At 37.5% G+C, this 288,358-nt stretch overlaps 1 protein-coding gene across 1 annotated transcript; it reads right to left on the bottom strand.

Moving 5' to 3' along the window:
• Positions 1–70,442: 70,442 nt before the first annotated feature.
• LOC306883000 (protocadherin-11 X-linked-like) lies at positions 70,443–240,346 on the bottom strand. Its single transcript, XM_079438043.1, has 6 exons — positions 239,727–240,346; positions 225,350–225,934; positions 217,526–220,012; positions 162,905–162,964; positions 132,631–132,832; positions 70,443–71,052 (listed from the first exon to the last, which is right to left on the bottom strand). Exons 2-6 carry the CDS (start codon positions 225,887–225,889, stop codon positions 70,655–70,657), a joined length of 3,687 nt encoding a protein of 1,228 aa, XP_079294169.1. The 5' UTR covers positions 225,890–225,934; positions 239,727–240,346; the 3' UTR covers positions 70,443–70,654.
• Positions 240,347–288,358: the final 48,012 nt, after the last annotated feature.

Genomic DNA, 288,358 nt, shown 5'->3' with positions numbered 1-288,358 from the left:
GAGACACGGATGAGGCCAAGTCAATGGTGTCCGCTATCAGGCCTGATTTGGAAGGTCATCTGTAGGTTGGTTAAATGACGGAAAAAGCAAGAGCTCCCTGGCTGACCTGTGTTGAGATGTCAACTTTTCTGACGTGCGTTTAAAATCATTGATTTTACTAGCTAAAAGAGAGACAATCAGGCTACTTCTGCGCACCAATTTACATTTATGCATTTAGCAGACGCTTGACTTACATTGCATTCAAGTTACAGTTTTTACATTTTATCAGCTCTTGCTTTCCCTGGGAATCGAACCATGACCTTGGCGTTGCTAGCGCCATGCTCTACTATTTGAGCTACAGGAAAGCATGGGAGGTTTAGTGTTGCTACTGTAAATAGAGATTTTCACTTTAATCATATGCTCTGTTTTACAAGTCTGCCAGGTGAATTGCTTATTTTTGGCATGTCATGACACATTTGTTACCTTCTCCAAGCTGCGGGACACGCAATGTGCTTGATTTGTTCCTTAACATCGTGCTCTGTCTTGAACGGCGGCACTATCATTTTGCAGATTTCCTCAGTAAAAAAAATGGGTGCGTTATTTTGCAGTGGCAAAATAAATAAATCTTGAAGAATGGATCAAAAATGGTTTGTGTCACTTTCAAGCAGTGAAAATACACATTTGGCTGTAGATTACAACACTCCATATGTTATCAGCAACTGTGCAAAATGCAAGTTGTAGGATGCATGCAAAACACACAATCACTGCAAAAGTAATTCATGAATCAGCTAGGCACTTCCAAGAGGGTGTAATTTCCATTTCAATATGTGATTGCAAAGGCTGTTGAGTGAATTGGATGGTTATTTTGTCTGTTTCGTGTTAGAGTTGACTTTCATCTCCAGACCAATTGTTAGGGAATAAAGATTTCAGAATCCTAGACTTGAGCCAAAAATCCTGCAGTGGAAGTGGTTTAGTGTTGCCATAATAAGAAGGGCCAAATAATACATCAATTGATCAGAAACAGCAGATGCATTGAAGGCGGGGGATTTTGCCTTCAACTTATAAAAACATAAGCTTGTCTATTCTGCACACATATTATGTGCAGTGCATTTAAAGAATAGTTCTATGCACTCTAGTCCATCAATTAATGTCTTGTGAAGTGAAAACGTGCGTGTTTAAAATAAACACAAATATCCATCAAGGCATTTTAACTTCAAACCACTGCTTTCTGGTTTTTCTTAAAGGGTTACTCCACACTAAAATGAAAACTTTGACATTAATCACTTGACCCATGTCGTTCCAAACCAGTAAAATCTTAGTTTGTTTTCGGAAAACAATTTAAGATATTTTGAATGAAAACCGGGAGGCTTTTGACTGTCCCATTGACTGCCAAGTAAGTAACACTGTCAAGGCCCTGAAAAGTATGACAGACATTGCCAAAATAGTCTATCTGCCATCAGTTCAATCTGAACTTCATGAAGCGATGAGAATACTTTTTGTACGCAAAAAAAAAAAACTTTATTCAACAATTCATCTCATCTGCGTCAGCGTAGTACCATTTTGGAGAATATCCACTGGACGCAAACTACGTATGCCGCAACTGTGCTAGCCACACCACACAAAGTTCAGATTGAACCACTGATGACAAATGGACTATTTTGGCGATACCTTTCATACTTTTCTGGGCCTTGATAGTGTTAATTACTTGGTCAATGGGACAGTCACAAACCTCCCAGTTTTCATCCTAAATATCTTACATTGTGTTCCGAATACGAACAAAGCTTTTACTGGTTTGAAATGACATGGGGGTAAGTGATTAGTGACAACATTTTTGGGTGGAGTAACACTTTAATGTTGCTTCCTCCAGTGAGAAAGTCACCTCATCTGAATCAGGAGAGAAACATGCAGAGATCAAGCAAAATAAGCCCAAAACAGTTCTATACAAAAATGTGGGTGGATTTTGGTGTTAGAACAACAGGAGATGGACTTTTTCACTAGAAGAAGTATTATTATGGATTATGGACGTATTTTGGACAGAAGTAAAAATATCTTAATGATGATTCATTTTTTAAATACAAACATGGACCTTTTCACTTCACAAGACATTAACTAATGGACTGAAGTGGTGTGGGTTACTTATGGATTATTGTGGTATTTTTATCAGCTGTTTGGTCTCTCATTCTGACGGCACCCAATCCCCACAGATGATCCATTTGTGAGCAAGTCATGTAATGCTACAGTTCTCCAAATCTGTTCCAATGAAGAAACAAACTCATCTACATCTTGGAAGGCCTAAGGGCGAGGACATTTTCAGAAGATTGCTGTTTTTGTGTGAACTATTAAGTTATACTCAGTTCACCTCAGTACACAAAAAAAGCACAAGCATTCAAATAAAACAAGCTAAAAACTAAATGAAAAGACACGTTTGATTTTTAATCCATTTTTAAAATATCACACAATGCATATGGGTGAAGCTAGCATGCAAAAGACGGGCAAAACTGCGCTCTCAAACCACTGTTCTCTGGGAAACATGAGCCTTCTGTCTTTCAAGCCACACACGCACAGAGGCAAAGAGAATATTTGCATGCAAAGAACAACTCAGGGCTCTTGAAATGTTTAAAACTTCCCTTGATGTGCACGATACGACTATTGTCCCATTGGAAAGAACCAAAGGTGTACCTTTGTCATACTGCTGTCAGAGCACAATGAAGGAAAGGACTGTTTGATTTGGCTGTAGTGCTTATGCAAAGGAACAGGTTTCTCTGAAGAGGCTTTTATCTGATTCCTTATAGCAGACGGAGATGAGAGACTCGACTCATTTGAGGACTGCTTCCAATGCATAAGAAAGCAAAGAGGAGGGGCAGTTGATACGGCAATGCCAGCCCAATTAAATAAGATATTCACCATGAGTTGAGCAACTGTCACCACAACACAAAAAGAAAGCCTGAAGATAAACTTGCCACTGATGCTCAAGTTTAAAAAGAATCTGGTCAAGAAGAAGCTCTTCGCTTTACCAACTCACACCAGCATGCAAAGGGCATCTTCGAGTGAACTCAAGACAATGGGTCTTCCAGCAATAATTTTTCTGTGTTTTCTGACATGCTTAGGCATTCAAAGACAGCCAATGATGTGATATTAAAGAGCATGTAATTTAGCAGCTGAGGGACTTTTGAGTGTGAACGAGGTTTGGCGACAATACCATGGCAAAGGCTGTGCTGTCTCTTCCATTTAATTTTCCAATCCACTTCCTCCACGTAGTTAGGAGAAGTGAGTTTTGTTCTGGTTTGATACACCGTCTAATGAGAGGTACTAAGAGCTTGTTGAAATTGTTCTTTGGTAATGCATTCTGAAGTCTCCGAATGATGAATATTTCTGCTATCTTCTCATACTGTGTTTAATATATTCCAGAGCTCCTGACTTCTGCTCTCTTTCAACTTTTTAAATCACCGCAGTCTAACTAGTATGAGAGATTTTACCATAAAATCCTTTTGAAGGAACGAGTGTGGGATGTGAATGTCTTGAGTTGGATATTTGAGCCTTGCATTGGTCTGTTATTTAATACGTTGCCACATTATTGCAAGCAGAAATGACATTTCTGGGATGTAAAATATTATGAATGTGACATATTGATGTGGATGGAATAAAATGATAATTTCAAGTATTCCATGCACAATGTGTTGTATGAGAACAGTTTAACCTTACAGATTTTTATGTACAACGTCTTTCTCATTTGTACTGAATGACTTACTGTAGATTTCAGCAATGTGGTTCATTTCATTACAATTTTAAAATAATAAACGTCACTTTGCACCAGTACAATAACAAAGAAATTCATAAAAAATAAACAAAGCTGCTATTCAAATAAAGCTTAAAACATCTGTCATCGTGAAGAGCTGGCTATAGTTATGAATTTGCATTTGATGAAAAGATGTCTTATGAATTTCTGGTGCCTTTATGTGTCGGGGGGGGGGGGGGGGGGGGTGTTTTTAATTAAATGTAATTTCAGCTTTTATCGTGTTGTCAGAAGGTTATATTAAAACACATGCATTATGAAAAGTTAATTGTGAAAACAAAACAACACATTGTTGCTACTTTTCAAAAGACTTACATTTACATTTATCTGACGCTTTTATCCAAAGCGACTTACAATTGCTATATATGTCAGAGGTCGCACGCCTCTGGAGCAACTAGGGGTTAAGTGTCTTGCTCAGGGACACATTGGTGTCTCACAGTGGACTCGAACCGGGTCTCTCACACCAAAGGCATGTGTCTTATCCACTGCGCCATCACCACCCCGTGTAGTTTTTGTTTTGTTTTATCCTTGCCTCACACCAGTAATACAGTATGAAAATCTATGATAAAATACCACATATTACATGTAGACACATACGATCATCCAAAATTGTAAAATAATAATAATAAATAATTGTAATATTTGTATGAAATGTATTTATAATTTCTATTATTATTGTTTTTTGTTTTGTTTACACAAATTACGATGGTCCCATAATTTCCATCATCATTCATTGACCTTCTTTCCTCAAACGTTTCTGGTGATCATGTAGATCAGTGTCAGTGAAGAGCATACGGTAATTGAGACACATAAACTATATGAGAGAAAATATGTGAATAAAAATAAGGCAGCGGCTATTTGCACTAAGTGTAAATAGCGATGGATGCTATTTACACCAAGTGAAAATTGCAGTATTTTTTAACGATATGCTATTTACAGTAAGTTCAAATAGCTATAGATTCTATTTACACTGTTAAAATTGCAATATTTTCTGCTATTTATACTACTTATTGCAAATAGTGGCAATTATTTGCACCTCAGAATTGTAGTACATTATAAAACAGTATGCAATAATAACGTATTGAGTATAAATTATAATTTTAATTCCAATTATTAAATGGATGCCACCTTATTGGGACAATAAAGCCCTCCCTACCCGATACTTTTATTTTCAACTTTTTGATTATTTCTTTCAATTTTATTGAAAAAAAATGCCTTTCTGATGTGATATGAGATTTGAAAAGGGAGAAAAAAAAATTGCAGTAGACAGGCTTGAACTCTATTTGCATTTAGTGTAAACAGACACTCCGAATAATCTTTTAATCACTTCCAATCAAGTCAAAATAGTATAATTTTATGCAATAATGCAGAAAGTGTAAAACATTTTTTTATTTAATCGAATGTATTTAAGATACATAAAAGCAAGAGAAAGGTGTCAGATATTTTAATTCAAATGTTTAAAATGTAATTTCCACCACAGAACGATAGCAAATGCAATATATAATTTGAAATGCAATGGACATATTTCATAAAATGACTGAATGCTCCTGTGATGCATGTATGTCCACTCACTGAATAAACTAGTGAGAATTAATTTATTTTCAAAAAGTCCACAGGGGCAAACGTGTCCAAACATGTTGAAAAAACACCTACAATTTTTTTACATAAAAATACCTTTTTTTTTTTCAAATCTTTTTTTTTTTTTTTTTAAGAATAATGTTCACTCAGTCCTATCAGCTAGATACCGTTAGCTGCTTTATCTGCTTCCCCAGCACCCCAGGCTATGTGCATTTGTTTCACAGAGCCCTGTTTAAGCTTTGAATTCTGGAATTGTGTTTGCACCTTGATGTCTGATTGGATCTTTACAAATGCATGTATATGCAAATGCAGCAATATCAGTCCTTGCTCCAGGCAAAATAAATAGACAGTGGTTCCATCCTAAGAAACATTGTGCCAACTATGTTCTGGCTGTGAGAACGGCGATTGTTGAAAGTTAAATCTCTTTACTTCTCCAGCTGACATGTCAGACTGTACATTGTGTATTTTCTCGGAAGGGAAAATCGATAATGTGTGTCAATTTCATCAAACATATATCCACAAGAGCCTACATCTTATTCACTGTGTTTCAGTGAGTGCAAGGTTGAGGAGAGCAAGACACATTTCTTAAACAGCGTCTTGAAAATGGATCCATGTATCACGCAGTAGCTCTAGACTAATCAAGTTTAGAAGCATTTATAATGTTAAACATACTCTGGGAAGAAAAACAAGGGTTGACATTAACAACACTGAGATAAGAATGTTACTTGTTTTTTGAATATTTCTGATTGTTTTGAAAAGTAAAAGCAAACTGTTAAGGTGAATTTCACAGCACTGTGTAAAGCTCATCTCTACTTTTAAGAGCCCTCATCAGAAATTCTTGTTAACTGAAGTTTTGTTGACATAAAAGTTTACTGACGACTAGCAGAACTCCTTTGTAGTCATTGAAGCAGCATGTTGAGGGATCAAAGCGGTGCGACTGAAGCATTCCATTTCATTGCATACAGAGAAATAAAAAAAAAAAGTCAAAATACAATTTGCTACATTACAGTTAAGATATACAGTCAAGCCACAAAGCTCTGTGATCTTGGTACAAATGCAAATACAGTACATATAATGAGACTGATTACTGAAACTTCCAGTTGTAGACTTTTCACTAAGAACGAAGTAGGACTGCTGATAACATTGTTTATTTACACACTCTCTGTATTGTTTTAACCCGATTCACTAAAATAATTATGCAAATCACGTAACTCCATAAACAATGGCCACGATTTTGTGCCTGCAATCAAGCATTTGTCAAAAGTAGAATAATTAGAATTAGTACATTGTTGTGACAGTGTATGAAGGAAAATTCAATATTTTATTAAACACAACAAGAATTATGGTGCTGGTGGTGCATTGAGACACTTCCCTACTGGATATAGTAGGCAAAAAGCAGTAGCCTTTATGTGAAATGAGCAGTATGTCTAAAAGCATAGCGTTCATAAAACAGTAGGTGAAAAGTACAGGATGACCTATTACTTCTGTTGAGATTCTGAAGTACACATCTGATTCCCATGAGGCCATCTGTAAATGGCAGCAAAGCAGGGCCTAAGCAAGCAGTCCCTGGGGGTGTCCCATGATAGAAATTTTGAATTTTTTGGTGGGTTGAGCTTGCTGCTAAATATTCAAATACTTGGCTAGTGCTTGCTGTAGCGGTTGCAGCATGCTTCAGAAACCCTCCACCTTCCCCAGCTCCACCTGTATGAATCTGCTGAGGGGTGACTTCATGTATGTTATATACAGGGGTTATTTCATATGTACAGCAGCAGTATTTCTTACATGCTCACAGCAGCATGTTTGTGGATGTATTTGCAGTCTTGGTACTTGCTCTGCTGCAGCAGAAGTAGCATAGTAGATATATTCCACCAAGACCAGACACATTAACACTGTCATGTACATTACCATGCTAAACTCTCTGAGAGTTTACAAGACAGAAGTTAGTTTCTACTCGTAGCAAAACTGCTCCATCGTGTGCACTTTAGGCTACAAACAATAGCTGTGTCCCAATTCAGGGGGAGTACAAGATACAAGTCGATATTTGAACCAATCGAAAGTGTTCTTAAAGTTTTTTTAACATATCGTCATATGTATCGTCATATTTTCAAGCAAGTCAAAACTTGCAAGTGTTTCTTAGCATTTGCTCTCAAAAAACATCCTGTCATCATTAGTACGCAATTCATCTTGAGATAGTCTGGGCCACAAAGGATCTGTCAGCGCCCACTCTGGAGCAGGGAAACGCGGAGGCGAGGAACTTCACTAACTTCAGAACTTTATTGATAACACTGGGATCACAGGAGACATGGCGATGACGAGTCGAGATGACGATAATACCGGACACAGGGGCAGGGAAACACAGGGCTTAAGAACACAAGGAAATCACAGAGGAAGAACAGAAACAGGTGCGGAGAAATTAAACAGGGCTAGGGACTAATTAACTACTGATGACAGGGAACGAGGACAGGAACAGGAAGGCCAAATATAGACACGAGAGAAGGGGGAAACAAGACACAGGACTGACAGGATCCATTCACTATATCCATCATAGCACGAGAAACAATCAATGCTGCATTTAAAGAAGCCTTCAAAATGGAAAAGCCTTCGTCACGACACGGTGACGTAGTCACTTTTGGAATGCAGCATTCGAAGGATGCAATCCCTCAATTGGGACACAGCTAGTGCCTGGCATGCCGGGTGGGTGCAAAGTGATTAACTGAAAACAAAAAGTGGATAGGCCAATAGGCCAATAGGACTACTGCTTGTGAATTAGTCCCACCCATCAGCTGACAGAAGCTTCTGCTCGGTCTTAAAGGAACTGCTACATTTATATCTCTCACAATGTCTGCAATTCAGATAAATAATCTTGTGCTATATTGCAAGTGGTTTGCGGATAAAACTCAATTTTGTCCATGCAAAATTTCTACAGACAATGGTTGTAATATGCTGTCACACTTTCCAGCATTTAAAAAAAAATAATTCTACATATATGCATGCAAAATGTAAAAAAGGGGATCTACTTCACATTACTGCAACGCTCCAATCCTGCAGATTTAAAGTTTGCGTTCTTTTAATTCAGCTATGAGGCCACACTAATCTATTGGTTGCTCAGGCAGTTCCAGCTTTTAAATGCTGTGAAATTTGCATGAACGTGTGTATATTAATGAAAGTTATTGGAACAAAAAATGTAGTGTGACTGGCTCTTATAGCAGTGAAGTTTTGCGCTAAAATGCCGCCACAAAAACAACGCATCTTCTTTGTGAATTCGTCCCTCAAATCAGCACATCCAAGAAACAGAACAGCACGATTTGCAGTCTTAGTTGCCCTTTACGTAGAGCTTGCTCAGTGAGTACAGGGAAGGCTTATCTGTAAGATCTTCAAGCATTTGTCACAGACGTCTCTCGCGTTCAAAGCAGCAATGATTATTCCGTAGCACGTGCTATTAATCTACCTTGATGTGATAATTTGTTTCCGCTCTGTTTGGGTTTTTTAAGTGAACTTTGCCTCAGCAGGGTGGCTGAGCAGCTCATGACGACCAGACAAATAAGAGGCAGCTGCTTTCCTTTCACTCTCTGTCAAAACAATAGCACCGTTAACAAAGCAGAGGGGGCTTCATGCGTAGTACGACAGCATTGCTTTTGACAAGTTGAGGAAAATTATTTGATTGATGAACAAAGTCATTTCCCACTTGTAATTAATACTTGTACGTGTGAAGTCCTTTTGAGAGCAGGCGGCGATATTGTATTAATTCAGGGTTTCAGAAGAGGATGGGAATCCCACTAGACAGAGGGGGCAGGATCTCATTTATCAAAGCACACTCTAAATATCCATGACATTATTAATGGATTCTTTGTTAAAATGAGGCAAAATGATTAAAGAGGTAGAGGAGGAATTATATCTGTTAGTACTTCACTATTTCCACTCATGTCTGGAGTCATGCTCAACACATCTTCATGGCCCTTGCTTTCTCCATCATTTTCTAACCATTATAGAGCTATTTTACCCCTCTGTCCAATGGCAAAGAATAGAGATATAATGGCCCAAATTGTATTTGTGATGATACAGTTGACCTGATTCAATTTACGAGACTAAATCTGACTCTGACCCTCTCTCTCTCTCTCTCTCTCTCTCTCTCTCTCTCTCTCATACACACAGTATGTGTTGCAAACTAGTTCAACAGCTTAACTTTTTCAATTACGGCTCTCCCACACAAGTAGCTGAAATAAGATGAACTGATTTTTCATCCTCAAGGACACTTCTATTTTCGATACAGTTGTTTGTAGCTCTGCCGTGTGTCAAAACTCTCACAATAAAGACATTTTATCTGTATATAAGACATTCATCATCAAAGAATTTGACTTCAGATTGGAAACCTTGAGAAAAGTTTATCTGTATAATAGATTATGAATAGAATTATGTGTGTATGCCTTTTTGCTCTTCTTAAACCATACCTTAACATGGATTAAGAATCACATTTTATCCACCTTTTGTCGATGGTTTCAGGTCTTTTCAGCATGAAGTCAGCGCCTATGGTACTGTATAATTTTGATGGCTTTGCACAAGCCAGGTTAGTGCTATGAATCACTGATTATACATCATTTTAGTATGCCGCACTGCAGACGCCACATTGGGTTCAAATGGAGGAAAGGCAACCTGAAGTCCCTGATCAATATGAGCAAACCTGGGAGAAAGCTGTCAGGTGGAGGCGAAGGACTCCCTTCTGCTCCTCTGGGCTAAGGAGTAACCTTTTCAAAAGGAAGGTGATGAAGAAGCTCATCATTTTAATTAGGAATTAGCGATTCATCTGACAAAAAAAGACTATCAAAGGAGCAGCGAGGAGACGGAACAACTGTCTGACTGATGCCTGCAACTCATCATTTATGTCAAAACATATGCTTCCACTTTGGAGAAGTGACAAAAGTGTCAATTGATGCATTAAAAGATTATGTTAATTTTAATGTTTTATTTCAATGTAACACAGTTGGTTTTGCATTTTGAACAAGATTGGAAGGAAAAGCCAATTTAGTCATGAGGTAATCAAATTGCCACCTACTATGAAACCTCAGAAGCTAAAACAGATGAGGACCTATTAAATTGTTCACTGTCATGCCTAAAAGAAAATCTAAACCGATCCGAGGAAATAGATATGTTATTTAATTTGACTGAATGCATCCCGTCTCACATCGCACTGTATGTTTCATAAGAAAATGACAAATTGCTGCAATTGAAAGAAACAGATTCATGGTTAATTAAAAATATAATTACATGCACTTAAGCCATTTAGAGTAAGATGAATGTGACATCATTAGGCACACTTTGAAAACCAGATGTTCGTTAAATCAATTTATACTGGCGACACAGTACAATAGATCGAGACATCCGAGCGTTAAAGGTACAGCAATCCTACAATGTGCAATCAACTTCACCAACAAAAATGGCCAGCATCTGCTTTGGAAATACATAAATTGATGTGTCGCTTCATATCTGCCTTGCTCACATGCACTACTCTATTGCTAATACAAAGGTAGACAGCAAATCCACTTATTTGCTGAAAAGTGATAAAGAAAATGCTATGCCTTTCAAATTCAACCTCTATTTGCTGACATACACGGCAGCAGTTACTTTCGACTTGCTTTTATTTGTCAAGGCAACAGAGCGTCCGATGCCTGTCCTCCGACATGTGTCTCTGCTGGATGCTAATAATTATGGGTGCGTTTTTCCCTTCCTCAATTAGCACCTGCTGTTTAATTTATAAGGATGATTTAACAACCGCACCAAAGTCTGAGTCCGACCATAAATTGAACCGCCTGCCATGGAGAAAAGCAAGGACACGCAGTTGTTGTTGCTGTTGTTGGAGACAAACAACAACTTCCCCCTCTTGCCGTAGGCGGTGTGGCCAAGTTCAAAACGTAGAGGTAATTTATCTTCACCCATTAGGTTAGTGTTTAAATGGCAAGCCTAAGTGCCTCCGTGCTGGAACATGGAATTCCAGCGGGAAAAATGAGCTGCAATCTATGCAAATACCCCGCTGAGATTAATAAAAATATGACTACCTTTCTGTTTTCTTAAAAGATAACACAGGCCGTGCAAGTGTGCTACTAAAGATCCATTATCAATTCATTTGCATGCTGCAGTACTCTTGCTAGCGATCTATTTCTGTAGTTTACCCTTCTCGATTTTTTTACTGAGCTCGCTGACACCTGTGTTATTCTCCTCTGTCACTCTTGCACGGCTTTATTTTCCTTCATAAAAGCAAAACTGAATTATTTCAATTTTGCTACTTATATGTTAAGTCCTAATGACAGGTCCCCGTTTCCCCTCTTTCCTTTTTACTGGCTGCCATATCAATAGAGCAGATCTGTGTTGTGGTTTTGATGTAGCCTGTGCTCCTTCTACACACTCACAGAGGACTGAGCTATTGAAGAGGACGCGCTTATTAGCACAAATTTTCATGAACGTATTCAAGGAATATTCTGGGTTCGGTACAAGTCAAACCCAGTCGACAGAATTTGTGGCGTAATGTTGATTATCACAAAAATCTATTTCCACTTGTCCCTTCTTTTCTTTAAAAAGGAAAGCGAACATCTGGGTTACAGTGAGCCACTTACAATGGAAGTGAATGGAGCCAATCTATTAGACACCGTTCCTTAGAAATAATTTTCACATGGAATTTTATATTCCAGTATTTTCTTGAACTCCTAAAATTGTTTATTTTTTATTTTTTTTACAGTGTGTTAACATTATTATGATTTTAGTGTGGAAAAAACAAATCGCTTGCTAATATTTTCGCTTAAAGTTATATATTTTTTAACTTCTGTAAGCATGACAATGCAACACAATAAGCCCTAAAACTGTGAAAATAATGTTTCAGGGCCCATCTAACACAATTTTTATGAGAAGCATTCATGTAAGCACTTTTATAAAATTATGCACTTCACATTTCTGTTTTTAAATCCTCCGAAATGGTCCCCATTTACTTTGAATATAAGATCCTGTATTCTTTTTAAAATTAATTCTTTTTTTGTGTGTGTTGTTGTATTGAACCCAGAATATTCCTCTAAGCAAAGCCAAACATTAGGCTGTTTTTAAGCCTTTGTTTAATCAATTTAAATGCGTTTGTGAATAATTAATGTACTTAGAGATATTTTTACCTACAATAAGAATGTAAATCAAATCATATTATTAGATATTACTTTATAATAAATTAATGAGTGCAAGAAATTTGAGTGTAGAGATGGTGGTTATTTCAGATAAAACACATCTCTAATGTCTTTTAACGCATGTGTCTTTTCTCATCTCATCTGTAGCCAAAGGTGCAAGAACATTTGTCGCAGCACTGTTACACTTCTTATATTAACAGGTGAACTTCAGCTTAGTTGTCCAATTAGGTTGCTTAGTATGTGCAACCAGCTGAAGTCTGAAAGGAAGAAAGAAAGAAACATATTTTCTATTGGGCTGTAGAGTGTGGATTTTCATTAACAACACCATGAAATGCTCACAAACACACACAAAAAAAGACAAGGTACATCATGTATTTTTTTTTTTTTTAAGGAAACCAATGGCAGTCCTGGCTCACTTGCTTACCTAGGCAAGATAAGACATGACAAATTAAAAATAAATAAACTGCACAGCTTATTAGTTCATTAAACACATAAGATATGTTAGTCTAGTGGCACAGTGTTTGATAAGCATGTAAGGTGACCTGGGTTCAAATTCTGGTCTAATATAGAATTATTATGATTTTTTTTATCTATATAAAAATACAATAATATAATTAAGTATATTTCTAAAAATACATTAATCAAATGTTATATAATAATAATAAAAAAACAACTCCCATGACAGGCAGTGATCACATGCCTTTTTATTATATACATGAAATGAACAGCTTTATTTAATTATGATACTGTGTCAGGTATCAAGTAAAATGAGCAAGGGTAGATTATGACAAAATGTTCAGTTTTTTGAAAGCAATGATCTGTAGAAAATGAGACTGCATTGGGCTGACCGAATTTAGCATGTGAATGGGTGATTTTTGACACAGTGTTCTAGACAAACATGCATTTAAAATCCATTTGGATGAAAATTCTTAGGGTGCACATGCTCTTTCAGTTTCAATGGACATGATGCTGCTTCTGATAGCGTATAAGGATTAGATTGCATCTAACTGTGCATGAATCTTAATTCATAGTCACAATGCATATTATCAGGCTTTTGATTTCTTCTAACATTCGACAATGTAATGACACCATACATTGTGACATTGTGATGATTATTATTATTCCGAGAGCTGTCTTCCAGAAAGCTAGACCCCCCCCACCCCCCCCCCCCCCCCCAACTAACTTGGTCTTGCGCATGTGAACTTGTGCCTTGCAACCATAGCAACATATAATTGCTTGATCTGATTCCTCAGAGATTTCTTGCTTCTGTGGCATTGCAATTAAAATCATATGAATACATCAATAAAATAAAAAAAAACTCACAAAAGCATGACTCTTGACTCGACTACTTTTACTGGACTACTTTTTCCTACTTTTCACTGTGCCGGGATGGAATTTAAGCAAAGGCCTTGTCCCTTGTGCATGTAAACTGTTGATCAAGCACAAGCGAGCAGGGATGAGCCAGTTCCGATAGATGACTAGACTATTGATTGGACATGAAAAATCCCTAAGGTTGCTTCTTAAGTTAAACTAGGCAAGTCTTACAAACACATCCACAACTCTGAAGATATTAAAAGAGACTCTTGTACACTGGGGGCCTTTGTGTATTCACATTAGGCCTTTAGAACTTGTTTACGGCATTTAAATGCCCAGAAAACATATAGGAAATCGAACTTCAACCAAAATCTTTTTTAATTCGACTTTGCATCACACATTCAAATATGTGGTCCTAGCTGACAAATTAATTTCTCATGCAGCGCGTCATTCATAATACAATTATTACATTGCATTATTGTTACATTGATAACCACTTTTTAAGATTAATGCAATTTTTCAAGTAATAACCTACTGTGTCAAGTAATAGACTTCACAGTTTAAAATTTCATTACAATCCAAGTTACTGTGTAACTTCAGCAAGGAAAACAAGTCTATTTGTGGTGTTTATTACATTGAGCATAATGCAAAATTCAACAGGCTGCATTTCTGAGTATAGTTCAATCACTGCAGATGATGCTTTTCACAATACACCACATTCCTATTTGAATTACATTGATAAACGGTCTCCACCATACCATTTTTAAATGCACTGCATCATATGCTGAGTAGCAACTTTCACAGGGAATGTTTTGCCAGCAGTATTTTCTCAATCTCAGATCATTTTTTAACTTTCCGGACAAAAAAGGTAAGCGAGTGACCATCACTAGGTGGCAATGTAGTGACACAGGAAAAATGAATAGTGTGCCTCCTGCAGTCCATATGCATGTCTAGAGAGCAGCAATTTTTCCATATCGTCTACAGCATCTCCACTAATTTTCTTAATTTAATCTGAGGCATTTCAAAATCGTTTGTTAGACCACTTGACAGGTTCCTCAAAATGATGAAAGATGCATTCATACGCATATATAAATAGCATGCATAACTTACATAAATGGTTGTTCAATGTGTAATTTTTGTCCATTTAACTGTAATATCTCTAATACATCTTGCAGATTGATGTGTTGAATTTCTAACTATTCAATAACTACATGCAAAATCTCCCAAAACAAATAGATAAATAAATATACCAACGTCTTTCACTATCTAATATCTAAATCGTTCATTCCTGCCTGCATCTTTTAAGATCTCGCCATGGACAGCTGGTCTAGGACAAGCATGATGTTCTCACACACCAAGCTTTTCTAATGTCTCACAAAGCTCTTTTGCTGTCTACAGCATCGGGAACAGTGACAAGCCCGGGTAAGAGAGCTGAACTGGCAAGGCATGTCAGACATTACAGTGATTCTCAGAGAGCTCTTTCACATTAGCATTAAAGTGGTCCTTAACAAAAAAGGAACAAACAGTCTAAAAAATAGCTACTTGAAAAATGCATTAGTTGCTGTAAAATGTCTTTTGACTTGTGGATGGAAAACAAAGAAGGTAAAAGGGATGTGAATTTGATTTAACAAAGTTGTTAGTTCTGATTTATTAAAAATGCGGCAGTAAATCAGTCGAGTGTCTGAAGTTCGATGTTCTAAAGGGAATGGAGACAAGGGCAAATTTCTACATAAAAACAAACAAAAAAAATGCATACACAGCAATGTCACTGTGCCACACATACTTGCGGCATTAGAACTAAAGCCCCTTTGTGATCTGTGTATGGATGTCAGTGTTGACAAGTGCCACAGACAGAAAATCCTTTCCCTGAGGGAATATGCAAGATAGGCACTATCATAAAGTGATCTGGCATAAAGCAAAATAAAGGGGTTGTGGAGGTTATCTGGAATACTTCCTCTGCTGCTCGCATCGTCTCATGTACTGTTTCACAGATGGCACCTCTGTGATGTCTGAAGAGTAAAGCGTCCTCTCCCTATGCTTTGGTTGGAGGCTGCAGGTGCCTTTTAACATATCTGTGCTATTTTACCCCTTCGCACACCACGGGATAATACATTCTCCGGAATGAAAACAAGTAAAGCACATCAAAGTGCTTTAATAATGCAAATCCCACGGGACACTTTGTCCTATACAAAAAGAGCTCGCAAAATATGAGGTGGCAGTGGAAGTAACTTCACATATCAGTGAACTACGAGGCTGGTGGAGCTCAAAAACATCAGGTTCCTTCTACAGAAGGTTTACAACAAGCTTTAATCAAAATACTGTTATTAAAAGCATACATCATATACAGTACATTATACATCCACACACACCCACACGCATACATAAACACTGATTTTCATTCAAAACATTTCACAAAAATGAGTTGGTTAGGGTTGAACTGATTAGTAAGTAGATATTAATAATAATAGAAAAAGAATACGTAGTGCTAGGGCACCTGTTAACTTATTTGACTACTCATGTTTTCATTGAACATAATTGCATTTCTGATATTATATCAGAAAGAAATTAATATTTTAAACTTATATTTGAAAGAAATTCATTATTTTATTCAGCAAAGATGCATTATATTGATCAAAAGTGACAGTAAAGACATTTGTAATACTACAAAATATTTATATTTCAAATAAATGCTGTTCTTCTGAACTTTCTATTCATGATAGAATCCTGAAAAACAAAACTCTATCACAGCTTAAAAAAATATTAAGCAGCACAACATTTTTAAACATCGATAAATATTTCTTGAGCACCAAATCAGCATACAACACTGTAAAAAAGTGATTAGAGTAGCTACATTTTCCCTGAAAATATTATTTCACTCTTTTTACTTCAAAATGTAACATTTAATTCAATACTTCAATGGTTACTTGCTGATTCTTTGAAATTCTTTGTGAAATTTAGCAATATTTCTGTGAAAACTGTTTCTCTGACATTTTTCTTCAGCGTAGAATGTTATATATTATAATTAGTTGGCAGCGGCTAAGTGCAAATAGCAATGCATTCTATTTACACTGTTAAAATAGCAAGGTTTTCTGCTATTTATACTACTTATTGCAAATAGTGGCAATTATCTGCACCTCAGTATTGTAGTACATTATAAAACAGTATGCAATAATAACATATTGAGTGTAAGTTATAATTTTAATTAAAATTATTAAATGGATGCCACCTTATCAGATCAATAAAGCCCTCCCTACACCTACCCTAACCCTACCCAATACTTTATTTTCAACTTTTTGATTATTTCCTTCATTTTTATTGAAAATAAATGCCTTTCCGATGCGATATGAGATTTGAAAAGGGACAAAAAAAAAAGTTTGACTTGGGTCGACTGAGTCAAAAAGCACACGCCTTACCATCTACGCCACTGAAACTGATGTTTAACAAGCGTCTTTTTTCAGTGTTTACTGTCCCAATCGCACATTGATGGGCGGAGTTAGTGTAAATAGCCTCTGCCAACAAGGCGGGCTATTTGCACTTTGTGTAAATAGACACTCTGTAATTAATTAAAATTTTTACCTTTTTGTTTATTAATATTTCTCAGTATTACTGCTGTAACGTAATAAAAAAAATTATATTAATATGTAATTCTATAAGGAATTTGAACAGAATCACTGCTTCACAGCTGATCACTGAGGCGGCAGCGATTCATTGACCAAGCCATATAACATCAACTCTGCACTGGATATTAAAATCCAAAATATAGTTAAAACACTATTTAATAGCACGGTAACAAGATTGGCAGTTTAAGACATTAACTTGTGAGCACAAAACACAAGATACTTCTCTTTCCAATATAAATAAGATTTTATTTATATAAACCTAAGAAATAAACTAATCTAACACATGAACACAAGCATTCACACATTCACACGTTGCAGAAAGAGAGAAAGTGAGGAAAGAATGAGTTTAAGAGAATGGAAATGTGATTATCCCAAGTTTATAGCAATATGTTCAATTGCATAGACCTTAACAACCATCAATCACTTATTTAACCCTCGCTTTGAGTTTCTCAATGAGGCAAAAATTTATATTAACTGCACCTGATTCAGTTAGAACCTTGAGGTGTTACTTGCTTGCTTTGCTAAGGGAATCCCCTAAGGGAATCCCTTTTGTCACCCTAGTCCTTGCAGACGGGGGGTTCCCCGAAGTGTCTGATTGGTTGAGAGTTCAGTAGTCGTGAAGTGACGTCTTGGGAAGCCAATGGAGTTGTGGCTGGTAGAAGTTTTGAGGCGGTCACAGACTCCAGTTGAACTCGGAGATGAGGCGTGGCGGCAAAACTTAACTGAGTACACGAAACTCACAACGGAAAAGAAAATAAATTAAAGTAAAAGAATAAAAGGATGTAAAGAGACTATAGGTTGGTTTTCTTCTCATTGTGGTAGCAGCTGGCACGTGGACACCTTGACCATCTGGACATCTTGACCAATTAGATACTGTCCTTGCTCGGGGTATTGCTTTGTTTCTCCACCCCACTAATAAATCAACATGCTATCTGTTCAGTCAGAGGTCCGAACTTTACAGGCTCTTGCAAAGTATACGTTTGAACATGATTTCTATAACAAGACTATGATGCATTTGATAAAGAATTGATTGGAAGAAACAAAGCATGATTTTTCACACACCAAACACGCATCTGAATCCTTCAGCTATTCAATAATGATTAAAAAGACATACAAAATATTTGATTAAAACATGATGTGGGTTACAAACATAATATGGGTTTCTGCATCGAAATGTCCTTTTAGGATGATTTTATGTGCATATGAAAAAGAAAGTCTTTGTATAGTTCTATGGAGAACGAAGGCATGTTCTTTAGACAAAGGAATTTTGGTTTGGTCTGTCTTCTATGTGTGGGGTAGTCAGTCTGAGGAAGCTCGTGAATTTAGCGTGGAACCCATGTGTTAGCCATCTCTTTGACCATCAGTCCTGATTACTTGCCCCAAATTTGACGGTCTCCTTCCTGAATTGGAATTATCAATAAGTGTTCTTTTGTCTCAAGGTTGTAAGCTGTTTTGTGAAAGAGGCTTGCTGGTTAGTTTGCTTGCTTCAGATTAGTTGGAGCTAGGAATCTGATTTGCGGCGTCCTGTTTCCTTGGGCCTCTCGTTGGAATTCCAATTTCTCATGTTTCAATGTTCTGATCGCATCTTAAATTTGTCTGATTCAGTCTCTGATATTCCACACTGCTTTTACTGTGTTTATGGTCTAAATAAAAGGAGCCCTATATACAATTCTGACAAAGTAATTAATATACATTTCTACATTAATGTATATAATTAACTCTGAACTCTAAACTTTGAAATAATGAGCCATTTAAGGACAGAAGCCAGCAAATCCAATAAAGTCAAATCAAATAAACTAAATAAATGACAAGCTTCTAAATCTGTTCAATACAATAACACCATTGGCTTTACAAGCCAGGAACTTTTAAATTCTAAGAAGCAGAATGAAGAGAAAGAGGGTTTAGAATAAAGAGAAAAGGGGAAATGAAGTCAGCGGGGCATCAGTGGCACAAGCCTTTCCTTAAAATCAGGAATGAGAGAGCTACTGATGCAAAGACAGAGCTTGTACTTGAATGATTGAGGTTATGCAGGTGACCTCATAAACTAAAATCCATGGCAGCTTCCCAAGGTGAATGCTGAATTATGCTGTCATTAAAGGACAGGCCCTGGCAGCCAAGGTTAGTATGTAAAACATAATCATCTTCTTCCCTCTACCAGTCCGTCATTAGTTGTTCTTATCAAGCAGAATTTATCACACCTTCAACTAGCTCTGCTATCACAAAGTGAGATACCGCTGGAAATTGGATTCCAGCAAAGCCACCGCAATTGGATCCGCACATACCAGCCATATTAAGCCCAGTCATGTTAGGTTAAAAAATGATGTCTTATGAGAGAATTATTCTGTCTTGTAGTATCAACAACTTAAAACCTGATTTCTGTTCAACTCCCGACACTTAAGCTTGAACCGTGGGGGGCCCTCCCATCAGATCATGAATATTTGGACAGCCGATGCTCATCGCCTAATAAATTATACCGCTGGAGTGAATACGACCCCGTCTGTGTCATATATGGAAAAATGTCAGGAGCTTACAGAGTTGATTTCATGTTACAAGCAATGCAAGAGGGAATGTGGCTCTCAGTCCCAGCCACTAAACGTGCTTGTCCTTCATTGATCTTCCCTGCTGACTGCACTGGCGGCACACTGCTGCTTTTCTCTGTTCCAAAGGCTTGCAAATGTGCTAATGGTATTGCCAACCCTAAATCTGCAGTGACTGGGAATGTGCCATCATGTTAAGCAATAATTCTTGCTGAGGCTTATCAGAGGTCGCACAGTATGTGAGAAAATATTACACATAAGACTCCTGCAACACTCTTTATATCATACGCCAATTAGGATGCATGCAAGACTTGGAATGCGATGAGTTTATTTTTGCACATGCCAAGCCTTGGTGATAAAAAAAAAAAAGATGTATCAAATCAAAAAAGACTTGCAAATCACTGTTTTGTGTAACATGGTCATGTAAAAAAGTACAGGGTCAAGATTGCCTTTTCTTTTAACATGAGTTATTTGCTTACAACAGCTGTTTGCACTGTTTATATGTCACTGAGCATGTGAATATAACACAGCCTAGCAGATACAGCATTGCCATTTGAAGACAAACTTAGCCTAATAATAAGTTTGAATGGAAGAAGGATTCTACAATCATTGTTATTTTTTCCCCTTTAATTTTAACTTGAAGATTCCATGTTTTGGGCAATAAATAGTGGACTTCACAATCGCTCTCAGCAACAGAGCATTTCCAGTGGAAATTCAGTGAATATTTTCTCATCTGAATGTTCCAACAGGGAAAATCCATTGACAGCCATAATATTTCCGGTCTTCCTATATAAACATGGTCATTAGGGCCACCCCACTTGAAAGATAAAAATGGATCTCTCAAGAAGAAAAGTGAACAATACTACATGAGTCATGCGCAAAATGTATTTTTCATTCAACATGCTGAATGTACTGAAAATCCTCTTCATAACTGCTCAGGGGTGAGTGAGTGGTATTAGCTGAGTTTTATGGTAGTAGTAGTAATCCACCTAAGGGACATTGTCATATGAACATGATCTGCTTTCTAGATGGATGTTTCCATCATGAAGTGAAATTTAAATCTCTTCTATAACTTTAGAACTAACGACTGCTCTCTTTATGCCAGTGGATCTCAACCATTTTCCTGGAACTCCTCAACACTGCACATATTGAATGTTGAACACCAAACAAACTATTTCCATTAAAAGCATAAGCATCCAGCTTTGTGTGTTTCAAAGTAACACAGTGATATGATACCTCTTTTATACAACAGTCCAACAAGTAAGGAAAAGCAGTGAGTGACCCAAACATTACATTATTACTACCAAAATTGGCTTGGACCACTTCTGAGAAGTTATTAGCCTAACAAGATGGCAGCACAATACTGTGAAATCGCTTTCATACACCAGTTCAAGAAACAAAAAAATGATTTTAACTTAAATTTTATACACAGTTACTTTGTCTCATTTTGCTCAACCAGTGAAAACAGCTCAAAAAACATTTACAGCAGAAATGCTGCAACCAAATTGGCTGAGTAAAGAATTAATTGAGTCCTTCATAAAGACAGTCACCCATTTCATTCCTGAATTAACAAATCCGTTGAATGAATGATTCAAATGACTTCTCATAAAGACTTGATTTGGCTGAATTGCTTCCTGAACAAATTTTTAAGGTAATGATTTAATGACTTATCATAAAGACTTGTTTAATTTCTGAAAGAATTTGTGCGAATGATTCAATAGCTATGTTTCCATTTACCTATTTTTATGTGCATTTTGGAATATTGCATAAAAAACGCTGGATGAAAACGGCAAGATGTACATAAATTCTAAAAATGTGCATAAAAAAAAAACTTATGCACACATTTATAAACAGGATAAATTTTTATCCGATAAGAAAAAATGCACATAAACTACGATGGAAACCCAATAAATTCCTCCATGCGCATCGAAAATGTCATGTGACTGTGCGCTATGAGACGGCATAACTTGACTAGCAGAAGACCGATCTGGTTCACAGCATCTATATGTTGTTGTGATCATTCTGAAATGCCCGAGTCTGTCATCAAAGTATTTCTGTATAACTGTCTTACACGACTGCGTTCCCAAACAGCTGGCATCCACCTCCGAAAGCAATGACTGCATTTATTGTGTTTAGTCTGCTCGCTCTGAGGCGCAAGTAATTGATCAGATATGAAAATGATTATATTCAGTGGCTTCTCCTAGTTTTCTTAGTGACATTTAGTGCCAGCTTACCCAGAAGTGATGCTTTCGTTCAGTACATATACTCATTGGATGGAAACAGTGCTTTATTTGCAAATGTTTTATGCAATATTCCAGTTTTGTGCATAAGTTTAATTCAAATCTTTGGATGGAAACATAGCTAATGACTCTATCATCATCCCTGAATGAATCAGCATTGTTGAATGAATCGGTTGAGTGAATTATTCAAATGACTCATCATAAAGACTTGTTCAGTTCCTGAAAGAATTGCTTGAGTGAATGATTCAGTGGCTCGTCGTTTCTAAATTTACCAGCGCGACTGAACAAATGGGTTGAATGACTGATTAAAATAACTCGCCTGTAAAACCAGTCACTTGTTGCCACCTATTCGCATAACAATGTAAAGAGCAAAAATATTTACTGAAAAATCCCCACCAATACACACATTGACCGTCTGACTGAAGCAAACAAAAAGTCCCAGTGCTTCGCAGAACTTCTGGAATGCAACTTGAAGAATCAGATTCAAGGACTGGAAACTAACGGAACTGTTGTACAACTGTGTATAAACAGTGTCCAGTGTATACAGTACATATACAGAAAGAATTTGCTGGAATTCCTTGCATTTAACAAACTGCAGGAAACAACAGATGACATTATTTTATTAATGATTTAGTGCTGAACTTTGCATTGTGCTGACACCTGGGATGCAATGGCTAAGCTGTGAATTAAGTCCCAAATCCCTTTGATTCCCCAAAGCTGCCTGCACATCACCGTAACTGATTTTTGTAGGGAGAGCCAGCGCTCAAGCTGTACATTTTGAGAGTCCAGCTACTTGTTATAATCCTGTATAATGGAAAATGGAATGTCACCTTCTCTTGAAGGTACCAGATAGCCTTCTGTAAAAATGTCATTTAGCTCAAGTGCAGATCACATTTAATTAGAAGAGGGGATTTAAATTGCCATGCATCAAACACTGTGGAAATAGGCTTTGGGCCAGACTCCATGAGCTCCTCACAACCCATCAAAATCCCCCGTGCCACAGAGGTCAATAAGCCAACGCCGAGCCGTCTTAATTAATGGCGACCAAAGCATACGAGAGAGCAGAATGGTAATGCTCAGTCCGAAGAACCTGATGAAAAGGATGAAGAGCCATTCGATAAGGAAACAAAAGGACATATGTATCATGAAAGCGTCAGACGTGTCAAAACAGCATATGCTAATCAAACTCAAATACACCACACCCTCTATTTATCTCATAAAGTCACGCTGTAGCTCTGCAGGTTCCCATGTCAATACATTCTTCACACCCTTCACTGCCTTACTTGAAACACTTCTGTTTATCAATTCAGAGTTCAAGGGGGGTGGGGGTGTTTTCAAGGCATCTGTCAAAAAGTGGCAGCTAATTTCTAGATGCTTGTTAACCTGTCAGAAACGGTGCATATTTTTATCACTTTAATACCGCCTTTTGTTGTAGAGTAATTCGGCTTTCATTAAGTTCCACGGTACAATCAATAACAACTACACAGGTGTCAAAGTCAGTTAGCACACATCTGCTTACTGTATGATGGTGCAAAAACATGCACAGAAATATCTCTTTCATAATGGACTAGACGACGAAAACATCTGATTTCAATATTGGATCTCTATTACACCGGTGAAAGATTTATCTGATTATGCAAATACAAAAAAACAACGATATCAAAGAAATAATGGCAGATGTCTTAAACCCCAAAACCCTTACATCAAGAGCTGGATTTTAAAAGGACATCTGAATATCCTGCTGGGCCCAGCACTCCAAGATCCACTTTACTCTCAGTGCATGCTGAAAGACATTTCAAACATATAATAATGCTGAAGACTCACTGGCAAACATCTTAATATTACAAACATTTTGAATGGATGAAAAATAGAACAAATATGTTATCAGAAGCACTGATTTATCTCAACAAATTATTCAAGAGAATTTTACAAAACAGTCAAGTATGTCATCGCAGTATATTTTTAACAAGATGAAATGTGATTAAATAAGGTCATAAGCGCTATCTATTTGCTTTAAAGTAAGGGGGGGGGGGGGGGTTACTCACATACCTCATAGCTTTTATCATTAGCTTTATTTGTCAGTGCTGTGTCAATTATTACAGCTCTCTCTAGCAGGTCTACGTTGGTGGCTGGAGTCTTGCCAGTTTAACCACATTGATTTTCAGCACAGATATTAACGGGGGAAAAAAATGGAGTGTAATAAATAGCATCTTTGCAGGTTCGTGACAAGCCGAATGGATGTGTTCGGTCCTGAACAACAGCACTGTGTTGCTTTTGTTAACAGTAAGTTGTTGTTCTGATAGAGATAAGATGCAACGTATGTGTCATCTAATCATAAACCTAAACTTTCTTCATCCATCATGTTTATTGCATTATTATAAAATACATATTTCTGCTTTAAAATCTTGATAAGCTATGTTTGAAGAAAGTAAAAGAGCAGATACGCACACGCACATTAGTTGACTTCTATAATTTGTCAAATTGCTTGGCAACAGTAACTAGCCGACAGTCAGGTTAATTAAGTATTTTACTTAAGGAAATAGTGTGTATTTGTGATTATTGTTGTTAATAAATATTACCTAAACAGTGTTTTTATCATTATGTTGCTTTAAAGGGATAGATCAATCAAAAATAAAACTTCTGTCATCATTTATTTACCCTCTTGTTGTTCCAAACCTGTATGATTTTCTTTCATTTTTGGGATATATATTTTAAAGCACACTAAAAAAGAACACTGAAGCCTATTGATGTTTATTGCATGTACAAAAAAAAATTAATAACACAATTAAAAGAATATTTTTCCCCAAACGAAAATTCTGTCATAACTTCTGAAAATTATGTCGAAACAAAAGAAAAAGATTAGTTTAAAAAAATTAAAAGGAAAACAAGAATCATTCAATTTGTCCATATGACTTCCATGCTATATTCAAAGTCTTTTTTATCTATTTTATCTACATAATTAATTGAAATGATTCATTATTACATTGTTCACTGATTTAATGCAATTAACTGAACCATATACAAATATGCATGTACGTAAATGTGAATCTGAGAGCTGCAGCAGAGGGAAAATTATTTGGTATGGGTTTGGAAGGAAATTGGGGTGAGTAAACACGGACAGAATTGTAATTTTTGGGTGAACTAATCCTATAATGCGTTTGCCATGTGTAGACTTCCTCTCTGAGGGCCTTATTTTGATACGAGTATAAGCTCAATCATTCTGGAGCTTTAAAAGATGTTACTAATAGAGAACAAGTAAAAACTACACTGATTTTAAAAAGCAATCTGTACAAGAACACTCATTTTTAAAACGAAGTATCTTGTCTCTCTCTGTAAATGGAGGTAACATTGTTCCTTGGAAATAAAAATTGCTCAAGCAACCAATTTCCTTCAAAATGATGAGTCACTCAGCAATCAGAGTGAAGAGCGCCAACAAATGAGTACAAGTAATACCGTTAGTGATTGCGAGTTCTGTCACCTCACTCATTCAGGGGCCTCAAGGCAAGAAAGAGCAAGGACATTGACTTATTTTTTTCTGTAGCATTGATAAGGCATTACAGTAGTTTGCTGGGTTCATGTCAATAAGCATCAGGAAATTACCTACTTGACATAAATGGAATATTTCTTTCTTTATACTGTCATCAATTAGATTTTATGAGATTTATGAATCCTCCTGAATCGCTTGTGTGCAATCATGTAATTCTCATGACATGCAAAATTCAGATGGAGGGCAGGAAGTGAAAAGCAGAATGGATGAGATATCATTATTAGTCTTTAAGGCTTCTAAATTAAAACTTAGATCAGATCATAAACGTTACACTTTTATTCTGTTAATTTCAATATCATGACTTTATGTTTTTTGTTTGTTTGTTTAATTCATTTATGCTGTGTGTTAAAGGAACAGTTCGTCCAAAAATCAACATTTGAGAATTTTCTCACCCTCATGCCATCCAAGACGTATGAGGTTGTTTCTTCATCTCAAAAGATATGGAGAAATTTAGCATTACGTCACTTGTTCATGGATCCTCTGCCATGAATAGCTTATTTGCAATCACGTGATTCTCATAAAGTGCAAAATTTATAGGGCAGGAAGTGAAAAGCATTTTAAAGCAGTGAAAAGTATTTATTGTACTGGTTTAGACACTATTACAAGAAAAGGAATCAACAGAAAATCACAACATATGTTGGACGTGATCATTATGTTATAAAGAGGAGCAATTTTTCTACGGAATAGAACAGCCTGCCATCGAGCTGGTAAGCAACTTGTCCTCCAGTGCCTGGTTTCATAAAGCACCTTAAGTTTTTCCCTTAAGTATGAGACTTAAGGCGTGATTTCCCCTTACCTATGGGAATAACTTAAGGGTGTTGCATATAATCCCTTAAACGGTTATTTTAGGTAAGGGAAACCGCTAAGTGTTTCACAACAGCAACCCAATTTGTGCCATTACAAAATTATATTGTTGCCATGGACAGATTATTTGTTAATACAGACTTGGCAAGTTTTCACAGAAAACAACATAACATGGATAAAGAAAAAATGAAATCTAAACATGACAGAGAAGAACCAGACGAGATGATACACACAAAATAAGCGGAGTGTCTATTTACACTAAGTGCAAATTTACACTAACTCCGCCCACCAATGTGTGATTGGGATAGTCAACACTACAAAAGATGGCTATCGATAATCAGTTCCAGTGCTGCAGAGGATATAGCGCGTGTTCTACTCTTTTCAACGTGATCGACACGGGCATTTATTGGATGTAAATAGTATCCAATTGCTATTTACACTAAATGTAAATAGCATCTATTGCTATTTGCACTTAGTGTAAATAGCCGCTGCCTTTAAAATAACCATTGGGTGGATTTTTATCATTATAGGATGGATGTGTGCACACACTTCCAACACACATTTATGTTCAAACAACTTGTAAAGTAAACTTTGTAAACTCTTGTAGAGTTGTAACTTTTAGTTTTAGTTACTTTTTCTTATTTGTAAGTCGCTTTGGACAAAAGCGTCTGCTAAATGACAAAAAAATTAAGTAAAGTGAATTTCACATCCGATGACCCCTTTAAGGTGCTTTATGCAACCAGGCATAGACATTATTCTACTCTAGAAAACAAATGAAAGCATACAAAAGTATGGAGGCATATTTTTTGTAAGTGGTTGTTTTATTAAAAGTGGTCACTGCACACACAAGCATTATCCAAATCGGCTTCTCCCGACTGCAGATGCATGTTTACAAGCCACTTTTTCCTGCGTTTTTCAGTCAAATCTTTAACTCCCCCAAATTGTAGGTGGGGGAGTTAATAACCAACACTCTCTCCACCCTCAATACCACGACTGAGGTGAGACCCTTGAGCAAGGCACCAAACCCCCAACTGCTCCCTGGGCGCCGCAGCATTGGCTGCCCACTGCTCCGGGTGTATGTTCACTACTGTGTGTACACTTGGATGGGTTAAATGCAGAGCACAAATTCTGAGTATGGGTCACCATACTTGGCCACACACCACTTCCCTTTAAGAGACAAAGTTATAATAATAATAAAAAAAAGACTTTCTTGCAGATTTTTTAAACTGTTAAATGTACCTGAGAAGTTGCAGAACATTTTTATTTAGTCTTTTAGGTGTTTTAAAATTACCTTGTACTAGTGTTGTCATGATACTGGAATTTCTAACTTCGATACGATACATTGAAAAATATTGATATTTGATACCATTTTCGATATCACAGAAAAAAAAAAAACTGCCACAATATTAAGGGGGTACTTAAAAAAATAAATAACTTAAAGATAAATATAACAAGTCTAGAACATGACAATGAGGTATATTTTACATGAACAAAAATGTCTTGAGGTAGTGCACTTGTTCAAAAGCCTTTCAGATTGCCATAAATTCAAAAACCAATAAAGTGCAAGTAAAAAAAACAGTGCAGTCTTTTGTATTTCCAAGTAAAATCAAATCCAATCACAATATCAACAAAATATACTTAAACTTCAAGCAAAAACAAAATCAGTGCAATCTTATGCATCAAGTAACAAATTAGTAAACAAAATAATTAAATGGAATCCGTTACTGTAATTATATGCAGATTTTCTCTACAGAGGTGAGTGAGATTGACACCCATTACTGTATCCTAAAGTTATTTTGCAACTTTCAGATTTTGAGCTGGGAACACCAGCATGTCAATGTGCTTCTCTGTAAGTCGTGCCCTTCTTGCACTGCAAATGAGCCCTGATGTACTAAATACACGCTCTGAAGCTGAACTTGAAGCAGAGATGCACAGATAGCCTTAGCATACTTACAAAACATTTATTTGTCTTAGCTAAAAGTTAATTTAAACTAACATTTACTAATACATGTACTAATTAAAATCCAAAGTTTTATCTCTTAATATTTTTTCATTAGACCAGAGCTAACATGATCCGTTGTATTTTTATTACCTACTGTTATCAAAGATTAAAATATACTGTCTGTAACAAATGCATTGTTCATCGTTCATAAATGCTGGTTAATACATTAACATTATTTGATGAACAGATTTTAATGCCAGATTCACATATAATCTGCGTGCAAACGTGTGTGCATCACACACGAAAACAATGCTCACTGGATTGACATGAAGACAAATTGCAGAATTTAAGTAATATTTTTTTTTAATAAAGTTAAATAAGCACAAGTTAATTTACATTTGACCACAGTTAAAGTATTTACTTCAGTAAGATTATATTAAATTTAAGAAATACGGTGAAAAAACCAGACAACACTCATATCAGCAACAATACTAGGCCATCTTGGTTAATGTTTCAGTAATGTTAAAATGAGAACAGTTACCGATCTCTCAACATTCTTTATATAGATCCGGGTGTCTGTCTTTCAGGCGCTTTGCTAAATTAGAGGTGTTAGGGGCTTTTGTTAGCACTGCTCTGTAGCAACTCTTGCATATTGGCTTGTTGTGTCCTTCGGCTTTCCATGTTCATTTGCTTCATATCCAAAATATCGCGGGGGTGCCGCACTCGCCATCTTTCTATTCACTTCACTTTTGCTTTTTAACCAGAGTGAATGAGACGAGACAGGCACTGCGGTCACGTGTGGTGTTTGTCAGCGCACCTTTGGAGCGAAGTGAAAGTGACAGTTCGGCTAGTATCGGTGTATCGATACTTCAGGAAATTAGGATTGGTGCCGTTCAGATATATCAGTATCGATATTTAACGAAATATCGATATTTTTGACAACACTACCTTGTACCAAGCGGTATTCTTTAATCAACAGATTAAGCTTGCTCTTGAAGACTCGGACAAGCACAAATAAGTGACAGCGCTGCACATATTGTATGATTATCCTATCTAACATGTTCAGTTCAGTACATAGAGTACTCTCTAAATGAGCTGATCATCTGAATCAGGTGTGTTAAATAAGAAAGACATACGAAATGTGCAGTGCTGTGGGTCCCCATGCAGGCCTGGACTGAAAACCACTGCAATAGGGTATGGTCAGTGTAAAAGTTGCCATGGCAACTAACAACTCAAGACACCTTTCAGAACAGGAAGACAGGGACAGGAACACGTCTGGTTTTGAAAATTGATTGTCATGCTTGAATAATCTTACAGCCTTGCAAAGAATGTTCAAGACTAAGTTGACTTTCTTTCTAATGTTCTCAGGCCTTGGCTTCTTTAAGTAATGACCTGTTTTTCAATAGATGAACACATACAGCAATGTGAGGTTTAATTGCTTGAAAAGTCAGTCTGATATAAATGTAATGTCAATATGTCTACTAATTTGTGCATCAATGCCAATGAATTGCATGCTATTGTAGGCTGCAGAATTTGTTCGTGTGCCCATACAGAAAAAGAGAAAAGAAGCACAGGCAATGTATTTTGAACTTCGACCTGTTCATTGGACCAATTTTGAATGCCACATCATATTTGCCCACATTTTGCCTTAAGGAATAAGAAGTGTGGATATTTCTGCTGTGAATATATGAATCAACCGCTGCTGAACGATGCGATAAAGTTTCACAGGGTTGAACTGAACGTCTCATAATATCTGCATTTAATTCCATAAGAAAAAGATTTTCCACATTATAAAGCCAAACAGAGTTAGGCGATATTTTAACTGTGAAAAGGATCCTTTCAAATCCATTAGATATGCAGGTTTTCAAAGCATTTTTACCAAGGACAGTTTTTTTTATTTATATCACACCATTCTGTCTGCACCTCAGAATGAAAGCATGCACCTGTAACGGTATGTGCGATTACATGACTCAAGTAACGTACCCAAAGGAGTTCACACACACATACACACACACACACACACACACACACACACATGTTGGGTTTCCATGTTTTATGGGGACATCCCATAGGCGTAATGGTTTTTATACTGTACAATCTGTATGTGCTATTGCCCTACACCAACCCTACACCTAAACTTAGCCCTCACAGGAAACATGCTGCATTTTTAGATTTTCAAAAAACTTTATGCTGTATGATTTATAAGCTTGTTTCCTCATGGGGACCTAAACATGTCCCCACAAGATTAAGATTTACTGGTATTACTATCCTTGTGGGGACATTTGGTCCCCAGGACGTGATGAATACCAGGTGCACACACACACACACACACAAACACACACACCACATTCACATGAGGTCCTCGTTTTCTGTTTGTTTGTTCTTGCACATTCATTACTTGTTCGATTTTTAAAACAATAACTGCTGCTTATTAGAAAAACAAACTCTTTTAGGGAACTATAGACCAGTTTCCCTTCTACCTTTCATTGCACGAACACTTGAATGATTTGTGTTCAACCAAGTCTCTGCCTTTCTCACACAGAACAATCTCCTGGACAGCAACCAATCTGGCTTCAGAAGTGGACATTCGACCGAAACTGCCTTGCTCTCAGTTGTTGAAGCCCTAAGACTTGCAAGAGTGGCTTCCAAGTCTTCATTACTTATCTTGCTGGATCTGTCCGCTGCTTTTGATACGGTGAACCGCCAGATCCTCCTGTCAATCATATTGAGAAAGGGCATCTCAGGAACTACACTCCAGTGGTTTGAGTCTTACCTCTCAGATAGGTCCTTCAAGGTATCTTGGAGAGGTGAGGTATCCAAGTCGCAACATCTAGCTACTGGGGTGCCTCAGGGCTCAGTTCTTGGACCACTTCTCTTCTCTGTCTACATGGCATCACTAGGTTCTGTCATTCAGAAACATGGCTTTTCATATCCCTACTATGCTTATGAAACTCAGCTCTACCTCTCATTCTATCCTGATGATCCAACGATAGCTACTCGCATCTCAGCATGTCTAACAGACATTTCTTGCTGGATGAAGGACCATCACCTTCAACTCAACTTAGGTAAGACAGAATTGCTTGTAGTTTCAGCAAACTCATCACTTCATAACAACTTCACCTTCCAGTTAGGCTCATCAACCATAACTTCTTCAAAAACAGCCAGAAACCTTGGAGTTGTGATTGATGATAAGCTGAATTTCTCACACCACATTGCTAAAACTACCCGGTCCTGCAGATTTGCTTTATACAATAATAGGAAGATCAGGCCCTTTCTTTCAGAACATGCAACACAACTCAAGCTCTTGTTCTGTCCAGACTGGACTATTGCAATGCTCTCTTGGCAGGTCTTCCAGCCAATTCCATCAAACCTCTACAATTAATCCAAAATGCCCGCTGCAAGATTAATCTTTAACGAGCTGAAAAGAACGCATGTCACACCTCTGTTCATCAATTTGCACTGGCTACCAATAACTGCTCGCATAAAATTCAAGGCATTAATGTTTGCCTACAAAACCTCCTCTGGCTCTGCACCCCTTTACCTAAATTCAGTACTTCAAACCTACTGTATGTGCCCTCTAGAAGCTTGCGTTCTGCAAGTGAATGACACATTATTGTGCCATCCCAAAGAGGCACAAAATCACTTTCACAGACTTTTTCATTAACTGTTCCCACCTGGTGGAATGACCTGCCCAACTCAATCAGAGCAGCTGAATCCTTAGCCATCTTCAAGAAACGGATAAAAACACATCTCTTCCATCTTTATTTGACCCTCTTGCTACGTGTACTGTGTTAGGCTAACCAAGACTTGGCATAGCACTTGCATGTTGTTGCAGTTTTGTTGGTTTTGATTGCTTCTATTTTCCTCATTTGTAAGTCGCTTTGGATAAAAGCGTCTGCTAAATGACTAAATGTAATGTAAATATAAATGTAAATGCTTATGTGAAAATGACGTTGAAACGACAGAACAGCACATTTTTTCATGTTCAGATCTTAAAGGATTTTGAAACTGGAAAATAAAAATAGTGATATTATAAACTACATAGCCATCTATCTATAAACTGCATAACTATTTAGATTTACTTGTTAAATTATTTTCATAAATCTAAATGTATGAAGACCCAACTTGTTTTCAATATTTTCTTAAATGTATTTATTTTTTACATTTATTTTTTTAATGCCTTTAAACTACTGAAAATATTAGAAAGCCTGGACTGACCTTATATTGGTTTATGAATTTTTATTTATTTATTATTTATTTATTTTCTCCCGTTTGTTGTTATTTGCCTATCTTATCAGTCTTGGTGAGATGTTTGTCTTAATGCCTTGATGTCTCATTTGTTTTCTGAAAGTTGGAGAATTAAAAAAAAAATAATGTTTATCATTTTGAAATGGAATATTAAGATGCATGTTAGCATTAACACATTGCCATTATTATATGAGAGTATAGTTTTAAAGCCTTACTGGTTGCCTGATTTTCATTTAATCTACTACAGTGATACTTCGTTGCATACCCTTTATGATCTCATTTTGTTTTATAGTACATTAATTGTTCCTCTCTGGTGATATTTTCATTTATTGTTACTATCAAGAAATAAAATGACCACGGTTTAATACACAACCCTGTGCTACATTTTTACACACAGCAAAATAGATTAAGCATGCCAGAAGTCTTTGAAACTATTAAAGCTGAACTTGCTAGATTTCAATTGTCATTATGTGAATCCAAAGTCTTTTACACGCATTCAGAATCATAAAAAATGCAGGCTAAAACAAGAATGTGTCTCACAAACCAAAAGCTATCGTGTTGCTCAGCAGATTCTCGTTACACACTGTGTGAGGAGTATAATCTAAGTGCAGTCCTGAGAAAATAAAAATGTATCATGCTTTTGTGTCTCTGCTACATTCTCTTCCTAAACCGAGTACTACAATTTTCCCCTAAATTTATCTGTCACCTCCTCAAGTGCACCTAAAATAACTCCAGCACATTCTTAACCATGGATTCACGAAAGACAGAAAGTGCATAATCCTGTCTGTCGTGGACAACAAAGAGAAGCAATAAAGCTTTAATGTTAATGTTTTCTACTTCTGTGTTTGTTTTATAACAGGGAACGAGAATCACAGGAAAGGCTAAATCACAAAGCAGATTCTGACTTCTATCTCAGCTGTGTTATGCAAAACATCTCCAAAATTATACATATGAATACTGATATGTGTACTACCACTGTTATATATTTTCTAGGGGTATTATTATGAAAACAAGTGTTCATTCTGCTTACCCTATTTTCTGGACCATGCTGTTTGATTACCCTTCTGTTGAAGCTAGCCTATTACTGCCAGCATGCTAATGCTAATATTACTGAGGCAATCCTTAACATACTACAGTGCATTTCATATTTACGTTTATTTAATTAGCAGATGCTTTACGCCAATGCGAGGGAATTCATCTATCTATCTACTTATACTTATATGTGTATTATTTCAATATATGTTTATTGATTTATTCAAATGAACAGTGGTGAGTCTTAAATTTGTAGGCCAAAGCAAGTCATGCAATACAGCTGGATCAATCAGGCTGATATAGGCCAATATCTCTAAAACATAGCACTTTGAAACTGCTAAAACAAAAGTTAAAAGTTAGACCATAACTTAAGATCAAACTTCATTGCTAACGTTTGTGTATGCTTCTGTTGAAGTGCATTAAAAGCAGCTCTCGACTGGCCTAATGATCCCCCGATGGAGTAATTGACCGCCTGATGTTTTACTTTGAAACTTTCATCCTTGGCATTTGTCACAGACAGAAGTTCCACTTTTGAAATATTGTGCTTGCCGTAGCAGACATCAAATGACTATATTGCCTACCATTCTCATTGCTGACTAGCTCAGAATTCAATTTAGTTGTTTAATCGTAAGCATGCTGGCAAATTATAGACTGTTTATAGAAATATGAAACTTTGATCTGTCTGATAGATCTGTCTGCCTGACAGCCATTGTCAACCTCTTCTAGATGTACTGTAAATTATGAAAAATTATGATTAGACACTGGCCGGCTTCACAGCCTCAGACAATGCAGTTATTTATTTGGAATACAAATCAAGAGCTTATTTAAAGCAACAGAAATCTTTGATAAAGTGTTTTTTCCATGGACCATGTTTCTTACTTACAAACAGATTCGGTAATATTTGTGAACAAACAGCTAAATGTGTTCTTAACTTTGAAAAACTATCCATTGCAATAATCGGGTGGCTGTTTTCCCCATTTAAATGAGCACAACTGGTTATTTAGTATCTGTCGTATTCCATGTAAATAGTGGACATTCGTTGAATGGTCTCCCTAATCAATCGAATAAATTGGGTGATTTTCAACCTGTTAATATATTGTTCAAGGCATACTGCTTTTTAATAAATTTTTTATAGCCTCAGGCAAAACTCAGTTACTTTGATCCCCGGCAAGCCTTTGCATACGGGATCATAAGGAATTGTGCCATTAGGGTGATGGGAACTGCTGCTTTTATCAAATATATCAAAGTTCAGTTGGTGCCTATTAAACATACATATTTGTTTCTCTGGACACATAGATCTCTGAAAGGACAGTTTTCTTATAATGAAGTATATTTGGCCATGAACATGGATGTATATGTACATCTCAGTTAATCCTCAGATATCATCACTACTGTTAGTGTACTAGTGTCAGGCAAGGTTCGACAAAAAGCAAGAGATTATTATCTGTTGTTATAGTTTGGGCCAGTGTTGGGGACAGCTACTTTTAAAAGTAATGCATTATTCCTTAAAAAAGTTACTAATTGTATTACCTAGTTACTTTTTATGGAAAGTAATGCATTATGTTACTTTTGTGTTACTTGTGTCACCTGGTCTGGCCTTGCTTGTTTGTTTGTTTTTTAATAACAAAAAAATCCCCAAATGTTATATTTCTGCAACTGTAAAAGCCTTTTCATACTAAAAGCGAAATTAATAAGCCTCAGGTTGAAGGAAGTGCCTCTGCACCTCACTCACAATTTCTCTCAACACGAGGACAGGAGAGGATGTCAGTGAATAAATGGGAAAAACAAAGTAACCTGGATTACTTATTTGAAAAAGTAAAAGATTGTCACGTCTGTGTTGAGTTTCTGTTTTTGACCTAGTTTTTGCCTGTGTCTTAAGTTCATCGTCACCACCTGTTTCATTAATTATCCCATTATAAGTCCTGAGTTTTCCCCATTTCAGTTGCCAGTTATTGTCTGTTACATGTTTTTGAGAAGACTGTTATTAAATACTGTTATTTTGGATTATCTTTGCCTGACCTCATCTTCCTCCTTGGAGCTCCGTAACAGATATTTCATTGTAAATTTAAAAGTTATGCATTACTTTTACTAGATACTTAAAGTAGTCTGATTCCATAACTCGCATGACTTCTAATGTATTACCCCCAACACTGGTTTGGGGTTAAACTCCTTTCACATATGGTTATAGTTTAGTATTTTTCATTTTATGCCATGAGCATCAAAAACTGTATATTCAATAAACTCAAATGTAACAATACTAAAAATAATTATAAAAAATTATAAAATAATTGTATAGGATAATTGAACTTTTAAACAAAATAAAACACTGTCAAAAAAATCTTTAAATTTGATACTCAATTACATTTTAAACTCCATTCATTTCTGAGTAAAATATAATTTAATGCAGGACACTCTAATAAAATTTGAATGTAGAAAACTTGAGTCGCATGAAAACAATATTCTTCTCCTTTCAATAAATACACTTAAGTCTTGTGTGACCAATTCTACACTTATATACAGTCTTGTTATTTCTGTTATCAGAATAAAATCAATAATTAGAACTTTAATTTAAAACTGGATTCGCCTCATGTAATTTGTTACATAAAGGTTATGGTATTTCAAGAGACTATTGATAAATGAATGTAAGTTTCAAAATTAAAGGCCATTTTCTGTATAAATGCACTTGAAAGCTATTGCATGAAACGATGTTCTTTTGTGCTTAAAACTGCCTATTTCTGAGAAATCTTTGCTAATGTACAGTACTTGAATACACTTGTATTTTAGTTTAGTGTTCTTACATTTATTGATTTAATATACTATATAAATTGCTTAGAAATGATAAAAACACTTGCACAAAAGCAAATGCACATGCAGCAACAAAACAAAATAAATAAAATAAGGTCACGAGTGATCGGTTTTCCTGCACAGAAACCATTTATGTGGATGGTTTTTTTTATATTCACAGCAGCTCTCAAAAAACCTTAGAACCGTTGACCCAACAACAACAGAGATGCCCTATGATACGACACGTGGCCCCAGCAGCTCTAGAGCATCCGCTGGAATTTGTGCGTCTTCGCCCTAATTATCCTGCCAGCTGTGCACAAAAAAGATCTTCATGAATTAATCCTCTATCACCTGACCTGCCTATATTCCCCTCATATGTGATATCACTTAAAGGTCTTTGATGAGACACACATTTCTCTGTGTACACTGCAGATCCAAACAAGAGAAACCCCCCCAGATGAAATGCTGCTTTGTGTTTGTTTTTGCCTGGTCCTGGAGGATCACATTGCTTCTGAAGACTCTGTCGCTCTCGGCAACAACATCTGCCTTGTGAGTGTGGGGCAAGTCCCTTCAGAGCAGAAATGCCATTTAACAAGACGTGAGGGATTTGAGTCAATGAGTGCTGCTCAATGTAGTGAACTTCATCACAGCAATGAATCTCTCCAAAGAGCTTATGGTGATGGCCTTTTTCTCGTCTTGCTGGTGTGCTCTCCTAATGGCAGGGTGACTAGAAACACTGTGCTTTTGATTCTGCTTTCATGTCATATCGCTCCATCTGGTCTGGCTGTTTTAGCTCAAACTTCAGCATGCACTAAAAAAAAAGAATTGTGAAAAACTCACTTGGTTATTATAGGTTTTGTTTGTTCTAACAATTTTCAGTAACACAAGCCACAGCTCTATTGCGACATTTTTCATGTTGTCATTTTTCAATGAGTTTGTGTTTAATTTCATCAGTGTTTTTATTTTATGGTTAAGTACTCAACAAGTATTTAGTTCTCATCACATTTTTAGAAAACACTAAACAATAACACTTTATGAATTATTAATTAATTTATTACATTACTGAAAAATAATAGCACATACACTAATTTCCACCTATTTTAATTTAAAAACTTAAGTTCAGTTTTTGCCCTATTTTTTTTTTTTAAAGTATAATGAACTTGGCTTTTCAAGTTATTTTGAATTAAATTACATTAAACCGGCTTTAAGTTTTGATTTTTAAGTTAAAGTAATGTAAAAACACAAGTTTCCATGACTGAATGAGACATTTTTTTAGTGTTAAAATTTTTGGGGTCAGTAAGATTTATTTATTTATTTAATTAATTAATTAATACTTTTATTCAGCAAAGTTGCATGAAATTAATCATAAATGACAGTGAAGATATTTATAATATTATAAAAGATTTCTATTTCAAATAAAGGCATTTCCTCCAAACTTTCTGTTCTTCAAATAATCCTAAAAAGACATTTTAATCGTTTTCACAAAAATATGAAGCAACATTGAAGAAATGTAGAATTAATGATAACTAAAGGATCATGTGCACTGTAAAAAAAATTCTGTAAAATTTACGGTAAAAAAATGGCAGCTGTGGTTGCCAGAATTCTACCGTAAAAAATACGGTAGCAACGTTGTAGGTTTTACAGTTTTAACTTAAATTTACAGTTAAATACCGTAATTTCTTTAACTGATATAATCTTAATATACCAACCTATTAAAGTACTGAAATCTGTTTTGTTCCTTTGAAACACTGCACTGATAACTACCAAATGCAGGTGATGATGAGAAAGTCACATGATGAGCCAAAGCCCATCACAAGCAACTTTTAAACAATAGCATATACAGAAGGTGCACAGTGTCATTCACACAAGCACTAAACACCATCATGGTGAGACTCATTAAACTGAAATATGCTATAAACATTAATTTAACAACATTAGATGTAACGTACAACCCTAATAAACATAACTGATAAGAAAAAACTAAGAAGAAACATAGTTATTTCAAAGAAAAAACGTCAAATTCAAACAGAATTTGAAATGGAACGCAGGGAATTCTGGGAACGTCAGTTTACGGTTTTTCCCTGTAAATTTTACAGGAACTTTTCGTTAACCATGTAACAGGTTTTTACTGTAGCATTTTCACAGTTTTTTACCGTTAAAATCACGATCATTTTTTAAAGTGTGACACTGACGACTGGGGTAATGGCTGCTGAAAATTAAGCTTTGCATCACAGGAAAAAAATGGCATTTAAAAATATATTCAAATAGAAATAATAAATTTCAAATTGTAATAATATTTTACAATATTGCTGATTTTTGATCAAATAAATGCAGCACTGGTGAGCATAAGAGACTTCTTTTAAAAACAAAAGTGTACTATTTTGTAACTACTATGATGTATTAAAAAATATGTTAAGCTAAATAAAAAATAAAATAAAATAAAAACATTATCTTGTGGCAAACGCAATGTTCAGATTCTCCTTAAAAACACTATATTTTACTTTGTTTGCTTAGTCCTACAGGACAGGACACCTGCTCTACCAGTGAAAGCAGGCCTTTGAATCAGTCTAGCTGTCTTCTGTCCAGTGCCCAGGAGAACTGGGGATGAAGTTTATACTATCACGTGTAATTACAAGCTCTGCAAACCATGTGAGTGCACTACTAACGCGACTCATGAAAGCCTCCTGCATGACATCACAACCATACACGTCACAAGACCTTCCTCAACTTAATGAGCCCCCTGACAGTCCTAACCTCATTTTTGTTAAATGGCCTAATTAAAAAGACATTTACGACACAAATAAAACCAGTGTGCATTAAACGAATACCGCTTCAGCGGATATACCTTTTTTAAACAGAATAAATCCACTCTTTTAGACTTCATTTCACAATAAATAGCAACCGGAGAGGACATTAACCATTGCAGTGGTATAACAACACAGAAAGCAAATAATAAAAGATAGCAAGTGTGTAAAGGATCACACTGAATTCATTTTAATGAGTCGTTTAAAAATTGTGTTCGGGTTAATTTATGGTGTGCTTGAGTACTGTGTTGTTAGTTCATTATTTATATATTTTATTTTACCTTTATTTAACTGTTCAAGTTTAATATCATAGTCCGGCAAATATAATATGGCTTTTAAAGCTTGGCTTTGCAAATCTTCTTCCAGTATTTAGAGACTTGTTTTGTTACTGTTTCAATCAACATGTGTAGTTTTGATCATGTTAATTAAACTAGAAATGGTAGGAATACTGTGAACTTCTTTTCTCACTCCTCTTCTCCATTGTATGATCTGTTAGCAAGAGACAATTTGCATTATGTGGCATTAGTGAAGGGATTAGGGAACATGATTTATGCCGGCAAGACATTCTTCATTTTCGCAAATGAGTTTCCATTCCCAGTTGAACAATGGAGCACTGTCTGACCCTCCCTTAATCTCAGTGAACAAAAAGGGCTTGCTAAACCATAACTTTGGGACCTTGTTATTCAGACCGTGATTAAACCAGTGCTCCTAAATTAACATTAGGTTGGATCTCTATTAATTCTCGGTATTATCAGTGTTAATCACAAGTTAGCAGCCAATCAACGAGCAATGACTGAAAAAAAGAGACTGCTTTCTGGTGCATAGGTATCTGCTGTTTCAAACGGATATGCCTGATTGCTAATTTACTCGAAAAAATACACAAAAGTGGTATATTACTGCAGGTACCCAAGCAATTATCCTTTCAGAATATACTGTGTCCTCAAACAATACAGAATTACTTAGGCCGTGCCACCACATCCCCTAACTATCTGCATAAAATCAAAATATATAAAAGGTAATTCATGCAATTTTTTTTTACCTTCATAACTTTTCTATTTAGATTCTGAATAAATAGTCTCACGAGGTCAGATCTTTCACTAAATCACAAAAGAAAGGTATGGTGCACATTGCAGTTTATTCTGGTTATAAATTCTTTCCATGTAGGTGGCTTTATCTAAAATAGATTTACAAAAATAATTTACTGGCATTAAAATAATAATAATAATAAAAAAAAATGTGAGTAATGGTACAGCGGTTTTAGCAAACAGTTGTGGAGAAAACAAGAAAAACAGCAACGTGCAAATGTGTATTAGACTCTGTGATCAAATTTTCTGCCCATTCAAAAGGAATAAGTACAGGCTATTTCACAGACATAATTTAGAAAATCAAATACACATCTTTTTCTGCGAATATCCCATTAAACAGATACTAGGTGCCACAAACTAAATTCTGAATATTTTATGCCAGATTTTATGCCATTACCTTAACAAATCCAGTGATTATTTAATTCTCAAAAGTACTTTTAAATTGTAAAAAAAAAAAAAAAAAAAAAAAAAAAAAAAAGGTTGTGTATATTTAGGCTGCCTTCAAGTGCAGCTGTGAAACGTTTACCTCTGAGTTGGCAGTTAGTTATAAAGACATATCATGCATTCAATTTGGAAACATAACATGGATGTAGCATAAACAAAATATACGTAATGTGAATGTGAACCCATAAAAAAAAAAAACACATCTGCATTCATTGCATTTACTGCATTCATCAATAAACACCCTTCACTACAGACTTGATTTCGCCAACTGATCTCTATATAAGGAAATTACAGTAACACTTTATTTTAAGGTCCAATTCTCACTATTAACTAGCATGCATATTGCTAACATATTGGCTGTTTATTAGTATTCATAAAGCACATATTAATGCCTTATTCTGCATGAGTTAGGAGTTATATTCTGTTGCCAATTTAAAACATATCATAGACATTTATATATGTATATATGTGTATATAATTGGTCACACTTTATTTTAAAGGTCCAATTCTCACTAACTATGATTTTTGCCTCAGTAAACTCCTAATTCATCATCTAAATTTCTGAATGTCCCATGTGTAAATATCATATTTCCAACTCCACTTCAATGGTACTTGAGACCCAAAGGCTGCAAAAATTCAACCAATCAGATTAGAGCTAGCCCTAATGCTAAAAACTGGAAGGGACACGAACAGGAAATTTAATTAGACAGACTCAATCCCACATTTCCCACATCAGCACCAGGGCTCAATGTCTCAAATTCACCAACCCCCAGGCCACAGCTCGACAAAACCTGCTGACTTAAAAATGTTAATGTCTTTTGGTGAGTAAATTGCTTCGAGCTGAGAGCAAATGAAGATGTTTGAAGACGTGCCCGTGTTGTTACAGCCGGTTTGTTAGGTGTAATCAATGAGAGAGGATAGGCGTGAGGAGAAGGCAGAATGACTGGCAAGGCCCTGACTGCACTGGCCAGGTGCAGAGTGAGTAGGGACCTCCCTGTTAACACATGGCACACCACTCAGCCAGGGATATTAATGGGTCTGACTGCATGGCAGTGGAGCGGCCAGGGATCAGGGAGTGTAATTGCGCTGGGGCAAGTATGGACATGGACAGCTGCGCATAGCAGGAGCCAATCACACCTCGTCATCCCTGCCATACCTCCAGTTGTTCACCCTAGGTAAGAGTATCCCAGTCCGAGCCGTGATAGGATACCAAGATGAGGATTCGAGGTGAGCGAAAAGGTGTTTTAACTTCTATCACAAAACCAATTCCATGTAATAAAAGTTCTATTTTGGTTAAACGATTGCAGAAGCACTTTTGCGGGTGCAGGTCGTGTGTTAAGACCTGGAGAGAATCTGTTTCTGCCAGGTATCAGAAACTTCAGCAAAAGCTATGTTTTTATATTAGACCATTGCACGTCAGTGTACAGTAAGGGGGGGAACACTGTATATAAAAGTTTATTAATATTTACGCGGATCCCGTGTGCAAAAATGCCCTTTCGCGTACATGAAACCACAAACTATATTTAATGTACAACGTCTTGGCATTCAAAATGAACATCTCATTATAGATATGAGAGACATTCACAATGCATATCTCATATCTATAATGATGAAATTGCATTGCTGCATCTCCAAAGCAAATTTAACACCCTGCTCATAACAATCTGCCTCTTGCTCTGCATAAACTGTTTTGACACCCACATGCTCGTATAATTTCACTGAAGTCCTTGTTCCAGTGACAGATGTTTAAGACAATGTAAATTCATTGGTGACATTGAGATGGTAGGCTACTTTGCTATTCAAATGAGCTCTGTCTCCTTCAGCGCTAAACGGCCCCTGTATTGGTTGGAAATATCAGTGCCTCTATAAACAGCTGTGACCCCACGCAGGAAGTCAGGCATCCCACTTCCTGTGGCAAGCTGTGCCGCTGGCTCTCCTGGCCAGAGATGGCTTTCTAATTGGTGTCCTCTCACCTCTTTATACTGATATGCTCCTGTTTGACAGTTCTTGGCAGCAGGATGAATGTCCTTGAAGAACAAAAAAGTCGAATCCCAAACCTGTAAAAGTAAAGCACTTTACCTTCAAGGTTTTTCAAATAATAACAATACCCGGTGCCTTCTTCAAAGAGGCGAAAGTTAGCTACAGAATCTTAAATGTGCAAGGAAAGTTAAAAATGTTGTACTGTCCCATTTCAACCTAGAACTCAATCTGTGTTTAATGATTTACTGATAAAAGGCCTTACACTGAATTCAGCTCCTTTCTGATAACTTTAAGAAAGGGGAACACAGGTACTCTGCTACTAAGCTGAGTTGCACTGTATTCCTTATATTTTACTCAAATAATGTTTATCAATAATGCATGCTTTGCTAACAAGCAGTCTGTCTGTGTGGTGGTTTTTTGAAACAAGGAGGCAACGTTCTCACTGATTTCTAGTCAAACGTATAATCATATTTTAATGTGTACACAATTTTTAAGTATAAAAACAAATTAAAAAAATCTTACACTGTCAACAACCAAAGCTATTGTATATTTACTTTAAATTCTATCTATCATAGATAAATATTATGTAGCTATTTAGATATTTAGATAAGTATTATATATATTAAAATATATAAATATATAAAAACAGTTAAGGATTTTAAATTTATTCAAATCATTTTATATTATAGGCCTATATATATATTAGGCTATATATCGAAATAATATTAGCTGAAAGAATGCGCATTAGAACCGCGTTGTAAACATTACTTTTGTTCAATAATCACCTTTTTTCGGATAATTTGCTCGGTAAACAGGTGTCTTGCTGGCCTCTGGCATGGAGATGTACCTTTAATTTAACTAAAAACCGACTTGCTTGCTGACAGTCACAGTTCATTTCTTCTGAGGTGTATTTTTAACTCTGATCCATGATTTACGCATTAACAAGCAACGCTCGCAAACTTGAGAGGAGGGATGTGTAGTTATCGCGTGACCAGTAAAATAGGCAAATCACAGTGCGATGGAGGCCTGTCCTCTCTAAAATCTGTGACCCCCCCCCCCCACCACCCCACCCCCCAAAACTACATCCTAACCATAACCTTTAGGTAGCGCATTCTGATAGAAAGGGTTGTGAAATGAAATCGTGAAGTCTGAACTTTTGTTGACAGATGATTGTGTGACTAAAGGCTGGAAAACACGACTTTTTAAAATATGAACAGATTTTTAAAACACTAGGCATCATAGACTTACCGACTTTGTAAATAGTCATGTAGTGTATTCCAGCCTTAAGTTGACCAATTAAATCAGTGTCGGGGTGGGGCTTGTATATATTTCATATACAGTATGTGACCCTGGACCACAAAACCAGTCTTAAGCAAGATTTTTTCAAAACTGAGATTTATAAATCATCTAAAAGCTGAATAAATAAGCTTTGTTATGATAGGATAATATTTGGCCGAGATACAACTATTTGAAAATCTGGAATCTGAGGGTGCAAAAAATCTAAATACTGAGAAAATCACCTTTAAAGTTATCCAAATGAAGTTTTTAGCAATGTATATTACTAATAAAAAAGTTTTAATATAGTTACAGTTGGAAATTTACAAAATATCTTCATGGAACATGGTCTTTACTTAATATCCTAATGATTTTTGGCTTAAAAGAAAAATCAATGACTTTGGCCCATACAATGTATTTTTGGCTATTGCTACAAATATACCCCAGCGACTTAAGACTGGTTTTGTGGTCCAGGGTCACATATTTATTGATAGTTTTCATGTGACGTCACACCCTTGTAAGAACGCCCACCTGGTGGGCAAAACGAAGCTTTGCTCCACTGACCGCCAGTTATTTTTACGCAGTTTGCATTAAGTAGAAATGTAGTAAAACTCAGATATTAAAAGGCGAAATTCAGTAAACCTTATTGATGATGTATATTTTGTACAGGCAAGCACATGAAGCCAGAATATAAACACAATGTACAAAGTTTCACGTTAAGTGGTTTCCCATAGAAAACCATAAGGAAAACATTGAACCATTAAGCGGATTGCTTTCATATTCCGGCCTCATCTGCTTGCCTATGTAAACTATATGCATCATTTATAGGGATTACTGAATTTGATATTTTAATATTACTGTTTTAAATATATTAAGGCACTTAAGTGTTTTTACAACGTTTTGTCGCACTGTTTAATGATTGAAATATTGCCACAAAACTTTTGTTCACATCCCTTTGTTTTATTCTTTTGAGAGGTGATCTAAATATTTGCGGCTGTGAAACAGATGGAAAATTAACAGGCTTGTCCTGCAGTTCTATGGATGTTTTGCCCTCCAGGTCTTCGAGCCGGTCACTGTCTGAAAGTTAGGAATTGTAGATTAACCTGGTTTAAGAACTTTTCTTTTTCCTGCAAAGTAGCTATAGTAATTAGACAAAATAGAGAATGTATGTAGGCTAACTAAATTGCATCTAGCCTATTCGATTAATGGAAGATGGTGCATGGGTAAACAATGGAAATAATACTTTTTTTGTAGACAAGTGAACATTTTGGCCGGTGTCATGGGCAGAGAAATGCTCCAAGGTATTGAAATTGAGAGGAGGCTATTGGGTATGAAGCAGTTACATGTCACAGGCATGCAAAAGCCTAGATAAATAATTCATTTGACCCAGGCAAAGTCTATTTTAAGAGGTCATCATATAGCTTCATAAGAAATGAGAGAGCTGACAGCAAGCAGGTCAAGTGTTGTCCTCAAAACCTTGTTTTTTGAAAGGGTTAGCTGGGCAGCAGCTGTTCAAGCAAGCAGGGAAGTGACCTGCTCAGTAAACCATAAATGAGTCAGGAGAATATGCAGTGACTTTGTAGAAACGGGTGTTGTTTACATTTCACCTTGACTTGTGAGACTTCAGATATCACAAGTTGAATGTGTACCACATAATTACTAATGACTTGAATTATGCCTGCATCCGCAACCCATTTCCGCTGCATAAGAAAAAAACAATCATGCTTTGTTAAATAAAAAGTCAATGATATAATTTCAACTTAATTTCGACTCATAATTTTAACTTGGTTCTTTTTATGTCATAGTTAAATTTTTTAATCTGAATATTTTTACTTTTCTCACAACTTTGACCTTTTTATTATGACTTGTTATGTGATAATTTAGACTTTTATTTCATAATTACAATTTTTTCATCTTGTGCTTTATCAAAGCATTTTTTCTTATGTGGTGGAAATGAGCATCTCTACTATGCAGTGTGCAAAAACCAGTAGTTAAATGAATTGTATGTACTTGTTCTTTAAATTATATAAGTAAATGAGTTAATTATTACATTATTTACAGTACATTGCAATACTAGATCATTTTTTAACATATGGCTCAAAGGGTAAATAGCAAGATGGTGGATGCCTTCCAGATGCAGCTGAAAATCTTAGTTCCAGTACATTTTGTTTTCTTTAATATTTCTTTCATCCTTTAATTTTTTTTTTGCATTCTGAGCTGTAAACCATCTGTTTGTCTGAATCACCAGATTTCCCTCTGAGAAAGTCCACCTGCAGTACATTGTCTCACCTGTTTGACACTATCGCATGGTGGGCGCTGGCATCCGTTGATTGCTTCAGCCTTGGTTTTTGCAGAAGTCTCTTCGGGAATGGTGCAATCTGTCCATTCTCAGTAGAGTACTTTTTTAATGAAAAGCATAGCACTGCTGCATAAGGTGTTTGGCAAAGCCTCATTGTGTGGCTGCCAGAAGTTGCATTATGCTCCATTTTATACTTAAACAGTATTTTCTTGGCAATGACTTGGCTGACAGCATTGAGTCAAATGTACACTCACATCAAATATGTCAAGTTCCTAAAAAAAAAAGCGTTTGATTTTTATACTAATAGATCACTTACCGTGTGCTTCTCTATGAGACTGGCAATAAATTCAAAGCCAACCTTGAGAAAAAAAAGAGGTGATATAAAAAATTTAAATCATTGTCATTATAAAATGACTTGTAAGCTGGGCTGTCAATCGATTAAATGTAATCAAATTAATAACACACTATATGGTGATTAATAAATCACAAGTAATCAAATATACCTGACTTTGCTAAGAAAAGCATTGAAATTAAGATCATACAAAGACAATACGTCATCGACATTATGTTCAGTTAATGGACAACTTTACTTAAGTTATTTTAGTTATTAGTTATTGTAATATATTATTATTGTTTTTAATATTTTAATATTTTCCATTTAAATTTAAATTTTAGTCATTTCCATCTTATTAGTTTTTCTTTTAAAATGTGTTTATATAATTTATATCAGTTTTAGTTTTATCTATTTTGGTACATCATCAACCAAATGAAAATGTGAAATGATGCCTTAATTGGCAACTAGCTGAATGTGAAGTGAAATAAAAAAGTAAGTAAATACATTTTTTAAATACTTTATTTAATTTAATTTAGCATTTATTTATTTATTTTTATTTTTTGTTAACAACTGTGTATTGAATTTTATTCTGTGGAATACTTAAAATAAATAAATAAAATAAATAATAATCATTTAGCATTTATTTATTTCATTTTTTATGGTTTTAGATTTAGTTTTATATAAAACCCTACTCATAAACAGTTTATCTTATTGGATGGGATTTTGTCATAAAGAGTCTCTGTTCTTTATATTAGCAGAAACCTGAGGCAGGATTTGCACACGTAAGAACAGGCCTCAGACTGACTGATTGCCAAAGCCAGAAAATGGGTGAAACTGACAAATGTGAATCAATTTTATTTCTGTATTGACTGATGTGTGGGTGAGTAAAGCCACCTCTTTCTATTAAGACAAATATTTAGCAATCCTTCTTGACATTATTTGCCAATGAGGCCTCTTCAGACATTTAGCAGGACGGTACGCATTCAGGAGTACAGGAAAAATGACAGTTTTATTATTCTTGACAGGCACACAAATGACTTTTAATAAAGCTGAATTCTCAGCCAGTCTAACGTATTTTTAATGCAGAGGAGAGGGTAAGAGAATATCACTTGGTTGGAACTGCCTGAGATTTTTAGTCGGAGAAAGCTTTAACCAAGATAATTCATTTTGTTGTGAGCCAGGCTGACTGTCAGGAAGCAGACTTTGACAAGGAAACCGACTCTGACCTTCAATTAGACTCCGGAATGATAATGCTGTGGGGAGAAAGTGGAAAGTAGAAAAAGCGTTAGTGCAAAAATCAATAGCTCATTTTCTCCTTTTTTGTATAGGGATTTTGATGTTTGCTGAGATAAAGGCTGACAAGACTTAGGAATGGAGTGTCGAATGAACTTGAAAAGCAGAGAAATTGTCACTGTCGCATGGAACTCGATTTGTAATTATGTACAGCATTTTGCAAATGTTTTACAGAGGTCCATCAGTGAAGAGAAATATTTGAAATCATTTTCTTGAATCTACAGTGTGACTGAATTAAATACAGCTACAAACACACTTTGTTTGTCACAATAGCTCACTTATTCAAACCATGTATTTCTGAAAATGACTGTAATTTCCTGCCATCTGCCTCAGTTGTGTGTCAGCTTTATTTTAGTAGATTATAGCAGTTTACTATAAACTATTATAGTTTTTATTAATACTCTGAATTAGTTTTTTATTAAGATCATTCAAAGACATGTATTTATTCAGCTCTACTTATAAATTATTATAGGATCATTATGATACTATAATAATTTTCTGTAATATTTTGAATTTGAGTTTTTATTTTTATATTTTCCATTTGCATTTTAGTTCAATTTTAAAGAATTCATTTTAGCATGATTTTTATTTATTTATTTATTTTTTATTTGATTTTCTTTTAAATATGTCTATATAATTTATATAATTTTTTTATTTCAGTTTTAGTTTTAGTAATTTTGGTACATCAACCAGTAACTGTAAACTTAGACTAATAATACCACTTACATATATATCTGTTTTCTCTAGCATTGCTTTTGTATATTGGCCTCAAACAACTACTTGGAAACCCTCTTAAATTAGAATATATATTTTTTTATTAATTAAAATAATAATGAAATGTATTAATTAACATGCTTGTTGGAATAAACAAACAAAGAAATAAATGTATTAATTAACAAACAAACAAAAAATCTCTTTAATTGTCAAATTTTTAATTTTTGCTGTTTAATTAATTGTTTTGTTTCATAATTATTTTACTGTTTCAATTAAATTGTCACAGTTTGCTGGTAGCTTCTACTGTGGCTACATATCCTGCTATTGTTTAATACATTTTTTCTATATATATATATATATATATATATATATATATATAATTATTATTATTTTTTTTTAATCAAGACTACATAAAACAAAAATGGAGTAAAATCATGAGAAGTAGCCCCAGTCTCCTCTATACATTTTCTTGGTAGCCTATGCAAAACACAAATAATTCAGTAACTAGAACTTCTGTAGAATGCTTTTTGCTGTGTATTTCAAGTTCATAATTCATATCAGAAATGCATCTAAGTGCTGTGCAATGGTAGAAACTACTGGCACAGATCTTTAAAGTCAGGAGTCCATATTGTGTGTGCATGTAAAGAGATGGAGTCTCTCAAGCATGTCTTCTCCATCTCCCTCATGTGTCTGTCTCTCTTATGCTCTTCTGACAGTCCTGTTGCCTGCTATACGAATCTCCCCAAGAGAGCCAGTGAAGAACGCTGCGTGTGTGTGTGTGTGTGTGTCTGTGTGTGCGTGTTTATGAAAGAAAAAAAAAAATCATCACCAGCACTCGGCAATGTACAACTGCAGGACATATAAACAGGTAAATCGTACTGCAATCATGGCTCACTTTGCCCACGGCAATCAATTTCTCTTTATCTTCATACAACCCAGTTATATATATTTTTTTTCCTTACCTGCTTTCTCTTTAAGCTCACCGTCTAAAAAGAGAAAAATTGCAGAAGAAACAGGGAGGGGTTGAGATACACTTAAATCAAACTCTCCTTCTTTTCTAATGGTGAAGTAGAGCTAACACTTGCAGCGTTTGATCTGAGACATCGATGACATAAAGATTAGACGACGCTACAGATGCCACAGTCCCTAACCAGGCTGCTGGGTCTCTAATGAGTCCTGAACCATGTGAATGTTAAGTGGCATGTGTAAGGTCCCAGGGTACAGTTGTTTGCAGTCAAAGGAATAGAGCTGAACTCCCTAAACACCTGCTCCATGACAGCTCTGCACCTCCCATCCAACTGGAGGAAGCTGTCTTGTGTGTTGCCAGATCCGCAGTGAGCAGATTGCACTGCGTCTTAAAATGAAGCACCACAACAACATGGAAAATTAATCAGCTGCTACAAGGCTGTGAATTTCAATGAAAAGCCTGGTAAGAGTTTGCTGCCGCTGCAGATGAAGACGGTGGAGGAACGGCTCATTGTATAACAACAGTCCGTTCCTGTGGTGTCTGAAAACAAACACAAAAAGGAAAATGTTTTTGATGGTCAGGAGTTGATCGGGGGAAACTTTTGAGAAGCGGTACGAACGTATGATGAATCTGGGATGTATTTTGCACTTGTGACTTATAACTCACTGTCATGTCACAACACTTACTCTGCAAATGAGATGTGGCTGAGACTGTCAAGATGTTTTCTGTGCTTTTTTTCACCTTGTCTGCGTTTGATCGGAGACAATCTTATTTAAAATGAAATGGATGCAATGCTACTAAAAGTATGGTCGATTAATTTAAGATATTTATCCTATATACTATTTTGTTTAATGCATGCAAAACTATGTTATTTTAATTATTACATTTTAAAGTGAATTTTGGAATCGGAAAATTATAATGTATCATATAACAATTATATTAACTTTGAGATTTGCCAAAGATTAAATAAATGTTAAGTGAGCTTTATTACTATTTTTTATTTAATTTATTTTTTAAATTAAGTTTTAGGTGATATATTCCTTTAATGTTAAATTGATTGAAAAAAACTAACTAAAACATACAAACAAAACAATATATTTAATAATGTAAACTCAACAAAAACAAAACCAAACAGAAATAATATATGGCACAAGTCCTTGTAAACTACACTGGGAAATAGGAAGACATTAACATTAATATATACTTAAAAAATAAATAAAATAATTCTCAGAAACTCAGAAATTGGTAGTAAATTTATTTAGTAAATTAACTGAAATAACAGGTAACCCATTGAATTAAAATTGAAATACTGAAATAATGAAATAGTATTTTCTTGTAAAATGTAATTTTTTACAAATCTTTTAAAGTGTACCAACAAAAATAAATGTATCATTTATAAACCTCTTTATGGTAACAATTGCAGGTTGCCACTACATTTACTGTATCATATGATACTGATATATCATAGCTTTTATGGAAGGTGAATTAGGGTAATCGGGGCACCTAAACTCTCATGTCCGCATTATATGCTTGAACACAACAATATTCCAGCTGGGATTTCATGGGCATCATGTCAAACTAGAGTGGGGATGGTTGTCAAAGAAGAAAACATATCCCAAAGATTGGTGACATGAGATTTTCACAAGGTTATTGTTACGAAAAAAAAAAAGAAAAATAAACAATGTTCAAATTTGTATTTGATGTTTGTGATGGTGCAGTGTGTTTGCTTGTTTGTTGCCAACATAGTTATTAAAGGGATAGTTCACCCAAAAATGAAAATCCTGTCATTAATTACTCATCCTCATGTCGTTCCAAACCAACGAGACCTTTGTTCATCTTCAGAACACCAAATTAAGATATATTTGATGGACTCTGAGAGCTCTCAGACCCTCCATAGACAGCAAGGATCCTTAAGTCAAGTCAAGTCACCTTTATTTATATAGCGCTTTTAACAATACAAATTGTGTCAAAGCAACTGCACAATATCAAAATAGAAAAATAGTGTGTCAATAATGTAAAATGACAAGATTAAACACTCAATTTTCAGTTAAAGGATTCTCATTATTGAATTCAGTGATGGCATCGTCCAGCTCAGTTCAGTTTAAATAGTATTTATGTGCAATCAGGTCGACGATATAAATGGAAATGAAGTATCCCCAACTAAGCAAGCCAGAGGCGACAGCGGCAAGGAAGCAAAACGCCATCGGTGACAGAAAGGAGGAAAAAACCTTGGGAGAAACCAGGCTCAGTCGGGGGGCCAGTTCTCCTCTGGCCAGGCACCATCACATCACAAACATCAAACAAAAGTTTTGAACATTGTTTCTTTCTTTCTTTCTTTCTTTTTTTTTGTTCTTAATAACCTTGTGAAAATCTCATGTCACCAACCTTTGGGATATTTTTTTCTTCTTCGACAACCGTTCCCACTCTAGTTTGACATGATGCCCATGAAATCTCAGCTGGAATACGGTTGTGTTCAAGAAAACAATGCGGACATCAGAGTTCAGGTGCCCTGATTACCTTAATTCACCTTCCATTAAAGCATCTAAGTTCTACAACATGAAATACTCTTTTGGATTTTTATGGCTGGTTTTGTAGCGTGATCAATAGTCTTCGACAGATCTGTCTGGCATCCGAGATAAATGCATTTACTGTGGCTCTCATGAGGGAAATCTCTGTCAGATTTATCTTTGAATTTGTGCTTTACAGCTGTGACACATGCCAAAACAGTAACATAAATGTGACTATGGCATGGAAGGGAGGTGTCAGTTATTGAATGACCTCTTATATATTGGTGGAAAGGAATGAGGTGTCACAGCAAGAAGTGGTAATAGACTGGAATACATTAAATAATGGGGAGGATCCATTGAGCTGGAACCAATCTGCGCTTTCTTGAAGGTTCGGGGACCACCAAAACTGACTGCATGCTGGGTATCTTGATTGTGTGTTAGCGAACTGGAATGCGTGAGCAGACGGCACAATAAATGACATCAGCTAGCGCTGAGACTCATTTCAATGAGACGCTATCAGTACAACACAGAGGAACAATAACATTCAACTCCAGAAATTCAATCAGTGCAGAATATATGTAATGACATTTATTTATTTATTTTTCATACCTTGTTGACATCTCATAATACTTATGTAAGCAGAGAAAAAAACACTTCAACATATATTAGGAAACATTTTTAGTTTTTTTTTTTTTTTTTTTGCAGATGTAATGATAAGCACATAATATCACGTCAGTCAAAAAGCAACTCGTTTAGAAACGGAAATGGCATTTCATTATTTTTTGCAATATGTCAGAGGAAAGAGCCTGATACTTTTTACATTTTCCAACAATCATTTCCTCCTAGATTTCATAGATTCCTCTCATATATTATGGAATGATTTTATGTATATGCTCTTTTCTATTTGTAATATTAGTTTATATGTAGTTAATTTATTAAAAATACATTTTATATTAATGATACTAATATTATAAACTGATAAAAAATGTATTATTAAACTTTCAACTTCACATTTATAAAGCTTATTTAATAACAACTCATGGTTGACCCATAGTTAAAGCAATATGTCAAAGCAGTATTTTAGCAATATAATAATAATAATAATTATTATTATTATCATTATTATTATTATTATTGTTGTTATTTACGATCCCAACGAATGTATTATTTCTAGTTACAACAACAACAACAACAACAATAATAATAATAATAATAATAATTATTATTATTTAACTATTATTTAAGTATTCAACAACAACAACAACAATAATAATAAATTATTATTATTTCCATTTTCCAAATTAAAGTATTATTCTAATACTATTATATTTATATAACTATAATAATTATTATTATTATTTAATTTTCAACCCAGTCCCATTTAAAAAAAAAAAAAAAACGGTTTTCCTCCTTATCTGAGTTTGAACATGAAAAGACTGCTTTCTCAGTGTGATCCAGTTGATTGATTCTATAATAGGATGCTCTGACACATTCAGCCATGACTTCATCATCAAAGAAACATTACTCCCTTATCTCGGCGTCTTATGAGGATTTCTTTGACATTTCAAAGGCTTTTGTCCAAGTACACCTCACAAGTCAACTTAAACAACAAATCTCAACGCATTAGGATGCATCAGGGCTGAAAGCTGCCTAGATCTGCTGTTTTGTCCTCCTTGGAATTGCTACTTCTCCCTACTGATCCAAATAGTCAGCTTTGGAAGATGATGGCACAAAGGCACATGTGTTGCCAGGGAACAATAATAGAAAACTCTATTCCAAGTTCAAAGGACCTCAAGTTTGATATACTGTAGCAGTTTTCTGAAGGACTACACTCTATTTGCAGATATTGTAACACATATTTCATGGACTGACAGGATGGTGGAGAGCGCCTAAAGCTCTCGGCTGGTAATCAGAGGTTGCTGGCTTTATACCGAACGTTATTTGGGTGGGGGACCAAGCAAATGTCTGCTGCAGATTTCATAGAGTTTGTTTCTTGTAAAACAAATGCATTTTTGCTCCACAATAATGTTTTGAGATCAGCTATTTCAAGCTTGATGGTTGATATATGAGTTCGCAGCCATGACTACCACTAATGCCATGTGAAGCACTTAGTGTGTTTACATGTACAGCAAAACGATCAAAGATTTGCTAATTATAAAATATATATGTTTTTGACGTCAAGGTGCAAACAGACATGCACAAACTGCATAAGCCGGCAGAATGACATTAAAGATAACTGGAGTGAAATCGCAGTAATGAGCAAATATCTATGTGTTGGTTTAGCTTTAACCGTTTTGCTTTTATGACCTTTGCTTAACAAAAGAACCAAGTTAAAGCATTTACATGTACCTGACCTTGTCGGATTATTACTCATAATTAAGTTGCATGTATGAATGTAAACATACTCATCAAATAAATGTTTTTGTTCTGTGTGTATCAGAAAAAAAAAAAAATATATATATATATTTCACTACATTAATTTCTTCTCAGATTTCATAGATTTCTCATAGAATATGATCTAATTGATCTGCTCACTTTCATTTGTAACAAATTATATAGTCAATTTTTTAAATTAATACTATATATAATATAATGTAATAAAAATGTATGATTTAATTATTATAATATTCAACTTCATATTTATTTATAAATAATATATTACATACTTATAAATATTTTTTAATAAGAATTAATAATAATAATAATAATAATAATAATCATCATCATCATCATCATATTAATTATATAATTATTATTATTATTATTAATAATAATAATTATAATAATATTATTATTATTATTATTAATGATGATGATGATGATGATGATGATACCAGTCTTAAAATGAATTATTATTATTATAATTGTTTAATTAAATTGCATGCATCCATATAAAAACACTCTCCAAAGAAACATGTGCTTCAAAATGATTATATTCATATAATATATTGATTTCCTGTTTATGATAACAACTGCATGCACATGAAGCTTAAGAGGCATACAATTCTAATGTATTAAAAAAAAAAAGCGTACAAGCGGTTGGTTGCAATTTGACAGTTTCGTTGGATAGTGGACTATTTCAGTTGTTAAACTTGTTTACAAGACTCTACAATCATTGTGCTTTTGAATTTGAATCCTTGGACTTTCTGAGGCAGCAGGTTGAGAAAGAAATTCCACTGGGTGAGCAAAGTCTCTGATTGGCACTTACTGATTCCTTTCAAACTAAGCGTTTTTACAATAAACTCTATTCAACAGTTAGCAAAACCCTTTGCCAACAACACATTAGCACAATAGCAATATTGGGTAGAGTCAATGTTGATAAAGATTCCTATTGTATCGCAATTGAAAATGAGCCCTACTGGTGACTCCCTTGTTGATTTTCCTCTAGAAGCGACAGTTCGCACTCCATCTGGATGCGTTTCTGAGCCAGCCAGATTTTGGGAACTCGGAGGGAGGAAATGGCGATCCAAAAATGACTCCGAGCAAAGACATGATTAGTCAGACGTGAATATTAAACAATGCTCAAGGACGAGCGAGATCTTTTTCACGACCCTCCCACGAGCCATCGAGGCCAATATTTGGCATGATGAATATCCCAGGTAATGAACTTTTCACACCCCTGAATTAAGTTCTAGTGTGCATCAGATGATACAATTAATTCACGCTTTAGTGGAACAATTTAGATCTAATTTTCCATTCATTATAATTAAGAGGCAGCCCCATTGCCATTGTGGTATTCATTTTATTGCCACTGGCCTCCCTGTTTATTACTTTCCTTCATGGTGATCTAAAATTGAAGAATCGTCTCCACGCTTACAGTACATCAGCAAAAGCAATTATTCCCTCTCTGATACCACCTCTCCGTTCCTTTGAGGCTCTCTGCTGTTCTTTTGCTCTTAAGCGCTAATTCAATTTACGTGCCGGTGTGAAATGTTGAATCGAAAGTTTGCGCACTTCAACCTGCATCCGATGCATACGTTGAGAAAAGTAATTATTCAGAATTCTTTGTGAGCCGTTTTCTTAATTTTCCCACTCGCCGCTGTGAGGAGCGTTCTGTGTGCGCTCTTCACCGTGCTCCTACACGATGAATCATTCTGGCTTGATGCTATTTTCTCAGCAGCATGCAATGAGCCCATCATTCAGAGGGAGCATCGTCTACATAGTGCCATGGCAACAAGCCATAGGCCTGCACGGCAACTTATGTGCTTCACAAAGGTTATACAAGAGGGTCATCCTCCTTTAGGGCCATGGAGAGCGAGAGAGAGAGAGAGACAGAGAGACAGACAGAGAGAGACAGAGAGAGAGAGAAAGAGAGAGAGAGCTGCAATATCACAACTACCCCCCTTTTTCCTTCTTAACTCTCCTGCCAAATAAATATTCTAAGACTGGCATGTTTTGAAAATATTTTTTGGAGGTCACTGAGCGCATTGTGGTCGGGGATTGAGGGAGTATTAGGATAATATAATAAGATTATAAGGACGTGCACACTGATTTACATTACAAGCATTTACCTCAGCAGCATCCTGCGCCATTCACAATTCAATTCCGATGCCTTTTAAATTACAGTTCGGTTCCTGAAGTTGAATTGAAGTTGCAAACAGGATGCAGGAAGTGGAAGTGAAATTAAAATAGATTTTGCTGCTTTTTAAGACTATATGGCAGCATTCTCATAAGATGATGCCAGAAGGTGTTTAAGAATATAAAGGATTCACAGGACAAATGACAATTTTGAGGTATAAAAGTAAAATGTATTGACTGGTTTTAATTTGTGATCATTATGGACATTAAATGAGAGAACTGGGAACATATGAAGTTTCTCTAATAACTTTTAAAATAATAATATATAATATTTGGAATATGTCTAGCCATGATGTCTTTTTAATTCAAGTTTGAATTAAAAAAAATATATATTTTCTTTTCTTTTTCTTTTCTTTTCTTTTCTTTTCTTTTCTTTTCTTTTCTTTTCTTTTCTTTTCTTTTCTTTTCTTTTCTAAGAAACTAAGACTTTTATTCAGCAAGGATGCATTCATTTAATCAAAAGTTGCAGTAAAGACATTTATACTGTTAAAAATGTATATATTGAAAGGCTGTATTTCTTCAAGAATCCTGAAAAAAATGACAGTTTTCACAAAATATTAAGCAGCTCAACGGTTTTAATATATCATGAAAACAGTTATTTTAAATTGTAATAATAATTTTAATAATAATTGAAAATTTAATATTACTGTTTTACTGTATTGAGCATAAGCGACTTAAAAGATAATATGTATTTATATTTTTTATAATACAAAATAATATAATTTAATAATATAATAATTTATAATATAATATAATATATTTTTTTTTACATATAAAAGAATGGACAGGAGTGTATAGAGCTACATTTGATACAATTGTGTGTGCGTTGAAAATAAAAATGTCTTATATTTGTTTAAATAAAGTAAATCTAATTATCACAATATATTCAGGCACAAAATCTGAACCATCCAGTTACAGAACTTTAAACAAGATGTGTTATAAAATGTATTCTATTACATTTTATACATTATTTAATTTTACAAACCACAGATGACAAACATATCCCACAATCCTCTAATTTACTGCAAATTAGTCGTCGAAACTGAGCCAGACAACATTAATCTGCTTACATGGAAACCCTGTATCTGCCAGATCTGTGTTGTTGAAAAAAAAAACAAAAAAAACAAAAAAAAGTAACAAAATTCTATTTTTCAGAAAAATAGAACCCTGTGTCTTAATCAGAAATTAAAAGATACTGCAGATGTTTTCATCCATTAGTTGCGTGCTATTGCTATGTACAGCTGTACTTAGACTATCTTGGAAATTTGAAGACGCTGTGAGAACATGAACATGAATATAGAGTGTCCTTGTATATATTATTTATAACTCTCTTACCAATGCACTTTATGAAAAAATAAAAACCTGCATGGTTATTATATGTCTCCAGACGGTCAGATGATAGCGTTTACATGTTCAGCTTTTGGAAATGCACAGTAATAATGACATTTAGCAGTCTGCATTGTCTTAATGATGTCTTTATTCACAATCGATCATTATTAACTTGATACTACAGCAAAAATAACCATAAAAAGGCAGTTGTGCTAATGTGCTGAAACAAAAAAACATAAAGTATATCCATTTACATTTCGCCTACATAACGTTGCCAATGGCAGTGCAGCTGCAGGGCGACACGTTCCTGCTCGACAGCCCCAGAAACCCTCCCATCAGCGCCGTCACAAAAAGCTGTGCCTGTCTCTAATTAGAGGAAATGTACGGATCATTATCCCGTTGGCCAATTAGCATTATTTAAATCAGTCATTGCAATTGTCAGTCATTAATCAGCACGTTCTGAGGACTTTCCGTCAAGCCTGTCAGCTCACGTAGAGCTGATTTTTGTGGCCTTTATTGTCTAAAACACACAATCACCTGACCTGGTCCAGAGCTCGGTTCCCGTGAATAGAGGCCACTAAAGCTAATTTCTCATTGTTCCATCTGCTCGACTAAGTGTCTGGCTGTGAAAGCCTCTTTTATCTGAGAAAGGGTCTTTGTTTGCAATGCTTTCAGAACTTGTGGATTAAAGTTCCACAGCTGAGTTCTGAGTAATGAATGGGAAAGATAAACCAATTATTCATTTTCTTGACAGCTTGAAATCTATAAAGAAGTGATTAGAGACATTTGAAAGTTTCTGCCCCTTGCATTGGTTTTATGTCAACTAATTTTTTCTCGCCATTCCAAAATAATATCTAGTTTTCATTATCACCATCAATAATTGAAACAGATTTTTTCCTCCTTTTAAACCTCTCTTTTTCTGCTGGTGCTGTGTGTGCCGTTACAAAGCCTAATCCATAATGACTGACAAAAGAGCAAGAAACTTAAAATTTGCAATTTACAAAACTAATACAGTACATGAGTGATTATAGATCCAATGTAAAAAGGCTTTAAAATATGTGATTAACATCAAATATAGCCATATATAATTGCTGCTTCCTTCCCAGATCTATACTGTGTCTTACACTCTAAGGTACAACAGCTGTCACTGGGCATATTGGTTACATATTGGTATCTTAAAGGTACATATTAGTATCTACATGGTACATATATCTCAACAAGACCAGATGAAACTTCTAAACTATCCAAGCTAATAGATTGTGTAAAAAATTTAAAGGATTGGATGACCAATAATTTCCTCCTATTAAATTCAGATAAGACAGAGATAGTACTTATTGGACCAAAAAACAGTACACAGAATCTCTTGGATTACAATTTGCAACTAGACGGATGCACTGTTACGTCCTCTAAAGTCAAAAATCTGGGTGTTATATTAGACAGCAACTTGTCCTTTGAAAATCATATTTCCCATGTTACAAAAACAGCATTCTTCCATCTTAGAAACATTGCCAAGCTTCGAAACATGCTACCTGTTTCTGATGCAGAAAAGCTAGTTCATGCATTCATGACCTCTAGACTGGACTATTGTAATGCACTGCTAGGTGGTTGTCCTGCATCTCCAATAAACAAGCTACAGATAGTCCAAAATGCAGCGGCTAGAGTTCCTACCAGGTCAAGAAAATATGATCATATTACCCCAATTTTACAGTCTCTGCACTGGCTACCTATTCAGTTACGTATCATTTACAAAATATTATTACTTGCCTATAAGGCCCTAAATGGTTTAGCTCCTGCGTACCTAACTTGTCTTCTACCACGCTACAATCCAACCCGCTCCCTAAGGTCGCAAAACTCTGGAGGTAGAGCTTTTTCACATTTGCTCCCAAACTCTGGAATAGACTTCCTGATAACGTTCGGTGTTCAGACACACTCTCTCTGTTTAAATCTATATTAAAGACACATCTCTTTAGCCAAGCATTCACATAATGCATCTTATAATCATGTACTACAGTTATATCTGATCAAATGTACATTATTATTATTCTTTAGCTTAGGTTGAACAAATCATTTTTGCTTAGATGGAACAGCAGCTACGCTAATTATGCCTCTATTTGTTTCTGTCACAGGATTAACATCCCGTGGTAACTAGGAATTACAGAAGCTTCAGTCTGGATCCAACCCTTAAATGATCCGAGATGACCGAACACCTGAGAAAAGATGATGCCAACCCCTCAGAGGACTTCGGAGGATGCCAATGCTCAGACAATATACAGAATTACCAAATTTGCCATAAGTTAAACATATTAAGGTTCTGCAATATATAAATATATTGTGGAAACTTAAATTCCTGTAGAGCTGCTTTGCAACGATTTGTATCTTAAAAAGCGCTATACAAATAAACTTGAATTGAATTTAATTGAACATGAGTGGATTTTGCACCTTTTGAATGGGTAGTGTCCCAGTAACAACTTTTGTAACCACTTTTACTCATCATTGTGGGTTCAGTCCCACCAAAGCTGAGGTCTTAGAATCGCCTTTGGTACTGTATGATAGTAACACACACACAAAAAAAATAGAAAAAATCACAACATGATGAGCTCATGCTGCTTTTTGGTCACAGTGTGCTCTTTCATTTCCTATGGAAAAATGAATTGGCCTATGGCAAGACGATGGAAATTGAATCCCGTGTGTGAAGCACAAGAGACTGGACAACATAATAGTATTACAGTAACACGGCAAGAGCCAATGTGCATTGAGCCTAATGATTGAATTAGTTTGACCTGATATTTTTTTTTTCTCTCCAGGAAATACAGAAGAAAACTAGTTGGACAGGTGCAGACACACTGTGTTTACCATCTAAGGGTTAATGCTACAATGAAGCAACATCAATTTGAGAGAGAATGAGTTAACTTAATTTACTTGTAGAAACAACTGGTATTATCGCAAACAAAATAAACAGTAACTTATAAAGTGAATTTACATGGCCAGCTCACAGGTTTGTGGAGCCTAAATGATAGCATGTAAATTGGTCCCACTGGTATAAAAAAGTCATAACATTAAACCTAACACTGCAAACATGACAAGCCATGTATTTTTTAAGAGAAAACAATAAACATAAGCACACTATACATGGGTAGTTGCAAAATAACACTGGCACATACTTTTTGGAACATTACATTTTTAGATTAATATACCTGACAACAAACATTTAGAATTATTAAGATTTTTAAATCTTAAATGTTTTTTGGAAGACATGGTAAGACATTAAAAAACAGTGATATTGAGAAATATTATTACAATAATAATAATAATAAAAGTTTTCTATTGTAATATATGTTAAAAGATATTATTATTATCAATGTTGAAAACAGTTCTTAAGACAGCTTCTTAATATTTTTCTGGAAATTGAGATAACACTTTTTAAGGATTCTTTGATTAATAAATGTGCAACAGAAAATCATTTATTTGAAACAGAAATTAGAACATTATGTCATTACTGTCACTTTTGATTAAATTAATGTATCCTTACTGAATAAAAAAAAATTAACACCATTGATAAAAAATAAGAAATGTTTGTTGTGCAGCAAATCAGTATTAGAATGATTTCTGAAGGATCATGTGACTTGAGTAATGATACTGAAAATTCAGCTTTGATCACAGGAATAAATGACATTTTAACATATATTACAATAGAAAAAAATATTTGAAACTGATTCAGTAATATTTTACAATATTACTGTTATCACATATTTCAGTGTGCATGTAGTCACTTACTACTCAACACAAATTCATTTTGGTTGCTTTCATTTGTATGAGTGTTCCTAAAAATGTGTATGCATGGGGTAATTATGATAAATGCATTTGTCTTCAATTACCTGACACCTATCTAATATTTCACTCATCAGGATGTACTGCTAAACCTCCTCTGCTCTGACATCATTTATATAAAGGCTTCAGAATCACATTTGTATGAATGTAATCGTTTGACATTCAAGAAAGTCAGGTCCTGTATCATAGTGAAAATGAAAATATCATTGAGCTCCGACTTGTGTTTAATACAGTACTATATGGCTTCTTTTTGGTATGCGTCATGCTGGATGAAAGTGTAATATTGACATGAGTCAGTCTTGACTAAAGGCAATAAAACACATCAATTTTTATCACCAGCTTAAAAATAACCTCATCGTATGTGTAAAATACTTTCCCTCGTACTGTACTACTCCAAGACCGAATCGGAGGGTTCGATTTGAAAATGCATTGAAATAGTTGTGAGCATACAAAGTTCAGAGCGGATGTCTCTGAAGCAATCTTTTCAATTATGAATTATTCACCAGATATTATTCCAAAGGTCATCTTATAGTAATTAGTATCCTGCTGAAGACTAAACAGCCTCAAGGTACCTGATGGCCAGTTTAATTACAATTTAAAATGAGCATGCTGTTTGACACCCTCTATATGTTCAACCAGCGGCCTCTGCAGATGGTGCTTTGAAAACCAAGTGCGTCTCCACTAAAGGAACATATTTGCAAAGTTAACAAGTGTTCTTGAAGCCGGATACGAATGAACAATAAGAAGGTGTGAGTCGCTTGCAAATGGCCTCTTCAATCAATTTCCCATTTGGTGCATTGAGGCATTTTTCAGCATCACAGCAGTCCGTCTCGTAGCGTATTGTATTTGCAGCTTTTGCCAGGGACAAATTACAAATGGCTTGCTCTGTGATTCAATAGTAACTTTGTTATTACTTTGTCACCGCGCCGGTTTAAACTCTCGCTCGCTCGCTCTGTCTTCCTGTATTTGCTTCTGATTCAAAAACTATTGCTGGATTTAAACGTTGGGTCAACATAGCAATGAGACATAAGCCACGCCGCTGCACTGCCTTCGGCAACCCACTTGAGCAAAAGGAAAAAGCTTTGAGCTGGAGATCTTCAGCAGTGATGTGATGACCCCATCCCGATGTCCTTGATGAGATACTCTGTCTGTACACATAAGTCCTCTCTCACCAGCCACGGTGTCACCGTGTAGTAACCTCAAATCTAGCAACTCGTTTAGCTTCCGCGCTTAGATGGCCACATCCACTGGGACCTACCCGGAAACTCAGGTGGGCTTTAACCGCACAATCAGTGTGGGCTGCCGCAGTGAAGTCTCTATCTACAGGTAAAGAACAAAATGGCCATGAGGAAAATGGTTGAAGTCTAGCAGTCCCCCCTTTTGAGCTTCTACAACAAAACTGGGTTGATTAGCTCTATGCTAGCCAGTCATGTCTCATTCATCTAATAAAATGGCCATGGGGAATAATGCCGGGAAAGTGTGGAAGGGCTCACTGCATGTGTGACTGCAAGACCCCATCCGTACCCTTTCGCCCATTACCTTTTCTCATGTTCCCCCATGCATATCAACCCATTGTCACAGCCACTTAGTGTCTTCACTTGCACTCTCTGGTCCCACACTCCAAAAATGCTAGTTTTATAGTTTCTGGATTTTACACTAAAGCGCTGACATGACTGTGCTTACAATTCTCTCTTAAAGGGACAGTTCAACCCAAAATGAAAATTCTAAATAACATTCTAAAAAACATTCTAAATGTGTATGGCCTTTTCTTCATTGGAACATAGAAGAAATTTTGAAGAACTGTTTTTGTTTTCTGAAAGTCAATGGGCCCAAAAGTGTAAAGCTCCAGAAAGCACATAAAGGTAAAGTGAAATTAATTAATACACAAACTACAACAACTACACACACCTTAAATGTCAGCTAACGTCAGTCCTCAGTAGTTCTCGTTCTTCATTGGACCAAATGTCATAGTGCTTGAGGTTTGTGTTGCCATAACTGATCTGCCATAGTCTTTTTCTATATTGTTAATAAATGTTTTAGTTTGATAACATACATATAACTATAACGGCAACCATATTAGCGTCATAATACTCAATTTATTATAAGCGGGTTGCAGTTTTGGCATCTGCCACTTTAAATCAGATTGGCTATGATTTTTTTTAAATTCTGATTGGCTGTCAGTTGGCTGTTTTTATTGCTCATCAACTGGAAAAACAATTTTTGAAAGTGATTTCAACGATATAGTTTCTCTGTGCACTTATCATTATACACTCACCAGCCACTTTATTAGGTACACCTGTTCAATTACTAATTGCTAATCAGCCAATCACATGGCAGCAACTCAATGCATTTAGGCATCTAGGTGTGGTGAAGTCGACCTGCCGAAGTTCAAACTTCAGAATGGGGAAGAAAGGAGATTTAAGTGACTTTGAACGTGGAATGGTTGTTGGTGCCAGATGGGTTGGTCTGAGTATTTCAGAAACTGCTGATCTACTGGGATTTTCAAGCACAACCATCTCTAGGGTTTACTGAGAATGTTCTGAAATATAGAACATATCCTGTGAGCGGCAGTTGTGTGGATGAAAATGCCTTGTTGATGTCAGAGGTCAGAGGAGAATGGGCAGACTGGTTAGAGATGATAGAAAGGCAACAGTAACTCAAATAACCACTTGTTACAACCAATATATGCAGAATACCATCTCTGAACGCACAACATGTCGAACCCTGAAGCAGATGGGCTACAGCATCAGAAGACCACACCGGGTACCGCTCCTGTCAGCTAAGAACAGGAAACGGAGGCTACAATTCACACAGGCTCACCAAAATTGGACAATAGATGATTGGAAAAACGTTGCCTGGTCTGATGAGTCTCGATTTCTGCTGCAACATTCAGATGGTAGGGTCAGAATTTGGCGTAAAGAACATGAAAGCATGGATCCATCCTGCGTTGTCTCAACGGTTCAGTCTGGTGGTGGTGGTGCAATGGTGTGGGGGATATTTTCTTGGCACACTTTGGGCCCCTTAGTACCAACTGAGCATCGTTTAAACGCCACAGTCTACCTGAGTATTGTTGCTGACCATGTCCATCCCTTTATGACTACAGTGTATCCATCTTCTGATGACTACTTCCAGCAGAATAATGCACCGTCACAAACCTCAAATCATCTCAGACTGGTTTCTTGAACATGACAATGAGTTCACTTTACTCCAATGGCCTCCACAGTCACCAGATCTCAATCCAATAGAGCACCTTTGGGATATGGTGGAACGGGAGATTCGCATCATGGATGTGCAGCCGACAAATCTGCAGCAACTGCGTGATGCTATCATGTCAATATGGACCAAAATCTCTGAGGAATGTTTCCAACACCTTGTTGAATCTATGCCACGAAGAATTAAGGCAGTTCTGAAGGCAAAAGGGGGTCCAACCCGGTACTGGCAAGGTGTACCTAATAAAGTGGCCAGTGTGTGTAGTTGTGGTGTGGACTCTGCTATTCTTTTAAATATACAGTATAACAATTTTTAAAAATATATCTTTATTGTTATTACTATAGTTATCACTCTTTGTGTAAACAGGCCTTTAGAATATATCAGTAGGTTTTTTTAAATGAAAAAAATAAAGCGAAAAATGCTTTGGCGACTAACTGAAATAAGTTTGTTAAAATGATAAAAACTGAAATAAAATAAAAAATGACAATCTAATAGTTTTTAAATAATACTAAAATGACATGAACATTCTTAAAAAATGTCTTATTCTGTGTTCTGCAGAAGAAAGACAGTTAAAGACTCGAGTGTGTGTAATTACGACACTGTTCATGTTTGAATGAACAGTCACTTTAATTTGTAACATTTGCATGCTGTTAAATTCTAATTTGTTTCCCTGCTACTTTATCTGCATTGCAGTCTGGATGCCCAGTATTTCTTTAGATTAACGAGGGAAAGGATGGATAATTGAGCTCACCCCTATATGAAAGCTCACACTCATATACACATACACGCTCGTCAAGTATCAAAAATGTAAAGCCAGCAGAAAAAGAGTGTAACTAGGCAGTTCAGCAAAATGTTCAGGAACTTACAGTGCTGTAGGTAGACCCTTTTGCTTGGATAATCTTTATTCATTTGCTTTTTAAGGCTCCTTTCTTGCTTCCAACTCCATCTTGGGCCCGGTCCAAAGCTGCAGTCCTGGTACATTTGCAAGAGCACATAATGGTGGTTATATGCCCAGACTCACCAATTATTCTTGAGTCCACCTAGGTGGCCTATTCTCTTTCTAACTAAAATCTCTCAGTTGTGTTTCTGACGCTCACCTCCTACTGAATCAATGCCTCTAACAGCTGTATAACTGCTATTGTCTGTGCATACGGCCTTAATCAAGAGTTCCCTCCGCTTTGCTTTTCTGCAAATAGACAGCGTTTCGTATGCATATTGGTCGCTTTCTCTAATGGAACCTGGTCCATAACCGAACCAGATTTCTTTCTTCTTTTTTGTTAGTATTCTCCTCCACCTCCTGTTTTCTACATCAAGGCTTTGCAGTCTATAAGAGAAAAATAGGATTAAAGTGTTTTGAAATGATAGGACACACAACAGAGCGTCTAAAGATACACAATATTTAATGGTTCAAGAAAAGTTCAAGACAAGAAAAAACATTACACCAAATGTAAATGAGCATGTTCGTTTTCTTTTTCTTTTCATGTTTTTTTTTACTTCTAGGAGTATTTTACAGGGGTATGATATCAAGATATACTTCAATAGTTCAACAGTGTTCATTGCTTGACTGCTGGCACATATGAAAGCTCACCTTCAAAGAAAGAAATAATTGTGAATTACAGCAAATGATGTTTAAATTACAAGCAGATTTAATATATCAGCAGTTTTATATTCTTTTCAGATTCTATACAAGATACATAGTGTGTACATACATTATCCAGCCGCTTTTGTGCCAGTATACATACATGCACACACAAACTCACGCGCACACATATAATAATATACAGTATGCATATGTTTTGAATACATTACAACAGAGATTGTCCTCATTTTTCATGATTTTTGTCTTTTATCAACTATTTTCAGTAAGTATAAACCACTTTTCCTTTTGTTTACACATACAGTATGTTAAAATTTGTTTCCCAGGGTTACTGCTAAGTATATCTATGTACACTTTGCTCTTCTTTTTCTTTTTTTTTACGGTAATGATAATTTATTTGTAACGACGTGTTGGGCACTCAAAGTGTGTTGCCGTTCAAATCCTTCATACTAACTATAACACAACCCGAGGAGATGACCGTATGACAGCACAAGCTACTGATTAGTGTCAAAACAAGGGTTTAGTGCTACAGAACACAATCAGCAAGCGGAGGTCAACTGGAACCACATGCAAATGAAGATGCCTGACTACAGAGACGATCTGCCATAATATTTTCCTGAAAAAACGCTAAAAAAAAGTAAAGAAACACCTCATTACCAAGGTTGCTTACATGATACATCAGGGAACAAACTTTTTAGAAAAGTACAAAAGTGCTAGAGGGGAGAATAACCATGTATATTGAGACCTTTTATGCATTTATTTATCACAAATGTTCTTATTTTCATTCATTCTCACACAATGTTTGTCTTTTTTACTTGGTAAACCTTTGGCACTAATAGAGTTGTTCCACTACTCAAAAATAGCTGTTTCAGATTTCAGCAAATCTTTAAGGTCATACAGGTCATAGGTCTTTTAAAGTCAACATGAAATAGCATTTGCAACTTCTGTAATTGTGACAATTTTCAGACAGAAACAGGATATTATATGAGAAGGAAAAAATCTTTGATTTATCACCTACAGTAGGATATGATTGGACCAGGTGAGTGTTGCTCTTTTTTTAAAAATGAATCAAAAGTGGCACTCTCAACAATTATCAACAATGATATTGTGATCAATCAAACAAAGTGCATTTGAATTATGGGTAGCACTTTATTTCGATAGTCCATTTTAGACATTCTACTAACAGTAAGTAACTTTGCAACTACATGTCAGTCATTAGAGTATTAGTAGAATGTCTGCTTATTATCTTCTAACACTTTATTTTGATGGATCCACAACATACAACATACTGACTATGAGAAATTTTGAAAGTACATGTCAACTTATTCTACTAACCCTAAACCTACCCTAACAGTCTACTCTGAGAGTTAGTAGGTATGTAGTTGCAAATTAATGAGAATGAGTTGACATGTAGTTGACATGTAGTTACAAAGTTACTTATAGTTAGTAGAATGTCTAAAGTGGACTATCAAAATAAAGCGTAACCGAATTATAATTATATAACATGTACAAAACTATAACAAAGGCCCAGAGAACTTGAGGCCCAGAAAATTCCTTTGGACCATGAAAAGGGGTTGTTTCTGTCCCAGATTGAGGCTAGATCTGAATGTTTGGCCATTTCTTTTAAACATTATTGCCTGGTGCCTGATGCCAAGTTAAATAAAGTTGATTGAGAGGCACAGGAAATGTCAATATATTTCATATGTGTTGTGAAGCTCTACAGCTCTCTTCTTCAAAAAACATAGTTTTTAATCACTGGAAATTTAAAAGACCTCCAAAATCTTCATCTTTTATTTACTTGTAACTAGGTGTTTTCTATTGTGTTATGAATGAAAAGAAGCAGTGTTAAGCAATACAGACACTATGGCTGATGTTAGTACTTCAGACCTTGCCTTTCGAGCGTTTCTGATCTATTGTATAGATTAGGAGAGTTTGAGTTGAGTCACCATCCTTACACTCGATACTCTCACACCGTCCCAGCTAGCAGACGTGCAAGAGCTCGAGAGAAAGACCTTCCTTCCCTTAATAGAGTCCCACATCGCAATTATTCCTCTTAATCAAGAGTGTTCGACAGATCTTAAACTATTGTTGAGGGAACAGCTGCCGGAGTGATTGTCAGTTCTCTCGCATCAAAGAGCAACACACTCCAACACGTCTCGCTGTGACACATTTCTAGTCGCTGGCACGTACACTATTTTATAGTGAAGTAATTTTTTGGATCACTGACCCAAATATTTCTGTGTCATCAGTATATACTAAGGAGAAGCGTTGGCGAATAAAATTTGTGCTGATTTCTCAACCCGCACAGCCTCTTTGTGGGATTACTTGATGTCTCTGTTTGAAAGTACAGGTACTGGATGAAAATATGACACGATTGTAAGCAAACTTCTACTTCACTTAGCAGTCATTACATCCATACAATACATATCTACATCTTAAGGCTGTTTCTTTGACATCATTATATATAAACCTCGCAAACACTTAATTTTTACGCAAGTTTAAAAAGAAGTGCGCATCATACAAGCACACACACATACAAAAGGTAGCCAATTATGCTATTGTAGAGCAGCGTTCTGCTTCTATAGCAGTTACGGTGATTACTGATCACAGTAATTATACTATTGGGAGATTCTTGTAATTGGTTCCACAGCACTTATTATGGTGCATAAATTGTATGTATCGAGAGAAAATCTTGATATAGTAGTGCGAAAAAACAAAGGATGCCTTTTTAGCCATGTCTGTGCCTCTGCTAATGAGATAATGTTGAAAATAAGCGGGTTTCTTTTCATGGCAGAGAAAGGGTGTCAAATGCATGGAAACTACCAACATGCTGAACATCAGAGGAAGGCTCTGAGCTCACCAGGGAGAAAAGAGCTAACGTCAAAGTTTAAGAAGAAAAAAGCACCCTAATATATAAAAGTTTCTATGTGTTAACTTGCTACACTAAATTTTTGCAGAGAGGCTTAGCTGTGTCTGTAGTCTTGACAGAGTAAGCAGCACATTCAGGGGCATGGAACTAGGTCTCTTTAGCAGAGTAAAACAGACTCAGGCGGAAACTCAGCTGGAAACGACGCACCTCACCGAAGCCGAAAGAAATACTGCAGTCAACCAGCGCTCACACATTACACTTAACCTTATTGACTACGCTTACATGCGTCTTAATATTCCGAATGCGGTTCTTAACTCAGAGCCTAATTTTTATTGTTTTGTTTACAAGCATGTCTGCGTCCATGTGCAAAGCACAATGAAACATCACCGGCTTTGCTGTTAGTGAGCGCCAATTAAACTCGCCAAGACCACTAGCTGCAGACACGCGTTCATATGTATTTAAAATTAGACCAGATAATGTGCGAAATATGCACATATTTTCTTTGAATAACAAGAACATGGCGTTTACTTGAATGTTTTTTTTCATAATTAGGAATATCAGCGAGCACGTAAACGTATGCAATGATTTCTTCCAGCAGCACAGACTTTAAAGTAATTTGTTAAGTTGCATTCAAGAGGCACACAAAAGAATGAAATAAAAATCTTGTCCCTTTTGATCAACAGTAAAGCTTAATTCATTTGCCACTAATCTGTCACTAAGACACATTTCACACTGCTTTTTTTTTTTTTTTTTTCACTTGAGGAGCTACTTTGGTCTATATCTACCATTTGTCTACTGTACATGTTTCAGTTTCACAGAGGATATCGAAAGCTACCGTCCTTTGCTTTAACTTCCCTTTCCGCCGTGCTGTGAAAGGTTTGACATATGCTAATAACGATCAGAACCCGTCAGCTTTTCCATTTCAATCACTCTCATTATGCAGTGCTCTGAGGCCTACCCTCGCTTCTACAGCTGATGCTCGTGCAGGAAGGCGGAAGAGCCTCTGCCAATGGACGTCTGGGGGCTGGATGAGGCGGAAAAGCTGGCTAGAGGGATGACCTTGACGGCATCTTCTTTCTTACCGCAGTGTCTCTCAAGTGTGTTGTAGAATTGGGGCCGGTAGCTCCCTTTGTCCAGATCATCTTTGGGCACTGACCTGCCAAGTGTGTGACGCCCATCTGGCTTGGTCCCCCGCGCCCAGCTTTGTGGAAAACCAAAGGAGGGCAGAGTGGTGGCGCCGGACGTCTGGAATTGGGTCAGCGCTGGCGGCATCCAGCAGCTGTCAGAATGACCCAGGATCAGACATTCCTGGGTACAGGTCTCCGAGGCCTCGGCGAGAGCTTTCTGCAGGTTCACTTCAATAGCTGTGGATGATGAAATGACAAATACGGAGGCTCAGTCAAGAGGTGAACACGGAAGACAAAATAAATCATACTTTCTCACATTGCTAAGGCACTTGGAGACAATACAAAGTTGGCGCTATCAAAAGGTGACCTGTAAATGTCAGCTTCTGAGAGAAATGAAAGGCAGCGATAAATGTTTAATTCATCTGATAATGAGAAAAACAACACCAGTTCTTTTAATTTAAATGGTATTCCCATGGTCCTAAGTGTTTACCTACAATATGCACTGAATTCCCTGTAGCTTAATTAAATCTTTAAAAAAAGTCTCTGTTGTTTGTGTCTGAGATTGGCTTTTTATATATTAAAGAATTAATGAACTGCTCTAAAACCATTATTTATTTTAATCGCAGTCATTGTGGCACACCTTTCTTCTGCTGATGTCTCCAACTACAATCAAGTCAATTAAGACAAATCAAATGGAAACGCAGCAATTCTTCCTCCTTCGCCTACTTGTTAGCGCAGCCGACATGTACAGTAAGAGTGCTACAGTAGCTGCGAGCAATAGAACATGATTTGCTCAAAGGAAAGAGAACCGTAAACTACAGGACTCAAACTTTCTTATCTCATTAAACTTGCTCTGACATCACATGCGAGATGTGCCAAGAAAAAGGCCTCAGTATTGAGCCCCAGCCATAAAGCCTGTCAGCTCTAATAATTAGAATGTAAAACAGTGCTTTTGGAGGCAGACTGGAGCCCTACAGCAGCGTATGTATATCTTAACCCGCCAGGAAAAGGAGAGCCCTGTCTGAACATCACTTTGCTCATTCTGGTCCCTCCTCCAAGCTGTCATCTAGAAATAATTTAGCATATTTGCACAAGTAAAGATGTTAGAATAATTGAAAGGGACTATGTCTGGTTCCCTTGCATTACATGCTTGGGTTATTTTTATTTTTACCACCAGGAGCCAATATAGTTATTGCTTTTTTATGTTTAGTATTTTAATATCATGCAGAGGGAAATCAAAATATTCCGAATTGCAGAAAGACAGAATAAATATTTAAACATTTACCCAAAGTAACTGACATTGCATTCAAAACGTTTGATCAATTCATGCATTTCCTGGGAATCAAACCCATGGCCTTGCCATTGATAGCACCATGATTTAATGTCTGAGCAACAGATATCTATACATAAATATCATATTAGCTGCTAAGGCCCACTACATGTAAGCCATCCGCCATAATGGAACTGTCAAAGTAGGTTAATGAACACTTGAGAACACTCTTACAAATGTTATAAAACAGTTCTTTGTAATTTAAAAAGACTACTTTACCCAGCATTTGTTTGTGCTATGCATTTTCATGTTTATTAAAGTATCATACCGTTAGCTTAGCAACATGCTAACATCAAAATCAGTTCAGTCTCCTTTATACAAATAGAGTTGGTGCCAATCTAGAGCACTCCAAATCACTAAATATGATGGTTTAAAGCTTCCTTAAAAGGTAGATGCCAATTAAGTAATTTACTTCAGTAATAACAAGAAAGCTTAGCATATGTGTACAGCCCAACGCACAGCCTGTCAAAATATACTCTCCTTACAATAAGATAAACATGTTATTTTGGCGCATTGATTACCATTTTTATAGCTACAGTTTTACTACAAATACTATAGTTAAACTATGGTTAGTGTAGCAAGACCATGGTTAATTTGGGGTTACCAGTTTAACTATAGTAACCATGTTTTTTTTTTGTTTTATTTGAAGTAAAACCATGGTTAATTTTCGCAAGGGTAATCCTTTCGTCCATTGTCTGTGCTCTTTCTCTCCAGAAGTTATGAGAGATGAAAATAGCTTTGCTCTTGATTAAATTAGAGTCTATAGTTAGATTTTTACCACCTTCTACTTGAAAATAACATCTGTCGGAATGCTGCTCCAAACTGAAGATCCAGATTGTAAACTCTAGGCAGATTAATCAACCCCAGCCTCAGAGTTAAGCTTTATTTGATGCAATTTCCAGGATGACAGCAAACAAGGTGGATAGAGAGCTGGTTTACGTGGAACATAAACATACATTTTTATGTATTTTGATGCACATATTGTATCAACGTACAAGATATAATAAATTGTTTGTTCATCAGTGAATGCCTACCTGTTTTTCTAGACAGCTATCTAGCGCTAATGTCTCGAATGATGTACCATTATATTTGACATTGTATTGTTTAAAAATTTGAAAAATTAATGACAATATACTGATTTTGGGACATCCTGAATGTTAATTTTGCCATGACTGGCAGAATATTAAATGTTCTTGGGTCATGGTGCCATCTTGTGGTGTGGTGGACTGGAATGCACCGAGGTTGTTGTGGTCTCCAGTAGTTTGTAGTTGTTCCAAAGCCACTGGAAGGCAATCCTGCAACCTTTAGCCAAAAAAGTGTAACGCTAATGCAAACGCTGCAGCAATAGATATGCACTGGGAGGGAGACCAGAGGCCATTGTACGGCTGAGGTGCCTCACGTAATCCCTGTTGCACTTTTTTCAATGGTAATTAATACAGACCCTCTCATTTTCTAATAGTAAGACGATATCTGATTGTTCTATCTATTCAACGTCTTTTTCAACTAAAAAACAACAGGCTTGGGCAGTGTTGCCACCTTGTGGATGAACTAATTAGTGCAAATAAACAATTCAAGGTGCATGTGCAATCTTAACGTTCAAAGTATACACGAAGCCGATGACAATATTTACCCCATGTGCACTGCATTCGCATAAAACTAGAATATTTTGTGGGCTTCGGACAGCTTACTAGATTTTGGAAGAGAGCTATAGTATGCTCTTATTTTACATGTCAGTTTGTCTTAATACCAGAGAACTGGACAGAATAGCACAAATATAGAAAGCTATAAACAGAAAGAGAGGAACGAGCGAGAGAGATGTGGCCACATGCTCCCAGTCTTACTCTGCTATAGTCTGCCTCGGAGCATCAGTGCATAAATCAGTGAAGCGGTAAACGTGTCACCTTTCAGAGGGTCACTAACTTCATTAAGGAAAAATGATGCTGCTCACTCACTCTCTGAGCAAGCAGAATGAGTCTTGGCCAGGTCGCTCTCGGAGGGTGCTGTAAATCACCCCAGAGCTGCTTTGGAAATTGGAGGTGTCTTTCAGAGCCATTGTTCTTTTGAGGGGCCGAGCGCATCACGCCACGCTGGACAGATTCATGTGCGCAGGCAGACACATGTCTGGCCCTAACACATTCGCTGAGAAGCGCGTGAGACACCTTTAGTGCATTTGCCCAGCAGGTCCGTGTGTGTGAAGCCAATCAGCACAAGCAGTGGAGAGTATGTGCGCAATTACATTATTTATAAAAGGTGTTTTGAAGCCACGCTGCTTTCCAGTGTGCAGAGGCACAGCACGAGCTGTCAGTGGCGCTATGTCAACAGCCAGGAGAGCTACTATTTTTCACATGTGATATTTCACATTAAACAGCTCCAAAGATGTAGTCCGTATCAGTTTCTCCTCCACAGGGACTAGCACTGCTTGACTGATGTGGGTGACAGCGCTGAATGCTTTCGTCAGCCCGAGGCAGCGGCACACTCTGATGCTGTTTAAGTGCTTTTTGTATTCAGGGGGAATCGCTACTCTCCCGTCGAGCTTTTAAAAAAGAATCAGACCCCACGTGCTCCGGTCTGCACATACATAGATGTGTCATAAAACCTCGCGTTTGGGGGTAAGCGATGGTATTTTTAATATCACCTCTTGCAGAAAAAAATTGAGGTAATGATATTTACATTATCGCAAAAGAAAGGCTTAAAAATGTCAAGCCTATTTACTCTGAGAGTAATAGGGCTTCTAATAACAGCTCGCATTTAAAGCAAATTGTCTGCAGATTGAAACATTTCGCAAAATGGCCAGTGGTTATTGATTGAAGTCCCAGGTTGATTCACACTTGTAATTACAGCGGTGCGAACGCTTGAAGATGTTTTCAATCTTCCCCTGCAAACATTGTCTAACGTTGTCGTCAGAGAGATTGGTAATCGGATTGCTCCCCTATGACAAACCGCAAAGGTCTCGTCTTTTGTTCCAAAACCTGAGCTTTATTTTCCAAACTAAAACAAAAGAAAAGTGTTTCAATCCTTAAAGGGATAGTTCACCCACATATGAATCATCATTTACTCACCCTCAAATTGTTCTAAATCTCCATGAATTTCTTTCTTCTGCTGAAAACAAAAATATATTTCAAAGAATGTTGGAGATCAAAGAGTTGCTGGTCAACATTGACTTCCATAGTATGAAAAAAAAATACGATAGAAGTCAATGAGGAGAATTTGAAGATATTTTGAAGAACCAACTATTTGGTTACCAACATTGTTTATAATATGTTCTATTATGTTCAACAGATAAAAGAAACTCAAGACAGGTTTGGAACGACTTGAGGGTGAGTAAATGAAGACAAAATGATCGTTTTGGATGAAATAGCAATAGGACTTTTTTCTCCAAAAAAAACTAAATATATAAATAAATAAATCAACAGTATCTTTATATGAGCTAATGAATATTGTATGTTGAAAAAGCATGCACATGCAATGGGATCCAAAAGACTGAAAATAATTCTAATGTAATTTTTATCTTAATTTTCCAAACTGAAACAAAAGAAATGTGTATACATTTTTTTAAAACCTATTAGCATAATAGAAAGTGAAAATTGAAAAGGAATTGTTGTAGAGCTTGTTAAATACAGTGCAATACTCACTGTCAAAGAGATATCAGGTTGTATGAAAATAAATGCTATTGTGGAAAGAAAAACAACAACTGTTAACACATAAAATGAACTGACATGTGGCTGGGCTATAGTGGCATTTATGCAAACACGCTATCTGACAGTAAGGGACACTCCTGGTCAGGAAGTGCGATGAAACGGTGCTTGTAGCACACGGGCATGCTGAAGTCAGACAATAAGCACGGATGACAATTTGTGACAGGGCTGTTAAGCAAATCAGCACGACCTGAATATATCTTGATGGGATTTACATCAAGGATGCCACAGAGATGATTACTCAAGTCATTATGTTAGCATGTGCAAACCCATTACTACCAATTAGAAGGCTAATTGCATAAATATAGAACATCATCTCTCCCCGCTCTCTCTCTCTCCTGTCTAAACATTATCTGGTTGACTATAGAGCTTAAGAAAAACAGGCTCTGTACCACCTACGGCACATTTCTGCATGGAGCAGCGAGCTTTATGTCACATGAGACAATTCAGCCTTGAATTATTTTGAACGACATATGTGATTTTATTAAAAAAATGTGATAGAGGATTCAGTGTGTCATTGCTTTTAGTGTCTGTATGTTTTGAACAAACTGCCTCAGTTGTGTTGAAAAGCACAAATAAAAGTTTTATGAGAGACCATGGCAAAGATTTAGGATTGTGCTTTTTTCCCAAAATGCAAATGATCAAGTAATGTGTCTTCATGAAGTTCACTGAGCCAAAACATACCCACCAAGGGGGTACACTGTGGCATATTTGATCAAAGTTTAGTATCGTTTCAGCCATGTATGCAAATTTTACATGTATTTAATTGGTGCACTTGATATGAGCACAGTTAGAACCCTTGGGACAGGAGAAGAACACAACAAGAGAGAATATCCATACTAAATAAAGGATATTATTATAGTTTCATCAGCTGACAACCTTAAGGAGAGCTGGACTTTCTTGCAAATAAAAACTAAAATGAAATGAAATTAAATAAAAATAAATAAATAAATAAATAAGGTCTTACGCTACATTCAACTTTTTAGTCTGGGAAAGCAAAATCCCCCAAATCTGTGTGTGTGTGTGTGTGTGCATTCTGTATGTAAAAAACAAACAAACAAAAAACATGAGTTTATTCCATTGCACATTAGTTAGGAAAAGATGAACTGAAGAATAACATTAATTTTAAAATGTGTTATTAGAGAGGTTAGAAGGATAGATGTAACACTTTCAGTCATGTCAGTTGATTTTAGGATAGATGGATGGATAGATAGATATAGATTTTAGGGTTTTGACTTGTGTATTTTTATAACGATACCTAGGCCAGTTGTAGCACTTTCACGCATGTCATTAGTTTGGAAGATAAAAACTAAACTAAAAGAGCAAAACTAACTAACTAACTAACTAAACACTTGCTTTGAATTCAAGAGCATTTTGAACTATTGTTTGAAGACACTTGCGATTGAATCACAGTTACTGAGATCCAATGAGCATCTTGTGCTTCTGCAAGAACATCTCTCTGTCTGTGAAGGAGGTAATATAGTCAGTGTCACAAACTGATCTGATTTATCTGATTAGTGAACTAGAAATACTACACATTTTAAAATATTTCTCATCAATTTTACATCAATGTTTTTTCAAAATTCTAAAATATCCTGTTTACTTCCTTCTTCAATTAGATTTTGAATGCCAAGTTTTCAATGTGGTCACAATCTTCTGGACCCTTCTGTACATGCATGCAATACAGATTAAACAAAGGGCATGAGCTTCAAACAAATCCCATGCTGTCAAACAAAATGAAATTTGAAAGATAATAATTGAGTTTGTAATTACATGGACTTTATCATTTCATTACACACCCACTCTGACTCCACATCTAGATTGGCAAATGGATGGTCATTAATAATAATAGAGCTATTTAACCCCATGGGTGTTTTACAAGGGGAAAGATGCCATTTTTCTCTCAAGGGTTGGACACAACCATCAGGTGAAATAAGAGGCCCACTTTTCATTCTCATGAATCAGGGAAAGGCCACTTACTGCAGGCTAGATGCATTTCATCACCAGCTCCACTCCAGCACCACTCTCGTATTTCATCGCTGCTTATGAGTGATTTACACTTTTACTTTTGCAGAGGAGACCCGTATGATTTCATGCTGCTCTTAGCTATTATATATTCATGAAGTCCCAAATGTAGAAATGTACAGTGGGATGTAAACTGTGACATGCATCGCAAAAATAAATTACAACTGGAGGCCAGGGGCATGCAACACTCCAGCAACTGCAATATGTTAAGGAAATTTCGGGCTCCGTGGAGCCATACAACATATTTTATACACTTACGGGAGCTTTTCAGCATCTTCATGAGTCCTACTTTCTGCAACTAAAGGTTACCCTTCAAATGAATCTTAATGATGACATTGTAACATGTTATAATGCATTTCATTTGCAAATTAATTTAATTAACAAATTGGTAGCCTGTGCACAATCATACATGAAAATATGGTCACACTTTTTTGTCCCAGTAAGGCAGTTGTTAAGTGTAGGATTAAGGAATCTAAAATATGGTCATGAAGAATAAGGCATTAATATTTAGTTTATAAAACTAATAATAACTGCCAATTTGCTAGTAATATGCATGTTACTTAATGGTGAGAATTGCTCCTTAAATAAAGTGCTACCAAAAATATATATAAATACAGTATGCACAGAATAGTCCAAGTCCAAAACAAATATGTCAGTGGATTTTGATGTGAGAAGACAACAGCAAGTCTGAGTTCACTGGAGGAAGCATTATAATGGATTATGGACTCGTATTTTGGCCAGAAGCAAAGGTTTAAGATTAAAAATGCCAGAATGATGGATTTGTTTCTTACAAACACGCAGATTTTCACTTCATAAGATATTAATTGATGGACTGGAGTGGTGTGGATTATTGTGATGCTTTTTTCAGCTGCTTGGACTCTGATTCTGACGGCACCCATTCACTGCAGAGGATCCATTGGTGAGCAAGTGATGTAAAGCAAAACTTCTCCAAATCTGGTGTAGAAACAAACCCATCTACATCTTGGACCCTGAAAACACAGCAAGATGTGTCACGATGGCCAAATGCAGCAGTCTGAGACATGCATACATTCAATGGGGAAAATAGCACAGACAGACTACAAGAACTACATTTATGTTCAGTGATGTGGAAATATAACAAACAATACGCTGACTTCTAATTATTTTTTTTGCTTTACTTGTCTGCCACATTGTCTTTGAATTATCTTTGGGGGGTTTTCTCAGCAGATATTCATATGTGTGATTAATTGTGATTAATTTGATTAATCAGCATATCATGTAATTAGTTTGATTAAAATAGATTAAAATATTTGACTAACTTGTTAATCAGTGAAATTACTGACTCGATTGGAGACTGAACAGAGAAAAATAGAGAGTTGTTGAATTCCATATATAATCTATGATGGAAAATGCCCTTGTTGAGATTAAATGACCGATTGACAAACAGCATGACAATTTCAGGGGGAAGTTATATTTCACGATTGCACAGCTGAGTTGCTCTGGGGTCCAGCTCAAGACGGAGTGTTTTCTTTTTTGAATAATGGCCCCCTGAATACGTAAAGTACACATCCCACCATCTGTTAGTCGGCAGTAAAAAAACAAAAAAAACTTCAGGGCAACACATGTGCAGTTTCCTGTATTTGAATAAAAATCTGGCACAGACGATTTCTCCTCATGAAAAAGAGCATCTTACAAAGAAAAGCATGCACTTTATGCCTGGCAAATGTTCAGACTTGTATCTTCTCAATTCGTTTATCTTCTTTCTCACCTGCACAACATACATTGCTTACAATAACGAGAGTGCTGTCATACAGAAACATTCATCACAACAACACTGGCCTATCTGTGTTACTGAGGATACTTTTTTATATTAATTAAACAATTATTATGCTTGTTTACACACTGCATTCGCAATGATTATACGTTCTGATTGGCTGCGGAAGAATCAAGTCTTATATATCATTACCAAATAATGTGCAATTATTTAATTAACTTAAACTCATTTTTTCAGCTTTTCAAACCACATCTAATTGTCTCAATCCTTATGAAATGGAAACCGCTGTGGCAGTACGAGGATGTGCTATATTTCTCAAGCTTACTAGTATAAAATATGCCTGTCCTCTCAAAAGGGTGGGGTCGACTGACGGCACCTTAACACATTTTTAATCAAGGTGCATATTTCACAGTGCAGCTATGAGAAAAATTGGCCTTACATTTATAGCAGTCACAACAGGCCTCGTTCACCAATGATTGCACATAAATGCTCTTATGTGCAAAAATATTCCAGGTACATGCATGCATAAATGTGTAACTTTCATTCTAACAGTGATAAATTAGTATTATTCTAAATGAGTGAGCTTGTGCATGAATTTCGTAATTTGCATAATACAAGCACAAACCCTCTCCATATAAGGGCTTTACAAACATCCTCTCCGGTAAAGCTATTTGTCACACTCTACTAGTGCTCTAAAAATGTGCTTTCGTCTGAGTTAGAAACTGTTGAAATACTATACAGTCCTTATATAGGCGTAAGACAAGAAGTATTTGGATTCTTTATGGTTGTCAAACGTTAGTGGAATGTTTATGTGATAAACGGCACCTCTTGTGACTCTGGTATAGGACACCTGCGTGAACTTGAGGGGAACCAACTTCATCCATCCACTAAAAATCACCTTGGGACCACTTGGTTTAAACTAATAGCAAAAATGGCTGGAAAAAGTAAGTTAGTTTTGAAAAAAAACACACATGGTTTGATATTTTGTTATCTGCAAAATTACAGCATTTTTTAAAGTGTGACCTACAGCTGTTTTTTTCCATACAATGAAAGATATTAACTGCATGGATGAAAAAAGTTAAATTCATTTGAAATGTTTCTACGTGTTTTGTTCACTTGCATTGATACCACAATAAGAAGTATCAGTGTTTTGACAGCATCTTAAATTTGAACTCTTTTATACACTGTACAAAATTTTTTTTTTCAAAAAGTTGTTTCAACTTAAAATAATTTGTTACTCCACTGACTTAAAATTTTTAGTTTAGTCATCTTTTTTGTGAACAGTAGCCCAAAACAAAAAGCAGCTGTACAAATCCAGAATCCACCCCACCCCACGGCAGACCAAATACCCAAAATATAATAAAACAAATAAATAAGCAAAATAAAATAAAATAAAATAAACATAAATTAATATTAATAGATAAATAACAATAAAATAATTTTTATAAAGATATTAGAAAAGATGACTCAACATCAAAAGCCGAATGCCACAAATCCACAGCCTTCACACTAGATCCATGTATACAAGAAGTTGAGAGTTCCATCGAGATAATGTCCAAAAGATACACAGTCCAGGTTCGACTGTCCATTGTGTGAGGAGGATTCCAACCGTTGACTAGCAATATTTTGCTGCTGTGAGAGCAGCTAACAGTAAACATCTTTGTTGGACAGACAAGGTGATATCCCACAAGTCAATCATAAAAAAAAATGTTGCGGATTCAAACATATCTCAGTACCCAACAAATATGATAGGTCCTGTGAGAGCTGAGTCCAAAAAGGTGAGAGAAAGGGGCACTCCCCCCAAAAATAAATAAATAACTGAATTAAAAAAAAAAAAAAAAAAAACCTGCCTAAAACTCCTTGGGAACAGAGATTAGATGACAGATTTGTATAAAACGTTTCATTGGAGTCAAGTAAACCTTATGTAGCAATTTCCAATTAATCATTTGATGATTAGGGTTTTTAGAAGACAATTTAAACATACCCCATACCTGATCCGAAAATAAAACATGCACATCCTCATTAAGATTCAAGAGATAGGTTGATTAAACAGAGAGCGGTACTCTGTTCACCGGGGCATGAAGTTTGGCGGCCCGCAGAATGAGATCCCTGTCTGTGTACCGCAGCAGTTTAAAGATGGTTTAGCGCGATCTGAGGAGAGCCTTGTGTACATGCGATGCTCTTGCTCCACTTCAATCTCTTTGCCCGCCAGAGACGGGAGCCACGTCAGTAGCGATCTCTTCAAAAAGCCCATAGGGTCGTCCTTTTCGGAACTTTCAGGCAATCCAACCAGATGCAAATTGCTGCGCTTATTGCGATCCTGTAAGTCCACAACATGTTGCTCAAGCGCAGCAACGCGCCTATCGTGATCTGCAACAACTTTCTTTTGTTCTCTCATCTCCCCTGTAAGAAGATGCAGTTCAGAGCATAGCGACTGAACAACTGACATGTGAGAAGCGAACTCGTTCCGCATCGCCGTCAACCTGGTTCTTAGAATGTCCTCAAAGTGTGTAACAGTGTTCGCCATCTTGTCCATCATATCGCTCGCGGTCGGTAACTTGGATTTCTTCTTAAGCGGAGAAGCCGACGGAGACAATTCTTGCTGTTTCCGACTGTATGCCATCAGGGAAAGTATTATTAATGAATAAAACTTAAAATAAAACAAAACAAAACAAAAAAAAACAGCAAAAAGGGGCCCAACGTACGGATCTACTCAAGTTCGACTAGGTTCATGAGCACGTCACGTGACTCTAGTTTAGCCATCTTGAAATTTTAAGTCACTCAATGTTAATTTAAGGGACAACTGGAATATTTTTGTTGACTAAAGTAAAAACTTTTAAGTCAGCGGGGAAACAAATTATTTTAAGTTGAAACTGTTTTTTTTTTACAGTGTATATGTGCAACTTTAGATTTGTAGAAATTTGCATTTATTGTAATGTAAATATGTTTTATCTTCACGTTTAATAAAAGTTGTTATAATATTTTTTATCTGATAATTTGCAGTAGCAGCTTCAGTATTAGTATTATTCGGTCATTTCAGGGGAAAAACTGTCCAAAATACTTATTGGAGCCACCATACATTATTGTTCAAGAGTTTGGGGTCAGTAAGTATTTTTTATTTGTTAATTTTTTTACTTCAGAAGGCATAAATTGATCAAAAGTAGCAGTCAAGACTTTCATAATCTTACGAAAGATTTCTATAAAATAAAAAAAATAAAAAATCTGTCCTTTTGAACCTTTCTGTCGAAGAACCATGAAAAAATGTATCATGGTTTTCACAAAACTTGAGCAACACAATGTTTTCTACATTAATAGTAATAAACAAATATTAATAGCATGGATAGTATATTAGAATGATTTCTAGAATGATATGTGACTGAAGACGAAACAATGCTGAATATTCAGCTTTGCATCACATTTAAAATATAAGATTCAATAAAAAAAGTTATTTTGAATGGTAATAATATTTCACAGTATTACTGTTTTGCAGTATTTTTGATTAAATAACTGAAGCCTTGGTAAGCATTAAAGACTTCTTTCAAAACATTAAAACGTCACATTTTTGAAAGGTCTCAGTTGTCAGTTGAGCTCTCAGATGATTGCCCAGATATATTAAATTTATACTACTTCCTCTTTTCCTCACTCACACACACGCCTCTCCATCCCACTTCACTTTCTTCTGTATCCATGCTGTGTTTGACCCAATGCAACGGAAAGTAATTGCGGGCAGAAAACAACATTTAATGATTACTTCATCCCCGAGTCCTGAGGAGAGAGAAGTCACAGGCAGGTAATTTCAACAAAAGAGGGAGACCTGTTTTTCCCGACACACCATTTTCAGACAACAAAGAATATTATTGACTTGGCTGAGATTAAAACAGCAAAACAAATAAAAGAACAAAATCAAGGACAAAGTGACCACAGAAAGAGCTTGTCCCCCGAAACACGGCGGGTCAAACTCTCTCCACTGTCTTGTCTTTTGTTAGCCTTGATTAAAAACAAGCAGCGGATAAAAGATTCCATTTGGTGTCTGAGCTGGAAAAAATAAAAAATAAAAATAAGTAAATCTCCCCGCTGCCACTCACACGCTCGAAGAATAAGATGCTGCCGTATTATCTTTCCAGACATCCCTCTCTCCATGTGTTTTTAGGTGAGAATGAGAGGTAAAGGAAATTTAAGCTCTTTTTTTTTTTTTTTTTGGAGGGGACAAAAGATTGGCTGCACTCTACTTTTCTAGCTACTTGACTTTTTTCTTGTTTCCCCTCTTCCATGGACTGATGGTCTTGATTGTCTGGTGTTCATTATGTCTGGTGTGGACCTACCTCTCCTCTCCTCTGATGTGTTCAGGCCTCTCCTCCATTAGGACGACAAGAGGAAGGGGGTGTTAGCATCAACACAATCAGCACTGCCCAAACACACAGCATGGGTTGAATAGAAGAGAGGTGCAAACACCATAACAATCAGCAATCAGCACTGATCATGATAATAACATAGAGAGTGCTACAAGATCCATGCTGCGCTCTCCCTCCCTGCCAGGAGGACTTATTGTGTACACGGGCCAGCACATGAAGAGAAGCAATAAATTCAGCCACAATTTGAAATGTGAAAAATACACATACAAAAATAAATGGAAAAATGCCTGATGATTACCGTTTATGTGCTTATTTGACAACTTATAATACGCTAGATCAAAGTCTAAGGTTAAAATATGGATGTGTAAGTATATCATATTTTCAGGTGTTGCAACTGTTTTTTTTACAAATGTTAAAAAGAACAGCATTTATTTAAAACAACTAGTCTTTACTATCACTTTTTATGAATAAATAAATAAAATCAACGACCTCAACCTGGACATCTTTACATCACAGGAATAAATTACATTTTAAAGTATATTAAAATAGAAAACAGTTTAATAATGATATTTCACAGCATTACTGTTTTTTTCTCTGTATTTTTGAGAAATATCAAATAAATGCAGCCGTGATGTGCATAAGAAACGTATTTATAAAACATTAAAAATCTTACTGATCGCAAACTTTTGAATGGCAGTTATCATTAATTATATACTGAATTATTTATGTCGTTAACTTTATTGTCTTGTATAAGTTAATCATTAATTTAAATAGTTTATATGTCTATCACAATGGAAAGAAAGAAAGAAAGAAAGAAAGAAAGAAAGAAAGAAAGAAAGAAAGAAAGAAAGAAAGAAAGAAAGAAAGAAAGAAAGAAAGAAGCACACAAACTTGATTTGACCTCCACCCTGGACAAAAAGCAAAGTAAAATGCCAAATTTACATATGTGGAGAAATCTGCCAATAAAGTGAAATGTTCAATGGACAACACTTTTTGAAATGTAAAAGGAAGGAAACAATTTCTTTGGGGTAAAATATCCGCCTTGTATACAGAGCCGGTGCTCTTATGAAGAGATAACAAAGATGGATGAAGCAATATGTGTGAGAGATTACGGAAAGCTTTGGAGGTAAGGGCACAGACAGAGCCACGCACTGCCTCCTCGAAAACTCACTCGCCATTCATATCAGTTTGCAAAGCTGGGATGTTCTCCATGGTGGCTGATTTGAACTCCGGTACCATTGGTAGTCCTCAAAATATGTTTTTAGGCTTGCCAAGAACATCTGCAGATAGGCTTTAAGTTATCAGGCATCCCGTTAGGGCTGTTTTTGATGCGTTTACTACAATGCAATGTTTCTGTGGGGAAATATGATATCAAATATGAGGAAAATAACATAAAAGATCCAAAACTGGTTTAGACGTCAAATTCACGTGTATTGGTTTAGAGCAGGTGTATCGTTTGCACCGCCACAGTAGCATCATATACAAGAACACCAGTGGGCTTTTAACTCACACAACAGTCTATACCATCAAATAAATTCCTTTGGGAAGGGAGGGAATAAACTATGCCTCCAGATCTGCAATATATCTGTTAGTCACCAGTGATTTGTTCTTTTCCCCTCAGCAATATATTTTGGTAACTACCTCTATGGTCAGGCAGATAGTGAGTACATGGCATCAAAGGTGGGCCATCTTTCAAGCCTTTACAGGCAGGACAGAAGGCCAGCTGCCGCACTGACTCCATTGTCTCGCGAAATAAATGTACCTGCAAATGATAGAATCGTTAACAATGGCAATCCCGAGAAGTTGGGGTGGTTAATTAGCTGCTAGGAATATTTAATAAACAACCTTCAGGGTCTCTTTGTGTCCGTGATATATGCCTCGGAGCGATGCACTTTCTATTCGACATCTGATTCAAGGAAGGGCCACGTCCAATTTTCTGAAAAAGAGCTAAGAATAGCCTGAGTGCTGTGAGGGGCGTCCGTTTGAGGTGCTTTGCACATTTTCCAACACCAAGGGAGTGTTGCCTGAGCTACTGTTTTATAGCGCTGATGGATCTGCGAATTTTTTGGCATCGCCGCTGTAAAAAACAGAAAGCTTAGCGACTTGCTTTGTGACAGCAGCCTGCGATTTATTAAAGATGGTCTGGGACACCTCCGGGGGTATGATGATTTCAATAAATCACATTTTCAAAAATGAAAAAAGTTCTGAAGCTGCTGTAAAATGTTAACATTTCTGCTGCTCTTATTCTCTGCAAAAGAAACCATTTTTCTCACTTTCTTGTAAACAGAAAGGCAGCCACATCCCTGCTCCTGACCCAGTACTCTTTTAAGTCTCTTCGCCTGCCTCTGCTCCGCAGGGAACAGGCATCAAGGGGACATGCCATCAGTTTTGGAATATCTGAATATTTTGTGCCATTGTCATTATAACCTCTTGCCTTTTCTTGCCATAGTCCAGAGGTATAGTGGTGAGTCAGAAGTCCAACTAAAGGTCAGTGGGTCTAGGAAACTTTCGGAAATCTAGAATAATTTGCATGTAAACTCTCCCCTGGATTGACAAACATTTTGTTACCACAGATTTATTAATAGTTAATCGTGTGTATGTTAATGAATCCCAGACATTGGTATATAGGGCGCATATGCATGCTCATTCACAATTCATAATGCCTGCCTCTGAATTAAAAATATTTGAATTGCATGTACATGAATGTTCTTGAATCTTCTAGAGTCACTTTTCATGTTTGTCTCCAGCATAATGCATAAATACAAAAGAGACTAATTGGCCATACCCAACAAATATTATTCAATTAAATCATTCTTGCAGACAAATACTACTGGTGCTCAGAATAATCATTGCACAACAGATTGCTGTTTTCAATCATTTTTGTTTATCAAATACATTTGAAAGAAGTTTATCAATGAAAATTTGAAATTTATATTTAATTGGTTTTGTTATTATGTATTTTATGGTAAATAGTGCTATATTAAAATGCAGTGTCATTAGTTTACCTAATATTTTGAAAATATAAACATTTTCATGATTCAGAAAAATATGTCAGAATGGCTTTATGAACAATTTAGATAAATATACTAGTTTCATGAATGTGGTTCAATAATAAAATAAAAGCTGAACTTAATAATTGTGCTCTTAATAATTGTTAGGTTGGGGCAAATAATCATATGTGTATTGGGGCAAATACAAAACGAACATGCGTGCTTACAAGATTTATAAAGGTAAGTTAGAAGTAAGAAAGTGTACTCTTGATCATGTACAACTGAAAAATGACACTGTAGTGTAAAATATTCAAGCATTAATAAAACATTAGTAAGTCAAACAATCAATCTTAACTAAACTGAGTTGTACGTTTAAATATGAATACATTATGAACAAGCATAACTCAAATTTCATGACATTTCAACAATTAAAAGGTATATCCACTAATGACCATTTAAGCATTATATAAAGTAATGATGCTATACTGTAAATCACCACCACCGATATTAATGTTTCACAAAAGTATGGCATTATTCAACAGTAAATGCACAATGCTGCTGTGTTGAGATAACGCTGTATATATGGCTTCATAAGAATATATTTAGAGTGCCCATACAGCAGACAGTTCCAGGGCTCCTCTTCCAAAGACATGTTTTTCCTCCACTCTCTTCCCCTACACTCCACTGTCTACCTGTCAAACGCCTGTCACCAGCACTTCGGCAAGGCCCAGAATATAGAAGAGTCGCATGTTAGACCAGCATCCCATTCCTCACAAGTAATCACACGATGTGCAGCGAGTATATTAAGATCCTTATTTCTGAAACATGGCATTAAATCGTAGTTTTTAAATCACGTCTCTGCATATTTATTATCACATATGCATTTATGCACATTTATACTAGAGAGATGCACGAGAGAGTGTTACGGAGAAGAAGAAAATATCAAAACACATTTCTGTGGATGGGGGGGCTTTAATTTTGAGATGTGTAATTTTTTATCACAACATCCAGGCATGAATTAGAGTCAAAAGTGAGATATAATAATAATAATAATAATATCGAATCAAAATGCCTCCAGTTATTGTTCACCTCAAAGTTTCAGAGCTAAAATAAATGTATGTGTGTTTTTATTTACAGTTGTGCTAGACTAGAGTAACTAATTTATGATAATGAGTATTTCAAAGGGGAAGGATGTGGTTTTTGGTTTTTATGTACACAGGAAGATCATGTTTCATAAAAAAAGTCAACTATTTAACTAAATCATGTACAGACCAAAAGCTGCCAGGCTTATAGAACGGAAAATATGCTGTTTGATGTTTTCCGTTTAGGTCCGAGGCAATAAGGGAAATGGAAGAAGAAATAAAATCAGATACACGAACTCTGAGTTTTTGCTGTTTTCTGAAGTCCTTTCACATACTAATGCGCATGAAAAGCATAATTATTCCCCTAAAGCTTCTCAGCATTCCTCTTTGTTTACATGCAGGATTAACTGAATCGCAGGACAAATGTTAGAGAACTTTGACATCGCTTCGTCCATTTACCATAATGTTCATCGCAGCGAGCCAAAGAGCATGCGCTTTGAAAGGCTGAAACATGAAATATAAATACAGTATGGCGATCAATACATAAGCAAACTCAAAAGAGCCGGATACACACACAGGTCCAGGACTCAAAGGAAGCCGACACAGCACGATTCTGGAAAAAGACACCAAGTCATGATGAAGGCAGCTCAGAAGGACAAGACTTCCAGAGAGTGTAAGGAATAGAAAATAGCCACAGGGCTGTGTTCAATAGACTGCCCGAAACCCATTGACCCTATTGCCTTGAGTTTTTGTGTCCTGCCTGAGGCAACCGCTATCAAACATTAACACTGTATTTACTGGATTGTGTCTCTATACAGCCCTAGATAAGCCCTGGTCATTTGTCCTGCAGTGCCAGAGCACTCTAAAGGCACCGGAAGGGGGTGTCGTCGGGTTCTAGGTATTTTCTTTTCCCCAGATAACCCTTTGTCTGTCACATTTTATGCTTGGCATCTCTTACAGCTGTAATGTCAGGACCCATTAGCGTGTCTCGGTGATGGCATGGAAAGACAGAAACTCCATACTCCAAATGTCATATGCTTTTGTCATCATGTTGTGAAGCCGAGGACGAGGCTTAGCGTCGCCGCTTGTCATCAAAGCCATTCGGTGACCTCAGCCCACTCGCCGTCTATACAGAAACCCACATCATATGTATGATAATGACGCTTCCTCACAAAACCAATAGTGTTCGAGGAGTGGGCTTTATGGCGGACAGCGGCCTTTAGATTGTGTTCGTTATTTTGTGGGATTTGTGTTTCTGGCTTGAGGATAGAGAGAGCAGGCTTTAATTTGAAGCTAAGATTAGTTGCCATTGGTCAGCATGAAGGTTCACATACCGTAATATTCCAAGGTGATCCCTTCATAATTTCTCACATCCCTGATCCGTGCTCTCCGCTCTAATATTTCATAATTAGGTGAACCCATCAAGTAGACAATTTCATTTTCAATTAAAACTCTTCGCCCCTCGTGACCTTGAGCGTAGCAGGGGAGCGCTGCATATAGACAGCTGCTTGGTATGGACCGGGTCCGGGCACCATTTAAAAATACTTTTTAATTTAGGTTGAACTCCTCAGCATCTAATCGGAAAGCTTGTTCACCTTCATGGAGGCTGGGAAAGTAAATTAAGGTGGACAGAGTAATATGTTAACATGATTTCTGAAAAATGTTAACATGATTTGGCTTCGAGATGTATTGGTGGACTATTTGGATAGAGACACATATCACAGACTGAAAAGGATTGTGACTGAAGTATGTGCACCGTGTTTAACTGTACATGTACAGTTGTACGTTTAAAAAATCATGATCCGGCACGGTGCCGGAGAACTTTAAGCCCTGCATAGATACGCTAATTAATCAGTTTCTAAAATTAACCATTTTTGGATAAATACTGCATTTAAAAAGAATCAACTCTCTTGTTTGCTCTTTGTTTATTTTAAGTAATGACTTAATTTAAATTAAATTTAAGTTGTAAATAAATACCACATTGTTAAGTGGCACAACAATTTAATGAATTCACCCTATACAGGAAAAGCTGTTCACTACACACAGACATGCAAATTAAGCAATTTATAAATGTATTATAATTGTTGGATACATACTGCAAAGAATAAACTCATTTGCTCTTCATGTTTTTTATTTTGCTCTTTTTATTATTTATTGAATTACTTAATTTAAGTCAAAGCCTCTTTAAGAATTAGATTATAGAATTAGAATTAATTTAATTTATGAATAATTTCTGAATAAATACTGAAAATGATAAACTCTCATTTGCTCTTTATCTGTTTATTTTTTGTTCTTTGTTTGTTATTTTAATTAATGACTTCATTTAACTGCAGTGCTGTATTGGTGCATATTAGGTCTGGTTAAAGTTGATTGCAGGTTGTAAATAAATACCACATAATAAAGTGCCACAATAATTTAGCGAAATTCACCCCACACAGCTTTGCCACAGTAGCCTATAGCATGGCTCAGACATGAATACATTTTTGCATAATGCCACAAATAGATAATATATAACTGGTGCGCAATCAAAGAATCCATGAACTCAATGTGGTGCCAATCAGCTGAATGTTTATTCAGCAAGCTCCTGCTTTTCATTTGGAAATCAGCAGAGATGTCCCAGTGAATCATCAGTCAATTGCTCTGAGCTGATAGAAAAAGTTGATTTCTGATGATTCCCCTCACCCTGCATGTGCCGAATACGCTGTCAGGCATTGCTGGAGCCACATCCAAAAATAGCCTATTACGGGCACTAAAACAGTCAGTCTTCATGGGCCAACAAACTAGGAAAATCCAAGCTATATAAAGCCCTATACTTCAACAGAGAAATGCAATATATAGATGGGAAAAAATATTGGGTAATTAAAAAAAAATAATAATAATTGCTTTAGTACTTTAAAGTGCTCTATGGTATATCCAAAAAACAGTCTAAGAAAATAAGTCAAAATATATATGGTCGCAGATTATAATAAAATAGTCTCTTATATTTCTACTTTAAATAAGTGAAAACCATTTAGACAGTGTTTTGGTGTGATGTGCCATGGAGATACTGCATGAAAGCACAGTATAACAACATATAACTACTCTATTCTGCGGCGATTGTATCACACAGAGAGAACACATGACACAAAGAGTGCTATCTAAATGTAGTAATTGACTATCTGAAAATCCTTACCTTACCACCTTCAATCAATACAACACTCACAGATAAGAGTTTTCATTTTCGATTCCTCAGCTCAGCAATAACATGAAATGATGTGGTTGCAAACAGATAGTGACATTAATTTTGCACAAGCCTTTTCTGTGGTCACAACGTCCATCTCGGTACAGTCTAGTATATTCCATATTGAACACTAAATTATCGTAATTCATTTTATTGTACGCAAGAATCACATAATCAAATACGCTGGCCATTAAGAGCACAGCACTCTCCTCCACAGCGGTTTGAATATGGTGAGCTGTATACATGTTACCAAGATGAATTCATTGAGTTTGACATTTTTACTCCTTCCTGCCTATTTCCCCTTTCCTGCGCTGCATCATCAGAGTCTTAAACCTGCTACGGCTGGTTCATGACCAGAATAATGGACTAAAATCACTAGCTGAAAGCACAAATGATCATTTCTCTGGAAATGTGCTAATGTGAATTCATGTGAAACATAGCGGTGTAAAGTCATAATAGACATTTTGCACCCTAGAAATGTCAAGAACAAAGACGACAGGAATGACAAAACATGGATCCTCGGTGGAGGTGCAATATCGAATGCTCCTTCCAGTTTTTTTATTGGATATGCCTCAGCTCAGACTGTCAGGAAATGAACTCGGGGTAACTAGCAGTGGAAATGCCAAGCAGTGTCATTACAGATGAAAGAGAAAGAAAGAAAGAAAGAAAGAAAGAAAGAAAGAAAGAAAGAAAGAAAGCTGCTATTATAGATAGAAGGAAGGATCAAAAAGAAAGGATTAAAAAAAAGATTAACAAAGGAAACAAAGAGAGATAAAGCGAACAAAAAGGAAGAAAAAATTAAGTATGCCAGTAAAGAAAGATAACAAAAAAGAAAGAAAAAGGAATGAAATAACTCATTATGGACATTATAGAAGGAGGGAAGGAAGGAAGAAAGGGAGTAAATGAAAAGAAATAAAGAAAGATAGAAATGGAGAAAATTATTAACAATTGCAACCAAGAGGTAAAAACATATGAAAAAGAAGGAAACAAATGAATGATTGAACAAAAAAGATGGCAATAAAGAAAGAAAAACAAGAAAAGAAATAAAAAATAATGAAATAACTGTCATTATACTGATGGAAGGAATGAGGGAAGAAAGAAAGAAAGAAAGAAAGAAAGAAAGAAAGAAAGAAAGAAAGAAAGAAAGAAAGAAAGAAAGTCATTACAGATGGAAGGAAGGAAGGAAGGAAGGAAGGAAGGAAGGAAGGAAGGAAAAGAAATGGAGAACAAGATTAACAATTGCAATGAAGAGAGAAAAACAAATGAAAAGGAAAGGAAGAACGAACAAAAGGATGAATGATCAAACAAAAGATTAAGGATGGCAAGAAAGAAAGAAAGAAAGAAAGAAAGAAAGAAAGAAAGAAAGAAAGAAAGAAAGAAAGAAAGAAAGAAAGCGAAAGAAAGAAAGAATGCATTTTAAAAGATTAAGGATGGCAATAAAAAGAAGGAAAAGAAAATTACAGAAAAACAAAGAAGAAACGAATGAAAGAAATGTCATTGTAGATGGAAGGAAGAGTGAACCAACATATTAATACTACATTCCCTTATTTAAGAGCGAACCTTTGTTTGTTTTGCTCTTCTCTTGTGATGTATTTGGTTGAAGGCAGCTGCTCATCCCAACACGGTTCTGCTTGACTTGTGTAGGTTGACTACAGCCTATCCATCTCTCTGGCAAGCTGCAAACTAATTTACTAATTTGCTTGTGGCTGACCTGGGTCATTTTTATTTATGATCCATTAGTGAAATATATTCAGACATCAAACCCCACATTAAGGGAATGATGGAGAATTACACAGCCAAGTAGTCGAGAAAGCCCTTGCTACACCCAAACGTTTGAAGGAGGAAGGCATGGTGACAGGCACCCTTTAAAGTTAAAAGCAGAGGCCGAATGATTTGAAACAGGAGCGCGCCAGGAGAGGAGCTCGCAGAAGTCTCATTTATAAACTGGACTGCGTTTCATACAAGGCACAGTAAAGTAGGACAATTACCATTTATAGTGGTTGCACGCCCTTTGCAGTTTTTCCCCTTGCCTTTTTATATGAAAAATACTATACATTTTGCTATGGCCTAACATATTGAGTGAGGGGACACCTGTGAGCTGTTGTTTGGGGTATTGAACTTTGTAAATGGGCGCAGATTGCTCCAATGCTTCAAGTGTCAGCTCCTTATAGGATAAGAGCAAAGTAAAGTAAAGTCATTAAAAAGCGCACCAACAAGAGTTTCATCTTCATTTATATCGAATGCTGCAGTTGATGTTTTAAGTGATGGCCAAAGTCTCTGTCTGCACCACGCTGATTTATGGAGCATCTGTTAGATCATCAATCATCGCGGCCAGAAGTTAATGAAAATAAAACTGACAAATAATGCACAAACAAAATTAGCCTCTGTATCTGCGAATTCGTAGAATGGTGTCTGGCGAACCGGGTATGAACCCTGTTTAAAAGGCTCACGGGGGCTGACAGAGAACAGGTTTAGATGGACGGTCACTGGAAGAAAAATCACGGGCCCCGTCTTAACTATAAATAGAAAGTAAACCATGGCCACAAGCTATGAAGCAGCACGAACGCGTGATATTATTAATTTGACTGAATATTTCAGCAGCATGTCGGGTTCTTTTTGAAGAGCTAAAGAAGCTTCTGAAGTGAATAATTCTTCTTTTCATTCAAGAATTTTCTAACTGCCTGCTTGTGTCAATACAACTTCGTGTGAGGTGTTTCTCGCTGTCTGCAAAGCTGTGATAAGTGTCTTATTCCAAATGAATAGCAATTCAGCACAGCGGTCTGTGTACATACGTTCACTTCAAATTGTTAATTAATTCATGTCCTCTTCTATTTGCCTTTGATGTTTTTTCTCCATTTTGAATGAGAATCCAAAATGAGGCGAACAATAGACGAGTGTGCTGGCTTTCTCTCTCAAGCAAGCGTGCGTATTTATTGATGAAGAAATCCCTGAGAATATCACTATTTGGACACAAACTAACTGATGTGTGGCAGGGCCATGTATAATATACATATGCTGCAGTCATATGGGGAGACTACAGCTAGTTTTGATTGAATGTAAAATATGAAAATATGAAATATAAAAAAACATGGAATACAGAATTGTTCCAAATATGAACATTTTGGAATCTGTATACACATATATAAATGTGTGTGTGTTTGTGTTTGTGTGCAATTAAATTTTTGACTCTTTAAAAAGTAAGTAAATAAATAAAAATAATATTACAGTCATCATAAGTCTAAAAATACAATACAAACAGTTATACTCCAGTCTTCAGTTTCTCATGATCCTTCAGAAATCATTCTAAAATGCTGATTTGCTGCATGTGTAATGCATCTTTGCTAAAAAATGTCTTACTGACCCCATGAATGACAGAGTGTATATACAGTACATAGCTATGTATATATATAGATAGTGTCCGATATGCTAGCCCAAGGATGCGGGCTCTCTCCTCTTCGCAGGATGTGAAAGGCGAAGGCCTGTTGATAGCGCACTCGCAGCTCTTTGATCAGTGCGTAGCTATTCCACGCCCTGCTGAGCCCCTCTAGCCAGTTCTCAGTTTGATCAATGAAGATGAGTTTCTCTCCCTAATGAAATCTGCTCTGGATCATGGGTTTGTCAATGACCACTACGAAAGGTCAGGCCATAAAGAGGCTATTTTCCTCCTGGAGAAAAGGCACTACCGTAATGAGTTTGCATTACATGAAATCTGACACAAGAAACTCTATGACAAGTTATGCCTTCAGTTTTAATTAGGTCAATAACTTAATATAGTCTGGGTTAGAAAATCTCTAGGCTAATTGAATTTGACCTCTGAACTAGTCAAGTCATTACCACCTGTGCCAAAACACAGCAGGGCCACTTTCTAACACACAGCGGGCCAGCTCAGACGCTAGAGAAATGAGCACCACAATAATTATGAATCCATGTTTATCTCAGAATTTTCATTTACTCATTTTCTCATGCTCTCTCTTCATTTGTCCATTGGCTTGCTGGGCGACCGTTTAAAAAGCAATTAAATGTTGACCCAGGGAGTGCAAGTCTTATTTAAAAAGGAAAATCTGTCATTGTTCTTATTTCTGATTTGTGTCTTTTTTAAAAGACTCGGGTACATTTATTAATCTCACCCAAATACAGAGGACCTATAAATCATAAGCACCATCAAGGCAAATTTAATTTACATTCATGTATCTTTTTTTTGGGAAAACTAAGGATTGAATGCTCTAAAAAATTTAGCACATTATATTTCATCACAAAACTGCATCTTATTCACCAGCCACTCACAATTCATCACAACCTGCTGCTAAATGTGCTTCAACAGTGATGCTTCAGAATTAATTAAGCAAATAGTACAAACTATCCATGCAAAAGTGGCTGGTTTTAGAATGTGATATTATAGCTAGGGATGTACTGATATGGATAGTTTGCCAGATATTGAAAACTAGAATAAATATATCATACGTACCTTAGGCCAAGTTACTTTTATAAAAGTTAAAAACTTTAAGTATACATATAAAATTCCTTGTACCATGGAGAATAAAAAAAATAGAGTAAGAATTTTATTTATAACAGGTAGGCCAAGCATAAATAATGTGTGATGCCATTATTGTTGACTGCTGTAATTACCAATATATTGTGCATCCTTAATTACAGCTAAATATGATTTAAAACAGATGTTTATGTAGATCAACTGATCACTGCAGTTCTCTAATGATGAGGAGTGGTGTTATAAGCCGGTATATATTCAGACGCATTTTCAACATTTCAAAATGCTGATTCAGGTGTCTGCACCGCAGTGGAGGAGCGATACTGTAAAATCCCAGCGTAATATATTACATTGTGGCGGCACTCAGAACCAAACTGCTAGATGGAGAACTGCACTCCAAATTGTATTCAGCAAAGAAATATGCACCAAATTTGCAAATTTCCTTCAGTAAATTGGGCACTAAAACGACGCGAACAGCATGTGCAAATAAACAACGTCTTCAGCGGATGCAATTCATTCTCCCCTGAGTAGATTGCAAAACGAAAATATTTCAAAAAATTTGCTGAAGAATCTTCTTTTAACATCCACGAGCACAGGCCAGGAGTATCTCTTCTGCCTCTGGCATTTCTGATTCTCTCAACATTAATATTTGATTACCGTAGGAAAGAAATATTACAACACACAGGGAACAAAAAGGAAGCATCTCTCCCTACCAAAGCTGGATATCGGCAAGGAAGTGTCAAGAAATAACCTGCACATCGGAACAGATGCATGGGGTATTGTATACCGAATTTTCTTCCCCAGACCCATGATATCTAATGCAATATTCCCCAATTACTGTAAGACATCTCCTCTGCTTGGAACAGCTGGCACATTGTGTAAGGGATCATTTTGCACATCCAAGAAAAGCTTCAAACTGTTAACACATTTATGCTGCTCAACACATCTGAAAAGCTCCAGCCCAAAACATCCAGCAGTGCTTCATCACATCCTATGACCTTTCAACACACTCTAAAGAGCTCTAGATCTCTGCAAGGTTCAAATGCATTGACAAGCCAGTGTGTTTTATGCAGTAATAGAGTCCCAATTGTATGAAGCATTCATTGCTGGAGAGAAGAAGCCGGACTCCAGCGGTCTCGTGTTAATGTAAGATTTTTTATCTGCGGGGCTTTAGAGAAACTGGGAAAAGGAGAGGACGAATAAGCTATTGTGTGCTTTCTGCATTCAGACAAAACCAAAATCTTTTAATCGATACAACAGCGACTTGATGTACAGTAAACATGGATCATTCTTTATTCTGTGGCCTTGAAGATGATCACACAAGTAATCTGTCTCCAATCACACAGAGGCGATTCAGAGAGTTGTTTATGGCGCTTTAAGTTTCTTAAAACTACTTTTCTCTCTCTAGAATGTGGAATTGCATCTGTCCTCTTCTTGTTGGCCAGTAGAGGGCAGATTAAATCCCTAAAAGATGCAAAGGCACTGCTTTGAGCAAAATCCTACCCTTTTTTCATGATGTAGACAAAGAGAGGAGATAGTATCTTTTAAAAAAACTGAATATATGACTCCACAGCCACCTTTTTAAAGAATACAGCCAAAAGCTCCTGCTTAATTACAGTGTGAGGAGAGAAAAAACAAGAATGAATCCTGAAAACATACAGGGCACCCCACAGACGGTAATTTATACGTGCCAGTGAAAGAACACATCACTACTCCCCTTTACAATGTAATTACCTGATAATTATGTGCTATTTCAACATGTGACAATGCATAGATTATGTGGATGTGCCCGAACACATGGTATCTGTCACATGGTCTGTGAGACGGATAAGAGTGCCATTCGATAATGGGAGGACAGGCTCTCCTGTGACAGGTGAAAAAGGTGGCATAAAGCTGTGAGGTTGTAAGACAGTCATTTAAAGTGCTGTGTAGGTTACACTACACAGGTCTGTTTGTTTCTCGGTAGATCACTGCGGGCCGGCTCCACCACGCTCTGGTGCTGGATGTGACAGCGTGGCCCATGGATGGACCTGGATTAATGGTTTGTGACAGCTTCGCCAGCCAGAATATGAAGTGACATCTTGCTGCCATTATGTAAGTGGAAACAGCTGTTATTTCAGGAGAGGTTTCGCCTGGTTAGGGTCTTCAGCGCATGGTGGAACAGATTTCACATCCCCCATCCCTCCAAAAACATTAATATAAATAAATATGAATTTCGGTAATGTAATGTAAATCAATCAATAAACAATACATAGAAATATAAATACTATGACTAGTGCTACTACTTATTATTGTTGTAGCTGTTGCATATATATAACAGCTGCTTATATACATATTGCACATATTGTATATATTTAGCATATATACTAAAGTAGCACATTTTTTTTTTTTAAGAAATTTGTACTTTTATCCAGCGAGGATGCATTGAAATGAACAAACATTAAAAAAAAAAAAAAAAAAAAATGCTGTTCTAAAACATATAATACATATCACAGCCAAACTTTTCAACACTGATATTAATTTAATCAGTAATAAACTGATCAAAATTTACAGTAGAAACATTTATAATGTTACCAAAGATTCCTTAATTTCATCAAAGCAGCCAGAAAAAAATAAAATAAAATTAAGCAGCACAACTGTGTTCAATGTCGATAACATCCAGAAATGTTTCTTAAGCAGCTGTCACGTGTCGGTTTCCTTTTAGTTCTGTTTTACCCTTATTTGTTTTTTCCTGTCATTAGTTTAATCACTGTTCATTCAGGTCACCTGTGTTATATTAATTATCTTGTTTCCTCGTTTGGTCGGTCCCTTTAAAAGTCCTGAGTTCTCCCCTAGTCTTGGTCTGGGCTTAATGTTGTTTAATGGTGTAAGTGCGTTGAAGCTGATTAAAAAGAGTCCTGTTTCATTATTCCTTCATCGAACACTTCCTTGATCCACAACCACACAGACCGTAACAGCAGCAAATTAGTATATGTGACCCTGGACCACAAAACCAGTCTTAAGTGTCAATTTGTCAAAATTGAGAATTATAATTCAAAGCTGAATAAATAAGCTTTCCATTGATGTATGGTTTGTTAGGATTGGACAATATTTGGCTGAGATACAACTATTTGAAAATCTGGAATCTGAGGGTGCAAAAAAATCAAGTTATTGATAAAATCGCCTTTAAAGTTGTCCAAATGAAGTTCTTAGCAATGCATATTACTGATCAAAAATTAAGTTTTGATATATTTATGGTAAGAAATTTACAAAATATCTTCATGGAGCTTTGAGAAAAATCGATAATTTTGACCCATACAATGTGTTTTTGGCTATTGCTACAAATATACCCCAGCGACTTAAGACTGGTTTTGTGCTCCAGGGTCACATATTAAAATGATTTCTGAAACATCATGTGACACTGAAGACTGGAGGAATGATGCTGGAAATTCAGCTTTGCATCACATAAAGAAATAATTTTTAAAAATAAGACAAAACAGATATTTAAAAATTTAATATGTTCCTGTACGGAGTTTTTGCTTTATTTTTGATATACACACACACACACACACACACACACACAGTGGGAAAAAAAAATTGATCCCCTGCTGATTTTGTACATTTGCCCACTGACAAAGAAATGATCAGTCTATCATTTTAATGGTAGGTTTATTTGAACAGTGAGAGGCAGAATAACATAAAAATCCAGAAGAACACATTTCAAAAAAGTTATAAATTGATTTGCATTTTAATGAGCAAAATAAGTATTTGATCCCCTATCAATCTGCAATATTTCTGGCTCCCAGGTGTCTTTTATAGAAGTAGGGAGCTGAGATTAGGAGCACTCTCTTAAAGGGAGCCTAATCTCAGTTTGTCACCTGTATAAAAGACACCTGTCCACAGAAGCAATCAATCAATCAGATTCCAAACTCTCCACCATGGCCAAGACCAAAGAGCTGTCCAAGGATGTCAGGGACAAGATTGTAGACCAACACAAAGCTGGAGTGGGCTACAAGACCATCGCCAAGCATCGTGGTGAGTAGGTGACAACAGTTGGTGCGATTATTTGCAAATAGAGGAAACCGAAAATAACAGTCAGTCTCCCTCGGACTGGGTCTCCATGCAAGATCTCACCTCGTGGAGTTTCAATGATCATGAGAATGGTGAGGAATCAGCCCAGAACTACAGGGGAGGATCTTGTCAATGATCTCAAGGCAGCTGGGACCATAGTCACCAAGAAAACAATTGGTAACACACTACGCCGTGAAGGACTGAAATCCTGCAGCGCCCACAAGGTCCCCTTGCTCAAGAAAGCACATGTACAGGCCCGTCTGAAGTTTGCCAATGATTCAGAAGAGAACTGGGTGACAGTGTTGTGGTCAGATGAGACAAAAATCCAGCTCTTTGGCATCAACTCAACTCACTGTGTTTGGAGGAGGAATGCTGCCTATAACACCAAGAACACCATCCCCATCATCAAACATGGAGGTGGAAACATTATGCTTTGCGGGTGTTTTTCTGATAAGGGGACAGGACAACTGCACCACATCAAAGGGACAATGGACGGCGCCATGTATCGCCAGGGCATTGAAGCCTGCCAGGGAATTGAAAATGGGTCGTGGATGGGTATTCCAGCATGACAATGACCCAAAACACACGGCCAAGGCAAAAAAGGAGTGGCTCAAGAAGAAGCACATTAAGGTCCTAGAGTGGTCCAGACCTTAATCCCATAGAAAATCTGTGGAGGGAGCTGAAGGTTCGAGTTGCCAAACGTCAGCCTCGAAACCTTAATGACTTGGAGAGGATCTGAAAAGAGGAGTGGGACAAAATGTGTGCAAACCTGGTGGCCAACTACAAGAAACGTCTGACCTCTGTGATTACCAACAAGGATTTTGCCATCAAGTACTAAGTCATGTTTTGCGAACGGGTCAACTACTTATTTGACTCATTAAAATGCAAATCAATTTATAACTTTTTTGAAATGCGTTTTTCTGCATTTTTTTGTTGTTATTCTGTTCCTCACTGTTAAAATAAACCTAACATTAAAATAATAGACTGATCATTTCTATGTCAGTGGGCAAACTTACAAAATCAGCAGGGGATCAAATATTTTGTTCCCCCATATATATATATATGAAAAATAAAAAAAGGAAATTTGCCCTTTAATTGAAAGTACAAGAAACTGCAGGGGATCGTAATATGACATAAGACAGATTTAAATCTCAGCTTTAATGTGTCATGGGCACGTGGAACAGGGGCGTCATGCATTCATTATTTTTGAGGGAGCACGAATTTGGGGGGGTTTGTCATGTGACACACAGCAGCCACAACAGCACTTATGTTTTATTTATTTTTTCCTTTTTATTCAAAACAATCCCAAACGCATCAACTATATCATGAAATATCTTGATTCTCACCTTTATAGATTATGTTGATGGTGGCCGATGGTCAAAGTAACCTAATAATGTAATCTATTAACTATGCATAAAAAACCTTTCTGTTTATGGGTGTCATACCATATTTTTAATACAACTGACTTTATATTTAATGTGAATTTAACTGAATTTAATTGAATAAAATCATTGCATGTTAGGCTACTAATCATAACATTTTCATTGTACAGAAAGAGAACAAAGAACATTTACATTATCAAAGAACATTTTCACTGACAGCCTAGTTCAAGCACTTTGTTTTGTCTGATGAGAGAATTTGCCAGAAAGAGGTATTCAGTCAGTGAGAGAGTGAAGAAAACACCGGCATTTCAGTGATGACTCATCTGAACACCTATGATTGGTCATTGCATTCATAAGCTCAACAGAATCGTGTGTGATTGGTTATAATGCGCAGCACTGTAAAATCACGTCTGTTTCTGGCTCAGCGCCAGCCGGCGAATGCAGATGTGCATTTAGCAGCTGACATACTGAACGCTCTAATCATGCCGGTGTGATTGTATCAAATATAAAAAATATTAATCAGCAATTTTTTTGTCTTTTGGAAGCTGCATTCAAAATCCACTTTCAAAAATCTGAGAGGGCACGTGCCCCCTCACTTTGAATGAGACCACCTCTGACGTGGACCATCTACTCTATGAAGAGTGGCTCTGCTGCCATTGTTTGGATGTTGCAGATACAATTCCCTATACATCTTCCTACGGACACACCTTTCTGACTCTATAGGACAAAGAACCACAAAACACAGGAAATGGTGCCTTATAATTACACTCTCTCAGTATAAGTACATGTGCTTTGTGCACCGACTACTATGACACAATTAATTGTCTTTATAAGGGATTCAGTGACTGCGAGGACAAACAGAGGCAGTGCAAAATTATACTCGAGTACAGAGGCGTGCGGTGTCTGCAATTAGATACGCCATCTTTCCTCACCATTCACGCACAAGAGCAGTTTGATGCAAAACAATCAGAATTAGATGTTCTATTGTGATGCTTTCATGTTTCGACGGTAAACATACATGGCAAAACGAACAGAAAAAAACAGCCTCTTGCACAAATAAAGACAATAGGCTGTTTTGCATCTTCTTGCAACGTGTATTACAAGGGCTTTACGTCTATTGTATTTGGGTCATTCATGTGAGGAGAATTGAAAGCTTGTGTGAGGAGTCACAAATTCCTATTTTTAGTGAGGATGAACAACCCGAGAGCAGTAATGATCACTTTCCATTCAAGCCTTTGCTTTTGTTCTCTCAAACAGTGCTCAGGGGAATGAGTGAGCTTCATCAGCGTGCTTGTTGCATTGAGAATGTACTATTATATAAAGCAATCTGGTGGTGAGAAGGAATCAGAGCTCTGCAACACACTCTCTCTCACACACACATGCACACAAACGCATAAAACCTAAATCGTATGCACGGAAATACACGCGTGGACATGTAAACATAATGAAGCATATTTTAGGTAACAGACCGAAAATATATACAAGACAAGCTCGGCGATGGGATTCTGCTCTAGTCAATGAATAATTTCTCATCAGGATTCTGAAATACTGTGTGCATCCTAGAGTTCAGTGTCCTTGCTTAGGATTCAGCAGATGGAACCAGGGGATGGAGGTTATCAGGCATCTCATCTCCCCCTGGACTGTAATTCAGTGGTGACAATGTGCTATGGACTCTAAAGGCTGGCCATCTGCTGAAGTTTTCCCTCTCCTAAGGTGAGAAAGACAGACCTCAACCTGGAAGTTCCAAAACACATGCTTAGGCACACGCTTGCATGAACACACACACACACACACACACACACACATATGCACATGCATGCATTAAAAAGAGCGCTGGGTGGAGTGACCTTGCAATATCAGTACTATTACCAATGTTACTATATAGAGAGTTGTACAGTTTTTACAATATAGTAATTGTATTATTATTAGCATGAGTTCACTATAAATCAAGCTCATAGTTTGCATAATGTTATTTCCAAAACACTTACTTTGACTTTAAAGTTACCTAAATCAAAATTTTTGCTCAACAGGGAACTTTGTCGTTCCACTCATCAACAGAGACAGTATCAGTCATAGCACATATAGAATTCAGAGAAATCATCATCTGAAGTCATTTCACTTTAACTAAGACATTACAATGTGCTTTGGTGAGGTCTGATATCATTTTAAACAAGCAGACTGATCATAGATCAATAAGCAGTTCAATAACTGATTGTGCACTATAATTGTTGTTAATAAATAGTAATTTGGTTAATAAATGAAAAGGAGTCTCATAATTTGCAGTTGAATTTTAATAATGACAGAATATTAAATTACTATATTAATCACTTTATCTTTAGAAATCACAGCAACCTTCCATTTAACAGAGGTATCAGTAATTTTGGTCTTGAATCAACAACAAAATAAGTGGTATCACCCACTTCCACAAATAAGAGCTGAATCTTCAGAAAATGGTGAATTGACACCCTGAGGGATCCTTAAAACCTTCAAAAATGTAATGAAAGCTGACATTGGTCGTGCTCGGCTAAGAGTGTCAGATGACAGAAACTCTGCAATGTTTGGACAAGATTAATTGCACCAATTGAGAAAATAGCAGGGCATTTGTACGGAAAGAAACATTTGCTGTGAAACAGATACCAATCAGGATGCCATCAGACTGCTGAAAATACAACAAGCTTCACGCCAAAGAAAGAAAGAAAGAAAGAAAGAGAGAAAGAGAAAGATGCCAAGGATCAGATTTTCTGATGCTAACCTCCAGACACAAAGACAGGAAGTCATCACTCCCTATAGTCTATTGGCAGAGAGATGTATCTCACCTATGACGCACTGTCTCCAGGTAGCCCACTTCACCTCAGACCTAATTTTGGGAGGGATTTGTCATAGTTTGAAGCTCACTTGAAATGCATGTATAAAAATGGTCTGCTGTGATGTTCTCCTGTGGAGGTAATACAGCAATAGACGAGCATATCTTGCCTTGTCAAGCAATAACATGACAGTATAGTCACAGGAAAATAATCTAAGCAGAAGTATAAATCACTTGTGCTAAATAACATTCAGACTACAGTTTTGCCTGCAGCACACTTGATTGATTTGAATTGATAAAGTGGCTTCCTGGTTTTTGTTCTACGCCATAATATTGCACTGTTGCATTTGCGTTCTGCCTCCCTATCCTTCATGCTGGAATTGTTTTCTCTAAACTTCACTCCGAAATAATCACAGCTACACGAACTACAATGACGGCTTCGAGAAGCTTTTGTGACAAAACAAGACTCTTATGTATTGTGTGAAGAAAATAGGAACATCCTGCATCTCACATCACGCTAAACAGAAGCAAGCGACGATGAGAGCAGAAACGATCAATGATTTGGGGTCAACAAACATATAAAGAACTCGACATAAAACCTACTTTAGTGGTGCGCTTAAAACAACAGCTAAATATACATCAGTAGACTGCAGCTGAGTGTTGTTTCTGCTCGGTTTTTGATGATACGTGAAATACGCAGCCATGAAAAAAAAGACAGACTAAACGTTGTTTACAAATACACACTGACAGGATGGATAATGTTGCGTTCATTTTTCAAGTCAAAGACTGGCAGTGACATTTAACGGGGGAATTAAATATATAAAATATATATCCTATGAACTGACCATTTGGATGAATATATGACCTTCACTGACACAGAAAAAAATAACTGGACATACTATTGCGATTTTTCCTCCCATTACAGCTTAATATGTCAAAAGTGCAGTAAAATAACCATTCGAATCAATTGCAAAAAGCCCAGACAGGATAATGGGGTGAGACTATCATAATATCGTTGATAATGAAATGAACATAATGTCAAGCCAACCATGATCATTTACCCTGGGCTTAGTAAACACAACCTTGGGGGAACATGGTTAAAATAATTAGGTGTCTGACAAACCCTGTCACTGTTACACTGTGGGATAGTTATTTTGGTTCCCTCTCAAATAAATAATGATATATCAACAACAAAAAAGTTCCCTTTTAACGCGCTTTGGAACATTGTTTCGCTGTTGTGTGACATGTGCACCTGAATCTTCGCCTCCTTGCGTTCGTCTGCTTTTCTCTTCTATTTTCATGCAGGATGAGACAAATAAAATCCCCAGAAATCAGGGCCCTTGAAATGGCCTGTGGCTTCATAAATCAAGCTGAGGGTGGAGGCAGTCACAACACGAGCTTCCTCCATTAATATCAGAAACAGACATAAGCAGAATGGCATGCATTACCAAACAAGACAATTAAAGAGTCATGCCTTGAGAAAAGATGGAAAAGAGTCAGACAGCCAGTTTGAAGTGAAACGAAATTACATTTATGTCTTGTCCATCAATTTATTCTTCGTTTTAATGGATAAATAGCCATCCATTAGTCTGTGATATCATCTTGGAAAGTCCAATCTGAAGAACAGCAATTGCTTTGAGAGATAATGTGAGCGTAACAAAAGAAGAAAAACAAATCCATGTTTCCACAGTCGCTCTGACTTGTGAATATTTTAACCAATCAAATTCTTTTGCAGGCAAACCGAGGTCGTGAATCGCCTGGAAGTGACACTTCGATCAGCATTTATTTTGAAACAAAATTCCCAGTAAATTTGCTGACAACAAACAAAGCGCTTAAACTTCGAAACCCCCTCGGATGCTGAGAAGCCCACACTGTAATTTTTAGTTATTAAGAATTCGCACAAGTACTGTAATTAGTGTGTGAATGACAACAGTCAACTCAGTGAGCGCTAATGCAATCACTGAGCTGCAACACAACACAAGATATTTTTTTTTGAGTGGAAACACTACAAACATAATATTCAGATAATAACTTATTATTTCAGAAATATATGAATAAGATCAATGCGATTTTTATGTTTTCATTCATTAAATGGGGCAATTATGTGTGATTAACCTCCATTAGTGAAGAAAAGAAATACAGCGTGTGGATGAAAGAGCACGTATTGGGAGGTTTCTTGTATTTGTGTGAAAGTTGGACAACAGTGCCCATGCATAATCTTCTAGCTGCCTGTAGCAGTCAGACAAGAGCCAGCTGGTTCTGAATCAGAGCTAAACCATGTCCTGTGAGCTAGGATTTTTTCAGCGTACACAGATGTAAGTCACACCGCATTAATGAAGCTGAAAAGGTTTGCAAGAAATATTGTACTGCTACAGATAGATAATAGCACTCATTTAATATTTATCATGCAACAAGAAGTCTTTTCAAATAAGGTCACATTGTCTGACATTGACACGTTTACGAGTAGAATTAGCTGCAATGAATCTGAATTGTTAGACACAACAGCAGTTACATCAGGAATTCGCAGTTTGATTTCCAAATACACTGTGAAGTTTTTTTTTTTTTTTTGTTTTTTTTTAATAAATCTGATTACTGGAGTAGATTTTACAAGAAAATACCATCTCAGTCTTTCTACTTCAAAATTGTACATTTAATGCAATGTGTTATTTACCAGTTTATCAGTATCAGCCAAAAAGAAAAAAGAAAAGAAAAGAAACAAAATGTTAGATCATGGCTGAATTAGATCATTGAAGGTCAGCCAGACACTGGTAAATAAAATGGGATTAAACAAAGGGTACTGTATTTGTGTTATTTGACATTTAATAATTAAAGGTTTGCATCATATTCTGAGTTTGCATTTCTCTGTTTTCATTAATTTTGAGAAATAGTGAATCTTTGCGATAATAAAGTAAATGCCATTACTTTTTTGAAAAACTAACTCATATTTTCTTGTAAACTCAAAAGTAATGCATTACTCTACCAGTTACTTGAAAAAAGTAATCTGATTACCTAACTTGCATTACTTATAATGTGATAACCCCATTCATTCATTCATTCATTTATTTATCCAGTGTAAGATTATTCCATTGCAAAGGACCTAAAACAAAGTAGATATACATATTTTAAGACTCATTCATAATGTGTCAGAAAAAAAGTATGTGATTTTATAAATAAAATTGGAATGTATTGGAATGCCATGATTTGTTCAAAATATTATCTAAATATAAAGTATGCTCTTTTTTTTTTGTTCTAGACCCCACAGCATCTTCCTGGCGGTCCCTGTATTTCACGTTAAAAACCCCTAGCCAGCATCATTCACCACTTTTAGTTTCATTATTTTAAACGACCAAATCAACACGCTAATGCTTTCACAGCACATTCTTTAGGGCCACACCGAATGCATTGTTTCAGTTCAGCTGGGTGATGCAATCAGATAATGTAGCAATATATCACTGACATCACAGCTATCAAAGCCATGCATTTGGCAGGTTATACTCCAATCAATCATGTCAGGATAGCTTTGTGGAAAGCCTGCTTAAGCCCAGCATGTGTAGGTGTGCAGGAGAACATTATTAAAGGCAAGGATCAGAGCACGCACACACGCCAAGTAACAGTCAAAACTTGGTCACGGTACAGAACAGCTAAGGTCAGTGAACAAGCCCAGCAATTTTCTTGATAGGCTTTTAAAGCTATGCTCAATCTACCTGAACAGTTCTCTGAAAACTTCTCTAATGTGAGGTAAATTGCTGTGCATCAAAGCTGTTTCGAGACGTTAGTGTCCAAGGATGAATTAATAATGACCGTTTGCATGTCGGTTTATAATGATGGCTTGAAATAAAGCTTTGTGCTAACACAACATACATTATTTTTGCTGTTGAGCTTGTTAAACAGAAAAGAAGATAAAGACTTGGAGCAAAGAATCTGCTTATTTTCAAAGAAAACTTGTGGGCCGTCTTACACAACGGCACCATTAATAACTACAAATGTTGATGCCCCATGGGTCCTTCCAGTTATTTCTCAGCTCCTCTGTGTATACCTTTAATTAACTGATTTTTTTTTTTTAAACTACTGGCTTCTATAATCGCTAATATTGTAAGTTTGGTGTGAATTTGGCCGTCTCTATTTTGGCTGCATGCAGAGTGTGGTGCTTTAATGATGAAAGGAGAATGGCTTCAAAGAGATTAGCTCATCAGCTGATGCCAATAGACGAACAATGCGGCACCATATTTCTTCTCAGGCATTGTGTATCTGAATACAGAGCTTTCTGTAATTTGATTATACTGGACCTTTCGTTTCAGTCCTTTCAGTAGGAAAGACAAAGACAGCGACATCTATAATGTGAATATTAACGAAACGACAAACATACATTCATTGCAAAATATATGTTTCCTAATCTGTACTTTTGTTTTGTTTTTGTTTTTCAAACATGAAAAACAAATCTTATTCTCATACACAACCATGCTTCTCAAGTAAGCTAGAAAACGAGACAAAGATTAATATCTTTTGCATTTACGACCTGTTTTTGACTTTCCAAATCTTTGTTTCACAAAAAACGCCTGAAGGGAAAGCATTGGTGGAAAGAGGTCATGAAAAAGAAATAATTAATTTAAAAAAGAAGGCCGTAACCTTATGATCACGTTGTGTTGGAGCAGCACACTGCGATGAATGAACTGCTCTGGTGGAGGTCAGCGGGGAGCACCAGGATGTATAGTTTTTAGACACAAATGTGGAGCTGGGTCCCTCGTTCCGCACAACCCCTCCCTGAACTCGTGTCTCGGAGCTTGTTAAAAAGGCCCAGTCATGTGGTGTGTTATTTTAACGGCTGTTCCCATAGATTGGCCTCAGTGGCATCATGAAAGCCCATAACGGCAGATTCATCACTCTCATTGTTCACAGAGGGCATGATGGCCCGATACGAGCGCCTTGTAGGTGTGCGAAAGTCACTCGCGATGAAATCTGTCAACACAACGGATGTCTCGTCTCCATCCTCTGCCATATGCCTTTTATCTCCCGTAGGACTTGATGAGACTGCGCTGGCCTTTGACAGTCTTTAGAAATTACTAGCGAGTGCTGACATTTGATTTGTGCTTGCCCTGCTGTGCTCAAGCAGAACTATAACTAATCGGTGATTGATGGCATCAAAACTACAATGACACATAACGCCGATATAAAACGACAGTATACTGTATGGCTTTTTCACTCTGCCATTTCTTTTATAACCTCTTTTAACTATCAGGTGGTCATTAGGATTTGACAAGAATTATGCATGAGGTTCAACCCTCAGGACAACTGTGCATCATAATTTGCTGTGACTGAACTTTATTACGAGGAATGGCATCTACAAATCTTAACTAAGTGTGTGTTTTCCTAGAAAAAATGGATGAAAAGCAACTGAAATTATAGCCATGGCGTGTCATAGCCATGCATTTTATCATGAGAGGCACCTTTTTCTACCTAAGACGAATGGCTGAGGTAATATTTATTCTGCCAATATATAAAAATGCATATTGTAACATTGCAGCCTAACTATTTTATATGCCGGATTCCATAGGGAATAGGAAAATATGCTTTGCGTGTGCCAAAAATGAATGCATTTTCTTCTGGTTTTGGGGGACTGTAAGTGATATCAAGTTTCAATTCGGAACAAATTGTCTTTTATAAGTGCAGATGCAATGTATCCATACTAATATAGCTGAGAGCCACATCTTAGAATGCTAATTTTACCGGACAGGACAGAGATCGAAACAGATTTCTTTGAACGGCTACCCTCATACCTATGCAAAAAGATCACATTTCTAAAGCACACGAATAGAATAAGCCACTTTCAAAAAGCAATTTGCTAAATTATACAAAACTATACATTTTAACCCCTTCAGAGTCACAGCAGGCCCACTTTGAGTAATCTCTACACTGTAAAATAGAAAAAGTTGGCAAAACTCACACACAAAAAATAATCAGTTGCCTCAAAAATTTTTAAGTAAACACATTTTTACTTGTAGATTTTAATTGCTTTTACCTTGAAATATTTGACTGAGATAACTTGTACATTCACTTAATATTATCATGTAATCTCAACTTAAATATTTTAGTAGTGGAAACTTGGCTAGCTTTACCATGAATCTTGCACCAAAATACAAAAACAAACAAACAAATAAACTTACATAATGTTAATTTTTTTTTTTTTTTCATTTATTCTCCCTTTTGAGTGCCATGGCAAAGTATGCTGGGAAATAGAAATCCAATTTCAGTTAAATTTAAGTTTGTCTAACTTAAATTCATAAAACTCAAACAGATTACTTAAAATGTTTCCGTTTTGTGAATTCAAAAGAAAAGGAAAGTTCTAAACACTCATAAAAAGTTAATTCGTTGAATTTAAGTTTGCCCTCCTCAGACCAATTAATTTGAGTATTAGGGTTTACAGTGAGTACAAAAAACTCTTTGCCACTTTTTGAACTTTTCAGTACATCCATATATCCAGTGGAATCAAAATAGGAAGCATGATGTCATAGAACGGATGAATTCTTATTTTTCCTCCCGTCTCTCCTTCAAAGGCAAGCCAAAATCCATGTAAGAAGTTTTGTCTCCACACAATTTCTAATCTTGACAGGTGGAGGATTCGGAAAATGGATTGAGTCTGGATTTGGAAGGGAGGTGTGTCAGGCTGTCTCATTCTATTTTTTTCCCTCTCAGCTCTGCACCAATTTCATATTGATGAGCTCGGCACCAACTCAAATTGCATGTCTTCTTTAAACATTTAACCAGCAAAGCGAGCGATCATACTCTATACTGAAATCCTGCTCAAATCCAAATGCAAATCCCATTGCAATGAAGAGATCACAGAGAAAGGATTTCACAAGCGCCATACAAAGAATCATCACTTTTAATATTGCTACACACACTCTGAGTAGAGTTTGAGAATGTTTCTTTAAGTTGATTATTATATTCATATGTATATTACTTCTTTGCAAATGGTCTCTTCAGAATATGTTTTGCTACTGTGTGGATGAAAAGCATCGTGATCACTGTGGGAAGGCAAATGGGTTTGCTTTTCTGTGCTGTACTAAAGGGAACCGTACATTCAAACAACAATTATCCCATACTCCTGCCCTATTACACCCCTGCATTGACTTATCCATGGCAGCGATGTAGAACAAATCAGTTTCTCTCTCTGTAACTGCTGGTTTCAATGAATTATTGGCATTGTTGCTTATGGTGACTCTTAATTATACAGGAGCCAGTTAATTATGCTTTATTTCTTCTGAATTTTATACTCAAAATGGTCACTTTTTGGAAATAATTAAAGAGATTTCATATTTTACATTCTTTCGCTATTTCCTGAATCGGTAAGATTTTAAAATGTTCTTTAAAAGAAGACTCTTATGCTCACTAAGGGTGCATTTATTTGATCAAAATACAGCAAAAACAGCAATATTGGGGAATATTATTACAATTGTTAAAGCTGCAGTCCGTAAGTTTTGCCTCTTTGTCGCCATCTCTGTTTGAAAACCTGGAATTGCAGCTTTTTGCGGAATTAACGTGCGGAATTAGGAAAAAAGCATTACCATAAATTGCGCTACGTATGGTGATTTTAATCTAAAGATCGGTTAGCTCATATCACATTAAACTGTGCAAATTATTATTATTGTTATACTTTATTCTCAAATTGAATAACAACATCAGAATTGTGTGACTATGAGTATAGTGTGTATTAGCATGTAGACTTCAATTTCTGTACAGTCTAATCTAATTGTCATGCCATTCGAATTTCATATTTAGAAATTCTTTTAACCCAAAAAGCAAACTATGCTCCCTTCGAACTGATTTTCTTTAAAATACAAATCTTGTGTGATCCCAGGCTATCTGTAATCAGAAGCATATTTAAAAATGGAATATAATTTAATTTCAATCACGTTTCATAAACACATTATGCTTTCTGTATCACAATCCGCCATCAAAATGATACATTTGACTATTCTAGCTGCTGTGAAAAAGGCTATAAACTATGCGTCACCTGCAGGATCCTCACATGCGATAGCCTGTTAGCCGGGACAACTTTTTGTTTACAGACGTGACGTAACGTGGTGATGGCGCAGTGGATAAGACACATGCCTTTGGTGTGAGAGACCCGGGTTCGAATCCACTGTGAGACACCAATATGTCCCTGAGCAAGACACTTAACCCCCTAGTTGCTCCACAGGCGTGCGACCTCTGACATATATAGCAATTGTAAGTCGCTTTGGATAAAAGCGTCAGCTAAATGAATAAATGTAAATGTAAATGTAACCGTTGTGAATCGGGCTAAAGTAATGCGATAGTTTTGAACACTGGCTGGTTATGTACTTGCTAAAATGTGACCCTGGACCACAAAACCAGTCTTAAGTCGCTGGGGTGTATAGGTAGCAATAGCCAAAAATACATTGTATGGGTCAAAATTATTGATTTTTCTTTTATGCCAAAAATCATTTGGACATGAAGTAAAGATCATGTTCCATGAAGATATTTTGTAAATTTCCTACTGTAAATATATCAAAACTTAATTTTTGATTAGTAATATGCATTGCTAAGGGATTCATTTGGACAACTTTAAAGGCGATTTTCTCAATATTTAGATTTTTTTTTTTGCATCCTCCAGATATTTATATATATACAGATATTCAAATAGATGGATCTCAGCCAAATATTGTCCTATACTAACACATCATGCATCAATGGAAAGCTTATGTATGCAGCTTTCATGTAATGTATAAATCTCAATTTCTTTTTAAAAATTGACCCTTACTGACCCCAAATGTTTTATGTTTTATAATTAAACAAGCATAAGAAGCAGGTTTTGTAATATTCATTCAATGATTTACTCATCTGCCACAACAATGAATAAATGAATAATCTTCATTTCGAGTTTTTCCTCAGAAAAAACTACTACATGCAATTAACTGTGATTAATATGATTAATTAAACCACGTATTATAATTAAGTAATGAATTTGATTAAAATTTTTAACTGATTGACAGCCTTACTATTTGCATACCAATGCAAGTCAGTTCAGTCACTAGCTGAGATGTTTGCATTTACAATTCTAAACTGCCTTTTATTGGGCCTTTTTGCTTTCACAATGAAAAGAGATATGAAAACCCATGTCTCTTCTGTGCCAGTCAGACCCATCCTCTTGAATGTCCTGAAAGGACACAGCTTAGAAGAGATAATCAAGGAATATATAAAGGAATCTCTCCTGCCCCAAGCCAACCATTGGTCCTTTTACGAATTCATCTGCAGCCTTCAGAGGGACTTAGCATTATATCTTAAACACTTTCAAGAGATAACCAAATGAATGAGGGAGAGATGTGTTTTAATAAACTATTTAATACATTTTATTTTATAAAATTTAACATTTCCTTCTATTTTAAATTGTATGTATTTATTTTATTTTTTTTAATGTCCCAAGCATATTTGGTTTAAAATACTGTTTTCAGAGTCTTGTTACTTGTGTCTTCACTGTGCAACACTGTAAGCCATAACCGTGTAACAAGCCTATAAAACAACAATATATTTGGGTGCGTTATTGCGCTCCGGACGAAATCTCACACTATTCCAAGGTATCTACACATGATGGAAAATGAGCTTTGGGAAGTTCGAGTCTAGAGAACTGCATTTATTGGCAAACAGGTAATCGCTCTAATGGGCCATTGCCAGACGATTAAGAGTCACCTTTTGTGGAAAAAGAAAGCAAGGGAATCTGACCCAGAGCGGTGCATGAATAATTTTGGCGTACATGAAATTAGGACATTGTTAAAGAAAAGGAGGGGTCTAAAGCAGTGCATTACTGCAGCTGGAAGCCTAGAAATACCCATGTGTATTAGAAGAGGCGGCGATCGCACTCCTAATGTATTTAAGCGCAATCCACTCGAGATGGGCTAAATGCACGCTTGATGCTATATCTTAACTTAATGCTTTGTCAATATTTATTTGCGGCTGTGACGATCGTGAGGTTCTGTAGCTGCGTGTGGTCTTCAGCCTCCTTTAAGGATCGGCTCTCCTGTGGCACATATGTCAATTTGTCTGGTGATTTATGATGTTGACTAACTGAGCTGGTATCGCCTAACTCATTCAGAGAGAGGCCGTACAGGATACTTGGCAGGCGTTCACTTTGTAATGGGAAAAGCAGTAGGCAAGCATAACCCTCATGAGGCAGCCAGGAAAGATGAGAAAATAAGTGGGTCAAGCACTATAGGCACAAGGGCAGGAGGATGGAACAGGACCTGTGAAATCAATGCCGCTTTCTTCAAGTGTTACTTTTGTGGGATATCGAACACTGCAAAATGTGTAGCAGAGTGGCGGCTGACAGCGACGAGATGATATCCTTTTATATTTAGCTTTGATTATTTCATCCTCTGGTGATGGCAGTCATTTAAACACAGAACAGCCAACAAGGTTCATATTGTCTCGCTTGCCACGCTATTCTCCTCCAGCCCTGAAGCGTGCTGAGTAATCAGGGATTCTCGCTGTGTGTAGACTTTGGCGACACCGGGCACAAAGCTGCGAGCGAGGAGTATCCTGTGATATCCCATGCACTTTTACACCACATTCCTGCTTTGTTTAATGACACCACAGTGAACGAACATTTGCGGCTTTAATGGAAAACATTTCCCGAGACAAAATCCGCCGCCAAAGTGGCTCTGTTGTGCGTTCGGCACAGTTACCTGAGGAACCAACCTCTCACCTCGCTGACAAGATGTCACCGTTTCAAACCACATCAGAGTTTGTGGTTTACTTCTCCATCGACTTTTATTTATTTATTGCATTCTGGCCGTGGGCACGTTGCCACTGCTACTCTCTACCCTAAATGTACTCGTAGCAGCGCTTTAAACATTTCACTGCTTACTACAGGTGTGTTTTCCCAAAGATAAGCCGTTTTGCTTTAGGTTAACTGTGTTATCTGCCTTACATTGCTGTGTTAGGTTTATCTGGAGTTAGCACTTCCTTTGTTGCCTTGAGGTCTCCCACAGGCAAGAGAGAGGATGTCTGGCTCATCAACTGTTTTCTCATTATGCTTCTTTTTAGTAACAATGTAACACAATAAAGGCTAAGGCAAATTATCGAGCCTAATGAACATCCTATGAATCAATGAAACGGAACAGAGGCGTTTTAAAGAAACGTTCAGAGTGAATGAGATATTTTTCCAGACCAGTGAGATGCTTTCTAGACTGACTAGGTATGAGACATTTCTAATGCAACCAATAACAGCAAAGGGAATTCGCAATGAATTAATTATTTGTGTCCAACTTTCAAATATTTTGATGCCAAGGGCTCCCAACAGGATGGTCTCTTTGCTAGGGAACCCCTTCCTAAAATATGGAACCAGCTTGCGGAAGGATTTTTGATTGTTTTTTAAAGAAAAAACAAAACAAAATTTTTATTCTCACCAAGGCTGATCAAAAACACAGTAATGCAGTAAAATGTCATTTAGAATAACATTACTCCAGTCTTCAGTGTCACATGATCCTCCAGAAATCATTGTAATATGCTGATTTGCGGCATTTCATATTATCAATGTTGAAAAAAGTTGGAAAACATTGGAAACTGTGATACTTTTTTTTTCAGGATTCTTTGATGAATATAAAGTTGAAAATAACAGCATTTATTTGAAAAATCTTTTGTAACATAAGAAATGTCTTTACTGTCACTTCTGATCAATTCAATGCATCATTGCGGAATTAATGTTTTAAATTAAATATTGGTATGTTAGTCTGTTTATGCAGTTAGTATGTGTAAGTTAGTAAGTTAGTATGTGTATGCAGAATGAATGAATAAAATAAATGTTTGCTGTGATATTATAGACAGCATTCTTTCAAAACGTTAATAATTGGCTTTAATAAATGTTTCAACATTTTTTCTAATATTAATTTTGTTGACCGCATCTGCTTTCTACCCACTTTTGCTGTTAAATGTGCTGTATATAGAAAGTAATTTGTAACTTCTACATAGTAATTTCTTCTTCTTTTTAGACTTTTCTTCCCCCAAACACGAAAGTTTGAAAGTTACTGGGCTAAAGAAATTGCACAAATCAGAAAACACTAAAATTGGGCAAACACAATCTGTGCCATGATTGTTAAGTGAATTTGCCTCTTTTTGTTTGGTGGCCAATTCTACAACTATCACGTATGATCTTCTCAATCCTCAATATGTGTTTGTGGTATTGCTATAATATATACAAACACACTATCAAATGGAATGGTAGGAAAGCTATGACAAAATGGCTGGTAAAAAAGTATGGATAGTAGTAAAAAAGTACATGAATGTAATGATGTATCCAGTTGAAGAAATCATTGCAATCATATCTTTATTATTGTGTGTGAAATTAGGCTAGAGGCACCGCTTTTGCAAGGCCATATGGGATGCAGCACAGCCAGGGGTCCGTCATTAACGTAAAGATATGAGATGAAAGCATACAACAAACGAAGAAAATGGAAAAGAAAATGAAAAGATCCAGAAATCTAATTTCTACATATGTATGGTTAACCAACTGAGAGCAATACAGAGCAATTGAAGATTGCTGTTTCTGTAGAAGCAGGGAGAATAAAGTGCTAGGAGGAGACAGTTTCCAAGCCCTCTTGCATGATTTTAGTAAATGGTTTAATTTGATATAAATCATCGTCGAGCTAGATGGGGGAATATCTCATTTACAAATTGTGTCCTCGTTTGTTAGTGGCACGGCACCTCAATTACCCGCCAAGCAGCTTTTTATTTATTCATGCGCACAAAGTCATGTATTCATGAGGATTAAGCAGAGACTCTCACAGAGACTGGCAGCCACAGACAGCATATTTTAACAGAAGGGGAAAATCTGACACAGATTAAACCATAAGTAGATGGGGGAGAATGGAGGACCCGTGGCTTTGTGCATTCATAGGTCAGTGCTTGGTCAGTTTCCCAAACAGCCCCATTCTGAGAAATCATCCTCAGTATGAAAAGACTCAGGGCACAAACTTCAAAGAACAGTTCATGCAAACATGAAAATGCAGACATCATTTACTGATCCTCTTGTCGACCTAGACCTCTTTCCTCTATCGATCCCAAAACCTTCTTTCTTCTGTGAAACCCACAAGGTCATTTTGTTTTATATTCCCTACTCTTTTCTAAATGAAATACAAGTGAACAGAGTATTTCAAAATAACAATAAAGCAGTGATTCTCAACCTTTATGACTTAAAGGCCATTCCATTGACCAACACAATATTCAAAAAGGCTTGATATTGTCTTTGGAATTATGACAGAAAAGAATGCTAATATATATATAAAAAAAAATTAGCCATGATACATTTTTGTGTGATTACAGAAGATTCAAGAGCTGTATGTTCTTAAGTAACAACAACAACAACAACAACAACACTAGTTATTTAGAATACATTAATACATCGGTTTACATTTTGGTTTTATGCATTTTAAAGTTGGATTAATTTAATATACAATAATTTATTCATTTAAATACTTTTAAGACATCCTTGACAGGGGCCTCTAGTGCCGGCCCCCTGATTGGGAACAATTGCAATAAAGGACCATAAAACAACCATAAAAGTAGTAATTATAACAGTGTGCATTATATTAAATTATTTTCTGAAGCCATATGATAACTTTGTACAAGAAATCAGTAATAATGTCAGTTGTTTTTTTTCAATGATTTGCCAATGAATCATTCAAGTCAGATATTTTCAAACTAATCTGTTGATTCAGTTCACAAAACCAGTCTGAATGATTTAAATAATTTGTTAAATGTTAACAGTTAACTGGAGGGAAATATTATCAATGAGCAACATACTGTGTATCATCACATGGCCTAAAATAAAGCATACAAGTCACTTTTTTGATTATTTTATGGTTCTTCTGCATCCTTTTAAAGCTTGAAAGCTCTAGTCCCCATTCACTGTCCCTACATGGAAAAGAATGACCATTACATGACTCTAAATTCTCCTTTTGTGTTCCACAGAAGAAAATAAGTCATATACATGAAGGTGAGTAAACAATGACAGAATGGATGAACTACCCCTTTAAGAGAGAGGATATTATGTGTGAGAACAACAAAAAAAAAAGTATACCAGAATGCGAATGCATCACTGTTATGACAGTCTAATGAATTCCCACTGTATCGTACACCAACAGAAGAGGGGGAGGTGATGTAGTGACATTGTGTAGGAGAATATGGAGAGTGAATTGGCGTAGCTATTTGTGTGACTGATTTTTATAATAAACCACATGACTGCATTAAAACACACTGCAGCTCCAAATGTGCCACAGGACAAACACTCATTCTGGTAACTTGAAAGCAAGGAACACTTCCTGGCTCGCTCTCCTCATCAGAAAATCCTGGGTATTCTTTTTCCAGCCCGTACTCACAGCCACATTAGACACATTTATCAGGATTCGCCAACACCATTATGACAGGCCTTATCAAATTATCTGCCGGCACAACTGGCTGTGAGTGAAGAATTAGAAACACTAACTTCACTGAGGAATGCAATTTGCTTGGATACAGCGTGTCGAATGCTCGCGAGCGTGGCGCCGGGCCCAGCGGAGCGTTAACTGAACGGTCGCTGCATCCTGATTGGCTGTCTGTTGGGACAGATGTCCTCATGTCACTCCGACTCGAGAGGTGGATGTCCCTGCAAGCCATGACAGATGCTCCGAAAGGTAAAACAGATGGAAGTGACTCTGGGAGCGTGTGGCTATGGGCAGTTAAGTTGAGGAATAATGGGAATAATCATTCTAAAAAGCGAAAGGCTGCTAGTCACGAGCGAGGAAGGGGTCCGTGTCCACGCATACCCAGACACCCCGGCAAAAAGGGAGAGATGCAAAACTCCTGAGAATGATTAAAAGCATCTCCCACCGTTCGGCGCGGGCGGCTGCAATCAGATGCTCTGCTCCGCTACCCAGTATTTCTCCAACAGGGGAAGAACAGGTGTGCACCATCACACCGGGATCCAAATATGCGATCCAGTTCCCAAGCTCAAGAGTGTTTACCGGTGTTGTTAAGAAATGGAGTGTAAAATGCCTAATTAGATACACCTTGTACACTGTGTTTTTTAAGAATTATGAATTCAAAATACCTTTGGCATAATGAAATGCCTACTCGCGATCTTAATGGGACGATTAGTCACAGGACAGGCCGGTTTGAAAAACGTGTGCTTTGATTTAGCACTAAGCAGAAGCATAACGCGGAGTAATGCGTCTTGCTGAAAAATCAGCGCGGCTCGACGGCTGAAGACATCGCATTGCCAATATGAATCTCAGCTGGCTTGTGTTTTTCACTCCTTCAGGTCCTCTCATTATTAACTTATGAAACCCTCTTCACGGCCGAGTTTAAAAATGAGACGGCAATATGGAGCGGACACATTTCTCTGAAAATAACGGCCTGGGCTTTCATTGGATAAACATAGGGCCTGCTTTATGGGCTCTACCTGCGGGTTGCCATTGGAGACACGGTGTCTCTGCAAAGACATGCATAATTAACTGAAACTGTAGAGGTGTAAAAGAGATCTACGAGCCGAAGCGCATCAAGGCGTCTATTATCAGTGGAGCATCTCTCGTCATTAGAATGCAAATCTACAATTTCAAGGACAAAACCCTCATCAGCTGGTGCAATAGGCCTCCGCTGTCCTCACACCAGGGCCCTCTCGTCAAACCTTCGCTTACAACAGCGCTTCCGTGCTTAGTACGCCGTGCCTCCTTTAGAGTTGTGTTTTTATACTGACAGCAGGTCTGATCATCAATTATTATAGCTCACTGGCTCTAAAATGGGCATATCTCCTGGTGTGACACTTGCAGCTTTGACCACAGGCATGAGAGAGAGGCCAGGAGAGAGTTAACCCAGAAGAGCAGTGCACCTGCATGCACAGTGACATCAGGCTCAAAGTGGCAGAGGCGAACGGCCATGCCGCAAGACAACATCTGCCTTCCACTGTGACCGACTAGTTAAGCCAGCTACACAATCAAGGACACACACGGTCCCTCTGTTAAAACTGCTGCAGACCTGCTTTAGAAAATCGCACTAGAAGTTTCATGATTTTAACAGAAAAAGAAAGTAAAAACGCAAAAGTAAAACCCAATAAAGTGGTTTACCAATAGACATTTTAGTATACACAGTGGAAAAACTATGTTAGGTTTAACTATAAAATGAATTTTGAATGATAAATTACATGTTTTTGGAAGTAAAAAGTATGATTTGCCATATAATTTAAAGTTAAAAGCTGAATTTTTTCATAAGCAAATAAAATGTGTTATTTATTATTATCATTATTTTTTATTTTTATAATTTGAAAGTAAAGGATAGGCAGACAGACAGACAGACAGACAGGTACCTAGATAGATAGATAGATAGATAGATAGATAGATAGATAGATAGATAGATAGATAGATAGATAGATAGATAGATAGATAGATAGATAGATAGATAGATAGATAGATAGATAGATAGATAGATATTTACTAAGCTATATTATGAAAAGAAAATAGTCATTCCCAGAAAAGGAAAGTAAAAAACAAAAAAAAATACAAAACACAAAATAAAATATGGAAAACCCAAATTTGGACTTGAATATTTTGATCTACTTTATGATAATTGTTATTTGTACATTTTAAAATAAAATGTAGAAAATTCTTCTGGTATAATAATATTACCATACATGAAAATAATCATAAATAACATAAATAGGCTTGTAATGTAATTGTAAGGTTGTGAGTGTATTTTTATTTGTATAAGTATTATTATTATTATCGGCAATCTCCATTATTTTCTTTCTTTCTTTCTTTCTTTCTTTCTTTCTTTCTTTCTTTCTTTTCACCGAAAAGTTTAAAATTATGGCTCAGATGTAAAGCTAGTGTTTTACCACAACAGCAGATGACTGTGCATAATTCCATACTGCAGATCTTGATTAAATCGGTGTTTGTACCCAAGGTAGCATGATGAAACTTAACCAGTGAAGACAAGCAAGGTCTATTTTACTTTAACTAGAGAGCAGGAACATGGTAAATAAAGATTTATATACAGTATCTGGCTCAACATGGAAAATTTTGCATGGCGTGACAGATGCTGAACAGCTGAAACCCCTGGGAGTTAGGACCGCCTGGAATGAGAGCAAATCAATGCAACCAAGCAGGTGCGCAGAAGAATCAGGGCACAGGGACACTCGTGGCTGGTCGCCTCGGCAGCTAGAGGTGCACTTCGGTGGCTCGCCTCGACGCAGATGGCACAAAGTGGCAGGCAACTGCTTGACCCTCCTGGTGCTCTGCTGCCTGGAGGTCCCACAGATGCTGGGTAGCAGCAGCATGGCCTGCAAACTTGACCATGGCAAATGTGATGAATGCACCAGCTCTTCTGCACACAGGCTACACCTTTGCAAGGCCTCCATGTTCAGTGTCAAGCCCTCAAAATCTTCCTGCCAGGGCAAGTATAATCCATCCTCCGTGTGTCCCAAATGAAATCCTTTTTCCTCTACTCAGCAAAGCTCCCTTGTTCCCACACTCCATCTGTCTGTGTTACTGGCCCCGAGCTGTTTCTGAAGTCATCCATTTGTTTGAGAATACCAATTTATCAAGGAATCAGAGCTCACATTGATCACCGGACCACAGGGTGCCAGCGAGTAATCCGGTTCCTGCATGCACACGCACACGCGCCTAGATTACATCCTACTGACCTGTGTGAAGATAAAGGACTGGGAGCTAAAAAAATATTACTTATTCACATTCGATCGGCCTCATATTAGCTATGTTTCACTCCCCTTGTTGATAAAATGGAGTGAGCTACGTTTTAAGGTTTTCTCTCAATATATCAATCCTTAATAGCCTAGATGCCTCATACTGTAGGTAGATCGAACACCCTAGTTTACAGAAGAATTTGCACATCATTTCATGAATATGCAATACACGGTTTGCACTAATACTGAATTTAAAACAGCTTCAGCGGTATATTAATGAGACACCAAAAAATGACACGGGTCAATAAAATTACTGTCACCAGAAATACAAACCCTAAGATGCCGAGTCTGTTTAGCTTTAAATATATTGACGCTCGGTTATTTTGGTCAATAATCCTATCTGAGGCCCATCTTTTTCCTTGGCACGGTCTGCATATGAAAAATGAGAAAGAGGTGAGGACATGCATTTTAATCAATTCGCCGTGGCTTGTCTTAGAGACCCACTTCTCTGTGTAGACACAACTGTCCTAACATTAGACGCTGGTAAGTAATCGGGCATAATTTGTGTTAAAATGTCATATATAAATAATATGAAATATGCTTAATTTGGGCTCTTTAAGCAAATTGTCCTCAAATGCAAAAATAAAAAAGACTGCTATTAGCGTTCCTACACAAATAAATGAAATGCATACAAATTAAGATTAAGCAGAATAAAATATATAACATGCTTAAATTTCATTGCGCAACATAATGCAACCGATTTTTAAAACTCATGTTTAATCTCCATGTGACAGTTTTGAGGTTTTTAGGATTTACTGTTTGTATAAGAGACAAAAATTCTTCTTAAAGATATTGGTAACAAATGTCATTTAATAAAACATCAGCATATAATTTTTTCAGTGGCTTTCTGTGTTTTTCTGTTGCATCTGAATGAGGTAGCAGGCTGGTGGTACCTATCCCTTGCACCAAGTCGAATCAAGCAGGCTAGATTCGGTAGATGTCAAGGAGACGAGTGTTTCTGAAGGATGATGGACTTCTAACAAAATGCGTTTGATTGATGGAACTGGAGTCTGCAGTCTGGTTCTGTTCACAAAGTGAATCAAGAGCATGAAAAATTAATATGTATCCAAGACATACATCCTGGCATTTTAATGCTTTGATAATGAGCTGCTCTACATATTTCTCTGGCAACCATACATGAAAGTGGCCACTGAAATCATGCCATTTGGGAGAAACGTAATCAAAATGACATTTAGATGAAGCCTCAAAGTGTCATGAACAGAAGTGCCTTTGCAGCCTGTCCGTGTTCTGGTCACAACTGGTCGCGGATGAATAAACACTAAATATAAATAGCTGAATATGCTATCATTCTTTTATGTTATTTAATTTTTTTTTTATTTGATATATGATGTGAATTTGAAATTGTATGGAAAATGTAATATATGATAATATGATATTTTATATTTTATATAATAATAATCCTGTTAAAAAAGTAACTCTAAATGGCAAATCCACAAATATTTCAGCAATAAATAAAATAGAATAGTTTCTGATTCTATGAGTTGTATAGAAATACACAGTTGTCTAAGGGGCTGTTTACACCTGGTCACTTCATGTGTTTTTTCTGAACGGATAGCTATCCGATCGTGAACATACCAGGTGTAAATGCCCTCCGAAACGCATTCGAGACATAAATCGGATATAAATCCAATCGCTCAAACCACTTCAGGAGGTGGTCAAACTGGACAAGTGTGAATGCATCTGGCTCTTGAAACCACATATGCTGATTTTACTCCTCCCAAAATATTAAGATAATAAACGTGTGAGAGCGTTTTATAGGCTATATGGCATGTTATAGTCAGATATGACAGCGCTAATGGAACAAGCATCACTGCGGATGAGTAGCTCAGTATCTCTTCAGCAAGCCGACACGCAAACTGCCGCGAATAAAACTGAAAGTAAGTCGCAGACGCTCAACACACAATCATCTTCATTAAAAGTAGTGAGGCTAACCTATCTTTCCAGTGCTGATGCCGCACTCTCTCCTGTTGCGGTCTCTGATATTGAAATGAGCTGATAATGAATAAAATGCAGTGCATATCCATTGCTTTCATTGACGTGAACTCCATTAAATTTGCATATAGCGTGGGAATTGAAGAACGGATTTATATCTGTTTTGCGAAGACACATTTATGTGGCCAAATATAAATGGAAACGTTTTAACAAATCGGATAGATATCCGATCAGAGAAAACGCATGAAGTGACCAGGTGTAAACAGGCCCTAAAATGAATCTGTCCAGCTTAACAGAAATTTGGAACATAGTGGACAATAAGAATCCTATAAAATGTAGTTTACTTTGAAAGTGAGGTCTAATCTTCAGAAAGAAATCTTCATCAAACCTTCAGCACCTGTCGATTCTGCTAGCGTGTGGATTACTTCTATTGAAGAGAGCGCATGCATATTTAATTATCTTTTACTTTGTGAATCTGTATTTCTTTCTTTCTTCGTTTTTTCAAGAACAGTTGATTTCGAGTTTCAGAATCACATTGCTTGTCAGAAAAATGAGACACATCGCCTTGATAGCCAGTTGTTAGCAAGTGCTTTTGAGCTGGGTGTTTGAAGTTCCCCCACAGAGTTCAGAATACTTTATCCAGAGATGCAATCATATGTGACAGCTATTGATCCATCCTCCAAATCAGACATGAGACTTACCGAACATGTTAACAAGCAGCAAATAGCTGTTTTAATTGTCAGAGCCTTTGAAATCCCAGTCAGAGTGTTCTGCGGTGGGTTTTCATTCAGAACTTGCGTTCATACAGAAAACACTTCAAATGAGTCTCCAAAAAACGTCCTGAAGGACATATTCTTAGTGACTGTTGGATTGAAGGCAGTTATGGATATTTAATCGGCAATAGGTATCTGCTTCTCATTAAAAAGTGATTTATTCCCTTTTATATATGTTAATTAAAAAGCTAATCTGATGATTTCAAACCAATAGAAGCTTATAGAAATTTGCTCTGTGTACTCAAACCAGCAGGATATTTTGAAGACGTAGACTGAATTAACACACAGAACAGCAATATTTGGTTCATTTTGGTGAGACTCCTGATTTATATCATTCCCTGTATGTGGATAATGTGAGAAAAAAAGCAATCACAATGATTGTGTGAAACCAAAACTATTATTATTCTCTCTCAATTTTAATCAGTTTCTAACACATATTCAAATTTCAAGTTGCAGCCTATAAGTGAACATATATTATGTACAAACACAAATTAGGAATGAACAACAGCATATTTATAAATTAACATAAATTAAGAAGTTCTGTAAATGTATTTATTAATTTCATTTTTGCCTCCAGTCCCCAAAACACAGCTGCTTAACACACTGTTCTGGAGCTTTCTTGTATGACACATTCCTAGATCTTCCAGGGAAACAAAGGAGATTTTAGTGCTTTGACTTGACTTGCCAGATCAATACATTGTCTCCTCAAGACAACTATCAATGGCATTTGAAGTAGACTAAACACAGGTTCCCCTCAATATCAGCTCAAAGAGTCCACTCTTCCCTAAAACTCTCTTGGCTATGACGGATAAACAGATGAAACCAATCAAATCCCACCTGACCAGGGCCAGACATGAAACAGGCAAAGACAGAAAAGGAAAAAAAGGGCAAAACTGGCATGGTAATACTAAAAATGTGTACATTTATACTGCCGCCAGTTTAATTTAACTCGGTCTTAATGTGGCAGCTGGAAATAGGTTCCAAAAGCCTGCAGCACAAAATCAGTTATTTGTTTAGCTTGAGAGAAGCCAACTTTGCAAATATGGTTTGGTTCAAGTGACCGTCCCAATATGATTACTGATGTCCCGTGGAAGGTCTTTAACAAGCATGCAAGCAAAAAAAAAGCTTTTTCATCCCAGTCGTTTCATTTCTCGTCTGTTTTTATTCCTTTTAAACTCAAGCATTCATGCATGCTGGGCCGAGGATGAGATGACTTGCTATGATGGTTGAGATACAGGCATTGCTTTGATGCAGTTGTGTCATATTACAACTCAGAGTGAGATATTACGCTTAAATCAGTCAGAATATTGCGATGAAAAGGGACAACAGCTAAAACTGCTTGATTTTCAGGATGTCTCAACATCAACCAGAGACTCGCAGTCAGTCACTGACACGTGTTTCATCTGAAGCACAGATATTATTTCACAATGTCATTTTTTTCTTTTACACTAAAACCTGACATGATATATTAAAATTGAAACAAAAGCAGCATTGAACAGTGTCAGTCATGCAGCCTGTTCTCTTGGTGGCAATTAGCAAATATTTTTGGATGTAAGAATGTTTTGCACCTATAAAAAGGTCAGAATTTTGAGTAAAATGTTTCCAGGGAGGATTCTGATTGGGAAATGGAAAACAAAATGTAGTGCAATTAAACTGCACATTCATTACTGATAACTGAATAAAATAACAGGCAGTCTGATTTAATGAAAATGCATTTTACGCCGCGTCCCATCACTTATGCTGTGTTTATAACATTGTTTTACATGCTCCGCTTGAGATTATCCGAAAAGCCAACCTAGCATCTGTTAAACCACTAACAGCAATAACAGCTATGCTCTGCCAAAGTGAAAGAGAGAGAGTGAGCATTTAATATCTTAGGCTAAACCAACTCCACGCATGTTTCAGTTCTAAACACTGCGCTAGAAAACAATAACAAAAATTGCCCATGAATGCACTTAGGGAAAGTTTACATTAAAGCTCTTACTCTGAAAGTGTATGGGCACTGTTAAAACTGTAATCTTATTATATTTAGAATGACTAAAATGGATTGGTTTATTTGAGTTTATTTTTTTTTATACATCAGATTAGATCTTAGAAAGGCAAGACATAAGCTGGTCACATGAGGCCATATGCTACACATCAGGAAATCTCTCAATGACTAATACATTACTAATGACGCGGCGGCAACATGCTTTTAGCTGGTAAAATGGAGACTCCCTGAGACTAAATCGGTTAGACTGCACAGTATATGCATGAGAAAATCTTTGCATTCAAAAGCAAAATGGACTCCATGAAGGTACTGTATAAGCTATATGACTTCATTAATCAGCATATGATTCAAGATTAACATTTCCGTAAATTAACTTAAAAGCAAATCCCATGAATGTGGCATTACAACAGCATCCATTCAGAATGTTTTCCTACATTTCTGAAAACATATGCTTAAAAATATGATTAAACTGAATAAAAAACATGCAGCTATATCAGTAATACATTATTTTACACTACCATTCAAAAGTTAAAAGGAAGTATTACCTTATTCAAGAAGTGACAGTAAAGACTTTCTACTTCAAATGTTGTTGTTTTTTTATAATCATGAATAAAAATCCAGAAAACAAACATATCACAGTTTCCACAAAAAAAACATTGAACCGCTGAAAAAAATAAAAATAATTACCATTGATGATAATAATACTACTAATAAATGTGTCTTACGCAACAAATCAGCATATTAGAATGATTTCTGAAGGATCATGTGACACTAAAGACTGGTGTAATACGCAGAAAATTCAGCTTTGCGTCACATAAATAAATTCCATTTTAAAATATATTCAAATCGAAAACAGTTATTTTAAATTGTAATCATATTTCACAATATTACAGTTTTTACTTCATGAGGGCAGTCATGATGAGACCACATGACCAAATAGATATTGGTTGCCCTCCACTACTAGACATTTTGACTTCTAGAATAATGAATCATGTCTAACCATGACTAGCACTTTTCTATAATGGTAATATCACATAATGCAATGCAAACAGAAAAAAAAAAAAACACTGCACGTAGCTTGTTTTGCAAGCATCTTCATTGGCTGCTATTTTTCATTAGTCACCTGGTGGCCAGACAAAACATAATGCAATTGCTACCAGTTTTCCACCAGTCCAACGTCTGTGAGGGTTATTAAGGATGTAAATCAACACAATGCTGCATGAGTATAGATCTATATATAACCCTTATGTAATTAATCTTACTTATTTGGAAAGAAACAGTGTGACTCATGCAATCACGAAGCACACCATTACCGCAAATGAGCTTTGTAGTGCATAATACTTACCTCCGTACAAAGACAAGACTCAACACTTTCAAGGCAAAGCTAAATATAATTGTATTTTACACACTGCGTGTCCAAACGATTCGTTGAAACTGAAAAAAAAAGAAGTTTGTTTGCTTAACAAACACGCAAGCACCTGGATTCCACGGCGGCGCTGATCCCAAACATACAGTTTAATGCATAATACTGTTTGATGTTAAGTACAAAGGTTTGACCGCCTGAAGGGACAGTGGAGATTTCAAAATGTTAATTGCATGAGAAGTTCCCTTTTCCCTCTGCCAGCTGTTCGGGAGGAGGGAAGCACAGGGTGGTGGCAGAGAGACAACAACATTTATGCTAATTCGGAAACAGCAGAATGGAGTCTTCAGCCAATCGGCCAGAGGCCGTGGCAAATGTGAGCCGCTCGGAGCACAGTGTGGCAAAAATGAGCAAACTGTACTGGTGACCGTCTGATAAAGAAAGCCCAAGGAGGCGAGGCAAAAAGGAGCCATAAAACAAACGGCCTCCTGCTTCATAAATAACACTAACATAAATGTCACATGAACTTTATTTCGAAAGCGGGCGGTCTAATAAAGACGCTGTTTCAAAAAAGTCGTATCCTCTGCTTTTCCACTCGCTATTACTCAAGACGAGATGACACGCGAGACCTTGCCACACAACCTTTCCGCGCCATCTAAACCCGCTACACGTCACCTTTTCCCTGGGTCTGCCACCGGTACTCTCTGTTCTTTCTCTCAATCCCCCTTTCGTCTTGCTCTCTCTCTCTCTCTTGTTCTCACTCTTTTCAAATTGAGACGACAAGATAAGCGATTGCCACAGCTACAGCTGCCTGCTGCTCATTGATAAAACCATATCTAATCCGTCTTGGGCTCCCTACGCCTCCGATGCACTCCTCTCACAGTCTCAGAGTCTGTCAACAGAGAGGGGATCTATCTCTCTTTTTGAACTCTCAACCACGGCGTAAGCTTTTATCAGTGAACTTTTGGGCTAGGAAATGGGGAACGAATGAGACGGTCGACTTGTGTCCTCGTCGAGCACACATTGGGGGTCCCATAGCGCTCGAGGAGACGACGTCAGCCATTTCTCTGCCGCTTGACGCCACCTCCAACTGCTCTTGTGCTGCTGATTATAAATAAATGACATGATTTTTTATCAATCTGGCTTTTGCACAACAGCAAATAATCTTGGGATAAAAGTGCATGATGTATTTTTCATTTTAAGCAGCGTTGGATTGCTCATGTTTATTCATGAGGCTGTCAGTTTGGAAGCTTTCAGGTTTTTCAGCTCGTGTTTTGACAATAGAATAAATGATAGATTTTGTGTACAAAGAATGGTTTGCTTGAATGGATGAAGTTGAAGTGAAAAGAAACGAAGATTGACTTCAGAATTCCCTCTCGGATTTCTGGTATATCATTTGCTGTCTGTTGTAACTGAATCACCCGAGAGCAATTTAGCCTCCAGATAGAAGGGAAAATAAATATATTACCCAAAAAATTAAAAAAGGTGTCCACTTTGCCAATTGACCTAGTTCCCGAATGACACGAACGACGTGCTCCCATTTACAAGGCTGATTTTATGAAGCCTGAGATGCATCCATTGCAGAATATTAATGAGCCACAGAGCAATCACTTAGCATATGCAAATCACTGCTAGTGTTATAATTTGTTCCTTTCTACAAGATGATGCACAAGAGCGGCCCATTACCAAGCTTGTTGTTATCTTTCAGTCAATGAAAAATAGTACACAAAAAATTGCAAAGTCAGATATGGAATTATTAGTGTTTGGACTGTGGTGTACAAACCATTCATGTCAGGAATATGACATTTATAATATACTAATCTGTACATACCCCTAAGCCTAAATATGACTGTAACATTTTAAAACATCAAAAATGCATTACTAGAAGAAATAGATCACCCAATAATGAAAATTCTGCCATCAGTTACTCATGTTGTTCCAAACCTGTATGAATTTCTCTCTTCTGTTGAACACAAAAGAATATACTTTGAAGAATGTTGGTAACCAAACACTTCTATGTAAGTCGATGGCTACTTGTTAACTTGCTACTGTAGTTGGGGAGTAACTAGCTAAAAATAACTTTTTACAACTTTCATTCAAAAAATTAACAAAATTGTAACCTATCATTGAAGTAAAGCAATTAAAAGTGGGGGGGGGGGTCTCATTGTGAAATAAATGCTTTCTCTAGTTCATGTTGGTCACAATTATTGGCACCCAATTATTGCAACGTCCTTTTCCCAGGGTAACAGCTCTGAGTTTTCTCCTATAATGCTTGATGAGTTTGGGGAACACCTGATAAGAGATCAGAGACCATTCCTTCATAAAGAATCACACCAGACCCTTTAGATTCACAGCTCCATGTTAGTACTTCTTCTCTTCACCCCACTCATTTTCAACACGGTTCAGGTCAGAGGACAGGGACAGCCATGGCAGAAGTTTCATTTTCTGTTGATTTTGTGTTTGTTTTGGATTATTGTCCTGATAGAAGATCCAACATAGAATTTAAATGAAAACAAAACATTGTGGTTTTATGAAATAAAGAAAACAAATAGGATGTTGCTTTCTGCCATTTGAGTTTCCTTTCTGTGAACAAATGAAGCTTGTCACATAAATTAACTGAAACTCAGCATATATAGGCTGTTACGTGTCACACTGTTTTTACCCCTTGTTTATCTGTTAACTAAATCAAAAATATTTAAAGAATGTATTCCTTGTATGTATATATGTACTGCAGATTATAATGTAATATAATATTTAGTATTACTACTGTACTACTCTGTTCAAAATAAATTAAAAGAAACCGAGCATAGTAGATGTGTTGGGTTTTTTCCTGTTGTACCGAAATCGTATCGAACCGTGACCCCCGAAATGATATATATATATATATATATATATATATATATATGCACATGCACACACACAACTTAAAAATATGGTGTCAAAACATTTTATATGGAGATATGTGTTTGCTTTCATTGAAAAATTATACTGTCCAGTTTATCAGATGGATATATTAATATGAAAAATAGGGATATAAATGCATGGATACAGCTCGGTTTGAGAGAACATGTTGTATTATCATAGACAGCAGGCCGGTTCAACAACAACTAATCTAAGAGCAAAGACTGGCCATCATGTGTATGTAAATAGCTTGGCAGGAGTAGAGCTGAAGTAATGCATTCATTCTTACACAACACTGTGAGAGTCATAGCTGTGCTGCAGTGCAGAACCCAAAGACATTTGTGCTTCAGCCAGAGACGCTACTGTCTCATTTATGGACCAGACAGAGAGACTATCTGCAGGTGTATGCAAGCGAATTTATTTCACTCCTGCACTTTTTTTCTCAGATTTGTGTTGCCTCAAACAACATGAATAACGTTATGGTAATTCAGCCATATTATTGATGTGTTAGCCAGAAAGTGATGAAGAGATCTGTGCTGATTACAGTCCCCCCACGGTTTCCTCATGATGATACCGAAATGAACCCTGGAATCAAAGGATCCACCAGCCGCACCGGACCGTCCTGCGATATTTCAGATACAAGGGCTTTACATCCCCGGGTTACGGCAAGAATCAAACACAAAGACTGCTTCATCTGCCATATGATGAAGAAGATCTACCAAGTGTACATTCACAAAGACCAGTCGGTCATACTAATGGCCGTGCAGTATAGAGTAGCCCGGCAGTAAATACTAACCAGCTCTTTTGCGCCTCATTAAACAATAACAACTTGAGCAAATAAACACCCTCCCTAAACAAGCATTATTTGCTCCGCAAAGCACTATTGCAGAGGGCAGCATAATGTTCACTTAGCAGCAATGTACCCTATAAACTGTGTGCATTTCAGATCCTGCACCAACGCGGATTTAAAAACAATCCAAATCAAATATTTCTAGGGAAAAATAGAGATTTCTTGGATCAGATCTAAATGAATGGATAGCACTTGAGCGGGAGTAGATGTCCATTGATTTGAAGCATGAAACTAAAACCTTATGTGGAAATTTGGAAATTTTCTTATTAATAGTTAGTAAGGTAGTGGTTAAGTTTAGGTATTGGGTAGGATTAGGGATGTAGAATAAGGCATTAATATGTGCTTAATTAGCACTAATACATGGCTAATATTCTAGTAATATGCATGCTAATAAGCAACTAATAGATGTAACCGTAAAGATTTTTTATTTAAAATAAACATTGTTCTTTTGTACTTTCTGCTCATCAAATAAAAAAACCCTGAAAAATTTAACTTTTTTATCACAAAAAATTTAAATATTTACTGATATTATTAGAATTCAACATTGATACTAATAAAAAAAAAAAAAAGAAAAGTTTTTTTTCAGGCACTAAATCATCACATAGGAATGATTTCTGAAGGATCATTTGACACTGAAGACCAGAGTAATGGCTGCTGAAATATGCTTTGTCATCACTGGAATAAATTACATTTTAAAACATTAATATAAAAAGCAGTTAAAATTGTAACAATATTACTGTTTTTACTTTGTTTTTGATCAAATAAATGCTGCCTTGGTGAGCATACAAGACTTCAAAAATAAAGAAACAAAAAAAAAAGGTATATATATATATATATATATCTTACCAACCCCAATCTTTTAAACAATACTGTGTAAATCAATGATTGCGAGAAAGATGCAACACAATGGCCAAAGACACCCATCTGAATGAAGGAATCTGTGTAAACGTCATATAAAAACATCGCTCAGCAGTTTATCAGCCTTGGCTACATTGAGGCCGTCACAGTCGTGTCCTCTGCCTTTTGCCCGCTCAGCTGCAGAAAATGTGCAGGTAAAGGACAGTGGTCAGTACTTACTGGACTCGGGGTCAGAGTTGCCATCACCCTCAGTGCGGCTGTTTGGTGAGGTCTGTTCGTAGTACTCTTCCTGAGGGAAGCCCAAGGGCAGAGGCTGGGTGGTGCTGGCACCGCTATTGGGCTCCTGCTCTCCAAGCCCGCTGTCACTGCAGCTCTCCTGAGAGCAGTCTGGGAGGTGAAAGGTCACGCGGCGCTGCGTCTGCTAAAATACACAAACACACAAACACACAACAGTCAAGCTGAGCAGGCAGTGGCTTCAGGCTTTCAGAAAGAAACAGGAGACTTCATTTTGAATAATTGTTCCTGTGCATCAGAGTCACAGCTCTGGACCTGCAGCTGTATGTGTTTTAAAATGAAAACATTCAAGATGTCTTATTTACTCCCTGTAAAACAAACACATACATGTTATCTTAAAGGTGAAGTGTGTAATATTTGAATCATTAGTGTCACCAATGGAGTAAAAACATGACTTTTGTTAGTGTAGCCTGTATAGGCTGGTGGATTCATTTTAAATCAGTCATATTAAAACACAACTTGATTAAATATTCAGAGGATTCAATATCGTTCAATAAAAATAAAATACATAAAATAAAAAATACATGGGGAAGAACAGGCTAATAAATAAAATAAACCAATAAACAAACAAACAAAATAAATAAAATTAAATATAATGAAATAAATTTAAAAAAAAAAAGTAAAATTTTTGCAATTTAATAAAACAATGTGATTGTGAAGCACATATAAAAAATGAGTTATTATTTTGCTATATTGTTAAATATCAATCAGAGGAATAAACAAAATCACATAAACTACTGAGTATTCAAAACTGTTCCAGTAAAAAGGGGACAAATTTAAATAAAGAAATAAAGTCCAGGAAATGTAATACATTTAAAATGATATACATTACTTTTTTCTAAACTTATATAAAAACCACATGATTGAGCACATGAAGCACATTTCTCGATTACCTGAAAAACTAATTTTTAGAGTTTAGCATAGCTGGAGCACATGAAGCACTTTGTTTTTAACCTGAAAAACACATTTTGAGAGTGTAGTGTGCCGCGTGGTGCCAAAATGATTATATTGCCAAGTATCATTGGAAGGAATAAACAAAATCCCATAAACATAAACTTCAGTTATGAGATGACTGTCAGCAAGAACGGCAAAGTATCATTTGATCCATTTTAATAAAATGGTTCCCGTCACTACTTGAGACACCGGTTCTACTCGGCTGCTCCGCTGAATATCGAAGCCTGGGTATCTCCCTCTAAGCATTGTGTTTCTGATTGATAGAGACTGCCCACAGTCATGCAAACTAGTGATTCTTTTTCACAAGGCTCCACTGCTTTCGACCCACTGGCCCAATTTAGACGGCGGAGGAGGATGTGGATCAAGTAGCTTTAACCAGGCAGATCTGGGAACACTATGTAGATTTTCTTGTTCATAGGAGGAGAACCTCTGTCTCTTCGGGGCTGAAACTGGTATGTAAGGTGACCTTTTTATGGTCTCTTAATTTGGCGGTAACGGGCAAGCGCAGCCTTTAAAGCAGTCCTTATAAAACAGGGTACCTTTCTCTTCTTCTTCATCTAATATCACATTAGACTCTAATATGCCAATATCAATTTATTTGCTTTTTCATATTTATTCCAAGGATAGCCAGTGACATTATTATAGCCAAAATGAAAGGCAAAGCAATTTAATTCACAAAGCCAAATTCACTGCAAAGAATAAAAGCCACGATACTGAGATACTGATGTGATTGTGTTTGCTTTTACGGCTCTGAGTATTTCATTTATATGAGTATTCATATTTGACTGGAAATAAAAGATACCTAAGATATATCCATGCACTATAAATATCAAATACGCTTTCTATTAAAACTCCAGTTGGAATTAAGAAAATATGTTCTGCGTGTATTTTTGTTTTTATGTTCTTAAAGCACTGCACAAAGAAATCAAGAATCAAAAGTTAATCATTACCACATGCTCGAGCTCTTTTTCACAAAAAAAAAAAAATCTTGGCTCTAATAAAAAGCATGTGTTTCCAAAAGCAAAATACAGTTATCCAAAAGCACTTACCATTTCATTTAAGGACTATTGGTGGATTGACAAAATGAAATCCTTACAGTTGGCATGCTGAATGCAAAGCTGTGAAGGTTCATTATAGTTTGTGTTACTTCATATTCAAAACTGCGAAATCAACAGAAAGTTGTCAAAAGTATCAGCTACGGTAATAACCATTCCTTAGAAGCTGTGTACTTGGTTTGTACACTTTTTTTTTTGGTTATAATTTAAATACATTAAAATAAAGTGTGACCCATATGCTTTTAGAAAGTTCAATTCTCACTATTAACAAACCATGAACTATGACTTTTGCCTCAATAAACTCCTAATTCGCTGCTTATTAATAGTTAGGTAGTTGTTAAGTTTAGGTACTGGGTAGGATTAGGGATGTATCTTATGGTCATGCAGAATACAGTATGTGCTTTATAAGCACTAATAAACAGCCAATATGTTAACAATAGGCATGCTAATAAGAAACTAGTTAATAGTGAGAATTTGTCCCTATACTATAGTGTTACCGGAATATGTACATCTCAGGGTGTTCTATGATTTTCTTTCTTTTGCCGTTCATTTTAAATGACCCTGCGGATCAACAACTAATTACAAATGAAAAAGAACAAAATATTCCATGTAGTCTTTAATTTAGCCATCATAAAAGCTGTATGGATAAAAGAATAAGAAAATGCTGATTAAAATAATTTTAGATGGCGTATATCACGTCACGCCGCGGGCATCCCAAATGTAAAACTCTCCAAAGTGATATTACTTAACTTCATGTTAACAATTAGCTTGAAAACATTCAACTTATTTAGCATTTATACATGACAGTGAGAGTTATGAAGATCTAAAACTGCTAGTATTGCTGTACTGTCATCAGCTATCTGAGGTTAGTCAGTGTGCTTTCACAATTCAGCTGCAGAAAGCAGCTTCTGACCTTCTGAGTGTGATGTTAGGGGGTTCATCTCTGATCTGAGCTGACAGAACAACAGATTGTCGCTGGGGAATTATGCTATCTATAATTCAGAGGCCATTCAGTCGCAATAAGGCATAAACTGAACTTTTCATGATCCTGTTTAAAATAAACCATACATTAGCTAGCTTGATTTGCATCTGTAAAACAGTTTATTTGCTGCTTTTGGAATGAAAAGTAACAGGCATATGATCACCAAACATGCTAATGAGAGCGTGTCTTGTCTCCTTATTTGGGAAAAGAGGCTAGCTGGATTCATTAGATGCCTGGAGTCCAAACACTACTGGTTTGAATCTTGAATAAGTTATCAGTAACTGAATATGAGACGTCAAAAGCTATTTTATCTGATCTTATTTCCTTTTCTCTCTTTTTTTTACTGAATACTTAATCACGATCTGATTTGAATCATCATAATGCCCCTTAAGGGAAATTCATTGCAATTTAGTGCCGTAATGATGACAACAGTCAGCTGTCCAGAAATGTGCACAAATATCACTTTAATGCTTCTAATTGCTGTGCTCATTCCAAATCTACTGTCATAATTGATTAAATACAGCTGTCATGGACATTTCAAGAGAATTTACAGCCACAAGGCTCCACTCTCTATTATAAGTCTAAATGGACTGCAAAAAGCAGATGAAAAAGACACAAGAGCGCTTAAATGTTAACTTGTTTACATTTCTTTCAATGCAGACCACACATTTGTGCCTAAATTGTACATGCATGATTTTGAATGTCTGAATACACATAAAAAGTCTTCAAATCTAAAACATAAACCATTTTTACTTATTTAGGCAAGTATACCTTTTCATGAACCACTTGACGTCTGGTCGAAACATAAAAAAAAAAAAAAAAAAAGTATTTGCAAACTGAATCCAAATGGGAGTAATACCTAATTCATAGTAACACTTCAGTTTAGAGACACATTTTTACTATTAACTTGTTAAAGCACATATTAATGTTTCATTCTGCATGACTATATTTTAAATCCCTTATTCCCAAACTGAAAAATTACCTAACTAACTATTAATAAGCTATTAATTTTGGTAGATGTCACAGGATTTATGTTTTGGATACTGCATGTTTTAATGTCTGTCTTAACATACACAAACGTCTGTGTGTAATCTCTCTCGTCTCCACGCGGGTTAAGGTGTGTACATATTGTGAAACATTATCACTTGTTTAAAGACCCATGCCAGAAATCCATAAAACAAACACAAGCTGCTAGAGGAGATACCAAGACCAAACAAAGCCTGTCCAACAGGATAAAACATCGCCATCAAAAGTATGTGCATAGAGATAAAAAAGAGGTGAAATAAGCCAAGTTCTGTAACAAGACAACTCCTGCCAAAGCCCCTCGCCGGTGGCGACCCAGACAATGTGCAGATGGGGCTGGATTCCTCACTGAGAGAATTAGATGGTGCTTATATTAACATGAAGAAGAGGGAAGAAGAACATCAGCCACTCTGCTCCAGAGGGAAGTCACAGATCAGTGCACTGCCATGTCCTTTCTTCCAAGAAGAGTCACAACATCACTGTTATTCAGAAAGAAGCCAGGTATCTGTGGACCACCACCGCATTTGGAATGACAAACAGTCGCTGTTTGGGATTTACAAGCCAAAGCTGCACGTCTATATAGAAGCTATAAAAACAAGCTGTGAAAAACCTAATTCCCTCTGCGTTGTTTAACAAACGGGATCTCAGTTGCTGTGATTTGAGATTTATCACCATACTGGGTATGTAAAATGTGGTTTAACTTAGCAAGCATTTGCTAATTTTCAAGAATAGTACTAAAAATAAAAATAATATTTACTTCTGCTAAAAATATAATATAATATAATATAAACATGCATATTTATTTATTTAAATATTATATTATATTATTTGCAGTAGTAAATGTAATTTTATTTCACAATATGTTTTATTTCTTTAGTTTTATTTTTTTTCAAAACAAACATGCCAACTTAATTAAACCACATATTACACAGTCAGTGATAATATAATATAATATAATATAATATAATATAATATAATATATTTTAAAATAAATGTTTAATTCAGACAGGACACATTAAAAATTGAAGAGTAAATAAAAAAAAGAAGAAAAAAAAATCATATAAGTGCTGTTCTTTTTCCTTTTGAACTTTCCTTTTAAACCGGATTAAAAAATCATGGTTTCCACCAAAATACAGAACAGCAAAACTGCTTTTAATATTGATAATAATAAAACAATGCTAATTAGAATAATTCAAATTATTTCTGGATATATTAAAATAGAATGAGTTATTTTTTTACGTTTATTATTATTATTATTATTTTTTATTACTATCTCACAACATTACAGTTTATAATGTATTTTTGATCAAATAAATGTAGCATTAGTGAGCATAAGAAACTTCTTTACAAACATTTGTAAATTAAAAAATAAACGTTAATGTGTATTTTTGTCAATTTTACACAGACACACACATATATATATATATATATATATATATATATATATATAAATATAAATTGGTTCTCTAAAAGCTCTATGTATTAAATATTAAAATATACCCTGAATACTCATCTTTGGAAGGGTGAGCTAATAATAATCCCATGAATAGGCTAACAAATATGTGAGCGCTCACGTGGAGTGACCCAACGAGCTGCTGCAGTCGCTTCCCATCATCCTGGCTCTGCAGATGCAGGCAGGGGTGATCTCCAACAGTGGAGTACCGTGAAATAGCATTATAGTTAATTTTCTCGTATGCTGCTGCTCATGAACCAGTAAGGCACCAACAGCCATCTCTCCAGATCTGCGCACAAGCTCAGGTCAGAAACATGAGCCGCCTCTCCTCATTTTCACTCGCTCCCTGCAAATACACTGCACATTCAAGACCTGAATACACTGATATGCTTGATTTTGAGACCGGAGAGATGTTGTTTTAGCCCTATGCTTTGACCCAAGTTCAACAAAACCACAAAAGCAACCAAATGAATCATTAGACGAGCTCTAAACCAAACCACATGTGTTTTTGCAAAATGAATAAACGAGGTACGTTTTAAAAAATACAAATGCAAAACAGACAAACGACCAGCGAGTGCAAAGGTCAGCGACAGACTAGGTTCTCATCAGCTGAAGGTGAAAACGCTTTGTCTTCATTCTCATTTTGTTGCCAAAGGGCTCAGTGAAGTATGTGAGTAATGACATTGAATTTAGAACAACTGAGATTAATTTTAAGAACATTGCTTTCATGGTACCGCCGCTCACAGGGACAGCAGGTTATGACTACACCTCAAACGATTAAAAAAATACACGGCAACAGCGTTCGAGGGATTTGAAGTTGACATGGATGGCCGCCTCGAGAGCAACATAATTAACTAAATGCCGAAGATTACAGATCGCTCTAATCATAACTTTGTGCACGCTGACCCTGGGTTAGCACTTCATGATAATGAAAAGATCACCCATGCTGGGGCAAGCACTTCAGAAACAAAAAAGACAATCTCCAACCCTGCCGAAAGCCCCTTCCACGCATCAAGAACACTGATTCACCAGGCATTTGCAAGTGACATTTGCTCAGAATAAATGGCTTTTGATGGAGCAGAATCAGAAAATTGCTTGTTAAATCTGTTGCAATTCTGACAAGAGCTGATGAAAAAAAAAGAAAGAAAAAAAAAAAACTGATGAAAAACAACTGTCAATTCATTAGGCATGTGATGGCCAAGGCACTGAAGTCATTACACTCTAACTATCCTGAAATTTTAAGCAAACCAGAGGTGACAAATGAGTGTGAGCCATTCAGAAGAGCAGGATTTTTAAAAGTACTCAATCATTAAAGGCGCCATGGAAACAAAATTGGAGTTCTGTGGCTTTCAGTCCATCTCTATTAGCTTTGACGCCAAATACACTGAATTTAAATGTTCACAAATTTCAGATATATGTATTTAAAATCACAGGCTTTCTCAATTGCTCCTCAGGCGCTGCAATGACAAAAAAAAAAAATGGCTGCCCACTGCTCTGTTTGTGTGTCTACAGTGTGTGTCTGTGTTCACTACTCACTGCTGTGTGTGTGCACTTGGGTGGGTAAAATGCTGAGCACAAATTCTGAGTATGAGTTACCTTACCTGGCTACATGTCATGTCACTTGTGGGAAGAAGAAGAAAAAAAAGATACTGATGACTCAGCCTGCACTGCACAGTTTTTTTGTCCAATCAAATGGCTTTCTAGAATGCCCCGCCCTCTAATAAAAATAAATGTCAAGCCCTTCAACAGGCCCTGCTCGAGCATTAATAAGAGTGTCAACATGGAAAGGAGAACTGCTCATCAAGCCATTTCACTTTTGAAGAACCTGATTCATGTCATTTCTAGAAACTGGATGCACTGGATAACTGAAATAGTTTAAATATTTTATGCTCAGCAAGGCTGGATTCCTTTGCATTGTGATTTAAAAAATTAATGAATCAATCAATAAAATAATATATTTTAAAATATAATTTATTCCTGTGATGTAAAAATGAATTGTGTAACATGATCCTTCTGAAATCATTCTAATATGCTGATTTCATGCTCAAGAAATATTTATTATTATTATTATTATTATTATCAATTTTGAAAACAGTTGAGCTGCTTAATACAGTAGTTTTTGTGGATAATGTTTTCCAGTTTTTTTTTTTTTTTTTTTTTTATGAATTAAAAACAACAACAACAACAAAAACATTTAATTGATATTTAAAGCTTTTACGACATTATAAATGTCACTTTTGATCAATTTAATGCATAATTTCTGAATTACTGACCCCAATAGTTTGAAACTACCATTAATACTACCATGTAACAAATGTGACACTATGTGTGAAAATGCATTTGTGCCTGAAAACATTTTAGCATAAAATACTAGTGTCGTTTTAAACATCAAAAGAGAAGGCGTTCATTTAATGTGTTGATGCAAGAATTTCATAATATCAAAATAAAAGTAATACAATGAAATTCTGTTTAATTAAGTGTGCAGATAACTTCAGGCACAGTTTTTTTACAAGTGCAACTTGCGACAGCTCTTCTTAAGAGAGGAGGTCAAGATCACTGCCCTGAGCTCAAATATAAAGTAAATTCAGATTAGAGTTTAAGACAGGCTCCTGTTAGTATCTCTGTAGCCCAGACACTTTGGCAGTGGCGTTAAAGGGATTAGGCAAAGACTGTTAATGAGGACAGTTGTCCTCTGCTCCAATTATTGTCCAGTAACAAAGCAACATGTGCTTTCGACAGCCTCATCCAAACAGGCTACGAAGGAGCTCACCTTGAACTATATTTATGGAGTTGAGACACAGCTCCCAAAATTAGACCCGTATGTATTGATAAGCCACATCATACGTATTTACCTCCGCGAAAGTGTTTCTATGGGTTCTGCATGATGTGTCTGATTATGTATTGATTCGGGTGGTGGAGCAGAGTGAGTCTGCAGCCAGCTATGATTACAGCATTAGCAGGTTGACAGAGCTTGTGGTGGAATACATTCTCTGCTCTATGTGAACCTCAAATCAGGACTTCACAGGCAGTCATTGACAGAGATGAAGACTTTCGTGCATGTCACGGGGAGAACTGCATATCAAATGAAGCATCAAAAATTAACAATAAATAGTGACATGCCTCCAAAACGAGAACAAAAGATGCCTGCAAGGCAGCAAAATAGCATTCTCTCCCGAGGGACTCGGTAATAGCTCAGGAAGAGATAACATTGTTTAATTTTTAATCACAGATTGTGTTTTCTTTGTTTCGAGGATAATAAATGAGCAATTTGATATTGAAAGAAAAGCAGGATTGGGATGTCGAAGTAGCAACAGTGATGAAGAGACGCCGAGGACCACGGGATGTGAGAATGACGGTTGCGTCTTTTGATCCGCTCGTGAGCAGAAAGCAAGCATTCGTGTCGACAAATCAACAAATAACGCAGAGGGGCCCACACGCTTTCGTAGCGGAGGTCAGACGCATTAGCAGAGCATACGGGACGGGCTGACTGATGTGGCCTGTCAGGTCTTCAGGTCTTCAGACAACGTGGCTACACAGTAGCGTGGGACAACGGTGGCGAAAAGCACCCCTTCAGACGCCACCGACGTAATTGCTTCTGTCGTGGAAAACAACTGAGATTCATCAAGGCAATGAAATATTTACACCTCTGGTATACCCATTTAAAACGAGATGTAGATCTCAACAGGCACATCATTATATCTTCTGGCAGTGTTAGAAGTGGAACGGCTGCTACAAAGTTTCACTTTGAGTTGAGCTCCAAGATAAGGACGGCCAGCTTTGATGTCTAGATGAACAATATGGAATGTGTGCTCGATGGTCTTAAAAAAAGCATATATTCTTGTTTTTAGATAGATGGTTCCATTCAATTTGGAAAGTATGCTAAGAATAAAGCCTGGCTTGGTGGTGTTTAGCCCCCTAAACAGATTAATAACTAATGCTTTCACAGTAGGGCTGGGCAATATCTTAAAATCGTATCTTGGTATTTTTAGGCCGAATGGCGACATACAATAAATATCTCGGTATTTCTACAAAGTGGGATAAATGTACAGTTTTGTCTGCACGCCATGGCTAAATTAAGCTTGCAAAGGACTTTATTTCAGGACAGAGGACATTTCATGCTGTTAAGGTTTTCGCAGCTGTGTTTCAAAATGTCTAACACTCTTTTTACTGCAGTTAAAGGTGCTGCTGTAAATGGTGTAAGAGATGTGAAATATTTCCACTTTTAGATGCAACCTAATTATGACAGATGAAATGTTTTTTTCTGCTCATCTGATCTTTTAGATATGAATAATCTCCAAATAATTTAACTATGATCTTTTGGAGAATTATGATTATTTTGATGAATTATAATGATAAAAATGATAAAAAAAAATAAAAAAAACATTGTTTGGAGGATATTTCAATCTGCACATTGTTTGGAGGATATGTATGTATGTATGTGTGTGTGTGTGTGTGTGTGTGTGTATATATATGTGGGGGTGGTGATAGCGCAGTGGATAAGACACATGCCTTTGGTGTGAGAGACCCGGGTTCGAATCCACTGTGAGACACCAATGTGTCCCTGAGCAAGACACTTAACCCCCTAGTTGCTCCAGAGGCGTGCGACCTCTGACATATATAGCAATTGTAAGTCGCAAGCGTCAGCTAAATGAATAAATGTAAATATATATATATATATAGATTGAGAGCTATGAAAACAAATATAGTGAATGTACTGTGGGAAAAAAAAGGAGGTACAAAAGCTGACAATACACTATCAAAAGGGTACCTTCTTTACCCCTAAAGGGTGCATATTAGTACCTTAAACTGACCATATTAATATCTAAAGTTTACATATTAGTGCCTTTTGCCACAGTGACAGCTTTTGTACCTTATTTCTGAGAGTGTAAAATAATGTGTAAAGCCACGGTTAAAATATAAACATCACAGGCTATTAAAGCACAAATAAAAAAAATGTAATAAAGTTATGCTCAGAGAAAACCACGTGTCAAACAGAACAGCATATCAGCGTACATATCTGTCGGAGCACTTGACATGGCAAGCTGTGTTAAACTATTTGTTATAAAGTGAATTTGAAGCATATAATATACAGAATGTCTCATGTTTAATACTATTTGGATCATGCATTTTCCCAACAGCAACTTGCTCCATGTTCTCACAAATTTTCAGATGCTCTTCCAACATCACACTACTGTATCAATATAAACTCTACTGTTCTACCCTATATTGTTTTTGAAAATATACTGATGTACCTTACAAAGTCGATACAGCACCCATCCCTATTTCATCCGATATATTGTCAGCAAAGAAGAATTTATATCTCATCCCCAACAAAAGCATTTCTTTAGCAGTTATTTGAAAACATTAACAACCTGTTCTGTTGGTCAGAATCTGCCTATGCTGATTTATCCGAACAAGGGAAAAATATATCCTATTTGTTTTACAATTATTTTGACAAACACAACAGAGGCCTGGGTTTGCGTGGCCAAAGGCAGACTGCACACGTCCATAAATACAAGTCATCGACAGGCTGTCAGGGTGGCGGGGAAGTCTCCCAGACACCTCTACTCTTGTCACAGATTGAATTGGTTCATCAGAAGGCATTGAGACATCTCAGCTAGTGAATTTATTGCCCTTGAATCATGCAGTTGTTTGAGAAGACAAACACTGCCGTGTGCCAATCCATCTTGAGGCTGAAAATAATAATCAACAAATTAATTAGCTCATTAGGTTAAAACCATGAATGGAACTGTGCTTTCACTACAGGGAGCCCTTTTTAGCGAGAGATGCATGTGCTGGAAGTTAATGTGAGCTTTGCCCTTGCACTAGGTGACCAAAATGTACTATTCAGATTTAATTGAGAGTGTAATGCGCATGGAAATTGACAAAAGATTGAAACCAGAGACGTACTTTTGAGGGAAATGCGCTGTTATATTTCAGATACTGAAGTCATGTTCAGTGTTAACTAAACCATGAAACAAAATCATGTGCACAATATGATGATGAACATGTGCTAGTCATAATGTGAAAGGCACGTTGTGCTGCTAAAACACAATAAATAACAAAAGCATAAAGGATTCTTATTTCAGAGACTCAGGTTTTCACACCAAGGAGAGTTCTCACATGTTTTTTTATTGCTGCACTTAAATTAATATAACATTTTGAATTATACTTAGATTTTTTACTTATCAGCTACATTGTTATTGTCTTCAGCTACACTCTAAAAAAAGAAATTCACTTGACTTATTACCACATCTTGCATGGTTGCAAGTTAACAATTCTAATTTGTTGATTTAATTAAACCTTTTGAGTTGCAAGCATTATTTTGATGTGTTCTGTTGATATAATAATGTTGATCATTATACCAGCTTAATATTGTGTGTAATTTAGAATCAAATTTATGCATTAATTAATTAAAAACGTGTACTGTACTTAATGAAAACTTAATGAAATTGTTTGAAAATTGGGCATTGGGTTTTTATTTACCAGCATGCTTTGAAGAGGACTAGATACAGAGAATACGTGTTGAATTAGGGTGTTATGTAGTAAATGAAAAGACATTTGACATTTAAAAGAGTTTATTTTATACTGAAGCGCTCGTTGTGTTAGGTAGTGGGTGGATACATGAAGGTATTGTTTGGTAAATTTAATGATAAATAACTTTAATTTAGCATTAATTACATTGCAAATGCTGAATAAGTAACATACAGTACAGAATATGCTACCTGTTGTTTTTAATTTAAATTAATCAGATTAATTGGTTACCACTCAACTGAAACAACTAGAATGTATTTATGCTACAAATTATTATAAACTCAATACAGTTTATTTGTTGAACATAATTATTAGTTGTCATAACGCACAAAAAATTATGCAAACTGTTGCTTGCTTTATTTCATTCATTCCATTCCATTGTAGTCAGTCAATTTTACTAAAATGAATGAATATGTTGATGTGTGGTCTAAATTTAAAGCATATTTTCACCAAAAGAAAAGAAAACAAATATTTCCATGTCACCATGATGTATTCTGGCAGTCATGCAGAAGAGAAACATAATAGAATTAAATCCAAATGATGTATAGTCTGAAAGACAAAAATAGGAATTCAAATCAGAGCTGTTCTTGATGATTCAGAGAAAAGTAGAAATCAGAATTCTGTCAGTCGAACTGCCAGCACAGATCTAAAAGTATACGTTGTACGATGTTGTCTTTTAATCTATGGCAAAAGGATGGGTCGATGACCTTGGCCTCGGATCTCCGGGCCAGTGTTTTCACAGGCCTTCCCCATGTATGCCTGGGAAGAAAATGTGGAGATAAGTGCATTTGTTGGAGTAGCACTTCAAAGAGCCGGAGTGTGTCTCAGTAAGCAATGGCAGAGAGGCATGAACCAGGCCTTTGATCATCCCCAGCTTTCTGATCATTAAAATATTGAATTAATAATTGATTAAAAACACCAGGGCTTAATGTGTTGCGTCTCAGAATCCCAATTTATTTCAACCTTGAAGTCACCTTTTTCTTTAAACAAATACGTCAAACAGTATTATTTTAAGATTGAGATACTACTATAGTTTTTATTAATATTAAATTCTAATTTTAATTAATTAATTTAATTTTTGTATTATTTTTGGTTACATTTTTGTCATTTTTTGTTGTGTCGTTTTAATCAGATTTTCTTTTTTTTAAATACATAATTTGTATAAATTTCCATTTTAATTTTAGTTATATTAGGACATAATTTTAAACTAAATAAAGTTTTTAGTTTTAGTTGGGGTTAGGGTTAGGGTTAAGGATTAGTATAGTTATTTTACAACATCAACTAGTTAATCTAAATGAATAAGAAATGTTGCCATGTCAATTAGCCAAAGATTTGTATATTTTATATCAGTTAACATTTTGTTTATTTCCAGTAACAATAAACCTCAAATTTATGGTTTTAGTTTTAACTTCATTAACCCTGAAATGTGTCTACCTGCAGCATGAAAAACACATTGTCTTCTGAGATTAACTCGTTATGCCATTTTGCTGGAAATCATGCAAACTGTGAGTTCATTTGCAGTGCCTTTAAATTGAGTTTCAGCAGTCAAGGAGGTCACTGAAAATATCAGACCAAGTAAAACATCAGTATTTTAAAAAATTGTGCATTTTGTAAATCCATAGCCATAATTGTCCCCATTCGCACTACTATTTTTTGCTTCATACCAAATTCAGCATAAGCCCTAATATATTCACAGCGAAGGATCCTGCTCAATAGTTTCTCAAATTAATGCTCATTCATATAAACTCACCATCCTTTTGGCTCCTCATTCCTTCATTTAGTATTCTGGCAGTACATGAATAAACATCGCAAGTGTGCTCGTTTAGCAAGCCATATGTTTGAGGTGTTTTAAGTACTCGAGCCTTACGGCGCAGTGCTGTTGTTTAAGATGTCCTTGCTGGGGTCATAGCCCTCTTGTGATGTCTGTGATGAGAAGGAAACATTCACTTTGGGCTCTCAATCCTCAGCGGACTACTTATTTAGTGTTGTCCTTCAATCGCTCTCTATCCCAAACCTGTCTCAGTGGATCTAGCGTATTGAGGTGCTATTATGGGCTAATTTCAGACCCACCACCAAGCTGGAACTGCACTGTTGATAGCTGGACTAAGCTCACACCCCAGGGAGGTCAAATCCCAGCACCGCTTTAAAGCTTATGTCTTCATAAAACCAAATGCTTTGGCCAAAAAAAAAGAAAAAAAAGAAAAGAAATTTGCAGTCTTGTCAAAGTAGCCTGGAATGTAGGACGAAACCTACGATGAGCATAACTTTCTTCAACAGTCACCCTGCTACGCCTGGCCTTGAAGAATGATGCTCCACGGTGTTCACCCCTTCCATAAAGCTAAAATATATTGCTTGCTTGCAGCCAAGCTCATGCCTCAGCAAAGACAAAGAACTCTTCGTTTTGCCCTTAGGACTGAACAAACGCAGACGGAGGGCTGCTGTCACAGGGACAGAAATATTTCCATATCGATCCTATCTGAAAAAAAAGGATGGCTGGAAAAATGTGGTACCATCATTATAAATACACCCATAACATCCTAATATCACAGCCAAAAATATTCTAAACTCTTACAAATGCAATATTGACGTTATAAAGGTACAATGAGACTAAAGATTTCTTAAGAAGTCTTTTCTTCTCTTACAGAACACTAAATAGCAACAGTGCCTTCGTAAACACTATTTTTTAATTCAATATTTATGGATATTTTCAATAAATATGTACTTATATGCAAATGTTACCCAAACATGATCAGTAACTTACAAATAAGAAAGAACACCCCCCCCACACACACACACCTTCAATGTGACTATTGGGCAGAAAAATAACTATAAATAAATAAATATTGTACTGTAAAATGTATAACAACAACAACAATAATAATAATAATAATAATTATTATTATTATTATCAGTAGTAGTAGTAGTATACAGAAGAAAGGTTTAGAACAACAAATATTTATGGCTGTCTTAATTTCTTTGCTTCACAGAGCTTTTATTTTGGTGGAACACCACACAGGAACACCTTAAATATGACATTTTATTGACAACAGATTTTTAAACGATAATCATACATCGGATCCTGCAGCAGCCAGTTATCTGTATTACTGTTTAATAAACTATTTAGTACCGATTTTTATTCTCAATTGAATTTCTGGATTTTGGATTTTGATTTTTTTTACAAAAAAAAAAACACAAAAACCATCACATTTAGTTTTAGTCCCAATGTATCCTACTGTTCTAAGATCAGTTCTCAGTAGATACCAAAAAGCCTAAATGTTTGTTATTCTCATCTCTGTGTCAATGAAGTCTTTTACTGTCTTCAGTCTAAACAGCGATGGAGTCTGAGGAACAGTGTTCTCTTGCTGTATCCAATGCTTCAAATAGCTGCTCTTATGACTGGGGGCTCCTTGGCAGGAAGTGCCATGTAATGTGCTAAAACAGTGACAGGACGGTCAAGCACAAGCTGTCGTAGTACCTCAGCCGTGCAGAACTGTCTGGCAGGCCTTGGACCTCCACCTCAGCTGTTAAGTGGAGGTGAAAGAATCACGTGACCTGCCATCAGACAGTTGCCCACGGAGCCTTGTTTATGTGCCTGTATTCGGGTGAAATACAGCACAGCTTTCAATGTGTAATATCTCACTGCACCTTGTTCCACTGAGGCATGTGCACAACCGCCCACACATATAGTTGAAGCATATGCCCACCTCCAAACATAGCAACATTATAAACAGTAATTGGGCATATGCGGACTAATGGGGGGAACTGGTTGACACTCGGTATCACATGATGATTTCTCCCTGAGATGCAATTATGTAGAAACCATCAGAAGAGGAAGTTCAAGGCATTTCACCAATCCCAGCAATCTCATCACCATTTCTATTTGCATAAAGTGCCCTGCTGACTGTCAAATGCATGTTCAACATGCTAAATAATCGCCTGACTTGATCAACCTAAATGCTGTTAACATAAACATCCAATATCAATAACCAATAACTAAAATTTTGTAAATTATAAAACAAAGATAGAAATTTAATTGCGAGTGAAAATCGATGGATGGATGGATGGATGGCTGGCTAGATTGATAGATGGATAGATAGATAGCAACATTCTAAACAGTGGTGTTAATAACTTTATTATATTTCTTCACTTAAAATTTTGTTGATGGATGGATAGTTTGATCCCATTGTTTTCCCATTATGAAAACATACTCCATTCAGTGCAACTTTCAGAAACATCCTGTAATATACCCTGAGAAACATTCACTGAAGTAAAAATTGTGACAGCTAGCTCCAGCCACCTGTTTATCATTTCGCACTGTGTTTAAGGATGTTTTCCTCACACACTTAAAGGTCAGCTCTGCCCAGTTTTGCTAAGTGTGTTTTGGCACATCGCCACTGCAGATTTCCCTCCTACTATGGGAAAATTGTGCGCAAGATGTGGAATTATCAATCCTGCGCTGCTCATTAATGTCTGAGACAGCAGGAGTTTAAAGTAGAAGTATTCATGTGATTAATTCTTCTTCTTGCTTCAGGAGTGCGCGGAGAGCTGCACATATTTACAGCTAGCATCTGTTCCTCCACTAGTAGGACAAACACGAAAATACTTCGTATATTAGTCTCATATTGGAAGATCAACAAACACGCCACCCTTTGGCAGTTTCGCTTCGTTCTTGACCATTTTAAATCCCAAGGCACAGCGAATCCATCTCGGATGATTAGCTTAGAACATGCTAGCGTAGCTCAACACGTCGCCACACGATCACAATTCGATACGTTGCCACCTTCGAGTGACACCTCTATCTGTATTCCAGCAGAATCTCATTTAGCACATGCAGGCTTGTAGCCTTTTCATCAACTTATTACTATTAAGTGCTCCTTATTTCCCTGAACAATTCCTACCCAACTCACACTTAAAGACCTGTATTGATCCTCATGGTACACACCATCCCCTCCTGATTTCATTAGGCCCCGTGCTGTTAATTACTCCACACTCTAACCTTTCAGTGTTTCATTTGGACCGACAAATTGGGTGAATTAAAAAGGAGCTGAAAAACAGCGCAAAGCCTGGCGGTGTGGATCCCTGAACTGGTATGTCAAATTCCCAATTGGCGTAATAATTAAAAAAGTTCATCAATGTTCCCTTTGCTCATCACATTATGCAGAGGCTGGGCTCACTGGTAATAGTTCTGGAGGATTTGATCTGGATCTTCATCAAGAGAGCAGTCTAAGTCCCCCCCAGAGGTTTTGTGTGGGTAAACTGCCACCTTTATTTTAGTGAAATAGATGGAAAGCATGTGCGGCAACACGCACTCGTTGGCTTACCAGCAATTTTGCTCGCCTCTCTATTGACGTGCGCCGATTTAGTGCCAATGAAGTCATTTTGTGCCATTATACGACTCTATGATAATAACTTCATCATAATTGGCTTCTGATGCTTGGGAGTGTTGAATACTCATTTTCAGAGGGGGATGAATTGATTTACTGCTTGATTTAATTATGCATTAAAATTCAATCATGTACTTTCAACCCGAATTCAAAGCAAATTTTCAGAAGTGCTCCTAGAATGCAGGTGGAGTTGAAGGACATCTTCAATTACATTGTTGGAGTTAACTTAATAATCAGATCTTATTGATTACATTAGTCTGAAGGTTCAAGATGAAACAGGATCTAGTTATTGACGAAACAACTTAAATTTTTGATGCGATGCATTAGTTATACATTAAGTGAAGACATCATCAAACAAAAAAGACTGACTTTGATAGAGGAAAAAAAAGGCCAGGAAGAGATTTGGCAGCTGAGGGCAAGGTAATATTTTCGCACTCCTGAGAAAAAGCATTTGGAGTCCACGTTTAACTGCCCATCAGTCGACAACTCTGCCCTCTACCCTCTACACTTCCTGAAATCCCTCATCAGGCCGAAGGTCAAAACTCATGGTCTCACCACGCACCTGGCTTCTGTCATTGCAGCTCAATGTGAAAAGAGAGAGTCGGAAGGTCGTTCGAGCGTTAAGCTTTGACGGGCGTATGATGGGAAAAGTAAGAACCTAATATCTGCATCAACCTTCAATGTTAACTTCCTCAGCATGACATTTAAATTGTTAATGGTTTGGATTGTTCACTTATTGAATAACGTGACACTTCCATTCATTCAGAGTGGCACCGGCTTTGTCCACGCCTGATAATGTGAAAAGCCCACTGTATTAGGGCTCATGCTGGAACAAGAGGAGGATCACTTATCACTGTCACTTAGGCCTCGCCTGGCAAACAAGACACCTGATGGTGACACTGATTAATGATGCCGGATAAGTTTGTGAACACAGCAGGGAACCCCACACAGGTTCCATCTGAATCATATTTAAGCATATGGACACCATATGGATCTAAGTGTTTCCATAAATACGATGACCAACCGCTGCGAACCTGCAGGTGTCACATTTGGGGCCTTTTTTCCTTTGTTGTGTAAATCTAGACGGTAATTCTTACTAAAAAACGAAGGATCACCTAACAAAACCAGGACATTTTACATTACTGAATACTAAAGGCGTTGCAATATCTCATATTTACTCTTCAAATAAATAAATAAAAAATATATTAGTGCGTAATAAGTCTCCCCAGACTAGGTATTTCGCTGCATTACTGCGGATGTATAAAGATATCCATAAAATCCATGTCTGTTTATACTTCATGGCTAAAAGTCTGTAATTAAAACTCTTTATGAATGCATAAATGCTTAAGTTTAATCGCTGCCTACTTAAGAGCAACGACTCGCTTATTTTAGATATGAGCCTCTCAAGTGTTTATTTACACTTTTGATACACTTAAAGGTATTGACTCGGCTTTGCCTTCTCTAACATTAATAGCAATGGTTATTGATTGTCAAGATTGATTTTAAACTGAGGGAAAGAGATGCATACCCATGGTGGACTTAAGTAATTTATACCGAGAGAGAAAGACTGAAGGGGATATCCTAATAAGCCCAGACTAATTTACTCAATAACAGTTATCCATGTGCCGCATTTCAAGTATTCATGGACCTTCCGAGTCTCAGAACAGGTCTTTGCTTATAATTTGAGCTCTTTTCTACAGAAACATAATTGCAGTTGTCAAGAAAAGCCTGTCTAGAGGCTTTTCAATACTACAAATGAGGGGCAGCCTATCTGAGAATTTTGCGCTTTTATTGCACTCAGTCTTTATGAAAAACTGTCTGTGAATAGCAGAGAGATGAGACCGCAACTCATAAAGCTGAAAACAGAAAGACAAGGTCATGTGTTTTATCTTCACATGAAAATGAAATAAAACTAAAGTAATAAACAGGTAAAAATAAATAAATAAAGTAAAAGGCTTTATAGTCCAAGAAGGATAACAAAGGATAAGAACCAAAGAGAATAAAAACATGTAAAACAGATTCTGGGCATGTGACTTGACTTGTAAACTACATTTTTCTTACTGTTCCTTTTTTTTTTTTTTTTTGGTTTATGATTCACCAAAAAGGTGAGGTACAAACCTACAGGGATCAAGGCGTGCAAAATATTAAAGTAGAAATTCTGCCATAAAAATGGTGTTTGCAGTCAAATCACTTCATAAAAAGATTCCCACGCTGGCCTTTCAATATGGATTTTCTACTCTAGGAACACTAAGCACACGGCAGCGGTATTACAGACACTATCGGATATTTTGAAAATGTTCTGGGACTGATGTGCTTGTATTTTGCTGGCCTGGCACTTGCTTTGGCTGTGTGATGTAGCCTCAACTTTGGAGGATATTCCTTTATATCCTGAGAGCTAAGAGGTATCAACATTTTACAGCAGGCAGAGTGTCCACAAAAAAATCAGCAATACATGACTCACTGGAGTCTAAAAAGAGGAACAAAATAGCACACAATTTAGTTGAAAAGAAACAAACAGCCAAGTGGATGAACAATCAATGTGTATTACAATCAATATGAAACCTTAAACACATTAAAGGCAGCGTAGGTAAACTTTTTTGTTATGCTGGTTGAAACTCTCTTCACATCCTGATAGCAATCACTAAGTTGAGTGGTCTAATATATATTTGATATGTATGTATATAATCTGTGTTCTTCTGGAACACAAATAGTTTAAATAGTTTCAATCATATAATCAATTCTGATTCATTTTTTGTTTAAATATTTGACGTCTAGATCATAAGTGACCAGCAGACCGGATGTGATAATTACCATAATTTTTTTTTATATTACATTTTTCTGTAAAATGGGTGGCTATGAATAATTATGTCTCAAATAATTATTTAAAATTTTTGAAATAGATGGAAAGTGGCTTGACATTTGTGGCCACTCTTTACTTCCGTTGTATGGAAAAGAGCAGCTTCGACATTCTGTTAAACATCTCCTTTTGCATTCCATGCAAATAATACCAGTTGGAAATGACATGAGGGGGACGGAATATTGAATATATATAGTCTATGTCATCAGCCAATGTAACAAGGGAGCAAACCTAACATTATTTCTATTCCAGACCTCTCACTGTTTTCTGGCTATGGCTATCAAACGCAGCATATGTTGTCACAGTAAACAGTGCTAGAAATCTCCAGTGCTTGATTCAGTCTGAAATCTTCCAGAGCTTGTTTATATTGAGTGTCAAGCCGACTGCTTCAAGACCTGTAAGCCCCATATGGACCTTCAGAGAACAGACTACAAGTAATTGTCTTATTATCAAGCTCTCTGCTGTATGGGAGATGCTAACAATCGGATGTCAGGGCAAAATCAGCTCTGGATTGGAGGAGCACAGTCTAATGGGGTCATCTGGTAAATGTAATGTTTTACTATCCTTTTTTTTACTACTCTTCAAACAACAAGCCTTAATTCTCCTTCCCAGAATATAAAAATATTTGGAGAAAATTTAGTATTCCACAATGCTATCATAGTACTTACATCCGTTTAATGACTATCATACCATCGCATTTCCCTCCAGCCCTTCCCCAACAAAGACTCCCATCTGTGGACCAGACCGAGGCTCTCAGGAAATCATAAATTTTACGTTTTAAACCAAACTCACTCATCGCTGCAGAAAAAAAATCACCTTTAAATATTCCCTTGTCTATTCCCCTCGGCGCCTCTCGGAACGGGGCTGGGAACGTACTTAAGAATAGTATACAAATTATTGGCAAACTTGACAGTGAAAGTCCTATGAATAATAGCATGAAGAGGATAGGGAGGGAAAGGTTGTGTGAAGGTGAGAGGCATTAATTTGCTTTTAAGCTTATGGGAGATTCTTCCATGCTCCCCGCGCTTAGCCACCCACTGTAAAGATACAGCACCACTCCTAGTGCCTGTGACACAGGCTCATTAGCATCTCACCCTACATCAGGAAAATGACTACCTTCCATGGGTGGATCATTATACCGCGTTGTAGGGAATACCTTATAACCATAAATGTGGGGAAAGCATGTGCAATAAAAGTTCCAGATGGCTTTTTTTTTGTTCCCGAATATGTAGATTGGCTTCCTTGTCAAAACAGGACACGGTGAAATGTGGAGCCGCACAAATCACAAACCCAAATGATTGATTAATTGCATGACACTTGGCAGCATGAGTGTGATAACATTGCCTGAAGACCTCTTATTTGCAGATTAAATACAGACAAAAAGTCTTTTTAGAGCCCAGAAATTAATCACGTGATCATGCCACGCTGTTTTTTTATTCTTACTGAAATATTTAGCACTAGAGTTGAATGGCTTTGTTCAGGATGGAAGATCAGATAAGAATCATGGGACTGAAACCACTCTAGCATTATCTTGATGTACTACACTTCAATTGCGTTTTGATTCAGCTCGGTATGCTCATTCTGCGCACCTCTTTTAATTTAACTAGACCTTGTTTTTTTGTGGCTGGAAACTCATTTATATAGTGGCTCCTATGGAGGTACATCAAGTGTTAGTTACATCAAAAGCACTTTAAAGGGTACAAAAAGTAGACGGCTCCTACTAATCTCAACTTACATTACAACATAGATCCATAATGAGGCGGATAAGCAGTGGTGTCAAAAGTACAGAGTAATTGAGTTATATTATGGTGACTGCATCAAAAATGAACTCAAAAGTGTCAAACACACTTAAGTAAAAATGCTGCACTTGATTTTTTTATTTAAATAATTTTCACAGCTGTTTTAAAGTTAATACAATTAAAAGTTATGCAATCAACTTTGCATAACTTTGCACATTACAAGCTCAGTAAAGAGAATATATTTATCTGTACATAAAATGTAAGTATAGTCAATTATGTGCATTTTTCATGTGTGAAATACAGTCATTTAAATAGAAATCCATGCAATTAGGGAAAAAAAGTCACTGTAAATTTATCTTCCTGTTACATGTTTATATTGTTGTGGAAAGTGGTAGCTTTAAGTTGAGGGGAACTATAAAATTGCATTAAATATCCACATAAAGCAATATATATATATATATATATATATATATATATATATATATAATTGCTTTAAATATCTACACAGAGCATTATTATATGCATACAGTGCCCTCCAAAAGTATTGGAACAGTAAGGCCAATTCCTTTATTTTTGCTGTAGAAACATTTGGGTTTGACATCAAAAGATGAATATGAGATGAGAGAACATTTCAGGTTTTATTTACAGGTATTTTCATCTGGATCTGATACACAGCTTAGAAGATAGCACCTTTTGTTTGAACCCACCCATTTGTCATGTTACCAAAAGTATTGGAACAGATAGAATTAACATAGATTAAAGTGAAAAAGACTTAATATTTAGTTTAGTTTCAATAACTGCATCAAGCCTGTGACCCACTGACATCACCAAACTTTTGCATTCTTCTTTTGTGATGCTTTTCCAGGCTGTCACCGCAGCCTCTTTCAGTTTCGGGGGTTACTCCCTCCAGTCTCTTCTTTAGCAGGTAAAATGCATACTCTACAGGGTTTAAGTGTGGAGATTGGCTTGGCCAGTCTAAAACCTTCCACTTCTTGCCCCTGATGAACTCCTTTGTTGTTTTGGCACTATGTTTTGGGTCATTATCTTGCTGCATGATGAAGGATCTCCCAATCAGTTTGGTTGCATCTTTCTGTAAATTGTCAGACAAAATATTAGTTAATTTTGCAGCTCCCATCATGTGTTACATCATTAATGAAGATTAATGAGCCTGTCCCAGAAGAAGCGATGAAAGCCCAAGCCATTACATTATTTGTGTAATGTGTACTATAATGTACACCTGTGTACACTGTGTTTCAGACGAGCTTGTATGTTTGGGATCATGAGCAGATCCTTTCTTTCTCCAAACTTTAGCCTTTCCATCACTTTGGTCCATAAAACCTTGTCCCAGAATTTTTGAGGCTTGTCTCCTATTCTTCTTGCTAATGAGTGGTTTGCATCTTCTGGTGTAGCCTCGGTACTTTTGTTCATGAAGTCTTCTGCGAACAGTAGATTGTGATACCTTCACTCCTGCCCTCTGGAGGTTGTTGCTGATGTCACTAACAGTTGATTTAGGGTCTTTCTTTACAGCTGTCACAATGTTTCTGTCATGAACTGCAGATGCTTTCCTTGATCTACCCGTTTGAGGTGTGTTACTTAGTACACCAGTGGTTTCTTTCTTCCTCAGGAGATTCCAAATGGTTGTACTTGCTATTGCCAGTGTTTGTGCAATGGTTTGATTGATTTTTCATCTTCTCTCAGCTTCACAATTGCTCTTTTTTCACCCATAGACACCTCTCTGGTTTTAATGTTGGTTACACGTCTAACTAACTATAAATGCAGTCTGCACGGATCTGAAACTGAGTGTAGACATTCAGTGCTATTTATTATTTGAATAATCAATTAATAGGACACACCAGGGCAACAAGACACACCTGTCAGTCACATGTTCCAATACTTTTGGTAACATGAATAATGGGTGGGTTCAAACAAAAGGTGATATCTTCTTTTGTGTATCAGATCCAGATGAAAATACCTGTAAATAAAAGCCGAAATGTTACTCTCTCATCTCATATTCATCTTTTGATGTCAAACCCAAATGTTTACAGTCTATAGCAAAAATAAAGGAATTGGCCTTACTGTTCCAATACTTTTGGAGGGCACTGTATATATATATATCCATATAAAACAATTATTATATTAATACTTTATGTGAATATATAGGCCTATCCAATAGTACAAATACTTATAAAAACTATAAGTAGGAGTTCAGACTGAAACAAGTGGACATTTTTTTTTACAGTACATCCTGGTAATATGAAGAAGGTAAAATTCTGTAAATTTGATTAAAAATGAGTAATTATGTTAAAGAATTCCATTAATAGTACACTTTCTGTGTTGAATATTTATTCACGTACTTCACACCGCTGTGTACGTAAGGACTGAGTATAGCACAAATATATATATATATATATATATATATATATATATGTATAATTAATAATTAAACAGCATTGCTCATTTGAAGGCTTCCAATTAATCCATCTCACAAAATAAGAATCCTTTTTATCTTGCCTGCTCTAAATTATACTCGCTTCAGTAGGAAATTAGGTGAAGTTTGAAGTTTTCTCCAGGAGTTCCTCTGAGAGCCATAAGAAAAAAGAAACATGAGAGCATTATTAAAAAGCGCAATATATGAACTAAATGACCCCTCAGTGCCAAGCTGCTTCTCCATACAGCAGAATCAGCAGATTACCTCCACCTGAAGAACTCGGGATTCTTTCACTTCCGATCACAAATTACACAATAATGGCAGAAAACCAGATTACGTTTGATGCTCCTGTGTCACGCTGAACGTGGTTGTTGTATCGTGTAACATTAAATGCAATAACCACGCAACAGCAAAAAGCAAATAATTTGAATCCTAATGGCTGCCATTCTGTTATATAATATCGAGTTTTCTCTGGGCAGAGCTTTCAAAAAATTAAGAGGTTAAGCTATGTAGTCAAGAGGCTAATGCATGGAAAAAGCCTTTGGACCCTAGCTGAACTAAATCCAGCGCGCACAATGACACCCCATTAACGGGATGGAGGACACCAGGAATGCCTAAATCCGAACGCTGAGCAGATTTCCAGGTGGACGGGAGTCAAGAGCCTCAGACTCCTGGGTAACTGCACTCTGCCACCTCCGCTGATTTGACAAATTATTCTATATCAAAGGGCTGTGCACACATTTGACTTAATTGATTGGACAGCATGTGGCGAAATCCCTGATTGGTTTAACTAGGAGAGCAGGAAACCTGCCACAGTTTCAGAAAAAAGCCACACACTTTGTGGTGACTGGGGGAAAAAAATTAGTTCCTGCCTTCTTTTAAGTATGACTGATTAATATTGAAATGTGTATGAATAATGGGACAAATTAATCTTGTTCTAATGCCATAAATCATCCGATCCGAGTGGGTTTACGTCTGTAATTCCAGAGGTTAGTATTTCTTTCATCTCTTCATTAGTCAGTTCAACCACAGCCAGATGACCTTGTGAGGGGCAAGTCTATAAATGCGGTACCCTGTGCACAGACCCCGCTTTAATACGGCTGTAAAAAACCAACATGTCTGCCAATTAAAGAGACACCACATTAACACTGCTTTTGTAATTACAGCCAAGAGCAGGAGCAATCTAAACTGAATGGAGGACCACAATCACTTCTGTCTTCTCTGGAACAGAAATCGGATTAAAAAAAAATAAAAAAAATCACCAGATGATTAAGAATGGGAATTTAACTGTTACAGTGTTGTTGTTGTTTTTTGGTATTTATTTATTATTAATTAATTTATTTACTTTTTGGTATTTTTGTATAACTAAATAAGTGAGGGGAAAAAAACGCCTAGAAATTTCAATAATAAATATAATTAAATGATTATTGCAAAAGCTGTGTTCACAGTTGACTTTCTCAGTGTTTCTAGAAGAGGCATAAATTAAATGCAATAATTAGCAAACAAAACTACTGTTCAAAAGTTCTGTAAGACTTTTTTTTTTCTGCTGTGATATAGAAGCTGAATTTATAGACTAATAGATTGAATTGCTGTTCAAGAAAAAAATATTATTGCTATTTTTAAAAACAATAGTGCTACTTAATATTTTAGTAGAAATTATGATACAGAAAAACAGTATTTATTGAAATAGTATGTAATGTTAATGTTTTGTAACATGTCTTTACTGCCACATTTGATAAATTTAGTGTGCCTTTGCTACATACAAATATTAACTTCTTTGAAGTTGACTTTTGAAAGATAGAGTGTTGAGCGATTCGTTCGGCATCAGACTACACTGGTTGTCCTGTACATGTTTTATTCACTAAAATCAAAACCAAAGCATGTGCGAGAACTGCTAACAGAACCGAACATTTAGTCCTGGCATTTTCTATACACGCGGAAAAGAAGTCTGAACAAGAACCTGTTCTCGGTTCCCGACCCTACTGATGAATCAAAACAGCTATAAATATCCTCAACACAGATGCACACACACGCAAACTGCTGCACGGCAGACTCGAGAGTGGGGCGGTTGGTGTACCTTTTCTCTGTTTGACATGAACATGCTGTGCTTGCTAGTGACAGGCTCAGCATAGCCCTGCACCCAGAGGTCACAACTGACCTTTCCGATTGTGAGTTTTTCCAGCTCTATCACATGTTTGTCTAAAGATGTCTGCCAAAGCATCCTCAGGCGCAACGCTGAGACGGCGGTATGGGTTCGGGCATTTTGCTGCTTGTCTTCCAGCATCACGCCTACTCCCTCCTGAATGGCAAATGTACGCGAGCAGAGCCCCCAACGCAGAGCACGCTGCCTTGAGTTTTGCATGCTATGCGGCTTAATTGCTGCATGACTAGCCTGTTGTTGCATGGCTGGAGGGATTTCCATTTATTATCTAGTATGAATTTTTAAGATGTGCTAGTTCACCACCGGTTTCCCAAGTTCAAAACACCATTTGGAGTAGAATGTGAAGGAGTGCACGGTCACGAGGCTCAATTTCGGAGTGGTGGGGGAACGTGACATCACAGAGAGCGATGAAATACAGTGGGATGGGGGGTGTGGTAGTCACACCGTGCCTAGATCAGGCAGCTCGTGCCAGGGTTTCGCACGCATCGCACTCAGGGAGGGAAGGGGCAAATTCTGCACTCCATCTGCCATCTGCTTTGCCGGCTCGACGGGGAGGTTCAGCGACTCAGCGCCTGCTAGGGTTAACTCAAAGCCTTGATGAATGGTGTTTAAATACCTGCAGAATATCAGCCGGGTCGTCCGTCGGATCGGCAGAACAGACGTGCCTGCTGTAATGTCAGACAAATGATCACTTTCCCTCAAGTCGGGGCCACTTGATCAACGTTAAGCGTGAAGATGTGCCATCCTTCACGTTCGAATAGGAGGTCTGAAATTGGGACTCTCTCCACTTTCACTACTGACCTATTGTGAATCGCAGCGGCTGGAATGAATTACCGCTGAGAGGACAAACGCATAATGTAAGATATTATTGGGGAATTTAACAATGCTCAGGCCTCAGGGACTCTCACAATGTAATGTATGGCCTTTGGAGTACAATTGCTATGGAAACTAGAAGCCCTGGGTGACCAAGTTGCCCACCCACACGGACAGCCGTTAATCATCTTCACTCCAATCCTGGCACAGCAGAATTTGGCCAATGTGTCAAGCAGCAATTATGTATACTTAGTGTTCTCTCCACCCCCCTCGGCTTCGCTCTCTCATTCTCCCGCTATCCTTCTCTTCCCCTCTCCTTTCCGTATAATCACGTAGCTTTTAAAAGCTCTCTGTTCATTAGCTCCCTTTCACTGTGAATGCATACAATACCAGCAAAGAAAACAGGACCGGTCTTAGTGCCACACAGTACGACATTCCTATTATAGAAATCATATCTAACCGTTTAGCCATTATACTTTCATTCGGTGCTGAGTGACACACCAAATTACTCCACTGCTCCATTGCTTTCTTTGCATATTGGTTTGTGCAGATCACAGGCGCTAATGGGAAGCGACAATACAGAGATTATGTTCTGCTGGTCGCGGGGAAACTTTAACGCCATCACAAATTGGTGGCATCCCTTCATTACCTCCATCCAGATCAGCTGTTTCGAGGCGAGCTGACAGCAACACGGGAATTACAACGCTCTCCATATTTCAAGGACAAAACACTGCAGCCTGTGTGTCTAGCAGGTGAGTTCGAGCGCATCAGCACTGTATAGAACATGTTATTAGAGGAGATCTCGACAGGGGTGAAGCGCGCGGGATCGTGTGAAGGACGGGTCAGCAATTAGAGCCCCGTTGTGTGCCGAGAGGTTCAGGACAAAGCTGATTGCCTTTTTCATACGTCTCGCGACGAGCACCTGGGTGATTTGTATAAATATTTTGCCGCTTTCTCTTGCAGCTTCGAGTCGCTTTTGATGGCTGTCGGTATATTAGGGGATTGTCAAATCAGACCCCTTGCTGACGGGCTGTCTGACTTTCACTGACTTTTCTGCGAGGTCTTTACTCTTGACCCACCCAGTCAACCAGAAAAGGACATGAGCACTTTGGCACATTTGGGGTTAGTGGACTGACAATGGTGCGAGGTTTGGCAATATAACACATTACTGCCTTTCTCACATGGGCTGCGTGAAAAAGCCCATGCTAAACTGCTGAAAAGCCAAGGCAGCCAGCTTTCAAGTAAGAAATAAACTCTTTTAGTTCATCTATACAAAGAATTCGACCGATTCTTGTCACTGTTTTGGTAAATCTCGAGCCCAAAAAGCATGAAATCACAGATAATTCGACATCTTGTTGCAATACTACGGTTTAATTCAGGGCCTTGTTTCCAACCTGAGATAAGACACAATAAAAAGGAAATATCTGCTGTCATGCCTCCTTGCTCTGGTACATGGTGGCGTGGAAAAATAGACATGTTCTTCTATTTCAACGTATTCAAGCAGAAAACAAAATACATTTTGAAATATTCACAGAATAAAATGGTCTCCCAGATAAAAATGTCCATGATGCATGGGCACTAATTTTATATATATATATATATATATATATATATATATAGTGGCAGGAGGAGCAAACGACAGACACAGTGGGTGCGGCGTCAGGCCTCGCAGAGGTTTTTATTAAACAAAAATGGTAAAATAAAGTGTCCAAAGGGGGAAAAAAGTGTCCAAAATAAACAGGGGGATCTGGTGTCCTCGTCATGCTGCGGGGCTTGTGAAGGAGGGCAGTGTTCAGGAGGGAAGGGTCCAGGCAAGGGGCGGAGTCTGGTGGCCACACGCGCTCCCATCTCGGGGGCCGGGGCGCGAGTGGCGGCGGCTTCTTGTGAGCGGCGTAATCCCTCTGCTGGCCGCGGCTCCTCCGGGGGGTGCTGGCTGTCTCCCGGACTGCGGGTCCGGCAACTCATGTCTCGGGAGGTGCGGGGAATCCCTCGACGCTCCCTTCCTGGACCCACGAGGACACCAGCGTGCATGCACGGGGAAGAGACCGGTCTCTCGAGGAGAGGCGCGCTCGGCATTTAAGCAGCAGCGGTGATGAGGCTCCATTCACATCAGGTGCGCCTCATCACACGCCACCAGCCGTGACTATTCAGTGCCCCTCCTCTCTCGCACACCCACTCCCGTCGGGAGCCTGGTGAAGGGCGGCGAATACGGGACAGGGTGGTGATGATAATAAGGGGGGAGGCAGCCGACTCGTCACAATATATATATACTGTAATATATATATATATATATATATATATATATATATATATATATATATATCAGGACACAGATTAAAAGGTGACCCAACACAATAGCAAAATCAGTTTATCACATAAAAGTAAAAAAAAAAAATCCATTTAAAATAAATAAATAAATAAATAAAGATTTTTACCTTTTATAGTTTTGTGGAAAAGTAAGGCAATGTGTACAAATTGCTATTTGCTTATTTGGTAGATGCTTTTTTAAGGTACACATTTAATCAGTTCATGCATACCCTAGGAATCGAACCCATTACCTTGGCGTTGTTTGCACTAGAAATGTTTGTGCAAGAGAAATTTGCAATAAAAAAGCACAGCCTGTGACGTCAACAACAAAAAGACACATTTTCACATTGTTCTTCCCTTCTGTTTGCGTATTAGAAAATACAAATGGGGTTGTGATCTACCAGTTTAGAAGCACTGATTTCCAGATGCAACAAACTGTAACGGCTTTATCACACAGTGAAAATACAAGTCCTCTAACAGGCAGAACCATTAGTAAGACAGTGACTTACCTTGTGGGGGCACGTGGCTGGGACAACAGAGAATGTTTTATCTGGAGTCTGGCTCTGGTTCTAGAAGAAAAACAAATCACCCTGTGTTAGTTATTTTAGTTGGAATAAAACTGTTGAATTTGAGCGCAGTTCCTATAAATTGGGGAGAACAAAGTGACCTATTACATACACTTATTCCTAAGAAATGGAAAAGCCAATTGAGTGAATAAAGGTTAAGGTCATCAATCTGTGCTGGTAGAACATACCGCCAACAGATGGTTACAGCAAAACTTCTCCATACAAGCCTATTTCTGCGTCCACTGCTGAAAACATGAGCGTAACACATAGCACAGGCTTCATAACATATGCAAAGATTCTCAAACAGGATTTCATTAACCAATTAGCATATTGTAAATATGGTGCTACATCAGACTGATACATGAAAACCAACATTAAAAAGGTTGCACGTAGGTAAGTCAACAAGGCAACAACAGATGGTCCTGCTGTTTGCGATTATGCATGATGCAGGGCCTTTGCGCACTGACAAAGGCAGCGCAGGGGGAAATGACCATCTTGAAGTGACCTCACATTCATATGAGGGAACAAAGCCTGCACAGCAGGGGACAAACTTCTCTCCCTAATATTTGTGGGATGCACAGTTGATTCCAAGCAGGTGCTGCCAGTCATTCTCTTACATCAAGTTATCTTCTTTTTGTAGGACTAATGCTCCCTGACACTATTAATGGCTTCCTTATGGTATTACCAAGAGAGATGAAACATTGAGCGGTCCAGACTTCAACATCTATATTTCATCAGCACTTAGAAGAGTCAGCATCGGCTGTGTGGTAACCTCACTTCACACCCGCTGTTGGGTAAAAGACAAACACTGCGTGGTCAGCCCTAGGCATCTGACATAATAGAAAGGAGCTTTGTTCCACTCCTGAAAGAATGAAACTCTACAGAGACATAGGTTACAAGATTTAAATTTTTTTGCGCAATTGGCCAATTACAGAATCATCCTTTTCCTTTTCAACCTGATTCTTATACTCCTGCAGACAGTTTTTCCTTTAATGAGCTAGTTTTAAACAATACATGATATTGTAACCTGAGCAGAGCTGGCTCAGGAACTCAAGTAGGAGACTAATAAAGCACATGTTCTCCTGGTTGCAAGGGCAGCTCAGAGGACACGACATGTTTATTCAGGAGATCACTCATCGCTCACATTGACCTGTGTCTGCTCTAATTTGGTCAATCAAAATATCTATTAAGCTCTCTGTTAAGAACAGTGCAATTTGAACTCAGTTGCTCCACATGGTACAAGAGCAACAGTGCTATTCTGACTCACAGCACGATTGTGAATGTGATATCTTATACAAAAGTTCAATAAACAATAAGCTTATTGAAAAACTTATATTTTAGACAATTTTGCCAGATACTTTTTCTATTTTTTGTGCCAGCTGTGAAACAGAACTGTCACGTCTTTAAGCAACACGCAGCAGTGGTGTTTACTAGTTCCTGAATGAATCACTGAACCAAATTGGTTGAGTGAATGATTCGATGACTCACTTCCAAATCAATGTATTTAAATGAATCAGTTGTATGAATGATTCAATGACTCACTTCTATATGAATCAGTTTAGTTAAAAGAATCGGTTGCATAAACGATTCAATGGCTTAATTCTAAATGAATCATGCTAAATTTGGATCGGCATACTAGCATAGTACTCTAGCTATTTTTGTCATATAACAACATAGTAAAAATAGTAAGAGTTGTATATTAGTTCTGAATTCAGCATCAGTGTAGTTGAAAAAATGAGCTAAGTAAATTATTCAATAACTTGCTCCAAAATGCTGCTGCAAGATTAATCTTTAATGAGCCGAAAAGAACGCACGTCACACCTCTATTCATCAATTCGCTCTGGCTACCAATAGCTGCTCGCATACAATTCAAGGCATTAATGTTTGCCTACAAAACTACCTCTGGCTCTGCACCCATTTACCTAAATTCAGTACTTCAGACCTATGTGTCCTCTAGAAGTTTGCGTTCTGCAAGTGAATGACGCATTATTGTGTCATCCCAAAAAGACAAAAAAATCACTTTCACAGACTTTTTCATTAACTGTTCCCACCTGGTGGAATGACCTGCCCAACTCAATCCGAGCAGCTGAATCCTTAGCCATCTTCAAGAAACGGCTAAAAACTCATCTCTTCCATCTTTATTTAACCCTCTAACTCCAGCACTCTCTATTCTAATTCTATTTTGTCTATCTGTCTTCTTTTTATTTATAAAAAAATAAATAAAAAAATACACACACACTTGACTATCAGTTGCTTATTTATTCTCTAACTGCTACCTTTTCTTGAAAAACTAACACTAGCTTTCTTTTTTCTATTCTATCTACTTGTTTCTTTAAAAAAGTAAGTGGTGTATGGCCAAGTATGGTGATTGAGGGTGGAGAGAGTGTTGGTTATTCACTCCCCCACCTACAATCCCTGCCAGATCTGAGACTCGAACCCACACCCTTCAGGTTACAAGTCCTACTCTCTATCCATTAGGCCACGACTGCCACGACTGTATATATGGTTTCCAGCTTTTCTGTGTGTTGCTTGTTTTTTTTATAGAACTATTTTCATAGAGGGAAAAAGGAAGAAAAATAAATAACCATTTCGTCAGAAACGGTTATTTATACAACTTTTGCATAAAAAGCAGTATTAAATCATGCTGTATATAAAACTGAATACCAATTACCCTCTGGCTTCATCCCGACGGCTAAATCACAGTCGTGCTGATATCCAGAACAACACCTCTTGCTGGTGTGATAGTGTTTAAATAAACTGGGCAACAGTTATGAAACAAAAACATATTGAAGGAAAGAAATCTCTTTGGAAAAACTGCATTTGTGTTAATGCTTTATTTCCTGTTTAATGTTTTGCTCAGCCACGGTTAATTATTTAATATGACAGGTATGCTGCGCGGAGTGTATTAACTTGTTCTGCATGTTTAAATAATATATGATCCCATTAAAATCTGACATAGATGACAGAAACACACGCCACTGGGGCTTTATTCATTTGCAGGTACACAGGCACCATTATCAGGCGGTGTTGACCCAGCGTGTTCGATTGAATGGCCTTTCTACAATGTGTGGCAAAATTATACGTTGCACTGAAAGCCTAGGCTATGCAAATGCTACATAACTGCACTGGTAAAAGCGGATGACTTCAATGCTCTACTATTATTTTGGAGAGCGGATAAGTCTATAAAATAAGTGCGGATGGAGGGAATGGCTTTCAAATACTCGCTTTTTTACAAAAAAAACTAAATATACTCTTTATTGGTATCTTCCATCCTTCTCAGCTCCTTCCATAATTCATGCAGCGCCAGTAAACTTGTGAAAGCAAAATGTGATTTTGTCAAGGTTGTGAAGTGCAGTCAAACAAACATGATGGAAAATCCCAGATAGAAGGCAAATTTATTTATCTTCTCATTACGTGTTACATCTCTGCTTCAAAGTATAGAGACAAATTAGGTTGCTAATATTGCTAATATTAAACCTGTCTGCTGTTCCTCCCCAAAACAAGCCATGGAAGTGATTTCTACACTTCACTCTGCTGAATGTTTTCCCCTCCAAATGGTAGTGGAGAGAGAAAGAGAGCAAGCGGCAGGCTGCAAAGAGCCGTAATCTCCTTGCCAGCAGTGTTGAGGCTGACTGACGCTCAATGTGCCATTGCTATAAAGGGGTGCTCTTTGAAATGACAGCTTCCTACAAGTGCATCAAGACACCAAGGTTTCTTGCTCCTGGTGTGCTCATTTGCTAAGCAGTGTGAAGCCCCTTCTTTTAGACCGGTCTTGAGAGCTGGAAGAGGTCTCAATTAGACCTCTGTAATGACTTAGAGGTGCAGGTATGCTGGGTCTGATTCTGGTATTACAGCCGCATCGGTCTGCGTAAAGAAAAGAAAAGAAATAACGCAGCCACTTGTGTACCATTTATACAGATAATAACTGATTCCAACTTTTAATATGCCTTGCTGTATCAGTGAATACGCTGTTTTGATGGAAATTAAATATGCTACTATTCAAAAGTTTGGGGTCGTTAGGATTTTTTTTTTAAAGATCATTGTTATTTTTGTTCAGCAAGAACACATTAAATCGATCAAGAGATACAAAATAAAGACAATCATAATGTTACAAAATTTCTTTTTCAAGTAAATGCTGTTCTTATGAACTTTCTATTAATCAAAGAAAAAAGTATCATTGTATTATTTAAAACAATGTAAAAGTAAAATGTATTCTATAAACATTAGTAAACATAATAAATGTCTTTTTATTAGAATTAGTATTAGAATGATTTCTGAAGCATCACGTGACACTAAAGACTGGAGTAATGCTGAAAATTCAGCTTCGCCATTACAAGAGTAATTTACATTGTAATAGGAATCAGTTATTTGTATATACGCAAGTAGTAAGTATGACAATATTCACTGTATATTTCAATCAAATAAATGTAGCCTTGGTGAGCATTAATTATTCTTTCAAAAATGAATGGATGAATGCAAACAGTGCTATCTTTTAAACAGTGGTGTTTGTTGCCACATATTTTGCTAATCATTGTCAACGCTAAACTGTGAAAGTCAATAAATGCTGAGATAATTTTATCGTTTGACAATGTTTTTTTTTTTTTTTTTTTTTTTGGCCAAATACTTATTCCTTAGAAGCACTGGGGGAAAACATGAATGGTTTACATATATGGCAACCAGCCATTCTGGTGGGTGGGAGTATAAGTGCAGACCTTGGTAAATTTGTATATAAGTGCAGATCTTTGAAAATTAAAATTTATTCCCATAATGTTTTATGACGGCGGTGTGTAAAATCTGTTACCATCATATTTTTCCACTTGCAAAGTAATTAAATATTTTAAATAGTTGTTTAAATAGCATTGTGTATCATTTTTATTAGGTTTTGGTGAACTTGTTATTATCAATTATCTTTATCTCTAAACTGTTATCTTTAAACATTTCAAATATATATATAAAACATATTCCATTAAAATTGATTAATTTAGCGTTAGATGGCACAATGCAGTTTATAAAATTTTAAACACTTTAGTTGCATGATAAAATGTTTAAAATTCTTATAAAAAAAATACTTATATAAAATACTATAAAAAATCAGCTGGTAAAGGCACTTGTTTTATAAAATGACCCATGGTATGAGTGACTGTGCTTCTCTTTATAATAACGATAAAACCTGTTTTGCTCAAAAGTACTGTGGGCCATATAATAGCCGAGATCTCATTTTGAATGATATATTTTTTTATTTACGGTTGACAACAAAGATAAAGCAAATTTTGTCACATACATATATAGCTAGGTGAGGAAACACAGCCGCGCACACGCTCCTCTCATACAGACACTACTGTATCCCTAGGCCATAATGAGCCTGCTACGTGTTTTAAAGGATTAGCTGCATTAAAAATCACATTTCATTCTCAAGCTGAGCAAAACAAAGCAGTTCATAGCAAACATGTTCATTTATTACTGCTTTGCAGGGGTTTAAATACAAAGCATGAATATTTCATCACTGCTAATCTGATCTGGTCGTGCATGTGTGTGCATTTATTAATGAACTTAAAGAAAATGACAATGTACAGTGTACACTATCGGTCAAAAGTTTGAAATGATTAAGATTTTTCAATGCTGTTGAAGAAGTCTCTTATTCTTACCAAGCCTGCATTTATTTGATAAGTACAGTAAAACAGTAATATTGTGAAATATCATTACAATTTCAAATAAGTCAGCATCATTATTCCTATACTATAATGTAATACTATAATAATATCTATAATAATACTAAATTAATAATAATCATACATATCATTAAATGCATTTAGAATGTAACAAAATGTCTTTTGAATGTTCATCAAAGAATTCTATAACAAATTATTATTTTTAGAAAAAAAGTTGTTTTTAAAAGAGATAATAAGAACTATTATTAATAACTGAGTACCAATTATAATTGAGATGCAAATCAGCATATTAGAATGATTCTGAAGGATCATGTGACACTGAAGACTGGAGTAACGATGCTGAAAATTCAACTCTGCATCACAGGAATAAATTACATTCTAAAATATATTCAACCAGAAAACAGCAATGTTCGATTGTAATAATTTTTCCACAATTTTAATGTTTTTAATCTAATTTTAATCAAATAGATGCAGCCTTAGTGAGCATAAGAGGCCTTAAAAACAAAATCTTAATGATTCTAAACTTTTGACTGGTGTGCAAAGCCACAAAAAAAAAAATTAGCCAATCAATTGTTCCTAATGTAGTAGTGCCTTTTGTTTGATATTAATGGCACTGGCAACACAGTTCCTGAGCGAACCCCGCAAATAATTCTGTTACTCAGCCAGCCCTCATGAGATAAAAAGCCTCAGGCTGAGAATTGGCAGGAGCGAGCGCCGAAGTACTTTTCACCTTAAAAGCAATCTTAAAGAGAGGGTCTGACGTATTCACATTAACTTGTCTTCTCCGATACGCACCAGGTGGAGAAGACTCACCGCGATCTCAGACGACTCCCATTTAAACTCACAAACAAGAGCACTATTCACCCAAGGCAAAATAAGGAGCAGGACTTTTCTGGCAGCCTGGCACAGTGAGGATGCTCTGGCCCAGTAACATTCTCCTCACACACTGGGAGACTTTGTACTTGTTACTTCCTGGCTGACACTCAAGAGTACTGAGCGTTAAAAAAGTTGCACACCCCTCGCATGCTCTTGATTTTTTTGTCTCCGTTTATGACACTTTATGTTGTTGTTGTTGTTGTTGTAATATGAAAAAGCGAACCAAAAAAAGAAGGAAAAATAAGAGGAAGCAACAACAACACCCACATTTCTCTCTGTGGGATTAAAAGGAGGTATGTATTTCAAGTATTATCAGATGCTTTCGATCACATGACTTCCATGGTTTTGATCTTGAGACAAAAAAAAAAACATCTTAGCAGCAGTGGCACCACATAAAATGACAATGTGATGACAGTCGTGTAAAATATAGAACCTAACAGGCCTAGTTTACAATGAAACAGTCACAGGTGTGGTTGTCAGATGTGTCTTCCTTAATGCTGTAATACTTATGCATGCAGCATGTCTGCCTTTGGAGTGGGGTGGGCAACTTATTCTGTTTTCCTGGATTTTTCTTCCTGTTTCCATTTTTGACATCCCCTATTTCTGAAAGAGTAATGGTACAGGGTTTCCAGTGTGAAGCGGGTGCTCCACACACAACAGTAGATCTGCTTTAAAGTCCCTCGGCACTGCTATCAAAGTGCTTCTTCACAGTTGATCATTAGCAATTTAAAAGCCTTAGGCAACTCGAAGCCCTCAAACTGAGCAGTGCAATTTAGCGGCTGCCTCGGCCATACAATCAAAGGCCGTACTGTACATTTATCATTCGGGACTTCCACCCCCAAAAAGAAATAAGGGGAATTTGGCTTTGTGACTGATATAGGGCCTGAATTCAATAACTGCGAGCCAGAGTGTCGTACATTTTTGCCGACGTAGAGAAAGAAATGTATTTTATTGTTCTCCAGGATCATTTTCGAGTAAGTCCTCTCCTAGATAAAATCCACCATGACTCGAAACAATTATTTTGATGCGGCTTCGAGCGACGGAAGCTTTCAATTTGAGTGGTTCACCTAAAATCATGATAAGGCACGGTTTCGGGCACAAACCATCAAGGAGAGGCCGAATATCATTTTAATGGCAAAAAAACCCCTACCAGGCAGTAAAAGTACCCACCTGCCACATACTGAAATAAGTCCTCTCATTCATATCCAGTCTAAATTCATAGATTCAGATAGTCAAACAACAACAAAAAAAGAGTCATATCTGTTGTTTTTGGCCTGTATTTGGACTTGTATCTGAATTTGTGAATTTGTATGTGAATTTGTGTAAATTAGCTTTAGTATTAGGAAGAAAATGTGCACACTGGAACTTATGGAACTTAGGAGTCATGCACTCATTATTTTTGAGGGGGCATGAGTGTGTGTGTGTGTGTGTGGGGGGGGGGGGGGGTTGTCATGTGACACATAACAGCCACATTTTTTCCTTTTTATTCAAAATATTCCCAAATGCATTAACTATATCATGAAATATCTTGATTCTCACCTTTATAGATTATGATAGTTGATCTAGTGGGCAATGGTCAAAGTAACCTAATAATGTAACCTATTAACTATGCATAAATATCTGTCTGTTTACTTAATTAACAGATATGGGTGTCATGCCATAACATATTTTAATATGACTGACTTTATATTTAATGTGAATTTAACATTGAAAGTTAATGTGAATAAAAACATTGTAAATTAGGCTACTAATCATAACACTTTCATTGTACAGAAAGAAAGCAAAGAACATTTAGCTACATGATCAAAGAACATTTACTGACAGTCTAGAGTTCAAGCACTCTCAAAAACTCCCATTAAAATCATTGAAGCTGTTTACACTATGAAATGAATATCTTACTTAAATATTCGTACACACATTTGCACTTTGTTGTTTCCAACAAGAGAATTCGCCAGAAAGAGGTATTCAGTCAGCGAGCAAGTGAGGAAAACACCGGGACTTTAGCGATGTCTCATCTGAACGCCTCTGATTGGTCATTACTGTCATGGTGCACACACGAGGAGGAGGACGTAAACTCAAATAATAGTCTTTACTGAACACATCAAGGCAGGGCAAGACAAGGCTTACAGACAGGAAACACCGGGGGTAACGAGTAGACCAGACCAAATCTAACTGAATAGACAGGACTAATATACAAGGGATAATCATAGACAATTAGACAAACACGGCTGGACAACAATTAACTAATAATCACATCAGACAAGGAAAGGAAACAAACCAAATATGGACACAAGAGGCAGGAACACATGACACACACGACAGAGGACTGACAATTACATTCATAAGCTCATCAAAATCGTATGTGATTGGTTACAATGCGCAGTGCTGTAAAAGCGCATCTGTTTCTGGCTCAGCGCCAGCCAGCGAGCGCAGATTTGAATTTAGCACCAGATGATATGATGCACTGAATGATTTAATCACGCTGGTGTGATTGTACTAAATATAGAAAATATTAATCGGCTACTTTTTGTCTTTTTGAAGCTGCATTCAAAATCCACTTGGCTCAAAAATCTGAGGGGGCACGTGCCCGCTTACTTTGAATGGGCATGAAGCCTCTGAATACATGCGTGAGTGACTTGTCCAAATGACTGAATCACATTGACTGAAAAACATCTGAAGATTCTAACACATTTAGCTAACGCAAAGAAAAGAAACATTTCCAAAGAGTGATTCATTCACAAATCAGACATCTGTAGTTCTGATTCTGAACAGAAGGCGGAAATACATGATGTGATTAACGATATATTTTGGAGGAAAAAAATGTTTATCAGTAAGGTTTTACTAGAGCTCAGGCCATGAAAGTTAAATTGGTCAAATAAATCTGAGCCTCTGCGACATAAACACAGCACCGTCACGATGTCATCACTGGTGGTTATTTTGAATAAGTCACTTATAATATTTATAGCAATAGCCAAATATTCATTGTATGGGTCAAAATTATCGATTTTACTTTTATGCCAAAAATCATTAGGATATTAAGTAAAGATCATGTTCCATGAAGATATTTAGTAAATTTCCTACCGTAAGTATATCAAAACTTAATTTTTGATTAGTAATATTCATTCACTTAATTTGAACAACTTTAAAGGCAATTTTCTGAATATTAAATTTTTTTGTACACTCACAATCCAGATTTTCAAATAGTTGTATCTCGGTCAAATAATGTCCTAACAAACCATACATCAATGGAAAGCTTATTTATTCAGCTTTCAGATGATCTATAAATCTCAATCTCAGTTTTGTGTTCCAGGGTCACATATGTCATCTTTATGTCAAATTATGCAAGTACACTTATGAAAAGCGTATGCTTTATGATGAATTGCATGCTTAATATGTATAGAAATAGTCTAATCATCATATGGACTCCTAAAAACAGGCAGAAACAGGTTAAAAATGTAAACCGAATAACAGAAATGGGATGTAACTTTAACCTCTACATTATTTTATGAGTAGTGAAGTAGATTTCAGAAAACAAATAGTAGGCCTATCTTATTTTTGAAAAAAAAAAAAAAACGTTTTCCATATCATGAATAAAAACAAAAGAGAAAATATATGGGCCACCTCCCTCAGACTCCTTAGAGACCGTATCCCATCCAAAATAAACGTGTTATGAATGCGTGCTTCATGTAAAATCACACACGGTAGAAACAAAGCGCATCGTAATTATGCACGAACATCCTGTACGGAGTCACATGCACACACAAACCCTGCAGATATTTGATTTGTGCCTGTGTGTTCAGCTTGTCTAAACTTAGTTGAGATTGCCAATTCGGTGTGGTGTGTTCTGAGAGCATGTGCCTGGTGGTGTCTCAGACCAATTTGTCATTCCAAGCCGGCTTTGTGTGTTGCCAGCAGTGAGACCACGGCCGTGCGCAACTCTGATCCTGGCAGCACCGAGGGACTAGGGCAAGTGTTCCACACACTCAACTCGGGGACAAATAAAGGATTCTGCCTGCTGATCCTGGTCTCTGAGGTAGACGAGCAGAAGAACCAGCTTTGCCTAACTTCTCCTCTGCTCCAGAAAAGAGCTCATCCAGTAGAATGTGTGTGACAAGATACAGCTATCTATGAATGGCGGTGGAGTCTCTGCGAAATTGCTGTGATTTAGCGAAAATGTTAACTGGTATTTGGTCGCACTGAATAATTCATAACCTTTGGAGATTCGTGAAGAAAACAATACTTTTCTTTCCACTGCGTCTTTTATAAATATTATGATTCTGGGATAAAATGTGGCACAGAAACGTGCCATGACTGACCCAGCTTTAGCGTTCGGCCTTAATAACTTTGACTTTAAAGCAAGTCGTGATGGATTTATGTTTTGCTTCGTAAAAAGCTTAATATGAGCACTTCAACATTTAGAGGCTTTTCTTTCGTTTTTGTTTTTGAGGCTAAGTGGTTTATAAGCATATTGTTCGATTGAGTCATCTGTTGTTTAAGCCACCGTCAGTGGAACAACTCGAGCCTGGCTTATAAGATTGAGACGGAAAAACACAGCGGTCGTATGCATGTCGGGTTCAAATGGACGAACAACGGCGGATTTTAAAAGCAAACTGATCCTCGATGACACTCCAAGTCTTTGTCATTTCCAATCCTCTCTCTCATTTCCTTTTCTCTATCTGCTAAAAAGCGCTATGCATCTTAATAAAGACGCAACCGTGCGATCAAACGCTGGCAGGTTGACGTACCGTATCTAAATACAGGCATTCTGTGACATTTAACACCATAGCGGCCAGATTAGGGCACTGGATGTCTGAAAGATTCAATTGTGGGACCAAAGAGAAGTCAAAATTTGAAGAGAAATTGGTAACCTCATATGCAAATTGCAGGCTGTTAACTGAATTACACAGCAGTCAGTCCAAATGTTGCTGTAGATGTGAAATAGTGATCTTTATGTTGAGAAACACAAATACAATCATTAAGACCTCAGAATATTTTTGCACAAATGCAGTGATGACTAAAAACTGTCTTTATATTTCAATACAGTGCGCACCTGATCATGTCTAATGCTAGATATTTTAACCTAGACATTTACAAAGGATTTATGTTTGAAATAACTGCAGTTTGTTTAAACTTTCTAATCATCACAATAATGCTGGAAAACAATAACATATCACTAAATCTGCATATTAGAATGATTTCTGAAGGATCATGTGACACTGTAGACTAGAGTAATGTTGCTTTAAAAGACAGCTTTACATCATAGTAATAAATAATTTTAACCTAGACACTTATGTAATAAAATATGAAATAAATGTTCTTTTGAACTTTCTACCAATTAAAATAATGCTGAAAAAAAAATCGGTTTCCACAAAAAGCATTAACCAGAATAACTATTTTCAACATTAATAATACGAAGAAGCACTTGTTTTGAGCACTAAATCAGAATATTAGAATGGTTTCTAAAATATCATGTGATATTAAAGACAAGAGTAATGATTCTGTGTATATATATATATATATATATATATATATATATATATACTGTATATATATTTACACCAATGCACAGACTACTAAAAAGGCCATTGCATTTCAACGCAATGTGTACCTGATCATGTCTAATACTAGATATTTTAACCTAAAATTTTGCCTAAAGACATTTATGTTATAAAATATTTATTTTTCAAGTAAATTTTGTTCTTTAAACTTTCTATTCATCAAAATATCCTAAAAAACAAAAAAAAAACAAAAAAAAAACAAGAATACATTATGGTTTCCACAAAAAATATTAAGCATAACAACTGTTTTCAACATTGACATTAATAATAAGGCAACGGCTATTTACACTTAGTGCAAATAGTATATTTTCTCAGCGATGGATGCTATTTACACTAAGTGCAAATAGCAATAGATTATATTTACACTATGATAAAATATCATAAAATATACTACTTATTGCAAATAGTGGCAATTATCTGCACCTCAGTATTGCAGTACATTATAAAACAGTATGCAATAATAACTTTGAATTTAATAATAATGAATTTTGAATTTCAAGTTATTAAATGGATGCCACCTTATATTGGGACAATAAAGCCCTCCCTACAGTTAGTGTAAATAGCTTCTGCCAACAAGGTGGGCTATTTGCACTTAGTCTAAATAGACACTCTGTAATAAATCAGCATATTAGAATGATTTCTGAAGGATCATGTGACCCTGAAGAATGAAGTAATGATGCCGAAAATTCAGCTTTGCATCACAGGAATAAATTACATTTTAAAATATACATACAAATGTATATATACACAAATCCCAACTATTAAAACCCTTGAATATTTTTGCACCAATGCAGCGACGATTAAAAAAAGGTATTTTATGTTTCAAAGCATTGGTACATAATAATATCTAAAACTGGATATGATGCGCATGCAGTTTTGAGAGGATGTTGATATTTCAGACAGATATGACAGGAATTCAATGCGCTTTGATTAAATTATATGAAATGCTCCACGTCTACAGGAATTACATGGAATAACCCAAGATTTCTTGCAACTTATTATCTCCTTTCTCTATCCTGCCACTCACTCTTTTTCATTTTCATTCTGTCTGCACAATTCTGAATCATCTACATGGCTGTTGTGATGGCATGGGCTCTAAGGATGGACCAAACATGTGGCGGCGACACAAAGGTAAGCCGTTCAGAGAAGAACCACTGGCAGCCTGTAGCTCTCTGGATTACAGCATCCTCTAGCACTAATAAAGAGGCTGTTTGAAAAGACAATGTCACGTCGTCTCCAGTTACGGCAATGTCCTTCATGATGATTAAACCAATTCTAACAGCATGCTCCCCTTAATCCTACAGCTCCACTCAAGGTTATCAAATCAGGTCATGTGCTCGGTTCGTAACAGGGCTTTCAACGCTTGCACATGTCAACGATTTCAACATCGCACCTACAAACAAGCGGCGGTCTGCATGCAGTAACAGGTGTGCTACTTGTATCGCCACTTGCTGAGCACTACAATTGTAACCTTGTGAGCTAATGGGTTTAGATGAGGATAAGAGTGTGCTTTGTGGGCTTTGGTTTTCCATACAACACAAAGGATCAAATCAGGTTCTGCGTTACCAAAGGTCACTTGTGGCCAGGGGCTTTCGTGGTCTACGTGTTAGTAGACAAACCTTTGACATGTTTGAGGGCAAACGGTCATATTGATTCATGTTAACAATTTAAAATGTCAAATACTGCTAAAGGATCAAAAAGGTGAATTGTTTAACTGCGCCGTTAGCACTGCCAAAAACTTTAATATTTTGGTTGAATATGATTTTCAGGGGCATTTTTAACTAGATGAAGGCATATTTGATTTAATTTGTTATGTTTTTTGTTTGTTTGTTTTTCCAAATTTGATATTTGGAACCTTTTTTAAATAAATAAATACTTTTATTCAGCAGAGTTGCAATAAATTGATGAAAATATGCATCAGAATGAATTATCAAAATTAAGATTTTGTGCTTTTCAAAAAGCTGGGCTTAGTAAGATTTCTATCTATCTATCTATCTATCTATCTATCTATCTATCTATCTATCTATCTATCTATCTATCTATCTATCTATCTATCTATCAAAGAAATTCACACATTTATTCAGCAAGGATGCATTTTAAATAAATGCTCTTTTTATATATTGATTAAAAGAATTCTGAAAAATCATGTATAATGGCTTTCCTTAAAATATTATAAGTATTAAATATAAGCAGCACAACTGTTTTCAACATTGAAAAAAAAAAAAAACGAGCAAATCAGCATTTTTAGATTAGAATGATCATGTGACACTGAAGACGAGTAATGATGCTGAAAATTCAGCTTTGAATCACGACTAAATTATATTTGAAAGTATTATAAAATACAAAACTGTTATTTTAAATTGTAAAACTATTATAATATTTATGTTTTTTACAGTATGTTTGATCAAATAAATGCAGCCATGTAAGCATGAGTCTTCTTTTCAAAAATAAATAAATAAAAGCACATACATATTGAATTTTAGATGCATTTTACTTTTTAGAAGCATTTTTTTTCTTATTATTTTCTGACCCTGACCCGTGTCATAGTTTTGTGTGAGAAAACCTGTCGTACAGAATAACGTATCAAAGTTTGATTTAGGATTTGGGTTGTACTCAAACAATGCATCTGTCGTGCCACATAACACCGTGTATATTCATAACATAACAGCGATGGAGCAATATCACCTTGTATCCTCTTCTCATTTTTCAATCTTTGTTTTTTGAGAATGAATTTACTTTCTGATCTCTCTACAGCTCGAGTGTTCCAGAACAGCAGAATCCAGCGTATTATGCCTGATGATGAAACATTGTTCCGATAAATCCCACCTCCCAAACAGGACATGCGGCAGTAAACCCAAAACCCTCTCACCGCCGCCATGCCTGTGTTCTTCTTTTTTTTTTTTTTGCTTGATTATTACAAAAGGAACAATAGAGACTATGTATTAACAGCATGTTGAGATTTATTTGTCTTTGGCTGCACCACCCAGTGATAGACACAAATCCTTAATCCTTCCCCAAGATAATAACTATGTAATCCTCATTCCCAGATGGAGCTGTTTCAGAAAAGACAGCGCTAGCCAACACCGTGTCTGTCCAAGATCAAGAGAGGTGAGCTCATTAAAATACAGAGCAATTAAAAAAAAAAAAGTCGGCCATTGCCAGTCGCAATGCATAAACAATATTATAATATTTCCCTCGATATCCGTAATTGTGGAACAGTGAAAAGCTAACCTACAGAACACTTCAGCATCACCTTGGCCCCCTGTTCGATGACCCACACACTCAGCAAGCGTAATGAGCACGCACCCTGTATCTCTCCATCCTGATGAAAGCTGATGTGAGAGGTGCTTGGCTTGATTCATTTGCTTGACATTATTCAACATTGTAATTAAGAGTCTCGCATCAACACTGCAGCGCACTGATTGTTTTCTGCATCTCGCCGGCTAATAAAATCTAGCTGATTGTTATGCAAATCCATTTAAATAACGAAGATAATCAAAAGACTAAGAGCGAACGCATCACAAACGCTACCAAAAGTGGGTGTCTTCTGATTCCAGGAGTCTATTAAACGCTGTCTGGGAAGTAAATAGTTTTCCCACACCACTGATGCAGTCAAATCTAGAAGTTCTTCACATAGCTTTTGCTCGCTTTTCTTTTTCTTCCATTCAGCAAGGGCATATTAAATTGAACAAAAGTGTTAAAAGTGATAGTAAAGACATTTATAATATTACAAAAGTGCACATGTAAGTGCAAATACTGTAAAATAAAGTGCAACCGTAATTTCTCTATACCAACATACATAAATATTAAATTTGAATACACTGCCTTTCAAAACAATTCACAACCTTTTGGGATCAGCATTATTTTATTTTAATAATTGTATTTCATTTTATTTTATAAAAGTATTTAAATGAATACTTTTATTCAACAATTTGACCAAAAGACAGTAAAAAAAACCAACAACAACAAAACAGAACTGTATAATGTTAAACAAGTTTCCGCTCATCAAAGAATGAAGGAAAAGAAGAAAAAAAGATTTAGCAGCACAACTGTTTTTACCATTTATAAGAAATGTTTCTTGAGCACCAAATCAGCATATTAGAATGATTTCAGAAAGATCATGATTTATTGATTTATTTTCTTTAATATTAAATAGAAAACAGTCATTTTAAATTGTAATGATATTTGTAATAATGTATTTTTGATCAAATAAATGCAGCCTTGTTGAGCATAAGAGACTTCTTTCAACAGAACAAGGCATGTAAGAGTCTATTAAACAGCATCTGGGAAGTAAACAGTTTCCCCACACCACTCCATCCAGAAGATCTTCACGTGCTTTCTGCTCGCCCCGAGTGACTGGCCGCCTCTCTGCCTCGCTTTTCACGCTCGCTACCCCACATGATCGCTGGATGTGAAGGAGGGCTGTCGGTGGGCCAAGATGAGCGCCTCTCCCTGTGAGGCAACTGCTGCCAACTGCAGGCTCCCGGCCACCCCTCCCCACCATCCATACAAGGACCCCAGGGACCGACTGAGAGGAGAATGGCGAACAAGCCGTGCCCACCCGTGTGCCATTGTCTACAGGGAGGCCGGCTTGGAGCCCTTGGCTGCGAGTACAGAGTGCTGCACTGGAGTGCTCATTATGGCTCTGTAGGGACTGTACTCCAGGGTATCCAGTGTGTAGCTGAGGAGCTCATTATGGAAGGCTGCCTCCGAGCCTTTGCACCTAGAGGCACAGAGCTTAGAGTAGAGATAGGAAAGAGGAGGGCTGCCAGATTAAATTTAATCAGAGCCACCTGTAGCCAGAAGTGCCTCGTCGTCCTCCTCCTCCTCCTCATCATCATCATCCTCATCCTCATCCTCGCTGATGTAATTACAGCAATCACTTTTATTTCTCCAGCAAGGCAGAGGCCAGAGGCTTAATGAGGACTTGACAGTCCGGATCCCCTGATGTAGATTTTAAACAGAATGTATAATGCCAATTATGCTTTTAGCATGACATATTCCCTCAGTTCTCCTGTTTATAGGGTATTTGATGGGATTTGGCTGGAATATTTTTACAACTTGATCCCGCAGTTGACACTTCAAAGGGAAATATTGAGTGACAAATAAATAAATAAGACATCAGCAGAATAGTAAATAGACAGGTGTTTCAGTATTGTGAGAATGCATTTGATGACAGACTCAATTAGAGCAACAGTTTTAGCTTCAAAAAGTGAGGTTTTTGTATTTATTATTATTTTTGAGGATTATGATAATTTTACAAATAGGCTCATGAAGGCTGCATTTATTTGATCAAAAATACAGTAAAATAAGAAATACTTTGAATTATTATTAGAATTTATAATAACAGTTTTATTGTAATGTAATATATTTAAAAAATATATATATATATTTTTTTTGTGATGCTAAACTTCATTTACAGCATCATTACGCCAGTCTTTAGTGTCACATGATCCAGCAACATTCTAATATGGGATTTTATGCTTAAGAAACATTTCGTCTTATTATTATCAATGTTTAACAGTTTAACAGTCTGTAATATTTTTGTGGAAAATTGATGCATTTTTTTCAGGTTTCTTCTGTAACATTATAAATGCCTTTACTGTCTTTTGTTCAATTTTAACATGTCCTTCCTAAATCAAAGTATTAATTTATAAAAATAAACAAAAAAAAAACAAAGAATGAATGAAGGAAGGAAGGAATGAATGAATAAATAAAATAAAGCTGTGTGTTAAAATAAAAGCCTATATTTATTTATTTCGGTATAGAGAAATTACAGATCAGCACCTCTGGATCAAATGGAGCATCAAGTCAAAAAATGTGTTGGTTTGTATGAAGAGTGAACCCTTCATAATACAAACATTATATATTTCAAATGTGAATCGCAAATGTGAATCGAGACATTTAACCCTGAACTGTTCATACTGTATAAGATGCCATTTCCATGTCATAATAAATATAATATCTATAAAATACCTCCTCTTACAGTCAAAGTCTGCCAGGTGTTTTTATTATCACGGAGCCAATCAAAAGTGTCACATAACTCCTTCTGTCATAATTTCATCACATTAAGACATTGATAGATTGATTGAAAAAGTTACATGCGTGTTTTTTTCCTCTTTTTCTCAGTTTGCAATGTTCAGGTGGGATTAATGAAAACAGTATGATGTGATTTGCATAACTGAATTGCCTCTGTGATTTCTCCTTCCTTGCACACCTTCCCTTAGGTATTGAAACATTTTGAAACATTCTTTGAAACAAACTGTCAAACGACTGTCTACTTACAAGGAATACAAAGAGCTCGCTGAGCAACAGTACGGCAGTCTGACATGCTGAAACTGGGGATACGCTTCCTTACCTCAGAATAGAGTTTCTGCCTATAAATTCAAAATAATTTGAAAACGCATATTTAATATAGTTCATAGAGAGTGTTTGTTTAGCTATGGATGGGTTTTGTGACAACTAAGAAAATGTTTTATGTCACAGCATCTACATTGTACTTGATGATGAGGACAGAGTCATGCATGTAATGCATGACTGAAGTGCCTGGGTACACCAGGGTGCAAATAACTGGGGCGTTTGGGGGGTGGGAGAGGGTGTTGTTGGGGTCTGACCCCACTAATTAGATCTTAAATTCTCACAATGGACATCAAAACTCAAGGTTGGGGGTTAGGAGGGTCTTGAAAAGTACATTTGCATTTAAGCAGCAGTGTTCGAGAAAGTTACTTTTAAAAGTAGTGCATTACAATATTTAGAGTTACTCCCTACAAAAGTAACTAATTCTGTTAGTTACTTTTTATGGAAAGTAATGTGAAATGTTACTTTTTCTCATCTGAGCTGGGCTTGCTTGATTGTTTGTAATATAAAAAAAGTTGTATTTATGGCAAATACACCTTTTACACCAAAAGTGAATTGAATTATCCTCTGGTTGAAGGAATTTTAACTGTTAATGTGTGTCATAATTATCATATTTAATTATTGCAGGTTTGTGACATATTCTGAGTTTGCACAAGCGAGATGAGAGAGTGAAGGTTTTTGGAGAAGGCATATTTCACACATCACATTTCAACAAATCACTAAATTTAGTATATCATTCTATTATATAATATTATTTTATCACCCTTAATATGGGTCATACTCTGTAATGTTATAATGCCTGTAATACTGAACATATTACATAAGAATATAGACAAGAAATATTTTCTTGAAACTTAGTGTTGTGTATAAATGTTTCAGGAATACATTTGCCACACATTTGAATGATGATGCTCACCCAGTGTGTTGCTGAAAGCAATCTGTTAAAATCTCTTAAATTTGTCATTTATAGGAGCTGTGTTTTTTTTTTTTTTTTCTTGAAATGAATAACAGTGGAAAAACTCCCACAAAAGTTCAATTACAAATCATACTTTTTCAAATTCATTAGAGAAAACTCCACAGATTGTTTCCCAAAAATTACTCACAGAAACTCTGTTAATTATTATATATACAGATATGAAAGATCAGCAGGGTACATGCTTGAACAGACGTGTAAGCACAAAACCGTAGAGAAAAAGAGCACTTTCCAGGTTTTTTAGTGATTAAAGTGCCTTCGTACAGCAAGAGAACAAGCAGTGAGTTGGAGAGGTCAGGTTATGTGCAGAAAGAGAGAGAGAGAGGCTGCATTGTGTGTTGCTTCCTATTTCTTTCTTTAGAAATAGAAATAATCAATTTGATGAATATAAATTCAAAAGAACAGTTATTTGTATGCAATGAAAACATGCATGTTTTAAAGTTAGTGAATAAAAGGAAACGATCAATCCTCATGCCTCTGCTCAATGACAGTGCCTGGATCAGTTGTGATTTGTGTCTCGGGCCGATGACGTCACTTCCAGGGAGGCATGCCCAGGCCTGTTGGACACGCCCCCGTCCCTTGACTCCACCCCCATGTCAAAACAGTGCCACAAAGTGAGACGCGCAGAAACGCGAAGCGCAAAGGGGAAAGCGGTATCGCAAGCTCAGACTTGACTAAAATGCAATATAAAAACAGCGTTGCAAATAAATTAGTAGATATGGCCAAGGAAAATATGTATTGCAAAATCATTGCTTTCATTTATATTTTGCAATTCTTTATTTTTATTTGCAAAACTTCTTTTCTTCTTGCAATACTTCATTTTCTTTTGCAATTCTTTATTTTTGTTTACAAAAAGCACATCATTTTTTCTCAATACTTTCATTTTCATTTGCAAAACTTTATTTTCTTTTCTCATATTTAAATTCTCTTGCAAATATATGCGGCATTGTTTTGACTCCATATATTTGAAATATAAATATTTTGTAACATTATAAATATCTTTTTGACAAATGTAATGCTTACTTGAATAAAATATTCATAAATGACCCCAGACTTTTAAACTGTAAATCAAATTACCACGTATATCAAATTATATCTGCTGATTGAGTTTATACCAGATCATGTGAAATTTGACATACATTAACATGATTGCAAACCAATTTATAAATCGGATGTATGCAACATTAGCTCAAACTGTTTTCTGTCCTTTATACTTCTTTATAGACTTTCAAATCCTACAGTCACATCAGGAGGATTGTGGTCATGTAGGTTTGTGACATCACCCCTGTAGCTCTCTTCTAATTGGTTCAACTAATGGTGTTACAACTCACTGCATGTTACAACACTTCCTCGTGTCCCCAGCGGAAACTCTCAAAAGCTAGAGGAAAAAATCAGTATGTCTATTTCCCACATTGTTTTCTGATGTAACAACTCGAAACGCCATACAATATTTTTATGCATAAATTCTGAATTTCCCTGGGCAGTTTTTTTACATGCTCATTGTGTGCCAAAAGAGAAAGTCATGAAAATATACTTTCTAAATAACATGTGGTACTAACCTCAGCCACTTTGGTGCATCCCAAACCCCACCCCCGACCCTCCCAAAAATTTGCCCCGCTGTAAAAGTCACTGTATAATTTTTACAATGGGTGCATCTCCATGCCTGCCACCATTATGACAACTCTCATGTTTATTGAAGATTTGTTGACTAACGGTTTGAAAAGAAGGTAACTATGAATAAATAATTGCCAAATATCATGTTTGCTTACTTCATGTTTCTGTACCCCTTATTGTATTATTCCTAAATTTTGAACAACTTGGATAATAGCATCTGGTGAATGTTGTAATAAATAATTAGAATTATACAACAATAGTTATAGGTGCAAATAAAGCTACATAAAGTACAATATAATTTTGAGGAAATGGAAGGAAATATAAGGAAATACACTTAATGACATTTTATCTCAATGAGAATTTTAATATTAATATTTATTGATTTTAATATTTGAAAAAAAATACAGTATTGGTCAGTATGATGTTCAATCTTTACTTATTTATTTACTTACTTACTATTTCAGAAGTAAATCATTCATAATGCCACCATTCAAAAGTTTAAGGTCAGAATTTTATTTTAAAATGTTTATTTTTATTTTAAATATGTATATATTTGTTCTCCCCCCGTTAGCCACCTAGTTGGTGGCTTATGGGGACCCAAATAAACAAAATATTTCCTTTTTAAATAAATAAATAGCAGCACAACAGTTTTCAACATTGATGATGATTTTAAAATATATTACTATATTTAAAAAAAATACATTTCAATAATATTTTACTATATTACTGTGTTACTGTATCTTTTAATTAAATAATTCAGCCTTAGAGGCAAGCATAAGAGGTTTCATAAAAAAAAGAAAATGTTATCGATTCAGATTTTTTTAACAGTACTATATGTATTTATGTGTCATGTATGTGCATATTTAAATCTGTTACCTGCTCCCAGTGGAGGTGTTACTTATTCTAATACGACATTTGGCAGGAACGTTAGAAGACTATGAAAATATTCAAAAGTATGTAAATGTATTCCTCCTCAAACATTGTTTCACATGTCCTCATTATGTCCGTTTTGAGAAGATCCCACACCTGCCACACGACAAACTGCGGATAATAGTTGCGTGTAAATAGGCCTGATCTGACTAAGATGACACAAACTCTCAGGGTATCTCAGGTAGCTCTGCCTCCGTCTCCTAATGACACTCCCACAGCGTCCAATACCGTACACTCACGGGAGAAAACATAATTCCACAAATAAAGTACACAATCCAGTTATTGTACTCTTGAACTGCACCAGAATTAAAACAAAGACATTCTTATAATTTTTTTGAGTGGAATCAACAAACACATTAATTACAGCCGTCTAATAAATGAGTCTGCATTGGTGTCGCCCACATAGCGCATCAGGCAAAGGCAGAACTCACTGTTTCAAAGCGTCTGTGCACTAAAAAGCTACAATGTCTCCTACATATGTTGGAAAAAGTAGGTTCAAAGGAGCTTTTCTTCTTTTTTCTCATCCTACAAGAATACAAAGATGAAGATACACAAAGCATTGGTTTCTCTCTCTATTCTCTCCATGCTAAAAGAGCTGCGCATTTTGTTTTGCGTTTAGCCTGCAGTGAGGAGGCAAAAGGTTGACATGAAGTGAAAAAATGTAAAAACAGATGCTTTTTTTACTTGCTAAGAAACATTGTACTGGCAACCTTTTCATGGTCATGAATGGGGAAGTGATTCCCTAGAGTCTGACTGACAGTCACATTTGATAGCTCCCTCTCCTGATTTCTCTGTTGCTGTGAGAGGCAGCATTAGTTGCCTCGCAGTGCTGCGTGGGAGTCCCTTTAAAAAATGGCATGTGATATCTTATCAAATCCCCAACTCTGGAGTTCAGACCATTGCCTGATGCCACTGCACGGCTATAATAATAATAAACATCACACGGAGGCTCACCTGCGAGCCATGATTAACATCCAGTGCAAATATAGTTACAGGCAAAACAAACTGTCGATATTTCTACCGTGACTGCGTTTTGCATGCATCAACTGGCGTTATTTTGCTTTGCCATTTGCATGGGGCTAACAAATGGAGGTCGGCGTGAAGCAACTGCGCTATTTCCATGAGGAAGCTCAAACAAAGACCTTCATTGACTTAGGCTGAATTCAGGTCAGCTCCTGACATGTTTCTAGACAGATGGTTTGCTCAAAGCTCTTGGTGACCCCAGTGGGGCACGGGGACATGATGTGTCAAAGAATCGAGCATTTACAAGTGACTACGACGAGCTGAGAAGATTATCCACGCCGTGCTTTTTCGCAAAAGACGACACGGCTTAATCTAGGAGAGCATTATGTTCATGAAATGATGTGTGACCAACAGCAATAATAATAATTCCGTAGACCTAAGACTCTTTAGACAAACTAATGCTGCTTAACCTAACATTTTCAATGCTGGGCCCACAAAAACACCTCACGCACACCAAAAACAATCAGCGGAAACCCCATAACACTAAAGAAATTAGTGTTATCTGCTAAATAGAGGTATTAAATGAAACTCAGGATAAATCAGGCTGTCGGCTGCGACTAGGTGTCCTATAAAACACGACTCCCTCGGCCTGATGTCGTGGCGCAGCAGTATCATTATCATTACTGTTTTATTAAGGAAGTGTACGCTAGCTGACTCTCTTTCCTGCCATTGCTGTGGAAGTTGATGGGGAGCAGAGGGAGGGATTTCTGCCTTAATTTGGGTCAGCGAGAGGCCCGTGTGGAACGGAGTGACAGATCCCCCGCTGGATTGAATCGGCAAAACGCATATGTTTAATCGCTATCTGCTTGAAATAATTGGCCTAATTATTCACAATTCACAAAGGCAACGGTTTGTCAACTCAGGCCCGCAAAGACTTAACTCAGACACAAACATTAAAGGTGCATTTAGTGAGATGGAGGCCACCTGTCAGGCTGACAGGTTAGGGCCTAATTGCTTTAAATGCGAGTACATGCAAATGCTTTGTGGTGAAGAGAGGAGAGTGCCAGGCGGCCACTGGGGAGAGGCAGGCAGTCGGGCTGTAGCCCACAGACAAAGAGCGAACAGAGACAGGCGCCACAAACAAGGAGCCGCCGAGTATACCTCACCGCACCACACATTTCATAGTGACAAATTTGTGTGCTCAGCAAATACAACCGGAAACAACTCGATCGCCAGACTCTACATGGTGGTTCTTTTGATCAGGGTTCATTTAATGATTCCATATAAAAGAAGCGCTTATGTTTGTGGAGGGGATCCAAGATAATATTGCCTGAATGTTCATTATGCGGTAATTGGGAACACGTACCGTTCAGATGCATATAGTCTGTTCAAATCGTTTAAATACCACTCAGAGAGGCAAAGGGGTTTACATATGCAATATTGCGCTATTGTTAAATATTCATCTCACTTTATGCTTAACTGGTTACGCTAATAGAATTCCAACTCAATTTATTCAAGTGCTGATCAATGGCATGCAATGATTGCACTTGATGCATTATGCATTTTAATGAAACACACTTGCTGTACAGCTGTATGACGTAAGGTTAACGGTCCCGATATGTACGGCTCCCAAAAGACCAAAAGAAACATTCCTTTTCTCACTTCACAACGAACAACACCTGAAAAGCGCTAGTGCTTTTGCCTGTGAAAAAATAATTACTTCCCCTTGTCGTTAACCCCCAATTAGGATGTTTTTATTGTAAGGATTGTTATGGCATATTTTTGGCTCTGTTTAGAGACAAGGACAGAACAAACAGAACAAAGTTTCATAAGAAACATGAAAATATAGGCTAGAATGGCAAGATGTTAGACTCTAATTGTCCCTGCTGTTTGCACATTATCCTCATGTCCAATAATTGGCTTTATATATGCAATATAATCAGACTAATCTACAAAATTCATAGCATTCATTTTATTTTATAAATTTGTTCATTTTGTATTTGTTATAATGGTAGCATTTAGTTTATATATATATACTGTATGCTAAAGAAATGTATAATACAAATAATTGTGTGGGTGGAATATTGCATATTTATTCAGTTCTGGTCAGGTCAGGCTAGAGCCAGTGTGTGTTGACATCTAAAAACTTTAATGAATGACAAAAAATAAAACAAAGAATAAATAAATATATCATCAAGAAGAGGAAGCTGGTCAGTTTAAGTGTTTCAAATGTCGATAGGTCACCAAACAGATATGGAGTATTTGTAGAAAGACTGCTGCTGTGCTAAAAGTTGACCTGTTAGCTATCTCTGTTAGAAAATACCACATAAGTGTTGTATACTTCAACAACAATATGCAAAAACTGTTTATAAGGTGATACCATTTTTTCATGCATAGTGAAAATATAGTCACATATCTAGTGTACAAGTCACATAAAGAACAATAAATGACTGTGAAATAAATAAGTAAACAAATGCTTCCAGCATGTAATACTATCCAAGTGGTTACAGATTATTTTAACGTTGTAGTATTACTAAAGTAATGAGAATACTCGCTAATATGCTTCTAGATGTTGACTGGCAAAACACTTGCAAAGATTAAGCATGAGTGTTGAAAAAAGAGAAAAAACTGTTGGAAAATCACTTAGTTGTCAATAAAAGATCCCAGCTGGAAATGGATGTAAAAGCTGTAAAGATGCACTTGCCTTCGACACAGCTTGAGCCACAGCCAACCATTTTAGCTGGCGCCATCCGTCTCCCCCCAGGTAATGCAATTAGATGCCACTAATATATCGAGATGCTCTTCAAACCGCTAAACATCAGACAATAATAAGCTGTGACAGCGCTGAAGATCAAAAAAGAAAAAAAAAATATTTTTCATTGTCTCAATTGATTGAACTGGGCAACATGCTACTTTTAAAGAATTCATAACACAATGCAAAGACCTTGCAGAAAGACAGATGATGTTACTAGGCAACCATCCCATTTGCCAACATATACACACTGCAGCCAATCAAGTGTCTCGCAACTGTTGTTATTTGAAAAGCATTAAGGATTTAACAGCAGAGGGCTAAGACTACGACCAAAATACCAACTCATAAATCCGGCGAATCAAATTAACAGGTATAATTTTCTATAAGACTCACAGATGTTTTTCAGCTGTTTAGACTTCGGCGGAGCCGCTGACAACAGGCCATGAGATGAGAATCACAATGAGTAAGACAGGAGTTCATATTCAGGGCAAGAAAGAGAAGCCGTTAGAATAGCAGACCAGATAGACCTTAGCACATTGGTTTGCAAGCTGCCAAATGAGAGGCCCTCGGGCCATTATATGAGCGAAATATGCAGCATTCAATTTGTTTCAGAAGGAGAAAAACCTGACACTGTAATTTAATATGATAATGTCATACTAAAGTCCCTTTAAGGCAAGTCAATCTACTTGCCGGCCATTTTGGTAACACCTCAGCAGCTATTTTCTAGGTAATAGGAATACAAGAATGGTGCCTGGGATGTTTTTCAAAATTGCCACAACCGTTTATAAAGATTGTGCTTCCAAAAAAAAAAACAAAAAAAAAAAACACTTGAAGGCTATTGACTTTTTCACCTCAAATGCAGGACTTCCATTCCCTACGTACTGAGTGTCAAAATTTCTACTATTAATTTTTCAGAGCGTCCCATCTCCTGTAGTGTCTCTGGTCATGCTCATGTCTCAGCATTTCCTGCACCACTTTGCTTTAATCTTCCGCCATGGCAAAATAAATAATATTTTACTTGATAGGATGTGAGTTTGCAGTCTGTATTGAATGTGATGTTATAAAAACAAAGTGTACCACAAAATAATGGCGAAAAATATCTTTCTATAGAGCTGTTCTCATGAGCTGCATGCAAAAACAACATGCAGCACGGCCAGTGCAGTCCAATTCATGAACAAATGATCTAAAGAGGTAATAAATGAATTTATATGCTACAAAATATTTCAGTTTCATCAACAAATCCTGACTAAAAAAAATGTATCGGTGTATATTTGCACAATATTGTTAATTATAAGAGTTTCATTCTTTCTCTTTCGCTCGCTCTTTCTTTCGCTCGCTCTTTCTTTAGCTCGCTCTTTCTTTCGCTCGCTCTTTCGCTCTTTCTTTCGCTCTTTCTTTCTTTCTTCTTGACCATTAAATCAGCATATCAGAATGATTTCTAAAGGATCATGTGACACTGAATATTGAAGTAATGATGCTAAAAATTCAGCTTTCCATCACAGGAATAAATTACATTTTAAAATATACCAATATATAATGTTTGAGCATATATTAAAATAGTAATTGTGAATCGTTATAATATAATCTTTCATTATATATTTATAAATGATGACAGGCTTCTGTTGCCTCAAGACATCAGCATATAGGAAACAATGTCATGCAGTATGTTTGAGAGTCTCGTTGTGTTTAATGAAGTAATGGAATGGCTGACGAGTGGGTTAGTTTGTGAACAGCGGCACTACGTGCTTTAGAGAGTTAAAATGCAGCTGGGAGTTGAAGTGTCTAATCTAACATTAAGCTGGTAAGTGTTGTAAGTGGTTATCAGTCCCAACACTTATCATGAGCCAAGCCCTTTAGTGTTCTCTAAAGAAAGTGGAACAAAATAATGAGAGTGACATGTCGAAATGACATAAAATGACTGCACGATGCTTCTGAGCTATCAAGCAATTCATTAAATGGAGATTCAAAATGTATCTGACACATTCATTAGGAGTTGTATACAGATTTAGGCTTCATAGATGATGTATATGCGAATGACGGCACCAATGGGAAACCTGGTGCTTCCTTTTCCGCCTTCTCTCTGTAGGATTCGAATTATGACATCGCCTCAGGAGCATTCGCTCAGACACGCGAGAGCGAGCAAGAGCCAGCGTTCATAGAAATAGCATAATCTCGAGTTAAATCTTTTTACTTGAGGGATTAACTGGAATATCAAAGAGCAGAATGCAATATCACTAAACAAGAGGATAGGGAAGGCAGATAACAGTTGTGAATTCAGCCAGAAGCGAGAATCTGCTCCCTTGTTCTCTTCTCCCGCAGGCAACTTCAGGGTGAGTCTTATAAAGGATTACCCCCGTCAAATAATGTTCTTTTCTCCTCAACATTGTATGCCTCTTTAAACACAAATTGATGCATCAGATATTCATGGATGGGTGGAAATCTGTGACAGAAAAACATTCCCCTTGACTTACATTCTCTGACAAACAACACCTCATAAACAATATTTACATAAAATATCTGTTCCCCTTCTGGAAATACTGTGCTTCAAGCTATGGGCAAGAAAGAAAAGAAAAAAATCCTACAAAACACGCTTTTCTCTGGAACCGATATTTATCATATATAATTGTCAGCTCATTGTCCAACAATCAATATACAAATCAACCGTCATGTACAAATAATTACATTTTAAATCTCTTAAAATGCCTTGCTCATTTTACAGACACTTTTTGTCTGTGTAAATGAATGAAAACATTTTCAGAAAATATAATAATGTCTGAGAGCCAGCCATAATTTTTAACACAATAAATCCTTTTCATAAAATAAATATTGGATTGGTTGATGAATTTCAGTCTTTACATTGTCATAGTTTAACAATTACTAAACCTCTGGGTCTTGGATAAGGGTAAAACAATAAAATCTTTATATACAATGCAATTAAAGTCATAAACACAATTGATGAAGTCATAGTAAAATGTTTCACTTTTAATGTGACCTTCAAATAACAGTAAAAAAAAATTGTTTGTTTTTAAATAAAGGTTTCATAAAATAATATACCACTGAGACACAAAAGAAACAGTCTTAAATTGGTGTGTTGTTTGTTTGAATGGTTTTGACTCATCTTCTTTCCTTTATCCAATGGCAATGGGCTGTATTGGCTTCGGCTTTGTGTTTCATCAAGGCAATGCAGCAAAGTTTCGACTTTCTTGGGCACATTAGGATTGTCATCCATACTTTGAGAAAACTCATCAACTCAACACTTAATTATGTGTTAATTATGCAAGCTGTAAAGAGACCAACATATCCAGTAATTATCATTCTGAGTTGCCAAACAACAAGTGATCACAGACTTTGATGCCAGTCATTATTTTCCTTTTAAGATGGTCACCACACATCGATTTCACAGAGTTTGGTGGAGATCAATTGGCTTCATTCAAGCCCAGACTCATTGAAGGGGGCGGGATGTCTGTAGAATCAGCCGGGTCAGTGATTAAAACATGATTGTATTAATCTTGTCCTGCAACCAACAAAAGTGCATGCCGCCTCTGTTTTGTGTAATGATTAAGCGCCACTTTGTTCAGAGCAATAGGCTTTTCCTTTAGACTAGCTTTTTGTATAAGAGGGTGACTTTAATCAGTGCTCTTTTGGTTTAGTTTGATCAGATTAGAGAAAAGACAAAAAACAAGCTCAGACATCTAACCAATCTAACAAATGAGCTAATATACCTTTTAAAATCTTTTCTTTGAAATCTATATTGCTCATCAAATCTCTTCAGTGATATTGCTTTTTACAATGAAAATTCCAGCAGCGAATTAAAGGATTAGTTCACCTAAAATTGTATTCAAAAACTCTTGGGTTCACTCCTCCCACCAACAACCCTGAGACTCGAACCCACAACCTTTGGATTACGAGTCGGACTCTCTAACCATTAGGCCATGACTTCAAAAAACAACAAAAAAACTTTTGAACGGTAGTGTATATACAGTACATATTATTTGGGAGCTTGACAGTCCTAGCTGTCATTCACTTTTATTATATTGGACTTTTTTTGTTTTTTTTATCACTTTTTGTGTTCTACAGGAGAGATAAAGTCATCTGGGTTTGGAACAACATGAGGGTGAATAAACTATTCCCTTAAGTAGGACATCAGTGCCAGGCCAGAAAGTTTGTTCACCTCTGGTTTTATGCCTCTGAGGTTTGAGTTGCAATACTTTCAGCTGCTTATAAATTCTCTGGCTTGAGCCGCCTCATGCTTTTATTTGCCGGAGCATTGATCTCCGACTGGATTGCAGATCACAAAGCGTTATCGTTCCTCCATTCTTCACAATGTGGCACCAATACATTAAAGTACACTGGCACCGCCAGATTAGGGCTAAAGTAAAGACTCGTGTCAAAGTTTTATATGCATATCGTTTCTCTATGGGAGCTTCACATTAAAAGGAATATCACGTCTATCTCTAGCAGTAAACAATGATAGAAAGACAGCAGTCCACAGCAGGCAGCTTAACCTTGCCAACAATAAAACTTTAAAAGTATATTGCTGTATTGGGCATTGCAGTTTTTTATTTATTTATGATTTAGTCTGGACTTTTTTCAAAGTGCAAAAGTATATTTCTGCTATCGACATTAGATTCCTGATGTCAGAGGTACTTAAAATCACTTGACCAGTTGCTGCAAGTAAATAGACTAGTCTTCGAGTTCAAAGTGTCTTGATTCAAAGCGAATGCTTAATTCTGTTTTTCTGTCCTGCATTTTTTAGGGTCCGGTTTAACGGCAGCAGTAGCTGCCACGGCGACTGTTAATGTTACAAGTGCACTTGTCGCAGGTTGAATAAGGAAATAGTTCCATTTCTGAAAACCTAATTGCATTTTCATTACCTTATGTCAAACACGGGCATTAATATAAGACCAAAACAGCAATTGTTGATTATAAAGGCAGCTTTGTCCAGCTTTGAAGTTGCAGAAAGCACGGCTCCTTTCACAGCCAGAGATGTTTCATTATTCATGCGTTTTAATTCATTTCAGGAGGCCTAGCCAACTAACCAGTTTATATGAAGTGACAGAAAGACTGAGTCAGATTAAATTATCCTCTTCATGTGATTTGCTGCCTTCAGAACCCCTCCTCCCTGCAGGTTCCCCTCCCACCGCACTGCCTTTCCATCAACAGCTTCAGTGTCTGAACCGAGCCCAGTCGCACGTCTTTGTTTTAACTCTCCAAGCCTCAAGCACATGCAAATGAATTTGGCACTTTTTTGTGAATTTGACATTTGAAGCATAAGTTGAATAAAAATTCCCTAAGTGCAAAATCAAATAGATAAGAGGCAGGATTCCTGACTTTGCAGGAAATGCGTGTTTTTGACTTGCTCTGTCTTTCATGTCTTCTCTTTAGACTTAAGCAGTCAAGGACAGCTGTTTTTGAAGACACTTAATTTTCAACATCCAATTGCATTTGCGGATTTACGCCATCAATATAATACGTCCGTTGTAAGAACGGAAAGGAGACTAAAACTTTATCACCACAGGAATTGATTCTATAAAGAAACCAACCAGATCACAAATGAATCGCAATAAATTAATAAATGAATGGATAAATAAATAAATGTCAACTGAATAAAAAAAAACTATATGATTTAAAATATTGACAATGTCATTAAAGATACAATATATATATATATATATATATATATATATATATATATATATATATATATATATTATAGTTCATCAAAATATTTAAATGTCAACATTTAAACAGTAAAACAGTATATATATATATATATATATATATATATATATAAACAGTCATGGTCAGAATTATTGGCACCCTTGGTAAATCGGATCAAAGAAGGCTCTGAAAATAAACCTGCATTATTAATTCTTTTGATATTTAATTTTTTTTTTATCACAAATATTTAACCTTTCATTACACTAAAACAATTGAAAATGGGGGAAAATCTCATTATGAAATAAATGTTTTTTTTCTCAAAAACACGGACACAATTATTGGTACCCCTAGAAATTCTTTAAATATCTCTGAAGTATATTCCCATTCATATTCACAATTTTGAGCACTCCAGGGGGATTATGAACATGAAATTATCCAGCCATGGCTTCCTGTTTCACAGAAATATAAATAAGAGGGAAAACAAAGCCCAAATTCCCTTAATCATCCATCACAATGAGAAAAAACAAAGAATATATTTCTGATGTGCAGCAAAAGATAATTGAGCTTCACAAATTAGTGAAGTGGCTTTAAGAAAAGAGCTAGAGCAGTGAAAATTCCCATTTCAACCGTCAGGGCAATAATTAAGAATTTCCAATCAACATAAAATGTTACGAAACTGCCTGCATGGAAAAGGACATGTGTCTATATCGTCCTAATGCATGGTGAAGAGGATAATTTGAGTGGCCAAAGACTCTTCAAGGACCACAGCAGGAGAATTGTAGAGAAAGGTTGAGTTTCGGGGTCAGAAAACCTTAAAAAAATAGTCAAACAGCCCCTACATCACCACATGTTGTTTGGGAAGGTTTCAAGAAAAATTCTCCTCACTCATCCAAAAACAAACTCCAGCATATTCAGTTATCAGACATGACTGGAACTTCAAATGTGACTGGCTTCTATGGTCAGATTAAACTAAAAATTAGCTTTTTAGCGGCAAACACTCTAGATGGGTTTGGTGAACACAGGGATAAAAAAGTACCCCATGTGTACAATGAAATATACTGCTGTATTTTTGATGTTGTGGGCCTATATTTCTGCTGGAGGTCCTGGACATCTTGTTTAGATACATGGCTTCATGGATTCTATCAAATACCAACATATACAAAATCAACAAGTGACTGACTCTGCTAGAAATCTTCTAATTGGCCATGTTTGGATCTTCCAACCGGACAATAATCCAAACACAAACCTCAAAAACAACACAAAAATGGGTCACTGGGCACAAAAGCAAGCTTCTGCTAGCCATTCCAGTCCTCTGACCTGAACCCTGTAGAAAGTAAGTGAGGTGAACTGAAGAGAAGAAGCACCAACATGGAGCTGTGAATCTGAAGGATCTGGAGAGATTCTGGATGAAGGAATGGTCTCTGATCTCTTGTCAGGTGTTCTCTAACCTCATCAGGCATTATAGGAGAAAACTCAGAGCTGTTAAACTGACAAATGGAGGTTTCAAAAAGTATTGAATAAAAGGGTGCCGTTAATTGTGGCCAATGTGTATTAGAGAAAAACATTTATTTCATAATGATATTTCCTCTCATTATAAATTCTTATTATCCAATGAAAGGTTAGATTTACGTGAATTGTTTAAATAAAATATCAAAAGGATTAACAATGCAGATTAATTTTCACTGCCTTCTTTGATCATATTTACCAAGGGTGCCAATAATTCTGACCATGACTGTATATACATACATTTGTATACATTACATTCATACATACATTGTATATATATTGTTTTTTTCTTCTTCTTTTGATAAATACAAAGTAGAATCTTGCTGACCCAAAATTTTTAAAACAGAAGTGTATATAAATAAGCAGTTCGAGAGCGTAGGAAGACTGAACTGATTGCATGAATATAACATTATTACGGAGTGCTTTTGACGCAAAATGCATTTCCATAGTAACAGTGATTTCTCTGATTGTTGGATTGTCTTCATGATCTGTGATTGCTCTTCATGATTATGAGTAGTGTGGTTCTTCAGTGTGTGTCTGACAATAAAACTATTTTTTTAAAGATCAATTTAAAGCACACAGACCTTGGGCTCAACTTTTTCTTAACGATCTCATGCCGTTTATACCATACATTATTGTTAAAAATCAATTGCTCTATGCTGAAAATAAATGGGATTTTTACTTCCGCTACCTGTCTATTGTGTTTTATTAATGCCGAATTCCAGCAGCATAAAATAAAAATAGTTGGATGGGAAGTTGTTTGGAAGTTCACTCTGAGCTCTTTAGATTGAAACCTAACATTGTGATTGCAGAAAAATAACCCACACAATTTGTTTCAAATAATTCCCATTGCCTATTCAGACTTGCATGATACATAATTTACCTCTGATCAATGTTTTATATAAACCTTACAAATAAAGTTATATCCTCATATATTCTGCCACCTGAAAATCAATCATTAGATGATACTGTAGTTCAGAAACTACATCAGGTGGAGATAAAATCTTCCCATTCTAACATAGATGTTTCAGTTTTCAATTTGAAAAATTACTTATGCACAAGACATGTATTAAGCCATAATGAAATGGTATGAAAATTTAAGCAAATGACGCATTATGCTTATTTTTTATTATCATTCTGGTCTTAAGTGAATCAAATCTTACACCATGGGAAAGTATTTTTAAGTAGAAGCCTTTAAAATGTAAGTATCTTTCTAGGAATTACTGTTCATCCATACGCGAGTAACCGCCGACGTCAATGAATTGTCCTACATCGCCAGCAGCGACAGTGAAAAAGAGCAAGAGTCATCTGTTATACTACACCATGCCACCACGCAATATTGGTCAGCGGTGACAGGACATTTTAAAGTAAAAAAAAGGCTGACTTTGATGGCCCGATAGGGCACAGCAAGGAGATAAATTGAGAGTAAACTCGGTGTTGAAACTCATAAATCTCACATTACAGGCCATATTCAGCTGGGAACATTCAGCATGAGCTGCAACCCAGTGTGTTTTTTCATGAGTAGCCATCTTACTAATTACTCGACATGCCGGTTTTAGCACTGTGGTCATGACTGAATGCTTGTCCTTGGTAAGTTAGTAAGCTGAATATGCTTTAAAAATTCCCCGGCGAGTATTATCAAGCCGTCAGAAAATAGATAGGCCAAAACAGAAAAGTAACCACTACAGGACGGTTCGAGTGCCTCGGCATTGCCTCGCCCCCGCCGTTCAGCCGAGGTCTGATGTTTGCATTGTGACGAGAACTACAAAAGACTCCCTGATGAATTCAAGCTGTGGTCGATGTGAGCAGGGGGTCAAGAAAATGTGGTATATCTGGGTGACCTTAATCACACACAGGTTCAGACGGACTCCGGTTTCACTTGTGGGCCTTATTTCAGGTCACTGCCTCAAAGTCAAAGGAGGGCACAGTCATTATCTCCAGCAGGAGAACCCAATCATCCACACGATGAAATGAGCTCTGTTCTCAGAATGCGCTCAAGTGTTGTCCATCTCCCTGAGCCGAACACATGTATTCGCTGTACGTGCTAATCTATGAAGTGAATTAGCCGTAAGGAATGTGTCCTGGTCTGCTCGCTGTTGCCTCGACACAAAGCAGATTTACAACCCATCAAACAGCATCGCTACTGAACCAAAATCAAAACCGGTGTCTGGAAAATAGACTATATTAGTCATATGGTGCATTATGGTTTGCTATTATGGCTAGACGCTCTGTCTGCTGTGCATGGTATTGACGTTATGCATGCAATAAATGCATTACATCATATAGATTACATGTTCTCTCAGTGGTATTATTTCTAGAAGGTCTTCATGTGGTTCAAATGGGTAAGTGTTACAATTCAAAACCAGCAAAATGCCAGCCAATGTCATCTCTTAAGTATTTGTACGTAAAGTGTGGACCAGGCGCTTATTTACACTTGGATATAAGCATATTGACAGCATCTAAATTATAAACCTTAAATAAAATGTTTACAAGTAATGCATTGCACATTAGACTACAAAGAATATCAAATGCATTCATTGATTTTATTGGATTTATAAAATAAATAAATAAATAAAACAAATGATATATTATATTTTTTTAATTAAATTATTTTGATATAAAATGTTATATATATATATATATATATATAGTATGTGTGTGTGTGTGTGTGTGTGTGTGTATATATATATAAACTGTATGTATGTGTGTGTGTGTGTGTGTATACACACACACACACACACATATCCACATACATACACACACATTTATGGTTTACAATCAAACTATATATGTATTATGTTTATATTAATGCTTTGATAAGATTTTAGTATTTAGATACTACTATTATTTTACGCACCCACACATTTTATTTCAGCTTTAGTTTTTGTTATTTTAGTAAATCAAGCTAAACTAAAATACGAAATGTTGCCTTGTCAAAAATACAATTTTATTTCATTTAACTTTTTTTTCATGGTTTTAGTTTCAGTCAGCTATAATAAACAAATAATTTTTGTTTTATTATTCCCATCTACATTTAATACATTTAAAATGCATGCAAAATAAATGATAGATTAAAAGATTACAATTTATTTAAAAATATTTTAAACAAAACAATTTAATGAAATCTCCATCACAAAATCTTGTTGATGAATCAGTCTTGATATTATCATTGTGTTAAAGAAAATAATAATTATATGTAAGATTACACATACAGCTTTGTCTCTCTCTCTCTCTCTCTCTCTCTCTCTCTCTATATATATAAAACGGCTATTTTAGATAATGTCACACTTTATACTGTAGCTATGGGATCAGCCTGAACTGTGGCTCCTGTAAATACTGCGGCTGTGCTTCTGTAAACTCTTGTAGTCTTGATTTAGAGCTATCAGAGTGTAAATCAAGTTAGACAGAGCTGCCAGTCCACAGGCGCTCTCGCCTATGTTTAATTAGTACAGATTGACTCCCTCATTGGAGTGCGGCACGTGCTAAAGAGAGACTGCGAGTGACGTCATGAACATCCCTCACTGATTTCAATATCATTCAGTACAATGGCTTTGTTGTGTCACCAATGTGTCTTTACACCTGAGGTCCCTGCCACGCAAACAAATATAAAACATGCACAGCAAATACTTTGCACTTAAAGCTTGACAGCACTTTAGTCAGACTTCAAACTACGTGTGACTGCAGCAAAATGACGATCTGCTCTGGTGAAGGCTGAGGTGAATATATTTCATCTTGTGAGATCTAACCAGCTAAAAAACATCACAAATAACTATGGTGTTGGCAGAAATCACATGCAATAATCCGTTTAACTGATCTATCAAAGGCAGACTTCACATGCTCAGCTAATGAATCAGTTATGACTCCCGGTCTGATTGTTTCAGAGCGTTTTAGCACGTTTCGCTTGATCGCATGAGCTCAGCTGTTCATTTTAAGGGACAGTGGCTCAATGTTTTGGGGGAGGAATAACATTATCTGTCCATGTGCTTGGTTTCTGCATATTGAGATTTATCATGCCCAGCATCCATAGCACTCCAAAGGCTTCGCCACATGCAGACAGATTGCAGAACAGCCAAAGTCCATTTGCATTTAAACATAGCAGGATTTAAAAAATAAAAAGAGATTATGAAAGTACACGGCTCACAAAAGAGAACACTACTGTCTTTCATCTGGTGATAAAACAATGTAAAAAAAATAATTAAATACAACATTTGAAACAGCAATGACCATATGCTCTTTATGGGATGTCAAAACATCAATGAGCTTTGAAAAAAAAAGTGGGGCGCTTTGGTCTGATCTTGTGATTTTGTTCTTTGTTAAAGTTTCGAAATACGATCCAAGGCGTTCTGTTCAAATATTAAAATCTTGAATGCTTTGAAAGGAGCGCTTTAGGTGTATTTAGAGAAGTGCTTGGCTTGAAAAAGCATTTGTTTCATTTTAGCAATGAAAAACAGTTCTAAAAAATGTTTCATAAAGGAGCGCAAGACTGCAGCCGCGGAAAGTCATTTATCTTTTAGCGCCTTTGTCCTATTTATTTAGAAAATATATACAATTTTTCAAGCAGCCATCATGTGTGACAAAAGCCACTACTGTTAGATGGAGGGAGGCAAAGAGTTCGGCAAGGTATTAAAACAATACAGTAGCTTTCAAAGTGCTTACTAGGCAAGCGGCAGGCATCCGAAGGCATGCAGGGTCTACAGGGCAGATCTCTGGGGCCGACAATCTGTACGAACAGTATGTTTCCAGCTCCTGCTCGCGTTCCCCTGAACAGCAGGCTCGCCTCTCTTACATTCGACTGCCTGCAGCCAAATTTAATATAATGAACGCGTAATGGCACACACACTATCCTATAATGAAATCTTCTCGGGCCTGTTTTGCAATGTAATACCGAGCTGTCATTTTGTTGACATTCCAGATCAGGATTTTGTACTCGAGTCCAAAGCAACACAAAGTTTGGATATCATAAATATGTAATAATCCATACTATGAATAGCAAACTTAAAAATAGCAAGCTTTCTGCCCTGATATTGACATTTGCTAATAACCTCTGCCAGCAAGTTAACTCTGGACGAATGTCAATACAAGCTTGTATAATTCTAATTTCTTTGTCTCCTGGAAACTTAACAGTCCGTCCGCTCTCGTTTATCGTCCTCTGAACCGTCTGCTGGAGATGCATATTAAATCAAGAGCACCGGCCATTCAATCTGGCCCCTGATCATACGTTTTTGTCCAATTAAAAAGGAAGGCTAATTGAATTAAATTCCATTTTGCATCATTTGACCACGTTATACAATGTTGATCTATTCTGTTAACACTTTTCTTTCCACCAGTCTAGCACCAGTTCACCTTTAAAAGTGCATTATATGGTCTCCTGGCTACGCGATGTCCAGACGTCATCCACTCTTGTTGTTCCAAGCTATAATGAATCTGATGTGGACTAATTAGAGAAATATGTCTCGGCTGCGCTTGTTTTCCATCCCTTGATGGCGAGGTTGCTAAAAAAAAGGGAAGCATAACTGAAAGGTTCGCTGTAGCAGTGTTGAAAGAATTAGCTTCTCTACAGACCTTCTCTGACAATCTCATAATTTTGAGAGAGAGAAAAAAGGCAGAATTCTGAGATATAAAGCTGAGGACATGACTTTTTAGAAATGATCTTTTATAAAAAGGACATTTCATAGAAAAAAAGAACAAATTCTACAGTACCATTTAAAAGTTGGAGCTTGATAAGATTTTTTAAAATAAAAACTTTTCTTTAGCAAAGACACATTAAATTGATCACATTTGTAAAGACATTTATAATGTTACCAAATAATAAATGGTTGAAGTAAATGCTGTTCTCTTGAATTCTCTATTCATCGAAAAATAAAAAAGTATCATGGTTTCCACAAAAATACAGCACAAAAGTTTTTTTAACATTAATAATAATTAATGCAAATCAGCATATTAGAATGATTTTTTGTAGGATCATGTGACACTGAAGTACAAATATATATATATATATATATATATATATATATATATATGTGCTGTCAAACGATTAATCACATCCAAAATAAAAGTTTTTATTTACATAATATGTATGTATATGTATATATTGTATATGTATGTGTACTGTGTTTATTTATTATATATATACACACATTAAGTATTTATTTTGAAAATATTGACATGTATATACATTTAAATATTTATTTTATATATATTATATTTGTATATTTAATATATAAACATAATATATTTTTCTTAAATATATACATGCATGTTTTTTTAATCATATTTCACAATGTTACTGTTTTTACTGTATTTTTGATCATACACATGCAGCCTTGAGGAGCATACAAGACTTCTTTCAAAAACATTCTGACCCCAAACAAACAGTCATTATTCCTTTTATTTCTTTTCAAATATCCGAAATGCTATTCAGACCAGGCTTAGGAGCGACTGCTGTCTGCTCAGCGTGACAAACGCGAGCCGCGTTGAGGGACAGCTCTGTTGAGGGGCTATTATAAAGTCAACAAAGTAACAACAGCTCGGAGCAAATCGCTTGTCCATTGTGTGGTCAAACATTGTTCGGAGCAGGGTTCAAAAGCCTGCCCTAATTGGGTCTCACTCTAGAGACGTCTACTCCATGTCAGCTATGTAGCGTAAACTCGACGGCAGAGTGTGTCTGAGGCTCAGTGATTAGCACCCTGCCCAGTTAATTTTAGCAAGGTTTGGAACAGGACTAATCAGGAATTAAGAGTCGGCATCCACCCTAAACCGCCTTCTTTACGCCGTCACAGGGGATACATTCAGGATGGAAAAAAGGCAATTGTATGCTGTCTCCGATTATCCCTAGGAAAGCCTATAATCTGGCTGACAGTACTTAAGGAGTCAAGCAGCAAAATAAACATCATTGATTATCAACCACTGTTCGTTTTTCCCCTTATTTTGTCCTGTAGATGGAAGAGGAAGTTTGGTGGCTCCATCCCCTCCTTCATACCATCTGCTTCAGCAAGTGTTAAGGCTGGGTAAATACCCCTAAATCCTCTGTCCAAACCAGATTACCAGCTATTCTAAGATGGGGCTGGGCTCTTATCGTCCTTCAATATCTTTTACGAGTGCAAATCAAGAAATCTTTGCTGGATTACCTGGATTACAATGGCTCTGAACAGTGTCTTTAAGTCAACGCCTCCCAATCTGACTTTAGCCGATCTTCTGCTTACCCACTTAGGAAAGATCTTGTGCAAATGTCCTGCAACATTCAGCTTGTCATCTGTTCCACGCGACACCGTTTCCTGGACATAATAAGCTCTGAAGATGGAAAAACTGCTTGCTTTCGATGGAAAATCAGCACATGTATTTATCACTTATAGTTGACCCATATTTGAAAATTCTGTCATTATTTACTCACCCTCATGTCGTTCCAAATAGCATGGATTTCTTTGAACAGTAGAACACAAACAAAAAGAGATATTTTGAAGAACGTTAATGGTGCTCTTCTCCATTCACTGTAAAGTGATTTATTTCTTACTCTAAAGATGACTGGAGTAAGAAAAAGAAAACACTCTTTAAGTCTTTCTACTTGCAAACTCTGTGTAATTCGAAGTGTTACTTGCTATTTTGAAGTAACTATGAAATCTTTATAATTCATAGTGAAATGTATAAGCAATTTCTGAGTGAAAAAGGTTTCAAAAGCATTTGGACATCATCTGAGAGCTTTTTCTAAGAGTTGTTATACAATGAAAGTAAAGGAACAATTTGTCCTTTTGCGTTGCAAGTAAGTCATGAGAGTTTTGAAAGATAAAAGGGTGATTAAAATATATTAAATTAACATCATATAAACCAAGGCTTGTACTGAATATTACACGGCAAAGTATTTGGTAAAGCAGCACTAATAGTAAATCAATTGCCTTACAATGAAAGTAAGTCAGTAGTGCTTTATGTAATACGATGCTGAATGATTAATGAGAGAGTGGTGAATGTCAAAGGGATCGGTCATCCAAAAATGAAAATGCATTTACTTAACCCAATGTTGTTCCAAAGCTGTATGACCTTCATTCTTCTGTAAAACACAAATGAAAATATTTTGAAGAATGTTGGTAACCATTTGGTGACCTCTGACCTCCATTGTCAAAATATCTTGTTTTATGTTCCACAGAAGAAAGATAGTCGTTGAAGATTATTAAGTGATGTCAATATTGATTTTAGGTGAACTATCCCTTTTCAAAATACATGAAAAGCCTTAATAACGTCATGCCTTTTCTAAATAAATACCACATTGCGAACAATGTGTTTCAGAGCAGTGCAAAGACGTGACACACAAAAGTTACCTTGCTAGAATGACTATACAGACAAAATGCTCTGGAAATTGAATTCTGATCCCTTGTTTTAAAAGAATGCATTTCTAAGACAGCGTCCTCCTGAAGATTAGTGTATAACAACGTTCTTCAATTGAATTTCGAGAGCATTTAATCAGAGAGCAGTGTATTTATTTTGAAGCTTTTTTACATTTTCCTTTAGGAATAATAAGCCTATACAACCTAGCAATCCTAGACAAACAAGAACGACAATCGTGTTTAAAAGCAATTCCTAATCTCCCAAAAACCAACAAAAAGCTATATGGCTGCAGAGATCCATCTCTTCTGCATTTGAACGCATTCGAATGTGAGAAACAGACTTTCTAATTGACAAGACACAAAAACTCAGTTCGACACTGAAAGACACGTCTGCCTACATACAGAATCACAATCCACATCCTTAATCAATAACATTAATATCAGCCATCTCAGAGCAATTGTATGCAAATCCATACAGCCTAAAATAGTCATCACTCTGTGGCTTGTGAATATTTATACCATTGTACTTTTAACCAATGGGCACAATTTAACAAGCCACAGCGACAACCGGTGTCTTTGAACACACAAATGTAGAAGTGCAAAAAAAGAAAAGCATGATTGAATTATTCAGTTTGGCAGAGATTTGGCAGCAGGAGCGCGCAGCACTGCCTTGAGTGCAAATAACAGAGACCATCTTCCTGTTTCCTACACCGCTGCACAGAAATGCATAAATAGCACTACATAGAGATAATCAGCAAACCCTTTGGGACATGGACACAATATTCTCAGTCTACATTAATTCCCTGGTGTACCTGATCATTTATAACGACGGGCGACTCTCCTGTACCCTCAAATCCCGGCCCCATTCTGCCCCTCTCTGTGTGTGATGTAATACTGAGGACACAGGATATGATCGATATTAATTATTAATCCGATCTCAAGACATATGTTTTGTTGCACTTTCTCAGCAATCTGATCCTAATCTGTCCTCCTCTAGATACATTTTGTCATTCTAAAGTCCAGGTGATTTATTAATTCATGAGCTCTCCTATGGTGCAGGACTCTCGTAGTCAGCACCTGCCGGAGAGGTACTTTCATAGGCATTCACAGTCAAGTAATGCAATTCCTCACTGGTTTCACTTTCATTGTGGTGTGCCTGGCAGTGCAGCTTGTTTCGAATCATCAAGTTTCCTTAAATTAATCAAAATTAAATGTGACTCTTTAGTTATTTTTAGATATAATTTATGTATTTATGCATTTGTTCTTCCTACCAACACTCATAGGAAATAGAAAGAGTGAAAATTAAGCAAACAATGTGTTCCTGAGGGTTGTGACACTGTAGAAGGTTAGATGTAAGTGTAAAGTGCAAACAAATATGAAATTATGAGGATTGCTCACCCGAAAACTTAATTTTCATGAGCCCCCCTATTATAATTATAACTATTATAAATGTTGAAAACAGTTTTGCCGCTTAATATTTTTGTGGAAACCAGGATACATTTTTATCAGGATTCTTTGATGAATAAAAAATTCAAAAGAACAGCATTTGCTTAATGTTTGCTGAATAAAAGTATTATTTTTCTTAAATGCTATAATAATAATATTATAATTCTTACTATAATCATTACAAACTAACCCTAACCCTAAACCTATAATAAGTACTTGTTGTTAATTAATATTACTCAGTACTTAAATATACAACTGTTACAAGGACACCATAAAATAATGTGTAACCAAAAAACAAAACAAAAAAAAATCTACTGACCTCAAACTTTTGAACTGTAGTGTAATTGAAAATCTTGTTTTGTGTGCAAATGATTTTCAATTTTTGGGTGAACTGCACCTTTAATATGTTGAAGGTTATTCTAGGATAATGCGGTCAATCCCTAAGGCATCTCCATTACTGAGGCCGTAACTTTACAGACTCGGTTAATCAGTCTCCTTATTGACAGTTGCTTTATTAGATTATGAGCATACTTGCAGGTATGTTAGCTGTGCACACACCACATGCAGCCATAGAATCCACAGCGTGCAGCTAGCATTTCTAGCATTTGATTGAAATCTCTTTCCTCTAAATGCTGTCAAACAAATAATACATTTAAGCTCAATGCCACAAATCAAGCAAAGCCAACACAAGAAACTCTCCTCAGCTGTCACAGTCAATTTGAAGAATAACAATGGCTAAATTACATATCTTTAAGAAACATAATTTGCCAGCAGATGGAGACCAATCTGTTGGAAGATTTTTGCCCATTCTTTAAATCCAAAGACAGTAAGACTCTCTGGAATACTTGATTGCGATTGGTCGATTGTGGCATTCTGCACTCAGATTTGTATAATGACCACTTAACAGAAGCCTATAATTGACCGCTGAACAAGGCAAATGATTTCCTACATAACTGTGCTAGTCTTTTGTATTTTGTTCTTTCTTCTCAGCTGATAAAATTATATTTACATTTATGCATTTGGCAGATGCTTTTATCCCTAAAAATGCTATATTCAATCAGTTCATGCATTCTCTGGGAATTGAACCTTCAAGTTCAAGTTCAAGTTCAAGTTGAGCTTTATTGTCATTCCGCTACATGTGGGGACATGCAGTGGAACGAAATGTCGTGTCTCGCAGGACCACGGTGCTACATAAATACAGACATACAACAATGAAGTAAGAAAAAAACAATATAAACCTATACACTACTAACAGATTTAACTATAAGTATACTATATATAAGTATTTACCCTATACAAACTAAAAGAATAAAGGATAAAAAATACAACTATACGAATGCTTCACATAAATATTATCCTATACAAACTAAAAAATAGAAGACAAAAAAATACAAACTGTACATGTGCAAAGAGAGACATTTGAGTCAGCAGCTGGTTGGGGAACAGTGCAGGATGATTTGTAGTGCAAGAGCATGTAAACATAACATACATATATTGCTGAGTTTTTTGTGAGATTGTGCACACGCAGCAGTGTGTGTAAGTGTCCATAGTGCACCTAGTGTAAAGTGTGAGTGTCCATAGTGCACATAGTGTAAAGTGTGAGTGTCCATAGTGTAAAGTGTCCATAGTGCACATAGAGGAGAGTGTCCATAGTGTAAAGAAAAATAAGAATAAAATAAATAAAAAAATATATAAAAGTTCCATACAGTTTTTCTTTGGTGTGGTAAGGTTTGGGGTGGGGGGTGGTCCATGTTCAGGAGGTAGGGGTTTGCATGAGGTTTCAGAGGGGGGCGGGGTGGTTTGAGTTCAGGGCTCTCACAGCCTGGGGAAAAAGCTGTTGAGCAGTCTGGCGGAGCGGGCTCTGATGCTCCGGTACCGTCTTCCTGATGGTAGGAGCTGGAAGAGACTGTGGGAGGGATGGGTGGAGTCCTTCACGATGCTGTTGGTTTTGCTGGAGCATCGTGTAAGGAAGATGTCCAGGATGGAGGGGAGAGGGGCACCGATGATCTTTGCAGCTGTGTTCACTGTCCGCTGGAGGGTCTTGCGGTCAGCAGCACTGCAGTTCCCGTACCAGACAGTGATGCAGCTGGTCAGCACACTCTCAATGGTGCCTCTGTAGAATGTGGTGAGGATAGGTGGAGGGAGACTTGCTCTTTTCAGCCGGCGGAGAAAGTGTAGGCGCTGTTGTGCCTTTTTGGAGAGTGACATGGTGTTGGTGGTCCAGGTGAGATCCTCTGTGATGTGCACCCCCAGGAATTTAGTGCTGCTGACTCTCTCCACAGTCGAGCTGTCGATGGTCAGTGGGGAGTGGTCAACGGAGTTTCTCCTGAAGTCCATCACAACCTCCTTTGTCTTCTCCACATTGAGGGACAGGTTGTTTGTGCCACACCATTCAGCCAGCTGTGCCACTTCCTCTCTGTAGTGCGTTTCATCGTTGTTGCTGATGAGACCTACCACTGTTGTGTCATCAGCAAACTTGATGATGTGGTTGGAGCTGAACTTGGCAGTGCAGTCGTGGGTCAGCAGTGTGAAGAGCAGCGGGCTGAGCACACAGCCTTGTGGGGCACCTGTGCTCAGTGTTGTAGTGCTCGAGGTGTTGTTGCCGACACGGACTGACTGAGGTCTTCCAGTTAGAAAGTCCAGGATCCAGTTACAGAGGGAATTGTTAAGGCCCAGCAGGTTTAGCTTATTTATGAGCTGTTGTGGGATTATTGTGTTGAATGCCGAGCTGAAGTCAATGAACAGCATTCTAACATAGGAGTCTTTATTTTCTAGGTGGGTAAGAGCCAGGTGGAGGGTGGAGGAAATTGCATCGTCCGTAGAGCGGTTTGGACGGTATGCAAACTGGAGCGGGTCAAGTGTGTTGGGGAGGCTGGTTTTGATGTTATGCATGACTAGCTTCTCAAAGCACTTCATCATGATTGGAGTCAGTGCTATGGGACGGTAGTCATTGAGACAGGACACAGGTGATTTCTTTGGTACCGGTATGATTGTTGTGGAATTAGAGAAAATGGTGCACATTTACTATCTTTTTTCTTCCTGAGGTAGTGTGCAAAAGCACTAATGTTGTTAGTGCTGTTTGAGCTACAGGACTATACAATCATATCAACTCAAATCACTATTTTTGCTAGAAGCTGGTGTAGAAGCAGTAGCCTGCTGATTGTAAGTTCTCTCTTACATATCTGAAACTGAATTGGTAAACATGGTTTCATATTCATCTGAAATGCGTATGCAAGCTGAGTGAGCAAAAACGGTTACAGTACGCATATGTGCTTTGGTGATGGTCTTATCATTCAGTTCTTATGGAAGTATGCATGCCAACTTTGTCGTGACTGTACACAGAGTTTAGCACATTGAGAGTTTACATTGCGATATTAATAGCAGGCTGACATTTGCACACTACCTCAGGAAGAAAAAAGATAGTAAATGTGCACCATTTTCTCTAATTGCCAAGGACATATTTCCCTCAAGGGATATGATTAGCTCTCCAGTCTTGCAATTTAAAGTAACTTTGATAAACAATTAAATTGTTTTCCATTGCGCCTCTCATTTCTCCTTTCTTTCATGTGAACTTCTGGAACAGCTGCTTTGAAACCACATACATGGGAAACATGGCTGGCTCTTGGGCTCGCTCACAAACGGATGTTGAGGAAATACAGTTGTGTGATCAGTGAGTCTTAAAATTGTAATTGTTCAGTCTTATAAAAAAGGTATATTTCAAAAGATGCATAAATACCAATGCAGTTGCATAACTGGGCAAAATAAATGTGGTTGTGATGTATAATTTAAGTACTTCCACAGACCGCAATGTACTCGTGAGTTTAAAGAGCCCAAGTGGCCTACCATGACTTCTGTGTTTGATAGAAGTTTTAATTAGTGCACCACAACATTTAGCTTAAAGCTTCACAGTTCAACAAAAATAAATATTTGAAAAGAAAATGAAACAAGTAATAATTAACAAAACAGAGACCTAAAAAAAAGCATACTCATTGTTAGTTAACGTTAGTTAATGCATAAACTAATGGAATCTTATTTGCCAAATAATAATATCAAATAAATATCATTTTGTGACTTTTTACAAATTGTATTATTTATAATCAAAATATTAGCATTAGAAAACTACAATACAGAAGCATTATCACTAGTGACCCCACTGTATATTGTTTGCTCAATAAATGACGCATGGAAATGTGCAGTACAATGCAAAAGACTTTAATAAACTTCCAAAGCTCAAACATACATAAAACAGTTATATACAGTTTACTTCACATGTTGGCAAATCAACGGAGAATACAAAGATAATGTAAGGTGCTTCATATATAATGAAAGTGATTTAACCAACTCCTTACATGAAAAGAAAAAGTCAGTTTCTTTTTTTCCCCCCTCCCGTCTCATTCTTTGTCAATGGCAAATATCCAGGCATGTCTAATTGTTTCTTGCACAGTGCTACAGTTTTATGTGTGAGTCATTCTATGTTCCCTACTCCAGAGCGGTACACTTGACACCATTAAGACATCTGATACCTCTGCAAGAATAAGAGGTCAAACATTTGGGCCCAAAGACACTTCTACAAATCAGTCCATTTGCTAAAAAGAAGTAAATTACCGCTCGAACAAAAGTGCTATCCATCGAAGCAATTTATTAGTGATGTAATAGTCATTCAAGATGGAAATACCCGACTGTTAAGTTTCACAAAAGAGAGCTTTAGCTATGGGATGCTTATTATCACGACTTTAAAGTGCTCATGTAGGGTGAGTTCACGATTTATCATAAATTTATTGCTGTTGACATAAAATCTGAATAGTCCACGTTGTATTCTCGTGCTCTGTACTGTATTTTCTACTTTTAATATATATATATTTTTTTTTGTCGTCTTGGTTGTAAGAATACATAGCATGTCAGAATATACACAGGTGATGTAACTAAAAACCTACCATCTCGTATGACAAGATTGCCGGAGGCTTTCTATTCAAAATCAGTAAATACATCTCACAGGTTATATTGGCTCTGGTAAAAGCGGACTACAACAGACAAAAACGACGTCAGACCCGGTGTCCCTTTCAACTGCGTACAAGGGGTTTCTTTGATTAGGAAGCGGGAGCGCTGTCCCATATGATTGCAGCTTAGCAAAGCATTAGGGTTCGTTTTGAATCTTCCGCGTCCCAAAGTCAGAGGCAATCAGTGACAGAGCTAAAACGTGTTGGTACCTCCTATTGAGGGCCATGCATTTCAATGTTAACAAGCGTTGGGACGGTGTGAGGAGAGCCGTGGCAATCGGTGACGAGGAGTTCGCCGTGATCTATCGGATACGAGCACAGAATGAGCAAATGAAACAGTAAAAGCTGGTGAGCAAAGGATATGAAAAAAAAAAAAAAAAAAAAAGAAAACCACCAGGCACGTCAAAGTTTCATTGAACTTTGTCTAATATGTCAATCAAGAAAATCAGTGAACAAAATCAATAAATAGACACACAGACGACAAAGACTGTGCTGCTTCTATACATAAATACATTTCTATATAAACATCCTATACAGAGGTCATTTGCCATATTCATATTCCATTTGGATAAGCAGAGCGGAGGTGTCTCTCGAGCCCTATTCGGTGCAACCAGTGAATGAGGACACAATGGATTAAACAAAGCATTTCAAACCTCCCACAAGTCACAAGCAGAGTTTCGGACGGTTAAATTAGTCTGGCGTTACTCTCTAGGACTCGTTTGAGGCTGGAGAATCTGTACAGTTCGTGTTTTCACCTCTTCTGTGAGTGCCTTCCTCTCCCTCCCTCCCTCTCTTTAGGAAATGGCAGCTAGAGATTGATTTTTATCCTGTGGGAGCGAGCTGTACCTGTGCCACAGAGTGTGCCATAGAGTGGTGGTTTCAGTGCCGTCTCCTGTAATATAGAGAGACAGACAGATATAGGGAGATTGTAGTTACAAAATCATCTGGCTTGCTAAGCTGCAGTATGTACTGTGTAAGATGATAATGAAGGCCTCTTTCTCTGGACATATACATTCACGTGCATACATAGAGAGAGAGGGAGAGAATCAGCATTCTTCAAGGAACAGACCGAAAGAGGTTTGTGTTAATTTCATCTCGTCGGGTTTACCTTGAAGAATGCTGGGAAAATTGACTAGTCAGTGCATGCAGGTCAACCAAATTGCTTTTTGCTCCAAATGTGCTGTTACACCCACCACACTACAGCAACACTCATTCATTGATGACAACAGGAAGCTCATGTGACTAAAACACTTTTTTTTTAATAGCTGGTAATGAACATGTTTTTAAAAATATGATAAAACTAATAAGGTTAAATTTAATTAATTATTACGCAATCTCTTAAATTCATTATTGAAATATATCAGCAAACAACAACCTGTTAATGAGCATGGGCAAGAGGAAAGTACCATTTCAAAGCTCCTTTACTGTAGATTCACTCTTCAGCTATGTTAAATGAACACTGAATGACTTTTTAAAAACTGATATTACAATGCAGCTTCACTTGTAGAACAAGATGGCAGTGATGTCACGGTCATGGTTCGTTTCCTGGGAAGCACACCGATTTTATCAATGCCGATAAAATGTATAAGAATTAATTCAGGTTTCTTTGAGGAGGAAAAAAAACAAACAAACTCACACTAGTGTTCCAACTTCAAAAATGCAAAAACAAACGTATTTCTTAACCTCATGTGTTTTAGGATTCTTTTGTAACATATGTAAATGTACGGTCACTTATAATAAATTTAGCACATCTTTGCGGAATAAAATTAGTAATTTATTTTACAAATACAATCTTACCTACACCATTTACACACACACACACACACACACACACACACACACACACACACACACACACACACATATATATATATGCATCTGATGTGTGTGTGTGTATATATGTATATGTGTGTGTGTGTGTGTGTGTGTATATATATATATATATGTATATGTGTGTGTGTGTATATTAATATTATTATTATTATTATTATTATTTAGTCATTTAGCAGATGTTTTTATCCAAAGCGACTTACAAATGAGTACAACAGAAGCAATTAAAACCAACAAAAGAGCAACAACATGCAAGTGCTATTACAAGTCTTGGTTAGCCTAACGCAGTACACACAAAACATTTTTTTTTTTTTTTTTTTTTTTTTTAGAAAACGCGTAGATAGAATATAGAAAAAAGAAATCTAGTGTTTTTTTTATTTATTTATTTAATATAAGAAACAAGATAGAATAGAAAAAATAAAGCTAATGTTAGTTTTACAAGAAAAGCTAGCAGTTAGAGAATTAATATGCAATTGATAGAAGGTCAAATGTGTGTTTTTTAATAAATAAAAAGAAGACAGATAGATAAAATAGAATTAGAATAGGGAGTGCTAGAGTTAGAGGGTCAAATAAAGATGGAAGCGATGAGTTTTTAGCCGTTTCTTGAAGATGGCTAAGGATTCAGCTGCTCGGATTGAGTTGGGCAGGTCATTCCACCAGATGGGAACAGTTAATGAAAAAGTCAGTGAAAGTGATTTTGTCCTCTTTGGGATAGCAAAATAATGTGTTGTTCACTTGCAGAACACAAGCTTGTAGAGGGCACATAAGTCTGAAGTAATGAATTTAGGTAAAGGGGTGCAGAGCCAGTGGTGGTTCTGTAGGCAAACATTAATGCTTTGAATTTAATGCGAGCAGCTATTGGTAGCCAGTGCAAATTGATGAACAGAGGCGAGACGTGTGTTCTTTTCGGCTCATTAAAGATTAATCTTGCAGCAGCATTTTGGATTAATTGTAGAGGTTTGATGGAATTGGCTGGAAGACCTGCCAAGAGAGAATTGCAATAGTCAAGTCTGGACAGAACAAGAGCCTGAACAAGGAGTTATGTTGAATGTTCCGAGAGAAAGGGGCTGATCAATATATATATATATGTGTGTATGTGTGTGTGTGTGTGTGTGACCCTGGGCCACAAAACCAGTCATAAGAGTCAATGTTTTGAAATTGAGATTTATACATCATCAGAAAGCTAAATAAATAAGCTGGAATCTGGAATCTGAGGGTGCAAAAACATCCAAATATTGAGAAAATCGCCTTTAAGGTTGTCCAAATGAAGTTCTTAGCAATGCATATGACATATCAAAAATTAAGTTTTGATATATTTACAATAGGAAATTTACAAAATATCTTCATGGAACATGATTACTAAATATCCTAATGTTTTTTGGCATAAAAGAAAAATCAATAATTTTGACCAATACAGTGCATTTTTGGCTATTGCTACAAATATATCCCAGCGATCTAAGACTGGTTTTGTTGTCCAGGGTCACATATACAGACATAACTAATTGACAAATGAATAAATTAGTAACTAGTAACTGTTGTTTCAACTCTTAAACAACTGCATCACACCGAAAAAATTAATAAATAAGTTGATATATATACATGAGTCGACTTAAAAAATCTGTGTGTGTGTGTGTGTATATATATATATATATATATATATATATATATATACACACTGTACATATATGTAAAATATTCAAAGTGTAACATGTTTCACAATGATGTAATTACCAAAATATTCAACTAGAAAGCTAGCAATTATGGCTGCACCTCTGGGTAGTACTATTAATGTCAAAATTTAATATTACTTAGGATTATCTGTGGGAGAATCAGACAGTTAAAAATAGCATAAACATATTTAAAGTTTGTGAATTTTAAACAAACATGCAGAATATATTACTAAAGGCCAAGATGCACAACAATTGCTGATCGGCTAAACGCTGCAGAAATCGCCTGGAGTTTGACACAACTGGAGGTAATCAATACAGAGAGAGAAATTCAAGAGAGATCAATCACTTCATGTTCTAAAAAATGTGTTTAGTTGGAAATCTAGGCACATCTGCCCTATACCCGGCGAGATTCAAAAATGAAGTAGAATTTGAATTATTGAAACGCGGGTGGTTGAGAGCACAAACTGTGGACTCAAGGACATCCTCTCCCATATTTTATGATGTTTTTGAAATACTGAATGTACCATGAAGCCTGATGCAAAGAAAATGAGTTTGACTGTGAGACCCCATAAGCCTGTGAGGGCATATTCATACCAATTCAAATGGAGACGGGTTTGCAAGTAACATGAGGTTAGAATGGCGAAGCTACTGACCTCAAATACACCCCTGTTCTGAATATAAAGACCTTATAGCGTTTGATTTGACTAGAGTTCTTGAATATTCATGGCCTTGCCAGGGATCAGTCAAGTACAGTGGAATTTACTTGATCTGCCACAACTAAAGTGTGTATTCAGACAGAAGGCACCCCCCCCCACCACCACCGGAGGGATTGACCTCTAAAATCACTGTCTGAGAACAGGGAGACGAAAGATAAAAGAAAGGCAGAGATGAGTGAAAGGGGTGGGAAAGAGGTTCGTGGTGGTGCTCGGAATGCAAAATGGACCACTGATGGTCTTATGAGCCATATGGCCCATAAATATGTTGTATTTTGATGAGCCTTTCTTTGATGCTGACATCATTCCCAGCCCTGCTAAGCATCCCATTGACCTTCATCAGCGAGTGTTTCCTGGGAGAAATGCATCCTTTAACGGTCCATACAAATGTTTTTGCACCTATTCATCATGGAAAATTCAGACATGATGTTTCTAAGACATCGAGATGGGGTCGCTAAAGTTAAATAATGCTGACATTTGTGTCACTGCTTTATAGCTAACATGAGACACTAGAGATTTTTCACCAAATATGGGGCCAGCGGGTACAAGACATGATCTGATATTCTAGATTCTCTACTGCAATATCCACTGTCTGTTAGTCAGTAATGGCTCTGAGCTGATATCCAAGTTGTGGTTTAAAATGACTAAGAAGAAATAGTATAGACAATGGCTAATATATGAAAGGAAAAATTAGCATTAACGAAAGTACGGAATGGAAAGATACAACATAAAAAGCACTTTACTTTAGAATTGGAGATGATTCAAAACTGTCTAACTTCTTTCTAATAGATTCTTTCAATAGTCTATAACTGTCAAAACATACAGGATACCTTTAATATGTACAGAAATAACATACGACTAAGGCATTCAAAGTTACACTCAAAATATTTAAAACCTGAAAAGTTATACGTTTCTTTCTGCAAGAAAGAAAGAAATATCCGGTCAAAACATGCCCGGCAATAGGTTTTGAACTGCTTAAAGAAGGGGTCCATGTGATTAAGAATGCACTCTTTTAACAAAAATGATATAGTTTCCACAGTACAAGGCACCACAAGGCCCCATCTGAATAGGATTTTAATCACAAATATTTCAAGAATCTGATGCAAGGTTTCAAAACCTTCAACAAATATTTCTGCATATTTCAATATACACAGAAGCGGGAAGACAACTGTGGCAGGGAAAATTACAAATCTAACTTGAATTATGTGTCATTCCATAATCTCACTATGTAAGCAGGCTTATGTATAATGCACCATGGCAGAGCGTTGCTTTTAACTGCATTTTAAAATAAAGGACTCATGGTGAAAATGGAACATCAACTATGTGTGGGTGTCACCTTAAATTACCATGCGCACAAAGCATCTGAGTGGAAATACTGTAATTTGTAAGAAATATGCAGAGGGGGATTTTCTTCAATAAGGACAAGAGCTCACATTGGATGACATGATATTACAGAAAAAAACAAAACTAGATTGTCTATGACTGAATGCTAAAAAAAAACATAACATAACAAAATAAAAAAGATGAGAAAAAAATGTTTTGGGCAGCTAGTTACTGATCATGTAGACAGTGTCCTATCTAGTGTCCTATCACTGTATACATACTCAGTCTTGTTTGAATTTAGGCCCCTGGAGTCTCGCCAGCTTACATTCCCGACCCCAGTCCTGTGCTTTCTAACCTGCCTGAGAAAATGGATACGCTGCAGACTCTATGCCTGGTCATTAAAAACATGCAGTTGATAGGTAAAATGAATGGTGTTTCAAGCTATTAGTGAATACGCTTCTATTTAAGTCTCACAGTCCCACAGCTCTGTCTTCACCTTGATCTCTCTGACCTACAATCGCACAGCTCAGTCTTCCACTCGGCGAGAAAGACCAGTCACCGCAGCGAGGCCACCCCCCCCCCCCCCCCCCCCCAAATTTACATATATGTCCCTCACCTGCTTTTATTTATTAGCTATTTTGCATTTGGCACATCTCATCTGGAACCATAGACTAGAATAATAGTATTCAAATGAACCTTCGTCTCATTAATGCTGGCAATTTTCCTCGGAGACAACTCATAATGTTTCCTTTGGACTGAGTTCGAAATTCTATTTAAAAATAATCAGCCTTTCTCTACTATGTTACAAGTTTTAGCTCTAATGAGTTCTATCAAGCATTTCTGCGGGAAACAATTGTTTCAGCAGTGTGCATCTGTTCAGTTGTGCCTGTGGAACCCTATCTTGTTTGGTTTTCTGTCAAGCATGCTTGGTTTTGGCATGTCAATCAAGAACAAACATAGCTGTAATCTCAAGCTAGCACTCTTGATTTTGTAAACACAAAAAGTTGTTTTGCTAATAATTACTCTTTAGAATTGAATGTCTGATTGGAAGAAAAAAAACATCTCATAATCAAAGCCATCCAACATCTCACTATCTACCACAGTCTTCCTAATATGTACAATGTTCCTTCAGTTGATGAATTGTGCCATTTTTCCTACAGTCTTCTTCAGTGAAGACGTGAAATGCTGTTTTTGTTAATATGAGCACACAACCATAAAACCAACAGCCTCCCACTTTTTAAGTTTCAGATTTTCATTTTCATATTGCATCTTGACACGCATGCATCTTTGAGCCCATGTTGAAGCTCAGCACATGCGGCTGTCACCTTCCATTCTGCATCTTTCTATCAGAAGGACAGTACAAATGGGAGCTGGAGCAGCGAGTGGTTTAAGAAAGGAAGTTGTGAATTACCTGTCTGGTGTGGATTTGTCCAGGTGCCTTGAAGCCCCCTTGACAGCTGCACTCTGAAACGCTGTAGGGGTCGGAGCTGCTGGAGGAACATTTGGAGAGTGAGTCACAGCCCACCACGAATGTGTTGTCCAGTGGGAGTTCCTGAATGACATGATGCTTCTTGGGAGCCACAGGGGTCTCTGGTTTGATCTGGAATGTTGGCTGAGGGGAAGCGGATTTGTAGTGCTTGGCTAAGTCAGGACTGTCGGGTTTGAAGGTAGTCGGTGTGGTAGCCCAGTTGTACTTTCCCATTGTCTGCTCCTCAAGTTCAACAGGGAGGTCTAAGGTGCCATTGATGTGCTCATGAGTAGGATCATCAGTCTTGGGTTCCTCAATGGTTACGAAATTCAGCAGCAAACTTTTTGGGGATCTCTTCTTCTTCTTCTTTTTCTTTTTAATCTGCCGACCCTCCTGGTTGGGTGACACCCACTCGCCGCTCTGCTTGCTCTTCTGGACAACTTTGTGTCTCGGTGTCTGTCGACAGCGTACCAAAGCAGTCACAAAGATCACCAGGATAACCGTCATAGTCCCAGCTATTATGGCAATAACAACAATTACGTAGCCATTGGTCTGGGGTGTTACCTCATTGTCCCCAATGTTCCGCTCCAAAGGAGTCTCTAAACTCTTGCGAAGTTGTTCCTGGATGAATGTGGCATTGGAGACGGTATCATTCACAAACAAATGAACAAGGGCGATTGCGTGTAAGGACTCAGGCTGTCCCAAGTCCTTGACCTTTACCACTAGCCTATGAAGTCCTTGGTCTGCTGCTAGAATCTTCTCCTGCAGAGTAATGTTGCCTGTCGTTTTGTCAATGGCAAACAGTCCTCTTGGTGACCCTCCAATAACACTATATTGTAGCTCAGCGTTCATCCCAGTGTCATTGTCAATGGCAAATACTCTGGTCACCACTGAACCAGGGCTGGTGGTTGAAGGTACTAAATCATAGGAGTAGTTTGAGGAGGGGATGACAAACACCGGTCGATTGTCGTTCACATCAACAACATTTATGGTGACCTTGGCATAGGAGGTCGTATGCATTTGACCTGCGTCCACAGCCTTGACAACAAACGTGTAGGAACTTTGTTGCTCCCTGTCAAAGGTAATGTTTGGTTTGATCACCCCGGTTTTGGGGTCAATGATGAAATTACCCTTCCCATTTATGATCGAGAGAGTGACAACTGCATTGTCGCCAGCATCTGCATCTGTGACAGTGATCAAACCCACTGTGCCATACAAAGGGAGGTTCTCAGGCACATAGAAGTTGTACTCGGGATGGGTAAAGGCTGGACTGTTGTCATTTTGGTCTTGGACTATTAGCTTGACAGTGATGTTACTTTGGAGAGGGTTAGAACCATTATCCCTGGCAATGACTGTGAATGAATACTTCTCCTGCTTCTCTCTATCCAGCCTTTTGACAACGGAAAGGATTCCAGAACGGGGATCTATGTTAAACCCATCAGGAGCATCTGGGACAAGACTATAAATAATAAGGGCATTAGAACCACTATCTGCATCTGTTGCACTGATTTTTATCAACTGTGTGCCCGGGTCATTGTTTTCTGGAATGGACAGCTGGATTTCAGGCTGAGGGAAAACTGGGATGTTGTCATTCTCATCCTTTATTTTAATCAGGACCATTGCCGAAGTGTTCAGAGGAGGTTTTCCAGAGTCAGATGCAACAATCCTAATCGCATACTCTCGAGTGGCCTCGTAATCTAAGGGTGCAGCAGTTTCGAGCAAAAACTGGTCATTGAAGACTGGCTTGAGTCTGAAAGGTACATCGTGATCAGTGTAACAAGTCACTTTACCGTTCAGATCTGCATCTCTGTCCGTCACAGTAATTAGGGCTATTTTTGTGTTAAGGGGGGCATTTTCAGACAACAGCACAGTACCATTAACGAGATTCATTATATAACGGGTATCTATGGAGGGGACGTTGTCATTAATGTCTGTAATATTGACTGTCACTGTAGCCCTTGAAGGGGTAGAGCTTCCGTCACTGGCCAGCACTATAAGCTTGTGCACCGGGTTGACTTCCCTGTCCAATGGCTGCTTGACGGTAATCAGTCCAGTTGTGCTGTCAATAGCAAAATGTCGTTTGGTGGCAGGGGAGATTTGGTTGCTGAAGGAGAAGTGAATCTGAGCATTGGATCCCAGATCAGCATCTGTGGCATGAAGGTGAGTGACAGATGTTCCCATTGGGGCATTCTCAGGAACGTTTACCTCCACCTCGCTGTCCTTGAACACTGGCCGATTGTCATTCACATCTGAGACGGTGACCTGCAGAATGGCTGTGCTGGACTTTGGAGGGGTGCCACCATCCTCTACTTTAATTTTCATCACAAAGGTGTCCTTCGTCTCCCGATCGAGGCTCTGCTGGACTATGAGTTGGGGCCATTTGTCTCCTTCAGGCGTCTCGATTATGTCCAGGCCAAATTCGCTCACACTCTGGAAAATAAAAAAATAAAAGTCTTGGAAACTGTTTGCAGTATATTTGATCAAGAACAGTACATCTTTAAAGTGTTTAGCAAAATGTCAGTAAGAGGACACCTCTACTTGATGTTTATACTTGAACTAAAACTCCCATGCATGGTGCATTTTTCTTGTTGTTTCAGTTATTATTAATATCGTTGTTGATATTGTGCCTATTACTATATCTTCTTGCTTTTAATGTATGTGGGAATGTGTGTTATGATAATCTCTCAGACAGAACTCACAGAAGTACAAATACTAATGTGTTTGAGCCAGTCATTTATTCTGGCTTTCAACAGATGTTGGCTTTAGCTCCAGCATTAAACCTTGGGGTTAAAGTTCTTTAATCCTATGAGAAAATGCACAAGGTCCTCAAAATATTTACTTGAAAAGCCCGTCCGGGGGATATGATCCTATAAAGCAAACATCGGATCCCCACACAGTAAACAGTTCCATTGAGCACCTGAAAACTAAAATATGTGCCATAAACGATGCACTGAGCACAGTTTATAGGTCTAAACCCAAAGTAAATAGGTCTAAGATGTGGTAAACAATCAAAAACTGTTTGTTAGAGAGGAAATTACCTTGTGTCATTCCATATTTACTTGGGTAAGCCTATAAATCGATGCACATATTCTTGTCTGAAATATTACAGCAAGCCTTTTATTGACCCTCATGAAATACATGTTTTTTCTTCCGTGACCTTTGCTGACTCCTTAATAAGCGTGCTTCGTTTACATTTTCTTAAGAAATGTAAAAACCATTTGCCAGTCTGACAGAAAATTGCAGATTTAACATTCAAAAACAACATTTTCTACCAACCAATACGAGTAACAAAGCCACACTGCATCTCATAGCAATATAATAATAAAACAGTGAGTTCTAGCCCTATCCTCTGGTGTATTCTGCTTTTCTGCACACAACTTATTGTTTTACCCAACTAGCAAGACTCTGATTTAGTGTATGGAAGACAGCTTGTGCAGTTTCAAGTTCATATGTGAAGAAAAAAGCTGAAAAGGGAGTCAAAGAGATAAGCTTCCATTTTAAATATACTGCAAGACCACCACAGATTAAAGAAAAGGGAAGAACCTGAACATTAAAAAAAGCTTTTCTCCCAGCAAGGAGCTAAATCTAGGCAACAGCAAAGCCTGAGGAAAATGAAAACAAATGCATATGTGATCCCCCTGAGAATCCAGCTTCGACTGTTTAAAATAATTGCCTTCCTACCGAAACTAGCCCTAATTTTTATGATTACAGATCAGGCTACATGGTACGGCAAAACATCTCGCTTATTCTATAGTTCTGTGGTTGGCGAGCGAGGCAGACAGGGGAACAGTGCCTGAATGAGAGTCAAGCACATTTGTGAAACAAAGAGGCTCTTTGAAGCTCTTTCAGTCAAAAACATTTCATGCAAGGACAAGAAAAGGCAACTTCCTTAAGAGATAAGCTTCATGCTTCACATAAAGCTGGGAAAGATTACTCTGTCTAGGCACATATTTCAAATGTGATTACGATACATATATGCATTTTTCATGCTATGGGTGATCTTGAATCATTTAGCCAGGCACTAACCAACCACTTTCTATGGGCACACTGCATGCAGCCACAAATTAACTACAACGGCAAATGACAATTTATATTTTTGGTTGACAAAGTAAGCTTTCTACATGCTAAAATCATGTAACATTCCCCTTTGGTGGTTCTTGGCACAATTGTGTGACCATCTGTGGTCTACAGTCAGTACTAATAACACATGCAAATAACACACACATCAAAACGCATCCAAGTACATAATTAGCATTAAAACAGCAAAGTTATAAAAGGAACAATTTGGATGCCTACATATATTAGCACATGCAGAACGGCTTTTTTCTTTATGATACAGTCAACACAATTCAACAAAAGTGATTGCCATGAAGATGTACAGTAAATGTAAAAATCAGCACAAAAATCAGTTTCTTGTACTTTTCGTTATGATAAATGTGGGTTACAATTTGTCAGTTACAAATGCATGCACGGTGACCATAAGGGCTTTTTTTCCACTAGTTATTGTTTCAGATTTATACAGGGAGCTAAAACATGGATTAGTTAATGAGTCTGGTTTAAAAATGCCTAGCAATGAGGAGATCAATCATATTTTTTCAAGCCAGACCCATAGAAAATGAGGCTGGGGAATTCTGATTATCTTCAGACAGAATCAGGTAGAGTAAAAAGAACATGAATCACAGGCCCAAGGGAAGTGACAAATGTCTGAAATTAATACAGGTAGTGCATAAGAATCTACATATTCATACCAACTGACCCATAGAGCATTATGAGAGACACATGGGACGAATCTCTTTTGTTTAAGTTAAGACTGACAGGGGATGATACTGGGTGTAAGACAAAGCCAAAAAACTTGCTTAAACTGAACCCAATTGTCTGGTGCAATCAAGAAATATATGCAAAAGCGAATGTCGGTTATAAATAACCCAAAGAGAGCGGTATCTTAACAGTAGAATATTAAGTATCAGTAGGCTTCGTTTTGCATAGTTCAACCCCAGAGTTTCTCTCAGCTTTGCAGACTGGCTGAAGTATCTGCTTTATGAATCAATGATATGACCTTCTACAGCAACGACTCAGAATGAACTCAGTATCATCAACTGAGAAACTCAATATTTTAGACCCTTGCACCATTGTATTGTGTTGGAACACTGTATAAAGTGTTAAATACATATAATACCACATATAAAGCCATAAATATTTCACTTACACTAAATTGTCTGAAAATGTTGTCACCTATTTTTGATTCATTACCACCTATAATCAGATCTAAGCCATTTGCCTGTGACCGAAACGCAAGCGTTGTCTCCTTGGCGAAACTTTGGCTGAACAATCTGCCAGAAATTAGGCACAAATGAAACCCGGAACCAACTGACAGGTAGTAATGTGATTAGAATTTGTTACCATTTCCCCAGCATTCACTATTGTCCAGAACAGTGGCAGAAATCAGTTTCAACTTATCCACTCATCCCTGAACTGAATACACTTTTAGACTCATTCTCAAGGGAGTGAAATTCTAAAACGTTTGGTTTAATGAACATCTATAATCTCATAAGCTAATTCTTCTAATTAGTATTATTTACTTTATATACTGCAAGCGTTTCCTGGGAAACAAACCTTTTGTGAGAAGTGTCAGAACCCTTCAGCTCAACTTCAGGCACAACAATTACTTTGTTCTAAGATGATGATATCTTTCTCAAGAATCATTCGCAAGCCTTTGTGGTGCAATATTCATGGAAGCTCTGTATGACATGTTACTTGTCAGCCCTTGATCATTAATGCATCATTCGACTGGCTCTTCTCATTGTCTTGAAGTGAAATAACTGGAGAAGTGAGAAGTGAGAGCTTAAAAAATAAAATAAAAATCACACTTTGGATAAATTATTTAAGCTGAGCTAGTTTCTCTTCCAAGCGAGTTTCAAATCGGAATCAGACAGATGAAAACCAAAATACTCATGAATTATTGAAATGAAATGGTAACAACTTTAATGCTGACCTTGACTCCCCCAAATAAGCAATCCAACGGAGACTTTGCTGCAATGAAAGTCCTTTCGAAAGATCTAAAATGTGAAGCAGATCTAAAACGACAATGCCGGCAGTCCCGGGTGATTAAAAGCACACAGAGTTCTTCAAAAGGAGAGAAACGGCTTTCTTAATGTGAGGTTAGAGTTCTTAAATGGCAGAGTAAAAATAACAATGAGCTGGGTGGAACCCACAACAGAAAAGTCAATATCCTCATCCCATGAGCCTGATCTGATCCACATGCCTCTAGATAGGACTTGTAAAGAGGTTCTCTTTAAGTGATAAAATCTCTTCTAATGGAAAGCACTCCTCCAGCCATGCATGGTATTACTTTCTGTAGGCTGACCTTGATAGTGTCCAGAGGTGCTTCTGTGCATCGTTCCAGGTGACATGGCAACACTAATGCTGATGGAACAATTAATATGGCACCGCAATTAAAACCAGGGTAGGCAATAACGGCCCTCTGTGTCATAAGCGAGGGCTTCCTCCTTAGGGGACATGACTGGAATGAGTAAAGAGCAGAAGAGGGATTGCTATCAGAGCTCTTTCAAAGCTATGCACGCAGCAGCTGTGGCGCACAATGCTAATCGTGCAGCTCCATGCTGACGGTGAGCCGGTCTAAACCATTACTGTGTGGGAGCTTCAGAGATTCAAACTCTCACAGGACCATGCAAACGCAGTCCAAGAGGTGGATTCACGGCCAGATGCTGCTCGTGGGATGCTTTCAACAACCTCAGAGGATGAAACATATCCTCCCTTTCCATTTCTGTTTACTTAGATCTACCCTCACCAAACTCACATGCATGATTCATAAAAAGAAACACTACACTTGCAGACGAAGAACAAATGAAATCATCTGAAAGGCAACAGAGCCTTTACATATTTATTGTAATTGTATGAGGAAACGCACTGGTCATTTTCCAAGCACAGGCAATCGAGAGAGCCGCAGCAGCTTGGCAGAGAGAGAGAGAGAGTGAGAGAGAGAGAGAGAAAGAGACTCTTTAAAAATGCAAATTGGTAACTTAATCAGACATGAAAAGCAAGGATTTGGCTAATTCTCAAAAGAAAGGGTACAAATTACTCTTTCACACTTTAATGACAGTCTTGGGCTCTTTGTTTCACACTGTATTTGAATTTTAATTAAAATACAGGGCGACCTTTCTGGGGAATACTAGTTCATTCTGTTGCTGTCTTTCTGTTGCACTGTGGAGCTTCTGTCACTACAACAAATTCCTTGTATGTGTAAACATACTTGGCCAATAAAGCTCATTCTGATTCTGATTCATTGAACTGCGCTACGTCGTAATATACTGCGCTGTGATTGACAGCCCAGATGCATGCGAGTGTGCTTAGTGACTTTTTACCACTTCTGGGGTTAATGGGCCTTCTGACACTGTATAAAATGCTAAATTAAATACACATGCAACGTATCTGCTACTGTATATATTTTAATAGCATGCATAGCATTGTCCTACTTTTCAGTTTGAGCGGACTATATTAAGCCGCTGAGAATATTACACTAGTTTCTCAGAAGACATCAATTAGAAGAAAGAACCGTTCTCCACATTGTTCATATCTATCTCGGTGCAATTAACAATTTACCTTACCCATAACAGAGGTAATTACTTTTAAAACCTTGAGCCAAAAACATTTTTTTTTATTGCTTACTATGCTATTTTTATTCTGGAAATTAAGGGCCCATTAAATGGCAATGTCACGTAATGAATCACAGCTGAACGTTGAACTCACCTTGACAAGTTCGTAGTGTTGAATCCCATTGATCCCTATATCAGGGTCGAATGCGGAAGGGACAGGGTAGCGGCTGTTGATGGCTGTGTTTTCTGGAATGGAGATGTTGATAACCGTCGACTGAAAGAGTGGGGCGTTGTCGTTGATGTCTTCGATGAGGAAGCGGATCTTGACCAGTCGGAAAATCTCGTCGGGTAGCACTGCGACCTCGATCTCGTAAAAGCAGCGCTTCTCTGTGAAGACTCCAGAACAGAGTTTCTCACGGTCGATGCGGTTGGCTGTGGTGAAAATCTCTCCCGTGCTTGCTTCTACCTTGACCAAAGGCACATCACCCGTCTTGTAGACAGGTTTAAACTGCAGCGCAGAAGACAGTTTAATGTCTGGATCTAGGTTCAAGTTTAGGTCTTTGCGCAGGTTTCCGATGCGCACATTCTCCGGCTGCTCCTCTTTTACAGTGTAGTCCTTCTCTTGAGCCCGGCACATCAAGAACAGGCAGGTGAGTAAAACCACCAGAACATGGGCCTCACTTGCCAAGTCCATACTCAGAGTAGGTGCTGCACTCTCTTCAAAGATCTGCAAGGTCTGCTAGAGAAAGATAAGTGGGAAAAAAAAGATTGTCATATTCACAACTATGAAATACAGTTCTGATGCAAATAGCTTTTTGATCCTTTAAAACATTAACTCTTTGGGGGAGCATTTTAGCTTCTTCATTAGATTAAAGGGAGATTAGTTTGCCGAATATAACAATTCTGTTCACTCTTTTCCAAACCTGTATGACTTTCGTTTGTGCAACAGAATGGGAACACACACAAAAGGGAAAATCTGGAAAAAAAAAGAGTGCTGGTTACTCTTCTTCCATGCAATTACAATAATGGAGGCTGATGTTTTACATCTTTATCCATGTGCATGAGAGTAGCAGTGTGAACAAATTATCTTGAGTTGGAACTTTTCAAATGAATCAAAAAACTGAGCCACTGGACTGATCCGGTTCTCAAGTTCTCACTATGAGTCAACTCACCAAATCAGACAACTACCAGACGTAGTGGTGAGGAGTATAGTGCATATGGACTACTTTTATGGTCCTTTTGCCTCTTTTTCCCCTCACATTACAAGGAAATGCTTTAGTATCCTTGTCTTTCAAGTAAAAATATATAAACATCTCAAAACAAGACAGAAAAAGACAAAAACAATCCTTGTTTGCATTGAAATCTCAAATGCAGGTTTTTGTGAAAATGAGAGGGAAAAACGTCTCGGTTACGTACGTAACCCTCGTTCCCTGATGGAGGGAACGGAGACGTTATGTCGTGACGACATAGGGGATTTACTTGGAAGCCCCAATCATCTCTGACTTAAGAGAAAACGCCAATGAAATTGGCTAGTGGATTTTGCATACCTGAGCCACTCCCCGTGCAAACGGGTATAAAAGGGCGACAGGTGCATCCACTCATCCGGTTTTACCCGCTGAGGAGCCGAGAACGTGTCCCTGGCAACCAGCGATGGTTCAAGATTGTGGCATGGGGACATAACGTCTCCGTTCCCTCCATCAGGGAACGAGGGTTACGTACGTAACCGAGACGTTCCCTATCTGTCGGTCACTACGAGTTATGTCGTGACGACATAGGGGTCATATGGAAAGCGCCACAACCTGAACCCCGTCACGACCTTGTGCATGCAAATGTTGACAAGCTAGTGCGTGACAGACAAATGCCATGCGAAGGTCGCAACCTTCCCATCGCCCCAGCGCAAATTCGCTAACCTTGGTGCCCGCAGGGACCACTGAGTACATTGCTGCTGGAGATAGCCAAGCCGCTGTTCCTTTCCCCAAGAAATCGGAAGGGATTTCGACCTTCTATGAAAGACTGCTTCAAGTCTTTCCTATTTGTTGTTACAGCTTGGCGGTAACGACGGGGAAGCGAGCCTTCCGGAGAAGGGCGCTACGGAGGCCACATCCTGCCCGAAGGGAGGTAACATGTGGAGACACTGATATGGACTGACCCAGGCCTGGGGCAGTACTACATACGACTGGACCCTGGGGCAGATCCTACCTAGGAGTAGGGAGGAGGGCTGCCAGCAGGGCCTGACAGAGCTCTGCCAAAGGGAAGACACGGGTTTACCGTGAGGGAAACCGTACCGTGGATGAATACACGTGTGGGATTACCCGAAGGGAATCAGGCCATACGGACACCTAGCCGAGTACAGGGGCTGACCGGAGACCCGGGCGAGCTAGCACCAGTACTGGGCCTGGCGTCAGACTGCTCCGCCCAGTCTGACTGCCGGGGGTGCTGGAGGTCTCCACCAGGGTTCGCCGTCCGGGGAACTGAACTGGAGGAGGAAAACAGGCGCTCGTATCCCCGGGTGAGGGGGAATGGCGCAGCAAGCGTGACACCGGCCAACTCTTCCCGCCACTTACCTGTTACCCAACACACGGGAAGAGACTGGCTCCACGCGGAGACTGTAAAATCTCGCGAAGGTGTTCGGTGTCGCCCAGCCCGCAGCTCTACAGCTGTCTGCCAAAGAGGCGCCGTGCGACCACGCATAGGAGGAGGCAACACTCCATGTGGAGTGAGCCCTCACCCCAAGGGGGCACGGCTCGCCTTGGGATTGGTACGCCAAGGCGATGGCCTCCACTATCCAGTGGGCCAACCTCTGCTTGGAGACAGCCTTCCCTTTCTGCTGACCTCCGTGGCAGACAAAGAGCTGCTCAGAGCTTCTGAAGCTCCGGGTGCGGTCCACGTATATGCGCAATGCTCTTACGGGACACAGCAACGCCAAGACTGGATCTGCCTCCTCCGAAGGCAGTGCTTGCAGGTTCACCACCTGATCACGGAAGGGCGTGGTGGGAACCTTGGGCACGTATCCCGGCCGGGGTCTCAGGACAACGTGAGAGTAGTCCGGCCCGAACACAAGGCACTCTTCGCTCACCGAAAATGCTTGGAGGTCCCCGACCCTCTTGATGGAAGTGAGCGCGGTCAGGAGCGCTGTCTTAGCCGACAGGAATTTCAGCTCGACTGAGTCCAGCGGCTCAAAGGGACCCCTCTGAAGTCCCGCCAGGACGATAGAGAGGTCCCAGGAGGGCATCAGGGGTGGCCTAGGCGGATTCAACCTCCTGGCACCCCTCAGGAACCTCACGATGAGATCATGCTTTCCCACGGACCGGCCGTCCACTGCATCGTGATGGGCCGCGATAGCAGCCACATACACCTTCAAGGTGGAGGGTGACAGCCTACGCTCCAACCTTTCTTGCAGGAAAGAAAGCACTACTCCAATCGTGCATCTTCGGGGGTCTTCCCGGCGAGAAGAACACCAGTTCGCGAACAGACTCCACTTCAGAGCATAGGCTTGCCTTGTTGAAGGAGCTCTAGCCTGAGTGATGGTGTCTACCACGGCCTGTGGTAGACCACTTAAGTCTGCCGCGTCCCGTCCAGGAGCCACACCTGGAGGTTCCACAGATCTGGACGCGGGTGCCATATGGTGCCGAGCCCCTGAGAAAGGAGTTCCTTCCTCAGAGGGATACGCCAGGGAGGGGCTGTCGCGAGGAGAATGAGTTCCGGAAACCAGGTCCGGGTGGGCCAATACGGCGCGACCAGCAGGACCTGCTCCTCGTCCTCCCTGACCTTGCACAGTGTCTGTGCGAGTAGGGTCACTGGGGGAAATGCATACTTGCGTAAAGCCCGAGGCCAGCTGTGTGCCAGTGCGTCCGTGCCGCGGGGCCCCTCGGTCAGGGAGAATATAGCTGGCAGTGGGAGGACTCGCGGGAAGCAAACAGGTCTACCTGAGCTTCCCCGAATCGACTCCAGATCAGCCGGATCGTCTCGGGATGGAGTCGCCACTCTCCGAGAAAGTGAGCTGTCGTGAGAGCGCATCGGCCGCACGATTGAGCTCCCCCGGAATGTGGACAGCGCGCAGCGACCTGAGCTGCGTGTGACTCCAGAGGAGGAGATGGCGGGCGAGCTGTGACATGCGGCGTGATCGTACACCTCCCGGCCGGTTGATGTACGACACAGCCGCAGTGTTGTCCATGCGGACCAACACATGCTTGCCCAGCAGCAGTGGCCGAAACTGCCGCAAGGCCAGATGCACTGCCAACAGCTCCAGGCAGTTGATATGCCAAAGCAGTCGAGGCCCTGTCCAGAGCCCCGAGGCTGCCTGCCCGTTGCATGTAGCGCCCTAGCCCGTACTGGAGGCATCTGTTGTGACAACAACATGCCAGGACACTTGTTCTAAGGGCACCCCGGCCCGTAGAAAAGCACGGTCCGTCCAGGGGCTGAAGGAGCGGCAACACTCGCGCGTGATACTCACCCGAAGTGAACCGCGGCGCCATGCCCACCTCAGGACTCGGGAGTGCAACCAGTGCTGAAGTGGTCTCATATGAAGCAATCCGAGCGGCGTGACCGCAGCTGCGGATGCCATATGCCCCAGGAGCCTCTGAAACTGTTTCAGTGGCACCACAGTCCTGCCTCTGAAGGAACTCAGGCAGTTCAGCACTGATTGGGCGCGCTCGTCCATGAGGCGCGCCGTCCTACTCACCGAGTCTAACTCCACACCGAGAAAAGAGATTCTCTGCCCAGGGGAGAGCTTGCTCCTTTCCCAGTTGACCCGAAGCCCCAACTGGCTGAGGTGCCGTAACACCAGCTCCCTGTGATCGCACAACTGCTCTCGGGACTGGGCCAGAATGAGCCAGTCGTCGAGGTAGTTGAGGACCCTGACGCCCACTTCCCGTAGCGGGGCAAGGGCGCCTTCAACGCCCTTCGTGAAGACACGGGGAGACAGGGAGAGCCCGAAGGGGAGGACCTTGTACTGCCATGCCCGACCTTCGGACGCAAACCGTAGGAACGGTCTGTGTCGCGGAAGGATCGAAACATGAAAGTAAGCATCCTTCAGGTCAATCGCTGCAAACCAATCCTGGGGATTGCACCCCAGGATTGGTCGAAGACCACCGCCTTTCTTGGGTACGATGAAGTAAGGGCTGTAAACCCCTGCCTCATCTCGGCTGGAGGGACCGGCTCGATTGCATCCTTTGCCAGGAGGACAGCAATCTCCTCGCGCAAGACAGGAACGTTCCGAGCTACCACTGAGGTCTCGAGAACGCAGCTGAACTTGGGAGGTCGCCTGGCGAACTGAATCGCATAGCCGAGTCGAATTGTGCGCGTGAGCCACCGAGACGGGCTGGGCAGCGCAAGCCACGCTTCCAGACGCCGTGCAAGGGGCTCCAACGGCACAATCGACGTACCTGCGGTGGTGCAGCGCAGAGGAGTAGGGCTGGATAGTACAGAAGGCAGCGCGTTCTGAAGCATCCTTACCGAACTCCCTAGGTCCCAAAGGGGACTGGCTAGAGGTGCGTGGGGAGGCACCGCGTCCCCGAACCGCACTCTCTTGGCCGCTGGCAAGATGGGTCGCGGGCGAGAGTGAGGAGGCAGTGCGTCGCGCACTGTCAACCCGCGAACCTGATAACCCGGGGAAAAAGGAAATTGCTCTTCTTTTGACAAAGTGGGTACCGCTGGCTTTCTTGAGCCAGCGGCGGAACAGAATGAATGATTCTCCCCCCAACCCTCCTTCGGGGGGAAGGAGCGGCGCTGATCCCGCCATCTCCTGAGATAGAGCAGCTTCCCACACCTCCGGGTTGCCCGTGTCAGGGCCGTTTTATCGCCTCCTTGGACGATATCGGGGCCAGTTGGAACACGGGGGGGGGGCGCCACGCTCCTGCAAGAGGCTCGACGCCCCAGCACAAGGCGGAGCAGCTCAAAGGGACACAGGAGGGCGCCCACGGTGACCAGCAGACTGGGGCTTGCCCTGTGGCGGAGCGGTGCATCACGCCGGGGCAAGATGTGCTGGACGGCCTCGGTCTGCTGCAGTACTGCCGAGAACTGCTGGGCACAGTCCTCGACAGTGTCGCCGAACAGTCCAGCCTGGGAGACAAGAGCGTTCGAGAAAGTGTACTTTGTCGACTTCGCCCCTCTCCACAGGCTGAGCCACAGACGGCACTCTTGGACCACAAGTGTGTGCACATCGCCTTCCCGAGGCACTGCGCTGTGACTTCCGTTGCCCGTAGGGCAAGGCCAGTCGCTGAGCGCAGCTCCTGCGTCAACCTCGGGTTGGTACTACCCTCGTGCATTTAATGCCTTGGCCTGTGTACTCGCAGGATAGCCGTGGCATGCAGGGCAGGGGCGGCCTGGCCCGCAGCACTATAAGCTTTGGCCGAGAACGGCCATCAGCCTATAGGCTTTGGACGGGAGGCGCGAACGACTCCCCTAAGTGGCGGCGTTTCGCGGGCACAAGTGCACCGCGACCGCTCTCTCCACCTGGGGAATGTCAGCGTCACCCTTAGCCGCCCCGCCATCGAGGGTAGCGAGGATGGAGGAGGCAGACGCGCCGCTTCTGGCCGTAAAAAGGGGCCGTCCACGACTTCATCAGCTCCTCGTGCACTTCCGGGAAGAAAGGAACCAGGGCAGGGCGTGGTCGCGAGCCACAGCCTCTGCCGAGGAGCCAATCATCTCACCGCGAGGGCTCAGGACTGAGAGGTGTGCACGCCTCCAGCCCGATCTCGCGGCGGCCCGGGAAAGCACGGCCGTCAACTCTGGGTCCGATTCGGCGGCGGCCGCGAACCCCGCAGCTGCGCCGAACCTTCATCCTCAGAGGACGATTGCCCATCCCCCGATGCCGCGATCGACATCTAATCCTCTATCGGCGCGCCGAATGAAACTGCTGGGCACGCCGTGAGACGGCACAGCAGAATCACCGGGGAGCCGCACAGAACAGCTGCTGCAGGAGGAGTGAAAGGTCCGTGGGGACTGGCCCGGCGGAAGGCTCTCACTGTAACCCTCAGATCGCCCAGAGCACTAGCCGATGGTTCTCTGCTCGTGGCAGAGAAGCCAGCGCGGGTAGTGACAGAGGGGGCCCCTCCCATCCCCGTGAGGAGAGAGAGGCGCGATCGCAGCGCTGCTATGGTTACACGCTCAATGAACGCATAAACCATCCACGAACGCAGCTTCAGCGTGCTGGAGCCCCAGACACTGAAGACAACGATCGTGGCTGTTTACGGAGGACAGGAAACGACCGCAACCAAGAGGACACGGCCGGAACAGCGTCTTTAAAAAGACGTGAACCGACCATGATTTGCTCTTTTAGGAAATTTGCTCTTTCAGTTGAAGTGCCCAGGGGAATCGCTGCAGACAGGACACCGCTGTTCGCACCGTAACGCCAACCAGAACAGCTTCCAGACAGATGATGAATGGCTTTGTGGAGATCAACACGTTCATCCACTCGGCTCCGAAGCAAAAATCGGATGAGTGGATGCACCTGTCGCCCTTTTATACCCGTTTGCACGGGGAGTGGCTCAGGTATGCAAAATCCACTAGCCAATTTCATTGGCGTTTTCTCTTAAGTCAGAGATGATTGGGGCTTCCAAGTAAATCCCCTATGTCGTCACGACATAACTCGTAGTGACCGACAGATAGGGAACACTATTTGCCAAAGGGGTAAGAAAATAGATTTTTCTCTTCTTTTGTGTTCCAAAGAAGAAAGAAAGTCTTACAGGTTTAGAACAACATGAGGCTGAATAAATGACACAGTTTACATTTTTGTTTACACAAAAGGAAAAAGAAACTGTTTTAACAAGAGGAATCATTGTTTGAATCGTCAAATGCTACCAAATACAACATACAATTGCATTAGAGAGGCTCTCCAGATTTCATACTGCACATAATGGACTCTTGTATGCCATTGGCAACACTCAACAGAGCTTCAATGCATGATATCAGATTACAGTATGTTGATATTCTGAGCAGCCAAGATGTAACTGTAGTGCAAGTAAGAGTTTTATGATTTAAAGTTTAAGAATAAAGACATGAGTCCCAAATGACTGTCAATATCCCTCAGAAGAATAGGACACCCATAATTCAAAAGCACCAAGACATGATTTATGAATCAGCATTTCAGTGTTTTTTTGCCAACTTGCTCGATGGCCACACAAATCCTGTCAGGGCATTATATAAATAAAAGTAGCCAGGAGGCTGAGGCTTTCACAATGTGCCAACAACTCAACTAGGTCACAGAGAACTGGTGGGGGAACACTTCCAGACTCCGGGTTTACAGAATTGTCCACGCAATGCTATTTCTGTTTAAATGTAGCACCCTTCACCTTAACCACATCAATAACTCTAAACTAAAAGAGTTTGACTTTCTTTTAAATCAAAGTGATTGTAATAATATATAACTAGATTATTAATAAAAGTTAAACTTTTTTTAGGAATAGGAGTCTCCAATATAGCTTCAGCAAATTAATTATTCAAATATAGGGGAAAGGGAAGTGGTGTGTGGCCAAGTATGATGACCCATACTCAGAATTTGTGCTCTGCATTTAACCCATCCAAGTGTACACACAGTAGTGAACATACACCCGGAACAGTGGGCAGCCATTCGGAGCAGTCGGGGGTTTAGTGCCTTGCTCAAGGGTCTCACCTCAGTCGTGGTATTGAGGGTGGAGAGAGTGTTGGTTATTTACTCCCCCACCTACAATCCCTGCCAGACCTGAGACTCGAACCCACGACCTTCGGGTTACAAGTCCAACTCTCTATCCATTAGGCCACGACTAACGGATATAGCATGTCACTAGAAAGCAACAAAGAAAAATTACAGCTCACAGCATAATGTTTTTGAAATGGGGTATGCTGGAAATACTGTTAACAATGGCTCCCCAAGTCATTAATATGTAATTTGTATGTGCCAAAATGATGTTTGTTTAAAAACAAAGCCAAATGCTGCACAGATACACGGTTGTGTACCTTGAAGATTCGCTTTGCACATCAAAAATTCATCACAAAGGCTGATTCCTTTAAACAGAGAGCTGAAGGCCCCAATTTTTCAGCCACTCAAGTCTCAGCTGTCACAAGATGTTCTGTTTTTCACAGTGAACACCCTGGCTGGACTGTAGGGACTCATTAAAGGTTTGTTGGGCAGACGAGCACCACTCAGAGTATTTACATGACAGTGATCAATGACCAGCTTACTATCTGCACATATTCTCAGACTGTTATGTTGTTCTTTGAAGAAAGTAGAGAAAAATGATTTAGTTTGCTTTTGAAGACTGCACCATTTTTGAGTCTGTGAGAGGAAAGCAATTACTATTCACCTACTGTACTCTGATAAGCCCGAAAGAGTCCAAGGCTGTATCCGACAATACATAATGAAGAGGACTTACTGGCTAAGGAGTGCATTGCAGACTAGTGCATAAAAGATGAAAAGATGATCTACATCTAAATAACCGCAACTGACACTAGCCGTGATGCGCAATAAGGGCGACGGGTCTCTCGTTCTGCAAATTCCCTTGCAGTTTTAGATCATCGATTTACCGTCAACAATAACGAATCCCACCGTCCTGGGGAGAGAGAGAACGCTGATGAACCTGTATAACCCGAAATGGCACCAAACAGTGTAGACAGTATAAGCTCCAGCTCTCAGTAAGTGATGTCTGGCATTTTGTATGGTGCTCTGCTACCCTGGGACGTGGTGCTGGGATTAGACAATTCCACACGGGAGCCCACATGTCACTCCTCCCCATATTTAGGACAGTTTATGTTGTTGCGAAAACTCGCGGAGCCATTTTCAGATTTACTCCTGGGAGTGATTCTTACAAAACTATACTCTGGATGGATACGCAAAGCTTTGAGTTTCAACTTCCCCAATCTTTGGAAACTTGCAGCTTGAGAGTGAATAGAGAGAATTAGCTGGGAAAATTGCGCTCATGGGTATCGGTGTGACTTCCTCCCTGCTTGTGCAGGGTTCCAGTGATCTATTCTGAGCAGCGCACCATGCATTCCAGGGAGTATGCAAAAGTCGTCTTTCCCTCCGGAGCCCGGAGTGAGCAGCACACAGACTTTGGAGCGCTTTATGTGACAACGTGATGGACAGGCCTGTCTGTTTTTTTTATTTTGAACTGAGCTGTCAAGGAAGAAAATAATTCTACATGTCAACCGCGAGTTCACGCTGAATCTCGGTCTATATGAATCAGCAGGAACCGAATGCTGCAGAGGTGGACAAATCGATACTGTTCAACCTACCAAATGGGCATCAGATTAAAACGATCAAATTTAATACGAACGGTAATTAAAGAAAAATGACATTTCAAATAATGATTAAAGCCGCTTATGGAAGTTAAACTAGGACAACTGCCTGAAGCATGTCCCTTAACTCGCTCTTATCAGAAGCATCACCCTCTTTATCGGTTTAAGGAATCCCCGTGTGTACACGATTCTTTGACATTTCGATGTCTTGTTTGTGTTCACCCTCCACCTTTTGCCATCAGCAGCTTGAGACCCATAACCCCCCTGCCAGCTGTTCGCCAGCCTACCTGCTGTCCTTCTTGTGTTGTCAGGATGTCAGGCTTTTCATCAACAGAAAACATGTTTTTTAATAATTTATTCAGGCTTTTTGTATATCCTTTATGTTATCCTTTTTAATCTAATAGGTGGTAATGAAAAACATCTGGTATTGTTATTAAACATGAATATTACTTTTATTGTCGTGATGTTGTTCTGCAACATCACTATCATATTTCCATATGTCTTAATTGCTCACATGTACCAGAACAGGCTAAACCAGTGGTTTTCAATCCTGTTCCTCGAGACCCACTGCTCTGCACATTTTGCATGTCTCCCTTATCTGACACACTCATTTGAGTTCATGGAGCTCTTTCCTAATGAGCTGATGATCTGAATCAGGTGTGTAAATTAGGGAGACATGCAAAATGTGCAGAGCTGTGGGTCCCCAGGAACAAGTTTGAAAACCACTGGGCTATACTGATGTGTCATATAAAGTTAGGATCCTTTTGAAACACACAGACTGGCTTTGAGTAGCTTTGATGGCGACTACACTGATCCTAAGAACCAATGATCAATTGAATGATCGATAGGGAGGTATTAACATACCAAACAGGCTGCCAGTCGCAATGGATAAACAGATGTAGCAAACGCGATGGAGTCTATTTAGGGCCGTCAGCAAAGATTATGCATCCAAACAGTCATGTCTGCCATTTATCAATTTATCAAAGTTTCCATGCAGTCAGATGACAACATAACTTATGGCTAACTTCAGCCAAGAAGGAACCGAGAGTGATTTTGCTTGCATAAAATGGTGCGCCATGAATCATGGTTGAGATTTTTGCTAATTTGAATCATAAATAATCATAGTAAAACTTGATTTAATTCTTTAGACCAACATCAGGCAATTTATTGTGGGCACTTTCGGTGGAACGACATGTCAGTTGTTGATATATCATTCTCCCAAATTGATTTTATATGGACAAACATTGCAAAGTGTATAACACGCCAATGAAACTCTAAATCTTAAAGGTTGGTATTTGGCATGTGATCCACCATTCATCTCCACTCTTCCTCACTGAATTGTCCCTTTAATAAATAAATGAATGTATTAAGTCTAAAAGTTATGAACGACAAGAATTAGAAGCACAAGGGGATTTCACAAATGAAGGATAGCATTTATTACAGGCTTTAAGATGACAGACATATATGCTTGCATCACACCTTTTCCACTACACATTTTATGATTTATGTAGCATATTTAGAGTACTTATAAAAACTGTGTGTAAATATTTTTTCAAAGAACATAGTTATGAAGAAAAAATCATTTAAACAAATTTAGACTGTAAATTCACAAACATAGACTGTAAATTGCTGAAATGAAAAAAGGAGATAGATATACTAATAATCTGTATATTGAAGGTGGTAAAGCATGGTTTTTCTCTCACTGCAATACAAGGCAAGGTAAATAAATAAATAAAACCACCAATAGAGGGCACTGGAGTGGTCACAAGTGGAGTCAAAATAAAACAATTAATATAACCATTCATATTAATGGTGACATAGTTGGAAGGCAAACTCTTATTCTAATTATCAGATAATGCAAGATCAGTTTGTATTATATATTAGCACACTGTATCAAGTGTAACCACCTTGCCCAGCACCGCAGTGCAGATTCAGTATTCGGCAATGACAGAAAAAATTGTTGACGCACGTTTTGTTTTTGTTTTTTTCTACGAACTTAGTATTAAGTACCATTTTATGTTTGCTGAGGGCAACTGTACAATTGATATAATATTGATATCACCTGTCTTTGCTAGGTAAGTTCTTCACTCAAATTGTTCTTACTTATCATTGATGATACTAGTAGCTTATAAAGCAATACAGAAAGTTTATTAAAACATCTGACTTCATAATAATACATTTTTGAAGCCTTTATTTTATGTTACTGGATTCAGGCAACTACATTACCGTTACAACTGTTTTGTGAAAAGTACTGTTTTTTGCTTTCATGTTCAATGACATCATAATTTAGTGGCCGATCGAGACTGAAAAGAACTTGCGTCTCGTTTCACATAAAATAATTCCAAACCCACACCCTTAGATGTGCCATAACTTTCATCTATAAAGATAAAATTTAGTTTTAAATATAATTTACTGCATATATTACAACACAACATTCAATATGACTTTAAAGTGACTTTAAAGACCCCCACATGATTGTAAAGCGCTTTGGGTGTACGGTAATACACAATAAATGCGCTATATAAATGCATCATTCATTCATTCATTCATTCAATATATTTAGAACTACAGAATGAATGTAAAAAAACAATGATAGGCAAGAGGGAATGAATTAATGTTTTTTTTGTTTTTTTAAATAGTGGTATATCTGAATAAACAATGGATTTTTTTGTTTCTTGTATACTGTTAAAAATTGCATAAAGTTCTTTCAGTATCAACTGTAGGGGCTCAGTGCTTTCCACATTTCATGAAGAAATTTGAAAACTGGTAAAAATGACGAAAAACAATGGCTTATAAAAAGAAAGGCCTGTTGAATTTCTCCATATCCGAGTGTTGCTCAACTACCAGATATGCACTGCAAAAATGAAAACCAGTTGCATCATTTCGCCTTAAAGCATGAAACAATGTTGAACTCTTGTCTCTATGAAAATCCAAATTAGAAATTAATCAAATTTGACACTCATACCTGTGATCAAAGGTCAACTGGTGCATAACACAATGTGAACAAAGCAAGCTATCTACACTGCGCTCCCCAGTGCACTTGTATGCTACATTTGGACCCTTCCCTTAAAATGACCATAGTAACTAGAGTAGTTTGCACCAATATACCAATGTTACTACAGTTATTACCAAGGTAAGTCTAATTTATCAATGTGGGATCTTTGCACACAGCAAAGCTTTAAGAATATTTTGTTTATTTTATTATTTTGATGTTATTACAGTAAAATAATATTAAGCTACAACTCATTTTCAGAGGTAACAATAAATGCAGTATCTAATAATAAAGCTTCCAATTAGAACTGTAAAATTTAGCATGATCTAATTGGTCAACATTTTATATTAGCCTACACAGATAAGCTAAATTGTGTATTATTATTAGCTACTATTTTCTAATTGTTGAGAAAACTATTTATATACTTATTTAAAGGTTCACAAAACCATACACAGATATGAACAACCTATAATTTAATATCAATAACTTTTAAATCACCAATGACAACCTTACATTCATCAATAATTCCGATACAGAGTTATTTTTTTTCCCCTCAAGAGGAAAGTATGGTTACCGTTACATTTTTGTAAAGGACCGGATTTGTGTTTAAAACAAACTATTTCTGTTCTGCATCGGCCGGCACACCGGGTCAGAAAACGACGCATCCTCCTGGACCAGCTTCCGACTTCATCTACTGATGCTCTTCTGTCTCGCAAGCTGCATATATAGCCTAAACTATGCGATATGGCCATTTCCTTAAAAAGCAAACTATAGAATATATTAATATTTTACTCATAGGTTCTGAATAGTTACAAAACAAAGCAAAGATTGAGGAGAACGCGTCAGAAGTTGTTAGATGGCATCTTAGAGCAGTCTCTATATGCTGTTATGCATCTGTTATTCATTATATTAAACGTTTTAACATACGGACGCGTTGCTTTTTCCATTATAATGAAGCTAGATCAGTGGCTACACTAACAAACTAGACTAGCGCATCTTCAGTCGGAAAGTGAAGCCGTAGGATAGCTTTTGGAAAATCTGCAGTTCGTGCCATTATTATTATTTTGTAAATATTACAGTTAATTTATTGTTCTATTCAGAGGGGAAAATAACACCGACTTTTGTGCGCAAAGGCCCTTCGACTTTTGCATTTTATTTTCTTCGAACAGTGTAAGTGCATATTTAATCTAATTCGCGATGTTTTTTAAAGATGTTAAAGTACGAGCGATCGAGGGAGCGCGGTAAAATTCAACAACATTTTCTTCTCAAATATAGCATAAAATAGAAAAAAAATCCCACAAATGAGCATAAAGAGGACGCGTCTTACCTCGGATTTCTCTGTGAATATGTAAACTCTCAATTCCCGTCACGTAGCGGCATCACTGCTGGAGGAGAAGCAGACTGAAGACAATCCCAGAATCAAACAGCTTCATGTAGTGACCAGTCGGTATCCAACTAGAGAAAACGATGTCCATGAAAAAGTCCACGGTCCACGCACGAGCGGCGAAAAACATCTGCGAATGACTTTTTAGAAGCGACGATGTAATTCCTCAGATGTCTCGCGCCTGGCTAATGCTTGAATCCCACGCGCGCGGAGAGATACCGGTGCTCCAAATGGGTTTGTCAATGTGCAGTACTTCTTATTTCAGTGCATTCATACAGTCATCACGGGGGGAAAACCTGGAAACGCTCCTCGCATGCACGAAAACTGTTTAGTGAAGTTGTTTTCTTTTTCTCTGTGCGTTTAATTAACAGCTAAAGAACTTGTAAACCGCATCCTCGGACACGTCATTTAAAGTCATCCCGTGGTTTGGCAGAGTGATGGAGCGCAAAAGATCTATTTTGAGAGATATTCATGGACTGTCAGTGTAACGGAGCAGGTGGACGGTGTGCCTATAGGTGCAGCATCACTTCCACACACTGAGATTTTTTTTGCCGTAGTTGTACGCAGAGCTCTAGCAATCTCTGTTGTATTGTATGAACTCAGTTCCTTAGTACTGCCCACCTCTCCACCTCCGATTGACATCATCGCGGGAGGAGGAGCCAGCGATAAATTTCACAGCCTTCATCATCTTAAAGCCGCACTGCTGCTGGAGTCAGAGCCCCGCTCGCTCGCGCTCACCGCGGACTGATACCTCACACCAACACCGAGACTCGCCTGAGAGGAAAAGGGGGCACTGTTCGCTTTTCTTATAAACACCAGCTTGTGTGCAAAGTCCAACGTCAAACTACTTCATTACACTTTACTAATGTGCAGACAGACAAACAGACAGATATGTAGTTTATCCTTGCATAATTCCTGTAGGCCAGTGTATTAATGTTGGATAAACACATTAACAAGGACAAAAAAATGGTGCGATATATTTTGGTCTATTCCTGATATTTAAATGAATAGATTCTTAGTCTGTTGGTTATTGTGTTTGTGAAGTTGTATTGTGCATATGGTTGATTGGTGATGAACGATATTCATAATTTGTGGGTGTTGTGATTTTAGAGACAAACTAGCTATTCAATCAATTGAATTAAACTTGTAAACTTGTTAATTGATTGTGATAGTGATAATAAAGTATTAATTGTATAAATAGCATGTGGAGATGTTAAATTACTTCACACACTGAAGAAGACCTGACAGCAGAAACATTTATGTGCTCCTCCATGTGATTAATAGGCCAAAAGTAAAAAATAAATAAAAACAACAAAAAAAGTTTTCTGAATTCTGAGAGCAAATCACTATTAAATTTGGGGTGATGACATAATTATTTTAGCCGTCATTTGATCACCACAAAAGATTCATGCACAAAATTTAAATACTCATATTGGTGTTACAACCCAGGCTGGTAGTGCTACTTTAAATGTTAGCAGTTTTAAGATTCTATTTGCTGTCAACAATAATGAAATATCAAAATCTGAGACAAGATGTTTAAACAAAATGTGCACAGCATGCCCTATTATATGTGCGATATTGAAAAAAAAAAAAAAGATCTCAATTTTTTTTTGGATTTTTTCGATTACGATAATTAGACGATATTTTGCAGAGTGTGTTATTGTGCTGATATCTGACTACAGTGGATAGCTGCAGTTTTTGATATTCTTCATATTCTGTGAGGTCAGTTCACATCAGTGATTAATTAATCTTTTCATTTGAGTTTAAATATATTTACCTTTTAATAAAGCATTTTTTTTTCTAAAAGTGTCATCTTTTGAGTCAAATTGTTAAATTTAATTAGTAAATTAAGATAATACACATTTAGGCTATTAACAAACAAATGAAACCCAGTATAATCAACATTAATCTTTGCAGAAGTTGCATCTGAAGTGGCATTTAGATGTATTTACACACTGTTTAATGCAGCTCAGAGGGACACGGAGTGCTTTAGTTAGAAATGCATTTTTATTTTTTTTTTACATTTGAAACACAAAACATTGAATACTGATATTTAAAATTATTTAAAAAATGAAAATAGACTTTAAATGTAAAATTAAAACTGCCAGTAGGTGGCAGCAAGTCACTGTTAAGTGAGTCATTGCGAATCAACCGAATCATTAAACGGTCGATTCATTCAGGAACGAAGCACTGTCATGTGGCTCAGAGACCCAAAACAGTGCTGTTGCTGTTTGGAATATTTTTTTTGTGAACAAAAAACAAAAAACGGCACTCTTCGTGTGATTTTAGCTTGAAATGTAAATATATAAATTTTTTGCACCCATATCTTGAATTTGCGATCATTCTTAATGCATTTTAATAGACTGAATCATGCAGTGAAAGAACACACTCTAAATGCGCACGTGCACGGTTTAACCCGTTTCTTCACCACGTAGGCTAATGTATGCATGCACTCTGTAGGTGTTTTGTTTGGTTTTTGCAAAATACTCGATATTGTCAAATTGCACATCGTTAAAACAACAATTACGATATTATCGCAGACGATATATATCGCACACCCCTAATTCCCACTAACGCGTTCAAACCAGACAACCAGAAATTTAAGCGAGAACACCGGCCAATTTACCTATGTAAAAAGCACAGTGGTTCATCAGCACAATCTAACACTTTATATTGCCAGGGATGGCTGAAAATCTTGCACAGTCCCACATTCAATAAAGGTCACCCATACAACATGTACACATTGATCTTCCCATTAATTTTTACACTGTTGCAATGTAACAAATCACAGTCTTTGACTGGGCCCCTCAAGCTAGCTTTTCTTACCAAAAGCCATAACCTTTGTAACATCAATCACGTCCTGATGCTTCACCTCAGCACGCTTTTAAATGGTCACACTTTCAATTGAGTGTGACGTGCCCTTAAGCTTAGAAAGTTGGCATTTAATAAATAACACTAATTAAAAAAACATTAAATTCTTGTGTACAATTGCATGTTTACAGTTTAGCTATTTCTTGAACTCTTTTTAAGGCTAATGCATATTAGATCATAGTGTTTAACATCCCATTACCAGGCATTATTTTAGGGCAACATTTACAATGTCTTCCTTCGAAGCAACTCAGGAAAATGGCTCCCCAATTAGATAACATAGTTGTGCTAAGCTGCACAATCTACTCCGGGAAACCTACATCTTTGGAGGAATTTGGAGTGTCCAGGGAGCTTCTTTCCCTCATCAAGTAATGTAGCTATCCGAGAGCTATACCTAAAAGGGTTGATCCCTTCATATTTTTAAGATTCATACTTTTTGTCACTGAAGGACTTCTCCTAGGCATGTTAAAGAAATGCAAATCTGAAAGCCTTAAAGCAATATGAAAGGCACAAAATACCTCATGAATTATTCAGAGGGCTATTTTGCCACCCTCAAAATGAACTTTTAGAGAAACCAGTTATGCATTTCTGATAGGGCTAGAGAATCCACCAAATGCACAGAGCAGTTTAAATGTCATGCTGCCCATCTAATCTTGGACATTGTTTTATTTCCTGCTGTAAATGGGGCGGTGAGGGTAACATTTGTGAGGAAGCATATGTGAATAAAATCTAAAATGCACTGCATGTAAAGCAAGCAAGCACAAATGATGATTTTATAGTATCTGCGTCGTTGCTGTTGTCCTTGTTGTGTCTCTATGCATATTGTCTTTCAAGAGAACTGTACGCCAAGCATTTTCAGATAGCTGTTCTCCACAATCTCAACCATGATAATCTAATCATGTGTGACACTGGATGTGTCTGAATTTCCAGGGCAACATAAAGGACAGAGTTACAATATTTAACGGTGTGAAGAGTTTGCTTTGTGCTCAGTAATAAAACTTCACTGGTTAACTCATGCTGGGTTCAGAATTCGACATCATATTCATTTCCAAAGTACAAAAGTCTGCAGTTAAATATTCCCTGCTGCTTTATTTATTTATTTATTTTTTTACATTTTTTGGCACAACATCATTACTCATTTTTTAAACAATAATATTATAATACATATGCAAGTACAGATAGACAGACAGATAGAATATTTTCTAAATTACAGGGGAAATTGCAAGCTGAAATACTGATGAAATTACATGCATAATGGCAGGCATTTTGGTGACTAACTACCCCTAACTTATAGAGTACATAAATGTGTGTCATTAAAAGATGTGAATGTTAATATACCAACTCATTTTCATCTACTAAATATGTAAACAATGATAACGATAAAGATTCTGATGAAAGTTCATCAAAAGTTTTCATCAAATAAGGCGAATAAAAAGACAAAACAAACACACAATGCATATAACATGAAAAAACATAAAAAAATAAAACATTAAAAAATAACTTGCTTAAAACTGAATTATGGTTCATGCATTTTATACTTTTTACTTATAAAATCATACTTTTAAAAGCATTTTAAAGTAAAACTGTCTTGTTAAACATTAAACTTTTTTTAGTTTTTTACTATATATATATATATATATACTTTACTGTACAAAAGGTATGTCAGAATATAGCACATAAGTACAGTACTATATGGCAATATTTTTCTGCCGCATAATTTAGCAGGAACATTAACAGAAAGTTTTACACAAGCTTTTCACATTACAATCAGTGGTGAACGGTGGTTTCTCCTGGTATAAAACACATCAAGCTGCGACTTCCCATGGGCAAATCAGACCGGACCAACACATGTAATCAAGATGACTACACAGAGTGTTAATTACACCTCTTGTAGTAAAATCCAAACTAATGTTTTAGTGATTATGCAGTTTCTTTAATGTGATAAAAAGGCACTGTGTATAATATGAGATCCTGCGAATGAAAAGTCTAGAGTATTGCACAGAGCTGTTTTTCACCATTTTCTTTTTTCCACAGATATGATCAAATGGGGTTTTCCTCTATTTATCCCTTAGTCTGCATGCGACTGGCCCCCCTACCGGATCCATGACTCATTACTAACGGCACAAAGAAAAATCATTGGAGGAAAGAACACACTAATATACCTTATCAGTCTAGCACAGCTTGGCAGGGAACGGTGCTGAAGACCAGGGAGGTAAATTGCAAGGTGTGCCTCAGTATATTAACATTCAAGTTCTTTCAGAGAGGATTGATCTTTCTTCCCTATAAAACATGACCATGCCCCTGTATTATCCAACTTGCCGTTAAAGAATGACTTGTTACTGTTCCCCCTTCCTTCAGACATTCATCAGCCTCTTAAAAATCCTGTCATGCTATGCAGAGGATACGTATTATTCAGACAAAACAACATTATTTCTCTGTTAGCATACTGATGGATGCAGGTCGAATAAACAGGTTTGTATTCAAAGGATGTTTAGGACATTATCCTTGTATTCGTTATTAGCGATCTATTAACCTCGCATACACCATTTTGGCCCACTGCTTTTTTCTACGTCTAACAGGATGATTGAATTATCATCAACTGTAAATGAAGTCCATTACTTCCAATACATCAAGACAAACCTGCACATACTGTACAGGCTGACACTTTTATCCTACACTGGCTAGCCGCCATCGTCTACCAAACATGATGAACAAAGACATGGAGGTGTCTGAGGTTGAAAGGAGCTTCATATCTTGACCTTTGCCTTCAAAACATACAATATTCAAAACCTCGGCTCAACCTAGCAGAGTAAGCTGGCATTCAAATGAAAATCGCCCTTCAGGCATGATGATCGCTGGCTTGTCGCTCCACCGTGGTGGAAAATGGCAAAACGTAAACAAAAGTGGGCAGTAATACGGTCAGGGCCATGAATTATGAAGGGCTTTGGGATCTAATAAAATATGAAAGGATTTAAGCCATCGGAACTGGGTACTGTCTTTTTGTCAGGTAGGTATGAAATGCTTTTCTGCCTACAAAAGAGGAGGAAGGCAGAATGGGAATGAGGGTAATCCTGCCTGTCTCTCAAAATGTCAATGACTACTACCAGCGTTAGGGGTATGCATCCAGCTATAAGGAGAGAGTCTGAAATAAAAGATTTCAGAGTTTGATGCACACTAGCTTCACAAAGCTCTCTATTATTGACAGCAAGGATGCATCTGTCCCGAAGCCTGCTTCCACCAATCCGTGACCGCTACGCTTGTGTTATACTGGATGTTTTCCATGATCGTGGGCTTGAACGGTCGAGGATGATTGTGGAAGAGCCTCAAAGACTAAAAAGAGGCTTCAAATGATGTACACGGAACTATTATTACGGCATACCAAGGACACCTTATGCCAACTGTCCAGATGTTGCTCGATGGGACTTTTAATGAGAAGTAAATACACCTTGGGATGTTTGTTCGTCCTTTTAACAGCTATTCAGAGAGGTTTTGTAAATTCTGACAAGAGGCTATTCATTTGGTTTATGACTGTTAGTCAAATCATACCAGCTCTTGCTTCCTGATTGCTTCAGATTTGTATATGCTGTTTACACACACTTTGTGCTACATTGACGAATGCACTCATGGCAGGAGAAATAACTTGTTATTCCTGTAATACCAGTTCTGGTTGCAGTAAATGGGAGTTAAAATGTAGAAAATGTCACTTTTTTTGTTGCTGCTGGTATTCATCAAAACGTCTCACAACAATGTATTGAGCAATACGAAAAAACAGAAGGGAAATGCAAAACAGACAATAATTTACTGTGTCACGTCGTAAACAAATTTATTCTAATGAAGAGGAAAATACGTTCAGTGAGAAAATGACGTATCCTAAAAATGTGTCTTTATAGAAGGCAAAAAGCAAATCTGTCTCTCTGAATCTGTGATGTATTAATTCATACATCAAGTGATGGAAAAATACAGCTTATTATTGTTTGCACATCCTGCCATGAATGAGAGACACTGTTTGTCCTTTGCATTACATTTGAATAAGAAATAATATTAATGCACTGTGGTCATGCTGCTCATCCACATACATCACTGCATGCAACATCTGCTTTCTGTGACAGAACAGAGCAGGATCAATTTGTTGTGTGCATGCATAACTAATTTATCACATTGTTCCCCCCCGTAGTTCTCGGCTGCAACACACGCTCACGAACCGTACACACACTCACACACACAGAAAAAAAGAAGGATTGAGAGAACGAGAGTGCGTGCAAGAGAGAGAGAGAGGGGGAGAGGAAAGAAAGGGTGACAGCAAGAAAGAGCAATCAAAGAGAGGAGGGGTTACATTAAAATACTTTTTTGTCTTGATGAATCATGTTTGAAAAAATCAAGGCATTTGGGTGAGGAGGCTGCACGTTGCAAAAATACATTAATTTAAACAAAAAGCCTCTGGTTTTGAAACATATGCGTAGTTTCAATGTGCTTTTTGCTTTTAAAAAGCCCATTGATGTATTTTTTGTCTTTTTTATTGCCATCTGTCTTTCCTTTCATTCGGACCAATGGACCAATTGTAAGCAAAATGCGTTTCTTTCTCGGAGGGAACTCATGAATTTAAAGGGATCAGACTGCTGCATTTAACTCCCACTGATAATCACAAGTAAGTGGAGGAAGGAACTTATCAAGTGGTCCTTGACTAAATTACAGGAGACAGAAAAATGCTTGAACATAATGATTTTGCAGCATAAAACACCAATAAAAGCATGCATATTAATAATCAGTTTACAATTAACGAGCCATTCAATATAAACATGCTTAATTCAGAATGTGCCCGGGTGATGCCAATTAGCTTGCATACAGCTAAAAAAAAATACTTAAGTGACCCGTCGTTGCATAAGGACGTGGAATTGATTTTAAATACATTTTTAATGTGCTGAAGATCTCAATCTTAATGAATAACCTCTGTAAGATCAGGGATTAGACCGGCCTTGATAACAACAAAAGCAGGTGAAATGAATGGCATGAGGCAACTGGAGATTCTCCATCAACCGAACCTCAGGCCCAGCAGCCCTGTCTCTGTGTGAAATTTTAATGGAGCCTTTTCTTTGTGGTTTAAGGACAGATGAGATGAAGGCGGCCGCACATACAAACAGCTGCTTGAAAATATCATTGCGTGGAAATGTTTCTCTATATAAGTGAAACACAACACGCATTAGAGGAGCAATGAAGGACTGGTCATTATTTGGTGCTCGTAATGTGGCCCAGATGGTCCGACGCTTAATGTTCAAATCACGTTTTGTTGCGTTTTCCAAACCCTGAATGAGCTGTGTACACAACCATTGTTTGAGGAGGAAAATTGAAGGCATGGCGTGTAAACCGTCATCGTCTGATGCAGGAAACGGGGCGATTTGCGCGGGACGCTTGCGACTAGCCTCAGAGGTGTAGGTTTTGCGAATGAAGTAAGCTTAATGATCGCAGCGCGTGCTGGGATCGAGACGGCGGCGTGTCTTAGGCGGGGGAAGAGATAGATGAGTGAGAGGGAGAGGACTTGGGTTTACATGGATGAGACAATTTCTCTTCAGGGTTTTGGTGTAATTTAGGTTAAGCGATGCTCCTCCTCTGACAATTGAAGTGAAGGCTCCATGTAATTAACCTAGAAATAGGATGAAACCCCAACTCAACTCTGAGCTTCAATACAACACTGCCATCATCTTATCCAACAATTCAATTTCATCTCGTCCCTATTCCTCCGTTGAATAAACACTTTAATGAAATCATAATTAGGCTACAACTCTTTATGGGGTCAACCCTTTTAGTACTGGCTAATATCCCTTGAGTTTTCTGCAACTTTATTTGATTTTGTAGCTCTTTAGATGGTGCCACTGGTGTTTTAACGCGTGATATATTCTAACAACGCAACAGCCTACATATATTCATGCAACAATTCGATAATTCACGCTGCCTTAGACATCTTAATGCATTGTAACTGCTGCACGGTACTATGGAGCAACAAAACCTGAAATATAATACAAATTATTTGTTGATTCATTACACATGCATGAGTTATACATTATAGATGAGAGCATCGTCAAAGATGTTACAGCTAGACTATTGATTCATCATTCCTGCACCAGTTGAATTACCATGTAAGTACTAGTCTCTAATCTATTTTCCATTCGCCTGCTTTAAATTTTAACGTACTTTGCACATTAGGAATCCAGAAACTGACATCCAATACCTGCAAGATATGCAAATTTCCTCTGAAGAGGAAGAACATAGCCTTTTTATATGGTGCTGTGAGAGTCTGTGAATGTTTTGTTTTTGTGGCTTTTGGGAATTTGTAAATAAGGAGAGAGAGAACAGCAGATATGTCAGGTAATACAATATACACATTCAGAGGCAGGGGTGCAGCGTGTGGCCCCATAACTTTCAGTTGCAATGGTTACACAAAGGGACTACTGTAAATGAACAAAAAATTTGGTAACACTTTCTATGAAGCCTGTATTTATAATACATAAGAATACCCTTATAAAGGCATTATAAGGAATGCATAATGCATTATAATTTTTTTTGTTGCATTTTTCAGTGTACTTTAGTTGATATTATTAATGAAGTGAATCATAAAAAAAATAATAACTTGATTTGCCTTGTTGAATTATACTTATATTCATCTCATTATGGATTATGCGCAAATGTGAATATGAATCTGCATATATAAATATGTCACGAGAACCTACTGTTCATTATGTCCAACAGCAATGACTGATCTGGAACACATGTGGACCTCCACCAGCACTTTTTATCTTCATCTCAGTTTTTATCCCCTTCTGCATTCATTAACACCTCTCCAGTGTTACTTTGCAGGACCACCTATGCAAAATGTTGATTGTCATATAAAGTGACTGACATCATTTGCATTCAGTTGCCTACTTTATTAAGAAAGTAGAAGTACACATCATTAATTGTGAACCCTCTGAGACCTACTGACACTTAACTGCAACACATTTTCAAAGTAATTAAATAATGCCTATTTGTTACTACAATATTACACTCGCTAGCATGACAATATGACACATGGTCACTGCCTACAGTCAACATTACTGACTGTATCCTAAAAACAATCTTCCATGTTTTTACTTAAAAAAAAAAAAAAAAAAAAAAAAGAATAATAAAAGTTTTTTTTCTGAATATGGTAGAAATTCTGTGAATGTTTTTCACATTCCACGTTTCATTCAATAAAACGAAATCACACAAATATTCTACTTATTTTTGATACAGTCTGGTGAAACTTTAGTGACTCTGAGATGAATATTCATAAAGGCTCAAATACAATACAAACACACTACGTTTGGGGTCAGTAAGATTGTTATAATGGTTTTGAAAGAAATCTCACACTCACAAAGGCTGCAACTGTTTGATCAAAATACAGTAAAAACAGTAATAATGTGAAATTATTACAACTTAAAATAACCATTTTCGGTTTTACAATGCAATTTATTCCTATGATGGCAAAGTTGAATTTTTAGCAGCTTTCAGAGCCACATTTAAAAACTGTTGTGCTGCTTAATATTTTTGTGGAAAGTAAGATGAATTTTTCAGGATTCTTTGATAAAAGGAAAGTGTAAAAAAACTGCATTTATTTATGTATGTGTCTTTGTTTATTTATGCTAATGTCTATACTATCACTCCTCATCAACTTATTTTCATTTGTTTAGTTTATTAGTATTAACACCTTACTGAGCCTAAATATTAACTGTACATATATACATATAACTTGATTTGGCTTGTTGAGTTAAATTTATCCCATTATGGATTATGTGCTTTCCTCTCTTCAAATGTGAATATGTGAATCTGAATAAATATATCACGAGAACCTGCTGTTCATAAATGTCCAACAACAATGTAGAGGGAAAAAGTGTTTCTCGGGGTTACTTTGTAAATCAACTAAATCACCACTGAACCACCTGATTGCAACATATTGTTCAGATCAATCTAAACTCCTTAGGTGACTTTTATAAGAAAATCTGTGGATTAGTTTAGCAGAATACTTCAAAGAACATTATTCATGATTCTAGCAGCCATGAATTCTGTGAGCTCTGGAAAAGCCTAATGACTACTTATGAAATTGACTAAAGTTTCCAGCAGAAATTCTGCTTGCCTTTTTTGAGGAAAACAGAGCTAATAATGTCAAAACAGAAAGATGTGTTCATTGGAGCTTTCTAAAAATATCAATTTCATAAGATAAATATGATTTTCTTTAGCTAATGAACTAAGAACAGCCGTGTGATTACATAAAAACCAAAAAAGGAATACAAAGTTATTCTACACCGCACATCTTTTCATGTCCAATTGCCTGCAAATTAAGGCACTGCGACAGCAAAAAGTCACATGCCATGAAGTACGCATTGTTTAAAAAGCCCAAACCCTTTCAGTAAGATTAAACTTTTACAATTATTAGACTCAGGTATGCATTAGACACAATGAAAGCGCTCTCACTTAGCCAACCAAAACTAATGGCATATTTCTCTCCCATGGTCTGTGGCACAAATTCATCTCCACATTAAAACTACGGACGTGAAATTATATAGTTAATTTTCTTTAGTGCTGATGAATGCATTATCAGCTGTAGAATGACCTTTTGAGATATTACCAGAAGCTCAAGGCTTGGTTTTTCTCTGTCATTAGGGCCAATGATCTCTGTTGTTGAGTGACAGGTTCATAAGATGTACACGCACAGCACTAAAGGGACAGCGGTGCCATGTGTGCGACCTCTGAAATGGCTTAAGGCTTTGCTATCAGATTTTTCACAATTCTAGTTCTCCTCCCACACTTTGTATAAGATGTGGTTGATAAGCTTTTATTAGAACTTAAAAATAAAGAAAAGTCTGTTTTGCAGTTTTGAGATCTTTATAGGTTACTGTGTGTCGAGGTTTCCTCCTTACAGAATAACATCCATCTGATTTTAAATCTGATATGTGACGCATACGCCCTCAGGAACGCATGAAATAAGCCACTGCTTTCCAAAGGCTCTTAGTCACAGACAGTGAGCTTGGAGCAGCAAGATTTTGAACAATGGTCACAACTGTAGGTATCGCGTTTGAGAGCTCTACCAAAGGAGCCCTACTTAAACTGGGTCTTCTGGGACTGCTTGTCTTATTCTTGAAATCACTTTAGCCTCTTTTACGTTTCTTTCGCCTTTTCTCAGTCTCATGTAATGCTCAGAGGGACGCTTACATTGACATTTAAAATCTTTCACATGAGCCATCGATGTGTACTACTAAATAAATCAGATACTCCTCACATTAAACACGGAATTCATTAACATCTCAATTCCTAGCCTTTGAGCATAAATATAGTGGTTCTTTTAAACTTCCAGAACATTGCCAATACACAAATGATCAAAATATCTTACATAGACTGCCTATATGTTCAGTGTTTCCATATATAGTGATCATTCCATGTTCATAATCTTGAAAAATGTGTTATCTGAGCAAATAGTATTTAAATAATAAATATATTATGAATATCAAATTAGGTAAATGGATGAAATAAATGTGATGTATTGAAAGGATTCATAAACAACTTTTCATCTATAAATTTAATTAAATTTCTATGTTGTCGCGATGTTAATAATGTACGTCTCAGTTACAGACTTGTGCTACAGTCATATTTTCTTTTTTTAGCCACCTACCTAATATTTGGCTATAGATAATTATGCTGTAAAGATACTTAAAAAAAATAAAGCCTGATCTTCAGCGTAACTTACGGTTTGTTCCGTCTAATCAGTCATGCTATGTGCTTCAGTGGACTTAAATATAGTGCAGTCTGCTTACAGGAATGTTTCTTTTTCACCGCGTCCCTATCAGCTGCAGAATGCACCGTATTGATTTCATGTCGTGTGACCATAGAAAGAACAGTTGGAAGCTTCCCGGTGACACAAGCTGCACTTGGCAGCCGTCAGTCATTCAGAGCTGATTCTTTCAATATACACAATACTGATAAATGAATGGCATATGAGTACTTTTGGAATGGAAAAGACATGTTACACATGCTATCAAATGTTATATTCATGTTATACACGCACACAAATCATATTCTTAATATTTTCTTAATCTGAATTTTTGTCATCTTCCAAAGAAATAAAAAAAGAAATAAAAATAAAAAAATAAGAATAATTAACACGAGAAGAAATATTAAGAACAATATCTTAAATTAAACATCTTTTTAGTACAATTTGTTCTGTTTAAGTATGCACTCTTATATTTTTTTCTTATGCAGCAATGCCATAAAACAACAATTTTTGGTTCATTAGCATTTCAGTGAACATTTCTTAAAATAACCTTTTTTTAATAAATTTTTTAGAATACTTCAAAAATCTAAATAAACATTTTCCACAATAAATAACCTTTCGTGCAATGGAAAGGTTCCATGGATGTTAAACGTTCATCCATCTAATGGTTCATATTCTTTTAGAAGTATACACTTAATTACATACTATAGTTCATGCTTAATCAGGTAACATTTGGTTAAAACGATAGCTTAGGTTTATGCCAAAAATAAAAAAATTGGTGCTAATGGGGTAAGATTTTTATTTATAATTAATTTAAACATGTTCATTTTTGTTGCCTTAGTATATTAGTGGAGTCTGAATATTAGTATTTTGACCTGACTGATTAGGACAGTTACAAGTCCATGTTTTCGATTTTAAATGCAGCGCTCACCACCCACCATCCCCAATTCATGCATTTAATTATTTCTCCCTTTTAGTAATCAGAACAGCATTCCTAATGGCTGTTTGACATATTTCAGGAACGGCATAAATGACTTGATGAATCTGGCTGCCATTCGAACCCTTTTACCGTTCCCCGTGGTCCCCATTTTGCAATCCGCGCCACATCCCCCCCCTCATTCCATTTTAAGAAGCTTCATTTATCCTCAATGTGATCTGATTCAAAAGCTTTTCCGTTGGCCACCATTAGACACAGAGAAATCCGGCTTTGTTTTGGTCAGACCGCTGAAACGCGGCGGTAATCTCAGTATCCATTCACCCATCATCCATGTCCACCCCCATAGCTCCTCATACGAAATGCAGCTGAATAATTGTCTGTCATAGTCACAGAGAAATGACCTTAAGTTGTTTTTGTACTTAGTGTCAGCGCTTTGTGAAAATGATGGAGATCAAACATGGCAGAGCGGGCCTGTTTGTTTCACCATCAAAACGTTTGTTTAAAAGAATGCAAATGATTCCCTGTCTGATGAAGCTTTCCTTGAGAGCGGTTTTGTACGGCTATGTTTACAGACAAGCTCCTTAAGTTGTCCCCTCTAGCTGGTGCGGGCAATAATGGAACTGTTCTCAATTTTGTCATCAGAGAATTAAATGGCTTCTTTTTGAAGTGTATATTTCTGAGAATGAGGAAAGGGCTCGTAACTATGTTTTTGGTGCAGAGATTTGCATAAAAGCCCCTCAGTCTGCTAATTTTTGAGCGGGTTGTGGCTGGAGTGGAGTTAGAATGTGAGACAAAATGAAAGCCTTGGGGGAGAAGGTGAGCCTCCGTACGTCTGGGTATGAAAGGAGTAAATCCGACTTGGTTGGTAAACAGAGGCTCTGGCTTTCGCATGTGCACTACTGAGGAAAAGATGTGGCCCTCTGTGATTCTAATAGAGCAAGCCCATTTAAACCGGCACAACAAAACGCCAATAAATCATATGCCGACACGCTCGTGAAAAGATGGAAACGAGGAGGAGCTCTGTTTAGCGTGAGCAGGACCTGCACGGCACGTCATTAACATGTTCTCATAAACCGTGTCTTTTAAATGAATCAAAAATCGTCCATATGTTGCCATAGCAATAGACTCCACGAATTAAGAACAATATAGGAGAAAGCGGGGCTAGTTATCACACTTTCACTCTGCTCAATGCTTCTCATGGTTTGTTTTTGAAAGTCAATTTCTCTGAAGGCACATACCTTGACTACAAAAAATGTTTTGAACTTTTCAATCATTAGTGCCCAGGAAAAAAGATGCAGTACACTACACACAATAGCATGGCATGCTGCTGCACTATATGGGGCCATTGCCTGCCATTACACATCCTATTCATCTTTTAGCTACTGTAAATATAAATAAAATAATTATGCAATTTAGTAGTTATATCATGAAACACGAATCAACTCATTAAACAGCAAAAATTTTAAAGGTAACATAAAAAATATCAAACTGTTTGGTCAACAAATACAGCAATAAATGAAACAGGCTATTAAATGTGACGACCTGTCTGTGAAAACCTGAATAGAGTGGACAGAGAATGCAGAGGACAGAGTTCACAAGAATAATTTTTAATTTAATAATCTATTAAAATGATCGACCACTGATCGACCAATATGTTTTTTCTGACGGAAAATGTCGATGCCAATATCTTAGAGAGCATGTTGTTGAATATGTGTGATATCACACCATTTCATTTAGAAAATAAATAACTAGGGTATATAAATAACACATTACTAAAGAATTATTTAGTAAATAAATAAATAACATGCATAACAATTGTTGCAATACAAAATACATTTGACATATTTACTAAAATAGCAATAATTGATTTAACCCGGTCTCATGAAAGTGCGTATAAATAGTACGCCAAATAAAAACGAAAACTCATGGTATTGATACGCAAAAATGGACTTTGGCGTGTATATGCTATGCAATGGGTAGAATTAGGGTTGTGGGGTTGATGCGTATCATATGTACGCGAAAACTGCATATTATATGCACGCAAAACACATGCGTATCATATATACGCCAAAGTCCATTTTTGCGTATCAATAGGTTGTTTGCACATGACGTCATTGCTGTGGCGCGAAATTCAGCTGGAGTACAGGAAGTAAATTTTCCTCCATAGGAATTTACGTGCTGCTAGGACCAATGTACACAAACCCTGTATGCAGCAAAGTGTCAGGAGTCACTGGAAAAAAAAAAAAAAGCATGGATGAGCTCTCCGTAGAAGTCCGTACTGTACTGGTTTAGGTGCTATAACCACTCGCATGTCATTGAAGCGGTAGATATAGGCTACGCAACTTACCCTGACTGCAAACAAGCTATTTCGAAAGTGAATACCGTATTTATATGAGGGATATGGGATATATGGTTTGTGGCTGTGGCTGTGGGTCCTATTAGCAGCACGTAAAACAACTTTTATTTAAATTCTGATTTGACTATAGCCTAGAAAACGAGCAAATACCGCTCCCATGTTATCACTAATGCTGTTTTTCGCAATCTCACGGTTCCTTATAATCAGTGAAGCTCTCTGAACTGCAAATAATATCTTATTTACATCGTGTCTACGTGTGGCGTGTATAAACCTACTTCAACTTAAAAATGTAGTTTCTGCCTTAAATGTGTAAGTATAATCAATTTTAATTATATTATACTGCCTTAATCAAGTTAAATACTGTATAACTTGTACTGTATGAAGCTGAAATTGAAAGTAATGGAAAAATGTACTTTGACTTAGTGATTATAAAATTATGATTTCTACCTTACATATAAACTTCTTGACTCTGCAATCCTATAGGATTTTTCACAAATAAAGAAAAAGAAAGAAAGAAAGAAAAAGAAGAAAAACAAACCACTGCAACCAAACGTGTATTCAGTAATCTGGTCTGTGTGCACTGGAAAATCATATTTCCTCAAACAACAACCAGACAGTGCTAATTTTTTCCTAGAGTACACAGAATTAATATGACACAGACAACTGGATAGTCTGAAATGTTGGCATCCAAATCGGATGAATTGAGCAAACACATTTTTAGGGCTACAAATGCACATTTCAGATATAACCACTGGATTCACGAAAGTTCATGAGGTTCGCAAAATTAAATGTTCATTATCTATTAAAAGGTTAGGGTTAGGGTTAGGGTTAGGGTTAGTCACAACTTCTCTCGGTTACAACTAGCCCCAATCTGCCCTATATATCTGAAAGGCATAAAGTGACATACCAAATACTGTGTATTCTCGTTCTAGAACAACTCACAGTTCTAGTATTCTTTGCCGGCTTAGTATTAACCTCATTCTGTGCATTTGTTCTAATTAAGGATTTTGCCTAATAATAACAACAACATGAATTTCCATTCTTTCTGTTCCTCTTGTTTTTACTTCATTCTGTCGGCAGACAAGAATTACCCTGCTAATAAGCAAGATAATTAGCTCGTCATTTTCTTCACAGATTAATACTTTTTTGATGATCTTTTGAAGGGATTGAATGCAGCTAAGAACAGGTTTTCTGTATGAGCAATCAGTTATGCAGGGATGACCACTCAAAACCAAAATTGACCAATCAGAAAGTATTCTAATTGCGAGTTGTTTAATAAGATCTAAGGAAGATTTTATTCAGGTATTATTAGTATATTTGTGAAATCACATTTAAACACATCTGTCTATTACAGTGGATGCCATGCATAAAGAGTATCTGTTCACTGCATTTCAAAGGGAATTTCCAGTCGAATCTACTGTGACTAAGGCTGTTTATAATTAAATAATGATGCAACTTTCCATGGATATTTGAAATAAACAATACTAACCATAATTAGTTGGGAATTAAGACTTGTAAAATATAAATTGCAACATTCATGTTATGCAGAATCAGAAGAAATAATGATATACAGTATAGACACACAATTAAGGATATGCATGTGTGTGTGTTTAGTGGGGGATTGCGTATGTATGCAGTTTTCATTCCTTAGATCATAATGCATTACCTAAGTGTATTTTCTAAGTTCATATCAAGTGCAAAATTTATTTTTATTGCATAATTAAAAATTGCTACTGACTTACCTTCATGCATGGTGTCCATTGCATTTGTGCTCCCATGCAAATGTTGTCATTAGAAAAAGACAAAAATTAATGATAATAAAATATTAGAAATGATTATACCCTGTTTTAAAGGTGCCATTAAAAAGACATCATGCATGGAAGACCAAAAATCCACACCCCATTGGCACGTTTATGTCACACTTCTTCTCATCACTTCTCTGACACTTTTTTTTTTGCACATTGGTTTCAGCATTCAAATGGAAAAAAAAGAAACAAAGAACAAAGATGAAGACGAATGTCTGTAAATGCTGTACATATGTTAGGCTGGGCCGCAGCATGTGGTACTGACAGCTTGAACAGATAAACATGTGACTTGTGGAAAGGCTTCTTATTCAAGCTCCAATGCAGAATTTTTGGATGTTTCATGCCCTGCAGTAGGAATGCCAAAACAAAGCTAGACCTGCATGAGTACAAAACTGGAATAAACTACCCTTATTGTATGCTTGATTTGAGCTGTAAATCGGAACTATTTGGATTGGTTGAACAACATTCGAAGCCATAATAATAAAACAGCCATTATACACAGCATCAGTTGAATTCAGTGTAGTTTAATTTAGCTTTATGTACTTGTCAGCCTCTATTCCGCATATTTAAAATTACACATTCGATTACAACGTACACAAGAACAAATGACATTTTATGTCAATGACAACACACTTCCATGAATTCATATGACTCCTATGAAAAGGTATATGTATTTACAATCATGTTTAAATATAGGGTTCAGGTAAAGGATTGTGCTTTATTGTTAGGATTAGGATTGGCTCGCACATTTTTGCATGACCCAACTTGTACAAATCTCATGATTTCTCAGATTTTTGCAACTTCACTTGTGTCAAACCTTGCATAACAAATGAGTTTAGCAGAGACGAAGATCATCAGTGAATTACTTTTTGGTCTGTTCCTCACACTTTTAGGTCTTTACAGTCACAAAGAAGTGTCCTTCCATGAATCTCCCTTAAGATTCTTTAAAATGTTTAATTATGGAGGAAGGAGGAAGAAAAAAGAAAATTAGAGAGAATGTTTCCTTTAATGCACAAAATGCTAAATAGAATCTGTAAACAACCTACAACCAGGCTAATGAACTATATTACTTGGTGGAACAATTGTTCATTGTGATCATTATTAACAGTAATGCTAATAATAAAGTGCAGCTTTTAGCAGCTTTTATCATATTGCTGTTGCCGCAGTTTTATAAAAACCTTTTGTCATGCCTAACAAATCACTTTTGTGGCTTATTGCTTTATTATAATATATTTTCTGTATAGCCACGTCTGATGAATTACCGCTGTTAACACAGATGATTATAATTAATGAGTTACAGAAAAAAACAAGATAATCAAGTTTGTTTTATTTCTCTATGATCACTTGATTAACAATGCAAATCATGGCTATAACCACATCATCAAGTGGCAGTAACTTTTAAGTTTTTTATGTAATTTTACATGACAAAAATACCTGTAATTTGTCTTCATCAGCCTGTATGGACATCGCCGCTTACAGAAAGTCTAGCCTGAGGAGGATCAAATCAACCCTACAATTTTCAGAAATGACAGATCCAATTTTATGAACGTCCCTGCAGCATTCCCCAACTGTTGCTGTGTTGACCCCTCACCCGTTCTGCGGTGCTCTCTGCGGTACAGCTGCAGTTGTGTAAGATTGTGCTGCATCGCCTTAAACCGTCTCTTATGTTTGGCAGTAACATAACTCTAAGAAATAAGAAGTGACAACAGCAAAGCAACCAAATCGTGTGCAAATTGATCGACGGCATATTAATTATGTGCTTAGATTTGAATATGCTTTTCGTTTTATATAATCTACTGTGGTTCACAGTATGCATCCTAATAATCATTTGACAACTTCTGTTGGACCAATTTTCACTCCTACCTTTTTGCAACCACCCTGTTTCTTGAAATAGTCCTTTCGTCCATAAAAAAAATACTGCTATGCCTTTATATCTGTCACGGTCACCTCGCTGACCCCATGCTATTGCCAGTTCATTAGGAATTCAACGCTGAACACCCACACGGCTTTGTTCATTATTAGTGAAAGCGCACTGATTCCGTCAGTTCTGTTGGTTTTACCAGACCATGACTCTCAAATTATTAGACCAAACATTACAGAGTACATCACTAACTGGCATCTGGGTTTGTTGTTACAGGCTTATGTTTCTCCACTGTAAATGGAAGTAGTGCATTAGATACATCTTTTTGTTGTTTACCGCAATCCACATAATCGCTAACAGAAAACAAGAGAGCAAAGAAGAAAGTTTTACTTTTGGGACGGCAGGTGAAATAGTGCCCCAGATTTGATGGTGTGACTATTTCTCACTTCTCCTCCCTAATCTCACGAGACAGCATTCTGGAGCAAATACTTGTCAAATGACATGTAATAGAAAGAAAGGTTTTGCTTGGGGGAAAAAAAAAACATAAGACATCTTTTTATCAAACCCTTAGATTATCATTTGATGTGGTGCGATGAAAGCTGCAAGGAAACATATCGCAGATTTGTGCTGAGCAAAATATAGTCTTATAAACAAAACACAACTTTTATAAAGACCAAAATAGAATTGTTGCCCGTCAAACATTCCCCGAAAAAAGTCCAACAGCAGGACGCATGGTAAGACACGCCATACAGTTGTTATTTGGCACTGATTCACTTGTTAGGAAAGACGTTTACACCGTTGCTTGCATAGCAGATCGCCAAATCCTGTACACGGTATATGGAAAATAGCAGATGAGCAGAGGGCTGTCTCTGCGCACATGTCAGATGAGACATGAGGCAGATCCAGAAAGTATGGAGAAAACAGAGCACGATGGCACTGAAGCAAAAATGCAGCAAGGAAATCTGTCAAGGAATCAAAGTGCTGACAAGTTGAAGAGAAGGATTCAAATGCTGCAAAAAACACACAGTATTTCTCACAAAACAGGGGAGGTGGGAAAGCCAAGTGAAATGTAATTCCAAGATATTTTTTTTACTTCTGCCCGCGCAAATGTTAAGCATTGTACGTAGGTATCGCTGGTCCGACCCGAAGGTCAGAGTCATCCTTCAGTTTTGACCTGTTTGGACTGCTTTAGCATGGCACCCTTGTGCCCGATGTATAACGGACAGTTGATTTGCATCCTCACAGAAGCGTGCATTCCCTATCTGCTGATCAGTGGTGTGTAGTGGACTTAAGGAGTTCCCAAGTTTTTTTGTTATTTTTTGGATGTAAATTTGATGTTTCAGTTCTACTTTGAAATGGTTTTCTGGATAAAGGCATATGGGACAGCATTTATCTGCACTGTCATAAACAAATCAATACTATAACAGTCTTATAACTCAGAAAAATAAATAAATAAATGCTAGGTTATTTTTTCCTACCCAAATGCTGGGTTGAGCCTGTTAGGTCATCTTGTGGTAGTTTTGTGTTCCACAGTCGCTGGGTTAGTGGTCAATCTCACTGACTGTTGAAACAGCGCGGCTGAATTTGTGCATTTATTCAGTGAAGGTTTGTGTATGCTGTATTTTATATATGTTGTTACTGTTCTGTAAATAATTTTATTTATATATTTATTTTATATGCCAGGTACGCAACAAGCGGAGATGATGTCAATCAGCTAATTGTGCATCACTGTGGTCATTTTGTGTGATGGAAACACCTGATGACTTAATAAAATGCTTTTATTTGTAATCATACTGAATCTAATTATGATCAGGAAGTATTAACTCATGTATGAGGTAAAAATATGATAGTATTTTTGTAAAATAATAATAATAATGGTGGGTTAAATAACCCAACTTGCTGAATAAATATATATAATAAAAAATATACTATTTTTACTACTAGCTGCTGCCCAATTATTATTAATAATAGCCATTTTATTTCCCAAGCATTACTCAACTAATCCTTATTAAATTAATTATGAATTATGGCTGCAATTTAATTTGGCTGCTAAAAATGGTTTCATTCACAAATCGTTTTACATTTCAAGATATAACAAGGCCATTTACAATCAGATGTGATCAAAAGCGATGAAAAGTATATTGCACTTAGTCTAATATATACAGACTGATTGCAAATAATTCGCACTGCGGTTACGAACCTCAATGAGAATTGTCTGTTTGTTGGTGTTGCTGTTGGAAAATATTACATCAGTAAATATTAGTAGTTTAAACACTTTGCACTTATATATACATATATGCAGTATATGCTATACAATTTATCTGAGGATGCACTGCTTCCCTCGCTTCCTTAGAATAAAATGTCCTTGGTGTAGATATTTGTACAGTATTCATTCAACACATATTTAGAAACCTAAGATAACATATTCTCCCTCTTTAAAGCATGGTTTCTGTGTGGGAAAATGCATGTCTATTTTATTTGCCTTGTACTGGAAAAAACCTTGCAGTTCACCATAGTAACCCCATTCACTGCGTATGTGTACCTTGTGCTATGAGTATACAACTGAGGTGAGAAAGGTCAAAACAATCCTCTTTTCAACAAGTTGACTTAGCTGAAGTAATCAGGTTTTACAATATGTTCCATCTCAATCCTGCTGAAGATCTCTTAGTTGTTAAGTGCCTCTAAGTTATTTTTAGTCCAAAATTACCAGGTAGTCCTCTAGATGCAATCTAAAATTAATTAACTGCCCCTGTGCTTTACATAGTGTCCTCCAGACATGTGCATATTTCAGCAGGGCGAAGTCGAAGGTGACTGGTATGATTTTTAGTACCTTTTGCTCATATGGTGTGACATATCTAAAGCACTCACGCAGAGCCTGGCATGACTTTTATGATCATTTGCAACCCCTGAAGTGATGAATGATATGAGTCATATAAACATGGCATTGTTTTTTAATTGTACATGCATAAAAGCTCTGTTTTAATTGATTAGTTCAACAAAAATGAAAAATTGGTCATCATTTACTCTCCCTCATGTCAAACTTGCATGACTTTCATTCTTCCATGGAATACAAATGGTGAAATTTTGAATAATATCCTGGCCACTGTTTTGCATATAATGAAAGTGAACTAAAATCTTGATAATCCACCCAAGCTCTTTTAGGTATAAAATGATAATGAAAGCAAATTAGATTAAAGTTAAATGGTTAATCAAAATATTTAAAATTAAAAATAATTTACTCACCCTAACGTTGTCGTTACCGATGCTCTTTGGTTACCGACATTCGTGGAAATATCTTCCTAAAATGACAGAATTTGTATTTTTGGGTGAACTGTCCCTTTAACAAAAAAATATAATAATAAAAATGTTTGTCTCAAGACAAAGGTATTTAAAATGCAATATGCACCGCTAAAATTCATTTGCTGCATGCTGTTTCTGTTCCAAACGCAAAATCAATTCAATTTTCATAATCCCAAACCTTTCTTCCCCAGTGTCCCTTGTCGGACACCTTAATATTATTCAGATCTTGCTGCAGATACCTCATAGACAATATGAAAGTCAATGATATTTTGGGGAGGAAATAATTACAATTAAAACTCAGCAGAAAGGAGGGGGGAGATAATGATGGCTGAAATAAAAGTTATCTTCCCCAATTACTCCAGGCTTGCTTATCAAGGATAATATGACCAGCCAGCTCTCTGGAATGCTGATGAGATTGAGGCACTTTTCTTGGCTCCCCTTGCCTCGTCCTTTTAGTGTTTGACAAACATGCAAACAAAGCTTGTACAGTGGCTGTCAAGAGTCCTGCAAATGCAAGCTTGATTGTTGGTTTAATCAACACAAACTCCAAATCTAAAAATGCATTAATATTTGTGTTTTGTGGTATATTTCAGCAGCACTACACTGGAGTGTTCCTCGCGTGATTGATTGACTCCCATGTAACATGTAAATGACCTGCAACATTTACTTAAATTTGTATAATTCTTCTCACGGTGTGACAGATTTGTTTAAAAACATCATCGCTTCTGAAGGCCTTATGCAAATGTAGTCTGTGTTTATCTCAAATGGATAGCAATAGCTCATCCAAAAATGCAACTGTCATTATTTACCCAACCTCATGTTTTCCAAAACATGTATGTTTTTCCACACGAAGAGTTATTTATAGCAGAATATCCACACTGCTGTTTTCCATAAAACTGGAGTAAATGGTGACCACTGTCAAGCAACATTTTCAAGTAAATATTTGGGACAGCATCTTACAGTCAACTATCATATGAAGATAAATAAATACATACATACTAACATTCACATAATTATTGACCCATCTTCTAAATAAAACAAAAAAAGCAATTTACGCTGTGTGTTTGATTCATTAAAAAGAATCATCTCACTCTCGAGAGTTATTTCAGTGAATCAAACATGTTTTTGCGTGCGCTTCAAGGAGACATGGAAAAAAGTCATGCCATCGTGCCTTTGTTTAGCAGTACAGGCTTTTTATCTCATCACATTCAAGTCAGACAGCAAGGTCACAAAAACCGCTGAACTGCAGGAAAAACTGAGTGAACAACTCGACGAAAGCTCCGATAAAAATGTACATGTGCGAGAATTAGTAGACATTTCTAGACCATTTTACTGGGTTTCGCAAAATAAATGTAGCGACATCCCTAGCTATATGGACTACAGAGCATTTAATTTTCCACAGAAGAGTAGAGATTATGCGGGTTTGGAACAACTTAAAGGTAAGCAAAATAATAACTGAACTTCAATTCTGGGGTGAATTTTTATTTAAACATGCTATGGTTGCTGTAAACATAACCAAAAATAAAGCTGAGCTACACTGTAAACACAGACCGTCCTTAGGGCACGACAGGGTAAAAAATGATCTCTACCCTGAAATTGGAGGAGGGTAGACTACATGTATACAGGAATTATATAAAAATGTAGGTGAGTACACAATTACACCCCTCTGGCATACAGGTCTTTTTTGGGCTTGCTGCTGATTATCACATTTATCTAGATGTCTGTGAGCACTGGGGGAAGCTGGTTCAGAAGTTTACTACCTGGCAACAACCTCTCATGGGACATCCTACACCTGCTGGGCCCCAGATGTGCTCCCTCGTGTTTTTTAGGGTTCTGGCCTGCAGAGAAATCCCGCAGGGTTTCCCCATTACTGCTGAGAGAGAGAGAGAGAGAGAGCAGCATAGAATATCTGCCAATATACACCCTGACTGCGTAGCGTGCAGTGCAGTGTCCAGTGTGAGTTGATCTTAGTTGTTTTATTTATTAGTTGAGAGTAATTCGTATCAGTGTTTATTATGGAACCGATCCATTATCATGCCAGGGGAAATATATGGACTTTGCTTTCCGCACTGGTAAACATCAGTGACTGCCAAAAGGCTGAGTTGTAGTATTGAGTGTACAGACTTAAGTAATCATTGAGGAAATAGTCTCTAAAATGCAGCGATATACACAATAAAGATTGTTAATGTTTCATACCTTCGTTTTTAATGGTAATTTAGTAATATAGACCCAGAAAAACATGAAAAAACAACATAATTTCTGGGTATAAGAATGAATGAATGAATGAAATTCAATAGTGCCCTATTATGATAAAACAATTTAATAAATTATGTTGTTATAGTTTTATGAATTCAATTGATTAGACGTGCTTTTGGGTTATTCAAATGTAATTAAACCTTTGAAAAGGAATCCAGAAACATGTAAATGGAAATAAAGAATTTGGGAAATAAATAAAACAGAGTTTGAGAGAAAAAATAAATATACATTTTATAGGGCCCTAAAAATTAAATTGTTGGTACAGTTTTAATAAATTGAGTTAAACTGTTTAATAATTTCAATTAATTAGACATGCTAAAACTGAATTTAACCATTCAAAATTTGAATTATTTCATAAGGCCTGTTAAGAGAATCTATAGTTAAACATCCTATTATAGGCTTTTCAGATAATTATGGAAGGCAAAAATTCACAAGTATGTCAAAAAAAATAATAAACAAAAGCTTTTTTTTTTTTTTTTTTGGCCATAATAACTTTATTTATTAATAACAGTATACATATAGCATTGGGCTTTACATTTTCAAATCAGGAATAGATTGTGGATTCATTCTCATAACCTTGCATGCAAATCAGATAACGTGTTAAACATGTCTAAAATGACTGCTGTGAAAGACATGGAACCATTGCTATGCATCACTAAATGCAGATGGTTATACTATATATGTTAAATATTTGATTATCATTGTAAAAACAACCCAACAAGGAAGCTCTGAAACAACATTTCAGTTTACAATGGCTCACGGTCCTCTTTGTGTTTTTGTGTGCGTCTAGCAAGTGTCATGCAGTGCTAAAAGTGTAAAGAGGTTAGCGTCTGGACAGCATTGCATTAAGGGGCCACTGAAAATGTTAATGGTACATATTCAAGGGCTCATTAAATTTTGTCCTCTGTCCCTTTATGTATCAGTGACTAACACTCTACAAGAGCAGCCAAATACATCTGCCATTCTCTTGTTGTCTTTTTAATTTAAATGGGAGCTTTCCATTTTTGCGAATCTTAAAACATTACAGTCCCTCAGAGGCATCTGACTCACATCTTGCTCTTTTCTGTTTTCAGTGCATATAATCTTCTATACTTGAATAACAGAGACAGGTTCAGATCGACTGAGCCCAAGGTGAAATGATTTCTTAGGAGAATTTGGTGAAAACAGAGCAGTGTACTGATAACGATCAGAGGAATCAAACCGCTCGTCTGCGAAGCTTCCGTCTCGCATCTTCTGCTTGATGGGGACAGGGTTGGTGTGCGTTGACATGTGTTGGTGACTGGCCCAATGTTTGCTCTGTGGAGGTTCACAAGATGCTCAGAGAAACATCCAGGGCTTGTCATTTGCCGTGAATGTTGCCTACAGCGACCCAGAGGCTCTGCTTGTGTAAGACAGACATTCTGCCCAGAGGCCATTTTGCTTTCCTGGTATCCCCTCTCATTTTATCTCATTGCACGATCTGAAGTCTAATGTGTAATAAGTTGCTCTCTCAAGTTTTCCTACGTGAAGCTTTGTGCTCGTAAGGGGGGATTTTTTTATTCATATTGTATTCTGTGAGGAAGACAAAACTATTTTTAGTTTCATCTTTGCATCACAGGTAACCCGCTGAAAACTGCACACCTTAGACAAAACTAAATAAATATGTGTAAATATCCACAGCAAACACTATCTTTGCCATTCTGGTATTGTAATGAACATATGTGGTTGTTAGAATGCTCTTGGTGGTTGAATCAAAAGAAATCCCAAGTTTGGCCACTGTTCAGACCAAGTTTATGGGATTTTCACCCATTTTTAATCATTTAGAACCATGTTTCTCAACTCCAGTCCTCAGGACCCACGAATGCTCCTCACGGAATGTTTTCAATGTATTCCTGTTTAACAGACTGAGAAGCTCAGCTGATAAGTTGAATCAAGTGTTTAATTCTGGTAGGTGGGTCCTGAGGACTGGCATTGAGAAACACTGATTTGGAAAAATAATAACACTATAAGCCACATGTTTTGTGGTGCAATGTTAAAAAGTATGTTTATATGCTCTTTAAAAATAACATTTCAGTCATGCTGAATAATAATTTGCCTTAAAATGTCATGCAAACAGTGTATTTCCACTTAAATCAAGCCAGACCTTTTTCTTTCTTTCTTTCAAAGTTGAACTAACGGATCTAGATAATATGATCATGGCTTCATACAGCATGTGTATATTTTAATCAGACGATACGTTTGGCTTGTGGTCAACATTATACTCGAAAAACAACAATAAAAAAAGTACAAACAACTCAAAGTATACTTAAAAGGATAGTTCACCCCAAAAAGAAAACTGAGGCATTAATTACTCACCCTCAAGTTGTTCCAAACCTGTAAGACCTTCGTTCATCTTCGGAATACAAATTAAGATATTTATGATGAAATTAGAGAGCTCTCTGACCCAGAATATACAGCAATGTTCTCAAGTCCAGAAATGTGGTAAGGGCATCGGCAAAATAGGGTAAATGTACCTATTAAGCTCACGTACCCATTAAGCACACTTCCATTTTTGAGATCAGATTATAAAATGAAAAAATAATTTATTATCCTATTTGATGTCTTAACCAATTGATATGTTTGTTACTATATACCTCCTGTAATTTCAAGTCAATCAGATAATTGCACACTGAGATATGAGTATCCATGTGTTCACACTGTCTAGCTGCCATTTTGAAAGCGGTTTAAAAACTTTCACCAAAAGAGGAGCCCTTTAAATGTGCATTTTTTAGATGTTTAAGCCTTTATTTTGGGTAAGTTTCACTACTTATTGTAAAATTAAGAGATTAATGTTCAGACTTTTGCATATTATAACCTGGAACTTGGATATGGGAAATAATTACATTAGATCCAAAAGATAGTTTTAGCAACATAGCGCAGATGCTACAGAACACAGTTAGCTAACTAGTTGGACAAGATTGCGTGCTACGCTAATATGTTACTTCACAGGCATTACTGGCTTGTACTTTTACATCCATAATATAAATTGACAGTTTATTGCTCGTCTGTGGTTTTACAATGCTGTAAAACCAATAACTGGAGAAAATGATTAGTGAATAAAATTGTATTTTCTTTCATATGTCTTCAGAAGCATTGGAATTTAGCCTACAAGTCATTTGAAATAACATAAGGTGTGGAAACTCTTGTATTGTCAAGAAACGTTTTTTTTTTAAATGTTCGATGCTCTGACATTCCACCTGAAATTAGATAGTGAGTAGCTAATTAAGGCACATTTTTCACTAATTGTCACAACTGTTCAATAGTAGCTCATTTGCTTTCAAAATATTAAAATGTACAGTATCCTCAAGTGAATTTAGGTTCAATAATATTTCTACCAGAGGAACAATGATATAATAGATCATTTTGACAGTCTTTTTTATTTGTTTGTTTATAATTAATTAGTATTTATTAGCAGTAGTGATGTTTATCACCATGTTTTCAGTTTGGTAAATTCAGTTATTTACTTTAATTTTGTGCAAATTGACTTGTTGAAGTTTAATGCTGTCACCCATAGTTGAGATTTTCTTTGCTTTTTTGCCATGTAAATACTTCCAGGATTTTGTAAAGAAATCATGTAATCGGTTATTACCCCTTACCCAGCTGGGGAGAATTAAAAATGTTGCAGGATTTACTTTTAAACAATTTTCACTCAGAAATCGCTAGTAAACTTTAGAATTAATTACAAAGAAACTGCACAGAGCACACTGAATTACATGTGAATGTGAAATACAGTATATGCATGTATTATACCGTTCAGAAGTAGCTTGGCCGTATTTGAACTGTAAATTACGAGTTGCTTGCAGCTTGGAAAGCTAGTTCCAAGGTAGCTTCTGCAACACTCATTTGGTTAGTTATTCCAAAGGGAGGAGCAGCAGAATCAATGTTCAGTCTTCCTGCATCTTGTTAAGAATTTGAAGCCCGAACCTGGATCGGGTGAAGCGTAGTCTTGAATACGAATCACCTAGCTAATGACTCTTTAAGAAATCCATTGTATACACTCCACCTTGTCACATTCACTGCATTTGCAGCCTTTGATGGCTTATGCAGTTTCCGTTAAAGACTACTTGAGATTTCAATATTTTAAAAGCAAAATGTGGTTTTATGTCTCCAACAAGTTAAAAGATGCCTTGCAGATGCAATGGGAGATGCGTGTACTGGCGTTCCAGTTGTCACTATCACTTCCAGCCCACCACATGCAGGCTTTTGTGGTGGTTAAAATTGCACCATGACCAGTTTTAAAAGCACTGATCCCTGACACATTCCAATTCGGAATGAAGAGTCAGTCCCGATAACAATCCCCCAGTGACATCTAACTAGTGCAGAAGTGAAGTAGTGCCACGAATGAAAAGCAATGAGCTGCTGTGGGCAGAGCTTTTGCAAATGTCTTTGATGCATAATAATCTTTTCAATACCACAAGCTTCTGTGGAGGAGCATTTTGTAGTCTGAATCTGAATACTGAACAGGCAGTTTGGCCTTTTTAATTGTAGTGATATATCGGAATTTAGAAGCACTGGTGCACGCCTTATTCATTTGGTGCCTTGGTACCCTAGAGCCACTTGAGTGTTTCATTAAATAAATCATCAGAGCGGGATTCCTGTAGCCTCAGTTAATAAAGGAAAAATGTAACATTGTCAGCTTTAGGATTTCAATGAATATATTTTACATATTGAACAAGCCATACTAAGCCACATGTTTATGGCAAGGGCTGTGAAGAAGTAGACATTTGAACACTCTGAGATGTGCTTCCTGACAATTTCTACCATGAAATCTTGCTCTTTTGGTTCTTCTACATAAATGAGCTCAAAAGGGGGTCATAATTGTCAGAGCAAAGCCCCTTTGGATCATCTTATGATTTCATGCTTTGTTCAGAGGAAATTTCTTATGCTACTTGACCACCACTGAGTTTCCAGCACATTCCTTTATGCCACCATTTCCCTTCTGGGATTTGGCCTGGAGTGTGAGCTTGAACATTTTCTACAGGGTTTCCACGGGTCTAAATTGGAGCACAAAGTCTTAAATTCATAGTCGTGGCATTAAATGTTGCATGTGCCATAGCTTTTGCAGTATCTTTCTTTTGTTTTCCAGTACAAACGTCTAAACATCTTTGAATCAAGATACATTACTTGAGATAGAAAGTGATAAAAGTCTTGTCTTCTGAGAAATTGAACTAAATTACCTAAAGGTATGCTTAAAACAAGAGCAAATATCTTTCATTTGGTTATACAAACTAGTTTTCTCTTTGAATTGAGTTGCTTTTATTGAGCCAAGCATTTGGCAGATATTTGTTCTCGTTTTAATGAGAAATCCATTTAATTGTGATACATTTCTCAAAAAATAAGACTTCTTATTTAATGTCATTAAATAAGACATTTACACTGAGTTTTTTGCATAAAAATTATTGAAAAAGTAATAGGCTGGAGTTAGGTTGGGAGTTGTTTTAGCCATGCTTAAGTTTGAAAATACAAGACATTTAGAAACCACATTGACATATTCTTCTATTCCCTTTCCTTACATTTTTGTCACTTGATCTTAAAGGAATGATTTACCCAAAACTTCTGTCATTTACTCACGCTCATTTCGTCCTAAACCTGCATGAATTTCTTTATTCTGCTGAACATAACAGAAGATATTTTAAAGAATGTTGGTAACCAATAAGTTGACAGTAGTCACTGACTTTAATAGTACAGAAAAAATACCCCATTCAAAAGTTTACATACCCTTGAATCTTAATACTGTGTGTCGTTTCCTGGATGATCCATGACTGTTTTTTTTAGTTTTGTGATAGTTGTTCATGAGTCCCTTGTTAATTCTGAGCAGTTTAACTCCTCCAGAGTTGTGAAATATGTGAAAACATATACTGATGCTCAAGAAGGCTACACGATTCATTGAAAACCAGAGTGTGTAAACTTTTGAACAGGGTGATGTATATTCAAACATTTACCCATTACTGAAGCTACATAAATACTTGTTTCCCAGAAGACAAAATAAGTACAATTTACCCTGATCATCCAATTCAAAAAGTTTACACCCCCCAGCTCTTAATTCATTGTGTTGCTGTCTTGGTAGTCAATACTTGACTTTGAGTATCTTTAAAATATATTTTTGAGTGTTCAGCAGAAGAAAGGAACTCATGCAGGTTTGGAACGACATGAGGATGAATAAATGATGGCAGAATTAACATTTTTGTGTGAACCATCCCTTTTAAGTCTCAAGGTCTTAAATTTACCTTCATAAAACCTGAAGAAACCATGCGGTGTTACATGATTAACAAATAATTTTGAGTTTGTTTGTTTGTTTATTTATTTACTTATTGCGTTATTTGCAGTTTCAAGAACAGGTATGAATCTTCGCTCTTATGGTATAAATAAATGCTATGTGAATTTTATATGTAAGCATGTGACATTCACCCTATAAAAGATTATCAGAGTGTAAAAAAAAAAGAAACTTTGGCCAATATCTGATGGTATCATGACAGCTTAAGTCAAGTGGGCTGTGGAAGTCTGCCATCTCTAAGAATCTTCTCCCACTGGTAATCTCCCCATCTTGTCAGACTGCTGCTGATGCCTCTTCATCCTTTTGTCATTCAGCATTACTTAAAACAGAATTAAATTTCCTTTATTTTTACCCAGACTGACACAAAAGCATGGTGCTGTTTTCTGTTCCCTTCTATCACATCCATTTTAGAAATGGCTGCATTGGGGAAGTGATACTGCCATAGTCAAGCTGTGCTAAACTACAGCGTACAACCTCTTTAGGAACCTTCTTAAGAAACACTATCACAACATACTCCCTAGATGGATCATCTCGTTTTGTCCCACTTATTTAGTCTGGCGTAACAAAATTGGTCAGCGGGGCAGGAAACAGAGATTGATGTGGTGCATGAAAGAATTGTAAAGATTTATCATAAAAATCCAGTTTATTTTATATTTTAGTATGGTTTGACTTGTTCACTAGCTCACATCAATTTTGTCAAGTACAGATGGTTTAGGACGCCACACGCCTCTCCAGGGCCCTTGCACATGAAGGTATGTTTATTATCATACAATACGATAGATTCTTAAAGGTAAAGGGTGAAATTTTTATTCTAAGAAAATTGCTAATTAATAACAGGCTTCCCTAACACTCCTCCGTCTACCATTGTTTGGGCAAACAGATATGAAATAGTACAAAAATGTAGCCTAAAATTTGTTTACAAACAACTGATGCATAAACAAGCCTTTAAGAGTTTTATAATGTGTTTTTCCCCATTCACATCACAGACAGTGTTTATATTCATATGGAGATTGGTATTCAATATTCATGCAAAGCTCTTGGTGAATTTTTGAGAGGGCTTCATACATGTGACCCCTTTCTGCAGGTCTGAATTCTCACAGCATGCATCTAAATAATTGGAATTCTGTTTGTTGGTAAAAAATGATACTCTGTTAATTTCCCAGAAGTCATTGTGCGCTCATATCTAGTGTACAAAATAAGATCGAATTATGTGGGGTTTAAATAAAACATACATAGTCTATTTCATTCCTGGTCCACAATAGGCTTTCAGCAGTCTTAAAATGTGTGGTGTAATTTTTTATTTTTACACTTGATATCGGTGTTTCTTCAATCTTTAAAGTTGCAAATGCTTACAATTTGATACTAAACATATACAATTCAATTTGAAACAGCAAGACCTAAAAGAAAAAAAAAGAAAAAAAAAGTGTGGTTTCACTTTCATCCGTCTTTCTGCATCAGCATTCCATCTAAAAGTAATGCATTTCTAACATTAAACAAAAAAGTACTTTCTTCAAACGACTCAAGGCTTACAGAACTATGCTTCATGCTGCCATTCTAATGGAGATTTTTACTTGAAACTTAAAAAAAAAAGAGAGGAAAAAAAAGGCATGAAAGTGAAAGCTGTTTTGCTTCACAGGCTGCTACTCTCGTGGGTTTACTGAGACATACGCATGCTGCTTTTTTGTCCGCTGAAATCTTGCGTGGGCCTCCATCATTATAGTTGACATGTGATGTGATGTAAAACAAGCAAATAATTTGCACCACTGTCTCTCTAGTTCGCAGAGAATCTGAGATTAAAGCGCATCCAGCTGGTGGATTCAGGAAAGCAACTTTCTTAATTGTTTGATTCTTAGAGAAGTGGGGCTTCTGGCTCAAGCTCTGAGTGTGTGTGTTTGTGTGTGTGAGTGTGTGTGCGCGCTTGGGGCTGGAGGTGGAGGGGGTTGCAGGGGAGGTTGTTCTTAGGTGAAGAAACATACTAACAACAGATGGCATGCAAGGTTTGTACATTTGACTCCCTTGAGCTCATCTCTAAAAGTTTTATCGGCTCATTATTTACTGTGCAGATTGTTTCTACTGCCTTTCTGATCTTACTGCAGAGATGATCAAATGAGCTTTCTTGAATCGTTTATTGCATTTTGCTCATTATTGTCACATAGCCACAATCTTAAAAAGGGACAAAACAAATCATAGGCAGCCCGTAGTCCGTATTAGGAACATTTTCAAAAAGATTAGGGAAAAACAGAAACTGTATACTAGTTGTATAATGTTGTGTGCCATAAACCTCATGAACTCGTTATGCGTTAGCTTTTAGCCCATGTTCATTAGTTTTGGCCATTCTAGTTTCCTAAACCGGCTGAGTTCACTTTTAGCAGATCTTCATATTATCAATCAATCAATCAATAATATCAGAGTTACTACATAACACTTCAACTAAAACCAATACAAATGTGTTACTTGGAATTAAATGCAAGTTAGCTGAATATAAAAACTTCAAATGAAGATGAGATGTGTCCTTGGAAACTAACTGAAATGAAATGGTTAACATGATGTACTAAAATTACTGAAACTTAAACTGAAATAAAATTACTATATATATATATATATATATATATATATATATATATATATATATATGTCAGTCCTGTGTCTTGTGTTTCCCCTCCTCTCATGCCCTTATTTGTTATAGTTCCTGTTTCCTATTCTAATTTAGTGTGTCGAGGAGTAAATTATCTAGTTTACTCCTCGTTTAGTTTTAGTACTTTAATGCTTCCCTGCCTCTGTGTCCGGTCTTGATTGTCATTCTGCTATTGTCATTCCGTGTCTCCAGTGTTCCCTAAGAGTTTGTATTAACAAAGTCAGTTATTTGATGAAGTTCCTTGCCTCCTCGTTTCCCTGCTCCTACGAAGTGTGACAGAAAACCGGAGCAGTGACAGTTACCTTGTCGCCGTGTACCCCCATTTATTTTTTTCTCGTTTATTGACAAGTTTTTTTGTTTCCCAGTTTGCTCCCGCGGCATGAACGCCGCCACCCGATTCATTGCCCGCCTAGATCTCCCGTTCGCAAAATGTGGGTATTCTGCCAGCTCGCCACGGTGACGGCACTCGATGACGCCAGTGGCTCTCCCTCACCCGCCGCCGTTCGCGGCCCATGCAAGCCCGCCGGCAGAGAGTATGGCAAGCCTGCCGGTCGCTGTTCACCCAAGCCCAGTGCCAGTCCCTTGAAAGCGCTATGCTGTGCCTGCACCTCCAGAGCACCCTCCTGTGCCGGAACCTCGTATGCACTTTGCAACGCCTGCACCTCCAGAGCGCCCTCCAGTGCCAGCTCCTCGCAAGTGCCCTCCAGTGCCCGCTTCTCCAGGGCCAGTTCCTCCAGTGCCCACCTCTAGAGTCTGCGCTTCCAGAGCGCCCCCAAGAGCCCGTGCTTCCAGTGCGCCCCCAAGTGCCCACTTCTCCAGTATGCCAGCCCGATCAAGCCCCTACTTTCCCCAATAAACTTTTGGGGGTGGGTAGTAGGGCTACTGCCGTAAAGGCGGGGGCTGGAGCCGAGGTCTCGGAGGCAGACCGGCCATGGTCTCCCAAGCTCCTTGCTCCGCCATGGCTTCCAGAGTCCCCTGACCCGCCATGGCCTCCCAAGCTCCTTGCTCCACCATGGCCTCCCGAGTCCCCTGACCCGCCATGGCCTCCCAAGTCCTTTGACCTGCCATGGTTTCTGGAACGGGCGCCACCTTGGAGGCCGTTAGTCATGTCTCCTGGTCCCTGGAGGCCTCCAGAGTGCCCACCGTCCTTCCCACGTTGCATGTTGCGAGGCGCGGGATGTGCCTTCCGGGAGGGGGGAGTAATGTCAGTCCTGTGTTTTGTGTTTCCACTCTTCTCGTGCCTTATTTGGTCTAGTTCCTGTTTCCTGTTCTAGGGTTAGGGTTAGGTTAAGATGTGTGTGTGGTTAAGGTAAACCCTGCGTTTTGGAGTCAAAATGTCCTCACAAAGGACATTTAATCATACAGAATGGAGTTTTTGGAAAATCTAGAAATGCAGAAAGTTTTGTGTGAGCAGTAGGTTTAGGGGTACGGTTAGGGTAAGGGGATAGAAAATACACTCATTACATGTCCCCATAAAACATGAAAACCCAGTGTGTGTGTGTGTGTGTGTGCGTATGTACATATGTAATGTAACTATACCCCACTGGATATTTAAAAGCCCTTCAATGTGTCTTCTTAAAGCAGTTTCATTAGGCTTTTAAGTATAAGAGAATGATTCTCTTTTAACTTAGTGTAACTTGTCACTACCGGGTTTATGCCAGGTACTGGACCTTAACAAGGGCAATTTCCTTGAAGCAACCAATATAATATACTCAAGGGCATGATGGTGGCTCATGGCCGTCCTCACAGGTTTTGAGTCAAGACCTTTCCGGGTACCAACCCTAACCATAACACTAATTCATACTTGTGTAGAAATGTGCTATTATGATTTGGATGCAGTAGATCACTGACTAAGCTGTGTTTGAGATTTTACAGAAAACGAAAAAACTGTCAACACATAATAACAAAAATAGCAATGCCTGCTCTGATCAATCTGAAAAGATATCTTAACAATAAAGCATATTTGATGTGATTTCTAAACCTGAAAGAGAATGATAACCTATACTGGGCCGTTTTAATAATGCCTGGATAAAATGTCAATAGACATTAGGTAATTTCATCATGAATGCTTTTATTAAATTTGTGTAAAAGCCACTGTGGTTTCAATGCCAAGATTTTATATGAACAAAAGTCCTTGGGGAAAACAGGATAATCTCATTTCTATCTTCATGTGTTAAGCTCTTGCCTTTAGTGTTTCAAAGGCGTCATTGGCGCTGGTGTTTTTTAACTTTGGCTTTTGAAAACTTCAATTACTTAATAGCAGTTGAATGCAGACTAATTAGATGGAAACTATTCATTTGTGAATCATACCATACAATATATTGTATATGACTTTTAAATATCACCATTTGGAAAAAACAAACAAACTTATATTCATAAGCATCTGTAAGATATTATGTTGCTCAAGGTTGTGCTATACAATATTTAACCTGCTTAACCTTAACCAATATGCCTGAACAAAATGCAGTTAAAGGGTATTTTTCAATTTATTAAGTAATCTTGCAAACCAATAAAAGATTATTGCTTAGAAAAAGGAGTAAAGTTTTCTTTTAAAATATGTTTTATTAGCATCATTTCCTGAAGTAGAATTATGACAAAATCAAAAAAAGAAAAAAAGAAAAGAAAAATCCTAGCCATCATGCTTAAAAGTGCCAGTCTGACACAAACAGTGCTGTTAATTTTCATTATGGAACGTAATAAAAGTTCTACATCTTGACGAACACTTGAATGGAGAAGAGGCATATTTGCATTTGCCCAAAAATAAATGTTCATGTGATTATTGATAAACTTTAATTAGGTTCCTTAGATTCTTCAAGTGTGTTAACCATATCCCCAACCACACTTAACCATAGTATCAAACGTCACAGGGGAACATATTAAGCACTTAAGTTGCAATAAATTGTGCAGAAGCTATTGTATCCAAATGGTAGCAGCTTGTTTTCATGCCCATCAGAGATACGTGCACTGTACATCTGCTCCCACAGGTCCACTTCTGCCTATGTTTGTATGTGAAAATAATAGGAGAAGCAGAGCTAACAGCTTCTTATAAAGGCACCAGTACAGCCATTTACTCTCATTCGTGTTCAGCACTGCAGGGGGTGTTAAAGAAACAGTTCACCCAGAATTAAGCATTTTCTTATAATGTACTCACCCTCAGGCCATCTAAGATATAGATGAGTTTGTTTTTTCCTCAAAACAGATTTGGAGAAATGTAGCATTACATCACTTGCTCACCAATGGATCATCAGCAGTGAATGGGTGCCGTCAGAATGAGAGTCCAAACAGCTGATAAAAACACCACAATAATCCACAACAATCCAGTCTATTAATTAATGTGTAGTAAAGCAAAAAAACAAACAAAAAAAAATACTGTATGTTAGTAAAAAATTAATTCATCATCGAGTGTTCATTTTAGACTGTTGCTTTCAGCTAAAATATAAATCCTTCATCCATAATATTGCTTTCATCAGTGAAAAAGTCATCTCATCTGAATCAGAAGAGACATATGCTCAGATAAAGCACTGTGGAAAAGTGAAAACAGTTTAAAACAGTTCTAAAGATATGTTGGTGAATTTTGATTTGGGAGGATGAGAGGAGATGTTTTAGTTTTTTTTTTTTTTTTTCAGTGGAGGAAGAGAAATTATGCATTATGGAGACTCGTATTTTGGCAGGAAGTGACGGTTTAGAGTTAAAATGCCTTAATGATAGATTTGTTGTATACAAACATGCAGCTTTTCACTTCACAAGATGTTAACTGTTGGACTGGGATTAGATGGATCACTGGTGGATTATTGTGATGTTTATATCAGCTGTTTGGACTCTCATTCTGACGGCACCCATTCACTGCAGATGCTGAATGCTTAATTTCTCAAAATCAGTTCCGATGAAGAAGCAAACTCATCTACATTTTGGATATTATATAATATATATATTTTTCAGAGTTGTAAATAAAGTTTATTTGAGTGCTTTTACAAGAAAACTATATTTCAGTATTTCTACTTTCATGTTTCATGTTTAATTAAAAGTGATACTTGCATTTAGTTAGTGAAAATTGTTGCAAACCCTTTTTTTTTGGTAGTTCTGTATTTAAATGCATATAGAACAATCTTGTAATATTTAAGTATAATGTGATTAATTTGCAGCACTTATTTTTTTATTATTATTTCAATGTCCTTTTATGCTTGTAGAATATTCGTTCATAACAGTAACTCAAATATCTAAGCATTGGAGGATCTGTTATTGAGATATTTATGGCCATTCACAGTGTTATTTATTGATTCGTTTGACCATCTTTCATGTTCTATAAATACGAGCCATACCTGAACCTTGGGGACATCTGGTGCACGCCAGCTCAGTCTCAGTCAAGGAGAGATGCGATGCTGGATTTATGGCAGCAATGATAAGGCACAATAAGCATCAGTGCACCTCATCAAGCACTGCCAGTATGGCTCTGTGCTTGTGCCTGTCCTCTTGGCCACCCACTAGAAAGATGATGTTCTGGCAAAGAGGAGACAGATCCTCCATCTCGGCTACCAATAAAATGTAGCTATTAAGCATCAGTTTGAATCCAGATCAAATTAAAGCAGTTCATTTATTTTCTCTACCATCGTTGCCCCCCTGATACATATTTAGGGTACTCAAACTACAAAATAACCTACTTTAATAGTCCTACAAAATATAACAACATAAGAGTGGCACACCCAAGGAAAAAGGCAACAGGAAGACATGTTCCTGAAAATGGCCCATAACTCTATTAGTATCTAACCGGAACAGGAAATTAAATACATGAGAAATCTGTTGTATTCAAGAGGACAGCAGAATGGAACAGAGTGCTTTTCAATCCAAATATCCTGTCCTAATGCTGCACTACATGCTCTCCAAGATCAGTTTTCACCCTATTACAATAAACTTGAAATGAAACAGCTTTGTTTCACTTGTTTCATAAAACTTTTTCTTCTTTTTTTTCTTTTGCAATAGGCCAAATTAAGTTCATCAATGCCTTCTTTTTGTAGTGCTAGCAGAATGGCAATGAACGAAGTGAACAATGATGAACAATGTGAAAAAAGAAAAGAATATAGAGTGCAACAATGACAACTAGTTCTCTAGGGCACCCACTCGTTTCTTGAGTGCTTTGTTTGCATGGCATGTTTCTATGGCAACACATTTTATGCTATGATGATCCTTGTCCAAGTGCCTTTAGCCTTAAGTTATGTGTGACTGAAAGACTTTCAAAAACAGTGTTGTTAAATTTGTTCATTTAATACTGTATGAGCAATGTATTTAGTAAAACCTAAAAATTATTATTATTATTATTATGTTCCATATTAAGTATCAAACACATGAAGCTAGCTAGCCAATGACATTTTCAACATAATATTCAGTATACCTGTATAATTCTTTGAGCTGTATTTATCAGACATAAAGTTATATTAGAGCACAGGTGCAGTCACAGCATAGCACCTCTAGACCAGATGAGCATTAAGTGCTTTGCCGAAGGGCAAACCAGCAGCGGTCACAGGAAGGGCCTAAAGCGTAATTTAAACCTGAATCTTCCATGGCACGTTATACAGCTGTTCCCACTGAGCCACCTGCCCCCATAGTACATGAGACCCGAAAACATATACAAGTCGATTAACTGTAATGCCACTGACAGATGATTGACAAGGTGAGTTCAGTGTCCAGTGAGGAGGCCATCTTCCTAGATAAAGCTCGGTTCCATCTCTTGAACACTCCTGTGTGCCCCGTGTTCACCCCTAAGCTGTTGTGTTCAAGGAGAGGAAGTTGTGAATTTGTGATGCATAGCCTATAAATCTCAGAAGGATTCACCTGTTCCCTCTAGTCATCTTTGGCCCCGTCTATTGCCAAGCTTAACCAAGGAGAAGGAGAGGTACAAAAAATGTAATTTTTGATTAAACACCTGATGCTTATTGGGCCTAAATTGTGCTTGACCATGAATAAATCTACCTGTTTTTCCTGAACTGGTTTACTAGTATTCAGTTTTGGCTCTCCATGTAAGGACTGACCACCTCATGTCTCTGAACTCACTGCCCTCTCTGACTGACACATCTGTCGTTTCCAGCACAACAAGGACACCACATCCCCTGGACATTCAGGAGGATCTTTCTTGAGCAGCATGCAGTGATGTAGGAGCTTGATGTTATATTTTTTAGGCTTTCTGACCCCAAGACTTAACTAATCGCTGCAGTTCTCCAGGTCTGATCTGTAGGGAGTCTTTGGCCACTCAAACTCTCCTCCTCACCATACATTAGGATAATGCAGACACACGTATTCTAGGCTGATTTATCTTTAGTTGATTGGAACTTCTTAATTATTGCTCTGATGGTGGAAATGGGGATTTTAAATGGTTTTGCTCTTTTCTTACATCCTGTTACTTTCTATTTGTTTAAGTTCAGCAATCATGTTCTGCACATCAGATATTATTCTTTGGTTTTACTCCTTGTGATGGACGGAATTTGGCCTGTGTTCCTCATATTTATAATCCTGTAGAATGGGAAATCATGGCTGGACAATTTCATGTTCCTAGTCACCCTGGTGTGCTAAAAAAATTAAAATATGAATGGGAATATACTTCAGAGGTATTTTGGTTTTAAGAATTTTAGGGGTACCAATAATTGTGGCCAACATTTCATGATGTGAATTTCCCCCCACTTTCCATTGTTTTACTTCAATGAAAGGTTAGGATTTTGTGAATTTTTTGTATAGATCAAAAAGATAAATGATGCCGCCAGATTTATTTTCACAAATGCCTTTGCTCTTTTACCAAAGTTGCCAATATTAGCGGAGGGCACTGCATATATGTATATATGTAATTTTAACATTATAAATGTCTTTAATGTCACTTTTGATCAATATAACTACAAGTATTAAGTATAATATATGTATTAAATTCTTACAAAAAAATCTAATAAAAAAAAAATCGAATTTGTTCCCTTTTCTTTCTGTTACCCAAATTTTCAATAAAAGAGCAGTTTCTATCATCTCCGGGTCCGAAGAGGGCTCGGAGAGTAGTGGGAGGAGCAAAACCTCTCCACTCTCATCCACCTCTTCTATCGCCAGCGGACAGCAGTTCGCAGTTCGAGATGGGCACCCAAGCCTCTCCTGCAGCCCCTGTCTGATCGTGGAACCAGGTAAGTGTTGCACAGCACACACAGACCCCGCTACGGGCCGCCTCCCAAAGAGACCCCCCCGAGCCGCGTCCCTGCGTTCCACCTCGCTGCCCCACTGCGGGTACGCCTACGGTCCCCTTGGACCCGCTTGTGCGGTCTCTGCGAGCCTGGTTAGCGCTCCCCAGTAAGTCTCGCTGGCTCATTCGGACCATCAGGCTCAGCTATGCGATTCAGTTCGCCCGGCGTCCCCCCAAGTTCAGAGGTGTCCACTTCACCTCAGTGAAAGCTGTCGATGCCCATGTCTTGCGTGCGGAGATCGTAGTCCTACTGGCGAAGGACGTGATAGAGCCGGTCCCTCCAGCCGATATGAGGTCAGGGTTTTACAGCCCTTACTTCATTGTGCCCAAGAAAAGCGGTGAGTTATGACCGATCTTGGACCTGCGAGTTTTGAATCGGAGCCTTTACAAGCAGTTATGCGAACATAGGGATTTGGTCACCTCAGCCAGTTGGGCCTTCAGGTCAACTGGGAAAAGAGCAAACTCACTCCAGTGCAGAGGATCTCTTTTCTCGGTATGGAGTTGGATTCGGTCGAACAGTCAGCACGCCTCACAGAGGAACGTGCTCAGTCGGTACTGAACTGCCTGAATACATTCAGGGGCAGGACAGCAGTCCCACTGAAACTTTTTCAGAGGCTCCTGGGGCATATGGCAGCCGCAGTGGCAGTAACCCCGCTCGGTTTGCTTCATATGAGACCGCTTCAGCACTGGCTTCATGGCCGAGTCCCGAGATGGACGTGGCAACGCGGCACGTACCGAGTGACAATCACTCCGGAATGCCACCAAACCTTCAGCCCGTGGTCAGACCCCTTGTTTCTTCGGGCAGGAGTGCCCCTAGAGCAGGAGTCCCGGCATGCGGTGGTCTTCACGGATGCCTCTGCCACCGGCTGGGGGGCCACGTACAGCGGGCATGCAGTGTCAGGGGTATGGACGGGCCCCCAACTGCATTGGCACGTCAACTGCCTCGAGTTGCTAGCAGTATGTCTTGCCCTGGGCCATCTGAAAGGGCCGTTATGGGGCAAGCATGTGCTGGTCCGTACGGACAACACTGCGACCGTGGCGTACATCAACCGTCAAGGGGGTCTGCGCTCCCGACGCATGTCGCAACTCACCCGCCATGTCCTCCTTTGGAGTCAGAAGCATCTGAGGTCGCTTCGTGCCATTCATGTCCCTGGTGTGCTCAACCGTGTGGCCGACGAGCTCTCACGAGCTGCGCTGCCAGGAGAGTGGCGACTACACCCCCAAGTGGTCCAGCGGATTTGGGGAGAGTACGGCTAAGCTCAGGTAGACCTGTTTGCATTGCCGGAAACCTCTCTCTGCCAGTTGTCCGGGGGGACACTCGGTACAGATGCACTGGCGCACAGCTGGCCCCTGGGCCTTCGCAAATATGCGTTTCCCCCAGTGAGCCTACTTGCACAGACCTTGTGCAAAGTCAGGGAGGATGAGGAGCAGGTCCTGCTAGTTGCGCCCTATTTCCCGGAACTCACGCTCCTCGCGAAAGCCCCTCCCTGGCGAATTCCTCTGAGGAAGGATCTTCCTTCTCAGAGACGGGGCACCCTTTGGCACCCATGTCCAGACCTCTGGAAACTCCATGTCTGGTCCCTGGATGGGACGTGGAGGTTCTAGGTGACTTACCCCCTGAGGTACTTAACACCATCGCTTTGGCACGTGCACCGTCTACGAGACGTGCTTATGCCTTGAAGTGGAACCTGTTTGTCGAGTGGTGGTGTTCTCGCGGAGAAGACCCCCGAAGATGTTCGATCGGTGTCGTGCTTTCATTCTTGCAGCAAGGGTTGGAGCGTAGGCTGGCTCCCTCCACCCTCAAAGTTCATGCTGCTGCTATTTCCGCATGCCACGACCACATCGATGGTAAGTCCGTTGTTAAGCACGACCTGGTCATCAGGTTCCTTAGGGGGGCGAGACGGTTAAATCCTCCTCGACCCCCCTCGTTACACTCTTGGGACCTTGATCTGGTGCTTCGAGCACTCCAGATTGCTCCCTTTGAGCTGTAAACGTAATACATATAATATTAATATGTAATTTAAAGAAATTGTTTGATTTAGCTCAAAGGGAATAATTTATGATTTTATAGGGATTTGAACAGACTCACTGTTACGGCGATTCATATAACAATACTCTGTAGCCGTATAACAAACTCTGCACTGGATATTAAAATCCAAAATATAGTGAAAACACTATTAAACAACACAGTAACTAAATCGGCAGATTAAGACATTAACTTGTGAGCAGAAAACACAAGATACTTCTCTTTTCAATATAAATCAGATTTTATTTATACAAACCTTAAGAAATAAGGTCCCGGCTTAGTGTCGGCTTGCTGCGTTACATGCGCTTATTGCTCCAGAGAGTCCCTACAAGGTTGAGTCCTCCGATCACCCTTCGGCAGCCAGACGTGGCGGAGCGTTGGCGCCAGGCCTTCACTCCATTGTATCCTTGAAAACTGGATTTAGGCTGGGTTCCATATGTGTGACCCTACGGGGATCCCATATGTGTTATTCCACGAGTTGCTCCTAAATGAAGCCTGTGTCTTTCCCTCTGGGAGAACCCATCTTTCGTCGGGTTGGAGTCACCCCAGTACTTCCATATGTAGTACAACCCTACGGGGTTAGTCCATATGTACTTCTCCACATAACTCCTTCGGGGAAGGATGTGGTTCCGCAGCGGTCCTTTCCAAGGAAAGGGTACGCATTCCCAGTGTTATCCATTAGTCTCACTGAATGGGTTTTGGGGAACAGTAGTGATCGACACTCTCTGTGTTTGCCCTGGCCCACCGTCCTTAAGCGAGGGGGTACAGGAGGCTTGCTACAGAGCGCTGGAAGGGGGCAGCTCCTGTGGCGCTTTGGTAGGGATTCCTATTCGTCGGTCAGTCCGACGTATGTCGAACGTGACCGACTGAATGGGAACGTCTCGGTTACATAGGTAACCCTCGTACGTCCCGTCACCAAAGTCACTGGACCCCACTGATGCTGCCGCCTTACCTGTTCGGCTCCTCAGCGAAAACCTGAAGATGCAACGCACCTGCTGCTCATTATATACCCGCGCTGCGAGGTGAGCAGCTGCTGCATATGATTGCATGGCAATGTGCATTGGCTCGTTTTAGTTACACTCAAAGCAGACTGGCCTCTCTAGCGAGATTCCTATTCGTTGGTCAGTCTGATGTACGTCTCCGTTCCCTCCTTCAGGGAACGAGGGTTACCTATGTAACCGAGACATTTCTCCCCAGCAGAGAAACGCACCTTTTCTTCTTATTGGCAGAACAAAGAAGATCGGACCTTTATGGGTGTTCCGAAAGACATAATAATTGTTTCTGCTACCGAAAGCAACATATATATATATATATATATATATATATATATATATATATAGACAATATATATTGAGGTTATGTGTTATTTTATGTCTTTCATATGCTTGATGTGATTATTTAGAAGGTAGCATTTAGAAGGTAGTAATCGATGCATTACCCGTAGTATATAAAATTAAGGTATGTACTTTGTGTATGCTAAATACCTGTTGTTTGATTTTGAATGAAAGCTAGTTGCGTAAGCAATAATTCAGTGTGGATGAAAGTTGACTTTTCTCATCATAATGTATGATTAAAACACTTACAGGGATCTGCTAGTACATATTCTTAATTTACGCACGGAAAACTGAGCCGTGCGGGGTGGGGCGGATTGAAATCAGCCCGTTAAAGACAGACATGCTTAGGGCTTGCTGCTTGCTCGCGTGCTGTTTGAAACTTTGTCTCCTCATCTGATCGCGCAGTTAAGCGCTCTCAGCCATATACCATCTGGCAAGGATCCACACATGCCTTCAAAGTTCTAACCAAAGAAACTTTAACACCTGAAGCCGAAATAACTCTAAACAGACTTCCTAAGTGCGCCATCATGTCACAGAGAAACCAACCAATTGCAAGAGGGCATCCCCAGTGACATCACGCAACAGCGATTTCAGCAGCCAATCCGCACCCGGTGTTCCCTCAACCAGGAAAGGAATGAAACAACTCAGAGCAAGTAATCAAATAATTCTTCATAATTCTGCTGGAAACTGGTTGCATTCATCTTTAAGAGTAAAGATAGTAAAGTTCCTTGATTGTGACTCCCTCAGGTTGAAGTTAGAGCATTCTTGGAAACGAGCATTAGAACCTTAAACTCTCTTCAAATCAAAACAAATCATTGCCTGCAGCGTGTATGTGTGTTTGTGTGTGTATGTATTCTGTGTTGTGTTATTTTAGCTTAGTAGTGTTGTAGAGTAGCAAATAAACTTTGATTTATTAAGAAATCTCTGTCTGGTGCTATTTGATTTTCAAGTCTTAAACTATTTGCCAAAGATCGCGTTACCTATGCTAAAATTTACCTATGCTAAAATTACCTATGCTAAAAAAATTACCTAATCAATTCGGTATTACTGTGGCCACGGGAATAATCTGAATTGTTAAAACATACTGGTTTTAATGCTTGCTGGACAAGTCGTTAATGAGGTATCGTTAATAAGGTATAAGTTGGACGTTTTGATTAATATCCATTAATCATACGAATATGAAATCGATTTATTACCCACAAATGATTATTGAGTAAATAGATTAATTCCTCAAGCAAGCATTCAAAGGTCACCAAATAAATGTAATAAATGTAAACACTATACAGTATATATATAGAAACAAATTCATCAACATGGCTTTAGGGTGAGTACATTTTCAGTAGATTTTCTTGGGTGAACATACCTTTAAGACCATTAAATGTTATTTGTATATAGATGATTCACACATAAACAATCATTAATGAATCTGAATTACTGATCTGTTCTTTTTACTCTGCAATAGAGCCAACATAATTGCACATCTCAGAACAAAAGGACCCAGTGAATTAGCATTTTTATTTTCATATCTAGCATTGATTTTAGTATCTACAAGTACCATATCACACAAAATGGCTTTTTTTTTTCTTTTGATTTCATCAGGTGGAGTCAGTTTTAAAAAGGGCCAATAGTGTCTAACGACAGCACTTTAGCTTAGCAGGGTTTTTAATGAGTCTTTTGCTTGCAGATATCTCTCGATTTGTCATAGCGCTTCTAAGAATTTCAGACTGTGTTATAATCTTTCATATCAGAGCTTTAAAATCAATGATGCATATACTAGTCACTTACTACTGGTCCTTGTTAAACCTTTGTATGGCCTGAACTACTGTTTCTGTGAAGCATTTTCACTAAAAATCAAAGATATAAAGACTTGACGTGTCTGCATGAGCCATTTTTGGAGTCTGCTCTCCAGTCTTAATCACCTTGGTTATGTCTAAATTATTGCATTATGCTGATTTATTATTACCATCGGATGTGAGGTGACAAAGCCAAATCTTCATTAATTAAAAACCGAATGGTGTCTGAGAGTTGTAACAGATGTGTTTTAACAATGGCAATTACGGCAGCCCAGAACAGCCAAGTGACAAATAGCCACTCTGTTTGTTGAGTCTGTATCTATGCTTGTCCCCTAGGTGACAGCTTTATGTGTCTGGGTGATCTGCTTCGCTTTGGAGAATGTGAATCTGTTATTTTCATTCAAGACAAAACCAAGCCATGGTTACTATTTACATGGAAAGCAGTAATGGTAATGCTAAAGACAAAGGGTTCTTTTTTTGAGCTCGTAAATCACTGTAGCCTATTGCTTAAATATTATGAATATTTATGATGGATTCTTTTTTTTTTTACATTTTCACCAATTAATATGCCAGTGTTCTTTTTTTTTGTGCAAATAGAATGTGCATTTTATTCTCTCTTTTGCAGTTCAGATGCAAGATAATTAAGGACAGTCTTTTGTCAGCTGAGTAACGTTACCTGTGGCACCCATTAACAGACACTGTCGATTTTCCTTGATGATCACCTTTACCTCAGAGCCCACGGAAAGCACAGGCACATCTCACACTAAATAATAGTTCTTTAATGACACCAGTGACTGTATGGACTGCTGTAATTAGAGACGGCACATTCTCTGAAAATGAAATAAGACATTATCACATCATAGCTAAGAAACCTGCTCATCAATAACCCTTAGATACTCTGGGTTATTGATGAGCAGGTCGTTAGTGAAGTCTGTGACTTCACTAACGACCTACACGTATGTACTATAAGATGGAGTAAGATGTCCCACTTAAGGACATTGTGCATTTACTTTGTTGTAATATATTTTGTTAGAAGTTTAACATGTGCAGAATGATGATGCATCAGCCAGTGTATTATTAAAGGAATTAAATAACAACAACCTCCATCTTTGCATTTCAGAAATGGCACTCAAGCTCCATCTGAAGTGGCATTTAGATGTATTTACACACTGTTTAATGCTGCCAAAGATGCCACGAATGCATTTGCAGTGCAATTACAATTGCTTAAATAATGTTAGGAGATGGGGAATATACTTCACTTAAAGAGGCTTGTGACTGTCCCATTGACTATAATAATGATACGGTTGAACCACTGATGGCAGATGGACTATTCTGACGACGTCTTTCATGCTTTTCTGGGCCAATTGTTTGGCAATCAAAGGGACAGTCACAAGCCTCTCAGTTTTCATCCAAAATATCTTAAATTGTGTTCCGAAGACAAGCAAAGCTTTTACGGGTTTGGAACGTCATGGGGGTAAGTGATTAATGACAAAATTTTCATTTTGGGGTGGAGTAATCCTTTCATATTAACGTCAACATAACATTATTCAATTATTTATTATATACCATTATATTAAGTAGAAAATAGTGTTAAAAGGATGGCAAAATAGTGTCCAACCAAAGCCTGTGCTGGTAGATTGACATTGTATTTCAAAACCAAACTGTTTGACCTAAAACCTAAATATTAATAATTTAGTAAAATAATTGAATGACCAATGACAGACGAAGCAGAAGGGGGATATGTTTTACTTTGCGCATCTAAAAACATTAACGTGTCCACAAAACCCTCAATAATAAATAGAGAGAAAAAAAAAAACTCTCATACTCGCCATAATACAATGTAATTAATGTTTTCAGAGGCACAAAAATAGATTAGCTAACCTCAAAACCGACTGATTGGATAAAATGACAAAATTAAAAATAGCATACTTGAAAATACTTATCTGACATGTTTAATTTATGATGTACTGTTTTATTGGTAATTTCACATTAAAATTGGAACGAGTGCTCTTACCAGCAACATACACTAATCTAAAAGTTGTGTGGAATTTTCCACATTTGGCTCCAACTTTTAGATTAGTATATGTTGTTAGTAAGAGCACTTTTTGACATTTTTGGTATATGTCGTACTGC

Source organism: Barbus barbus (genome assembly GCF_936440315.1).
Source record: "Barbus barbus genome assembly, chromosome: 17".
Taxonomy (NCBI): domain Eukaryota; kingdom Metazoa; phylum Chordata; class Actinopteri; order Cypriniformes; family Cyprinidae; genus Barbus; species Barbus barbus.
Note: the sequence above shows the minus strand (reverse complement) of the source record. Positions and strands in the feature narration are given on the sequence as shown.

Bases quoted from the DNA above. Each gene is read 5' to 3' on its own strand.
- LOC306883000 (XM_079438043.1), bottom strand. From the start codon at position 225,889: ATGGACTTGGCAAGTGAGGCCCATGTTCTGGTGGTTTTACTCACCTGC. The intron at 220,013-225,349 runs GTGAGTTCAACG...TTTATTTTCCAG, and splicing joins AACACTACGAACTTGTCAAG to AGTGTGAGCGAATTTGGCCT. The intron at 162,965-217,525 runs GTAATTCACAAC...TTTTTCTTCTAG, and splicing joins GACAAATCCACACCAGACAG to AACCAGAGCCAGACTCCAGA.